Genomic DNA, 288,358 nt, shown 5'->3' with positions numbered 1-288,358 from the left:
CATGATGTTTTGTACTGCTAAGTCATTAATAGGGTTATAAATCTTATAGACTCCAATACTTTGAGCATCATTAAATGTTTCACAGATCTTGAGCTGCTTTTTGTGATGTAAAATAAAATTTCGAATGGTTCCTTCCGGCAAAGCTAGAGCATTTGTATTAAATTTTAAATGCTCCCAATGACCATTCATAATTTGAGTTTCAATATTCGTTGTTCCATTAACACTACCAACTATTTTCCCATTCATATCTTCAAAGGAAAAACAGCTATTCACCCACGATGGTCCAAAATTCTTCACATCATTCGGTAAATGAAGTAGTTGATGAATGTTAATACTTGTGAATCTTACTCCATAAAAAATTTCAAAATGATCGACGAACTTGTCAAGTAATCCAGCAGCTATTTCAATTTCCTCAAGTAAAACAATATCCTTATTCAACAAAGATATTGCGGTGACAAATAGTAGATAATGATTATAATATTCTACCCGCATAAATGCAGACAGAATGACCGGTGAGTATTGATAACACCAAGCCTTCAGTTCGGATGCTTTCCATGATTTATATTTGGAGAGTTCTCGTGGTTGACGATGGACAAAGTTTGGTGCTCTTATTTCAAGAATTTTCTTATCAATAACATCTAAGACTGGTCGAAGGGGAAAAGGACAATCACTAAAAGAAGAATCCACCCACAAATAGATTAGCTTCTTTGTGACTCCTTCATACAGAACATGCATCGAATCAATGCCTGTACCAATTACGTAATTGGGCATCAATTTACTCAAAACACTGGGACCTTTGACTCCTTGAATAACGTGTAAGCGCTTAGGAATGCTTGGATTATTCTTATTTTCTGCTGCTTGTCTTGCAAAATTAAGAGTTTCATCCAGAGTGCGATAATTACAGATTGGAGTGTACCGATAAACCCGTACATGTTTTTGATTTGGAAGCTTCGTTTTTTCCGTCTTAATTTTACAGACTGAGCAGCCATAACTTCCATTAAATTGTTGGAAGTTTAGAAAAGTATACTTCGCTGGTAAATCGCATGTACCACATAACAATATGGCTCTTATAAAGATTTCTTGATCAATATGCTTCAAATAAAGGTTAATACCATTGAACAAAATTCGAAATTCCGTCTCATAAGCTTCAAGAAATAAATGAGGTGTAGGTTTATCGGTCCCAAACCATAACCCAGCGAGGATAGTATTTTCTCTACGAATCCTTTTGTCATATGGCAACTCATTTATCCGTAGATAGAACGGCCATACTGAGATTTGAGAGCTTTTAAATACCGGTATACCGTCAGTATTCCACGTGTAAGATAACGAACCTACTTCCGAAAAATAATCATCATGCTCACGGTATACGAGACCGTCAGAAATGTCTTTCAAAATATTATCGTGATTCTCATTGTCGTTAGGATTCTGGACAAGAAAATTATAGTTTTCTGCTCGATCCAAAATCAACCGAGTTTGTTCTACAATAGATAAAGTCACAAAGTATCGGGCTTTTACTTCTTTATCGCAAACAGGACAGTCGTCAATTTGTTTTTCTAGAGAAGAGTCACATATAGAACAAAAATACTTCTTTTGCGTCGAATTACCTCGGTTGAAATATTTCTTATAATAATATAAGTTTAATTTTTGCAAGTTTTGTGGGATACAATGCATGCTTATCGTATCGAAAATATCATCAACACAAGAATCAGAAAGATTATGTTTTAAAACTAAGCTCATCATAAGCATCATACTCTCTGCAACTGTCAATGGAGAACCTTCATAAACAGGAAGTTCATAGGATGCATCATCATAATGAAAATTATCCCTGTTATTGTTGTTGTTGTTGTTGTTGTTGTTGTTGTTATTATTATTATATACAATGTCATGTTCTAATATTTCTTCGTTTTCACATCCGTTTTCGTTTTCATTATCATGTATACTTTCGAATTCGTCACTTTCTTCGTCTTCTTCCTGTTCCACTATTTCGTGTAATTCATAGTCGTTTTCTTCTCTTGTTTCTTCATCTTCTTCACTAAAAAATTCATCAGTTTCTTCCTCATCTTCTTCTGTTGTTACTTCGTTCTCTATTTCTACACTTTCTTCGTCTTCGTCACCATGTATTATCATTTCTTCGATTTCCTGCCTCATTATTTCTTCATCATCTCGTCTTACTATTTCTTCGTCTGCCTGTCCCATTATTTCTTCTTCTTGGTTTTGGTCATCATCATTTGAAGAAAAAATTCCTTCAAAATCATTAATTTCTCTTGATGTTGACGGAATTGCTAGATTTAAAAATCTAAAAAAAAAATTTTTTTAATTTTTTGATAAAATAGCTGTGATTTACTCTAACAAATATAATTTAATTAGAGTGTAACCATCGAAAATATATTTTTATTTTAACAAGAATATTCTGATATAATTGTGACATAGTTCAAAGCTTGAAATATATGAAATATGATTTTATAGGACGGCACGGATATAAAATTATAAATATTTATTCAGTGAATTAAAAAAATTATAAAATATCCTAATTGTCAAAGCTCATAAAATGATTAATTTCATTGCAATGTTTAAAAAAAAAGTGTAGAATAATAGAACAAATGGTAGAACTATACGCACATTGAGTTATAATTGTAAAAAAATTTAATTTCAATTTATATCAGCGTAAATATCAACGATAATTAACTCGTTTAATATTAATTTGCTAAGAATTATTTTCCGAGTATAGTTAACTTACCTGTTTGTTTTATTTATATTTTCTCTTGATGATTTTTCGCTCACATTGTGTGTACATGATGAACTTTCTTCATCTGATAATTTTAAACGTTTAAGAAATTTATTTTTACCATTTGCAGTTAATTCATCAAATCGTTTTCGCATTTTAGTAATATCGGGCTTAATTAATCAATTAAATCTGTAAATGCTGAGGTTTTAGGTAATAATCATTCAATAATAATAATAATACATGTACATTTATTTTTGTGTCTCAGTGAATAAAAAACAAAAACATTGTAATAACATATATACATAACGATGTAAGTATATGTATAGAATATATATATATATATATATATATATATATATATATATATATATAAGCGCTCTATCTTTTGTTTTAAAAGTCAATGTTTAACTGCTAGTTGTCAAAAATATTTAAAATTAATATTATTTACAATTTAAATAATATTATTCAATTCAAGATGCTTAAGAAATTTTCTCTAGTTTACTGGATAAAAAGCAAAAGTATACAAACACTGGAGTCTAATAAAATTCCAGCTGCATCGAGATATGAAGGAGCCACAGCAAGATTAAAGTTCCAAGATAATAAAAACAAACCAAAATATCTTGATGCTAAAATTATCCGAATGAGTAGTGAGTGTTTTTATAAAATTTTTTTTCAATAATTATTTTGAGTGATTTTCATAGTAATTAATCCAAAATTTTTCTAACCTTGTTAAATTATAGATGATGATAAAGAATTAAATGAGCTAGAGGTTGATGAAGAATCGGGAGAAATTATCGACCGTTCACAAAAGGCATTTACGAAAAAAATTTTAGCTTCAAGAATTTTACTGCAGGAAGAAAAGAAAGATTGTGAAAAACGAAAAAGATCTGTTGAAAAAAAGCGTGAAGAAGATGCTCTTAATACTAAACCATTTTTAGCGGAAGAAAAAGGACCTAAATCAAAGAAAATCAAACTATCAAAAATTACAAAAGGCACGACTTCATTTCAAACTCTTCATGAAGAACAAAAAGAAGTTAATACGGTTACAATGACAGTTATTCCATCAACTTCATCCACCAGCGACCAAGTTAAGACACGAAGATCTCAAATACCGGAAAGTAATTTAACATCTGAAACTAAAGACAATGAGGGCGAAGAAAAGGAAGAAGAAATTATGGATTCAATATCACCAAAAAACGTTTGTTGGATACCTGGTGGTTTGTATAAATTATTTTCTTATTTATTATAATAATTTTAATTAAAGCGGCTGAGGCAGCCGTTCGGCACGCGCGTGGCTCGGGCAATCACCGAAGTTAAGTAGCATCGAGCATGATCACTACTTGGCTGGGTGACCGTTAAGCCACGCGTCGGGTTCGAACGAAGGTCTCTGATCGTTAGGCGCGGGATGAAGATCCAGTGATCAGTAAAATGGGAATTTTATCGATCACTGGAGCTTCACCCAAACCGAAACTGTACTGGCTAGGATTTTTCTGCGATTTTCCTAGCCACTGCACCTCTATTGCACAAGGGAGGTTGTAGGGCATCACCGTAATGATGCAGTACAGTATAAGCACAAGTCGGGCCACAGCCGCACAATGAAAAGCAGGAAAAAGCAGTTGCAATATTAAATCAAAAAGTGTAAAAGGCCGTAATTGCGGTTATACACTAGAAAACAATTAAAATTAAAAAAAAAAAATTATAATAATTTTAATTTATTTAATTTAAACAGATATTCATATTAATTTTTTTTTCTACGCATAATTTTTACGAAACTATTAAAATTATTTTATGACTTCAGAATATTATTAACAGTAATTTAAAATTAGTACAATGTAAATAAATAATGTTTAATATAGAATTAATAATGATAATCTTATACTTTACTCTTGTTTCGGCAGTAACAACCGAGATTTTAGCTTTTCACAAAAACCTTGTGGCATCAATGGAGTATTCATTAGATCCTGGACGTCAAGATGTTATTAGTAAAGTGACGAAAGTATGAATTGTATATTTCTTCAGACAATTATGAATACTTAATAACTTATTTAGTAAATTAATTCCATTAATTAATTAATTTCACAGCTGACTAAGGAAATTTTGACAAATTCTGAAGATAAGGTATGAAATCTATAACATATGGATTAAATATATGTCTTTTAACTGATGATTGAACCAAGCAAAATATGTGATTTCAATTCCCATTGACTTTAATTTTTTTTTTTTTTTTTGTAGGTAGAAATATTTCCTAACACTGGCTGCTATCTCCGTAAATCCGTAATGACAAGCATAGATCTTCTTAATTTTAAAGATAATGATTGGAAGAAATATCTCACTAATATTCTAGTGCAAATGTTCGGGGACAAATTAAAATTTATGTCAGTTAAAGGCTATCGAGGAAATGTAGCTCTGCATCCAAAAATTTGGCGAGCTCTTTTCAGTACATACATAAGAAATTATACTTTTATTTATTTTTATTCTAAAATTGATTTTTTATAGTTTTAGGTTATTTTTAATAATTAAATTATTTATTTAAATAATTTTCCCAGGTTTAATAAATGACAAGTCTGAAAGTCAAATTTCTTCGAAGGTGTTTAACCAAGTGCTCAATAAAGCGTGCACTAATAGAAAAGCTACTTCCACTAAAATCTCTGTTATCATTGATGAGAAAAAAGAAAACGAAGAAGATGACGAAGAAGATGACGATAATGGAAATTTAAACCAAGATTTATCGACTTTATCGAATCATCAGTTCTTACCACCACGATCTCCATCCTCATCACCGTGCTTCGATAATGATTCAAGAACATCATCACTAGTAATAGTTGACGACCAAGACAAATTCGAACAAGTTTTGGAGAACAACATTCAAAAATCGCCAAGTACTGAACAGCAATCAACCCTTAAGTCAACGATTAATCCTGCTCATTCAAAATCAAACTTCGAGAATCAATCAATGGTTCCATCAACAGCTCCATCCACTCAATCAAATCTATATCCAAGTGCACAGTCAACAGTTACATCGACAATTACTTCAACTCACTCTAATTCACACTATCGCAATCAATCAATGATTCCATCAACAGTTTCATCCAGTGTTTCAAATCCATATCCTCACGTACAGTCAACAGTTCCATCAATGATTACTCCAACTTACTATAATCCACACTTTTATAACCAATCAATGATCTCACCAACAGTTTCGTCCACTTACTCGAATCAATATCCTCAGGTAGGTCAAAAGTTACATCAACAAATGCTGTAACTCACTTTAACTTTCATTTATACTTCCAGAACCAAACCACTATGACATCTGTCAACTCACATGCGTACCCTCAGCATAAGTCAACAAGCAACTCTGCTCAATCAACTGCGCACATTCAGAACCAATCCACTATCACACCTACAAACTTAAATTCATACTCTCAGCATCAGACAATAGTTACTTCACCAAATAGCTTACCTCACTCCAATTCATACTTTCCAAACCAACCAATGAATCCATCAACAGCTTCACCCATTTACTCGAATTCATATTTATATAATCAACCCCAAAATGCTTTTACTGGATATCATGGTGAACCTCAATGGTATTCACATCAACAAAATTATTTTTCAAATAACCAAGGTCAACACTACCAGCATCAACAAAATTTTAATTAAAATTTTATGAATCAATATTTACTAAAAAAAAGTTATTTGTTCTTGTTCGAATTTATCATTTTCTCATTATCGTTAATAAGTTGTCCAAGATTTTATTTTCTAAAAAAAATATATCTCGTAAATTTTTTTTTGGACCGATAAGAAATCTGTATTTTTAAAATTAAAATTTTCATGATTAATGAAAATTTGAATCATTCATTATAAATCTCAATTTTAGAATTACTATGAAAATATTGATCATGTAAAAAAATCATAAGAGAAATTTTTTGTATAAAATTAAATTTCCTACAACTTGTGTTTTTGAATATTTTTTATGTCCAACATTTTCGCCGTAATATCCAACATTAAATTCCTCCATTTTGAAATTAAAGCAGAAATTTTGATCATAATTATCAATTCTTTATGTTTCATTCTTTTGCGTTTATGTTAATTTCTTCAGTATAATAAATAATAAACATTTATCTCAAAACAAGTTTTTTCTTTTCCTTCTTCTTCTTCTTCTTCTTCTTCTTCTTATTATTATTATTATTATTATTATATTTTTCTTCAGGTCTGTTTTTGAGCTAAAGGTGATCAAAAAACAGCCTAAAAAATGGAACAATAAGGTCTGTTTTTGACCTAAAAGCGATTAAAAATCGTTGAGCAATAAGGTCTGTTTTTGAGCTAAAGGTGATCAAAAAACAGCCTAAAAAAATGGAACAATAAGGTCTGTTTTTGACCCAAAAGCGATTAAAAACCGCCTAAAAATCTTTGAGCAATAAGGTCTGTTTTTGACCTAGATGTGATCAAAAACAGCCAAATGAACGTGGTAAAATAGTCTGATTTTGATCCGGAAACAATCAAAAAAATTGTAATATAATATTAAAAATGGTCTTGGATTGGTCTGAATCGGGAATAGTACGGGCAAAAACAGATCAAATCCTTATGTTAAAAAGATATACATATTAGAGTTAAATTTCATGAAAAATATTAAAAATTTTCATTTATTCTAAAACCGATCAAATTTTTCGACCCGGGTTATCGATTACTTTGACCCCAAAAATGTTCGACGTTTAGTTGTTATTTTTACACATTTACACATATTTGAAAATTCATTCTATGATTGTTTTATTTCGATAAATAGATGATAAAAAACTATGACTTGGACATTACATCAGCATTGCGTAAAATACTGACTTGTCATTGATGTAAAGATATGATTTAAGAGTGACATCTATATTACGTATAACCGTGACTTTGCTACTGACATAAATGTATGATTTTAAAATTACGTCATTATGATGTGCGGATAATGACTTTATTACTACATAACAATGTGATGTAGATTCTATGTCAAACGTACGTAATACATAAGTCATAACTGTGACGTCGTACAAGAGTCATGCTTACATCAATATGATGTCACAAGCTTTACATCTTATTAAAGTCATGTAGAACGTCAGATTGACATCAAATTTACATCAGATGTCGTGACATTGCTATGACCTACGTATGACGTCAAAATAAGGTCATGTGTTCACTGGGTAGCTACTATTAACAGTTTTCAAATTTTCTTTCGTTGCTTGAATCGTGAGAGGGGTACCATCAGTAAAGCCTACTAATGAAAGTGGCTAAAGAGCAATGTGGCTAAATGTAAACCAGCTAAAAGAGAAAGTGGCTAAGTATTATAGTGGATCTATACGAAATGTACAAATTATCAATCGTCCAACTAATCATTGTGGCTAAATATAAATCGTAACATATCACAAATATTCTAAATGGAAAAGCGGCAACATATGAAAGTGGTGACATGTATTATAGGTACACATACAATTGATTTCATAGTCATCGAGGCACTATACAATTTCGGTTTGAGTGAAGCTCCAGTGATCGATAAAATTCCCATTTTACCGATCACTGGATCTTCATCCCGCGCCTAACGGTCAGAGACCTCCGTTCGAACTCGACGCGTAGCTAAGCGGTCACCCATCCAAGTAGTAACCATGCTCGATGCTACTTAACTTTGGTGATCGCCCGAGCCACGCGCGTGCCGAACGGCTGCCTCAGCCGCTTCGGTCCTTGTTGCACTTATATTAGCAAATGGAAATTTAAAATGAGCCGTTTTCAGATGTAAACTAAAATTTTCGAACGAAAATCATTTCATTCGATAAATAATAACTCTACGCATTCAATGAAATATTTTATTTAATGATTTAGGTCTTTATCTATGAAAACGGTTCATTGTACAATCACCTCTTTCACTCTCTTAACGATACTGATGAGTAAATTTTTAACAGTTACGACAAAATCGAATTGGTAGCATCCTGTCTGTGCCATTTACGGCCACTGCTCCGTTTTTGGACATTTAATACTTCATTTTAATCAATAAAAAAGTATAAGAAAAGCTGTCATTGCAATGACTTGATGAAAGTATCATTGAATAGATTTAAAAAATTAATTACGTCATTGCGTCCTCAACAAATTGTTTTATTTCATTTTTTCAAGTGTCAGAAACTGGCCCTAAAATGGCCAAAAGCGATACCTCTGTCCTATATTGAACTGAAAAACAAAAGCCAATTCTATAAATGACAATTATATCTACTGATTTCATAAATTAAAAATTAAAAATTAAATCAATTGAAATGCATTCCTCTTATAAGAGGATGACCTGAAGCTAATGCTTAAGTATGACGTTCATCGTACACGACGTACGACTTGAAATTTATGTAATTGTATGATTTATTTCTTACGTCAATAATACATAAATTTATGACTTTAATAAGACGTCACAGTATAATAGGGATAGGACATAATATTTACGTAATATTCAAGTCACCATTATGATGTCATATAAAAGTAAAATTTTAGGTCAGTTGTGTGTCATAATTATGTCACACTATATGACATCATTTCAAAGTCATCAATAAAGTCATTTTTATGTCATATGTATGTAAAAATTTTATGATCTTTATATGACCTGTCTATGACGTCATATGAAGGTCATGTGTTCACTGGGCTACGGTGGCAGACAAAAAATTTACGGTAAGAATACGGTAGGCTTACCGTAAAAGAATTCTATACCCATTTCGGAATTTTTGCGGTAGATTACCGTAACTTACCGTAATTTTACGTGAAAATTCGGTGGAATAACGCAATTTTACCGCCAAATTCGGTAGCAGTACGGAATACTACGGTATTCTGGTTTTTACGGTAATTTACCGTAAATTCACCGAAATTTCGGTTTTTTACCGTATTTAAGGTCCGCCAGGGTTATATAATTATTTGGCCACTGGTCTGATCCCCTGGATCATTAATTGATTTTGTCACCTGGACTTATACAAAATTGAGTCCCCTAGACTTTTATATTTAAGGCCATTCTTTATGGGTGCCCCCACCTTTTTCCAAAAAAATGTGGCACCGCCTGGTGGCTGGCAGCCGCACTGAAAAAACTACTAGAGCTGGAAAACATTATAATTAAATTAAAATAATTTAAAATAAGCAGATACAAAAATATGAATGTTTTAATGAATCAAACAATTAAGATCATTTTTTGAAATCATTAATAAGTTTAAGAAAAATCTAAAACCGAAGATTGGAAAATAATATTTTCATTGACCTTGAACTGTCAATACCATTTTTATTTTATATGAGTAATTAAAAAATAATTTTAATATTTATCAAAAAAAGGCCAACGTACAAGTAATTTTAAAGACATGTAAAGTATTAAAAAAATTACTTACAGTAATTATAAATACCCAGTAGAGCGTAGTTTCTTTAATAAATGTCAGCATTACATTTGCCATTTAGTAACTTTTTATTTTGACAGATGGAAACATCAGGTCTGTATTATTTTTTTGGCGTGTGCAGGGCGCTTAAATATAGTAGCGAAAAAAATTAAATTTGTAAAAAATTCATTTGGTTCAGAAATAGTTGTAACAGGATAAAATCGATTCCAATGACTATTTAATAATATCTAAATTTGGATTTGTCCACGGTCGATAACGGGTCCTAATTATAACCCGGTTTAGTAAATTAAGTGATTCGACATGTCACCGGGTGTCGCTAATCAGTGAGACTCGAACATCCACCCCTCTCTTTGACTAATTAATTTAGTAGGGATGAGTTTTCCGGGGCTGAATGAAAGAGACCCGAATCGAAGAGTTATAAGTGAGTGGAGTGTCAAAAATCGAGAGAGAGTTCGTCGGACACCAAAAAGGATCAGACGTAGTAACAAAAAGGTAAATATAAAAATCTGCGTCCGTTTCACGTGGAACGAGGCGATTAATTTTGTTAATTATCAATTGTTACCTGGCACTTAGAGGCCATCCTATTAATTAACTATATAAAATACTTATACGTACTGATCATTGACAGATTTCAATCAATCGTAAGTTAATAATTATATCCATTGGCGTTAAGAGGCAATAAATTAAGGAGCGAGAAGTTATTGAGGCAACGGAAAAACCTGGTAAATTTGGAGATATCTACATCAGCTACTGAACCGCATCCAACGGCAGAACAATCGCTGAATCCATCAAGTGTTGCTGAAATTATATTTGGAGGTAAATTATAATTAATTAAGGTCCTCGATTAAATCATTAATCTGGCTAATTAATTATAATATATTACTTAATATCTTTCCGTTGATCTCGCGTAAAGAAACGGATAGTTCAGGCTCTCCAGCCGTTCAATCTCGTGTTCTCAAAAGTTCAATCGCGTCTCGCTTCGTCGCCGTTAAGTGTTCGAACTCTGTAGTATTTATTCAAGGCTCTACAGCCGGAATAAAATAAAGTTGTCGCGAAAATAATCCAGTAATTAAAATTATTAATTTATTCCAGGCTTTTCGGCCGTTATAAATTAATTTATTACTGTATCTTAGAATTAATTCAGGCTGGAATTTATTCCGTGAGCCGCATTAATTCCTAAGTAAGAAATTTAATCAATTTACTCGAATAACGTCAGTAAAATTCAGGATCCGCGTAACGCCAACTCACCGGCCGAAGTTCTAGTCAAACCGAAATAAAATTCTAGTCGTAATTTAATTATAAATTAATTTTAAGTTAATTAATTAAAATATCTAAATAAAATGAAGTCATAAAAAGGACGCTAGAATTGTAGTAAATTGTTATTGAGTAAAATGGAAAGAAACGGATTACTTTATTGTGAAGTAAATTAATGTATAAAAATAGTGGCAAATTAACTAGTGTGAAAATTATTAGTGAAAATCATAAGAAAAAATTAATGAATTAATACTTAATTTAAACAACAAATTAATTAATTAATATGAGTAAAATCAGTGAGTTCTTTGGATATTAAGGAAGTGATAAATTGTAATCGGAATGAGTCAATGTAGGAAATTTTATATTGGAAATTTAGTTGAATTAGAGTCATATAATATTGGGTGGAAAAGATTGTGATGATATTAAAAGTTCAAAATGAAAGTAGAGTCTTAAGTAGAGTCAAGTAATGTTAATTAAAAGAAATTGTGTCTGTGATGTAGGTCCGGTGGACAAAAATTTAAGTTAGGTTTAAGATATGTCCGGTGGACACTAGGAAATGAGAAAATGCGGGTTAACGTCCTGTGGACGGTTTTTTAAAAGTAGAATTTAAGGAAAATAAGGTTTAACGTCTGGTGGACGGTTTTTAATGAGAGTGTGTGTGAGTGTGTTGCGTCCGGAAGACACTTAAAAATACGTGTGTGTGTGGAAGTGTGGAAAACGTCCGGGAGACGAAATAGAATTTAGTTTGTCATAAGGAAAACGTCTAGGCGACGAAATTAGTTTGTCATAAGTATATAAGTTTGGCATAAGTATATTAATTGTTAATGAAAAGGGTAAATAAAAATAAGCAAGGTGCTTAATTAATAAGAAATTGGAATTAAAGTTTTAAATAAATTTATTTCAGCCTGTTCACTATTCCTCTCCTCTCTCACTCTGTCATATAGTAACCCTGGAAAAAATGAATTTGCCTAAATTATATATAATAATGTATGATTATATATAAAGTATATATATTTTTTTATAATATGTATGAATTTATGTATGGTTATTAGACTGTGCCAAATGAAATCGATATTTTTTTTTCGGTCCCATACGAAAATTAGATTGTTTCACTAAAAAAAAAAATCCTGAAAAAATTTCAGCTCGATATGTATATTTTTCAGTTAACACTCACGTAAATAAGAATTTTCTAATCCAATTTTTTTTTTTATCCCAACTTAATATTTTACAACTCATTAAATATAACTGATTAAAAAATGACCAAGGTGCCGTTTTGTAGGGGATTCAATTCTCTACAAAAGTAACTTTTGATCGAATGAAAAACATCAGTCAATTTTTTTCTGCAGCCATTTGAACCTAATTTTTTTTCAACATTTACATTTATATTTATTATTAAACGCTTAAAAAACAATGTTGCTATGTATGAAACTTATTGAATTCAATTTCTCTAGGAACCTTTATGATTTCAAGGAATAGTTTTCATACTTGAAGTAATAAAACTAACATCAAACTATTGAAATTGACGATATTTCTACCAATACTTTTTCTTCGTTTTGACATTTTTCGCATTTAATCTTTCTAGTAATTTTTTTCTGCACTAGAATATCGTTCGTAATTGTGATTTTGAGATTCTCATACTTCTGATCAAAAATTATTACTTTATTGATAAAAATATACATTGTTTATGATAATAGAATACATATAAAAATTCAAATAAAGGAAAAAGTGATGTTCTAATTGTGCAGAAAAGTTTTCATCGATTCTGTTAATAGTTTTTAAGAGCTTATGATTTGTCAGGAGAACCTATTGCAAACAATCTGAAAGTTGCCTACAATGGACAGCAACAATTTGTAGTAGAAATGATTTAATTTATCTATTTATTGATCAATTAACTAATTAATTAATTAGTTTGGAGCAAGTACAGTTTATATTCGCAATAGACATACATATATGTATATGTCGAGGTTACCCTAGTACTTCCGAGTTTCGCTCAGTCCCAAACGAGCATTAATGAATTGGTATGGCGTAATTACACGCAATTAAAAAAAATTAATAATGTCTTAAAAAAATTAAAGGTATATATATTCTGATTATTCAAAAACGAATACACTTATTATATCGATAATTTTCTATCAATTTAAGCCTATTTAAGTTAAAATTGAGAAAAAAATATTAGTGTTTTGTTTTGAATTATTTGAGTTTAGCATCACTTGGATAAAAAACGTGTTCTCGGGCAAAGCGGGTAGGGCAAAGTGGGTAGGGAAAAAACTGCTAAAGACTTATTAAAATAGTCTAAAATTATTTTTTACCGGTATCTGGTGCGTACCGTACAGTAATACACCAAAATCTGTGAAATACTGAATAATTAGTCGTATATTATTATTTATATAATTAACAAAAAAATTGAATTGCAAGTTACCGATTAAATAGTCATTTATATTGAAGTATTGCTATATTCAATAAGTTAGTCGTTTAAGTTGTTAAAGACTGATTAAATAAAACTAAAATTATTATTTAAATATCTAAAATAAGCATATTTCCCTTAATTGTAGTGCCAACCCGCTTTGCCCGAACGGATTACCCGCTTTACGCCCCCCCCCCCCCTAGGGCAAAGCGATTTTCGGGAGTGTTTTTTAATTTTAATAATAAATCATAAATTAATACAAATTTATACAATATTGCTTATTGATTTTAAAGTTCGATAAATCCTCTATCAAAAAAAAAAAAAATCATTATTGTTATCATACAAATATTAAATTTTCTCGGTTCTTAACGTTAACATACCCGCTTTAGGCCACCTTCCCCTATATGTAATGGCATTGCTGGTTTCATATCAGAATATGACTTTCCTTAATCCCTTTAAAGAAAACGCCAGACGTATGACGCTGCCGATGGCTGGCCAATGAACGGCTACTTATGACTGGCCGATTATCGGTTCGCAACGTTGGGCCACTGTTGGTGAATTAGTGGTCCATGATTGATTCTTGTTAAATGAAAAAATCTACTAATCAATTATTAATTATTCAAATAACTTGTTATTGTAGTTTCCTGTAATTAATAATTATTTATTTTTGAATTAAACTAAGTTTTAATTGATAAATATTTTAATTTTTCGATTACAGTTACTTACAACTGACAATTAATATATTTTTTAGTTCGTTATCATTCGCAATCATCAACCGGAATTTTATAACTTTACTTCTAAAAAGTAATTTAATTAAAAAATAAGTATAGTAAATTTTTAAAGTAAATGTCATTTTTAATAATAGTGGTAGAGCAAGATAATTCAACTGGGTTATCGATAAATAATCAATTAAATTTAATGAGTTTTATTTTTGAAAATTATGTAATTATAATCAAAACAGTACGAAATTATAATTTTTTTTTTTTCTGAATAATTGAAAATATTAATTCAATTGCTCTGTATATTTTATAAAACCGAGTAGTTGTAGTAGAATGAATAAGTAGATGATATAAAAGTATCAATACGACATTAGTAGGTTCGTCCAGTAGCCAGTGTTCAGACCCAGCAATCAGAAGGACGGCAGTTCGCGCCCAGATTCCAGCAGAATTTTCACCGAGTTTTTTTCACATCATTTACCTTACTTGAATAGTTTTAACGTGAATGATCATGATTTCTACTAGAATATTGAAAATAAAATTTTGTTTTAATTAAATTTATTTGCTTGCTTGGCTGATTGCTGGCTGCTATTAATCAACCGATAGTCGAGCACCATTAATGGGCCGAGCTTATCATTCCGGCTATAAGCCGTTTATCGGCCAATAAAAATTGCCATCGCTGACCCATTAATCGAAATTCTTGGCCTAGTAATGGCCTGATCTAGGGCCGATTTCGAAACTTTGTATGGGGATCATAAGTGAATTTTACCCCGTTACACACTTTATCGCAACTGAAGGCATTTCATCGTAAAATGCTACATTTTTACGGCATTTAATCATAAATTTTCACAGTATTACCATAAAATGCGCTATTTTACGGCGTTTTCCGTATTATAGTATTTCGCGGTAGATTACAGCAAAAATTTTGCCGTTTTACGGTAAAATACGGTATTTTACAGTAGATACGAATTTTTCGTCCTGTCTGATCAGACAAATTTTTGGTCGGTAGTATAAGAAAAAAGTCATATGAGCTTGAAAACAGTCTGTAACTTTTGGATTAACCCGCGGAATTAACTGATTGACAAATTTTTTTTTTGCTATAGAATCAGAAGCAACTTGCAATTGCTGTGATTGTTCAACAGCTATATTTTAATTGTTTAAAGAGTGATAAGATTGTGTTATTCAATTTATATAATTTTTTTCTGATTTATAGGAGTTAGAAAAGTTTCAGCTTAAAAAAAATGAAATTCTTTCTTCTCTTATAAATGAAAAAAATAGTAACTAACGTATTCTTCTATTTACTTTCTCTTTTGTCTAAAATATTAAGCTCGAAACTTAAAAACAACAACTTTTACCAGACGTTGTCCACAGTGGAAGCTAATGACTAAAAAAGTTTCCGGCATATTAGTTTATTGACCGAAAAAAAAAAAAAAAAAAAAAAATAGTTTTAATACTTTTATATAATATAAGGAAAGGACTTTTAATAGTTTTCAGAGCGCATTTCTGAAGGATCCAATTAGCACCGGGTGCTTCTTGAGTTTTCTCGGCTCTAGCTGCGTTATGAATAATCCGTGAATAGCGAAAAGGTCTTGCATGAAAATTATCGATTCAAATTATAAAAGATACAATATATCTTTCAAGATGAAAAAATTTCATCTTGGAAGTTCCAACAATTATTTCCTATAGAGATCTAATCCATCGCCAATTCTTTCATTTCGAAATTTGTTTATTTTGATAGAGCAATTAAAATTATAAACAAAATGTGAACAAAAAACATGTTATTATTATAACTTGATGTCATAAAAAAAGCTCAGGAGAATATTTTAAATTTAAAGTAAAATAGATATTTTAAAATGTATTGATTCATTAAAAGACATAGCTACATTACTTGGCAAAAAATTCCCCGCTTTAGCTTTATTTTTCTTTACTTTATTTGAAATATTTAATCCATGAAGTTGAAAGTTAATTTTCGGTTTTAAGTACTCATTTTTCCGACCGATATTGAATAAGTTATGAATATCAATAAAATAAACTTCCATGTGAACTACTTGGCCGCATCTCGTTAATGAACAAAGATTACTGATTAAATATAAAAGAAAAAATATGTAAACTATTTTTTTTATTTTCGAATAAATTTTGTTAGCTTCACGAAGAGAATTTTTCGATGAAAATTACTCTGTAATTTCGAGTAATCCAGTGCCATTTCGAAAAATTGGTATTTTTTATTTCAATTTCTAATATTTTTTGTTGAAATATTAACGTCGCTAGACTACATTTTACTCTATTAGTGAATAATTTTTTAACAGCCGATACAGTGATATAATTATATGATCTTATACTCTCTTGGGGTCGCATATTTAGTTGGTTACTGTAAATATTTCATCTTAATCATCTTAAGTAATAAGCGGCTGAGGCAGCCGTTCGGCACACGCGTGGCTCGGGCGATCACCGAAGTTAAGTAGCATTGAGCATGGCCACTACTTGGCTGGGTGACCGTTTAGCCACGCGTTGGGTTCGAACGAAGGTCTCTGTCCGTTAGGCGCGGGATGAAGATCCAGTGATCGGTAAAATGGGAATTTTATCGACCACTGGAGCTTCACCCAAACCGAACTGTACTGGCAATGGTTTTCTCTGTGGTTTTCCTTGCCCCTATACCCCCACAGCCAAGGTGGAGGATAGGGTATCACCGTAATGGTACAGTACAGTATAAGCACAAGTCGGGCCACAGCCGCACAATGAAAAGCAGATAAAGAAAGGAAGCAGTTGCGATGTAAAGGCAAAAAGTGTAAAAGGTCGTACATGCGGCTATACACTGGAACAATTATTCATTCATTCATCTTAAGTAATAAGGTAGTAGAAGTATACAAAGACAAGGCTTCCACAATTTTTTTTCATCTGCTGTGAACGACGATCACTCACCGATTTGTATATAGTTCCGATAGCAAATTACTTTTCGGCACAATAAAATCATACTACTCACTTGAACAACTGACTTTTTATACATCGTTCTATAGTTAGGTCAATTAGGAGGTTAGAAAGCAGTGCCGTAACATAAGCACGCACATTTTAGTGCTATCAGTATTTTATAAAAAGAATAACTAAATTCAGTGTTTTTAATTAATATTTAGTGAAGTTTATACGAAGATGTTACAAATACTCAATCTGGTCAATAAATAATATAACTTCTAGGCCGCTAAGTCAGTAATTTGCAGTAACAGTAAAAATTCAAGCGTTAGAGGTTAGAATGTTTGCCGGCGTGGACGTTAAACAACTGTTGGCAAATAATCCACCAAGAATTGTTATCACTCAATCGGAACAAGGTGTAGAAGCCCTGAACCAACAGCAAACAACATCCTCGGTCTCGATTAAGGCCGTCAAAAAAACCAAAGCACACCTTAATAACAGAGATCGAGCAGGATCTGAAAGTGACATCAGAGATTATCTGAAGCGTAAAAGGGATACAGAAAAGGACCTAGACACTTCCTGGTCAGACTCGGAGTTTAATTATCAGCCATACAAAAAGGTGGACAGCTCTAACAACACCATCGAAACAGATAAGATAAGTACTGCTCAAATTAGCCACATTGATCCCTCAACTGCCCTACATCCTACTGTTACAGATCAGAATAACGCAATAAATATGGATGATGATATGATAAAAATACTTCATTCCTTAACTGCACAAATCAGCTTGATGAGGACAGAAGCAACAACCAACGTCAATAAGCTCCAAACCCAAATCTTAGACTCTCAGAGGACCAATGCTGAAGCTATCTTGGAGGTTAAAAATGAGATTAAAAAAGTCGAATCCTCATGGAATATAAAGTGGTTAGAAACCCAAAAGAAACAATCAGAGCTCGAGACCGAAATTGCAACACTAAAAGAGCAGCTGAAAAATAAAACTACTGAAGCAGGAAATTTTGCGGATAAAAAGACAAATGAATTACTGATTCTTGCTGATAAAAAACTAAAGAAGATGGAACAATTAATATATGATCAAGAAAAACAAGTCAAAAAATTGAATATTATTATTAAGAACCATGACTGGGAACCCACCCAGGCCCAAGAGAAAACCAAAAAATTTCTCGAGGAGAAGTTTAATACTAGGGAAGAAATAGTCAATATACAACCTGTAGATAAGGCAGGAAAGATGATACGCGTCAAATTTAGCACCCAGAAAGTCAAAGAGAAAATAATGACTGACAAAGCTACGGTACTGAAAGGAAACAAGATTTCCATCGTCAGGGACCTCACATCGCGAGAATTGGAGCAAAGATCGAATCTCATTCAAATGGCGAAAGAAAAAACTGAACAAGGCCAGAAAGCGGAGATAAGAGGTAACAAAATAAAAGTTGGTGATACTTGGTATTATTGGGACCGTAATCTGAACACCTTAAAAACAGCTAAAACAGCTAATCCGCTGAAACGATGGGGCATACCCAATAATCAATCACCTAGTAAACGAAATTCAAAAAACTAAAAATCATAGCATGGAACTCAAGCGGCATCAGAAATTTCTTTAATCAAGAAATACTACCGGACACGGACATCTTCTGCATATGTGAAACGTTGGCAATATATCCAGTAAGTTTACCCTCAGACTATGATAATTATCAAGTGTTTAGTGCCAAAGCAATTAAAGAAAAAAGCACTGGCCGAGCTAGCGGGGGACTGGCTATTATTCTTAAAAAGAATTATCAGGCAATGCTTATCGAATCCTCTGACAGCTGGATTTTTTTGCATTGCAAATCACAGCACTTTGAAGCAGTCATAGCTTGCGTATATTTTCGGCCAGCACGAGATATCAATATACTCCTTGAGTTATTTCAATATTCTCTGGAGGAAATAGCTTGTTCACATGGGCATCTGCCATTTTTGCTGCTGGGCGATTTTAATGCTAGGTTAGGCGATCTAAACACACTATCAGAAGAAATAACAGACGGAACGAGCTTAAGCCCGGAAAGAAAATCAATCGACACAGTAACCAACTACAGAGGCTAGTAGAATTCATGGAGAACAATAGCATGGTATTAATCAACGGAAGAACAGCTAGTGATACACCGGCACACTTCACCTGCACACACATTGGACGAAGCATAGTGGACTTGGGTTGGATTAGCAGCAACAGGCTCTCAGACATCATAGACCTGGAAGTCATTCAAGAAAATAATCCCTCATATCACTTCCCGGTTATGGTCACCTTAGCTGCTAAGTATGAACACCTTCCTAACAAACCTACTATTGGATTGAAGAGAAACGTTCTCACCTGGAAGGCTGAAAATAAAGAAAATTATAAATCTCATCTCAGATACTCGCGTAAAATTGCTGCTAATTTTGCTGATGAAAGTCTGGATCATATTTACACAAATCTCACCGAAGCTATTATGGAGGCTGCTCAGTCCGCTTGTATGGTCATCACAAATAACCCTCAGAGCCGGAAGGTCAATAAACAGAACCAAGAATGGTTTGATACAGAATGCCACGCAGAATTAAAACTGGTTAAAAGGTTACTTAAAGAATGCAAAGCAGCTGCCTTCAACATACCAGAACTTGATAAATTTAGGAGGGCGAAGAAAGAATACAGAAGATTAATCAAACACAAAAAAAAGGAACTCCAAAAAAAGAAGCTGGACAGCCTTGCGAATACTAAAAACTCGACGGAGTTTCGGAAGGTAATAAGAGAGTCTAGATCCAGAAAATTCCAGCACAACCCAATTCCGATTGGCATCTGGGAGGACTTTTATCGTAAAATCACGCCGACAGCTGATCCAGATGACACAACTTTTTATGGAGTAGATCATCCAGAATTAGATAAAGAATTCACCATGGAGGAACTTGATAAGGCATTTGCTCACTGCAAAAATAACAAATCACCTGGTCCTGATAATATACAGAATGAATTTCTAAAGAATCTGCTATACAACTGGAAGCTCTATATTCTTTGCCTAATAAACACAATTATGAGAGAAGAAACACTGCCGAATCAATGGTTCACTGCACTGGTAACATTGATACACAAAAAAGGTGATAAATTAGACCCCCAAAATTATCGGGGTATTGCCCTAATAAACCACATCGCTAAACTTCTCACGAGCATGATTAACAGACGACTAACGAGATGGGCCGAAGAAAGTAAAATTATATCTGAAACATAAGCGGGATTCAGAGCCAGCAAAGGATGTTCTGACAATCTGTTAACACTATTATCTGCTCTCAACTGCCGCCTAAGGCAACGCAAAGCACTTCAATTTTTACTGTTCGTCGACTTTAGGAGGGCGTTCGATTCTGTCAACCATAAGCTGCTTTGGAAAAAACTCTTCGAAGCAGGCTGCAGTGCCAAACTGGTTAGACTTCTTAGAAACATTTATATCTCTGCTCAGCTGAAGCTGAAAATAAATGGCTCGCTGTCCTGTGACTTTGAAATAAACGAAGGAGTCCTCCAGGGAGAACTACTTAGCCCACTTCTTTTCATTATTTTCATCGCCGACCTTGAAGAATTTCTAAGGAATCAGGGCTGCGAAGGCACGAATATTGATGGCCTGCTGGACATTCTTCTGCTGCTGTATGCGGACGATCTTGTAATTTTGGCCTCTTCACCTATTGATCTCCAAAGGAAAATTGATCTACTCAAGCTGTACTGCGACAAGAATCTGCTGAACGTGAACATAGACAAAACCAAGGTCTTAATCTGTAGAAGGGGAGGTAAACACTCTGTCAATAGGCAGTTCTCATCAACAAAGCCAAAATGGCTTTCAGTTCAGTCCATCCTATTCTCATGAAAGCCAAGACGGACTCCTTCAACTGCATAAATAAATTATTTGACAGCATAATCGTATCCACACTTCTATATGCCGCTCCAATCTGGGCGGTCAAGTACCTAGAATTAATTGAGCACGTACAAACAGAATTCTTTAAAAGAATTTTCTGTCTGCCAAGAAACACAGAAGGAGCCCTGCTTAGAATCGAACTAGGCAGACTCCCACTTGCTTACCAGGTCCTCGCTGTTACATGGCAATGGATTATTAAAATCCTCTAAATGGACGACAATAGAGTGCCAAAAAAATGTTTGCGTCGTTTACTAGTCCTTAAAAACTATGACAATAACGATAAGCATAACTGGCTTGCCTATATTTTTAATCTGATTGGAAAGATCACACCTGAGCTACTGTCTACGCTAGAAAAGCTTGACCCTGATAGCTGGAAAGCATTTAAACCTTATTTCCTGAAAAAATATAAACTGCACCTACATCAAGAAGACCTGAGAAAAGCTAACAATGCCCATTACCTGCAATTGCAATTACCTAGACCTTTAGATGGCAACAGATCTATGTTCCTAAACAGACGAGTCGGTTTTCAAGCTCTAAAAGTATTCTTACAAGTGAGGCTTGCCAGCAAATACTACTCTCACCTTTCTTTCAACCAAACACGCTATAAATTCAACCCTGCTCTACCTTGCCCTATCTGCAACTCAGATCAACTGGACACAATTGACCATCTATTTAACAACTGCCCGATCTACAAACTCTACCGTGACTTCTATTTAAAATCCATGAATGTCCATAATCATCTCCAATGGGAAATCCTGAATCGCAACGACGTATCCTCGATTAAAGCAGTATACCACTTCTTACAGCAGTGCTGCCGCCTGAGAGCCTTCTGCTTAACTGAATAATAAATACTGATTATAATTATGTCATGCTCAGTTTTTTCTTTTCTTTTTTTATTTTTTATTTATTCTTTCTCTTTAATCTACCAAGATATAACATTCTTCTTTTTTCAACTTACAACTTTGTTACCTTTGCCAAATCTAACCTATTGTTATAGACTTTGTAACTGTCTGAGAAACAATAAACTTAATTAATTGATTAGTTAGGTCAATTATCGAGAGAAAGGCCTATTTTACTCATGCCACACGACGCTCAAACATTGAACTTTGTTGATTATTTATTCAGAGAATACAATAAATGAGTGTGAAACAGTTACAAAAAGCTTATTATAAAATAAAAAAACATTAGAGAACAATTATACGTCTTAACAGTTCAATGGCTCAAGAACTACTGACTCAGTACAATAATCCCTATTGATATCTTTATGAGTAACCAATTAACTAGAATTACACAGATAGATAGAAGTGTGCATGTTTGGTATAATTATTAAATTCGCAACTAACTTTAATGGCAGGAGTTATAAAAAAGTATTTTCGAGCTCAAAGAGAAAACATTTTATCCGTAAAAATCAGTTTGCATAATACGAGTATTTTCCAATATATTAAAATAATTTTCATTCGACAAAATTACTATGATCCATAATAATAACTACCGAAAGTTAAAGAAATATCAATAAAACATACTTTAATCATGATAAATATTTGGATGCAACTGTTATTGACGGGATTGATTCAAAATTGTTTAATGTGCAGGAAAAAATTATCGCTTCTATTATAATTATTCTGGATGATTATTCTATTTTGATTTTTTATTTAAAGCTTAGAAATTTTTTGGTATGAATCAAAATCTTTGTTTGAAAGATTTTAATAAAACACCCAACTGAAGTCGTCATGAAAATGTTATTTTATGGTAACTGTAATTCTATTTATTATAGTATATTGATAATTATTTCTTTAATAATATACTTACAACTTTCATTGCGATTAATATAGTTGTTAATACAGGGTCCATTGTATTAGTCTGTTTGTTATTCTGCTCAATTCGTTAACGCGGTATGTCCCTAGTGAGATGCCATGAGTGTTTATACGTTTATCGTTAGTACATCTATTTCAGTTAACTACTATATCAATGGCGACAAGCAATTAAATTAACACGGAGTACCAAGTGCGCGACGCTTTGCACAGAATAATCGAAGACTATTTTATAGTAAACCAATGCTGCGAGATATAATAGAGGACTAAGAGTTGATTCTAACTCCAAGAGCTTAAGGGTACAGACGTGTAGAGATGAATTTGAAGAGAAACTGGAGGTACGAATTCGTCGTCGACTGAATATTTCAAGTGTTTTCAGTTTATATGTACCTTGAGCATGTATACACACAGTATTGCTAGTTTAACCCTTCTCTTGTCACGTTACTAAGCTTTGGGTCGACCCAGCACTTGCGACCGATTACAAATCTCGCCAATTAGAAACACACTGTGTTCTCCCCACACTTTATACTCATTTTAAACTCCTTTTTCACATTGCAAGTCTTTTGAAATGGCAACTGTAAATTCAACGATTTCTTTTTTTTTTTATTTCTTTTTACTATTTATTTATTTTTCTTGAAAATTTTAACTTGAGTATTTATATTCTCTATAATACTATTATAAAATGTAAAAAATCAGAATAAATAAAAAATTTATTATTTTTTGAAACTTGTAATGATGACTTGTCATTCTAACGCCAAAATTTTCATTTCAATCGCTTACTAAGGAAATAATAGTTTGTCACAAAAAAAAAAAATCTGTAAATCGTCTGACTCTGCGAGCCAGTCCTGAACCTTCCCGCTGTTTTCGAGCTCATGAGCTCGAAAACATTATTGTCAATACACTTCTGGTGCCGTGCGAGTTCTAGAGCTGATTAGATTTCGCAGTCGATCGTTTGAAGCGTTTCTGAGAAATAAACAAAAATAGCTTGAAAAAAAATTATTTTTTAACTTCCTGCTAAGAAAATTGTAAATTTTCAAAAATTCGGGAAGTTATTGGTTTCGGTCCGATTTACGAAAATCGAATTTTCATCAGATATCGACGTTTTGAGGTCCTAGGAAGCTATTCTGACTAATTTTAAGATGATGTCCGAGTGTATGTATGTATGTATGTACGTGCGTACGTATGGACGTACGTATGGACGTATGTAAATACCTATATCTTTTGAACGGATGAACCAATTTCGAACTTTAAGGTGTCATTCGACGCGGCTTGTCAATATCTTGAAGCTGTGAGAAATTGAGCTTGATCGGTAGGGCTCGTTCAGAGATATTCCAAAAATAACATTTTTTTAAAAATGTTTTTTTTGGATAACTTTTGATGTGCTTAATCGATTGATCTCAAAATCGACTGGGCTCAAGAGCTTTAGAAGCCGCGTCGAATGCCACCTCAACCATCAACATCGGTTGATTCGTTCAAGAGAAACCGTTGTCGAAAGAATTAAAAAAAATTTTTTTTTTTAGTTTTTTTAAAATATCTCAAAATCGACTCGATAAATCGAATTCAAAATTTGATCAGCTTTTGAAGTTGATAAAATGCGTCGATTGCGACCTCAACCGTCTCAATCAGTTTATTCGTTTGAGAGATATCGTTGGAGAAAAAATGGTAAAAAACTATTTTTTTCGAAAAGAACGGCATACAAAAGTATTTTCGAGCTCGAAGAGCCCGAAAATGTATTCTCGACAAAGTTTTCGAGCTCAAGGACCTCGAAAACAGCGGAAAGTTTTAGGGTTGGCCCGCAGGGTCAACCGATAGACAGATTTTTTTTCGTATTTTCAAATATCATCGAGTCTACTTGATCAAATGATCTGAAATTCTCAGAAAAATTAACGGCCAACAAACTCTTCCGATTGCCGCAAGAACAATTTGAATCGGTTGATTAGTTCAAAAGTTATAAAAGCTTCATAACCCCCCCCCCTCCTACACACACACACACACACACACACACACACACACACACACACACACACACACACACACACACACACACACACACACACACACACACACACACACACACACACACACACACACACACACACACACACACACACACACACATATACATACATACATACATACATATAAACATTCAGAGATCATTTTGAAAATAGTCAGAATAGTTTCCTAGGACCTCGAAACGCCGACATCTGATGAAAACTCGATTTCCGAAAACTTGGGTGAAAACAATAACTTACCGAGTTTTTTGAAAATCTTCAATTTTCATAGCAGGAAGTTAAAAAATCTGGAAACTGGCTGACCCTGCAGACCAGTCCCGAAACTTTTCCGCTGTTTTCGATCTTCATGAACTTCGTTAGCTTGATAAATTTCAATTAGATTCAATCAGAACATTTAATCCGGGAACGTATCGATGTCCCTTTCTTTTGTAAATTTAATCGGATTTCATTGAGCAAATTAATACTTTTTCTTTGTACTGAGTGATATGCGCACACGACTCAGTCAGGTTCCGCACAGTAATCAGTGTGGTGCTGCACCACAATCGAGCTTTTTTTTCCAGCACCGTACTGAGTCGGGTGCAGAACAGTAACCAGTCGTGTTCCAACCTTTCCGTGTAGATACTGGTAAAATGTACATAAAATGATTGCAAATAAGTTCAGCTGACAATATTCTAATCTGCACTTGAATCTTTCCGGAGTATACAAATTTTAAAAAATCTTCAATAGTTGTGAAACAGGAAGAATGATACACAAGTAGAGTAAAAAACGTGGGGTAAAAAGTAATTGCAAATGACAAAACGTAAAGAGCTTGGATATAAACCTAAAAGATTGGGGGAATATATAACGGGGAAAAAATACATGCGCGCAAGTTTTACTTACATGGGTTGTTGCATAAAAAGAAATAAAAAGTTGTGATATGAACAAGAAAAGAAACTGATGTATACATCCAAACGTCAAGCCAACGAGCAATTCAGAATGAAACTCATTTCCATCTCCCATTGATATATTTTCACAAAACTTGTAGATTGATGCTATCGCAAGGAGATGGGATTGAATGTTGTTTTGATGCCACCAAGCTGCCCATAGTAGACTTGAGAATTTGTTAAACAAATCAATTGTCAACCAAAACTCATATCTAATTTTGTATAATAACTTATACATAATTTCATATAATTATAAATAAATTATTGTCTCCAGGTAGTTAAAAGTATGGTAATAGTACAAAATAAATTAACTAATTCGAAGAAATAATTTGTCACGAGTAATAAAATCCAACGGGTGTAGAGTGCACACAATCAGTTTAACAAATTTTCCTTCCAATCCCGACTGCGTGGCTTTAATCGCATTGTTTCTCCCTCTCGCAACGCTAATTAATATCGATTAAGTCTATGAGACTGGGACGCATACTCTTTCATGTTTTTTCCGTACCAAAAAAAGTTTTGTGCATGCATAAAAATGGAATGATATGACAATTTTATGTAGCTGAAACAACATTTCTTTTTTAATGTAGAAGAAACTATAATACCACTTTATAAGATTTTACTCAAAAAGATAGATTTACAGTATCGAAATCAACCTTGAAAAAAAAAAACAAAATCAGAGAGGAAAGTTGAATGCAAACTCGATGTTGACCCTAATCCGGTGTCGCTGTTTTTAGCAATCGTAAACGTTGAACATAGGTCATTAGCGTCCCCCGCTTTTTTAACTATGTTATTTTGTAAAGAAAAATCTAAACAAATTCGTATAGATCTTCTTTGGACTCCTAACTATGCAATAGAGTTGTTACCAACCCCGAAAATCCTTTTTTTGATAAACATTTTCATCAAAGACATGTAGGCTGCTTACAGTAGAATATTTGGACACAAACGACCAATGTTCAACCGATTAGGGTTAATTTCACATACAGTCTACTGAAATTACTCTTAAGCGTTGTGGAGAGAAATTCGTATCTAAATAATATACATATTAAAAGATATATATGTGGTGGTTCAGCTTCACTCTGCGAGATGGCATTGTACAACTCGCGCCTCTCGCAGTACCCCGTCCCTACACCTGTTTCAATATATAACATTTCCAACATGTAACTTCCAACACGGCGTCTTAGGTAGGGTATACGATAGACACACCTGAGGAGTATCAGCTATCGTATTCGTAGACGAAACGCCTCTCACCCCACAAATACTTTTTCTACGTTTCCTCTTCTCATCATCACTCACAACGTTGCACTCTTTGGTATGTAGCTACTTTGGCAGTGATTGTTTCAATCTACCCAGTGAACACGGCAAAATAACTGAGACGTTACATGTATAGAACCAAAAATATTAGGCTACGTAACACGTAAGTAACATGTAAGTCGTATGTGACGCACAATTTCACACTCATTTACGTAACATATAGAACGTAAATGTGATGTTAATGTGACGTACATGTTACATTGGTGTTATAGCGGTGATGTTATTTGAATATTATATTTGCATAACATAGAAGTCATGAAAAAATACAAATTTTACGTTGAGGTTATATAACAGTGACCTCTAAGTGACATCATTTTCTATTAAATTGTACAACGCACTTTTACGCACTAGAAATTATAATTGCTAGATTAAAAAAAAAATATAAAAAAAATATATGAGATCTTAATATGTGATTTATTGGCTGAAAAACATACTTTTTTTATCCGAAAGTGCATTTTTTTTTAAATACATATTTTAACATCTCCAAGTTCTTACTTTTGTTTATTTTTCTCGATACTAAAATATTATTTTTTTTTTTTAAAGTATCGTCCCACACGGGTCGATACAAGACAAAAACGTATCCGTTGGACTGATTACCTCGAATGTGCATTCGATTGGCGAATAAAAAGTGGATCATATGTATCCGTGGAGGAACAATTTGCGCGCCCATAAATTTCTTAGCGGTGGATTCCCGAACTAATATTTATTGTGCAGCAACTGCATGTTCGCACGTCAGACACTTTATTAATTTTTCCGCCTGCTTGTAAATAATTATTTTATAATTATTCTTATTGTTATATATTTGTATTTAATTTAATAAAAAAGAAAATAACAATAAAAATTAGAAAAATCAAATAAAATGTCTAATAATAAAATAAATATATTAATCATAATACAAATAATTATTTAAATTACTTATAAGCAAATGAAAACACAGATGTAAATTTATGTAAATAATAAAAAAAAGTTTACTTCACCGATTCGACATAAATCTCAGCGCGTTTCAATAACAAATATTATTTTTCACATAAATTAAATGTAAAAATATTAATTATAACAAATACATAATGGTTACGCATTACGCTTCCTATCCCGAGTAAAAACAGAATTCCACCGCACCACCGCCGCAACACCGCTGTACGGCTTTTTAAGCGCCGCACCACCGCTGCACTACAGCCGTGACAATTCCGATTATTTTATAAATGCCGCACCACCGCCGCACCACCGCCGTGACGACTAAAGATTTATCTCTTCGCTGCACCACCGCCGCACCACCGCCGTGACAACCCGAGTAAAAATGAAATTATTATTTTTACGAAAAAATTATAAATTTTTATCGACCGCCGCACCACCGCTGCACCACTACCGCACCATACCGCCGCACCACCGCCGCACTATAGCTGTGATATTTTGTTGTAAATTATTTTTTATTAGTGATTTAAGAGTGATATATTCTTTTCAATCTCATATAGCACAAGTAAATTTAGTAGTCACTGTCGGTAGCGTAGCCTAGTCGTTAAAGCGTCGGTCTTTCGTGCGTAAGGTCCCGGGTTCGAATCCTACTAAATCGTGTGCGTTTGGTTGATATTTATAGCGTTTTTTCCCTAAATTAAAAATTTCTACTCGGTTTGAAATTCAATTGATCACAAATCTGATTGATTTCCGCATCATCAAAGAAAGAAAAAAACTACAAAAATTGAGTAAGTCTTTTTTTTTTTTTTTTTTTTTTTGAAATTTCTATACATGGCTATTTATATATTGAAAATTTTAATATATGGCCATATATAATTCACTTTTACCGGACAATTAAATTTCTCTCACCATAAACCGGGTAAATTACTTAATTAATCATAAGATATTTTGGCATATAAATGCCATTTTTTTGTGAAATCGGGGTTATGCTTAAGCATTGGTGCGGCGGTCGTGCAGCGGTTGTGCAGCGGTCGTGCAGCGGCGGTGCGGCGGTGCTGGGAGAATATATTTTTAGCGTGCGGCGGAATAGTTCCCCAAACGGCGGTGGTGCAGCGGTGGTGCGACGGTATGGTGTGGTAGTGGTGCAGCGGTGGTGTGGTGGTCGATAAAAATTTATAATTTTTTTCGTAAAAATAATTGTTTCATTTTTACTCGGGATCGCAATGCCGTCAAAATACGCACATCATTTTAAAGTAAAATTTCTTACATAAATGTGATGAAATGTTTTGATGTAAAATAAATATAACTACTTCTTATGTAAGAGTGCTGTAACAGTTTGAACATATCCGGAACATTACATTGTGATGTAAATGTGACGATAAAATAGAATCACCAAGATTATGTCACTGATGAGTCAATTTTGTTACGTAATTTTTAGGTAATATCTAGAATGTAAAGCTCACGTTAGTATGTCCCGAGAAACAATGATCAGACCTGACCATGTCTGTTCATGTATGTTGCCTGTTCAAATATTTATCGTGTCGCGCGACGACTTCGTACGGACCCTCATACGGAGCTGAGAATGATGATCCAATTTGCCCGACCCGCACTAGTACGTGGGAACAAGTGGTGAGGTCCCTGAAACAGAAAACAGACCGCTTTCCATGATGCGAGGTTTCGGCCGGTGCCAATTTATTAAAATATGATTTTAAATCACGCAAAACACTTTCGGCATTTGCGTGCTTATTTGACGAAACTAGTAGTTCGCCAAGGAGACGAATCGGTTCACCGTATGCAAGCTCGGCTGGGGTAGCTTGTATATCCTCTTTCCATGCTTCTCGTAGACTGAGTAAGACAACGGGTAGCGCGTTATACCAAGTGTCGTCGTGACACAACAGTGTGGCCTTGAGTTGCCGGTGTAGGCGTTCCACCAGTTCATTGGATGTAGAATGATACGGCGTCGTTAATAAATGTGTTATGCCAAATAATTTATTCAGAGATTGGAACAACAATGATCTGAATTTTCCTCTTTGGTCGGACGTTATTCTAGTTGGTACACCGTATTTTGAGATCTATTCACTAATCAGCGTGGATGCGACAGTATCTGTATCTCCATTTTTAAGCGCCACGGCTTCTGGAAACTGGGTGAATCTGTCGACGATCATCAGACATTTGTTATAGCCGTGAGATACTGGTAAAGCGACTAAATTGATGTGGATATGCTCAAAACTTTGCGACGGTAATTCAAAACGAGCGAGAGGTGAAGATGCATCCATGGATGTTGTTTCGCTGGCAGTTTATGCAAGCTTTGGCCCATTCTCGACTATCTTTCTGGATTGATGGCCAAACATAGCATTTGCTCACCAGTTTCTGAGATGCTCTGGTACCAGGGTGTGCCAGAGAGTGCAACGCGTCGAAAGCTTTCTTTCGAAGTTGACCAGGAACGTATGGGCGTGGTTTACCTGATGAAACATCACAATAAACTGCGACCGGATGGTCGTTGAAGATAATTCATTGCCACTGTAGCGACGTCGTTGCGTTGTTAAGAAGATCTTGAAGTTCAGGATCGTTCTTTTGAGCATTTACCAGCTCCTGCGTGGTAATTGGTGTCGAAATGGCTTCAACGTGTGACAACGTGTCTGCAACGATGTTCTCATGTCCAGAAATATGTCTAAAATCACTAGTAAATTGGTCAATAAAGTCTAGGAGACGAAATTGCCACGATGATGCTCGTTCAGTACGTTGCTGAAAAGCAAAGAGCAATGGTTTACGGTCAGTGTAAATTGCAACTTGCTTACCTTAAAAAATATGACGGAAATGTCGGACAGCTTCGTAGATGGCGTGAAGTTCACGATCGTGCGTCGATAGTTTTTGAAGAGATGGCTGTAATTTTCTTCTGAAAAACGCGAGTGGTTGCCATTCTCCGTCAACCAGTTGTTGCAGCAATGGCTGTGTTTGATGCGTCAGAGAAAATAGCCCAAGTTGCGTCGTCGTTCGGATGCTCAAGCATTTCAGCGTTGGCTAATGCCTGCTTTGCGTTGTTATAAGCCTGTCGGAGCTCTGGTGCCTCAACAATCAGCGTTGATCCTTTGACTGTTGGCCCCTCGAGCAATTTATTCAGCGGTGGAAGGATTTCTGCAGCGTTTCTGATAAATTTCCTGTAGAAATTTATGGTACCTTGAAAGCCACGTAATACAGAAATCATACTAGAAAATTTTAGGTTAATAATTGCGTCTACCCTGTCAGACAACGGCTTGATACCTTTGTTGCTGATGTGATGACCTAAAAATTTTACCTCGTGCTGGCCCAACACCAATTTTGCTGCGTTGATGACACGTCCGTAGTCTTGTAAGCGTTGAAATCAAATTTTTAGGTGCTCGAGATGTTTCTCCTTGTTCTCTGAAGCTACTAGCACGTCGTCGATGTATGCGAAGATAAACAGTAGGTCTCGTGTGGCCTCATCGATGAAACTTTGGAAAGCTTGCGCGGCATTTCTAAGTCCAAACGTCATGTATGGGAATTCGAACAAGCCAAAAGGTGTGATGATAGTTGTCTTCTCGATGTCTTCTTCGGTGACGGGAATTTGGTTGAAAGCTCTAACCAAATCTAGCACTGAAAATATATTTTTACCGTGCAGGGTTGCGGTAAAATCGTCAACTCGTCGGACCGGGTAATTATTGTGTATCGTGCGTGCATTGAGTGGTCGATAGTCACCACATGGTCACCAATCTCCGGATTTCTTGGGTACAAGATGGAGTGGAAATGCCCAAGGACTGGTCGATGAGCGTGCGATACCCAGTTGAACCATCTTGCGAAATTCTTCTTGCGCGATTTTCAATTTATTTGGCGCAAGACGTCGCACTTTGCACTATACTGGAGGTCCCGATGTCGCCTTGATATGATGCACTGTGGAATGCTTCTTGGCTGAAGTTATTCCTTTAGGTCGAGTTATGGCTGGGTAGTTTGATAACAGTTTATGTTAAACTGTATCACCTTCGATTAATTTGATGCACTTTGCATCCAAGCGTATTGAATCCACGCGAGTTTGAAGAGCAGTGGAGCCGTCACGTAATTGTTTGTGTTTGAGGTCGATTAACAAGTTAAAATTACTTAAAAAATCGGCACCAATGATTGGTTTCGTGACGTCAGCGATGATGAATCTCCACGTAAATTCTCGACGTAAACCAAGGTTTAGTGACAGAGTGATGCACCCGTATGTTTCAATAAGTGAGCCGTTTGCTGCATGGAGTTGGTATCCTACTGATGTAGGCTTGCATTTCATCCGCCCGTATGTATAAACGGAAAGATCTGAACCAGACTCCACGACGTATTGTGTATTCGTGGTTAGATGGACGACGAATAGGCGGTTAGAAGATGCGAGATCATCGCTTTCTGCCACTAGTACCTCTCATTCACGTTTCTCGCAAACTTGCAGCCTGCCGTACATTTGTACGCGGTTTTACCAAATGTTGTGGGGTAATAGCAGATACCTGTTTTATCAAGCTTACGTGGCTTTGATTTGCTTCGGCAGCGTTGGTTTTGTCCCCATCCTGGTGATCTGCCGGGGTTCTGGTTGAACGCTGTCGTCAGTGCTGCTACCTGATGTGATACTTCGCTCACTTGTTTCTGCAGCGCCATCGTCTCCTGCGAGGATGATGATGAAGCTACGGCAGCGTCGTGAGTCACTGGGAACATCTTATGTAACTTGTCAGCTGTTTTGGCTAACTCGTCGATGGTAGCTGTGATTGGAGAGATGGCCAGAAGCTCTTGTGTCTTCTTGGGCAAGTTTGCCAGCCATCTTGCTTTCAGGACCGCATCATCAATGGTCGGCGCGAGCGATTTAAGATGGTGGAGGCACTGTGATGGTGATCGGTCACCGATCGCTTCGCCATCTAGAAGCTGACGTAGTTTGGCTTTTTCAGACTTTGAATAACACGCAATAAGCGTGGCTTTCAACTCGGCGTATGGCGTCGTCGTCGGTGGGTTGATGATGAGGGTCTCAACCTCATATGCATACTCAGCGTCGATGAGAAAAACCGCGTGGTTGAATTTCTCTCTCTCAGTCGTGATTAGCTATCAGCGGAGACGCGATGTTGTACACTCAAGAAGCTATAAGCTATTTGCCACGTGGAACCTGTGCACGAAATAGCGTCCTCTTGAATATCACATCGGGGTCACCACCAATGTAGTGACTGGGATGAGGTTGATAGGAACTTAATCACTACGTTAATTAATTTATCTGAATACAATTATTAGTGTAAACAAAAAAATAAATCATTACCTTCATTTAATGAATTATATAATACAAGGTAATGCTGGTCACATTAGATATCTGTCTAGCTAGTTGCCGTGTATCTCTCTAATGTACGAGTGGACTGTGTACTGTGTGTACTGTTGCTACCGAATATCGTATCCACGTGGGGGAAAATATTTGGCGATCGATGATTGATGGACTTATCCGAAATTATAAATATTAATAATATAAGTAGTGACGTAGTCGCTACATATATATACTAATGCAAAAAATTAAAGGAGCAGAAAAATTTTATAAATTTTTTAGAGATTTTTGGAAGGCTGTAACTTGGTGGAAAATAATCGTATCAAGATTTTAAAAAAAGCATTCTATAGCTTGAAATCTCTAGATTTGGCGCAATTTTTTCAAAATTTTTTAAAAGCTCCGGTTATTACGAAAACATAAGAAATACCGCGAAACAAAAAATTTCTAAATTTTTTTTTTCCGAAGAGTCCACGGACCGCGGAAAAATTCTTTCAACTAAACGAATGCATAGCTCGTTTAGCAAATTTATTCAGCTTCAATTTGGCTTTTTTTTAGTCTCGTAGGACGATTTATCGCAGAGATATCAGCCTTCAAACAAAAAATGATCCTTTTGGCTTTGATCTTCCATATTTCAGGTACCAATGATCGCACAGACAGTTGAAGGGCGGCGTTAAAAACTTGAATTAATTCCCTACAAGACCCCGTCATCATTTTTTGAAAAAAAAAAATTTTTTAGGTAGATTTCTTTAGAAATCGGCCTATTGCAATGGGTCTCATGATCGAATTATCGAAGAGTTTTGCCACCATATAACTTATTTTACCTAGTAGAGTCAAAAAATACCATCTTCTCAAAAGTTTATATATGTATATATGTATGTATGTATATATATATATATATGGTATATAGATGGTATTTTTTGACTCTACTAGGTAAAATAAGTTATATGGTGGCAAAACTCTTCGATAATTCGATCATGAGACCCATTGCAATAGGCCGATTTCTAAAGAAATCTACCTAAAAAATTTTTTTTTTCAAAAAATGATGACGGGGTCTTGTAGGGAATTAATTCAAGTTTTTAACGCCGCCCTTCAACTGTCTGTGCGATCATTGGTATATTTAAGTAATATATATATATATATATATATATATATATATATATATATATATATATATATATATTACTTAAATAGTTATTTAAACAATTAAAAATAATTACTAAATATAGATAATAGTACAGCCAATTCTTTGGAATGTCAACACTCAGTAATTTTTAGGTTATCTACAGATCTAGTGACTTTTCACAAAAAAAAACAGTGTTACCAATTTTGAATTACAGTGCCATCTTGTGGTTGTTAAATTCATTGAATATTGGGCGGGAACGATTAAGTTCTCTGAAACAACGTTGATTTACATAAACAATAGCAATGAATACTGATTTACTCACTACAGTTACTGATAGAGTTTATAATAATAGTAAAAGTTCATTGAATGAAATGATTTTAATAATGTAAGGATATTTTATTTCTTTTATGGTTTTCTCTACCTTAGTAAACGAGTAAGTTTTGTATTTTATCAGTTCAAGAGTAAAATTATTAGAAAAACCCGATTTTTGAGCAAAAAATGGTTTTTATTTTTTTTCAATATGTAGTACCATTTTTAAAAATTTCGAAAGGCCATAAATTCATAGGAAATTGGATGAGGAATTCAAAAAAAATATTTTCATAACTGTGTCGTAATGGTAAGATGCTTAAAAATTGAAATTAAAAATATAAACTCGTTTTTTTTTTAGGTTTTTGTGAGCCGAAATAGCTCTTATTTTTTTCCAGATAGCTACCATCAACCCCCAAAACATATCCAATTTTCAGATCAATCGAATAAGTACGCTCTGAGAAAATCAATTTTTTCTAATTTTCAGTATTTTTCGATTTACTCCGAAGTGGTTATAGATAAAGACCTGAAACTCGCAGCATCGAAGTATCTCATGGGTACAAACATTCCCTGAAAAAATGAGCCCGATCCCTATCTGGGGCCGATTCGGTATACTTATCGTCCCACGGCCTTTGTTTTTTTGTTTTTAAAACTTTTTTATTTTTATGTCGAAATTCATTTATGAACGATTCATACGAACCGTTCAGTATTTTGGTAAAATGTCAAAACTAACATTTTTCTAAATTATTGGCATAACATTCGTAATATTAATTCTGTGTTTAGGATCTAAAAATGTGACCATAAGCCAGTATGGCTCAGTATATGTGGGCAAAGCAAACGTCATCCGACAAAGGCTAGGATGGCTTAATTGGTAAAGCTCTCGCGTGGCGCCGAATCGATTAGGGTTCGATTCCTGGGTTAAGCGATAATTGTTTTTTCTCAATTTGTTTTAAATGTTTAACTTATTGCGAAACTGGCCTATCCCTTATAAATGCTTCTGATGCAGTATTTATTTGCTTTACAGCATTTTTTGTAATATTTAAACAAAAAAAAAATTGTTCAGTAAAAAAATGAAAAAAAAAAAGAAAGAAAAGTTTTTATCTCGATAAATTTATTTGCTTAATTAAAAAAATTAATTTCTTGGCTGAAAACTTTTTTTTTGTTTGCGACAAAAAAAAACATTTCTTGACCCAAGAATCTTTTTTCTTGGTTTAAGAAATTTTTTTTCTTAGTACAAAAACTTTATTTTTTTAGCTCAAGACAATGTTTCTCGACTCGATAAGGTAACAGTCTTGAGACGAGAAAAAAATTTCTCGAGTTAAGAACAAACTTTCTTGGCCCGAGGAAAATAATGCTTTAAACCAAGAACAAACTTTCTTGGCCCAAGAAAGTTTGTTCTTGGTTTAAAACATTATTTTTCATAGTTCAAAAACTTTTTCGTTTCAGCTCAAGACATTTTTTCTTGACTTAAAAACGTAACAATTTTCAGCCAAAAGAAAAATTTGTTGAATTAAAGAAAAAATCTTCTCGAACCAAAAAAAAAAATTTTTGGGATCAAGGAAGTTTTTTCTTGGTTCAAAGAAGAAAAGAAAACTAAGAAAGTTATGTCTTCCGCGAAGGAAATAATTTCTTGATCCAAATAATTTTTTTACTTCAATCAAGTAAGAAATTTCGCTTGGTTCAAGAAAAAAATTTCGAAGACATTTTATTTCTTGGTTCAAGATTTCCTTTTTAGGTAGATTTCTTTAGAAATCGGCCTATCGCAATAGGTCTCATGATTGAATTATCAAAGAATTTTGCCACCATATATCTTATTTTACCTAGTAGAGTCAAAAAATACCATCCACTCAAAAGTTTATATGTGTATGTATGTATATATATATATATACACTGTAAAAAATAAGGTACTGAAATCAAACTCCCTAAGAGGTTGACAAATTTCCTTTTCAGTGAAACCAAATTCGTTTGAACCAACGAAAACTAGTTTGTCTCAAGAAAATCGTTTTTATTTAATTAAAAATTTCTACTCGATTGTGAGAAATTGATTAAACGTTCATGTTAAAGTTTTTAAGTTTGACCGTAATTAAATTAACATTTGAACGAATAGTAAAATATATTTTAATTAAAGTTTCGATGTTCTTGATTTAAAAATAAAAACTTGTTGAAGCAAACTTTTCAATTTTAAGAAATTTAACTGAAGCTCTTGAAACATTTAGTTTGACAACTTCACATGTTTCAATAAAACAAAAGTAGTTTCCTATAATACCGAACGTGTCGTGTCAACCGACGAGTTTCTTGGGGAGAGAATCCGACGAGGTTGTAGGAATAATTTGACACACTCACATTAAAACTGAAAAATATTCGACAAGAATATAAATGTATTCGTTACAAAATATCGAACTATATTTGAATGAAAATCTTTATATTATCGGTTAAATAATAGTATATTGTACAACTAGTGCAGTAAGTTGTCGATTGCCCACGAGAGTGAAGTTGAGCGCACGAACGAAGTGAGTGCGCCCATTTGCTCGAGTGGATAATCGACAACACCGCACGAATTGAACACAGTTTTTTTTATCATTAATGCAATATAAGTACTATCTTAGTGCTCGCTGTTTTATTCTCCAAGTAGCTTTTTGCTGATTCAACTGTTGCCACGACATTTTTGTGGGTTAAACGATTATCTGCGTGCGACAAGTAAATTTGAGTGCGACAAGTTTACTTGTCGCACTCAAATTTACTTGTCGCACGCAGATAATCGTTTAACCCACAAAAATGTCGTGGCAACAGTTGAATCAGCAAAAAGCTACTTGGAGAATAAAACAGCGAGCACTAAGATAGTACTTATATTGCATTAATGATAAAAAAAACTTTATTTATTAAAAGAGTCACATATTTATCACGTTTAGATCAATGTATAAGCAATTGACTGTATATATCCATTCAATATGAGAACAAAGTACTAGAAGCACAACTAAACTCAAACTTTTCTACTGGTCCCGTACCGTAGCGGTAAAGCGCCTGACTCTCGCGCGTAAGGTGCTGGGTTCGATTCCTCCGGATACCAATTCTACGATTATTTAATTTTTCACTAAAAACTAAGTATGTCAGAATTATTTGTGAAGTGTAATGTATATAATATAATTATAAAAATACTATAATGAAATTGTCCCAATACTTAATAAAAAAAGGCCATTCGGCAGCCGATATGGAAGGTAGATTTTCCGATTAATCTATATAAAAAGTTTCATACATACATATCTTGTGATAAATGTTAGTGTATAGTCATGATATGAAATTAGGCTCGTTTTCTAAGAGTGAGAGTAAAAAAAGACAACGACTATTTTCGATAGAGAACTTCAGATAGTTGATTTGACAAAACATTATATAGGTATAATGTACTAAACTAACCTTTACGTAAACAAAGTATAGAAATTTTAATTAGTATGAGATCATAATTGTAATTACTATTACGATGGCAAGATCAGTTATAATTATAGGACGTACAGGTACGATTGAAACAGCATAAATAATAAAAAAAATACTTTTAAAATATAAAATAGCAGTGAAATTTACAGGTTATTTTGTTCACACTATAATACAACTGACAAAATTGTATTATAATGGGAAATGCATAAGTTATGTGAAATGAAAACCATATTTTCAACATTTTTTGATTCCATTAAAATTTTTAAGGCTATCAAATTATTGGAAGAAATGGTCAAAACATTAAGTTTAAGGTCTTTAATTAAAGCTTATCAGACAATCTTTCAAATACTGTTTACTGGAGTTGTCTATCAGTTTTAGTTTTAATGTTATATGAACTTCAAGAGAGAATAAAAACTGATTTTTTTGAAAACTCGTGGAAATTTCAAACAGCCATAACTTCACAACTATTCAAACGATTCAGCCCATCTTTGAACTTGATCAAGATTATCGCCTATAGAATAAGTGTGAAAAATTCATTAAGATCCGATAAGCACTGTAGGTGCAATCGTAATGACAAGACCAGTTATAATCATACGTCGTAGAGGTACATGTGATACATCATAAGTAATAAAAGAAATACTTTTAAAATATAAAATAGCTGTGAAATTTACAGGTTATTTTGTGCACAATAAAATACAACTGACGAAACTAGACTATAATCGTACATGCATAAGTTATGTGGAATGAAAACCATATTTTCATCATTGTTTGATTCTATTAAAATTTTCAAGGCCATCAAATTATTGGAAGAAATGGTCAAAACATTAAGTTCAAGGTCATAAATTAAAGCTTATTAGACAAGCTTTCAAATACTTTTTACGGAAATTGTCTATGAGTATTAGTTTTAAAATTATATGAACTTGAAAGTGGATAAAATGTTTTTTTTTTGAAAAATCGTGGGAATTTGAAACAGCCATATCTTCTAAACTAATCGAACGATTTAGCCCATCTCCGAACTTAACCGTGGTAATCGCTCATAGAATAAGTGTAAAAAATTTCATTAGCACCCGATAAGGATTCTAGGCGCAATCGTGTTCTCAAAACTTGGTTCTATTACATATATATATATATATATATATATATATATATATATATATATATATATATATATATGGGTCATTCCACCAAATAAAATTATTTTTACGGGGCGACCCTCGTCGATTTGGTTCAAACTTTGTGGAGTCGATCTATATATTAAAAAACAAATTCTCTGAAAATTTGAGCCTTTTATTTGCAGCTGTTTCAAAGTTATGATTTTTTGAATTTTTTAAAAATTTTTGTTTTCAACTTTTTCATTAATTTTTTTGAAGGAAAATTTTTTTTTTTCAAAATGAGCACATAACAGTTTTTCATAGAAAAAATTCTCAGCTTTCCAATAAGAATATCCATTTTTTATTTTATGTTACACAAGACCTTTTAAAATTCGATTAAAGACAAAAAAACGATTTTTATGACTGTGCGGCGCTTGATACATCTATCTTGATATTTTTTTCTGAAAGCTGAGACTTTTTCCCAAAAAATATGTGATTTTCACGATGTGCATATTTTTTGTTTGAACAAAATTAAATAAAATATAAACTCTATGATTAAAAAACGTTAATTCTTATTTGTTTTGAGGATGTTGATACATTTTTAACACATATATATCTTAAGTTATCAAGAAGAGGTGAGATAGTGCACTGCTTGTGTTTCTTTCACCGTTTTTGACTCCAAGTATCGTACGTCTAAAACATTTATTTTCTATAAAAAGTCATCATTCCCTGATTAAACAAAACGATTTGAAACGATTTGTAATGTTAAATGCCCATAAAAAGGGTGATTCAAAAGTATTCAAAAGCATTAAAAAGTATTTAAAATTTTTTTTCCAATCGTTTTGAGTCGTTTCTTTTAATAAGGGTTGATTATAACAGTAAAATCAACGCTGGTAGAATTTTGAATATCCGGATGTATAAATTTTGTGGTGTGAGGATATGTTTTCAGGTATGTATCTGCAGTAAAGCTCTAAAAACGAAATTATAAAACTATTTTTCATGATACCAGCATCAATGGTTCAAGTCTAGGAATCAGTAATTTGAACTTTGATTCTTGAGTTTTGTTCAATAGTGATTTCAAACTATTGATGTCATCTGCGTTAATGACAGTTCTGACTTTGTAATCAAGTTTTATAAAAATTTGTGTACATAATAAATAGTATTTATGGTTTCTGTTTAGTTATAAATTGCAAATCATAAGTTAGGCGTACACTAATGGTTGATCACACCATTGGTCTTAATATAACTTGATTCTAACTAGCTGCTGACACTGATAATAATTTTCAATGCAGGTAATCATGAAAAAAATAGTGTGTAACACTAAATGAAACACGACTTCAGATTGCAATTACTGTCAGCTTTTGCCTACGGCTCGGGCAGCCTACTTTACTTTCGTCTGACATCGTTTCATCTCTTGCCACACAATGAACTATTACAGTTTGATAAAACTATAAAATCAATGACTTGCATTTAAATAATTATTGATTTTGTTCAAACAAAAAATATGCACATCGTGAAAATTACATATTTTGTGGGAAAAAATCTCAGCTTTCAGAAAAAAATATCAAATTAGATGTATCAAGCGCCGCACAGTCATAAAAATCGTTTTTTCGTCTTTAATCGAATTTTAAAAGGTCTTCTGTAACATAAAATAAAAAATGGATATTCTTATTGGAAAGCTGAGAATTTTTCCTAAGAAAAACTGTTATGTGCTCATTTTAAAAAAAAAAATTTTTTTTCAAAAAAATTAATGAAAAAGTTGAAAACAAAAATTTTTAAAAAATCCAAAAAATCATAACTTTGAAACAGCTGCAAATAAAAGGCTCAAATTTTCAGAGAATTTTTTTTTTAATATATAGAACGACTCCACAAAGTTTGAACCAAATCGACGAGGGTCGCCCCGTAAAAATAATTTTATTTGGTGGAATGACCCATATATATATATATATATATATATATATATATATATATATATATATATATATATATATATATATATATATATATATATATTGTAACATGAGAAAAATTCGACATCGACCCGTGGTTTGAAAATTATTTGAAATAATAAATAATTATCCGGTGAGCAAATTTTAGTGACCTCTAGCATCGAAAATTCCGACTTTGACCGAGCAAACGATCCAACGCATTGATTGTCAATAACCGACAATAACCGACTCCGTGAACAAGTGAACAAGCCGAAGCCTCGGCCCGAAAACCTGAACAACGTGTTCTAGTGAATTTAGTAGTGAACAAGTGAACCGCGTTCGTGTAATAATTATTAATTAATAATTAATTACGCGTAAAAATTATATGATCGTGCAATTTAACGTGTTACCGAAATAAAATATTATTTTATATTTTATTTTATTTCAATCGAGCAATTCTGAGAATCACGGATTATCTGTGTCTCATTCGCAACAGCAGTCTTGTCACCTCGACGTGTAAGAATACTCTGACGTCATTCGTCTAGTATTTCGTTAATACTTTCGCTGTATGTGTGTCTCCAGACAATAAACGTATTTTATTTTATTTTGATAACCGAATGTGTTTTCCCGAGCAATGAACTAATTGTGTTTTCGACCAACTACGATTTTTTTTTGATAATTTTGTTTATATCGAGTCAAGCCGACAACGGCATTTATATTTTTTTGTAACCGATAACTTTCTTTGTGATACCGATCAATTTATTATTTTGTTTATTTAATATACGATTGATTATTTTGTTTAATTCCGATCAATTATTTATCGTAATCTTAAGTGCCTGACCTTTCCCCGATCCACCACCCTGAGTCGACATTTTTGATAATTGTTTATTTGGTGATTATAAAGTCACCTGGCGCCCAACTTAATTATTTTTGAACAAGGTAACCAAAAACAGTAAGTGTATTCGGACTTCACTCCGGTAAATCCCCGGTGGTGAAAAACCCGTTACAATATATATATATATACATATATAAATTTTTCAACGAATGGTATTTTCGAACTCTACTCAACTAATTATGATAGGTTGTGACAAAATTCCTTGAAAAATCGACCATGAGGACAAATACAATACCTAGATTTTTAAAAAAATCTTCCTAAAGAAAATAATAATAATACTAATAGTAATAATAATAATAACAAAAATAAAATCAAAATAAAAAAATACGTAAGAAAAAAAATTTTTTTTTAAAATTAATTATTGATGAAATAATTGAAGGCAATATTCTCTTGATGCAGATTACTGTTTTTTTGGATCAATGCAATACAGCAATTTGAAACAATTTGATTTTTTATTGAATCAATTGCAAGAACAGTTTCAACGGACCTACAAAAACATTACTTTCAACACTAAAATTCATTTGCTTTAATAAAATTTTGATTTAACTGAAAATTCATACTTTCAATCACCTTACAATTTACTTTGAGTGAAATTTTTAATTATTTTATATAAAACAAAAATCATTATTCTATCAAAAGTTTCAATGACTTGAACTAATTTCTATTTTTTTTTAAATGAAAAAAGTTATTGAGTTATATCAAATACTATAGAGTTAGCTCAAACGACTTGGTACCTTCCCTCAAGAAACTCTCAGTTGAAGCAAAATATACTGTCAAACGTAGAGGGCGGTAGGCTCAATCGCTTGACGCGCTTGGCTGTATCCAAACGCACGGAGAACTTGAGCCAAACGAATATGGTTTGACGTTAGGAATCTTTTTAGGTAGATTTTTTTAAAAATCTAGGTATTGTATTTGTCCTCATGGTCGATTTTTCAAGGAATTTTGTCACAACCTATCATAATTAGTTGAGTAGAGTTCGAAAATACCATTTGTTGAAAAATTTATATATGTATGTATATATATATATATATATATATATATATATATATATATATATATATGTAATAGAACCAAGTTTTGAGAACACGATTGCGCCTAGAATCCTTATCGGGTGCTAATGAAATTTTTTACACTTATTCTATGAGCGATTACCACGGTTAAGTTCGGAGATGGGCTAAATCGTTCGATTAGTTTAGAAGATATGGCTGTTTCAAATTCCCACGATTTTTAAAAAAAAAAACATTTTATCCACTTTCAAGTTCATATAACTTTAAAACTAAAACTCATAGATGATTTCCGTAAAAAGTATTTGAAAGCTTGTCTGATAAGCTTTAATTTATGACCTTAAACTTGATGTTTTGACCATTTCTTCAAATAATTTGAGAGACTTGAAAATTTTAATGGAATCAAAAAATGTTGAAAATATGGTGTTCATTCAACATCATTTATGCATTTCCCATTATAATCAAATTTCGTCAGTTGTATTTTATTGTGCACAAAATAACCTGTAAATTTCACAGCTATTTTATATTTTAAAAGTATTTCTTTTATTACTTATGATGTATCACATGTACCTCTACGACGTATGATTATAACTGGTCTTGTCATTACGATTGCACCTACAGTGCTTATCGGATCTTAATGAAGTTTTCACACTTATTCTATAGGCGATAATCTTGATCAAGTTCAAAGATGGGCTGAATCGTTTGAATAGTTGTGAAGTTATGGCTGTTTGAAATTTCCACGAGTTTTCAAAAAAATCAGTTTTTATTCACTCTTGAAGTTCATATAACATTAAAACTAAAACTGATAGACAACTCTAGTAAACAGTATTTGAAAGATTGTCTGATAAGCTTTAATTAAAGACCTTAAACTTAATGTTTTGACCATTTCTTCCAATAATTTGATAGCCTTAAAAATTTTAATGGAATCAAAAAATGTTGAAAATATGGTTTTCATTTCACATAACTTATGCATTTCCCATTATAATACAATTTTGTCAGTTGTATTATAGTGTGAACAAAATAACCTGTAAATTTCACTGCTATTTTATATTTTAAAAGTATTTTTTTTATTATTTATGCTGTTTCAATCGTACCTGTACGTTCTATAATTATAACTGATCTTGCCATCGTAATAGTAATTACAATTATGATCTCATACTAATTAAAATTTCTATACTTTGTTTACGTAAAGGTTAGTTTAGTACATTATACCTATATAATGTTTTGTCAAATCAACTATCTGAAGTTCTCTATCGAAAATAGTCGTTGTCTTTTTTTACTCTCACTCTTAGAAAACGAGCCTAATTTCATATCATGACTATACACTAACATTTATCACAAGATATGTATGTATGAAACTTTTTATATAGATTAATCGGAAAATCTTCCTTCCATTTCGGCTGCCGAATGGCCTTGTTTTTACAGTGTATATATATATACAATACAACGCGCCTTGTCATCACGATAGCGCCAGCAATTCTTAACGGATCTTAATGAAATTTTATACACTTATTTATTGGACGATTACCTTGATCAAGTTCGAAGATGAGCCCAATCGGTCGATTAGTTTGGAAGTTGTGGATGTTTGAAATTGTTTCTGATTTTCATAAAAATGAATTTTCTGGCTTTATCCTAAAATAACTTTTGAACTGAAAATGATAACTCAATTCTGTAAAAAGTATCTCGAAATTTGAACGATTAGCTTTAATTTTCACTGTAATACTTGATTATTCAAAACATCTTTTCTAACAATTTGATGATATCGAAAATTTCACAAAAAATCAAAAAAGCATATTTTTGCAGCTTACCCTTTTAATAACTTCGGAATGATATGACATTCCTCAATTCCTTGAAATATTCATGTTGTAGCTTTAAATATGTATCTTATTTGATATAATAATCATCGTTTTTTATTATTTATTAAATAATTTTAGGTTATGCCATATCATTTCGAAGTTATTAGAAATAACATATAAAATTGTTTACACTACCGTAACGTATTTTTAATTCAGTACTTTATTTTTTATGAAGTTCACCAAATTTTTTGTATCTAAATAAGAAATCTACCTTTTCATTCCGGGTAAGGCCGGATAGCTCTTTTATTTTTTGTGCATTTAAAATACACGTAAATTAAATTACTTTTTTTATAACTTTCTAATACTCAGTTGCGTTTCATGATATCAAGGCGGTTTTGGTCGCAAATTGTAGTGTATTTGGTGTTCTTCAAAAGTGCCCATAATTACTTAGCTGTAATGCCAGCTGTTTCACTTGTGTCTGTTGTGGAACTCATTTTTCCTATGAAATTGACGTTTATTAGCTTGCAGAACATAAACCAATGAAAGTACATGAAAAATGTTAATAGAAATTTTATAGGAAATTTTATTCCCTTCGAAGAAAGTCTTATGAGTCAAGTCGCTAAAGTCCATAGTTTCTGAGTTATAATCATTTTAATAATTTGAAAAATATAATATCAATTATAATTTTTTTTTTATATTATATTTTTCAAATTATTAAAATGATTATAACTCGGAAACTATGGACTTTAGCGACTTGACTCATAGGACTTTTTTCGAAGGGAATAAAATTTCCTATAAAATTTATATCAACATTTTTGATGTACTTTCATTGGTTTAAGTTCTGCAAGCCAATAAAGGTCAATTTCATAGGAAAAATGAGTTCCGCAACGGACACACGTGAAACAGCTGGAATTACAGCTAAGTAACTATGAGCACTTTTGAACACCAAATGCCCTACAATTTGCGACCAAAGCCGCCTTGATATCATGAAACGCAGCTGAGCATTAGAAAGTTAAAAAAAAAGTAATTTAATTTACGTGTATTTTAAGTGGGAAATCTTTGAAATCAAATGGCAAGTACTTAGCATTGGAATTAAGAGCTCATATTTGGTGAGAATTTTTTTTTTCGATGTAGATTGAGATTTTGCTTGAGGACTTAAAAAAAAAAAACTTTTGCGGAAATGAATCACCCTAATGTAAATATAGATATATATAAATAATATGTATGAATGTGTAAACGTATGTATGTACGTATGTATATGAAGAATTAAAACTATAATTGCCATAGTTTTGATTTGGTCCACTGATGTGCTCAGCGATTTTATTTTGACGCTGCCAATGCATTGAAAAATATCATAGTTTTACGTATGGAAGAACGAGCGAGTTCAATAACAAAAATAGACATGTGACAGCAAAAAAGAGAATAATAGCTACTAGGATAGCGAGTAACGAGATCGGAAAAAATAATGATAAAGAAATGGTAGAAGAAAAGGTAAAAAGAATGAATAAACTCGCCTGGCAAGGCAATACGGAGATGTAGCTACTGGGTCCAAGCACGTCGTTAAAACCCAACCCGGGGCTACGGAATCCCCTGGTCTCGTCTATTCCCCTCAACGTCGACGTCCTCTTGACGCTTCTACTTTATTCCCCTTACTCTGCTCTGTATAGTTACTTGCTTCGACTATTGTTTCGTCGAGTGCAACGTAAAAGACTTCAAGACCCCTCATTCCCCTCACTCTACCAGCTATTAAACTCGTCTTGTCGCTCGTCCGTGGGCTATCACGCCTCAAAAGTTAGAGTTTTAAGTGATATCTTAAAAAATATAGGTATCGTTTATTATTATATAATGTTAGTTATTAATACTATTTTCAATCGAAACAACTAGTTTGATAGATTAATTAACTTTCCATCTATAAAATTTGAAATTTTCAATGAATTCGAAATTTATGATTTTCATGCAAATTCAGAAAACTCAATTACAGAAATTTAAATGTTTGAGAGAGATTAAAGTTATTTTAGATTGTTTTCGCAATTAAATCTAAGTAATTTTGTATGTAACGACTGCTAAGTTCAGAATTTTTCTTCCTTATATATAAATGTAATTGTGGAAAATAGGAGCATATATTAAATTTCTAGTAAGCTTTTATACAAAAATAATCATCCGTATATCTGAGACTTGTGACCACCATTGGCTCCTTTATTTTGTGGACTTGGTATCCATTTGCTCTGTTAGTACGAGAAAGAGAGAGAGTAACGAGAATTCGTTTCTTATGGCGCAAAGAAGAAGGCACCTGAGAGTGAATCCAAAATAGAGCTTTCTTGGAGTAAGATTTTAGTAATCTTGGTTTTAGATTTTTCGTGTGATTGGTCAGAGAAAGTCCTAATACTCAAACCAAGAGTTAAAATTTTTTTAAATTAACTTCTTTTATTTCAAGTTCAAGTTCGTACTGATTATTATTTCAAAACATCATAGTAATTTAATGAAGTGTATAAATTTCTTGAACCAATTATTTTTATTTCTTGTTTCAAGTAAGCAAAATACTTAGGTTAAGAAAAAAAGCTTATTGTACCAAGAAATGCAAATTCTTAAAACAAGCAATTATATTATCGGACTAAGTATGAACTGTGTATTTGCTTAGTAATTGTTTTCTTAATTCAAGAAATAATTTCACTTCGTTCAAGAAATTTTGGATTTTTGTTCTGCCCGCTGAAAAATTTCTTGGTTAAAAAAAGTTATCTTCAATCAAGAATTGTTTTTTCTATCAATGATAGAACGCGTATCTTTTCCATTGCGTGCGCTGCAGTTGATTCGGTTGTCCCCACTCTATACTTTGCACCCTGCCAATAATATTCCAGTAAAAGTCGTATAAGATTCCTGTGAAAATCCTATAAGATTCTTTATAAAATTTGTTTTATTTTCATACACGGACTTATTACATGACCCTTTTATGAATTTTTCGTACACGAATTAGCGGGTGGGTAATTATTTTAAGCATTATTCAGATGAATTCTTCTATTCCTGTATCTCCTCTTATTTTTAACTATCTTAAATTATCTTGACAAATTATTTGATTAATTTATGAGTCATACATGATTGCTGTAGCTTTCTTCAATTACGCAATGAATGAATTGGATGCATTGGCTATAGAATTATATGTTAGAGCTCGAAGTTTAGAAATGTGATGCTAACCTACTGCGGCGTAATCAATTTGACGTGCTCCCTCACTTATTGTATGATTCGCAAAATTATTGTATCACAGTGGGTATCGCAACTTTTATGATGATGATATCTTACACACGCACTGATCCAAACTACATCGAACATTCACACAATGGCGATAGTTTTCCTGTTCGTTATAAACAAAAAGCTGAATTACAGTTGACCTGGTGGATACGCTTGAGAACTTTGAATGCATTGATGAGAATATGGTTTTTAGATCTCCAAGAACTAGAGTAAAATCAATGGCTTTTTTTCCTTTGAAAATTTTCAATATTTATGACAGTGATGAATTCTGCTTGCATTATTAAAAAAAGCATGCGATTTACGTATCTTTAATTTCTATCTTAATATTTTCAATTCACTATTACTGTGTAGGGGAGGGTAGGGCAAGAAGGCCCCCCTAAGCCGGTTATTACTTTTTGTGGCTTTCAATCATCACATCACTTTACTTCTGTCCTATTTTGCTGAAACTCTGAAAAATTTTTTTTTTCTCTGGGGCAAGAAGGCCCCCTCCAAAAAATAATAAATTTTTTTTTTTCAAATTGTTTTCAACGTTAAAAATGTATTTCTTTCTCTTCACAACTATTGTTACTTTTATATAATTTATATTAATCAAAAAATATTTCTTAAGGTATAATAAATCGTTCCCCTACAATTAGATTTATTACTAATTGTTATTTAATAAAAAGAAAAAAAAATTTTAAGACGATGCATCGGATTTAATCAATTCATGTGCTGTTTAGGTTCATAATTTAGTCTTCTTCAAAAGGCCTAGCGACACCCCGAGTAAAAACAGAATTCCACCGCACCACCACCGCAACACCGCTGCACGGCTTTTTAAGCGCCGCACCACCGCTGCACTACAGCCGTGACAATTCCGATTATTTTATAAATGCCGCACCACCGCCGTGACAACCCGAGTAAAAATGAAATTATTATTTTTACGAAAAAATCATAAATTTTTATCGACCGCCGCACCACTACCGCACCATACCGCCGCACCACCGCCGCACTATAGCTGTGATATTTTGTTGTAAATTATTTTTGATTAGTGATTTAAAAGTGGTATATTCTTTTCAATCTCATATAGCACAAGTAAACTTAGAAGTCACTGTCGGTAGCGTAGTCTAGTCGTTAAAGCGTCGGTCTTTCGTGCGTAAGGTCCCGGGTTCGAATCCTACTAAATCGTGTGCGTTTGGTTGATATTTATAGCGTTTTTTCCCTAAATTAAAAATTTCTACTCAGTTAGAAATTAATTTCATCACAAATCTGATTGATTTCCGCATCATCAAAAAAAAAAAAAACTACTAAAATTGAGTACGTCTTTTTTTTTAATTTAGTTGAAATTTATATACATGGCTATGTATATATTGAAAATTTTAATGTATGGCCATATATAATTCACTTTTACCGGACAATTAAATTTCTCTCACCATAAACCGGGTAAATTACTTAATTAATCATAAGATATTTTGGCATATAAAAGCCATTTTTTTGTGAAATCGGGGTTATGCTTAAGCATTGGTGCGGCGGTCGTGCAGCGGTTGTGCAGTGGCGGTGCGGCGGTGCTGGCAGAATACATTTTTAGCGTGCGGCGGAATAGTCCGCCAAACGGCTGTGGTGCAGCGGTGGTGCAGCGAAGAGATAAATCTTTAGTCGTCACGGCGGTGGTGCGGCAGTAGTGCAGCGAATAGATAAATTCTTTAGTTGTCACGGCGGTGGTGTGGCATTTATAAAATAATCGGAATTGTCACGGCTGTAGTGCAGCGGTGGTACGGCGCTTAAAAAGCCGTGCAGCGGTGTTGCGGCGGTATTCTGTTTTTACTCGGGGAAAGAGGAATGATTAAGTTATCTTTGAATACTTATGTGATCACGAAAAAGTATTTTCATACGAGTATAGGAGAAAAATTCTGAAGACCTATTTTTTTTTTGACGCAAAAAAAAAACAGAGCGTTCTGTCAATGAGCCTGAGCACCGGATGGCAATTGATAATCACGTAATGTGTTCTCCTCCCGTAACCCTTTCCTTTCACCATTTTAACTTTTCTTGTAAGTTGCTCAGTTTTCGAGATATTTGCGATTGCACAACTTGCCCCTATGATCAACTAGCCCCTCCCTTTCCTAATTAGACGAAAAAAAAAATAATTTGTTTTTTGATCAAATTTTCATGGGAGCCTTCTCACTTCGGTCTTCCCTACTTCCCGAAAGTTATCTAAAGTCAGCGTAACCTTTTATTTGTTATATTTTCATGGTCTTGATCATTTATCAAGACGACTATTAAATATCAATGTACCTAAAGTCCAAATGTTTCTTGAATCCTAAATATATCGATGGCGCATTAATAGACTTTGCATAACCATTATACTTGAAACTATTTAAGTGGGTGTTACAATTTTGAAATGTACATGTACTGGGGCGTGATAATCAAGAAAATAAATGAAAAACCGCTGACATACTATATATAAAATATAAAATAAATTAATAGAATGGTTGAGCAAAATTTTTATTTAAACAAACGAATTCATCCTTTCCTTTTTTTACCGTAAAAATTAATCGATTTCCGACCTGAGTTTTTTTCAGTCCCTAACTTTTAAAAAATTTTTTTTTTATCTTAGTCTCGTTGCCTAGTATCACCTGCCTACCTTTTAGCTTCTATATTCGATCTCCCACTCTTCCGGAGTGTAAGAGGAGCTACATACTCTTAGTGATAGGGGATGATGGTAGTGGTAGATTCAGCGGCTGCGCAAGTATGTCCAGGCTTTGTAAGTGCAAGCAGTCGTTGCTCGTGGGTGCCGGGAGGTAATAGACATTTACCAGGATACCCGCGAAAATTTTCTGCTCGATACGATTAAAATGAATATTTATGGAAGTTTTGGTGTTATTTTCACTCAATACAGTCAATAATTTATTATTTCAATACGTTTACTTCCGGGTGAGCTTTTTTTATTTTGATTTACATTTATGTTTACGGTTATACTGATACAGACCTAGTGAAGTAGAGGTTCACACGATACTGAAGAAACGACGGATTCAAGGATGCTTATGAGCTATCTCATCATTGCCGGTAAGTCGTCATTGTATTATTTTACATTATCTAAATGATTTCATGCTAATTATTTATTAAAAAGTTTTGTCTCATCGCTTTGAAAATAAATAGATCATGACACAATAAATAAAATATTGATTTTTTTTTCTTCATTTCTAAATTTCTACAGAACAAGTAAAATTTTGTAAGATTAATCATTATTATATAGTAGAAAAAAAAAATGGAAAAGACGTGGATGATAAATTCAGTTTTTTAATATCAGCTCTCTCAAGCAGAAAAAAGAGAATGAAAAAAGTTATTCAAAATGATGGGAATATTCGTCTGTCACATAGGTTCTGCTTTAAGCTCTTCACGTTTTCCGAGTTTTTTTTTTAGCTTGAATGCATAGATAACGAACGTTGCATAAAGGAAAATAATAGGAAGCGAATAAAAAAGGTGCTTAAAAATGACAATGCGTATTTAGAAAAATACCATAATGAGATCAAAAAGTTATTGTTTTTTTTTTTTAAAGAATATTGATTGGATGCAGGTTTTAGGATAATATAAAATCTAATGGTAAACCCAAAAAAAAAAGTTGATGTTTAAAGTAAATAATAGGTTCATTATGAGGCGATGTCTCACTATAGATGACAATATGTAACTATAAAGTGTGATTTATCAGACCTTAACGAAGTTTTCATTAGTCGAGTATTATTAGCTCACCGTAAAAACATTCATTGAAATTTATTAACAATACATAGACGACAAATAGGTAATTCTAAAAGTAATCATAATTTTTATTTAATTCAAAAGCCAGCTAATTCGATATATGTTAGAAAGTTCAGTTTTCTTATTTATTAGAGAATTGTAAAGAAATTAAATTATTTATTAATTAAGGTAAGAGACCTAATACTCGATCAGGGAACTAGTACCCGATCACTCCATGTATTTGTATATCTATAATTACTAAATTCTACTACATATAGATATACAAATACATGAGTCATCAGGTACTTGGTCTCTTACCTTATAGACAGGAATTATAAAGTTTACTATCATTTCAAAAACTTGGAATTCCAATAGATGTCAACGTTTTGAGATCTGAGGAACCGTTTCTGACGTTTTTCGGGTACACGGAAAAAAAATTCTAGTTAAATTTACAATGCTAACATCGTAATTTGTCCTATTAATTATTGTATTGGTAGACTAGACTATTCACATCGTAATTTTTACGATGTAGGGTTGGAAATTTCATTTAAGAAATAATACTTCAGACAAACAATACGAAGTCTTAAGCTCTTTAATATAAATTACGATGTAACATCGTAAAATTTGAAGAGAAATTTTAAATAAAAGATTAAAATAATAATCGTTCGGCAGTTGGATTCGAACCCGAATCCTTTCGAGTGCGAAGTGTCCGACGCCTTGGACCACTCGGCCACTGAGCGGCCTACACTATATGTTGTTTTTAAGATCCATATAAACGACTTGCGGAGGACCCAGTTACTATTTAAAAAGTACGATGTAACATCGTACTTTTTATAGCTTTCATCGTATTATAACAGAGGCAGCACTGTAATATTTATTTTGTTAAAAAGTAAATAGAAATATTAAATGTACGAATAAATATAGTTTTTAAAGTGTCATTTTTATTCATTTTTTTTTACGATGTTAAATTGTAATTTTTGCAGTAATTTTTAATCCTAAAAGTCTTTGTTAAAATTACGATGTTAAATAGTAAAAAATATAACCCACATAATAAATTTTGATATAAAACATTTAAAAATTGACATTAATAAAAGTCTAGTCCGAGATTACGATGTTAACATCGTAAATTTTGGTAGAATTTTTTTTCCGTGTAGGTATCAGTAAATGCACGCTTGCGCGGGTGTGTGTGTGTGAGTGTATGTACGTATCTGTACATGTTCAGCTTTAGCGTATTAAATTTCACGGAGAAATACCTGACGTAAACTTACGATAATCAAAGTGATTTGTAGGGACTTAAATCAACTCAATGGTTCAAATTAATAAGTTACGTCATTGTTAAGATATATACCCGACTAGAAAAAAAAATTGTAAGACCTATTGGGATCCAATTAGGTTCCCAATAGGGAACCCAATGTTGGGATGTAACGCATAGCCCAAGATGATCCCAATCGGGTCATCCCTATTGGGTCCCAATTGGGTATACCCAACTGTTTCCCAATTAGGCATACCCTATAGGGTTTCAATTGGGTACACCCTACAGAAACTTTAGGCCAACCCAATAAAATCCCACTAAAATCCTAACATAAAAAAAATTTGCTTGAATAAATTTTTTATTCAAATCCTCTCATTTTAGAACAATTTTTTTTTTTATTTATTCAATTTTCGTTATTATTGTTAATTTATATCAGTATTAAGTAACAAAAAAATATTAATTATTTCACAAATTCTCACTTTGCACGAGACATAATTTTTATAACCTATATTCACTATACTCTATAGCACTTTATTATTATTTTTATCAATTATATTGCACGGTATTGTAACTGTAAAGACGTCACTGCCCAGGTAGGAATCGCCAAGGCTGACGATAGGCCGAGCCTTGGCCCTGTTGTCACTTGCCAAGCTTCGGCAGCTGACCATTGGCCCAAGCCTCGGCCAGGGCTTGGCCCAATGGTTTGATTACGTTAAGCCAAGTCTTGGCAGCTAACCATTGGCCCAAGTCTAGGCCGAGGCTTGGTCCAATGGTTTCATTAAATTAAGCCAAGCCTTGGGTAGTGACCATTGGCCCGAGCCTCGGCCAGGGCCAGGCCCAATAGTTAAATTTTTGTTAAATCGAGTCTTGGCAGCTGACCATTGGCCAATGCCTCAGCCTGGGTTAAATTTTTATTTAATATTAAAATTATCAACTTTGCATGTATCTATATATATGTATACAGAGAAGACCAGGGCATAACGGTCTACCGAGTATACGATTAATATCAAGAGTTGAAATTTTTTAAAAAGTAAAATTATTCGATATACAATAATTTTCATTTAATTAGTTATTGCTATGCACAAAACTTTAGTTAACATGAAATTTTTATTTTTGGCGGGAAAAATGGGGTATACTTTAAAAAAGTTGAAAAAAAAAATTCTGAAAGTTGATCAAATTTCATTAAATTCAAATTTTTTATATGTAATATACATAAAGAAAAATTACATTTCACATCATTGGTGGATACAAAGGCACAAAAAAATTTTTTTTTGTGGGGCAGAGAGGCCCCTCTCCAAAAAATGATAATTTCTTTTTTTATTAAATTGTTTTCAACATTAAGAATATATTTCTTTCTCTTGACAATTATTTTTGGTTTTATAATACTCAAAAAAAATTTTTTTAGGTGTAATAAATCGTTTCCCCTCGATTAGCTTAATTACTAATTGTTATTTAATAAAAAATAACAATTCGATATTTTTTATTTGTCATTATTGTGAACCCAAAAAACGTGTTTTTTGATTTTTTAGATTACAGATTATTTTGCATTAAATTATTCATTTATATCAAATCATAAAATTACAAATTGATAAAAATATGTCATTACTCATCAGACAATTTTAAGTTCATTAAATAAAACTACATTTCACCTCATCATTACGATCTAATATTTCTGAATTAAATTGTATTTAAATAATTAACAAGCAAAAAAATCATGATTATCTGGACATCAGATTTAGCACAGTGGATAGCGTCCCGGCCTAGTAATCAGAAGGATCTCAGTTCGAACCCCGGTAGCCCCCAAATAATTTTATTCGTTATTTCCCATTAATTCAGTAATTAGTTAATTACAATTCAATGTAACGTCGATAAAAGTGTGATCAAACTTTTTTTCAATTATATTTATTAATTTAAATAATAACATTTTAGATCGAGCATTGGGTGAGCCTTATATTTTTTGCTTCCCGAGGTTTGGCCGAGGCTTGATTTTTTGTTTCCCAAGCCTTGGCCAAGGCTCAATTTTTCGTTTCCCAAGACTCGGCCGAGGCTTGATATTTTGTTTGCCAAGGCTGGGGACATGGTTATCATCCAAGGCTTGGACCAATCCTTGGCCTAATGCTCAGCCAAGGCACGTGCCAAGCCTTGCATAATCCTAGTGACGCTTGGTCAAGGCTTGGTCCAAACCTTGCCCAGTTGTTCTTTCCTACCTGGGTGGCGTTAACATACACAACTATTCGATTTTTATTTTGACATATAATAATATATAAGCATATGAAAGTAGTAGATATTTCATGTGGATTATTGTTCCCTTAAAGTTTTAGTTTTTTTTTAAGTTTATAATTAAATTTATAATCTGCGAGAGATCAAGAATATGTTTTGCTGTCATTTAGTTTTTCTTTGTTTATTTTTAAGGTTTAATCATTTTGTTGTTTTTTTTTTTTTTTTTTTTTACATAAAAATATATAATAAAACGCAAATATTTTGCATTTAAAAATTATTTTTAATTTTTAAAAGTAAAAATTTTTTTTTTTCTCATAAATTTCATGTTTAGTTATCCCAATATGTTCCCAATTATTCCCCAATTGGGTAAGACCAACAGCTAGTTATTAATTTTGACGTTGGGTCGCCCCAACAAGTTCCCAAAAATATCTCAATCGAGCAAACCCATTGTCGAGTCATTAATTTTAGCATTGGGTTTTCCCAACAGGTTCCAAATCCTATCCCAATTGGGTGAACGCAATCGCAATTTTTTATTTTCAAGTTGGGCTTACCCGATATGATCCCAATCATATTCCAATAGGGATAACCCTATCGGGCTTGCCCCATCAATACCCAATGGGGTTCCAATTAATGCTTGGGGATAATTTCTAGTCGGGATATTGATCAAAAAATTGCTTTTTCACTATTCATATTGTTTAAACATCCTGTAATCTACTGATTTACATAATTTTGAAATTCGATTAAATGTAGCGCGATTCAAGAGAGTTCATTAAAATTCTGTTTTTAATGAATTTGGATATTAATAAAACAAATCATTTACGAGACATTCTACGAATAATATTAATACAACAATTTTTTAAATCATTTTGTTTACATTATTGTGGCACAAGTTTATAACGATGTAGTGAATTGATGACACGATGAAAGTAAATCAAAGTGTCGACAAGCTTTCTAGATAGCAATATGACGTCTTGATGAATTTCTAATGAGTTCCTATTCATGATTTTGACGCCCGATTCAACATCTTAACGAAGTCTTTAAGAAGTTCTTGAGATGTCGAATACACCACCTAGTGAACTCAATGAAATATCTTTAAAAGAGTTACTTTTTCTCACTTCGCAAATGAAACTTCTGTAAGAATTCATTTTTTTGAGTTCATAAGGATTTCTTAGCCAAGAAGTCATGGATAGGACTTTTTTAGGACTTCGTATTTGTGATCCCTGTCCAAAAGCTCCCATAAAACCCACTCAAATGGGTCAAAAACCGCATAGAAACTATTACAAGTCTATTGGTTTTTATGCAGTTTTCGATTCATTTTAGTGGATTCTTTGGGAATTTTTGAATAGGGATGTGGAATAAAATTTTTTGGTAACTTGAAGAATTAATGAAATAAATTTTTAAATAGCATTTAGTATTTGATATATATTGTAACAAGAAAACAGTACAATCAAGATATAAATTGCATATTTAGGACATAAAACATATATTTCTAAAGAGTCACATTGTTTTTTTCATTAAAGATTATGCTTTCTTGTTTTCGATTATGTAAAAAATCGACATTCATGTAAAATTAAAAAATTTCATGAAATATCTATGACAATTGACCTTGAAAATCGAAAAAAATTTTTACAGTTTACTCAATAAATAGTTATAATGAATCTTTAGATAATTGATCAAAAACTTTCTTTTCAGACATTATTTTCTGTTATTGAATAATATTTTTAATTAGAGGAAAATAATTTAATCAAAAACTAGTTTACTTCATTAGCATTCTTATGATGACGATAACTGCAAATGCTGAGGAAGAAAGATACGTTAAAAATAAAAAATGTTATAATTTTTTTGTTATAACTATCAATTCATAGTAATTTAGTAAATTCTAGGTTAGAGTAAGCGAATAGTATTTGGGAAGAATGCGCTTGCGCATAATAATTCCACATTATAATAGGAAGGCAAATAAAGATGACTTGAAGAGTTCATACGTCTGACTTCTATATATTAAGTCAGACCAATTAATACTTTAAGATGTCACGGCGTCTTAATTTTAAGTTGAGCTCCATAAACAAATTTAAAAATTACAGTGAAAGCTGTAATATTTCTTGGTCTATACACACAGAAAAAAATCAAACAATTTTTGGTAAATTTGAAAAAAAATTTACAATCCAAGAAAGTTATCTCGAAACGTTAAAAAAAATAAAGTTTTTACAAAATTCAAAGTAAAAATTACAACATAGTATTTAGAATAATAACTTCCGTTGATTATAAAAATTACTGCACTCGAGATAAAATTTACTCGCGACGAAATAAAAATTATAGTATATTAATAATTTTTACTACTGTAAATATTAGTTAACGCGCTTTGTTAAAGATCTATTCTGGCGAGTAATTTTTACAATTCAGGTAGTAATTTTTCAATCTAGATAGTAATTTCGTCCCTATGGGGTGCACTTCTACAAAATAATAATCATCATGCACGTCGGGAGACACGTAGGGGAGGGTGGGGCCCCCCTGAAATTTCGATCAAAAAAAAAATTTTTTTTTTTCGTCTAATTACTATAAATCCGATATATTTGCGCATTTTTAGCTCTACGCATGACACCTGGGGCAAAATGGACCAACCAAAAATTTTGAAAAACTAATTCTTTCAAATTTTTGTCGTCAAATTACAAAAAATTTTATACATTAATCCATTTTTCGGCTGATTCTCTATAGCTCGGGCAAATTTGGCTACGAAAAATATTCGAAAATAATAATTTATTTTTTAAGTGATAAAATTTTTAAAAAATAATGCAAAATGATCTATATAATCTAAAAAATCAAAAAACATGTTTTTTGGGTTCAAAATAATGACATATAAGAAATATAGGATTGTTTATTTTTTTTTTATCAAGTAACAATTAGTAATTAAGCTAATCGAGGGAGAACGATTTATTACACCTTACAAAAATTTGTTTTGAGTAGTATAAAACCAAAAATAGTTGTCAAGAGAAAGAACATATTCTTAATGATGAAAACAATTTAAAAACAAAAAAAAAAGACCATTCGGCAGCCGAAATGGGAGGAAGATTTACCAATTAATCTATATAAAAAGTTTAATACATACATATCTTGTGATACATGTTAGTGTATAGTCATGAAATTAGGTTCGTTTTCTAAGAGTGAGGGTAAAAAAGGACAAGGACTATTTTTGATCGGCAACTTCAGATAGTTGATTTGACAAAACATTATAGAGGTAATGTACCAAACTAACCTTCACGTAAACAAAGTATAGAAAATTTAATTAGTTTGAGATCATAATTGTAATTGCTATTATGATGGCAAGATCAGATATAATTATAGGACTACAGGTACACGGAGAGAAAAATATCGCCAGAATGACTATCCAATGTATCCTCAAATGACGTATCGTCAGAATAACGATTCATATACCTAATTTAGGAATACTCTCATATTAATTTAATAATCTATAGTATCGATAGAATAAAGATACGTATTTGGGTTAGGTTAAGTATTCGTTTATTTAATTTACAATACGGCGAATAGCCTTTGTAACGATATGTAGTTTCGTTGATATAGGTATATGTATCGCCAGCGTGAGGATCCGTATAGCTAAATTGGCTATACGTATCATCGTTCTCGATTGCGGGACGACTAAATACAGAGTTTGCGCGATAGTCATGTCAGCGATTCATAAAATGCTTAAAATAAGGATACGGATCGTCATTTTGACTATCCGCTGTGAGGATACTCTGCATAGCTAAATTGGCTATACGGCGTATCGTTAAGTAAGATGAATATACAGCATACACGGAAAGAAAATTCTAACAAAATTTACAATGTTAATATCGTAATCGTGGACTAGACTTTTATTAGCGTCAATTTTAAAATATTTGATTTCAAAATTTACTATGTGGATTATATTTTTTACTATTTAACATCGTAATTTCAACAAAGACTTTTAGGATTAAAAATTACTTCAAAAATTACAATTTAACATCGTAAAAATAAAAGAAATAAAAATTACAATTCAAAAACAATATTTATTCCTATATTTATCTTTCTATGTACTTTTTAGTAAACTAAATATTACAGTGCTGCCTCTGTTATAATACGATGTAAGCTATAAAAATTACGATGTTGTATCGTAATTTTTAAATATTAACTGCGTCCTCCGCAAGAGGCGCTCTCATGACTTATGAATGTTTATTCAAATCGTTTATATGAACCTTAATAACCACATAAAGTGTAGGCTCTTCGGTGGCCGAGTGGTCCAAGGCGTCGGACACTTCGCACTCAGAAGGACTTGGGTTCGAATCCAACGTCCGAACGATTATTATTTTATTCTTTTATTTAAAATTTCTCTCCAAATTTTACGATATTCACATCGTAATTTATATTGAAGAGCTTAAGACTTCGTATTGTTTCTCTGAAGTATTATTTCTTAAATGAAATTTCCAACGCTACATCGTAAAAATTACGATTGTAAAAGTCTAGTCCACCACTACAATAATCAATAGAACAAATTACGATATTATTATCGTAAATTTAATTAGAATTTTTTGTTCGTGAATAGCCAGAATAGCGATACGTATACTTAATCTGGCGATATTTTTCTCTCCGTGTACGATTGAAACATCATACATAATAAAAGAAATACTTTTAAAATATAAAATAGCTGTGAAATTTACAGGTTATTTTGTTCACAATAAAATACAACTGACAAAATTGTATTATATAGGACATACATAAGCGCTGTGGAATGAAAACCATATTTTCAACATTTTTTGATTCCATTGAAACTTTCAAAGCTATCAAATTATTAGAAAAAATGGTCAAAATATAAAGTTTAAGGTCATAAATTAAAGCGTATTAGTCAAGCTTCAAAATACTCTTTACAGAAATTTTCTATGACTCTTAGTTTTAAAGTTATAATGAACTTTAAAAGTGAATAAAAACTATTTTTTTTTAAAAATCGTGAAAATTTCAACCAGCCATAACTTCAAAACTATTCGAACGATTCAGCCCATCTTTGAACTTGATCGAGATAATCGCCTATAGAATAAGTGTAAAAAATTTCATTAAGATCTGATAATAACTGTAGGTGCTATCGTAATGACAAGACCAGTGATAATCATAGGGAGTAGAGGTACATTTGATACATCATAAGTAAAAAAAAAAAATACTTTTGAAATATAAAATAGCTGTAAAATTTACAGGTTATTTTGTGCACAATAAAATACAACTGACGAAACTAGACTATAATCGTACATGCATAAGTTATGTGGAATGAAAACCATATTTTCATCATTTTTTGATTCTATTAAAATTTTCAAGGCCATCAAATTATTGGAAGAAATGGTCAAAACATTAAGTTCAAGGTCATAAATTAAAGCTTATTAGACAAGCTTTCAAATACTTTTTACGGAAATTGTCTATGAGTATTAGTTTTAAAATTATATGAACTTGAATGTGGAAAAAAATTGATTTTTTCAAAAAATCATAGAAATTTCAAAAAGCCATAACTTCTAAACTAATCAACCGATTTTTCCCATCTTCGAACTTAACCGTGATAATCACCCATAGAATAAGTGCGAAAAATTTCATTAAGATCTGATAAGAATTGTAGGCGTAATCGTGTCCTCAAAACTGCGTTATATCCCATATATATATATATATATATATATATATATATATATATATATATATTTAGTGGTTGAGGTGATAATATAAATTATTAAAACCAACTAATTAATTTAAAAAAATGTTTTATTTAAATAAACGAAAGTAACACAGTGATTGTAAGTATACAGTAAAAAGAACGAAGCCTGGATGCGTGTATACAATCCCACGGTCTATTACTAATTGTCCCCACCAATGTGGTAGAGATGGATAAATGAATAAATCGATGTTCGACGAAAACTGTCGAATTTTATCGATCGCGTCACCTAGTAGCCCCCATGGAAAAAATTTATATGTTGAATATATTAAAAATATATTTCTACATATAAATCATATATAAACGTAATATAACAAAAATATATGTCAAATATACTAAAAATATAAGCGAATATATGCTACATATAAAAAAAATATAAATAGAATATATATGGAATATATAACTTTTGGCCGATTTTCGTATATATAAAATATATGTTCAATATAATGAAGTTATATGTATAATATATTTTGTATGGATAATCACAAAGGCAGTAAAAGCTTAAGGGGTTAGGGGTAGTCAGAATTTTCAAAAAATCGATTTTTTTTTTTTTGCATTTTCTTAAAGTATAATATTTTAAAAATATTGTGTGAAAATTTGAAGTGAATCCGACAAATTCTTTTCGAGTTATTTAACAATGACCAAAGGACGCTCGGGTGCTACGTGGCATTCGAGAGCAGGTAGCTAGAAACAGCTGCAAGCAACCGACCTTTCGGGTTTCATTGTCATGAATATCTCCCCATTTTAATGTATTTATAATTATATATATATATATATATATATATATATATATATATATATATATATATATATATCCTTCTACATATATTCACAATTTGTAGGTAGTACAAGAACTGAAAAATAATTTTTGGTTGCCAGTATACCTGTAGTCGTTGCACTGATCAGTCGATAGTTTTGTGATAAATTATTTCTCAAGTGAATTAAATTATTAACCATGGGACGTGATTCTAGAAAGGTTTCAAGAGAACTTCGGAGTTCTGAAAAAATTAATAAGTCGCGTTCAGTCAAAAGAAAGAATGTTTTTAATCCGAAAACAGCCGAACGTGATGAAAGTATTCAGAGTACATCTTCTAAAAAATTAAAACAAAACACTGAAGATGATGTACCTGAAGACAGCAGTACTGAATTTCGAATAATAAATTTTATTCAGGTATTCACTGCAATTTCTGCTCTTATAAAATGTAAAAAATGTGATGGAAATGTAGTGTTTCAAACAGCAAGTACACGTGGGCTGGGATTCAAAATTGTAGTTGCATGTAATAACTGTGGAAATGAATATATTCCTTCCTGTTCTTTCGTTGGGCATTCTTATGAAATAAACAGACGTTTCATTTTTGTAATGAGAATACTAGGAATAGGATACGAAGGATTGTGCAAGTTTTGCGGCCTGATGGACATGCCGTCTTTTTTAGATAAATCTACGCATACAATTTTACTGAAACAGATTTTGAATTGTAGTAAAGCCGTCGCAGAAACCTTCATGACGAAAGCTGTGAATGAAGAAAAGCAAGCAATGCCAACAACTGAAAATGAAGATATAAATCATCTAACTGTATCGGGAGATGGAACCTGGCAAAAACGGGGATATACATCGTCATTTGGAGTTTCTTCTATAATTGGCTATTTTACTGGAAAGATTCTTGACATAAACATTAAAAGTGCATATTGTAAGCTATGTGAGTATTGGAAAAAAAAAACAAATACTGTTGAGTTCGAGGAATGGTATCAATCGCATGAAGATGTGTGTTCTGCTAATCATCAAGGGTCTTCTGGGAAAATGGAGGTGGATGCGATGGTCGAAATGTTTTCGTATTCTGAAACTAAATATGGAGTTAAGTATGCCAACTATATTGGTGATGGTGACTCCAAGACCTATTCAGGAATTATAAAATCAGATCCTTACGAAAATACAACTGTAAATAAAAAGGAATGTATAGGGCATGTCCAAAAGCGGATGGGGAGTCGATTACGTACGCTGAAGAGTAAACAAAAAGGTCTTGGTGGTCGAGGTAAGCTCACAGGAAAATTAATAGACAAACTAACTGTGTACTATGGTTTAGCAATACGCCGGCATTGTGATTCTATTGAAAATATGAAATCTGCTATAATGGCAACCTTTTATCACTACGGCTCGAGTGATGAAAAACCGAATCATGATATGTGTCCAAAAGGCGAAGAATCTTGGTGCTCTTACCAGCGCGCTGAAGCAAGAGGAGAGCTTGATACCTTTTCTCACGATTATTCTCCTTTACCTTCTGATGTTTTAAAAGCTATCAAGCCTATATACGAAGATCTTAGTAATGAAAATTTACTTTCAAGATGTGTAGGTGGATTCAATCAGAATAATAATGAAAGCTTTAACCAACTAGTATGGAAAATATGCCCAAAAACGGTAAATACTAGTTTTACTATCGTACAAATAGCTGCATACGTTGCTATGTGTATATTTAATGAGGGTATAAATTCATTATTAGTCTTGATGAATACACTTGGACTTAATTGTGGGCCTAATTCTCATCGGTATGCAGAAAGAATGGATGCTGCACGTATCAAAGTAGCAGATAAGCGCGCTAATGATAACACCCGAGAAGGTCGATTGCAACGTAGGCACCAGCAAATCGATATTTTGGAAGCTGCTATGTCGGCTGAAGAGCTATTATATGGTCCAGGAATAGATGACTCAGTGTAAGTTATTAAATAATTCTTATAATTCGACATAAATCCATAGCAAAACTTTAAATGCGTTTTTCTCAAAACTATGTTTTCTGAACTGGTGATCACTGTAACTTAAAAACTGCTCGGTAGATTTCAATAAAATTTATTGTACTTTTGAAATACATTAAAAACTCGTGCCTGATCGAAGGATTTTTTTTTTTTTCAAAAATTTCGATTTTTTTTTAACAATAAACTGTCAGTTTTTTTCTCGAAAATTTGAAAAAAATTTCCTGAGGCCGCCATTTTGTTAATTTCGAAAAAAAAAAAAAAAGCTTCGATCAGGCACAAGATTATCTATTAATAAAACTAATTTTTCTTGTCCGATTGATTTTAGATGAATCTCCAAGGACTTATGATGATCACCGCAAAGGACTTCGGGAGGAACGGGCTCTACAAAAACAGCGATAACTTTTTGAATTATTAATTTTTTTTTTTGAAATTTTCGTGAAGTCAAATCGAAACGTGTTCTAATAAAGCTATGTTTTTATTTTTGTCAAATAAAGTAATTAACTACAAAAAAAAAATTATTGAAAATCATCATTTTTTCATACCCCTGAGTACCCCTAACCCCTTAAAGAAATATATACAAAATATATTAGCTTTATATTTAAAATATGATTGATAGAATATATTGTAAATATATGTTAAATATATTTAGATTATAAGGAAAATATAATAATTAAATATAACCAAAATATATGTGACATATATTTGAATTATATTAAAAATATAAGTAGGTACCCTGTTTAGAAAATCTCATAGGATTCAATAGGTTCTCATAAATTCCCATAGAGATTTTATAAGAATGAATGAGTTCTATGAGAAGTGCTATAGTTAAGTATAGGGTCTTATACATACAGCTATAAGAATCTATCGGATTTTATAAGCAGGTAGGGTACTTCTAAAAAAAATTATATGCAAATTATAGTAGGTGTATCTATAAAATATAAAGAATGATATATAAACTAAATATATTGAAAATATATACAAAATATAAGCCGAACATATGATTGAAATGTATAAAGAATGTATTTCGAGAAAAATGATTCCAAAATGACTAGGGGGACCTTCGATGGAGTTTTCTTTGGAAAATTTGGGCCTGAAAAGTTAGGGGAGGTAAGCTACAGGGGTACCTAGAAAAACCGATCCAAATTTGTCACGGGTTTTTGTAGGAGTCTTTCTATAAGAAATTTGTGCCTGAAAAAAATAGGGATGGTAACCAACAAAAGTGCCTGGACAAAAAAGTCGAAAATTTTCATAGAAGCCAGGTAATCAGTCATATTTTTTCCAGGCCTAAATTTTGTCTAGAAAGATTCCCACAAAGGCCCCTATGACACTTTTGGAACTTTTTTTGAAGGCACCCTCGCAAGTTACTACTCCTATATTTCTCAGGCTCAAATTTTTGTTACGAAGACTTTAATGACGGTCTTCACGGTCATTTTGGAGTTTTCTTCTCAGAAACCTCCGCTGCTGATCTCAATTATTTCTTTCAGGTTAAATTTCTCCTAAAAAAAAACTTCTACAAAAACCAGTGTGACAAATTAATTTGGACCGGTTTTTCTAGGAATATATTCTTTTTACATTTCAATCATATGTTCGGCTTATATTTTGTATATATTTTCAATATATTTAGTTTATATATCATTCTTCACATTTTATAAATGCACCTACTATAATCTGCATACATTTCTTTTAGAAGTACCTACTTATATTTTTAATATAATTCAAATCTACGTCACATATATTTTGGTTATATTTAATTATTATATTTTCCTTATAATCTAAATATATATTTAACATATATTCACAATATATTCTATCAATTATATTTTAAATATAAAGCTAATATATTTTGTATATATTTCTTTAAGCTTTTACTGCCTTTGTGATTATCCATACAAAATATATTATACATATAACTTCATTATATTGAACATATATTTTATATATACGAAAATCGGCCAAAAGTTATATATTCCATATATATTCTATTTATATTTTTTTTATATGTAGCATATATTCACTTATATTTTCAGTATATTTGACATATATTTTTGTTATATTACGTTTATATATGATTTATATGTAGAAATATATTTTTAATATATTCGACATATAAATTTTTTCCATGGGGGAGCATCGCTACAAAACTCCCTTTTTTTTTTTTTTTTTTTTTTTTTTAAATTTAATACACGATAATTAAAGTAATGGAATATTTACAAATGATATGAATAAATAAATAATTAAATGAATGAATATAATAAAGTGGTGAATTATTACTTTGTAGAAAAAACTTTGATGTAAAAAAAAATTTTAATCGTGTAAATTTTTAAATATTAAACCGGACTCGGCGTTTTTGGATCTCGGCTGCTGTGTTAATCGGCTGGGAGTTTGTTATCATCGTCGCCGTGTCGACTGAATTTGCCTCGTAGACCGGCTTTAATTTGTCCACAGAAATGGCGATTTATCGTCCACGAAAATCGACGATGAAGTATTTATCGTGTCGGGTTATTACACGATATGGGCCCTCGTACGGCGGCGAGAAAGATGGTCCAACCTGGTCATTCCGTACCAGTACGTGGCTGCAAGTACTAAGGTTCCTGAAACAGAAAACAGAACGCTTGCCGTGACGCGACATGTCGGCCAGTGCCAATGAATTGAAATGACGTTTCAATGTGTTAATGATGTCATGAGGTGAAGTTTTGTTACTGGGAGTGAGTAACTCACCGGGTAAACGAATTGGCTCACCGTACACTAATTCAGCCGGTGTCGTCTGTATGTCGTCTTTCCAGGCAGCGCGTAAGCCGAGCAAAACGGCTGGTAATGCGTCATACCATGACTCTTGGTGACACAAAAGCGCTGATTTCAGCTGACGATGTAAACGTTCGACGAGACCGTTGGCTTGCGGGTGATACGGCGTGGTATGTAGGGGTTTTATTCCGTACATTTTCATCAACGATTGGAATAACGACGATTCGAATTGCGGACCTTGGTCCGAAGTAATGCGTTTCGGTACTACGTGGCGTGAAATCCAGTGCAGCGATAGTGCATGTGCTATCGTTTCTGCGGTTCCATTGGATAACGGAACAGCCTCAGGAAACCTCGTGAATCGGTCGATGATCGTTAAACACTGGTTAAAGCCTCTTGATGTTTTTAAAGACACTAAGTCGATGTGTATGTGCTCGAATTGTCCAGTTGGAGGTTCAAAACTGGCGATCGGCGATGACACGTGTCTCTGAATTTTATTCTTCTGACAGTCGATGCAAGATTTCGCCCATTCACGGCAATCTTTATTAATTGACGGCCAGACATAACGTTTGGAGATCATTTTCAATGATCCTTTGATTCCAGGGTGAGCGAGCGTGTGTAGTGAATCGAACACTTTCTTTTTCAGCGGTCCTGGAACGTATGGTCACACTGTACCTGACGCAATGTCACAGTACAATGCTAAACCGTTGTCAAAATTGATTCGTCGAAGCTGCAACGCGGTTGTCTGTTGCAGTAGTTGTTGAAGCTCGAGATCTTGCATCTGTGCATCGGCAAGTTCTTCTGATGTAATGGCAGTAGACACCTAGTAGCAACGCTACATATATATATACATACATATATAAATTTTTTAACGGATGGTATTTTCGAACCCTACTCAACTAATTATGATAGGCCGTGACAAAAGTCCTTGAAAAATCGACCATGAGGACTAATACAATAGTTAGATTTTAGAAAAATCTACCTAAAAAAAAAAAAAAAATTTATCATTTTTTGGAGGGGGGCCTCTCTGTCCCACAAAAGAGTTTTTTTTTTCAGAATTTCTGCAAAATGTCCCTAAATTTGTTCGAAATGGGACAAAAGTAAAGTGATCTGATGGTTGAAAGCCACAATAAGTAATAATTGGCTTAGGGGGGCTGCTCTGCCCCACCCTCCCCTATTCATGTCCTACCTACTGATGAACAGAACACACACACACGCACACACATTTATAGGTTGAATGGGGAATCACTTTTACAAGTCGTACATATATATATATATATATATATATATATATATATATATATATATATGTATACACACATATTTTTAATCAAATACTGAAAATAAAATCATTTGCCTGACGTTGGAATCGAACCCGGTCCTCACTGTTCCTTCACACCATAGCCAAGTACGTTGACAGCTCAGCCACAATGAAGATTATAAATTCTAAATTCATAGCAAGTATGTAGGTAGGATGCAATGTCAATGGCATCGTATACCCTGAACTGAAAATTACAATCTCAAATAGTAATTTTATCTCCCGGAGTAGCAATTTGTTTTACCGATATTCTAAAATGTACACTACCTACACAGAGAAAAAAATTAACTTGATTCAAATAAACTATTTTCTTTAAAATATCATTCTTGTTTCAAAACATCTAAACTTCTCAATTCAAAAATAGTTCAATCTTGAATGAATAAATTATTACTCTTCAATGGAGAATAAGGATTTTTCTTTTAAAAATTTTACTGTTAAAAGAAGGATTTTCTGTTTTCAAACAAGATGTATACTTATTTCTCCTAAGAATTTTATTCTATTGATTTGAGGCTGATGATATTGACTCAGGATGATACTGACTTAGTTTGAGTATGACGCATTTTTTGAATCAGGATGTTATTTTACTTGATTTAAAAATATACGAAATTATTTTTTTAACTTATTAATCAGTTTATTATACTACAATAGTTACTTATACTAATTTTGATTTGAAAGTTTGATGCATATTTTTATTTAAAAATAAAAATTTATTTATCCTAAAAATGTGAGTAATATTTTTTGGGTAGATTTTTCTAAAATCTAACTATTGTATTTGTCCTCGTGGTCGATTTTTTAAGGAATTTTGTCACAACCTATCATAATTAGGAGTAGGGTTCGAAAATACCATCCGTTAAAAAATTTATATATGTATGTATATATGGGATATAACGCAGTTTTGAGGACACGATTACGCCTACAATTCTTATCAGATCTTAATGAAATTTTTCACACTTATTCTATGGGCGATTATCACGGTTAAGTTCGAAGATGGGCTCAATCGGTTGATTAGTTTAGAAATTATAACTGTTTGAAATTATCACGATTTTTCGAAAAAATCAGTTTTTATCCACTTTCAAGTTCATATAATTTTAAAAATAATACTCATAGACAATTTCCGTAAAAAGTATCTGAAAGCTTGTCTAATAAGCTTTAATTTATGACCTTGAACTTTATGTTTTGACCATTTCTTCCAATAATTTGATGGCCTTGAAAATTTTAATGAAATCAAAAAATGATAAAACATGGTTTTCATTTCACATAACTTATGCATATCCCATTATAAGCCAGTTTAGTCAGTTGTATTTTATTGTGTACAAAATAACCTGTAAATTTCACTGCTATTTTAAATTTTAAAAGTATTTCTTTTATTACTTGTGATGTATCAAATGTACCTCTACTCCCTATGATTATCACTGGTCTTGTCATTACGATAGCACTTACAGATCTTATCGGATCTTTATGAAATTTTTCACACTTATTCTATAGGCGATTATCTTGATCAAGTTCAAAGATGGGCTGAATCGTTCGAATAGATTTGAAGTTATGGCTGTTTGAAATTTTCATGATTTTTCGTAGAAATCGGTTTTTAATCACTGCTAAAACTTATATAACTTCAAAACTAATATTCATAGACAATTTCCGTAAAAAGTATCTGAAAGTTTGTGTAATAATCTTTAATTTATGACCTTAAGCTTTATGTTTTGACTATTTCTTCCAATAGTTCGATAGCCTTGAAATTTTTAACGAAATCAAAAAATGTTGAAAATATGGTTTTTATTGCACATAACTTAAGCATTTTTCATTGTAATCCAATTTCGTTAGTTTTATTTTATTGTGAACAAAATAATCTGCAAATTTCACAGTTATTTTATATCTTAAAAGTATTTCTTTTATTATTTATGATGTTTCAATCGTATCTGTAGTCCTATAATTATATCTGATCTTGCCATCGTAATAACAATTACAATTATGATCTTATACTAATTTTCTATACTTTGTTTACGTGAAGGTTAGTTTGGTACATTACCGATATAATGTTTTGTCAAATCAACTATCTGAAGTTCTCGATCGAAAATAGTCGTTGTCCTTTTTTACCCTCACTCTTAGAAAACGAACCTAATTTTATATCATGACTATAAACTAACATAAGTCACAAGATATGTATCTATTAAAATTTTTATATAGATTAATTCCCGGGAAAAAAAGTTCTTATATGATCATATATAAATCATATAAAAGTGACTCATATAAAATCATATAACGTTTTATAATGAAATTGGTCCGATAAAAACTTATATGACTTTATAAAATCATATATAATCATATAAAATCTTATACAATCATATAAAGTTAGATATACCCGGTAAAAAATGATTTTACCTAACCATATATACAATAAATTTTATATGATTAGATCTCAAAATTGGCAGGATTTGATGATATATAATTATATATAATCATGCATGAACAAAAAAAAAAAAAAAACATCTATCGGTTAACTGCTATTTTGCCAAGGGGTCACCCATCTAACTAATGTTCTACCTCAATGCTGCTCAACTTTGATGATCTCTTGATTGCCGTCTGGTTCTCTAGTCTGCTTTACCCTTGTAAGTCTTTTACAATCTATAGCATTACTTAAATCAAATGATCAAATTGATACATCCTACATCAATAATGCACCAAATATGATCAAATTTTATCACATTAGTGTTTTATATAAAATTATAAATTCCTTTAAAATAACCTGCTTATAAGACCATAGAAATTTATATATAAGAATCATAAAACTATATAAACTTTTATACAATCATATATGATTTTATATAACCGTATTAAACTCTTTTGTACTTGTACAAATTTATTTATAAATTCATATAAAATCACATCAATTTTCATTAATTATCTGAATTCGTAGAAGAATTTTATAAGGTCATATAAGATTTCATATGATCATACATGATTATGTATAATCATATAAAACGTGCTCTTGTAATTTCGCAATGTTATATATATATATAACTTTATATGAAGTTACATCGAATTTTATAAAAATTTTATAAGATTATACGAATTATTGTAAGAATTTTATAAGATCATATGAGTTTTTATATAATCATATATGACTGCATATAATGTATAACATTTTATTTGGTAACGTTATAAACTCATATATAACTTTATAAAAAATCATATCAACTAATATAAAATCCTTATAAAATTATATGAATTCTTATAAGAATTTTATAAGATCGTTATGAGCTTTTATATGATCATATATGATTATTCATATATGAAACTTTACCTGGTATTGTTATAAAGTTATATATAACTTTATATAAAATCACATCAATTGTTATAAAATTCTTATAAGATCATATGAATCCTTATAAGAATTTTATAAGATTATGTAAGCTTTCATATAATCATATATAAACACATATGTTTATATATGCACTGATAGAAGGATTTTTTTGTATTTAAAAAGATTTGTTAATATTTAATAAATAATTTATTAGAGGATAGGTCCTTAACAAATATTTATTAACAGTTAATAAATCATTTATTAGCAGCGATTTTTTTGTGCTAACCAAATATTTATTACTATTTAACAAATGATTTATTAATATTTAATAAATCATTTATTAGTATTTACACACTGGATTATTAATATTTAAAAAATTCCTCTTATTATTTTTAGAAAAGTTTTACATTAATCTTCTCGTGATGGGAAATCTGTAAATAAAATAAAATTATTTATCAATAATAAAATTATTTGAAATAATTTTTTGAGAATAATGAATTGAATTTAAAATAATAAATAGTTGTAAAATAAAAAAGAAACTTACATATTCATTATATTTTTTATTTAAACGAAGTCGTAAACAAACACTAGGGATTATTTCTTTTTGGGTCTCTTCTCGAGTTTTAGTAAGGAATTCACCAAGGATTTCAAAGTCAGTTATATGGTTTACTAGAGTGGGAATACAAAAGTAAATTCATAAATTAGTGTTAATTTTAGAAACGGAATATAAAAAATAAAATAGGATGACAAGACAATGAATAGGTTAAGTACTGATGCTACTGAATATACCTTATATATAACTGTCAACTTACCACAAAAAATCGAGTATAAATCCCACGATTGTAGCAAAGCTTCCATTTTATTAATTGTTTTCCACAAAGTATAAAATAATAAGCAACTTATCGTATGAAAATCATGTATATGCATATATATTTTTTTACAACTACGCGTTAAGTATAGCCATCTATCAACACCGACCACTAACAAAATATTTTTTAACTATTAACAAATCTTATTTGGTGGAAATAAATATTTTTTTCAATATATTAAAGCTTCTTAATAGTTACAAAAATTTTGTTCTCATAAAAAATAGATTTCGTTAATACTAACAAATATTGTTAATAGTAAAAAAATATTTTTCTCACCCAAAAAAATATCTGAAAAAGATTTTAATAAATTGATTTATTAAATACAAACAAATCCTTCTATCAGTGTGATTCTATAAGAACTTTTTCTCGGATTCATATAAAATTACATCAATTTTTATAAAATCCTTATCAAACTCTATATATTCTTATAAGATTTTCATAAGATCATATTAACTTTTATATGATCATATATAATTATATACAAGGATATAAAACTTTATCTAGTACTTTTATAAAGTTATATATAACTTTATATAAAGTCATATCAATTTTTATATAGTCCTCACGAGAGTATATTAATTCTTATAAGAACTTTATAAGATCATATAAGCTTTTATGTAATCATATATAATTTTTATATATTTCATATGATCAAATATAAATTGTATATGAACATATATGTTTATGATCATATAAAATCTTTTTTTCCCGGGTTGGAAAATCTACCTTCCATTTCGGCTGCCGAATGGCCTTTTTTTTAATGACCTTGTTTTCAATAATAGAAAATCTAATGTTATCCAGTACATAAACATTGACCAATGAATACATTTACTGCGAAAATCTTCAAAGAACACAGTAATTATTTGCTATTTTGGGTACACGGAAAAAAAGGAACTGTAATAAATAAAACTTGATGTCTAATAGTTACAATATTTTTAGCAATTGATATTCATTCCAGCAGTAAAATCGTGATTTCAATATTTAATAAATAATAATTAAAAATTGATTGCGAAGATATACAGTTCATTTAAAAAATAATATTATTTAAAACTACAGTATATATACTTAAATTGAGAAATCGTTAGATCATTGCCGAACTTTGCTTTAGCAATTCCTAATTCTCGATCAATTACCAATCGTGTTAATTGATTTCGATGAGTATTTAGTAAGCTTTGGCTTCCATTTTTAAGTGCTAATAAAATCACGCAGCTTTTTGTGCTTGATTTTAAATATTCTTCTAAATTCTATATAGACAAAAATAATTGAATAATCACTTTGCAAAGTTACATGGAAATAATTTTTTTATGTTAAAATATAAAATAAATATATACAAGTTGAGCAACATCATCTTCAGTAATTGTTTCTCCTTCATCTGAGTCTATCTCATTTAGATATGGATCAGAACTATCATTATTCAGTGGTTGAGGAAAAGATGCTGGTATTTCTGTGTTTTATAATCTACATTCATCAAAGTAGCAGAATTGCCAGCAAAAGGATAAATATTACCAATTGACGGAACTACTGAAATCGCGCCTAAAATAATGATGAAACAACAAATAATAATAAAAAAGTTTCAACTATAACAATAATGAAGTAATTTTGATAACAAAGCATACCGTATGCTGGCTAAGGTAACTCAGATGATGCTGTCAGAAAAACATCACTCTGTTCAGTATACTTTCTGTTAAATATATTTTCGTATAATAAAAATGATTAAAATTGCATTAAATTCTCTGATAATTTTCGATACGCACAATTTTTCCGGTTTGTGTTCGACCGGAATTTTCTAGCTTTTTCTTATCTTTTTAAGAATATAAGACATTGACAGAAATTGATAAAAATAGCTATTGACTCATCCTTAAAAAAAAAATAGCTACTCATTATGAAACTACACTGTAAAAAATCACCGGGGTAAGTCCAAGCGGTGTAGGTGTTAAAATTATCGGTGTTAAATTTACCGCCGAAAGCGGTGTGAAAATAACGCCGCCACCGGTGTAAATATTCTGTACCGGTGTTAAAATAACGCCGCCACCGGTGTAAATATTCTAGACTGGTGTTAAAATAACGCCGCCGCCGGTGTAGATATTTTTTACCGGTGTTAAAATATTTTACTTTGTGAATATTTTAACTGACTCGATCACTATACTTGTTAATAAATGATATTTTTTATTAATTTTCATAAAGAACTGACATTTTTTGTGTTTTATAATCATTAAAGTTAATACTCCAAGTGGACGCAATTTACCCCGTTTTTACACCGGTATTACTCCGCTTTTACACCGATTACCCCGCTTTTACACCGGTATTTTTAACACCGGTGTATTACTTCCCCTACACCGGTGTAATTTCATTTTAACACCGGGCGGAGTTAAAATGAGTCCATTTTTAACACCGCTCTTTTTACAGTGTATGAAACAATTAATAATGAAGACAAACCCTATTTTAAAACGAATCGATCAATTAGATGTTTCGTAGAGTCTACTCTGAATTTGTTCAAAGTAATTAATTTTTTATGAACACTTTTTCAAAAAAAAAATATAAGGCACAATTATTAAGAAGATTACTTTTCTCTTAATTTTAATTTTATTTTTCTTATCATTTTCATTACGGATGCTAGCTCGAGGTTTTTCTTTTTGCTGTTTTCTTAAGCTTGCCTACGAGTAGTCCTTATATTCTCATCACCACGGTAAAGTCGTTAACTCCCCAGCTGAGATTAAAGAGTTTTTAGAGTTTCAGTCTGTCGCTGAGGCCTTAGCAACGTCTGCAACTAGTGAATTCCTGGAGGATCTTCTTAAGAAAAAAATCTACAAGAGCTTTATTTTTAAGTATTTATCAGAAAATGGAATTAGTGGTATTCTGAACAGTTTTAACAAAACCAATGTCTAAAGATACGTCTGTTACATTTCAATTTTTCTGAATCACTATTCTAGTTCTATTTCGTTTTTTACTAAGCTCGTCAATTAAATAATCGTAGTTACTATCCAATCTCTTAACTTGAACGAAAAATTGATTTCCTTTAATCTTCTTTGAGTTATCACCTGTCCTATTAGACAATTATCAAAAAAAGCCATTCGACAGCCGAAATTAAAGTAGATTTCTCCAAGGATCATCCATACACGGAAAACACGAGATTGAACTGGCTCCCATCTCGGATGGGACTCACTGCCATCTATAAAAAAAAAAAACGTTTTGATGGGAATCACTACCATCCAGATGGTAGTGAGTACAATCCGCATGTAACTCAGTCCTATCCAGGATGGTAGCCAGTCCCATCTTACATTTATTTCGTTCAGATGGTGGCCAGTACCACGCGCATGTTTGTGGGTCCACTCTTACATGTGAGTGGCTCCCATGTCAGATGGTAGTGGAACCGATCTGCAGATAGTAGCTATTCCTACGTTACCATGGGATCTAGTACCATCGAAAATGGATGTCACTGCCATCTCAGATTGTACTCGCTACCATCTCGGATAGTACTGACTACCATCTACACATTTTTTTCTCTTAAACTTTTTAAACGCCATCACTATGGAGCCTATATACGTAGTTTTGGAGTTCGTTTGGAACATCTTCTACAGAAGCTGTGCACATGATTGACGCGCTATTGTATTCTTAAAAGTAAGCTCTATATTTGAGTAATCATCATTGGTAATTGATAAATGAAAATTGGACTCATAAAAGATTCTTCAAAAAAAATTTTTTTTAGCTTTGCAACTGTGTATAACTCCTTAATTATTGTGTATTACTCTAATATAAATAATTTGTAATTATGGTGTTGAGATTAATTTATATATAATTTTTCTATACATAAATTTTTCCCCGGTAAAATAAAGAGTCAGTTGAGATAAGGTTATAAATATAAAAATAACTTAGATTGTTCATATTTTTTATTTATATTTGAATAATAACAAGGGAAATAACAAATAATACATATTATGATGAACATTTTCAAGCTTACAAGATCGATGAAAATGCTTTTTTTAATCAAACTTGGAAGATTTTTAATCTCCAAGAATTAGAGCATTGTTGGATAACTCAATTTATTCAATATACATTACAATATTCATTCAATTATTATTACATTAAAAAAGAGGTATTATATATTTACTACTAAAATTAAACCCAACGTTTAACAATATATTTATGCCCATTTCCATTATACGTATAATGAGTTATCCAACAATGCCCACAAACATGCGCGTGGTACTGGCCACCATCTGAACGAAATAAATGTAAGATGGGACTGGCTACCATCCTGGATAGGACTGAGTTACATGCGGATTGTACTCACTACCATCTGGATGGTAGTGATTCCCATCAAAACGTTTTTTTTTTTTATAGATGGCAGTGAGTCCCATCCGAGATGGGAGCCAGTTCAATCTCGTGTTTTCCGTGTAGAATAAGTATACTAAGTTTCATTAAGATCGGTGTAGAATTGTGGACGCTATCTTGGAAAAATGGCACGTTATATCGTATATATATATATATATATATAGCCCGCTGTAACTGCATCTGCTTCAAATGTCACCTTAACAAACATACCCTTCGGGTAACTCTAATGCCGGCGGTAAAAAAATTTTAGGAATTTTTTTTGACAATGATAAATCATTGCAGATACAACAAAAAAAAAAATTTTGAAAAAAAAAAATTTTTGAAAAAAAAAATTTTGAAAAAAAAAAAAATTTTTTTCAAAAATTTTTTTTTTTTCAATTTTTTTCGATAATCGATCTTTTTGATCAAAAAAATAAAGATTATCGGTAAAAAAACCATTTTCAAATCGAAAAAATGAATAAAAACCGAGAAACTACCAATTATGGTGATTTTTGACAAAATCGATAAATTTAAAGCTTCGGGGCACTAAGAAAGAAAAATCGCAGCGATTTGAAATTTTCAGGGTTTTTTCAGGACACTTTGAGGTTGAAAAAAAGTCGAAGATATCCTTTGTTCATCCGTTATATCCAAAGTTATCGCAAGATTTCCGAATATCCTTAAATTTGTGAATTTTGACCTGTTTTTTACCATACAATATCGCTTTTAAAAAAATTTTTCTATCAAATGCCACTAATTTTGCCTTATAGAGAATGTTTTCCAGTTTTCAAAACCCTGCTTACATTCTCTGTACGACCAATACATCCGATGTTATTGATTATCAAAGCCAAAATGGACTTTTTTGCTTTGATCAATGATAACTTGGCGCCAAATTGTCGTAGAGACTTTTTCAGGCCGCCAAATTAAAGGGCATAAAATTTCCGAGAAAAGTTAGACATTCGGATTATTCAAAAAAATTTATTGTCGCCCATAGAGGTATTGAAAGACCAGCAAAAATTTTGAAAATTTTTTTTTCGTTGGTTTTCTTATGATCACTCCGGAACCGTACATGATAAAAAATTTTAAGGTCCAGATCTGAAAACTAGAAACTTGAGGCTACAATTTGCTTTTCTTAGTTTTTTTATACGACCATTTTTCACCGAGTTACAGCATGTTGAAAATCACCTAGAAATTTCGGATTTTTCTTCTATCCCTTAATTTCTATGACCAGTGTATTATAAAATAAAATTAAATTAAAATTAAAAACTAAATTAATATTATAAAATATATGATCCTGAAGTTAGCCAACAATTAGAAATTTTCAGATTTTTTTTTTCAACAAATAAATTACAAAAAAAAAAAAAACTAAAAATATATACATGTAGAAAATTTAAAAAACTATAAGTGCAATTTTTTCAAAGATATTTTTTTTTTTTATTATTTATCGTTTCAAATAAATTTCAAAAATTAGTAGACGTTGGCTACCTTCAGTATCATATAAATTATACTTTAATCATCTTTAATAATTATTTTTAAGTTGTTCAGCCACAAAATGTAATTGTAATCTATATTATTAAGAGAATAAGGAAAATTTTGTTCCCAACATATCTATATAATGGAATTGGTCAATATTATTAAATTTGGTATCGTTAGAAAGGTCTTGACTTGAATTTGTGCCTTTGGAGACAAACTCTCCGTTTCTTCTATCTCTCTTGTTAATGAGCGGTGATATGTTTATTTCATCTGCACACTTGATTAAAAATTTTTCACGATTGCAAGATTATCTAGTAATCAAGTTCTGGTCTTTATCGTACATCTCGGATTTTTTTTTTTTTTTTTTTTTTTTTTTAAAGAAAAAAAATTTCGACAAAATTACTAAGGACCTTTTTTTAATGAGTTTACTCTGTTATCTGCTGTACGCGTGTAGCGGCAAACTTACATCCTTTATGGTTTTTAACAAATGAGGACAAAATACATGAAGTCATTACGAACCAGTCTGATGCATCTCAATTCAAAAAATGCTTAAAAGATTATCGATCGCTTGTTTTACACCATAATGATAATAATAATCAGGTACATGAAAGTTGTTTGTTTATTAGGGCGTTTCAAAAAAAAAAAAAAAATTTTTTTCTTGGGACCAGGTTCAAAAGTTTCATATAGATGCCAAAATAGGCCTCTGAAAATATGAGCCTTTAATATTAATATTAAGGTTGTCCGCATCGCACTTTTCGATTTCCCATAAGAATAACACAGGAAAAAAAAATTTTTTTTTTCTGATTTTTGATAACTAATGAACCATAAATTGCTCTACAATTTCCATTTAATGTTTTTGTAAAAAATTAAACGCTCTACAAAAAAAGTCTCTTATCATTTTTTGATAAATCCATCTGTTCGAAAGTTATCGGAGCTGAAAGTCAAATGTATAGTAAGTTTCGAGAACTTTTTACTTTTCCAGGAAAACTATCGGACTTATCAAAAAATGTCATAAGACCTTTTTTGTAGACAAATTTATTTCCTACAAATTATTGTCAATGAAGATCATTCAAATTCCGCATTTTTTTCTAGTTATTTTCATATTAATGTTAAGTTCTCAAAAGCGGTTAGAAGACTATTATTTTTTATGAGCTTAGCATTAAAATGAAAATAACTAGAAAACAATGCGGAATTTGAATGATCTCCATGAAAAACAATTTGTAGGAAATAAATTTGTCTACAAAAAAGGTCTTATGACATTGTTTGATAAGTCCGATAGTTTTGCTGGAAAAGTAAAAAGATCTCGAAACTTACTATCGATTCGACTTTCAGCTCCAATAACTTTCGAACGGACGGATTTATCAAAAAATGATGAGAGACTTTTTTTGTAGAGCGTTTAATTTTCTACAAAAACATTCATTGAAAATTTTAGAGAAATTTATGGTTCATTAGTTACAAAAATCAGAAAAAAAAAAATTTGTTTTTTTTGAAACGCCCTATTGTTTATATAAATATTGTTTAAAATCAATCTTCAATTATTAAAAAATTCTTGTTCAATATGTACATCTTATTAATTCGAAATTTGTTTTTCAATAACTGCCATAGCATTATTCTAATTCTACACTGTAAAAAAAGATTCCTGACGTCAAACCAGATTCGTTTGGCTCAAGTACTCCGTGCGTTTGGATACAGCCAAGCGCGTCAAGCGATTGAGTCTACCGCCCTCTACATTTGACAGTATATTTTGCTTCAACTGAGAGTTTCTTGAGGGAAGGTATTAAGTCGTTTGAACTAACTCCATAGTATTTGATATAACTCAATAACTTTTTTCATTTAAAAAAAAATAGAAATTAGTTCAAGTCATTGAAACTGTTGATACAATAATGATTTTTGTTTTATATAAAATAATTAAAAATTTCACTGAAAGTAAATTGTAAGGTGATTGAAAGTATGAATTTTCAGTTAAGTCAAAATTTAATTAAAGCAAATGAATTTTAGTGTTGAAAGTAATATTTTTGTAGGTCCGTTAAAACTGTCCTTGCAATTGATTCAATCAAAAATCGAATTGTTTCAAATTGCTGTATTGCATTGATCCAAAAAAACAGTAATCTGCATCAAGTGAATATTGCATTTAATTACTTCATCAATAATGAATTTTTAAAAAAATTTTTTTTCTTACGTATTTTTTGATTTTTGATTTTATTATTATTATTATTATTATTTTTTTTATTAAGTATTGGGACAATTACATTATATTATTATTATTATTATATACATTACACTTTACAAATAATTCTGACATACTCAGATTTTAGTGAAAAATTAAATAATCGTAGAATTGGTATCCGGAAGAATCGAACCCAGCACCTTACGCGCGAGAGTCAGGCGCTTTACCGCTACGCTATGGGACCAGTAGGAAAGTTTGAGTTTAGTTGTGCTTCTAGTACTTTGTTCTCGTATTGAATGGATATATACAGTCAATTGCTTATACATTGATGTAAACGTGATAAATATGTGACTCTTTTTACAAATAAATTTTTTTATTTAACCGATAATATAAAGACTTTCATTCAAATATAGTTCGATATTTTGTAACGAATAAATTTATCTTCTTGTCAAATATTTTTCAGTTTTAATGTGAGTGCGTCAAATTATTCCTACAACCTCGTTTGATTCTCTCTCCAAGAAACTCGTCGGTTGACACAACAAGTTCGGTATTATAGGAAACTACTTTTGTTCATTGAAACATGTGAAGTTGTCAAACTCAACGTTTCAAGAGTTTCAGTTTAATTTCTAAAAATTGAAAAGTTTGCTTCAACAATTTTTTATTTTTTAATTAAGTTCATCCAAACTTTAATTAAAATATATTTTACTATTCGTTTAAATGTTAATTTAATTACGGTCAAACTTAAAAACTTTAATATAAACGCTTAATCAATTTCTAATAATCGAGTAGAAATTTTCATTCAATAAAAATGATTTTCTTGAGACAAACTAGTTTTCATTAGTTCAAACGAATTTGGTTTCACTGAAGAGTAAATTCGTCAAACTCTTAGGGAGTTTGATGTCAGTACTTTATTTTTTACAGTGAATTTTTGAAATTAAAAAAATCAGTTTAGATGCTGAAGCGGTTATTTCATCACTATTTTCAAGCTTACAAATTTTCATAACATTTCAAGCATTTTTCGATTTTTTGACTCGCTTATTTAATAAGTTTTATTGAAATTTTAATGATTTATATCTAACGTATAATTTCTTTATTTATTTAAAAATTAAGAAGTGCTCAATTATTTTAACCTGCAACCCTAATCTCTTTTTTTTCAAGGGAAATTTTCTAAAAACCATTTCAATTTGTTTTTGTCGAAATTGCTATCTTTACTAAGCTAATGTGTTGCAAAAAATATTTCAAGTTTATGACATTCACCTGAGCTCAATAGCAGAGAAAAATCAATAAAAAAAGGAAAAAATGAATTTATTATCGCTCTGAAGTGATCAGCCATTTTCTTATGCAGCTAAAAAAAACAAGACAGCAACATGAAATACATGGTGCTCGGAAAATTTGTTTCCGGCGACAGCAAGGAACGTTATAGTATAGTGTAATACTAGGCACATAGTATAGAAGAATACTTGAAGCTAAATGCTTGCAGCGAACGAGAATTTAACGGCTTGTAGAAATTGAGTTTACCATGAAATTTTTTTCACGATCAATAATTTCTGAGGCTGTTAATTTTCCTTCATTTTTCCTTTCATTCACTTCCAGTTTATTAAATTTTCTATTATGCAGAAAAATAACTGTTTCTATCGTATTTTTTAACTTTAATAAAATATGAAAAAATAAACGTATAGTAAAATATAGTTTGTGTAAAAATATAACAATAAATGTATCAATCTATTGATTAATTCAGCTCTACAAACGCAGTGCCGTGAAGCGTGAAAAAACTTTGTCTATACCTTTTACTGTCTTTCGCCTTAAGAGTGCGGGGCACTACTAATCGATTTTTCGAATTTTACTTTTCTGATTAAGTCTTAAATAATTATGTCTTTCGAATGATGAAAATTTTCCAAAAAAGTTTCACTCTTACATTCTTTCGGAAACTATTAAAATTAATGTAATAACAATTGATCCAAAAATTAAAAGAAAAATAAAATTTCAAAATTCGGTTAGTATGGCCTAGCCTCAAGTATTATACAAAAAGTTTATTAATTACTTTTTGAAAGTAAAAGTTTTAAATTCATATTAAAGATCTCGTTTTACATTTTGTTATTTATGCTTATAACATTGATGGTTATTTTTTAAACAAAAAAAACCTGTAAAGTTATTATTTATAGATTACACACTTTAACACAGTGACAACGTAAATCAAACAAAATTAAAACTTCCCAATCTTTGGATTATTATTACACTTTTTGTATCTAAAACTATGTATTTAAGAATAATTATTAAGTAAATAATTATCAAATTAAAGTAGTGACTAATTATGAGACCAAAAATATTGCTAGATGATTAACAATCCCGAATTATTTAATAATTTTTGTCACTATCACAATTGCATGTATACGAACATATAGGTTAGACCAACGCTCGGTACGCATTTAATGCATTGAGTGCGCCTTGCTCAACTAGCCTCAAATGCGGCAACAAAGTAGAAGTTAAGTTATAAAAAAATGGTAAGAGTTAAAAATAAATAACCGTATCTAATCGAAAGAGCAATGATTAAGTTATCTTTGAATACTTATGTGATCATGAAAAAGTATTTTCATACGAGTGTAGGAGAAAAATTTTGAAGACCTGTTTTTTTTTTTTTTTTTGACGCAAAAAAAAAAACAAAGCGTTCTGTCAATGACCCTGAGCACCGGATAGCAATTGATAATCATGCAATGTGTTCTCCTCCCGTAACCCTTTCTTTTTACTATTTGAACTTTTGTTGTAAATTGCTTAGTTTTCGAGATATTTCGATTGCACAACTTGCCCCTGTGAACAACTAGCCCCGCTCTGCCCTACTACACAAGTATTTAGTTGTCATTACCAAATGGAATATTAACTATATTTTTATTATTGATGTGTGACTCAATTTCATGACAGTGCAAAAATCTTTCTTCCAATTGTTCATTAAATTTTCGTAAGTTAACCTTTTGTATTTATGAGAATAATAATTCTTATGAAAGTTAATGATCGTAATTAATTCAAGAACGTGTCAATTTAATTAAAGAAATATTTCCTTGCATTAATAATTGATTTTATTGCTAAATTGAAGTAATTTTTTTCTAAAATAAGAAAAATCTATCTATTGAAATAAGAATATTAGATATTTGAATCTCATTTTTTTCCTCTCAGGACAGGTACTTTTCTACCTTGTATAGTACTAGATCCATCTTCGTTATAAAATCTCATATGTTACACTAAGAGAATGATATAATACACTTGGCATAAAATCGTATGCCAACTGAAGCTATAACGAGCAACTACTCTTCTGTTTAAAATTATTATTTAATTGTGAGCTCAAGAGTATTCAATTTTAGGGAATTCTTAAACGAAAGAATGTAAAAAATAAAACAAAAAGTATGAGCTTTTATTCTTTTCGTCTTTCATTTATTCTTTGCTCCTACTGTAACTTCCCGACTAGAAATTTTTAGGTGCGGCCACTTGGGCCCCCGTTGGGATTCCCAATTGGGGCCGTACATAGGGATGTCACACAAAGACCTATTGGGCCCCAATGGGGAAATCCCACTTGTGCCTCAATGGGGAAATCCCACTTGTGTCCCAATAGGGAAATCCCACTTGTACCCCAATGGGGAAATCCCCAAGAGATCCCACTAAGGCATCCCTGATAGAAAAAATATTAAAGTGGAAAAAAAGAAAGATAATTGTAAATAAATCCGAATTTTAATTTAATGTACTAGGAGCATTATTTAGAAGAAGTGTACATGGTTTAAATTAATGAAAAAATCCCAGCGACTGTTGGGCTCGAACCTGCATCCTTCCGATTTGAAGTCTTTGATGTTATCCACTGCGCTGACCAACGCATGTGATCGCGTGAGTGTAAATAGTATATTTATTATGATACCAAAGAATAACAGACGATAAAACCAAAAATTGGTATTCGGAGTGTATAGAAGAGTTTTCAGCTGCCGTTAAAAAAAATATTTTTATTTTAAACGGCTAAAATGGGATACCCCCTAAAACAGGTAAAAAATTTTTTTCTCACCTCCGGGCGGAAAGCGTCAACTTTCGTCCCGCTGTGCAAAACGAAGTTGCCGCTTCCCGCCTCCGCCGAGGTGAAAAATAGTATACACTCCTCGGGAAGTAAATAAGAAAGCCTCAGATCACATGTTTGTTGACCTCGGCTTCGCCTCGGCCAACAATTACATGTGATCTGAGACATTTCTTACTTTACTTCCCTAGGTGTGTAATATACTATAACTTCAAGCTAAAAAAATCGACGATTTTCGAAAAATTGGGAAGTTATTGTTTTCACCCCGATTTTCGAAAGTCGAGTTTTCATCAGATGTCGACGTTTTGAGGTCCTAGGAAGCTATTCTGACTATTTTCAGAATGATGTCCGAGTGTATGTATGTATGTATGTGTGCGTGTGTGTGTGTGTGTGTGTGTGTGTGTGTGTGTGTGTGTGTGTGTCTGTGTGTGTGTGTGTGTGTGTGTGTGTGTGTGTGTCTGTGTGTGTGTAAACTCTTTGTAACTTTTGAACTACTGAATCGATTTGGATGGTTGAGGTGGCAATCGAAAGAGCTTGTTGGCCCTCAACTTTCCTAAAAATTTCAGATCATTTGATCAAGCAGACTCGAAAATATTGGCGAATTACGAAAAAAAAAATATTTTTTTTTTTTAGTTTTTTAGTGATTTCTCAGAAACGACTCAAACGATCGACTTCAAAATCTAATCAGCTCTAGAACTTTATAAGACGCGTCGAATGCCACCTCAACCATCTCAATCGGTTAATTTGTTCGAGAAGAATCGTTGGCGAAAGAAATGATAAAAAACGGTTTTTTTCGATTATCTTTGAAGTGTCTCATCTGATCAATTTCAAAATCTAATCAGCTCTAGAACTTAACAAAACGCGCCGAATGCCACCTCGGAAGTCATAATCGGTTCATTAGTTCAAAAGATATCGGCGCTGAAAAGTTACAAAAATAACATAAAATGTTATTCTTTCCGGATAAATCAAAATATAATGTACTAAATGTTTTTGAAATTACACCAACTCTTTCTGTTTATAGTGACTTTCGATTATCATTGAATGTCATCTAACTTGTTCTTTAGTTTATCATATCATCAGCAAAAAATTGAGAAAATCCAGTTTTTAATGTTTTTCTCAGATATTTCATATATTATTGCTCTGATCTAAGTCAAAACTCACTCAAATCTTGATTTTGATCACTGACATTGACTTCTACATCGATACATTTATTTTATTGAACGTAATCGAGAATAAAAATTTAAAAACTGCTTCTTCATTAACAATTTTCGATTCTTTACTTGTCAAGCTTTAGCAAAAAACGCAACTTGCTCGAAAACAACGGGAAGTTTTGGGGCTGGCCCGCAGGGTCAACCGACGCCCAGATTTTTTTTTATTTTAACGTCGGGATTTCCCAATCAGGCCCCACACAGGGCCCAATGGGGAAAATTGACAATATTTTTTTTTATTTTACGTTGGAATTTTCCACGTGGGCCCCACACAGAACCCAATTGGGAAAAATGACAATATTTTTTTAAATTTTACGTTGGGATTTCCCACGTGGGTCCCACACAGAACCCAATTGGGAAAAATGACAATATTTTTTTAAATTTAATGTTGAGATATCCCACTTGGGCCCCACACAGAACCCAATAGGGAAAAATTGCATTAATTTTTTTTATTTACACGTTGGGATTTCCCACTTGGGTCCCACACAGAACCCAATTGGGAAAAATTACAATATTTTTTCAAAGTTTACGTTGGGATTTCCCACTTAGGCCCCACACAGAACCCAATTGGGAAAAATTACAATAATTTGTTTATTTTCACGTTGGGTTGTCCCACTTAGGTCCCGCTCAGGCCCCAATTGGGAAATATCGACCATAAATTATTTTATTTTTGTTTGGGATTTCCCGATTGCGTTCTGATTGGGCCCTCATGGGGAATTCCCCATTGGGACCCAATTGGGGCCAGATACATACAGTGGGCATTCCCACAGTAATTTCTAGTCGGGTTGTAGAATACGTTCTTTCGAAAGATTCTCTCTGTATAACTCTGTATAGTTAATATTTAAAATATCATTTTTGTTTTTATTTAATAAAGAAAAGTCTATTTGAATTTATTTTTCGGAATTTGAAAAAATATTTGTATATAAAAACTTGAAACGACAATTATAAAAATTTTGTTATGAAGATCTAAATAAATAGAAAATTTAGAAACAATTCAAATTCTCTCAAATCATTGTAAGTAGTGTATGGTTAAAAAAAAGAAACCAAGAAAACTAAAAAATGCATTTAATTTAAACTGTTTAATAATAAAAAACTAAAAGAAAATAAACAATTGACGACCAAGTACCAGTCGGAACATTTATATTTGTACTTTGCGAGATTGCTTTTAATCGATGGTAGATAATTTATAAAAAGCAGGACAAAAGAAAGACGAGGTATACAGCGATATAAGGATCAACAGCATAACAAGTAACGGAAGTAATCAAAAATCGAAAAGAGAAATACAAGGGATGATATGCAAAGAAGGACATGAATTGTGGTGCTATATTTTTCAGAGGGTGACGAGAAAAGAGTCAGAGGGTAAAAGTAGAGGCCAAATAACATGTAGAGCACGTGCCAACTGAGACGAGTGTTTTGCATTGTCTTGTGTAACTTTCTGGAGTGTAACGTGCCGTAGTTTAGTGCGAGTTTCTATTGCCTCGGCTGTAATAAAACATAATACTTAAACTGTTGTGTGCGTTTTTTCGGTAGCACGACTTTTAGTTCGCGGATAAAATATCCGAATACAAATTATCCGATGGACAAAATATCCCTAGACTAAATATTCAAGAGACAAAAATTCATGACAAAATATCCTGTTGATAAATCTTATGCAGAAAAATATATTTTAAGTGAAAAAATAATTAATGTTATTAACTGTACATTAGGGTGGGCCGAAAATCCGCTTTTTTTTAATTTTTATTATTAATACCAAAAATATTTTTCCTCGTACAAAAAAAAAATTTTTTCGGAAATCAAAAAAAATTTTAGGTCGATATCTTAGGCTCGCCAAATCCCGCTAATAGTTAGAAGTTGTTAAAAATTTTTTTTCCAACACATTTTGATCGGAAATTTAATTCTCTACAAAAAAGGTCCAATGATAAAATTACGTAAAGTTGATAGTTACTGAGATAATTGCAATTTCGCTCTAAAAAATTAAATTTTACAAGACATTATTACTTTTTCAGGGTAAAAAATAAATTTTATCATAAAAATTTCGTAGGATATTCGATTTTCTACAAAACAGACCTAATAAAAATTTATTCAAAGTTGATAGTTACAAAGATAATAGTAATTCGTGATGAAAACCACCAAATAACGAGAAATGTGACTATCTAAACATAAAACTGCCAGTTTCTGAATAACTATAAATTTCAAGTTTTTACCAGAAGACCAATTTTGTAAGAAATTTACATGATAAAATTCATTTTACCCTGAAAAAGTGATAATATCTTGAAAAATTATATTTTTCAGAACAAAATTGCAATTATCTCAGTAACTATCAACTTTATCTAATTTTATTATAGGACCTATTAGGTAGAGAATTAAATTTCCGATCAAAATAAGTTGGAAAAAAATTTTTAAACAACTTCTTACTTTAACGGAATTTGGCGAGCCTAAGATATCGACCTGAAATTTTTTTTGTTTTCCGAAAAATTTTTTTTTTGTACAAAGAAAAATATTTTTGGTATTAATAATGAAAATTCAAAAAAAGCGCATTTTCGGTCCACCCTACTGTACATATGTGTTGACCTGTTTTCGAAATAATACCCACCCAAAATCTGTGAAAAAAGGGCACAGTGCGATTTCAAGCATATACCCGACTAGAAATTTTGGTGAGACTAGCCGAAAAATCAGTTTGGCCCGAACTAGGCTTGCCTAATTAAGGCAAGCCTAATTCGTATCTTATCAGATTTTCATGAGGCAAAACGAACATGGGCAGGCCAAAAAAATTCCAGATTCGGTTGTGATCACGAAACTCTGTGGCATTGCCGAAGTACGGCATACTATTAGAATTCCTGACTGGTAGGTAGCAATGGTAACCTAAGGTTCGCCGAACTTTGGTGTGCCATAGTCAGACGAAACTAGAAAAGTGTGTGGCAAGGCCGTACTTAGGCCTAACATTGGAATTCCTGACTGGTAGGTAGCAATGGTAATTATACTATTTATATACCCGACTGGAATTCCAGTGCGGCACGGCGAAAAACCGATTTAGAACGAATGAGGTTTTCCGGAATACGGCAAGCCTAATGTGAACCTTGTCCGCTCCTTATGAGGAAAATTGAAACTCAATATACCAACACTTTTCCAAACTCGGTTGTTATTAAGAGTTTTCGGTTGGGCGTAAGTTCAGTGTATCTTTGGAATCCCTGACTGAAACGCAATGAGGATGACTAAAGGCTTGCCAAAGCTAGGTATGTCAAATTTGGCTGTTATTTGGAAAATCTGCGTCGGTCTTTCGTGCGTAGGGTCCCGGGTTTTTCCTTGAATTAAAAATTTCTAACTTGAGTGGACATTAAAATATCATTAGATTAGCACATCTGATGAAAACTACCCTGCAAAAATAATTTTAAATGATGAAAAAAAAAAAAAAAAAATTTTTTTTTTTTAAATACAGTTCAGCAAAATTAAATGCGGTTGCCTCATATGGCGCGAAATCGGTTTAAGCTGCCACCAGCAAGTATGGTTTCCAAACCGCTTCCTAAGAAGGAAGCCAAATTAGGCAGGGCCTCGCAACTGCGTTACTTTCGGGATCTCGACCTAGTTTGGTTGCCTCATTGTGCGCAAGTCTGGAATTTGGGATGCCTTATTCGAGCCTAATCACTGCCTAACTGAAATTTCTAGTCGAGATATGTGTTGATCTATTTTTAATATCACACACTCAAATATATTTATGTGCAAATATATTAAACATTTCTGATAAAAGGGTACCGTACTATTTATATAAAAAGTATTTATACCATAAGAATTTAGAATTTTTTTTTTTTTATACTAGTCATTAATAAATAAAAAAATAAGATATTTTATCCATCGAATATTTAGTCCAGGGATATTTTGTCTATCGGATAAAATGTATTCGGATATTTTATCGCGGATATTGAGTCTTCGAATAAGATGACGGTACCGTTTTTTCGCTACTAATTTAATTTTTTATAATATTGAAAAAGACATTACGCGGAGATAGTGCTCAATGCATTTACAAAAAATTTGTTTTATTTTCGTGGATAACGAACAAAGTTTCAATATTCACTTTTCGCTTAAATAATGAAATTTTAATTTTATTTGATTATTGTTATCGCAATCATTATCATTTTCTACTTAAGTGGGTAAAACCAAAAATAAAAGCAAAATAAGCAGACAGTGGGGTAAGAGAATAAAAGTTAATATCTTTTGAATCTTTAAAGTAGTTTGGCACCCACAATTCTTAAACTTGACCCCGACTTTTTTTATTTTTATTTGAAAAATGATATTTAAATGTACTTGAGAAAAACGAAAATCAGAATTTTTTACCGCGTCGCTTAAAAGATATAATTAATTAAAATCATGTAATTATAGACGGGCTCTTATGGTTGTCTTTATTCTATTTTACTGGGAATATTGCTTAGTCTTGAGTATATATAGTCTTGGCTGAACCATTAGGTGAGCATTGGTCCAAGCCTTGGATGATGTCCATGTCCCAAGGCTTGGAAAACAAAAAATCAAGCTTCGGCTAAACCTCGGGAAGCGAAAAATCTAAGGCTCACCCAATGCTCGATCTAAAATATTATTATTTAAATTAATAAATATAATAAAAAAAAAGTTTAATCACACTTTTATCGACATTACAGTGGAGTGTAATTAACTAATTACTGAATTAATAGGAAACAACGAATAAAATTATTTGGGGGCTACCGGGGTTCGAACTGAGTTCCTTCTGGTTACTAGGCCGGAACGCTATCCACTGTGCTAAATCTGATGTCCCGATAATCATAATTTTTTTTGCTTGATAATTATTTAAATACAATTCAATTCAAAAATATTAAATCGTAAAGATGAGGTGAAATGTAGTTTTATTTAACGAACAAAATTGTCTGATAAGTAATGACAAATTTTTATTAATTTGTAATTTTATGATTCGATATAAATGAATAAATTAAGAGTAAGATCAAGTAGCACTATTAGGGAAGGGGGGGGGGGGGGCATAATGGACCGTCCGAAAATTCTGAAAAAATGATTCTTTCATATTTTTATCGTCAAATTAAAAAAAATTTTATACATTAATCCATTTTTCGGCTGATTCTCTGTAGCTGGGGCAAATTCGGCCACTAAAAATATTCGAAAATAATATATTATTTTTTAATTGATAAAATTTTTTAAATAATCTGTAATCTAAAAAATTAAAAAACATATTTTTTGGGTTCAAAATAATGACAAATAAAAAATATAGAATCGTTTTTTTTTTATTAAATAACAATTAGTAATTAAGCTAATCGAGGGGAAACGATTTACTACACCTAAAAAAATTTTTTTTGAGTATTATAAAGCAAAAAATAATTGTCAAGAAAAAGAAATACATTCTTAATGATGAAAACAATTTAATAGAAAAAAAAATTATCATTTTTTGGAGGGGGGCCTCTCTGCCCCACAAAAAAAAATTTTTTTTTTGCCTTCGTATCTACCAATGATGTGAAATGTAATTTTTCTTTATGTATATTACATATAAAAAATTTGAATTTAATGAAATTTAATGAACTTTCAGAAATTTTTTTTTCAACTTTTTTAAAGGGCACCCCATTTTTCCCGCCAAAAATACAAATTTCATGTTAACTAAAGTTTTGCACATAGCAATAACAAATTAAATGAAAATTATTGTGTATCATATAATTTTACTTTTTAGAAAATTTCAACTCTTGATATTGTATACTCGGTAGACCGTTATGCCCTGGTCTTCTCTATATACATATATATAGATACATGAAAAATTGATAATTTTAATATTAAATAAAAATTTAACCCATGCTGAGGCATTGGCCAATGGTCATGACCAAGGCTCGGCTTGACAAAAATTAAACTATCGGACCCAGCCTCGGCCGATCCTTGGTGCCAATGGTCAGCGGCCAAGACTCGATTTAACAAAAATTTAACTACTGGGTCTGACCCTTGCCGAGGCTCGGGCCAATGGTTACTACCCAAGGCTCGATTTAACAAAAATCAAAACATAGGGCCTGGCCCTGGCCGAGGCTCGGGCCAATGGTCACTACCCAAGGCTCGGCTTAATTTAATGAAACCATTGGACCAAGCCTTGGCCTAGACTTGGGCCAATGGTTAGCTGACAAGACTTGGCTTAACGTAATCAAACAATTGGGCCAAGCCCTGGCTGAGGCTTGGGCCAATGGTCAGCTGCCGAAGCTTGGCAAGTTACAATAGGGCCAAGGCTCGGCCTATAGTCAGCCTTGGCGATTCCTACCTGGGGTGTGGTGGCCGAGTGGGCTAAAGCACAAGACTTGAACTGCTCTCAATCGGAGGGTCAGCTGTTCGAGTCCCATCATACGTCAAAAAAATTAAAATTCCATCTTTACTGAAGGTGAATGCATTAACATTTACTCCTCCAGAGCGTTAAGTAAAGTCGTGCAAAAGAGTTAAATAATTTTTTTAAACTAGAAAAATGATTTCTTAAAAAATGAAGAAAAAAAGTATTTGGGCCGAGGATCAAAACACTTTAAACCAAGTAAAAAATACTTGAGTCAATATTTAGATTATTTTAAACCAGGAATCTAAAATCTAAATACTTTAAACCAAGAAAAAAATACTTGAGATAAGTCTAAAATGTTTCCGAACAAATACAAAAGTTTCTCAAGCTAAGTCATTTTATTCTTGAATCGAGACAGTTATTTATTCAATAAAGGAATTAGCTTCTTAATCAAAATTTTGTTGTTGTTTCAATCAAAAACAAAATATTTTTTTTTCGTACCCGACAAGTTATACGTGTATGTGTTTAGCAGACATAATTCTATCATTCACACATATTACAAGTTTGTATGTAAGTAAAATGTATGAAAATTTGGGAAAGCTTCTTATCGATCCAAGTCTATGAGAGTACTCTTATAGGTCAAGTGGCAATTTGTTACCTCTCACGTCCCTACTATCACCTTTTACTAATTATCGAAGTAAATATCTTGCACGAGTAAAGTATAAATTAATGTAGTAATATTTAAATATTCTTTATTATTTTAATATTATTATTTTTAATAGAATTATTTTTTATAATAATCTTTTACAGATGTTTTTTTTTTTTTTTTTTTTTTGGGGATGTATTAACTTATATTGTTAGTATACCTTTGGTTTTCTTTTATAGAAATGATAAATGTAGAAAAGTTATTTAATACACGGAGAAAAAAATATAGTAAATTTTACTAAAAAATCTGAGAATAATTACTAAATCCCGAGTAAAAACAGAATTCCGCCGCACCACCACCGCAACACCGCTGCACGGCTTTTTAAGCGCCGCACCACCGCTGCACTACAGCCGTGACAATTCCGATTATTTTATAAATGCCGCACCACCGCCGTGACAACTAAAAAATTTATCTATTCGCTGCACTACCGCCGCACCACTGCCGTGACAAGTAAAGAATTTATCTTTTCGCTGCACTACCGCCGCACCACCGCCGTGACAACGCGAGTAAAAATGAAATTATTATTTTTACGAAAAAATTATAAATTTTTATCGACCGCCGCACCACCGCTGCACCACTACCGCACCATACCGCCGCACCACCGCTGCACCACTACCGCACCATACCGCCGCACCACCGCTGCACCACCACCGCACCATAGCTGTGATATTTTGTTGTAAATTATTTTTTATTAGTGATTTAAAAGTGATATATTCTTTTCAATCTCATATAGCACAAGTAAACTTAGTAGTCACTGTCAGTAGCGTAGCCTAGTCGTTAAAGCATCGGTCTTTCGTTCGTAAGGTCCCGGGTTCGAATCCTACTAAGTCGTGTGCGTTTGGTTGATATATATAGCGTTTTTTCCCTAAATTAAAAATTTCTACTCGATTAGAAATTAATTTCATCACAAATCTGATTAATTTCCGCATCATCAAAAAAAAAAAAAACTACTAAAATTGAGTAAGTCTTTTTTTTTAATTTAGCTGAAATTTCTATACATGGCTATGTATATATTGAAAATTTTAATATATGGCCATATATAATTCACTTTTACCGGACAATTAAATTTCTCTCACCATAAACCGGGTAAATTAATTAATTAATCATAAGATATTTTGGCATATAAATGCCATTTTTTTGTGAAATCGGAGTTATGCTTAGGCATTGGTGCAGCGGTGGTACGGCGGTCGTGCAGCTGTTGTGCAGCGGTTGTGCAGCGGCGGTGCGGCGGTGCTGGCAGAATACATTTTTAGCGTGCGGCGGATTATTCCGCCAAACGGCGGTGATGCAGCGGTGGTGCGGCGGTATGGTGCGGTAGTGGTGCAGCTGTGGTGCGGCGGTCAATAAAAATTTTTAATTTTTTCGTAAAGAAATATTTTCATTTTTACTCGGGATTTGGATAGTAATCTTGAAACGCTTATGATTTATATGACAAATTCATAAACAGATAAGCATATTTTACAAGTCGTTTAGTAATTTCGAGGATCTCGAAAACAGCGGGAAGTTTTAGGGCTGGGCCGCAGGGTCAACCGATGGACCGATTTTTATTATTGCTATCGTTTTGATTATTATTGTTATTTATGTCATCTGTGTTGGTGTTGGGGTCAATTATTGTTTTTTAAAAAATCACTTGTTTTAACCGAGAATCGAACCCTGATCTCCCGCGCGCGAGTCCTTTCCTATGTCTGACGGCCCGATGTCTCCTTTGAACAAAGATTTTAGAACTTGTAATACATATTTGTACATGCTATCCCCACCAACTTTTAATTTTATCTATACATAGTAGAATTTACTATACAGATAGTAAAAAAATATAATCGTGTTAGTAAGCGGCTGAGGCAGCCGTTCGGCACACGCGTGGCTCGGGCGATCACCGAAGTTAAGTAGCATTGAGCATGGCCACTACTTGGCTGGGTGACCGTTTAGCCACGCGTTGGGTTCGAACGAAGGTCTCTGACCGTTAGGCGCGGGATGAAGATCCAGTGATCGGTAAAATGGGAATTTTATCGATCACTGGAGCTTCACCCAAACCGAAACTGTACTGGCTAGGTTTTCTCTGTGGTTTCCCTACGCCACTACACCTCCATTGCACAAGGAAGGTTGTAGAGCATCACCGTAATGATGCAGTACAGTATAAGCACAAGTCGGGCCACAGCCGCACAATGAAGGCAGAAAGAGAAGTAAAAGCAGTTGCGATATAAAGGCAAAAAGTGTAAAAAGCCGTTACTACGGCTGTATACTAGAAAACAATTAAAAAAAAAATATAATCGTGTTAGCATAAAATACATTGCGTATAGTTATTTTTAATATCTTTGTATTAAGTACCAAATCTTATATTGTATTAGAAAATTTACTTTCTTAAATTTGTATTTGTTAATAATACTTACAGTAAAATTTACTATACAGATCGTAAAAAATATAATCATGTTAGCAAAAAATACATTATGCATAGTAATTTTTAATATCTTCTTATGTAATTATTGCCAATAAGTAAATTTGACTAAATGTTTTGTAATAATTAAAATACAGAATGTATTTTTTCATATCGATTAGTAAATTTTACTATAGTACTGTAATTTTTACTATACTTTTTTCTCTGTGCACATATATACAAAAATTTACATGTATACTCAAAAGTTGAGGTATACATTTCATTACATCGTTTCATGAACTTCTTAAAAGCTAATTTAATAGTCAACTACACTAATGGAAAAAATTAAAGGTTAAAAAAAAAATTCCAAATTTTTGGGCGATTTTCAACAGGCCCTAATTTTGAGAGAAATGGTCGTACAAGAAATAAAAAAAAAGGAAATCGTATACACTGAGAGAAAAATACATAGTAGCCTGAACTACAACGTCACAAGTATTAACTATTAGTTCTGTAAACTAGTTTTCGTAGTCACTGGTACTACACAGTAGTGCTCAAAACTAATACAAAATAGTAACACCAACTATTCTTTACGAACCATTTTTACCTGGTTATAACAATTATAAAAAAATAGTCTTCGCTACTTAAGATGTAATAGTAATAATAACTACGTTTTCTAGTCGCGTCAACAAATTAAAATAGTATTAGTAACTACTTCGGCTTAGTTAATGTTGAGTAGTTGATATAACTTAGAAAAAAAAGTTATTGCTACTGAAGCTTGAGTAGTACTGACAATAATATTTTTATTATTTGCTTCACTACATGTTAAAAGTATCGGTTACAATTTTGACATAGTAAAATACTTTTTGTTTTTAAATATCGAGAAAAATTATTTAAGGAATTATTAATGTCATTATGTAGTTAAGCATCTATTATATGACCACCAAAACAGCTACTTGTTACTCTGTCAAATAACAGAGAAATACCCATACCAGAATCGTCATCAAGTATCGAATATAAAAACTCTGAAATACCTATCTAATCAGGGACAGCACAATAAGTTGGCCAACCATCTAGTGGCGAGCACTAAACTACTTCCGCTGCTGCTTAGCACCGGTGACTTTCTCCTCTTCAATATACATCTTCTCCCAACAAATTTCCCTCTTAAGGCTTTTACATTAAAAATTGAGACAATGTGAATTGTCATCTTCTCCCTCAGCCTTGCGGTTCTCATTTTTCCTCGTCTCGTTGCCGTCTGAAACCACCTAAAGCTAGAGTCATAGTGCCATGGTCACATGACTAATTATCACCTCAACGCATGACCGTGAGGGGAAGTGGGGAGCGAGCCCAAAAACTCAGCCCTATAGTCCAGTCGAGTTAGGTCCAAAAAGTAACTCTTGCTGGTGATAATTCCTGGCCGACTAATTTTTCCACAGAATGATTCAGAATATGCTAAAACTACGACAACCGAAAAAATCCACCTAAAAAGTGCGTCGCAAATATGTTTTTTTAAAACAAAATGGTCAAAATTCCGGTTTAACGCAAATATCTAACAAACTATAGCACATGGATAAAAAAACCCTTTATAAAACTTGAAGAAAAAAAAATAATGAATAAAATGAGCCCTCATTTAACTTCCTACGAGCTATAATTTGTAAATTATTTAAATGTTAATTAATTTTCTCGTCAACTCGATGTTATTTTTTATCCATCAGCTGTCCTGACGCCGAAACTTCCCGAAGTGTGACGATGTATGACGAAGCTGCTCGCGCGCTCGTTCGGGACATTTAAAATTTGAAAAATTACTTTTTATTTTCAAGCTGAAAGTCATTAATATTTCATTTAACGAAAAAATTAAATATTAATTAAATTTTTATTCCTATTAAAAATAATTAAATGGTTCAATTCTTAGCTTAAATGTTTTCAAACAATATTAAAAATTAAAAATATGTTCTTTTCCGTAATTTATTTTATTTTTTGTTACAATCGATTACCTAATTTTTCAAATTTCTTAAAATGATAAATAGCAGCTTCGTCATACATCGTCACACTTCGGGAAGTTTCGGCGTCGGGACAGCTGATGGATAAAAAATAACATCGAGTTGACGAGAAAATTGATTAACATTTAAATAATTTACAAATTACAGCTCGTAGGAATTTAAATGAGGGCTCATTTTATTCATTATTTTTTTTTCTTCAAGTTTTATAAAGGGTTTTTTTATCCATGTGATATAGTTTGTTAGATATTTGCGTTAAACCGGAATTTTGACCATTTTGTTATAAAAAAACATATTTGTGACGCACTTTTTAGGTGGATTTTTTCGGTTGTCGTAGTTTTAGCATATTCTGAATCACTCTGTGGAAAAATAAGTCGGCCAGGAATTATCACCAGCACAAATCCTTAACTCGACTGGACTATTAAGACCCTACGGTGATTGAACTTCACTTCGATCCTGGATCAATTAGCGATAAGACGTATAATTTAGTTTTACTGTCATATACTAGCAATTTATTTGCGACTGTGTTAATACGGATAACTACTTTGTAAATCGGGAAATTACCTTGTGTTATAGTTGTATTACTGGAAATTCTCTTGCGATATACTTTACTGTCCAAGTTTACTGATTATTATAAACAAAGTTAGTTCAATTAGATATTACTGTACGTTACCGGCGATAAAATCACAATATAAAATTATACTGTGCCACGCATCTGTCTACATTACATCCAGCGCTTGCACTTTCTTGTAAGTAATTTTTATTATTATAATTGGCAATAAACAATCATTGCACTTGTTAATCATTCACTGTATCTATTATCTGTTCATCCTATTTATTTCCTATTTTACTGGTAAGCTTATCGAATAGTCTGATAAAATAAATATTAATTAAGTTACACATAGTAATTTGACCATCAACAAGAATATTCTATAATTTCATAAGCCGTGAGGTAAGTTGATAAGTTTTCTCATACGTTGCCGAGTTTGAATAAGTGCGGGTCTTTGCTTTGCAAGAACCCCAGCCCACTGCTCTGTCCAAGTAAAATAAAATTTGTTAGAGGCCAGCCTAAGCCAGGGTTCAACCCGCGAATTTTGGTGGCTGCTGTAAAAATCGCGAAGACGAAAAGCGATTTGTCTCAAAATCAAAGACAAAAAAAAAAAAATTGACAAAGTGTAGATATCACCAATCGTCAGCATTTTTTCGGAAACGAATTTCTATTGTATTCTCCAAAGACCATTATTTTTTTTTTTTTTTTTTTTTTTGTTAACTAAAGTAATAAACAAATGGATTTTTTCAAAGTCCGGATTGGATTGAAAAAATCGACAAAATGTTGATACCACCAATCGACAACATTGTTTCTGAAACGAATTTTTATCGTATTGATTTGTTTATAACATTAGTTAACAAAAAAAAAAAGTCTCTGGACGATACGATTGAAATTCGATTGATTGAACTAGTTCAATATGTCCACAAAAACCCTACAAAGGGCCAGATCAATCCAACCAGCCGTTTATTTGTTTCACTCGATCAAATTTTTGAAAAAATTATACGATCACGTTTTTGGCTCTGAAAAGCTCATAATCTGTTTATTCTGCATTATGTTTTACCATAATGTAGATATTTAAATTACATTAATTTTGTTATTGGTGAATGTTTGATAAATGTTTTGATACTGGATAATAATTGATTTGTGATGATTGGACGATTAAATAAGAAAGGTGATATTTTATAATATGGATGAAAACTATGAATTTGATTTTCTGGGTTTTCTTTATTACTCCGCACTAAGTTACAAAATATTTTAAGTGATAAGTTTGGTAACCGACTCGATAGATAGATAGTTGTCTTAGTAATAATTCTGTCGTTGGTCATCGTACCGATGTACCACTTTTGCAGGACAGAGGGCAGGATAATTTTCGGGTTTGGGGGATGTAGTGTTAAGTTGATTGGTGAAAATTTATGCTAATTAGGTAGTAGGTGTGTTTAAGAAGGAAAGGAAGGGATGAGAAGGACAGTGGAAGTGGTAGATCCAGATGACGAGTTTCGTCCATGTTGTGACAAGATGTGAAGGGCAATAAAATAGGAAAGGTACTTAAAAGATAAAAAAAAAAATATAAACTTAAAAGATTTCGAGGATAAGGGAAAAAACTTGAGTAAACTACAAAATTTAAAATAGTAAAACAATTTGTCGCCAGATGTTTACATGAATAGATAAATTAAGTAAAAACGTATAGTAAAATAAAATAAAATTTATAGTCGGTCCCAAATAAAAATTTAAAATCATTTTAGTTTAAAAATATATTGAAATAAATGTTTAAATATTTCTTGCTCTGCAACATAATCTTTAACAAGATGAAAACAAACATTTTTTCTGAGCTTTGTCCACAATTTTATTGCAGACTGTGCTTAAATTTCAAAAAAAGAAAAAAGTTTTTTTTCGAAACAAAATTTTCAAAAAAAAAAAAATTTTTTTTTTAAATTTTTTTTTGGAATAACTTCAGGAAATTTACAAAACCAACCCCAATCATTTTTAACACGTTTACGTTGCTGCATTCCATGATTTTACTGATCTCTCAGTCATTAAATTCAAAAAAAAATTTGTTGAATTGAAAAAAAAATCTTCTCGAACCAAAAAAAAAATTTTTGGGACCAAGAAATTTTTTTCTTGGTTTAAAGAATTTATGTTTTAGACTAAGAAAATTATGTCTTCCGCGAAGGAAATAATTTCTTCATCCAAATAATTTTTTTACTTCAATAAAGTAAGAAATTTTGCTTGGTTTAAGAAAAAAATTTCGAAGACATTTTATTTCTTGTTTCAAGATTTCCTTTTTTTCTGTGTACTTATTTTGTCAACACTTGTCTTAGGTTATGTTACATTACCAACGAGAACGAGTGCATCCATCTTTCTGGTTAAAAATGCGTCATAACCCAAGACTTGTGTCACCAATAAAAGCATACCGCAAATTCTTGTTTTAATCCTATGCATCAAAAATAGCTATGTTCCAAAATATCTGTGTTAGCGACACCTAGTCAATAGAGGAAAAAAATTTTATTGATTCGTCCTCCTGGGATGGCGTCAGTAACACAGTGTAGGAAAAGAAAATATAATGGATAGACAGAATAAAGAACGATAAAAAAAAACCCGAGTATCTATCTAGAAAAAATACATACAGATCACTGAGATTTATAAAAATCTTTAAAATTTTCTTAAATTTTGTTCCTACATGCTAGTGTATCTACATGTATGTCTGAGAGTAGCAATTTCATCGAATATTTACAATAGAGTATGTCTACACATTGGATAAAAATAAATAATAATTTATCGAATAAAAATTTGGCTCTGATGGCGAATGAGAGCTTTTAAATTAATCAAAAAATAAATTCATAATATAAGTTTGATTCTTTATTTTTTAGAGTTTAAAACGTAGATGCGATTCAACTTGTGTGCATCAATAATAAATTTATAAGCATGCGCAGTACACTCTTGATACGGGAAGGTATGAGTTGCCTACCATTTTATTGCCGAATTAATAGTTGCTTACCTTATTAATACATACATTTTTAATGCCCACTGTATAATTGCTTACTGTAAAGTTGCCTACTGAGATAAATTGCCTACTGTTAAGTTGCCTACTTAAAATATTTGCAAACTGTTTTGTTGCCTACGAAAATAATTTAATAACGTTCTATTGTCAAAACAAGTATTTAAAAATTTTTAAATTATTCCATAAAAACAAATGCTTCCTATGTAAGCATCTATTGAAACATATATATATATATATATATATATATATATATAATTTAATGAAGTTACACTTAAAATAAGTTGATTGCGTTTCATTTTTTTTTAAAAAAAGAAGAAAGCTTGATTAACAAACATATTTTGTTAATCAATTTGTTTTGAATATTTTATTCGTCTCTTATTTAAAGTTATTTTAAAAATGGATAATCGTAGAGAAGATATTATTGAAATTTCCGGACGACATAATGATACTAAAAAGTATTATTATCAGGGTTATTGTTACAACATTGACCAAAGAAATCGCTACATCTACAGTGTATATTTATATATTTGTATACTTATTCTAATACATTTTTTTTAAGTGCAAATATCTATATCCTATTTAGATAACTAATAACATGTAGATTTTTATATTATTTATGAAAAACAAATTGTTACACGGAAAAAAAAAATAGGTGCTGCAACAGGACAAAATCCTGTTGTAGCGACAGCACAAAATCTTGTTGCAGCAACAGGATTTTTTCTGTGGAAGCAGGGTGTGTCCTGTTACTGTAACAGGAAAATCCTGTTGCTGCAACAGGATTTTGTCTTGTTGCTACCACAGGATGTGTCCTGTTGCTGCAACAGGACGGCATCCTGTTGCAGCGCCTATTTTTTTTTCCGTGTATGGCAGATAAAATGTCAGCAACTGTACATAATAATAATATATTTTTTATATTATAATGATAATTAATTAGAGTGATAAGAAGTCAAAAACTTATTTTATATTAGTATTTAGTACAGAAAAAATTTTCATTCAAATGACCGCAACAATCAGATCGTATTAAAGCAATAGTCACCAATCTAGTGTTCTAAAAAAATTTTAATAATAAAATTATATGAATCTACACTTATATTACACAGATCACTGTAGAAAGTCCGATTGGTGCTAACTGCTTTACACTTTAAAAAATTTGGACTGAATTCGGAGTGATGACGGATTTTATTTCAATTCGAATTCACTCCGTCACTTACAGTTCCAGAGTTTAAAAAAAACTCCTCTGCATACGGAGTAAACATGAAGTTTGCTTTTTCAGCTCAGTGATTCCGAAGGGATCTGAATTTGAATTCAATTCACATTTACTCCAATCCGGATTTTTCATATTAAAAAAAACTCATCCGCTCGTTAATCACTCCGAATTTACTTCACGTTCACTCCGATAATTTTTTACTATGTAAGATTACCAGACCAGTATTGTAATTGGTAAGTCAAATTCTCTTTGTATACGCTGTAAGTAGCCATTAACTTCTTTTAGATCTATTTTTCTGTATATAATATACTCATTTCAATAGATGATTACATAGAAAGCATTTGTTTTTATGGAATAATTTAAAAATTTTTAAATATTTGTTTTGACAATAGAACGTTATTAAATTATTTTCGTAGGCAATAAAACAGTCTGCAAATATTTTTAGTAGGCAACTTAACAGTATGCAATTAATTTCAGAAGGCAACTTAACAGTAGGCAATTTATCTCAGTAGGCAACTTCACAGTAAGCAATTATACAGTGGGCATTAAAAATGTATGTATTAATAAGGTAAGCGACTATTAATTCGGCAATAAAATGGTAGGCAACTCATACCTTCCCCTTGATACTTAGCACTTAAAGTATAAAATATAAATAAAAACGCAAATTACAATAAGAATTGATAAAATTTTAGCTGTAATGAGCTTAAACTTGCGTGTCTGACAATCGATAATATAGAGGCTTAACCAGTCACTTTCTTCTTTTTTCCTTTCTGTTATTAAATTTATTCACCTCTACCATTATGCTAAATTCACACTTTAACTGTTGATTGGAGTTTTTTTTGGTCATGGGTGTGTAATGTTGATTGATTAATTATTATTTTATTTCTTTATTATAGAGTTGAAACTTTTATTGCAATCTTTCTTTTCGATATAACCGTGAGCAGTTATTTTAAGCGTTCGCGACTATTACTCAGATTGTTTGAATTGGTAAATTTTTGGAGACATATAAATATTTTACTTACAAAGATACAAGCCCAAGCTCATCTACTTTGTTTTTCTCAATTTCGTTCTTTTTTTTTTTTTTTTTCATTCCTACACTTTAGAAGTGATGCCATCGTCGGAGAATACAATGGAAAATATAGCATGCAAAAGATAAAAGACGAAATACGACCCACCAATCGGATGTACAAGAAACGCACATGGCATTCGTAAGATGACTAAAATCCCTCTGTATATCGTTTTCCATATGACAACTCAGCTTACACTATTGTACCAGCAACTTCACAGCCTTCCGCTCTGAGAGTGACAGTATCAGGTGCATTTGAAACATTCCTGAGCATATATACATTACACTTTAATCGCCTGATACAATAGGCCGATCTCTGGGGGAAGCTATAAAATCTGGTTCATTTCGCTCGTAACGTAAATCCAAATAGAAATATATTTCGTACTACAAGCTTTATGCTTACTATATTATTTTAACATTATAGGGAAAGGGAAGGGGGAAAAATGGGCCGCCTAAAATTTTGGATGCCTTGAAATATTTGGGGGCAAAATCGGCCCCCCAAAATTTTTGTTCAGTTTAAATGACTTAAATGAACAAGGAACCCTTGCAAAGTGTTTGAGATTGCGGTTTGCTTTTAACACGTCTAAATAAAAAAATTTTCTGAACTTAAATTTGAAAATTAATTTTTTTTCAAAAGTTAAAAATAATCTGGAAGTGGAACCGAGATCATGTCAACGCTGCGCCAAGTGGTCTTTTAGTGAGCTATTTGATCTTATGCCATATAGTCTGTTTAATGCATCAGTATACGAAACATTAAAATAATTAAGCGCGAAAAGTCAATATTTTAGACAAATTTATTAATTAGCGTTTTTACCATACCTACACCGAAAGTTTAAAGTCTTGTTTTGTTTAAAGGAAAGAAAGTCGTTCTTTTCTTTTACGAGAGTAAATAATAGCCCGCATGGAAAAGCTAAATATTGTTAAAAGTAAATAAAAAAGTATATAGTGAATATGTGATCGCCCCGAAAACAGATTCTCTGTAAATGGTTGCGACAAGTACACGTTCAACATTGATCTCAGGTTGCATAATAAATAATATTTTCGCAAAAAAGGCTGAAATCATAAAACACCAAGTAACTGAGATTTTTAATAATTAAAAAAAAAAAAAATTTTTTAAATAAAAATGAAAAAAAAAAAAAATACTTGAACGTACTTGGTGTGCGTAAATGCAAAAAATTAATTATTCAGTCATGTGACCCAGTAAACACATTGACGTAAATTTGACGTCAGAATGACGTTACGCTATGTCATCATTTACGTAAGATATAAGTCACGAATGAGTCAGGTGTGACTCATTATTTCCCACTTTTTTACGTAAGATTATGATGTAAAACTAATGACGTATGCATGATGTAAATGTGATGTCTGTGTGACCTTCTATGACGTCAATATGACATACGGGTGATGTCAAAATTATCAATTCGAAAAAAATATTTTGAAAAATAATAAAATAAAATGAAATACCGAATTTTTTATTTGATTATTACCGCGCGAACGCATTGTGAATTCTGAAACAAGATTAGATAACGCTAAATGATGAAAAAATCCTGGGCGTCTGCTGGGTTCGAACACGGCTCCTCTTAGCTGGTAGTCCTGAAAGTTGCTCACTGGTCCACATCACGAGAGTTCAAATCTCGTGCTTAATTGATGTATTTGGAGTGAAATGCCGGAAGAGACAGAGTTAATAAGTTTTCGTGATGGATTTTTACAAAATTTAAAAAAACTCCATGAACTTATATGAAATTTTATAGAAACAATATTTGTGGGCCTCGATAATAATTGTATAAAATTTCATTAAGTTTCATCAAATTTTTTAATTTTTTGTTGTGATGTGAAATTTAAAAAATCTTATATAAAATTTTGCGAAATATTAAATAATTTCACAAAATCGTATGAAATTTAATCGATAGAAAAATTGTGATACTAAACTTTAAAATCATAATAGCAAAAGAGTTCAAACTGTCGTTACATATTCTTTGTCATCCTAAATGATATTTTCGATATATCATTTAAAAAAATAAAGTAAATTTTTTTATGCTCGCTAATGTTTTAATCTAAAACGTCTGAATGATCTATTATCGAGTTTATCGATTACTTTGACCCCAAAAATGTTCGACGTTTAGTTGTTATTTTTACACATTTACACATATTTGAAAATTCATTCTATGATTGTTTTATTTCGATAAATAGATGATAAAAAACTATGACTTGGACATTACATCAGCATTGCGTAAAATACTGACTTGTCATTGATGTAAAGATATGATTTAAGAGTGACATCTATATTACGTATAACCGTGACTTTGCTACTGACATAAATGTATGATTTTAAAATTACGTCATTATGATGTGCGGATAATGACTTTATTACTACATAACAATGTGATGTAGATTCTATGTCAAACGTACGTAATACATGTCATAACTGTGACGTCGTACAAGAGTCATGCTTACATCAATATGATGTCACAAGCTTTACATCATATTAAAGTCATGTAGAACGTCAGATTGACATCAAATTTACATCAGATGTCGTGACATTGCTATGACCTACGTATGACGTCAAAATTAGGTCATGTGTTCACTGGGGATATGTTTTGAATATCTTACTCTTATATCTTACTCTTAAATAATTTTTAAAATTGAGTTTAACAGCACACACCAAGTACGTTCAAGTATTTTTTTTTTTTTTTTTCATTTTTTTTTTAATTATTAAAAATCTCAGTTACTTGGTGTTTTATGATTTCAGCCTTTTTTGTGAAAATATTATTTATTATGCAACCTGAGATCAATGTTGAACGTGTACTTGGCGCAACCATTTACAGAGAATCTGTTTTTGGGGCGATTTCAAATTTTTTTGTAACAGATAATTTTTATTGATTTTACTACTCTTTCGATAAAAAAATTTTCTCCGGTATGGAATAATATTAATGAAATTAAGGAATTCCTTCAAGCTCCAAATTATTTTTTGAAGAGTTCCAATCCGTTAATTGTACATTGTAAAAAAAGATTCCTGACGTCAAACCAGATTCGTTTGGCTCAAGTACTCCGTGCGTTTGGATACAGCCAAGCGCGTCAAGCGATTGAGTCTACCGCCCTCTACGTTTGACAGTATATTTTGCTTCAACTGAGAGTTTCTTGAGGGAAGGTACCAAGTCGTTTGAACTAACTCTATAGTATTTGATATAACTCAATAACTTTTTTCATTTAAAAAAAAATAGAAATTAGTTCAAGTCATTGAAATTGTTGATACAATAATGATTTTTGTTTTATATAAAATAATTAAAAATTTCACTCAAAGTAAATTTTAAGGTGATTGAAAGTATGAATTTTCAGTTAAGTCAAAATTTAATTAAAGCAAATGAATTTTAGTGTTGAAAGTAATATTTTTGTAGGTCCGTTGAAACTGTCCTTGCAATTGATTCAATAAAAAATCGAATTGTTTCAAATTGCTGTATTGCATTGATCCAAAAAAACAGTAATCTGCATCAAGTGAATATTGCATTTAATTACTTCATCAATAATTAACTTAAAAAAAATTTTTTTTCTTACGTTTTTTTTTATTTTTGATTTTATTTTTATCATTATTATTATTATTATTATTATTATTATTATTATTATTATTATTATTATTATTATTATTATTACTATTATTATTATTATTTTTTTTTTTTATTAAGTATTGGGACAATTACATTATATTATTATTATTATTATATACATTACACTCAACAAATAATTCTGACATACTCAGTTTTTAGTGAAAAATTAAATAATCGTAGAATTGGTATCCGGAAGAATCGAACCCAGCACCTTACGCGCGAGAGTCAGGCGCTTTACCGCTACGCTATGGGACCAGTAGGAAAGTTTGAGTTTAGTTGTGCTTCTAGTACTTTGTTCTCGTATTGAATGGATATATACAGTCAATTGATTATACATTGATGTAAACGTGATAAATATGTGACTCTTTTTACAAATAAATTTTTTTATTTAACCGATAATATAAAGACTTTCATTCAAATATAGTTCGATATTTTGTAACGAATAAATTTATCTTCTTGTCAAATATTTTTCAGTTTTAATGTGAGTGCGTCAAATTATTCCTACAACCTCGTTGGATTCTCTCTCCAAGAAACTCGTCGGTTGACACGACACGTTCGGTATTATAGGAAACTACTTTTGTTTCATTGAAACATGTGAAGTTGTCAAACTCAACGTTTCAAGAGTTTCAGTTAAATTTCTAAAAATTGAAAAGTTTGCTTCAACAATTTTTTATTTTTTAATTAAGTACATCCAAACTTTAATTAAAATATATTTTCCTATTCGTTCACTGAGAGAAAAATCCAGTAAATCTAACTATAAAATAACAGTTAAATAGCGCTTTAACTATTTTTTCGGAGTTACTACAACACCAATAGATAGTTATTATAAATATCTCTAAGTAGTTATGTTAAATATTTTTTAGTTCAATTAACTATATAAATAGTTAATGTAACTGAATTTTAAACTTGTATTCAATTAAGAATTTTTAATTTTTTGAACTGAACTTAGGTAGTTAATTCATCTATAACTTTTTCATTAAAGCAAACAAAAATATTAAGTATCATTACAATGTTTTTTAGTTAATTCAATGAATATTTTTTAGTTAAATCCATTAAATAAATAATTTTTTTTCGTACAAATATACCATTCACATGGTTTCAATTATTAAGTAGATACTCTATAGAGTTTTGATTAGAATTAATTTTTATTTGAAAGTTCAAGTTAAATTTTAAAGATAAATTATTTATTGAACCATTAATAATAAATATTAATGTCTTGATGTATTATAGGATAAACTATAATACAATCCAAAAATGTAATTGTCACTTTGTGAAATGACAGAGTTGTACTGATACCGAAGTTGTTATTAACTTTGGAATTTAACAGTTCTGAGATATATATCTTGCCAGGGACACTACACAGCGGCTGGGCGCGATCTCGTGGCGAGCATCGAACTACTCCCGCTACTGCTGTCTGGTACCGGTGACTTTCCTCTCCTCCATACATATGTTTTCTTTCAAGAAATTTTTCTCTTGGTTTAAGCAATTTTATTTAGATATTAACTCGTGTTTTGAACATTTTAATTTTTTTATGATTATTTGCCTTAAACGCAAAATTTAAAGATAAATTACACATATACACGCTTGACGGAGGAAAAATTTCTAATTCACACCGCTTAAATTTAATACAATACTTAGTGTAATTTCCACACCACAATTTTTACACAGACATTTACACTACACCGAGTCCAATAATATTTTACAGTGTAAAGAAACTAAAATTTGAAAGACGCATTTAGGTTCTGATAACGTACAAATGAAGAACCTCATTAGCTAAAGGAAAAACTTTTGTCAACTATTAATATTGATCCTAAATGTTTTTTAAAATTATCCGATATTTTTGCGAATTATAACTATATCGAAAAAAGTTAACTCGAATCGAGTAAAAATGTTCTTGATTCAAGAACACTTTTTTTTTTAACGATTAGGAACATCAAAATTTTTTTGCACGAAGTAAATAATTATCTTACAATTTTTATCTTGAATCAAAATTTTTTTTCTCAAGTCAACATATTTTTATGCTTAAATCGAAAATTTTTGTACGACAGTTCAGTTTAAGTATTCCAATTTATCTTAAATAATTGATATAAATATGTATTTCTATTTTCAAAATATTTTTAACAACTGAAGTTTTCTAAAAAAATTAAGATAACAAATTTTTTGGAAACAAAAATTCTTTGAAAAATAATTTTTTTAGAAAAAAATAATTTTGCAAAAAAAAATATGTTTGAGAAAAAGTTTTTAGTAAAAACTTTTTGGCGATTTAAAAACATTTATTTACTCAATCATTAAGTTTTGAAAAAAAATTAAAAATCCATTTCCTGCCTACATTTAACTCAATTACAGTAACTTGAAAATTTTAGTTCCATTAACTAGATTTATATTTATAACAACTATTTTATTTTAACTTTAAATCAGCAGTTATAATAAAAACAATTTTTATTTACATACACTAAAAAAATTAAGTTATAGTTAATTTTAAAATTCATATACTGTCAACTAAATTTTTTTAGTTAAAACAACAATTTTCGGAGACTCAAAAATTTTAGTTGCTTTAATTAATTTTTTTTTAGTTTGAGCAACCACTGAATAGTTAGCCATACTAACGCATTAGTAACAATAACTAATTTTTAATAGTTGAAGTCTTTTTAGTTAAAATGACTATCGACTTTTCTCTCAGTGTTCAAATGTTAATTTAATTACGGCCAAACTTAAAAACTTTAATGTAAACGCTTAATCAATTTCTAATAGTCGAATAGAGACTTTCATTCAATAAAAATGATTTTCTTGAGACAAACTAGTTTTCGTTAGTTCAAACGAATTTGGTTTCACTGAAGAGGAAATTTGTCAAACTCTTAGGGAGTTTGATGTCAGTACCTTATTTTTTACAGTGTATGAGTAACAGTGCGGCCAATGAATTAAAATATATACCCTGGTAGAAAAACTTTCTGATTTGCCTGAAAATTGACGAAACATTTTTTCTAGTCAACTTTTGAAGTGAATTTGCATTCTGTCGGAAAGTAAATTTCCGTCAAATTGAATAGCAAGTTGCATACAAATGGGGTTCTGCTTTGCGAAACTCCTCCGCTTGAGAGCAGCAATACCGCGAATTCGGTAGAGCGCACATTTTTAAATGCCAAATTTAAAAAGACAAAGAATTTGTTCTAGAGTGATTTAGAAAAAAAACTCAAGTAATTTTCAAATTTACAATCAATTATATGATGTTTTCGATAAATAATATAAATGTCAGACCATAATAAATATACAGTATATTTGTCAATTACATATGTGTTTTGGAGTAGCTACAAGAGTCGCATGATTATCATACATATTCGATATCAGAAAAATTAAAAAATTATACAGAATATGGGGAAGTGTTGTGTTCTTTTTTGTAAAGGAAAAGCAAATTTCAATTTTCCCAAAGATGAAAAACCTCGGGCTCTTTGGGAAAAGGCTATAAATGTAAATTTTCGGTCTTCAAAATCGTCGAGGTTATGTCCTAACCATTTCGCGAAGGATGTTATTGTTGAAAAAAATGAAAGTTATTACACAGGTAAATAGATAGTTGAGTTATCTTCTTTTAACTGTGCAACATCACATGTGAAATATTTATTATTATTTGTATCTATATTGTTAGACAAGTTAAGAAATTATTTTTAACGTTAAATTTTGGCGCGCCACCGAATTAGCGGTAATGCTGCCCCCTGGGCCGAGTTTGACAAAAATGGAACCCCATTGTCGTCAAAAACAGAAAAGTCCGAAGTTAAAGAAAATTTGACAAAAATTCAAGGAAACTTTTGTAAGTAAACTTTTGCTAAAGCAAACTGTGCTATTAGGGTAGTAAACTTAATTGCTTAAAATATAACCACGACATAAGTGTAAATTGACAGAATAATAACCGCAAATTATACTCTAACCCTAATAGCACAGTTTGCTTGAGCAAAAGTTTACTGTACAAAAGTTTCGTTGAATTTTTCTTCAAATTTCCGTCAACTTCGGACTTTTCCATTTTTTACGACAAGTTGTATGCAATTTACTATTGAATTTGAGGTAAATTTACTGCCAGAATTAGAATGCAAATTCACATCAAAAGTTGACTAGTAAAAAGTTGTCCTTAATTTTCAGACAAATTTTATGTCAATTTATCGTTAATTTGATTTGAAAAATTGTCAAGTATATTTTTACGCTCAAATTGTAGACAATTTTACGTATAAATTTGCTTACCTTCTGAAATGGTAGGAATTAACATTACTGACCGTTTTTTTTTTTCGTACAAGTTTACCTTAAAATTAAAGAAAAATTAACCGCAAATTTTCATTTTCAACTTTTGCTGTGAAATTGTCTGCAAATTCGGGCAGCAGATTTCAGGTGATTTCAACATCAAATTACCGTCAATTTCAATGCAAAGTGGCTATTAGGGAACTTTTGCTGGCATTTTGCCGTCCAATACCAGCCGAAAATTTCGAGTGAGCTGAATTTCTAATTTAACATCAATTTGCAGATAAAGAGGTTATTAAAATAGTTCAAGTTGTACTCAGATTGTTGTCAAACTTAAATATATTTCATCAGATTTCTGTACAATTTGATAGCAAGTATATGTCAACTTGTTGTTCGGTTGTTTTTCTATTTACGATATGACAGAAACTTACGGTCAGAATTCGACGTAAAGTTGACTGCCAAGAGCTGATGCTTTTCTCATAGTTGACACCCGAGTAGAATTAAAACTCATAGGTGGCCAGCCCGTAGCTAACAGATTTTAGTTATACCTCATCACTGCCTAATAGAATTGGCCAGCCATAACCTCACTATGTAACGCCATCTTAGCCGATAGCTGACTGATCAAAACAAGCCAGTGGATAGATTCAAACATATATCCAATAGCTAGGTTAAAACAATGAGGTAGTAAGTGTGCAATTATAAATAGCTAATCGCTGGCTAAAAAAAATGAGCTAATGACAAGATATGAAAAGTAGCCAGTGGCTAGCTAAAAAATATGAGTTCACGATGAATCGAAAAATGAAAAAAAAAAAAAAAAAATTTTTTTTTTTTTTTTTTACACTGGCTTTACAATTGGTATTTAGATTAATTTTTTTATGAGTTTATCATCGAGTTAATCGTGATGTCCAGTTGGTCGGTGACAGGAGTTGAACCCGGATCCTTGGGATGATGAGTCTCGCGTGTTATCCACTGGGCTGCTACTGCTCGTTGGAATCGACTACAATTTGATGATCCATATATGTTTTATACAGTGCTATCTGTAACTAATAGTGACTAGACAACTATAAGATACTGGTGAGGTGAAATTTATTTTTTAAGCAGCTCCATCTATAGCTAATAATTACTGGACACCCATTAGATACTGGTGAGTTACATTTATATTTTTATGCAGCGCCACCTGTAACTATTAGCGACAAGATAACTATGAGATACTGATGAGGTAAATTTCAGTTTTTGTACAGCTTCATCTGTAACCAATTTTCGTTGGATAACCATGATATACTGGTGAGTTCCAGTTACATTTTTATGTAGCGTCGTCTATACTTATTTGAGGTTAGGTTGATTTATTGTTATTTACTAAGTTGATACTTATTAAGCTGAGTATAAATTGGTTACAATATTATTTAACCTTCTAAATAATGGATCATAAAATTTCGTGACATTAAAAAAAATTTTTTGTTCCAAAAAGGTTTTTCTCGCTCCCAGAAAATTTTCATTTTCATTTCATGATGTAAAATTTTTCCTAGGACAAGTGAAAATTTTCTGCGTCAAGAAATCCTTCTTTTCTGTCTAGAACAATAAGTATTATCTAGATAAAAACCAATAACAAATCAGTAAATTCTTTTTTTTATAGCACCATCCGTAAATAATAAGTAGTGACCAGCCAGGAGTTTACAGTTAGAAATCTTTTGAATTGAAAATTTTGCTATCTATAAATAATCATTTTGAACCAGCTGTGAGGTAATGATTAGTCAGTGTTACATTTCTATAGAGCGCCATTTGTAAATCATAGAAAATGGCCAGCTATCAGTTAGTAGTGAGTCGTCTTTTGACTTGAAAACGACGTCATCTATAAATAATTATTTTGAGCTAGCTGTGAGGTAATGATTAGTCAGCGTTACATTTCTATAGAGCGCCATCTATAAATCATAGATAATGGCCAGCTATCGGCTTGTGGTGAGTCGTTTTTTGACTTGAAAACGACGTCATCTATAAATAATTATTTTGAGCTAGCTGTGAGGTAATGATTAGTCAGCGTTACATTTCTATAGAGCGCCATCTGTAAATCATAGATAATGGCCACCTATCGGCTTGTGGTGAGTCGTCTTTTGACTTGAAAATGACGCCATCTATAAATAATTATTTTGAGCTAGCTGTGAGGCACTAGTGAGTCAAGATTTCATTCTTGTACAGCGCCATCTGTAAATAATAAATATTGTTCACTCACGAGATATCGGTGAGCTAAAAATATTCTTGAAACAAAAATTAGCCAACGGTGAGCTCGTTATTAGCTAAATCTGCTAGCTAGTAATGCTGAGCTAGTGACTGGCTCTAAACTCATCTTCATTAGCCAGAATTCTACTCGGGCACCAACTTTCCTGCAACTTTCCCCAATCAAATAGCCAGGATTTCTGAGCAAGAGATTACTTATATTTTGCCGCCTAATCATAGAAGTAGATTTCCGTCGTTAAATTTTACGTTAATAATAATATGCGGGGAAAATGGTTACTAAAGCAGATAACCAAACTTTTTGAGTAAACTTTTGCTCACTGAAAGTTTCCTTTCATTTGACGACAAATTGTTGCCAATTATAAGTAAGATAAATTTAAATAATTATCAACTGCCACTTTTGGAAAGTAAGTTTATGGGAGGAAAGGGGTTTAGAGGAACAATTCTCTACAGTCGATTCTACGTCAATTTCTGGCAGTTGTATCCCTGATAGCAAAGTTGGCCGCAACTTGTCAACAACCTACTGCCGCAACCTGTTGCCAAGTTGGCCGCAAAAGTTGGCATTTCCATAAGTTGACGGCAACTTTCCGAGAAACTTGTCGACAACTTTCAGCTTGTGTAACTGTTGCCGACAACTTGTAGTCAACAGTTACACAAGCTGAAAGTTGTCGACAACTTGTCGTCAAGTTGGTCGCAACTCAGGTACACCAACTTTTTGATCAGAAACTCTGGCTATCAGGGATTCCACTCAATCAAAATAACTGTATTTCTTCAGATTCTTTTCCACAACTTTCCATCAACACTTCCTATCAATTTCATATTGTAGTCAAAAGTTGAAATATCTTATATAATTGGCAAAAGCTTGTCGTCAAGTTAATGATAATTTTTGCTGAACAAACATTGACTCGGCAAACCTGACTACCCAAATAGCCATTTTAGCTTGAAATTGACGGCAATTTGGTGTTGAAATTACCTGAATTTTAATGCCCAAATTTGCTGACAATTTGACAGCAAAACTTGAAAATAAAAATTTACGGTTAATTTTGCTTCAATTTAAAGGAAACTTTTTACAAAAAAAAAGTCGGTAATGTTCATTCTAACTATTTTAGAAGGTAAGGGAATTTATACATAAAATTGTCTACAATTTGACGGTAAAAAAATACTTATATATATTTATAAGGTTTCCAATAAGATACACATACTATAGAAATTTAATTTTGTTAAGTTGCTAACCTAAAGTGATTTCTATTAAAAAAAATTTGAGTTACCCTGATTAAACAAAAGTATTTGAAAGGATTAAAAAAATTTATATCCTTATGAATGCTATCGAATCCTGAAAATATGATTCAGAAGGATTTAACATGATTCAAATTTTTTAATTCTGTTAAATACTATTTAATCCTGAAAACATGATTTAACAGGATTTGAAATGATTTAAACTGTCAAATACTTTTAAATACTTTTTAATCCTAAAAAGATAACGAAATAAAAACATTATTTCAGGATTAAAAAGTATTCGGTAGCATTAGAAATTTCAAATGCTAGTTGAATCCTTTTATATCCTAAAAAGATAACGAAATAAAAATATGATTTCAGGATTAAAAAGTATTCAATAGTATTAGAAATTTTAAATGCTAGTTGAATCCTATTATATCCTAAAAAGATAACGAAATATAAAAATTATTTCAGGATTAAAAAGTATTCGGTAGCATAAGAAATTTTAAATACTGGTGAAATCCTTCTATATCCTAAAAAGGTTATGAAATAAAAAAATTATTTCAGGATTAAAAAGTATTCAATAGCATTAAAAATTTCAAATACTGATTAAATTCGTTTATATCCTAAAAAGATAACGGAATGAAAACATTATTTCAGGATTAAAAAGTAATCGGTAGCATTAGAAATTTTAAATTCTAGTTGAATCCTTCCATATCCTAAAAAGATAACGAAATAAAAACATTATTTCAGGATTAAAAAGTATTCGATAGCATTAGAAATTTCAAATACTGGTTAAATTCGTTTATATCCTAAAAAGATAACGGAATGAAAACATTATTTCAGGATTTAAAAGTAATCGGTAGCATTAGAAGTTTTAAATTCTAGTTGAATCCTTCCATATCCTAAAAAGATAACGAAATAAAAACATTATTTCAGGATTAAAAAGTATTCGATAGCATTAGAAATTTCAAATACTGGTTAAATTCATTTAAATCCTAAAAAGATAACGAAATATAAAAATTATTTCAGGATTAAAAAGTATTCGGTAGCATAAAAAATTTTAAATACTGGTGGAATTCTTCTATATCCTAAAAAGGTTATGAAATAAAAATATTATTTCAGGATTAAAAAGTATTCGGTAGCATTAGAAATTTCAAATGCTAGTTGAATCCTTTTATATCCTAAAAAGATATTAAAACAAAAACTTTATTTCAGGATTAAAATGTATTCGATAGCATTAAAAATTTTAAATGCTAGTTGAATCCTTTCATATCCTAAAAAGATAACGAAATAAAAACATTATTTCAGGATTAAAAAGTATTCGATAGCATTAGAAATTTCAAATACTGGTTAAATTCATTTAAATCCTAAAAAGATAACGAAATATAAAAATTATTTTAGGATTAAAAAGTATTCGGTAGCATTAGAAATTTCAAATGCTAGTTGAATCCTTTTATATCCTAAAAAGATATTAAAATAAAAACTTTATTTCAGGATTAAAAAGTATTCGATAGCATTAAAAATTTTAAATGCTAGTTGAATCCTTTCATATCCTAAAAAGATAACGAAATAAAAACATTATTTCAGGATTAAAAAGTATTCGGTAGCATTAGAAATTTTAAATGCTAGTTAAATCCTTTTATATCCTAAAAAGATAACGAAATAAAAATATTATTTCAGGATTAAAAAGTATTCGGTAGCATTAGAAATTTTAAATGCTAGTTAAATCCTTTCAAATCCTTCTACTCCTTTCGATTATTTTAGTATTAAAAAGTATTTAATATGATTAATCGTGAATTTTAAAAAAGGATTTACAGTATTTAGAAGGATTTGAAAGTATTAAAATTTTGATCCTTTTTAATCCTGTCAAATACATTTTTTTAATCAGGGTAGCTACTTTCATTGCATACTACGATATGAAGTCAGCTGAAAGGCGGAAATTAGACAAAAATCGGAATTTTTCTCTGTGGATCCTAAATCGGCGCAAGAGAAATTTAAAAAAAATTTTTTTTTTATTAGATCATAAAATTACGAAAATTATGAGTAAATTCGATAGAAATAAGATAATTATTAATAAATAAATAGATAAAATATAAAAATATGCTATATTTATTGATAATTATCAATTTATAATCATTGAAAATACGAGTGAGGATAAACAGGCCTCTCACTCGGGAATAGAGACACACACAGTTGCTTGGGCCGCCCATGTACACGTACACATATTATGTGTTTGAACGTGTACTTGGCGCGAGACACTGCCGTGTCTCCGGATAAATATATAGCGGCAAAAATATCTATATTGAAAAATATATGTTTTTTACATATATTGGATTATATATTTATCATAATATATTTACTTGTATATAACATTTTGTATTTTTTATATATATATTATCTCATATAATGCTCAATATATTCTTATCATATATGGATAGTATATATGGGGCATTCCATGCCAAATCACCGAGGTTTCGGCCCGACCCCCTTCGATTTCGCTGAAAATTTTTTATCATTTTCTAACCTACCAAAGACATTTTCCTGAATTTTTTCAAATTTTTTTACCCAACCCAAAAAAAGTTACGAATTTTTGAAAAAAAACGGTCTTTTTTTTTCGAATTGCTGTAACTTTGACACAAATTGACCTTTTGGCGCTTTTTTTTTTTGAAAATTTTTGTTTTTAATTGTAGTTTTCAGAAAAAAATACAAAAAATTTTTCGGAAGTCAAGATATATAAAATATTTCAGTTTTTTCAATAAAACCGTAATTTTTTCGAAGTCGGAAACCTTCGATTCTCAATTTTTTTGTCTCAAAAAAAACTTCAACCAAGACAGTATTTAACCCCGCCATTCCCATTTTGTGCCGACTTTCCTTTATATTTTTTTTTTTCGATTGAAATTAAAAAAATTTCTAAATTTGGCTTATTTTTATGACTTTGCGCTGAAGTTTCTTTGGATTGTTTTTAAAAGCTCAGAAGTTGAATAAAATTGGACCAAAACAACCGTAAAGTGTATTCGGGGCAAGGATTGATTTTTTCGGAAGGAAATTCCCAATTTTCAAATACAGTGAAACCTAAACCTACAATTAACCTTCTCAATAAGACAAATTATAGATAAACTGAGAAAAATATCGATAGCCTTATAGACAATTTTAGATCAAATTGAACGGAATATAGTATAGTACCGGATATCTCAACTGGTAGAGCACTCGGCGCGATACCGACATGGTCTAGGTTCGATTCTCAGTTCGGGCTATCGATATTTTTCTCAGTTTATCTATAAATTGTCTTATTGAGAAGGTTAATTGTAGGTTTAGGTTTCACTGTATTTAAAAATTGGGAATTTTCTTCCGAAAAAATCAATCCTTGCCCCGAATACACTTTACGGTTGTTTTGGTCCAATTTTATTCAACTTCTGAGCTTTTAAAAACAATCCAAAGAAACTTCAGCGCAAAGTCATAAAAATAAGCCAAATTTAGAAATTTTTTTAATTTCAATCGAAAAAAAAAAAATATAAAGGAAAGTCGGCACAAAATGGGAATGGCGGGGTTAAATACTGTCTTGGTTGAAGTTTTTTTTGAGACAAAAAAATTGAGAATCGAAGGTTTCCGACTTCGAAAAAATTACGGTTTTATTGAAAAAACTGAAATATTTTATATATCTTGACTTCCGAAAAATTTTTTGTATTTTTTTCTGAAAACTACAATTAAAAACAAAAATTTTCAAAAAAAAAAAGTGCCAAAAGGTCAATTTGTGTCAAAGTTACAGCAATTTGAAAAAAAAAGAGCGTTTTTTTTCAAAAATTCGTAACTTTTTTTGGGTTGGGTAAAAAAATCTGAAAAAATGCAGGAAAATGTCTTTGGTAGGGTAGGAAATGATAAAAAATTTTCAGCGAAATCGAAGGGGGTCGGGCCGAAACCTTGGTGATTTGGCATGGAATGCCCCATATATAATTTATAAGTATAATATAATAAGCTTGATATATACAGGGTGATCCAGAATTACTTTCACAGCGAGAAAATTTAGATAGAGGAGGTGATTCTAAGCATGAAGTTCCTTTGCCACTTCTGAAAATTGTGAGAAGTTTTTGAGTTATGCAACATTTCAATTGACCAATCATATGTGAAAACTGGAATTTAAAAAAAAATGAAAAAGAATAAATATTCAGTTTGACAACGACGCAATTATTAACTTCAAGTCATACATAAATTTTTTATTTCAAAAAGTTCGAATTCTTTAAAAGTTTGAAGAACGAAAACAAAATACGCAATCGCAATCTCAAATATACTCTTATCATATATTTTTTAAATTTACTTACTGAGAATTGTAAATAATAATCATGCTTTCATCATTAGAGTCAGGTCCACGGACAATTAAAGCACAATTATGTTTTTGGGGCATTCCATGCTAAATCCATTACTTTTGAAACAAACCCATTCTGATTTCACAGATAATTTTTTTTTATTTTCTATATCACTAAAGGCGTTTCTCATAATTAATTAAAATTATCTTACCTAATCAAAAAAAAAAAGTCACGAATTTTTGAAAAAATTTTTTCTTTCATTCTCAAAATTAAAGCCTTATAAGAAGTCAAAATCAAAGACAAAATTCGAGGTTAAGAATGAGACAAATTTCAAGACCAGACCCGAGTAAAAACAGAATTCCGCCGCACCACCGCCGCAACACCGCTGCACGGCTTTTTAAGCGCCGCACCACCCCTGCACTACAGCCGTGACAATTCCGATTATTTTATAAATAATCCCACCACCGCCGTGACGACTAGAGATTAATCTATTCGCTGCACCACCGCCGCACTACCGCCGTGACAATCCGACTAAAAATGAAATTATTATTTTTACGAAAAAATTATAAATTTTTATCGACCGCCGCACCACCGCTGCACCACCGCCGCACCATAGCTGTGATATTTTGTTGTAAATTATTTTTGATTAGTGATTTAAAAGTGGTATATTCTTTTCAATCTCATATAGCACAAGTAAAATTAGTAGTCACTGTCGGTAGCGTAGTCTAATCGTTAAAGCGTCGGTCGTTTGTGCGTAAGGTCCCGGGTTCGAATCCTACTAAATCGTGTGCGTTTGGTTGATATTTATAGCGTTTTTTCCCTAAATTAAAAATTTCTACTCGGTTAGAAATTAATTTCATCACAAATCTGATTGATTTCCGCATCATCAAAGAAAAAAAAAAACTACTAAAATTGAGTAAGTCTTTTTAGGTAGATTTTTTTAAAAATCTAGGTATTGTATTTGTCCTCATGGTCAATTTTTCAAGGAATTTTGTCACAACCTATCATAATTAGTTGAGTAGAGTTCGAAAATACCATTCGTTGAAAAATTTATATATGTATGTATATATATATATATATATATATATATATATATATATATATATATATATATATATATATATATATATATATATGGGGCATTCCATGCCAAATCACCGAGGTTTCAGCCCGACCCCCTTCGATTTCGCTGAAAATTTTTTATCATTTTCTACCCTACCAAAGACATTTTCCTGAATTTTTTCAGATTTTTTTACCCAACCCAAAAAAAGTTACGAATTTTTGAAAAAAAACGCTCTTTTTTTTCAAATTGCTGTAACTTTGACACGAATTGACATTTTGGCACTTTTTTTTTTTTGAAAAATTTTGTTTTTAATTGTAGTTTTCAGAAAAAAATACAAAAAATTTTTCGGAAGTCACGATATATAAAATATTTCAGTTTTTTCAATAAAACCGTAATTTTTTCGAAGTCGGAAACCTTCGATTCTCAATTTTTTTGTCTCAAAAAAAACTTCAACCAAGACAGTATTGGACCCCGCCATTCCCATTTTGTGCCGACTTTCCTTTACATTTTTTTTTTTCGATTGAAATTAAAAAAATTTCTAAATTTGGCTTCTTTTTTATGACTTTGCGCTGAAGTTTCTTTGGATTGTTTTTAAAAGCTCAGAAGTTGAATAAAATTGGACAATAACAACCGTAAAGTGTATTAGGGGCAAGAATTGATTTTTTCGGAAGAAAATTCCCAATTTTGAAATACAGTGAAACCTAAACCTACAATTAACCTTCTCACTAAGACAATTTATAGATAAACTCAGAAAAATATCGATAGCCCGAACTGAGAATCGAACCTAGACCATGTCGGTATCGCGCCGAGTGCTCTACCAGTTGAGATATCCGGTACTATACTATATTCCGTTCAATTTGATCTAAAATTGTCTATAAGGCTATCGATATTTTTCTGAGTTTATCTATAAATTGTCTTAGTGAGAAGGTTAATTGTAGGTTTAGGTTTCACTGTATTTCAAAATTGGGAATTTTCTTCCGAAAAAATCAATTCTTGCCCCTAATACACTTTACGGTTGTTATTGTCCAATTTTATTCAACTTCTGAGCTTTTAAAAACAATCCAAAGAAACTTCAGCGCAAAGTCATAAAAAAGAAGCCAAATTTAGAAATTTTTTTAATTTCAATCGAAAAAAAAAAATGTAAAGGAAAGTCGGCACAAAATGGGAATGGCGGGGTCCAATACTGTCTTGGTTGAAGTTTTTTTTGAGACAAAAAAATTGAGAATCGAAGGTTTCCGACTTCGAAAAAATTACGGTTTTATTGAAAAAACTGAAATATTTTATATATCGTGACTTCCGAAAAATTTTTTGTATTTTTTTCTGAAAACTACAATTAAAAACAAAATTTTTCAAAAAAAAAAAAGTGCCAAAATGTCAATTCGTGTCAAAGTTACAGCAATTTGAAAAAAAAAGAGCGTTTTTTTTCAAAAATTCGTAACTTTTTTTGGGTTGGGTAAAAAAATCTGAAAAAATTCAGGAAAATGTCTTTGGTAGGGTAGAAAATGATAAAAAATTTTCAGCGAAATCGAAGGGGGTCGGGCCGAAACCTCGGTGATTTGGCATGGAATGCCCCATATATATATTATCTTGATCAAGTTCGAAGATGGGCTGAAGTGGTAGATTAGTTTAGAAGTTGTGGCTGTTTAAAATTTCCTCGATTATTTTAAAAAATTAGTTTCTAATCACTATTAAGTTCATATAACTTTAAAACTAAAACTCATAGAAAATTTCTATGGAAATTATCTAAAAGCTTATCTAATAAGCTTTAATTTATGGCCTTAAACTTAATATTTTGACCATTTCTTCGAATAATTTGATATCCTTAAAAATTTCAATGGAATCAAAAAATGTGAAAATTATTGATTTCATTCAACATAACTTATGCATTTCCCATTATAATCCAGTTTCATCAGTTGTATTATATTGTGCACATAATAACCTGTAAATTTCATAGTTATTTTATATTTTAAAAGTCTTTATTTTATTACTTTTGATGTTTCAAACGTACCTGTATGCTTTATAAGCACAACTCGTATTGTCATTACACTAGCACCCACAGTTATAATCGGATCTTAATGAAATTTTTTACACTTATTCTATGGGAGCCCTCGCGGATTCGGGGTTACTGTGAAATCACAGTGAAATCACAGTGAAATCAATTTTACCGTAAGTTTACTGTGTATCGATGGTAATTTCATAGTGAATTCACAGTCGTTTTGTGCCATTTCGTCACTCTGGTTATATAGTAATTTTACAGTAATTTAGAATTAAATTACCATACTTTCATGATAATTTCACTGTCGATCAGCTATCGATTTATGGTAACTCAACAATGGTAACACTGAGGCTTTATCATGGGTTCACAGTCAGTTTATCGTGATTTCACTACGAATTCACTGTGATTCCATAGTAATCTGATAGTGTTAACTCTGTGACTTTACAATAGTTTCACAGTCAGTTCATAGTGGTTTAACCATGAATTTACCGTGATCCCATGACAACCTAGTAGTATTAGCACTGTGACTCTATGATATTTTCACAGCAAATTATTAGCGTTTTCTCCATGATTTCACTCTACTTTGATAGTGATCTGATACGGTACATCTATCATTAATCCAATTTCAAAATCAAAAATTTGAATTTTTAATGTCATTAATCGATAGAAATGGAATTAAAAAAAAAATAATATCAATTATTTCATAAATGCTCCTATAATTATTTGTAAGTTTAGCAAATATTTGGGCACAAATGTATTTTATTTATTATAAATTTAGCTATTTTAGGAATTTCCGAGCGAAACTTTATCTGTAATTGTCTAATTTAGTTAATTTTATAAAAGCTTAAGACGGTAAAATTCTTCAGAATTATGAAAAAAAATAAATAAATAAAAAAATTGAATAACTTTTTTTTAAAACTGTATAAATTGAATTTAAACTACTGCAAAAAATTAAGAGAATATCATTTAGATTAATATTTCAATAGTAAATATTTATTATTTATCATAATTTAAAATAAAATATTCTTAAATTAAGAAAACTTGATGATTTACAAATGAAGGCAAAAATTTTTTTTTGATAAATATCGAATTCTTTTAATTTTATAGTATTTAATAAAATAATTTTTCTTATAGCTTAGTCTTGAGTATATATAGTATTGAATAGCATGAAGTAACAGATTAAATATTTAGTTCCGAATGCGTGTGGTGGCCGAGCGGGCTAAAGTACATGACTTAAGCTACTCTCAATCGAAGGGTCGGCAGATCGAGTCCCCATCATGCGTTAAAAAAAAATAAAATTCCTTCTTTACCGAGGGTAAAAAAATAGCATTTAATCCTCCAGAGGAATAATTACATGAAGTCGTACAAAGGGATGGATACTAAATAATTTTTTTAAACAAGAAAAATTATTTATTGAAAAACCAAGATTAGGATTATTGTTGCTATTATAATATTATTATTAATTTTATTATTATTATCTTTGAATCAATAAATATAGGATCTCAATATTGCCCCTAAATCTCGATGAAAACTAAGCAGATCCAGGATCAAATGATTAAGAAATCACAGTAATATTACTGTCAATTCACAGCGATATTATTGTGATTTCACGAAGAATCTATAGTAAGACTGCTGTGAAATCACTGTATGATCACGGTATTATTACTGAGAAAGCATGACTGAAACACTGCAGATCCAGCATAAACTGATAGTGAAATCACTGTAAATACACAGTAATACTACTTTCAACTTACAGCTATACTACTGTAAATTGACTGTTATGCTATTGTGATTCTACTATGAATCGATGGTGAAATCATCATAAAATTACCATCGGATGATAATTACCACACAGTAAGCAAATGGTCATTTCACTATGATTTCACCGAAATTTCACCATGATTTCGGAGTAATCCCGAGTCCGCGAGGGAGATTATCCACGGTTAAGTTCGAATATGGGCTTAATCGTTCGATCAGTTTAGAAGTTATATCTGTTTGAAATTTCCTCGATTTTGTGAAAAAATCAGTTTTTATCCACTTTCAAGTTTATATAATTTTAAAACTAATACTCATATACAATTTCCATAAAAAATATCTGAAACCTTGTCTAATAATAACCTTTAATTTTTTATCTTAAATTTTATGTTTCGACTATTTCTTCTAATAATTTGACAGCCTTGACAATTTTAATGGAATTAAAAAATGTGAAAAATATAGTTTTCATTACACATTACTTATGTATGTCCCATTATAATCCAATTTCATCAATTGTATTTTACTATGAACAAAATAACCTCTAAATTTCACTGCTGTTTTATATTTTGAAAATATTTATTTTATTTCTCATGATGCTTTAAAGGTACCTGTACGCTCTATAACATATACTTAAGGCTGGGCCGCACCTAACGAAATCCTGAATTTAAGAATTCTAATTATTTATTAAATAATTATTATACCATTTTATATAGTGGAAACCTAAACATGCAAACCTCTCAATAAGACAATTTATAGATAAATTGAGAAAAATATAGATAGCCCGAACTGGGAATCGAACCCAGACCAATTCGGTAACGCGCCGAGTGCTCTACCAGTTGAACTATCCGGCCCTATACTATATTCCGTTCAATTTGATCTATAACTTATTGACCCACACCGTCCTTCTTTTTCAGTAATTTTCTTAGCTTCCGACTAAAAGCCGAAGACGAACTTCCTCGGAAGATTTTCATTATCCGAGTCCCATAAATATTCAAAAAGTAATTAGAATTCTTAAATTCAGGATTTCGTTAGGTGCGGCCCAGCCTTAAGTATAACTGGTCTAGTCATCACGATAGCGCCACCAATCCTTATTAAATCCTAATTAAATTTTCTACATTTATTCTACAGCCGATTTTCTTTATTTATTTTAATAATCGGCAAAATCTGTTAACTAGTTTTAAAATTATGGCTATTGAAGATTTTCGATTCAATTTAATTTGCTTTTTCTAATCATTTTAAATCGTTTTTTAAAATAATTTTTATTATTTTATCTTAATTCCCCGCTGAAATTTGGATAATTAACTATAACGGCGAGTTAACTTCAAACTGTGGCCGTATTCTGAATTGAACTTGATTCAATTTGATTTTAAGGCTGGGCCGAAGAATGCTAATTATTTATAATTAAATAATTAGTTAATAATTATTTATAATTATTAGCTAATTATTATTTAATAATAATTATTTATATTAAAATCTACCTTCCATTTCGGCTGCCAAATGGCATTTTTTTTTTTTAATTTAGTTGAAATTTCTATACATGGCTATGTATATATTGAAAATTTTAATATATGGCCATATATAATTTACTTTTACCAGACAATTAAATTTCTTTCACCATAAACCGGGTAAATTAATTTATTAATCATAAGATATTTTGGCATATAAATGCCATTTTTTTGTGAAATCGGGGTTATGCTTAAGCATTGGTGCGGCGGTCGTGCAGCGGTGGTGCGGCGGTGCTGGCAGAATATATTTTTAGCGTGCGGCGGAATATTCCGCCAAACGGCGGTGGTGCAGCAGTGGTGCGGCGGTATGATGCAGCGGTGGTGCGGCGGTCGATAAAAATTTATAATTTTTTCGTAAAAATAATAATTTCATTTTTACTCGGGGAAGTAAGATAAAAATCAGAACGTAAAAGTAAGACGAAATTCAAGACAAAAAGTAAGACGAGATTCAAGACAAAAAGTAAGACAAAAATTTAAGACAAAATTCACGACAAAAAGTAAGACGAAATTCAAGACAAAAAGTAAGACAACAGTCAAGACAAAAATCTGTCTATCGGTTGACCCTGCGGGCCAGCTCCAAAACTTCCCGCTGTTTTCGAGCTCCCCGAGTTCGAAAACATTGTTGTGGATACATTTTCGAGCTATTCGAGCTCGAAAATACTTTTGTGTGCCATTGTTTTCGAAAATAACCGATTTTAGCATTTCTTTCTCCCACGATATTTCAGGAACGAATTGACCGATTTTGATGGTTGAGGCGGCAATCGGCGTCTTCATTGACTTCTAGAGCTGATAAAATTTTAAAATTGTTTGGTTCAGTTGTTTCGAGGATATTCGCAAAAAACCGTTTTTTACCATTTCTTTTGCCCGCGATAACTCTCGAACGAATACTCCGATCGAGATGGCTAAGACGGCAATCGACGCGTTTTATCAAGTTCTAGAGCTGATTAGATTTTGAAGTTGATCGTATGAGTCGTTTCTAATAAATCAATACAAAACTAAAAAAAAAAAATTTTTTTTTTCGTAATTTGCCAATATTTTCGAGTCTACTTGATCAAATGATCTGAAAATTTTCAGAAAAGTTGATGGCCAACGAGCTCTTTCGATTGCTGCCTTAACCATCCGAATCGGTTCATTAGTTAAAAAGTTATAGACCGGTCACACACATACATACACACACACACACACACTTACATACATACAGACACTCGGACATCATTCTAAAAATAGTCAGAATAGCTTCCTAGGACCTCAAAACGTCGACATCTGATGAAATTTCGATTATCGCAAATCGGGGTGAAAACAATAACTTCCCAATTTTTCGAAAATCGTCGATTTTCTTAGCGGGAAGTTAAAAAGTAAGACAAAAATTCAAGACAAAAAGTAAGACAAGATTCAAGACTAAAAGTAAGACGGAACTCAAGCCAAAAAGTAAGACAACATCCAAGACAAAAAGTAAAACAAAAATTCAAGACAAAGAGTAAGGCAAAATTCAAGACAAAAAGTAAGACAAGATTCAAGACTTTAAGTAAGACGGAATTCAAGACAAAAAGTAAGACAACATTCAAGACAAAAAGTAAAACAAAAATTCAAGACAAAGATTAAGACAAAATTCACGACAAAAAGTAAGACGAAATTCAAGACAAAAAGTAAGACAACATTCAATACAAAAAGTAAAACAAAAATTCAAGACAAAAAGTAAGACAAGATTCAAGACTAAAAGTAAGACGGAATTCAAGACAAAAAGTAAGACAACAATCAAGACAAAAAGTAAAACAAAAATTCAAGACAAACAGTAAGACAAAATTCACGACAAAAAGTAAGACGAAATTCAAGACAAAAAGTAAGACAACATTCAATACAAGAACTAAGACAAAATTCAAGACAAATGTTAAGATACAATTTAAGACGAAACTTCAGACAAACCGGAAGTCAACTTTTAAGAAAAATAGTAAAACAATATTCAAGACAAGAAAGTAAAGAAAATTCACTACTAAAATTCAAGACAAAAAGTATTACAAAATTCAAGATATAAAGTAAAAAAAAATTACCACTGCAAATGACACGAAATTCAAGACTGACAGTAATTTAATTTCCAAGACTGAAAAGAAGACAATATTTAAGACAAAATGTAAAAAAAAACAACGTCCCGATACGTAATTTCGAATTTCGAAAATGAAAGAAAAATTTTTTTCAAAAATTCGTAACTTTTTTTTTTTGATTAGGTAAGATAATTTGAATTAATTATGAGAAACGCCTTTAGTGAGATAGAAAATAAAAAAAAATTATCTGTGAAATCAGAAAGGGTTTGTTTCAAAAATGATCGATTTAGCGTGGAATGCCCCAAAAACATAATTGTGCTTTAATTATTCGTGGTCCTGACTCTAATGATGAAAGCATGATTATTATTTACAATTCTCAGTAAGTAAATTTAAAAAATGTATGATAAGAGTATATTTGAGATTGCGATTGCGTGTTTTGATTTCGTTCTTCAAACTTTTAAAGAATTCGAACTTTTTGAAATAAAAAATTTATGTATGATTTGAAGTTAATAATTGCATCGTTGCCAAACTGAATATTTATTCTTTTTCATTTTTTTTTAAATTCCAGTTTTCACATATGATTGGTCAATTAAAATGTTGCATAACTCAAAAACTTCTCACAATTTTCAGAAGTGGCAAAGGAACTTCATGCTTAGAATCACCTCCTCTATCTAAATTTTCTCGCTGTGAAAGTAATTCTGGATCACCCTGTATATCCATATATTTTGACTCATATAATTAGTGGTATATGGTCTCTATATAATTGATTATATATGAAATAATATATATATGATTAAATATGTGGTTCGCGGTATATTGGAATTATATTTTTCGCAATATATTGAAAATTTAATTTTTTCAATATACTTTTTCAATTTCTACACAATTCCACAAAAAAAAGTCAAATTTATTATTTTTTCTCCTTCTTTTCATTGACCTTATATTTACTGGCAATAACCTAAGAAATGTAAAAAAAGTGCCATATATTTTACAATATATTGGAAACCATATATTTTGCAATATATTGGAAAACATATATGAAAAATATAAAAAATACAATATATTAATTAATATACTACTTTCAATATAATATGTCAATATAAAAAAGATACATTAAAATATATATGTAAAACATACATAAAAAGTCATATATTGATAAATATATTGATAATATATTCTAGCAATATATTTTTTTTCAATATATTATCATATATTAATACGGCAAAAATATAAATATTATTTTATATATTGTACAATATATTACATTATAATATTCATATATTCTATCATATATGTTTTCACATATAAAGTTTTTCCATGCGGGAGTCGATTTTTAGTACACAGAAAAAAAAAATCTTGACTCAAGAAAATTTTTCTTCAACCAAGAAATTTTTCAGCGAGTAGATTGAAAACCGGAAATTTCTTGAACGAAGTCAAATAATTTCTTGAATTTTAAATCTTCAATGAAGAAAAAAAATTCTTAAGCCAATACATATTTCATACTTGGTCCAATAATAAAATTACTTGTTTTAAAAACTTGCAGTTTTTAGTTTAATAATAATTTTTCTTAACCTGAGTATGTTACTTACTTAAACCAAGAATTAAAAATATTTAGTTCGAGAAAGTTATACACTCCCGATGAAAAAAGATTTTGTCTAATCATATATGATCATGCATAATTGTCTATATATGATCAGATCCAAAAATTGGCCAGGTCCGATCATACATAACTTGATCTGTTTAAACATGATCATATATGATTATATATAATCATGCATGAACGAATATAATCATTTTTAGAATCTCATTTAGAATATCTGTAAATCATTAATTAAGTAGTTTAATTAGGATTTATTGTCTTCATCAATATCAATGTCGGTTAAAATTAAATAAAAAAAAAAAAAAAAAAATTATTAACCATCGACAATTATTTTACTACGAGGTCACCCATCCAATTAATGTCCAACGCCGATGCTGCTTAACTTTGGTTATCGATGGTTTGTAGCCTGATCCTCTAGTCTGTTATACACTTACAATTAAGAAACATTTATGTCATTACTTAACTCAAATAATCAAATTGATACTTTATACTTTTAAATTGCTGCCGAAACCTTTGAACATTTTTTGAGTATTGGGGATTTAAGTTTGATTGACAGTTGACAGAATAAAAATTTAATAAGATTGATATTAAAAAATTGTCATATTATTTAATATACATATATATATATATATATATAAAGGGCGATTCAAAAGTATTCAAAGTATTCAAAAGCGTTAAAAAGTATTGAAATTTTTTTTTTTCTAATCGTTTCAATCGTTCCTTTTAAAAATGGTATATATATATATACCATATATATGTATATATATATATATATATATACCATTTTTAAAAGGAACGATTGAAACGATTAGAAAAAAAAAAATTTCAATACTTTTTAACGCTTTTGAATACTTTGAATACTTTTGAATCGCCCTTTTTATAAGCATTTAACATTGCAAATCGTTTTGAATCGTTTCTTTTAATCAGGTTATATATATATATATATATATATATATATATATATATATATATATATATATATATATATATATATATATATATATATATATATTTAAATATTTATAGGTTTCATATCAATGAAATCTGATCAGATTTGATCATACATAGACATATATAACTACATATAGGTTTATATCAGTCACGTCTGATCAGATCTAATTATATATAGGCCTATATCTAATTATATATGGGTTTGTATCAATCATGTCTGATCAGATCTAATCATGTATAGACTTATATATGATCATACATGGGGTTATAACAGCTAGGTATGATTATATCTAATTATATATAGACTTATAGATGATCAGATCTGATCAATATAAACTCATATATGGTTATATATGGAGTTATAACAGCCAGGTATGATTATATCTAATTATATATAGACTCATATATGATCAGACCTGATCATATATAGACTTGTACATGGTTATATATGGGGTCATAACAGCCAGGTATGATCAGATCTAACTATATATAGACATATATAAATAGATCTGATCATATATAGACTTATGTATGATTATATATGGGGTCATAACAGCCAGGTATGATCATATCTAATTATACATAGACTCATATATAATCAGATCTGATCAGATCTAATTATATATAGACTTATATATAATCAGATCTGATCATATATAGACTTATATATGGGCTTATAACAGCCAGGTATGATCAGATCTAATTATGTATGGGGTCATACATAATTATATATAATTATATATGACCCCATATATAATCATGCATGATTATATATAACTTCATATATAATTATATATAATCATATATGATCATATATATGAACATATATAATCATATATGATTATACAAAATCTTTTTTCATCGGGCTTAATTAAACAACTATGATGTTTTGAAACAATGAACGATACGAACTCGAACTAAAAATAAAGGGAGTTGATTTAAGAAATTCAAACTCTTGGTTTGAGTATAGTGTACTTCCTTTGACCAATCACACGAAAAATCTCAAATCAAGATTACTAGAGTCTCAAGCCAAGAAAATTTTCTCTTGGATTCTCACTCATAGGTGCTCCCTCCTTCGCACCCTAAGGAATAAATACTCCCCACTCTCTCTCCCTCTCACACTAGCGCAACAAATGGATTTTGAGTCCACCTTTTTATTTTAAATAAATTAAACATTAAATAACCAAATTCTATTATTATAATAAATTAATTAATTAACGTAATTAAATAATATTGAATAATTTCTCAATTTTTTTTTGTAATTAAATTGGTTTTTTTTTTTTAAACTTTTTTATTTTTATGTCTGAATTCATTTATGAACGATTCATACGATCCGTTCAGTATTTTGGTAAAATGTCAGAACTTAAATTTTTCTAAATTATTGGCGATAACATTTGTGATATTAATTCTGTGTTTAGGATTTAAAAATGTGGCTGACTATAAGCCAGTGTGACTCAGTATATGTGGGCAAAGTAAACATAGCCTAGCAAAGGCTGGGATGGCTTAGTTGGTAAAGCTCTCGCGTGAAGCCGAATCTATCTGGGTTCGATTCCTTTGTTAAGCGATAATTGTTTTTTCTCAATTTGTTTAAATATTTAACTTATTGCAAAACTTGTCCATCCCTCAAAAATGCTTCTGATACAGTATTTATTTGCTTTACAGCATTTTTTGTAATATTTAAACAACAAAAAAAATTGTTCATTAAAAAAATGAAACAAAAAAAAAATAAAATTTTTTAGCTCGATAGATTTATTTGCTTAATTGAAGAAATTAAATTCTTAGCTGAAAATTTTTTTTTTGTTTGCTACAAATTAAAAAATTCTTGGCTCAAGAAAGTTTCTTCTTCGTTTAAAAAATTTTTTTTCTTAGTACAAAAACTTTTTTTTTAGCTCAAGAAATTGTTTCTTGACTCGATAAGGCAACAGTCTTTAGACAAGAAACAAATTTCTCGAGTTAAGAACAGACTTTCTTAGGCCAAGAAAGTTTGTTCTTGGTTTAAAACATTATTTTTCGTGGTTCAAAAACTTTTTCGTTTCAGCTCAAGATATTTTTTCTTGACTTAAAAACGTAACAATTTTCAGCCAAAAAAAAAAATTTGTTGAATTGAAAAAAAAATCATCTCGAACCAAAAAAAAAATTTTTGGAACCAAGAAAGTTTTTCATTGGTTTAAAGAATTTATGTTTCAGACTAAGAAAATTATGTCTTCCGCAAAGGAAATAATTTCTTGATCCAAATAATTTTTTTACTTCAATAAAGTAAGAAATTTTGCTTGGTTCAAGAAAAAAATTTCGAAGACATTTTATTTCTTGTTTCAAGATTTCCTTTTTTTCTGTGTAAATTTTTAGGGTTCTAGGCCAGAATATCTAATGTAAAAGATCCAATGCAAAAATAACCATGAAAAATATCCGATAGAAAAACATCAAGTAGAAAAAATATCCATAAGTAATAACTACCACTTGAAATAAATCCGGGTTCAAAAATATCCATAACCGCTTTGCCGATCGGTATCCACTAATTATAAGATTTACTATCAGTAAAAATATCATATTATTAACATGTTCTATATCTTTTTCATGGGCCATTAATAAAAAAATACCCTATTTTCTAACAGTTACAGCACATTTGTTTTATCATTATTGCATATATAAATATTCATTAAAAAATCTATATTTTTACAATAATGGTATTAAAAATATCCATGAAATTGTTGTTTTCATATCAATAAACCACTTTTACAAAGAATTATTATTCGCAACTGAATGGCCTAAATATCAAATAATAAAAATTTTTGTATGATCAGGCCTGATCGTATTTAACGCTTCAGATGTGAACAGGCATGGACAAGTATGATCAGGCCTGATCATGTCTAATTTCAGGCTTGATCATACATGAACAGGTCTAATTTCAGACCTGATCATACATGAACAGGCATGGTCAGTTCTGATCATTTTTTCCCGGGTTAACCTTGATCCATAATCATTAACATTATGGCAAAAACAGTTCCAAGAATTGCTATTTTGGATATTTTTGAGAATTGATTATTTTCATTTGGATATGTTTATTTATGGATAATTTTTTCAATGGATATTATTGCATTGGAGATTTTTCATGGATATTTTTATGATGGATATTCTGACCGGTCACCATTTTTTTTAGAGGGCCCATTTTGCGCCAAATTTTAATTTTTTTTTTCGAACATAATGATTACGAATACATGGTAAAAGACTCGAAAATGTAAAAGCGGTAAAAAAAATCATATATTAAAACTGTTTTTTTGGGGGGCCCTTTTTTCTTAAATTTAATGATTTTAAATTTTCAACAGACGCGACATATTAAGACCAAAAACATGGTAAGGGGCTAGAAAGAAGTAAAACAAGTTAGAACCCCTGAAGATATGAGCCCTTTTTTCTTAAGGGGCCCATTTGCTCCTCCCCCCCGCCCCTATGTTGTTGTTTTACGATTGTCATTATACTTAAAGTGCCATAACTATTCAGTTAGCCGTAATGATGATTGACAAATAAATATTTTCGTTTACGAATTTTAGAAACAAAAAGATATGAAGAAGCAAAAAAAATTTGTAATGAATGTTACTTTCGTAGTAACTCTCACGTCAAGTACCTTAGCAAACATGGCCAAGCAATAAAAGAATCCGCAAGCTTTTGTCCTCGTTATTTCTCTTTCACTCATAAGAGGGATGGATGAAACAAATCTCATGAGGAAAGAGCATCAAAACTTTAGAAACAGGTCTCCAAAATTTTTGTCTTATTTTTAAAACCTTGAGACAAGCCGCACACAGATTTACATATACATATACCTATATCTTTCGTTAAACTACGAATCCAACCTGCATGACAGTATTCTAAGACTTCATCGACGAGGCTTACACTTAACCCTTAGTTAGTCCCTTCAGGAATATTCATAGACGTTTATTCTTTCAATTCATATACTATTCTTTCGACAACGCTGGTTATACATCTTAAATTATTATAAACGGTGGCTTTTCAACCTTTATAGCTTAATTTCTCACGACTGTTTTATCAAGAGATCAAAAGTAGCGACATTAAGTACACAAATGAAAAATACAACGCTTCTGCTAAGATTAATATTCCATTTCAATAGAAAAAAACGTAAACAGTACTTGATGAATTAGTTGCAATGAAGAATAATTTATAAATTTTCTAAAAATTATATTTATAAATATAAAAATATTTGATTATATATAACTTATACAAAATCTTAAAAGTTACTTGAAAAGGAGTAAGCAAAAATGACTATTCCATAAGTAAAATGTGCTATCATCAAACACGCGAATTTTTTACAGTGTAGAGGTCATAACTTTACGGGAAAGAAAAAAAAATTTTTTCATAATTTTTTGGGGAGGGGGCCTTCGTGCCCCAGAAAAGAAAAAATTTTTTTTTTCGATTTTTTGGAAAATTTCGACTGATTCTTCCGAAATAGACGGAAAATAAATGAATTTGATGGTTAAAAGCCACAACAAGAAAAAAAATCGGTCTATCGGTTAACCCTGCGGGCCAGCCCCAAAATTTCCCGCTGTTTTCGAGCTCGTGTAACCGTGCAGAAAGCGTAAGACGTGAGAGTGTGGCTCTCTCGCTTCATAATAAGCGCATAATTAGGTGGGGTCAACGCAGGTTGGTGGCCCAGAGAACTGACCCAAGACGATTGATCAAAAAGACGACACTTAAGTTCGAGAGCGGGAACTGATCGGTCTTATCCACTTTACTCTCTCTAAAATCGTCTACTATACATATTTCTTTTCCGAGCAATTATTGTATATAAGATATAGTGAGTTTAAGTTAACTTGAGTTCGGTCAGCGAAAACGCACCGACGCATAATTATTTCTGCTTAAGTAATTAATTATTAGAACTTGTCTTTGATATATTAAACTAAATTTATTCAATCTATTAGAAGTGATACGAAACCTTCCGCTTGAGTCTTTCATAATTTATTTGAATTAAAAGTTAATTTGTTAATTGAGATACGTGGTGTTGCTGTGATACACCAAATTGAATATTACACCTGAAGTTCGTTTATCTGGTCAAATAAATAAAACCAAAGTGTATAAAGTGAGTGGTATGGGTTTTCTTCGCGTGCGACAACCTGCCAACGCGGATCCCAGGAGCCAGAGGAAACCTATTGGACACCAACATCACCAGGACCAAGCAGAGAAGAATCGTCGACCATCATCATCAATAAATCGACCCGAATTTCGATAAGTTCTCAACGAATTACAAGTATATCAAAATATAGATTTTCATTCTTTCTCTCTCTCTTCAATGCGGTTAATATTTGTTAATTTATTCCCGCTCACCATAAATTAATTCACGCCTCGAGTCGATCAAATTACATTCGAACGCTTTGTAAATATATACAAAATTATCAAAATTTTAAGTCAAAGGGGAAACTGTATATAAATTGGGATCTTGGTTAAATAAAGTATAAGTTTGATTGTTATTTCTTGATTAAATTTAATTATCACCAGCGTCACATAGCATAAAGATTTTCTTTCAGCCGCGTGTCCGGTCAGGACGAGTACCTGCTTCCTGAGAGCATTTCCCGTCTTTTGGAACCAGAATTTTAGAATAAAATAAGTATAATTAATGATAGTAAATTTAAGTAAATCAGTAATTTCGGGAAATTTATTTAACTGTGGTTCTTGGCTATCTGGACACGCAGTAGCCAGGGCCCACCGTTATACTCGTTGAGCTCGAAAACATTATTGTGAGTACATTTTCGAGCTCATCGAGCTCGATAATACTTTTTTGTGCCATTGTTTTCAAAAAAACCATTTTTTAGCATTTCTTTCTCCCACGATATCTCGTGAACGAATTAACCGATTTTGATGGTTGAGGCGGCAATAGACGCGTTTTATTAAGTTCTAGAGCTGATTAGATTTTGAAATCGAATGATTCAATTTTTTTGTAGATATCCGAAAAAAAACGGTTTTCACTATTTTTTTAATCAACGATATCTCGTGAACGAATGGACCGATTAAGACGTTTAAGGCGGCAATCGACGTGTTTTATCAAGTTCTAAAGCTGATCAAATCTTGAAATTGATTTATCGAGTCGTTTTTGAGAAATTTCAAACAAACCAAACAAAATTTTTTTTTTGAATTCTTTCGTCAACGGTTTCTTTTGAACGGATGGACCGATTTTGATGGTTGGGGTGGCATTCGACGCGGCTTATAAAGTTTTAGAGCTGATTAGATTTTGGAACCAATCCATCGAGCAAATTAAAAGTTATTCAAATAAAACATTTTTGAAAAAATTTTATTTTTGAAATATCTCCGAACGCACCCCACCGATTAAGCTCAAATTTTTACAGCTTTTACATATTAACAAGTCGCGTCGAATGACACCTCAAAGATCAAAATCGGTTCATCCGTTCAAGAGCTATGAATATTTACATACATACGGATGTACGTATGTACGTACACACATAGGGGAGGGTGGGGCAGAGCAGCCCCCCTGAAATTTTGATAAAAATAAAAATTTTTTTTTTTTCGCCTAATTACTATAAATCCGATATGTTTGCGCATTTTTACCCTTACGCATGACATTTGGGGCAAAATGGACAAGCCAAAAATTTTGAAAAAGTGATTTTTTCATATTTTTATCGTCAAATTAAAAAAAAATTATTATAATTCCACATTTCTAGCCCCACGCATAACACCTGGGGCAAAATGGATCAGTCGAAACTTCCGAAAAAATTATTTTTTCATATTTTTCGGCCGTTTCTCTATGTAAGAGGCAAATTTGGTCACTCAAAATTTATAAAAATTAAATTTTTTTTTTTAGTTGATAAATTTTTGAAATAAAGTAAAACTATAGAATTGATTTTTTTTTTATTAAATAACAATTAGTAATTAAGGTAATCGAGAGTGAATGATTTATTACACTTTAAAAAATTTTTTTCGAGTAATATAAAACCAAAAATAGTTGTCAAGAGAAAGAAATACATTCTTAATGATGAAAACAATTTAAAAAAAAAAAACGAAAAAAAAAAATTTTTTATCACTTTTTGGAGGGGGGCCGCTCTGCCCCACAAAAAAAAATTTTTTTTTTCAGAATTTTGGCAAAATGTCCATAAATTTGTTCGAAATAGGACAAAAGTAAAGTGATCTTATGGTTGAAAGCCACAAAAAATAATAATTGGCTTAGGGAGGCCGCTCTGTCCCACCCTCCCCTACATACACTCGGACATCATCGTGAAATTAGTTAGGATAGCTTCCTAGAACCTCAAAACGTCAAAATCTGATAGAAATTTGGTTTTTGCAAATCGGACCGAAACCAATAACTTCCCGAATTTTTAAAAATTTTCAATTTTCTTAGTGGGAAGTTAAAAAAACCGGCTTAAGGGGGCCTTCGTGCCCCAGGCTCCCCTATATGTTTGGATACGCGTATCTCTACTTGGATATCAATCTTAATACAGCAGATATAATTATATATGCTTATATCTAGCAAGATCAAATATTTGGATGTATTTGGATATAAACAGATATAACGAGATCCAGACATATCTGGTTGGATCCAAACGTTTATTATCGGGTTTCGAAAAATTCGGGAAGTTATTGTTTCTATACCGATTTTTAAATAACGATTTTTCATCAGGTTTCGACGTTTTAAGCTTCATTGAAGGTATTCTGACTATTTTTAGAGTGGTCCCCGCGCACGCGTGTGTGTGTGTGTTGATTGAAATGATGAAAACATAGTGAGAATAAATTTTCATTTTTTGATTTCAACTAATACATTTAAGTTGTGATTATTTTCCCAACAGTGGAAATCTTTTGAAAAAACAATCATAAATTAAACAATCATGAAACAGTGTTGATAATATACAAGTCATCACGACTAAAAGAGATTAATTTAATCTAAATACTGTATTCAATAATAATTACATACTTTGGATGATATGAGAGGTAGTGAGGCATGTTAAATTATCCCGATTATCAAGACAACTCGGGTAATTATGCATAATGCTTGATTCAGTTGAGACATTATTAGTGGTATAGATGCGAACCTCGGCACAGAAAGACTAATGTGCACATATGTGGTGGTCTTAGTGCGCACTATCCACCTTCGTTAGACTCTAACAGCATCCTAGAACCGTCATTTCCGTCTGACACCGGTATTGTGTAAGCTACATTGTCCTTTCACGTGTATTCAATGAGATGGCCTATAGCATGAACTATACAGAGATACGAACAGGACACTAGAGCATCAGGCTACTAGCGAAGGTTCACTGCCTCCTCACACCTTTAGTGGCGATGAATTGTTGTGAAAGATGTCATTGTTTCAATACTCTTGTTGCGCTGAATAACAAGCTCCACGTTCTCCCATAATACGCACAATGCCTCAATGTTTTTCCTTCTTCCATTCACACAACATGATAAAAGTTTATATGGTTGTAGGGAAATTCAACTGTGAAATCTTCAAACCATAGTAAACTATTATTAACACTATTTTTGGCTTTAGGATTCCGGGGTTTCAAGTAAAAAATGACGTTAGTAATTATGAAGTTAATTTATCGTTGTAGATAAACAGTAAATAAAAGAGCAAACTTTTACATTCAACTAAATTAATTCCGACCACCCGAGTAAAAAAGATGATATATAATTATGTATAACTAGCCGTTACCCGCCCACTTCACCAGACATTTTGTAATGTTAAATGACTGTATATTTTGTTTTGATTATTGATATCAAAGTTCTAGCATTAACCGTTTCAATGTATTTGTAAATAATCTCATTCTCCCACCCCTTCGTCTGGAGAAACAGTTCAAAATCGTGATTTTTTTTTTTACGTCCCTGCGAACCTGTAAAAGTCATTTCTTTCTCTATAGAAAATATTTGTTCTCTGTAGCAATTATGTGTTTTAAATTTCGAGCTACAGGTCTTTTGGTTAAAAACGCAAAAATTTAATTGTAAACGCCCTCGTTAATTCCCCTGAAGTCAATTTTCGATTAAAAATTTTATTTATTAATTTTCTCGTATCGTATCCAATATTCATTGCTAAGTTGAATTTCATTGTAGTCTACTTGCCCTACTACGAAACTTTGTGGCGAAAAATTGCCGTACTCAAATAAAAAATTGAATAAAATAGAGAAAAATCTCGTGAATCTCCCGGTACAAAAACCCGGAAAAAAAAGGTGTAATTTTTTTTGTTATTAACAAAAACGTTTTGCAAGTAAAGCCCCAGTGTACTTTAACGGAATACTGGATAAAGATTTTTCTCATGCACCCGACTAGAAATTGTAGTGAGGCGGTAGTTTGCTCCAAATAAGGCATGCCGAATGTCAAACTTGGGGCAAGTGAGGCATCCAAACGAGGCCGATGTTTGGGATGTAACGCAGTTGCAAGACTCAGCGTTACTTGGCTTCCAAATTCGGCGGCAGTTTGGAAGCCACACTTGCTGCAAGGGTCCTAAACCTAAAGTATCCTAAGCTTAGCTTCCGAATTCGGTGGCAGTTCGGAAGCCACACTTGCTGCAAGAGTCCTAAGCCTAAAGTGTCCTAAGCTTAGCTTCCGAATTCGGTGGCAGTTTGGAAGCCAAAGCTTGGCAAAATTAAAAAAAAAGACTTCAATTTCTGTATTTTTTTTTTTTTTTTTTTTTAATGATGCGGGAATCAATCAGATTTGTGATCAATTTAATTTCTAACCGAGTAGAAATTTTTAATTTAGGGAAAAAACGCTATAAATATTAACCGACCGCACACGATTTAGTGGGATTCGAACCCGGGACCATACGCACGAAAGACCGACGCTTTAACGACTAGGCTACGCTACCGCAGCGACTACTAAGTTTACTTGTGCTATATGAGATCACTTTGAAAGAGCAAAATATAATTGAAAATCTATTATTAGTAATAACAAAAAAAATTTCTTTTTTTTTCGTGCACTATAAAATCCTGTATGTAAATAATTGTGATATGTGTAATTTTGGTTATATAGTTATGTATAAAATCGTTTAAAAAGTATATAGGCTCTATATATGGCCACGTATGGTCCTTAGAGTGTTTAAAAAGAAAAAAAAATTTTTTCTTTGTTATGGTATCCAAAAATTGAAAGTATGACTAAAAATAAAAATTATAGTACCACTTCAAGCTCCATTTTTCTATTTTCCATTTGAATAACACAGAAAAAAAAATTTGTTTTTTTAGAATTTTTCAACTCACAAACAAATCAACGGATTTTTATACACAGTAAATATTCTTGTAGTAAATTGAACGGCCAAATTAAGCTGTTTCGGCCTTTTTTCGGCCAAATATTTTCACCTGGGTCGCAGGAAGTAACGGTAACCGAAGGTTTACTGAAGTTCGGCTTGCCATAGATATCCCTAGTTCCCCTTAAGCTTGGCAAACAAACTTCTAGAAACCTTTGGAATGCCTAACTTGCAGGAAGTAACGGTAACCGAAGGTTTACCGAAGTTCGGCCTGCCATAGATGTCCCTAGTTCCTCTTAAGCTTGGCAAGCCAACTTCTAGAAACCTTCGGAACGTCTAACTTGCAGGAAGTAACGGTAACCGAAGATTTACTGAAGTTCGGCTTGCCATAGATATCCCTAGTTCCCCTTAAGCTTGGCAAACAAACTTCTAGAAACCTTTGGAATGCCTAACTTGCAGGAAGTAACGGTAACCGAAGGTTTACCGAAGTTCGGCCTGCCATATATGACCCTAGTTCCCCTTAAGCTTGGCAAGTTAAACTTTGAGAAACCTTTGGAACACCTAACTTGCAGGAAGTAACGGTAACCGAAGGTTTGCCGAAGTTCGGCTTGCCATAGATATCCCGAATTCCATTCATATTTGGCAAACCAATCTTCGCTTTGCCTAACACGGATGTAATAAGGCGCATATTAGGCTTGCCTAAGTTAGGCAAGCCAAACTTGCCCCTCACTAATTATTCGGCATTCCACACTATAATTTCTAGTCGGGCAGTTAATGAAATGTACAAAATAATGTAATGCAATCTTTTATGAATCGTTTGGCCACAAAGTTTATACGAAAATGTTAATTATTAATTATGGAAATAATTATTTAATCTAATCAACACAAAAAAATACTAGCCTAACAGTTGCTGTTTGTACCGATGTGGTCTGCGCATATCCATAGTGAGGAGAAGTTGCGCGCGTCGCCATGATTTATGTAAAATTCCAAGCGCGTGAATTATTTTATTTCAGGCAATTATTTATTTTAAAACTATAAATTCAATTAGTAAATGAGAAATTTTTATAACAATTGATAAAATTATTGAAATTATTAATATATACTGTGCTTGGAAATTTAAATAAGTCATGGCGACGCGCGCAACTTCTCCCCACTATGGATATACGCAGACCACGTCGGTACAAACAGCAGCTGTTAGGCTAGTATTTTTTTGTGTTGATTAAATTAAATAATTATTTTCATAATTCATAATTAACATTTTCGTATAAGCTTTGTGACCAAACGATTCATAAAAGATTGAATTATTTTATTTTGTTTATTTCATTAACTGTATGAGAAAAATCTTTATCCAGTATTCCGTTAAAGTACACGGAAAAATTGAAACCCAACTGGTTCATGTGCAGCACACGACTGAGTCGTGTGCAAGAAAAAATAAGGGCGAGCACACGACTGGTTCTGGTGCGCACCCGAACCAGTCGTATCTAGCACCGTACTCAGTCTGGTGTAGCACCCGAATTGCAGCACCGTAATCAGTCGTGTGCAGAACAATACTAATTCGTGTGTGCACATGAACCAGTCGTGTCTAGCACCGTACTCAGTCTGGTGCTGCCGTTGTTGCCATTCGGGTGGCGCACCAGACTGAGTACGGTGCTAGACACGACTGGTTCGGGTGCAACACCGTACTCAGTATGGTGCTGCTCACGACTCATTCTGGTGCAACACCGTAACCACTTGTGTGCTACACTCGAACAGTTACTGTTCGAAATTATAGTAATCTACACAGTTACATGATTGACAGTATGATTTTTGTAATTTTCACCAGGAAAATTTAACACTGCCTTTTAGTAGCGTTCACGATTATTATATAAAAGAGGTTTTTTATGATAGGAATTAAATGAAAAAAATTGACTTAAACTAACTAATTGTAATTTAGATTGTTTTTCATTGAAATTTATTCATAAAATACATAAATATATCGTTTTTATAAAACTAAAAACACAACATTTTTATAAAAACAAATGTTGTGTTAATGATACCGGATGATGTTGGTCCAGACTTATTATTAGTGTTCAAAATAATAGAACTTGGTAGTAATAAATTGTATGTTATTACAAAAAAAATAACTGACTATTGTTATTACGATGAACACTATAAAGCATTTAGACTCCATGAGAGTGCTGTTGATAGTGCGCCATTTGGGCGTTGTTTAACGATGGAAGATCTTGAATTTTGTTCGGTGACACGTATTATTCAAATCGGTAATGGTTATTATTTCATACCAAAACGTTGGGTATAAATTTTTATTTTTATAGAACAGAAATAATATAATAATTGTATAATCTTATGTATTTTATGAATAAACTTCAATGAAAAACAATCTAAATTACAATTAGTTAGTTTAAGTCAATTTTTTTCATTTAATTCCTATCATAAAAACCTCTTTTATATAATAATCGTGAACGCTACTAAAAGGCAGTGTTAAATTTTCCTGGTGAAAATTACAAAAATCATACTGTCAATCATGTAACTGTGTAGATTACTATAATTTCGAACAGTAACTGTTCGAGTGTAGCACACAAGTGGTTACGGTGTTGCACCAGAATGAGTCGTGAGCAGCACCAGACTGAGTACGGTGTTGCACCCGAACCAGTCGTGTCTAGCACCGTACTCAGTCTGGTGCTGCCGTTGTTGCCATTCGGGTGGCGCACCAGACTGAGTACAGTGCTAGACACGACTGGTTCATGTGTACACACGAATTAGTATTGTTCTGCACACGACTGATTACGGTGCTGCAATTCGGGTGCTGCACCAGACTGAGTACGCTCGGGTCAAAAATAAAACTTGATTCAGGCTCGCTTCGCCTTATTTTCTTTTGAAGTTATCGATTTGCCGACGAATTTTTGATAAGATCTCGACTGTTTCGACTTAAATTTAATTTCTTTCAACTTTTTGAACTTTTTTCATCTTAGTTTCAACTGATTCGTCTTTACTTTGAGCACGATTGTCATTCACATTACTTTTGACTTGTCAAACCAAGTCCAAAAAAAGTGATTTATTCGCCTTACTTTTCGCCTTAATATATAAACATTATTTCACCTTAGTTCTGACTTTTTCGACTTATAATTTAAGTCGAATAAGCCTACATCAAGTCAGTTTCGACTTGATTTAGACTTTTTCGCCTTACATTTTAAGTCGAATAAGTCTAAACCAAGTCAATTTCGACTTGATCTTGACTGTTTCGTCTTAAAATTTAAGTCAAATACGTCTAAACCAACCCTTGCGGTATTAAAAACATCCTGGATACACTCTGGAAATATTCTGGTAACACGATGCAACCATGCGGACTCCAGAGTATTTCCAGAATGGTTTTGTGCCCTTTTCTGAGAGTGAACCCAGAGTATTTCCAGAGTGGATACGGAGTAAATCCAAAGTGTTTCCAGAAAGTATCCAGAGTGGATACATACTGACACCGCTATGCATCCACATTGAATACAAACTGATACCAAAGTGTTTCCAGAATGTTTCCAGAGTGGGATCAGAGTGAATACATACTCAAACCAGAGGGTATTCGGAGTAAATGAATACTGAAAAAAAAAAAAAAAAATTTACCGAAATATATTATTTTAAGAATATTCAAGAACATTTATTGAATACAAAAATCAATTTTTTTTTCTTTACCTGAAACGTATTTTATGTTTCTGGATTGTAAAAACAATTTTTTTAAGAAAACAAAAGTATTTGACATTATTGTCACAATGTAATATAGCATCTACTATATGACCATCAAAACAGGCACTTGTCACTCTGTCAAATAACAGAGAAGTACCCGTGCCAGAATTATTTTTAAGTATAGAATATAAGAACTCTGAAACACCTATCTAACCAGGAACAGGACAATAATAAGTTTGGCGCAATCTAGTGGCGAGCACTGAACTACTTCCACTGCTGCTTAGCACCGGTGACTTTCTCCTCCTTCGCATATATCTTCTCCGAACAAATTTTTCTCTTAAGTCTTACACATTAAAACCCGGGTCAAAGCTGTCAAAACTTTCATTAACAGTCGACACTTTTAAACAAAAGACACTAAATAAATAGTAAACAAAACATAATCAATTCTGTAACTTTATATATTTTTTATAAATATTGCCCATAAATAAAAATATTACAAATCCATAATATAATCTAGTTTAGTCCTTGCAGATTTTCAGAACTAAAATTTTTTAAAATTCAAGAATTAATCTAGTTTTGTCTGCCCGTAACGCGATCGTTTTTTAAAACAACGGATCAAAAACAGCTTAAAATATTTATAAAACATCAAAAACAGATCAAATAATTAATTAATTAATAATTAATTCTTACTTGTTGAAAGTTCACATAAAAACCCTGATTATATCTAAACTGAAACCCCCGGATTTTTTTTTACTTCTTGGAGCTATTCTTGAAAGGGTTTAGAAAGGATCACCGTTAGAAAAATTAAAAAATTTCGATTTTTTACTTCTTTATTAACAATCTCAAGCATTAAAAAATAAAAAAACGTGAATAAATCAATCAAGAAAATTTATTTTTTTGTTTTTTTATTGCTAAAAGTTATACAACAATAATTTTTAAAAAATTTTTACTTGCATTACTTAAATAATTATTATAAACAAATTCTTTGTTAATAAGATTTAATAAAATTTCTTTTTGGGATAAAAATACTTAATGAAAATAACAATTTTGAAGAAAACAATCGTTTCTTAAAAAATGTTATTTATTGCTAAAAAGCGAATTTGCTAATTCCCGGGAAAAAATGTTCAGGCCTGATCAGACATGAGCAGGCATGAGTCTTCAGGCCTGATCAGACATGAAAAATGACCATGCCTGACCAGGCCTGATCAGGCATGTTCAGGTCTGATCAGGTATGTTCATGCCTGTTCATGCCCATTCTGGTAAAACAATTATACATAAAAAATGGTCCTATATAATTATATATAATTATGCATAACTATATACAATTATATATAATTATTTCTATAAAAATGAAAAAAAAATAAAAAATATGGGAGTGTCTAGGATTCGAACCGTGGACCTTGCGCTTGAAAGTTCGCCTCGTTACCTGTTGACCTAAGAGATTGAGTTGAAAAATAGGTCTTGTACGAACTTCAAGTACTGAAAGTCTTAAGACTCATGCCTGTTCATGTCTGATCAGGTCTGATCCTTCTTTCCCGGGTTATACGTGATAGATTCTTGGTCAAAAAAATTTTATATCTATGAACAGACATGAACAGACATAACCAGGCATGAACAGGCCTGAGCTTATTCAACGCTTCAGACATGAACAGACATGACCAGGCATGGGCAGGTATGATCAGTCCTGAGCGTAGTTAACGCTTCAGACATGAACAACCATGAACAGCCATGAACAGACATGATCAGGCATGATCAGACCTGACTGTATTTAACGCTTCCGACATGAACAGCCATGAACAGACATGATCAGGCCTGAACAGGCATGATCAGACCTGACTGTATTTAACGCTTCAGACATGAACAGACATGACCAGGCATGGACACGTATGATCAGGCCTGACTGTATTTAACACTTCAGACATGAACATGCATGAACAGACATGAACAGGCATGGACAGGTATGATCAGGCCTGAACGCATATAACGCTTCATACATGAACAGGCATAGTCAGGCCTGATCATTTTTTCCCGGGTTAACAATTTTTTTGTATTTATTAAAAAGTATTCATAAAAATTACTTTTATTCATAATTCATTAAACAATTGAGTTAGAGCTTCGGTTACAAGCTCAATTTGTTTAATGATTAATGGATCCCGGGAAAAAATGTTTTTATAAAATTTTATAAAATTTTACAAAATTTTAGTACTAACATTTTATAAAATTTTATAAAATTTTATACTGAAAATGGCCTGGTAAAATTTTATCAAATTTTATAAAGTTTTATAAAATTTTATGAAGTTTTATAAGAATTTATAAAATTTTATGAAACTTTGTAAAATTTTATAAAATTTTACCAGGCCATTTTCAGTATAAAATTTTATAAAATTTTGTAAAATTTTATAAAATGATTTTTTTTTTCCGGGGCGGGTCACCCATCCAACTTATGGCTACCCTCGATGCTGTTTAACTTTTGTTATTGAAGAATCGTTGTCTGCTACGCTCGTCTATTGGTCACTTGTAGCTTAGAAATATTCGTGGCTGTATTTATGATTACTCATGAATTCTTATCAGCCATATTTTATAGTATTAATTTATAATTATATATAAAAAAAAGATTTGAATAATTCAACTATCGATTGTTTAATGGACATAAAATTTTAAAATTAATTAAATTTATTGATTTTTAATGATTTATATTTTTGAATTAATGGCGAAACCTTTGAATTTTTCCTTGAGTAATGAAGAATTAATTTTAATTGATAGTTGACAAAATAAAAGTTTAAAAACATTAAATTCAAAATTATCACATTTTGTAATATATATATATATATATATATATATATATATATATATATATATATATATATATATATATATATATATATATATATATATATATATATATATATATATATATATATATATATATATATATATATATATATATATATATATATAAATATGTAAGAGAAAGGGGCGGCGGGGGTAGGCAAAACGAGGTACTTCTAAAATTTTATGAAAAAAAAATTTTTTTTTTTAAATCTATTATAACGATCCCAAAATTACTTTTGTAGATATAATTGAGCATTATTTTGAATTTTTTTTCGTTAAACTTTTTCAAGAACCGAGTGCCGGTCGAAAAACGTTAAAGAATTTTGTATTATGATAAAAACTATTAAAAACTTTTTTATCTTCCTTTGCATCCAATAATTGTGTAAAATATATTTTTTTTTAATGTAAATAACTTACAAAAAATTTTAATAAAATCAAACTTATTCGATATTCAGAATTTGTTTTTTTCTACATTTTTCTGGGGGTACCCTGCATATATTTAGGTAATCAATTATATTTTTGATAATGTAATTTTCATATTTGTTTATCACCATATTTTGCCCGCAAAAATGAAATTTTTTTTTTATGGCCATTGAAAATTTTGTCTATTTACCTTGAATTTCTAACAATTTTTATAATCAATTGTAATAAACTTTATAAAATTGTGTGAAATTTTATCAAATTTTACAAAATGCTACCCCACACTAGATGCAATAGTGACATCAAATTCTCTAAAGTTTTATGAAATATTATAAAATTTTATATTATTTTATAAAATTTCATACAATCATATAAAATTTTATAAGATTGCATATAATTTTATGAAATCGTCTACAACTTTATAAAATTTCATCTAAATATTACTTCTCTTCTAAGGACTTACTTCATAAAATTATATAAGATTGTATAAAATTTTATATAATTTTATGAAATTGTATAAAACATTATAAAATTTTATAAAATTTCATCTAAATATTACTTCCCTTCTAAGGATTTACTTTATAAAATTGTATAAAATTTTATATAATTTTATGAAATCGTATAAAACTTTATAAAATTTCATACAATTATATCAAATTTCATTTAATTATTACTTCCCTCACTAAGAAATTACTTTATAAAATTGTATAAGATTGTATAAAAATTTATATAATTTTATGAAATTATATAAAAGTTTATACAATTTTATAAAATCTTATAAAATTTCGTACAATTATATAAAATTTCATCTAATTATTACTTCCTTTTTAAGGTCTTACCATATAAAATTTTATAAATATTTATAAAATTCTATGAAATTTGATAAAATTATATAAAATCATATGAAATTCTATAAAATTTCGCTGTACAGTCTTATAAAATTGTATAAAATTTTATATAATTTTATACAATTGTGTAAAACTTTATAAAATTTTATATAATTTTATACAATTTTATAAAATGTCATACAATTTTATAAAATTACATTCATCTATTACGTCCCTTACTCAGAGCTTACTTTATAAAATTTTATTGAATTTTATAAGATTTTATAAAATTGTATAAAATATTATAAAATTTTATAAAATTGTATGAATTTTGATAAAGTTTTGCTGTAAAATCTTATAAAATCTTACAAAATTTTATAAAATTGTATAAAATTTTACATTATTTTATAAAATTTTATAAAAACATTTTTTCCCGGGATAATAAAAAAGACTTGAAGTGTTGTAGTTGTGGTTCCTTAAAAAAAATTGTGGTTCCTTAATATCAATATTGAGTAAAAAAAAAAATTGTTAATTAGCAAATGCGCTGTTTAGCAAAAAAAAAAATTTTTTAAGAAACGATTTTTTTCTTAAAAATCCTTATTTTTATTAAACGTTTTTTTCCCAAAACCAAATTTTATTAAATCTAATTAGCAATGTGTTTGTTTATAACAATTATTTAAACAATGCAAGTAAAAATTTTTTTCAAATTATTGTTATGTAGCTTTCAGCAATAAAAAAACAAAATAATCAAAAAAATAAATTTTCTTGATTGCTTTATTTACGTTTTTTATGTTTCAATGATTTAGATTGTTAATAAAATCGAAATTTTTTTAGTTTTTCACCGGCGATCTTTTCTAAACCCTTTCAAAAATAGCTTCAAGAAGTGAAAAAAATTCGGGGTTTTTAGTTTAGAAATAATCAGGGTTTTTATGTAAACTTTCAACAAGTAAAAATGAACTAATTAACAAAAGCATAGTTCATTAAAAAATTGGGGTAAAAATTGTTTTTCTGTAAATTATTATTGATTTATGTGTTTAGAAAGTACCAAATTTTTTTTATTCCTTAGTATTTAAATTTCATCGACTCTGGGCCCATTTTGAAAACACTCTGATTTCATTCTGCACTCATTTTGAGCCCATTTTGAAAACACTTTGATTCCATTCTGGACTCACTTTGGGTCCATTCTGAAAACACTTTGATTTCATTCTAGATTCACTTTGGGTCCATTCTGAAGACACTTTGATCTACTCTGGATCAATTCTGAAACCACTTTGGTTTCACTCTGGAAAAAGGGCACAAAACCACTCTGGAAACATACTGGATTTAGAATGTTTACATTCTGACTATGATTCCAGAGTGTTTCCAGAGTGGGTTGAAAGTCGCAAGGGAAGTCAATTTCGACTTGATTTCAACTTTTTCGTCTTAAATCGTGACTAAGTAAGCCAGTTAAGTCTAAACCAAGGCGAAAACTTAATATATTTCATACCTCCGTAAAAAAAAGTCGAGTTTGTCTTGTGAAAAACGGCTCCAAATTTCGACTTGGTAAACCAAGTCTAAATCAAGTTTTATTTTTGACCCGGGCGCTGCTAGATACGACTGGTTCGGGTGCGCACCAGAACTAGTCGTGTGCTCGCCCTTATTTTTTCTTGCACACGAACCAGTCGGGTTTCAATTTTTCCGTGTAGACTGAGGCTTACCCGCATGAAAAAACTTTATAAGTGAAAACATATATGATAGAATATATGAATATTATAATGTGATATATTGTACAATATATAAAATAATATTTCTATTTTTGCCGTATTAATATATGATAATATATTGAAAAAAAATATATTGCTAGAATATATTATCAATATATTTATCAATATATGACTTTTTATGTATGTTTTACAATGTAAAATTTACATATATATTTTAATATATCTTTTTTATATTGACATATTATATTAAAAGTAGTATATTAATTAATATATAGTATTTTTTATATTTTTTATATATGTTTTCCAATATATTGTAAAATATATGGCATTTTTTTTACTTTTCTTAGGTTATTGCCAGTAAATATAAGGTCAATGAAAAGAAGGAGAAAAAATAATAAATTTGACTTTTTTTGTGTGGAATTGTGTAGAAATTGAAAAAGTATATTGAAAAAATTAAATTTTCAATTTATTGCGAAAAATATAAGTTTTAATATACTGGAAAAATATAATTCCAATATACCGCGAACCACATATTTAGTCATATAACTCTTTCATATATGATCAATTATATAGAGACCATATACCACTAATTATATGAGTCAAAATATATGGATATATATGTATCAAGTTTACTATATTATACTTATAAATTATATATATTCTATCCATATATGATAAGAATTTATTAAGCATTATATGAGATAATATATATATAAAACATACAAAACATTATATACAAGTAAATATATTATGATAAATATATAATCCAATATATGTAAAAAACATATATTTTTCAAGATAGATATTTTTGCCGCTATACACAGAAAAAAAGGTTAACTTTGCCCAAGATAATTTTTGCCTTTATTTTTATATTCTTGGGCTGAGTAATTGGGTTTTTTTAATCTGAGAACATTTTCTTCGACTAATACACTAATGCAAAAAATTAAAGGAGCAGAAAAATTTTATAAATTTTTTAGTGATTTTTGGAAGGCTGTAACTTGGTGAAAAATAATCGTATCGAGATTTTTAAAAAAGCATTTTATAGCTTGAAATCTCTAGTTTGGGTGCATTTTTTTCAAAATTTTTTAAAAGCTCCGGTTATTGCGCAAACATGAGAAATAAGGCGAGACAAAAAATTTCTAAATTTTTTTTTTTTTTCCGAAGAGCCCACGGACCGCGTAAAAATTCTTTCAACTAAACGAACACAGTAAAAAATATTGTGTAAAATCAACACAGTTTGTGTGTTAAAAACGGTTGACACAAAATTTGTGTTGAAATTTCGACACAAACTTTGTGTAACCCCTTTTTAACACAAAGATTATGTTGAAATATCGCCACAAGAGGGCGCAAAAATTCCACAGTAACACACAAAATGTGTTAATAAAGAGTGTATAACACATTTTTTATGTTACAATGAGTGACACAAACTTTGTGTTAGTTTAACACAAACCGTTTTCGACACAAATACACAATATTTTTTACTGCGAATGCAAAGCTTGCTTAGCAAATTTATTCAGCTTCAATTTGATTTTTTTTTAACCTCGTAGGACGATTTGTCGCAGAGATATCAGCCTTCAAACAGAAAATGATCCTTTTGGCTTCGATCATCGATATTTCAGGTACCAATGATCGCACAGAAAGTTGAAGGGCGGTGTTGAAAATTTCAATAAATTCCCTACAAGGACCTATCATAATTTTTTGAGAAAAAAATTTTTTTTTATTTTTAACATCCATTAGAAGTAAGTACAAAAAAATGACTTTTTTTGGTTTTTTAGTAAATCAACTGCTACTCTGCAAATATCGATCAAAAAAATTATGTTGCCAGGGACTTTTTTAGCTTAATGTACCCTCAAGACCCCTATAAATTTTTAAATTGATCTATCGAACCGTTTTTTGGGAATCATCGATCAAAGTTTTGCTAAACAATTAAAGGAGCAAGTTTTGTTCCTTTAATTGTGTAATCATAATCAAAATGAAAAAATTATTTTTTTTTTTATTTTTCTCAAATTTTTGCGTTGGTGACTCAGCAAATGCAAAGAAATGACAAAAAAAATTAAAAATTTCCAAAAAATGTCAAAACAAATCGAAGAAAAAAAAAATTGAAACTTTTTTTTTTGTGTTCGAAATTTTTTTTTGTCATTTCTTTGCATTTGCTGAGTCTCCAACGCAAAAATTTGAGAAAAATCAAAAAAAAAATAATTTTTTCATTTTGATTATGATTACACAATCAAAGGAACAAAACTTGCTCCTTTAATTGTTTAGCAAAACTTTGATCGATGATTCCCAAAAAACGGTTCGATAGATCAATTTAAAAATTTATAGGGGTCTTGAGGGTACATTAAGCTAAAAAAGTCCCTGGCAACATAATTTTTTTGATCGATATTTGCAGAGTAGCAGTTGATTTACTAAAAAACCGAAAAAAGTCATTTTTTTGTACTTACTTCTAATGGATGTTAAAAATAAAAAAAATTTTTTTTCCCAAAAAATTATGATAGGTCCTTGTAGGGAATTTATTGAAGTTTTCAACACCGCCCTTCAACTTTCTGTGCGATCATTGGTACCTGAAATATCGATGATCGAAGCCAAAAGGATCATTTTCTGTTTGAAGGCTGATATCTCTGCGACAAATCGTCCTACGAGGTTAAAAAAAAATCAAATTGAAGCTGAATAAATTTGCTAAACTAGCTATGCATTCGTTTAGTTGAAAGAATTTTTACGCGGTCCGTGGGCTCTTCGGAAAAAAAAAAAAATTTAGAAATTTTTTGTCTCGCCTTATTTCTCATGTTTGCGCAATAACCGCAGCTTTTAAAAAATTTTGAAAAAATGCACCCAAACTAGAGATTTCAAGCTATAAAATGCTTTTTTAAAAATCTCGATACGATTATTTTTCGCCAAGTTACAGCCTTCCAAAAATCACTAAAAAATTTATAAAATTTTTCTGCTCCTTTAATTTTTTGCATTAGTGTATTATAAAAATATTGTGTCAAGAATAAATAAATTTTAATTCAAGTTAAATTATCTTGATTCAAGAATAATTATTTTAAATCAAATTTATTTTGATTCCAACCAAGTAAAAAAAACTATCAAAACAAGATACTTTTCTGTCTTGGTTGGTGAGTATAGTAAATTGTCACAATGTATATCAACATCTCGAACCAAGAACTTTTTTTGCGTGGCAGAAGAACATTTACTCTCAGTTTGAGAAAACTATATTATCGACTCAAGACAACGGTCTATTGTAATGAGAAAATTTTAGTTTTGATTTAAATAAATTATAATCTTAACTTAATAAACTAACTTTTCTTGAATCATGCAAAAATTTACTTCACGGAAGACATAAAATTCTCCCATTGATGATTTTTTTTCTTGACTTAAAAAAAATGTAGTCTCGATTCAAGAAAATAAATGACTCTACCCGAGTCGAAATTTAAGTCGTAGATTCAACGTTTTGAACGTTGAAATCGTAGATTCAACGTTTTGAACGTTCAAATCGTAAATTCAACGTATTGGACGTTGAAATCGTAATTTGAACGTATTGAACGTAAAAAATATAGATTCAACTGTTTAAAAAAAATATATGATCCATAGTAAAAATTAAAAGTTACGAAAAAATGACATATACCAATGCGTAAAAAATAACCTATGGGCTAAATTTAGCTAAAAGCTTTTCCTAAAGATTTGATTGAGTTAATTTTTAGATACTTGCTTATTCAATCAACTAATAAAATCACAGATGATTGGAATTAAGGAAGTTATTAAATTGAGATTGATTTTTGAGAGTCAAATTCTTATTCAATCTTGATATTTTGAGATCTTTGAAAACTAATATTTATTGTAACTTTCAATGTGCAACCTCTATAACATCTCCGTGGCTATCTTCCAAAAATGAATAATAATTGACATAAAGAAAGAAATATTTAAATCAGTTGACCTCGAAGGTCATCCCTGTAATTTCCTGTTTCTCTTAAGATTCTATCAAATTTTATAGCTGTAGGAACTGTATTTGAAAAATATGAATTTTTTGACAATTATCACTCCCGCACTCCTATGTTGGAGAAGAATTTCGTAAGATCCTATTCGAGATGATTTCTACATTATAAATAAAAGCTTCCATCAAAACTTCGAGTCCATAGAAACTATTATGTTGAAATGAGAGATTTTCATTGTTAACGACCCCGCAATCCCTTTTGGGTTAGAATTTGAGAAAATCCATTCTCAGCTGAACTTGACATTATCCACGAAGATTCCAACTAAATTTTGAGACTGTAAAAGTTACAGTTTGGAAATTAAAATTTTAGATTTTAACACACTTACCCCCGCAATGCCTATCGGAAGTAGAATTTTTTGAAATCTGTTTTGAGATGATCTCCTCGTGAATAATAAAAGATTCCTACCAAATTTACAGCTTTTAGAAGCTATATTTTAGAAATTATGATTTTTTATTGTTAACCCACCTTCGCGATCCTTATTAGGGGTGGTTCGTCGTAAAATCCGCTCTTAGATCATTTCTGTATCACATACAGAAAAGATAAAACTTTCACTACATTTGGCCACAATAGGAGCTATAGTTTGGAAATTAAAAATTTTAATAGTTAACACCCACCCCCGCAAACCCCGCTGTAAGGTGAGCTATCGTAAAATTCGTTTGTATATTATTTCTACATCTCTCACAGAAAATTCCTACCCAATTTGGACCCTATAGAGCTATAGTTTAAAATCAGGAATTTTCCATTGTTAAAGCCCTCGCAATCTTTTTCGGGGTGAGATATCGTAAAATTCGTTTATGAATTATTTCTACATCACATATAAAAGATAGCTACCAAAATGGGAGTATGTAGCACCTATAGCTTAGGAATTTAAAATTTTCATTGTTAACACCCACCCCCGCAGATCATATTGGAAGTAGGTTGTCATAAAATTCGCTCTTAGATCATTTCTACCTCACATATAACAGATTCTTACCAAATTTAGAGCATATAAGAGCTAAACCTTAGAAATTAAAAATTTTCATTGTTAACACCCACCCCCGCAACTCTTGTGGCGTGAGCTATCGTAAAATTTATTCATAAATTATTTTTACATCACTTAAAGAAGATTCCTACCGAATTTGAAATCGATAGGAGCTATAGCTTGAAAATTTAAAATTTTCATTGTTAATACCCATCCCCGCAACCCGCTGAGGGGTGGAATATCGTGAAATTCGTTCATAAATTATTTTTCCGTCACTTATAGAAAATCCCAACAGAAAATTCCACAAATAAAAAATTCGGACTAAGTATTTTCATTGAACAGATGGTAGAATTTCAACCAAAAAACTGAAATTCTCCTAACAGAATTGTAAAAATAATTTTTAACGTACTTCCATTTGAAAGCATGTGGTTATCTGAATAGTTTTGATATTACTTATTTACACTCCTTATCGGTTTGATTTACGCTCACAATACGTTGAATACGTTCAACTAACGTTTTTAACGTTCAATACGTTCAAACTACGATTTCAACGTTCAATACGTTCAAATTACGATTTCAACGTCCAATACGTTGAATTTACGATTTCAACGTTCAAAACGTTGAATCTACGACTTAAATTTCGACTCGGGTACTTGAAAAAATATATCGTCCTATATTTTTGAGTGAATTTAACCTAGTATAAATATTAAATGTTGTGAAGCAGGAAATTATATGTGTATATTCAGAATATCACGATACGGCAGTAGAGGGGATAAGAAATAAACATCCTCGATTAATGGTTTATGAACAACTTAAGAAAAAATAAATGGTTTGCCCATGGTAGGAATCGAACCCAGACCGATTCGGCATCACGCGAGAGCTTTACCAGTTATGCTATCCGATCATTCCCTGAACTATGGAGGGTAGAGGTAAGGAGCACTCTCTCATATAGGGCTTCACTCTCAAAAGTGTCCACGAAAAGCTGGAAATTTATAGTTCTGAAACCAACTACAAAGGCGCTGATGAGAAGAATGGTTACATGTGAACGTGGCGATTATTGATAAAGTGAAGTATGCCAAAGGGAAATAGTAGAGTACAGAAGTAGTTGTACTGAATCGAGTAGTTGATAAAAGTAATGTAAATAAATATTCAATTGATAACATAGTCAAGTGAAAATTTTAAATATTTTTAAGAACAATTTAAATTATTTTTTAAATTAATTTTTTTTGCGTTTGAGGTAGTGCATTACTCTCAACATGTCAATTTAAGTCTTAAATTATATATAAACAATAGACTGATTCAAAAAAATCAACTATTTTTTTTTATCAAGGACACAGATTCAGAAGTTTCAATAGGGTAATAGAAGTCACCAGTTAAAATTGGAGCCCTTAGCATTAATATTAAGTACTCGCTGATTGTGATTTTTTATTTCCCATTTGAATAACAAGGGAAAAAAATTTTTTATTTCTTAAGGGGGGGGGGGGGGGGGGGGGTAGGGGTTTTAAATTATTTAAAAAAAAAATTTTTTTTAATTTTTTTTCTGAATAAGCAATATGTCAAGAATATTGTGTACAAATTTTAAATCAATCCGAGTAAAACTAACGGAGTTACAGCGTTTCAAATGACCGGCCGGTATACCTGAATTTTATACCTGCCCGACCTGCCCCTACATACCCCTAGTAGAAATCAGCTGCAATTTTCTTTGTTCTTCCGAATCCCTTTCTCCGGCAGTGTGTCCTTCAAAGGATGTAAACTGATGACTCAATATAAGTATAAAAATTCATATTCTTTGATTGATAGTTTATTTCAAATTTTCACGAATAAAAAACTTTAAATGGATTTTCCCGAAAACGGTATTTTTAAAGTCCGTGAACATCATAACTCAAAATGTACTGAACCGATCCCTTTGAAAATTTGAACATTACTTCTTCACATAAATCAACAGGTAACTACGAAGAGTTTTTTTTTGTTTTTCATTTTTTTCTATTTTTTAATAACAAATTAACCGCGATTTTTTGAGCTAAAATCGCGTTTTTCACTTCCAAGTGCTCCAAAAAATTGAAAAAAAAAAAAAAAAAAACTCTTCGTGGTTACCTCGAGAAATACATCAACTTTAAAATGCATATCAATTTTTTTTTTTCCGATGATCCGGTAACGAGTTATGATGTTCACCGCAAAACGACTTTTTTTCGAGGCGCCTCCGGAGATTCAACGTCACCAGCTTATTAATCAATATTTTTCGTTACAAATTTTTTCTGATATTCTTCAAAAGTTGTACAATAATATGTGATTAAGTTTAATGAAATTATATTACTCATCTCGCCGGAAAAAAATCACAAAAATATGCTTCTTTTTCGCCTTTAAAACCCTACCCCCCCTTAAGTTCGGAATTGTATACCTCGATAATGGCTTATTGTACGAATAAGCCCAGAATATATATTAATAGAAAATTTAATGTTCTATGAAAAAGGACTTATGATTTTTTGATAAATCCATCTGTTTAAAAGTTATTTGAGATTGAAGTCAAATTTATAGTAAATATCAAGATCTTTTTACTTTTCCATCGAAACTATCAGACTTATCACAAAATATTAAAAAATCTTTTTTGTAGACAATTTTATTTCCTACAAATTATCACAGATAAAATTTTTTGAAATTTCGCATTGTTTTCTAGTTATTATCATTTTAATATCAAGATCTTCCAATTGATCCGAATACTATATTTTTTTTAAGATCTTGATATTAAAATGGTAATAACTATAAAACAATGCAGAATTTAAAAAAATTTTGTCAGAAATAATTCGTAGGAAATAAAATTGTCTACAAAAAAGATGCTCTAATATTTTGTGATAAGTCTGATAGTTTCGCTGCTCTGTTGAAATGAATCAGTGAAAAGTGCTGCAAATCAGTGCATATTCACTAGGGTGTTTCAAAAAAAAAAAAAATTTTTTTTTTTATTTTATGGTATCCAAAAATTGAAAGTATAACAAAAAATAAAAATTTTGGTACCATTCCGAGCTCTTAATAATGATATTAAGGTTTGCCTCAATCTATTTTTCTATTTTCCATTTAAATAACACGGGAAAAAATTTTTTTTTTTTTAGAATTTTTCAGCTCATAAACCAATTAACGGATTTTAATGCACAACAAATGTTTTTGTAGTAAATTGAACGCTCTACAAAAAAAGTCTTATCATTTTTTGATAAATCCCACTGTTCAAAAGTTATTTAAGCTTCAAGTCAAATTTATAGTAAATTTTGAGATTATTTCAGTTTCTGGCGAAACTATCAGTCTTATTACAAAATGTCATAGAAACTTTTTTGTAGATAATTTTATTCATTACAAATTATTAAGAATAAAGTTTTTGAAAATTCTGCGTTGTTTTCAAGTTATTTCCATTTCAATGTCAAGCTCTTAAAAAAATAGATTTCTGATTAATTTTAAGAGCTTGACATTAAAATGAAAATAACTTGAAAACAACGCAGAATTTCGAAAAACTTTATCCTTAATAATTTGTAATGAATAAAATTATCTACAAAAAAGTTTCTATGACATTTTGTAATAAGTCTGATAGTTTCGCCAGAAAGTGAAAAGATCTCGAAATTTACTATAAATTTAACTTGAAACTTAAATAACTGTTAAACAGTGGGATTTATCAAAAAATGATAAGAGAATTTTTTCGTAGAGCGTTTAATTTTCTACACAAAGTTTTATTGCGCATAAAAATCCGTTGAGTGGTCCGTAAGCTGGAAAATTGTTAAAGAAAAAAAAATTTTTTTTCCTACACGGAGAGAAAAATATCGCCAGATTAAGTATACGTATCGCTATTCTGGCTATACGCTGTATAGTCATCTTACTTAACGATACGCCGGATAGGCAATTCAGCTATACAGAGTATCCTCACAGTGGATCGTCAAAATGACGATCCGTATCCTTATTTTAGGCATTTTATGAATCGCTGACATGACTATTGCGCAAACTCTGTATTTAGGCATCCGGAAACTGAGAACGACGATACGTATAGCCAATTTAGCTATACGGATTCTCACGCTGGCGATACAGATATCTATATCAACGAAACTGCATATCGTTACAAAGGCTATTCGTCGTATTGTTAAATTAAATAAACAAATACTTAACTTAACCCAAATACGTATCTTTATTTTAAAGATACTATAGATTATTAAATTAATATGAGAGTATTCCTAAATTAGGTATAAAAATCGTTATTCTGACGATACGTCATTTGAGGATACATTGGATAGTCATTTTGGCGATATTTTTCTCTCCGTGTATCTTATTTAAAAGGAAAATAGAAAAAATGGATTGAGGCAAACCTCAATATTATTATTAAGAGCTCGGATTGGCACCAAAATTTTTATTTTCAGGTATACTTTCAATTTTTGAATACCAAACAAAAATTTGTTTTTTTCTGAAACACCCTAATATTCACTGCATAAACAGTCCCAAGTATACCACTTATTCAATTAGTGGTATACTTAGGACCGTTTATGCAGTGAATATTTACTGATTTACAGCACTTTTCACTGATTCATTCCAAGAGAGGGAAAGTAAAAAGATCTTGATATTTACTATAAATTTGACTTCAATCTCAAATAACTTTTAAACAGATGGATTTATCAAAAAATCATAAGTCTTTTTTTATAGAACATTAAATTTTCTAGTAAAATATATCCTGGGCTTATTTGTGCAATAAGCCATTATCGAGGTATACAATTCCGAACTTAAAAAATTTTTTTCCCATGTTATTCAAATGGGAAATAAAAAATCACAATCAGCAAGTACTAAATATTAATGTTAAGGGCTCAAATTTTAACTGGCGTCCTCTTTTACCCTACTGAAACTTCTGAGTCTGTGTCCTTGATAAAAAAAAATAGTCGATTTTTTGTAATCAATCTAATAAACAATGTGGTGAAAGTTTGTGCTGTGAAAACTTTTATCAAGTTCTCGAACTGAATAGATTTTGGAACCGATCGATTCGAAAATTTTTGAAATATCCACAAAAATAACTTGTTTTTTTATATTTCTTAAATAGCTCAGTTTTATGGTGGCATTCGAAGCGGTTGATTAATTCCAACAACTTTTGAGAAATTGAGCATAATCGGTTGGGTGCGTCAAGAGATATTCAGAAAATAAAATTTTGCACATAGGTATTTACAAAATACAAAAATAAATTTTTCCCTGCGTATTTTAAATGGGAAGGCGGACCCCCCCCCCATGCTCCTCAGCTCGATTTTTGAGATGAAGCTGAAATTTTAGGAGGATTTTCATTGTTTGTTAAAGTATCTTCTGAGGTATATTTAATCCAAGAAAACAAAAGAATTTTTTTTTTCTAACACAGCCTATAAGTTTATAATAATTTAATTTAATTTAAATAGATTTGTTTAGCATTTCATATATATTTATTAGGGTGTGTCGAAAAACAACATTAATTTATTTTTTTTAACTTCCCTAAGAAAAGACTTACACGATCTACTTCAAAATCTAATCAGCTCTAGAACTCATAAAATGCGTCGATTGCCGCCTTAGCCATCTCAATCGGATAATTCGTTCGAGAGCTATCGCGGGAGAAAGAAATGGTTAAAAACGGTTTTGTGCGAATATCTTTGAAACAACTGAACTAAACAATTCCAAAATCTGATCGGCTTCAGAATTTATTAAAAAAAGTTGATTGCCACCTCAACCATCAAAATCGCGAAATTCGTCTATGCGTCGTGGAAAAAATAAATGGTGAAAAACGGTTTTTTGCAAATATTTTTGAAACGACTGAATTAATCGATTTTGAATTTCAATCAGCTCTACAATTTAACAAAACGCGTCTACAAGAAATGCCTCTTATTATTTTTTGATAAATCCATTTGTTCAAAAGTTATTGGAGCTCGAAGTCGAATTATAGTGAATTTCGAGATCTTTTTTCTTTTTCGGCGAAACTATAAGACTTACCATAAAATGTCATGAAATCTTTTTTGTAGACAAATTTTATTTCCTACAAATTATTTCTGATAAAGTCTTTTCGAATTCCGCATGATTTTCTAGTTATTTCGAAATAACTAATGGATCGATCCATTTTAATATCAAGATCTTAAAAAAAATAGTGTTCGGATCGATTTTAAGATCTTGATATTAAAATAGAAATAACTAGAAAATCATACACTGTAAAAAATAAAGTACTGACATCAAACTCCCTAAGAGTTTGACGAATTTACTCTTCAGTGAAACCAAATTCGTTTGAACTAACGAAAACTAGTTTGTCTCAAGAAAATCATTTTTATTGAATGAAAATCTCTACTCGATTATTAGAAATTGATTAAGCGTTTATATTAAAGTTTTTAAGTTTGACCGTAATTAAATTAACATTTAAACGAATAGTAAAATATATTTTAATTAAAGTTTGGATGAACTTAATTAAAAAATAAAAAATTGTTGAAGCAAACTTTTCAATTTTTAGAAATTAAACTGAAACTCTTGAAACGTTGAGTTTGACAATTTCACATGTTTCAATGAAACAAAAGTAGTTTCCTATAATGCCGAACGTGTTGTGTCAACCGACGAGTTTCTTGGAGAGAGAATCCAACGAGGTTGTAGGAATAATTTGACGCACTCACATTAAAACTGAAAAATATTTGACAAGAAGATAAATGTATTCGTTACAAAATATCGAACTATATTTGAATGAAAGTCTTTATATTATCGGTTAAATAAAAAAATTTATTTGTAAAAAGAGTCACATATTTATCACGTTTACATCAATGTATAATCAATTGACTGTATATATCCATTCAATACGAGAACAAAGTACTAGAAGCACAACTAAACTCAAACTTTCCTACTGGTCCCATAGCGTAGCGGTAAAGCGCCCGACTCTCGCGCGTAAGGTGCTGGGTTCGATTCTTCCGGATACCAATTCTACGATTATTTAATTTTTCACTAAAAACTGAGTATGTCAGAATTATTTGTAAAGTGTAATGTATATAATAATAATAATAATATAATGTAATTGTCCCAATACTTAATAAACAAAATAATAATAATAATAAAAATAAAATCAAAAATAAAAAAATACGTAAGAAAAAATTTTTTTTAAAAAATTCATTATTGATGAAGTAATTAAATGCAATATTCACTTGATGCAGATTACTGTTTTTTTGGATCAATGCAATACAGCAATTTGAAACAATTCGATTTTTTATTGAATCAATTGCAAGGACAGTTTCAACGGACCTACAAAAATATTACTTTCAACACTAAAATTCATTTGCTTTAATTAAATTTTGACTTAACTGAAAATTCATACTTTCAATCACCTCACAATTTACTTTCAGTGAAATTTTTAATTATTTTATATAAAACAAAAATCATTATTGTATCAACAGTTTCAATGACTTGAACTAATTTCTATTTTTTTTTTAAATGAAAAAAGTTATTGAGTTATATCAAATACTATGGAGTTAGTTCAAACGACTTGATACCTTCCCTCAAGAAACTCTCAGTTGAAGCAAAATATACTGTCAAATGTAGAGGGCGGTAGACTCAATCGCTTGACGCGCTTGGCTGTATCCAAACGCACGGAGTACTTGAGCCAAACGAATCTGGTTTGACGTCAGGAATCTTTTTTTACATTGTACGGAATCCGAAAAAACGTTATCAGAGATAATTTGTAGGATATAAAATTTGTCTACAAAAAAGACTTTATGACATTTTATGGTAAGTCTTATAGTTTCGCCGAAAAAGAAAAAAGATCTCGAAGTTCACTATAATTTTACTTCGAGCTCCAATAACTTTTGAACAGATGGATTTATCAAAAAATGATAAGAGTCATTTTTTGTAGAACGTTTAATTCCCTACGAATACGTATTCCAGGCTTATCTGTACAATGAGCCATTGCCGAGGTGGAAAATTCCAAACTAAAAAATTTTTTTTCCTATGTTATGTAAATGGGAAATCAAAAATCGCGATAAGCTACCTCCAAAATTTTAATTTAAGAACTGATCTTATGGTCAAATTTTTATTTTGTCAAATACCATCGATTTTTGGTGGTGCCAAAAAAAAAAGAAATAAATGTTGTTTTTCGACATACCTTAATATTTATACTGATTTTTTATGCACTTCAAAGAACAGAATCATTTAATCAAAAAGTAAGCTGTCGTTACGATTCTGTTACTCCTATATTTTAGAAATGTACAAATATTCAGTTACGCAACATTTCTGTGCATTATAAGATAGTCATTATTTAATAGAGTGTTATTTTTTTATAGATACTTAGATTAACAAATAACTTTTAAGTTAATAGGTTAAAAGCTAGTCATTATTCTTTTAATTATTATTTTTTCTTTAAATTTATTTAAGCTATATTATTTGTTTCGTTTCATATGCTTCTTATACGTTATATCATTGTTCAAAATTTATAACAATGTTTCGAAATAAATTTATGTACTCGATTGTAATTTTAATTATTCCTAACAATCAAACTCTCCGCAAAAAAAAATTTTTTTCTGATTTATTAGTTCTTATACATTGTATTTCAGTTCTTATTACTGAAAAGAGTATTAAAATTTTAAATATCATTGTTATATATTGAATCAACGACAGAAATAACATTATTTTCTTGCTATTCTAAAATTTGATATTATAATTTTTTGAAAGTCGCGCGCTTACGAACCGGATTTACATCTTTCTTCGTTTAATTCTGTCCTACTCTAACAGTTTTAGGCGCTTTCTTTCAAATTAAGTCATTCTCTTAAAGCAGCGCCACCATAATTTTCTCTGATTTTATGGACACTTTTAATATACAGAGAGAGTGCTCCTTACCTCTACCCTCCATACCCTGAACGTTCGTTTACTTTACCTATATCCAGTAAGCACACTGTACAATGTAGAGTCTACACTACCGCCACTTTAGTTTAGTACAGTTAGCTTTCTCAAGAAAATTTTTGCGTTGGGCCGTGAACGCAGTTGCTGTTGGTTCAAACGTCTACGCTTACTCGCCGCAACACAACAAAATACTTGAACCAAGATATTTCTTACCATTGAGTCGAATACTTTTAATTCTTGACTCGAGTCACAAATTATCTGGACTCAAAATATATTATTCTGAAACAACGAATATTTTACTTTTCGGACAATTGATTAGATATTGGGGCAAAATATTTATTTTTCTCACTTTAAGAAAATATTTCTTACTTCAAGAAACATATATTATATCGGTTGAATAAAAAAAAATCTTATGCCAAGATGACTAAATTTAAGAAAATTTTGTTCTTGAACCAAGAAAATTTTCGTTTTTATTCAAACTTGTAAAAAATATTCTTGCGACAAGAAAAAATTTCTTGCGCTAAGATATCCTTTTTTTCTGTGTATATTTATCACATATTCACCATATATTTTTTTATATACTTTTAACAATATATACCTTTTCCATGTGGGTTTACTTGCAAAACGTTTTTGTTAATAACAAAAAAAATTACACCTTTTTTTGCCGGGTTTTTGTACTGGGAGATTCCCGAGATTATTCTCTATTTTATTCAATTTTTTATTTGACTACGGCAATTTTTCGCCACAAAGTTTCGTAGTAGGGCTAGTAAACTATAGGTCTTTTGATCAAAAAACATAAAAATTTTTATTTTTTGGGCTCTTCAAAACTCATGTAAAATTCCTTTCGTTAAAAAAAGTTTTGGCCGTTGATTTTCTCGTATTAAAACTAATATTTATTTGAAATTTCAAATCCGGATGTCTTTTGTCCATAAATCGTACAAATTTTGATCTTTTACACTCCCACCAATTTCCGTAAGAGTTGATTTTCTAAAAAACAAAATCAGGTCATTCATTCTTTCGTACCGTAGATAATGTTCACTTAACATTTTAAGTCTGTAGGTCTTTCGGTTGAAAAATGTAAAAATGTCTATTATTTACGTCCCCGCTAACCCCTACGAATAGCCCAAAGAGTGCTGAAGATAAACCGTTGCTATAGCAATCCTTCTTAAGGACCAACTGTTGCCATAGAAAGCGTTGCTAAGGACTAACTGATTCTATCGCTACAGACCAATCGTCGGGGGGGGGGGGGGGGGGGTAGTAAAAATCACACAATCCAAAATAACATACTGTACACTTGGAGGCCTCGAAATTACAAATGTTATAAAAAATAGTTTTAAGTTTATTCTTATATGCTTTCTTAAAATGAATCTGTAAATTCCCTGATTAAAAACTCCGATTGAATCCGATTAAAAACGTCCTATCAGATGTAATCGGAAATTTCTGATTGACATTCAATCAGTTTCAATCAGATTTAATCGGAAACTTCCGAATGATTCCGATTGAAAGTTAATCAGAAATTTCCGATTGACTTTTGATCAGTTTCAATCGGATTTAATCGGAAACTTCCGAGTGACTCCGATTGACTTTTAATCAGTTTCAATCGGATTTTATCGGAAACTTCCGAATGATTCCGATTGAAAGTTAATCAGAAATTTCCGATTGACTTTCAATCAGTTTCAATCGGATTTAATCGGAAACTTCCGGAAGGTTTCGATTGTAAATTAATCGAAAATTACCTATTTCCAGGAAAAAATTTTTTAAATAATATTATATATTATCCCTGGTCAACAAAAACAATTCAAATCAATTTGAAAATTGGAACTTGTGATAAGCGAATAAAAATCATTCGAAACGGTTCAAAATTGAAAAATAGAATATTTCAAAATCTCCATTAAATCTATTTTAACAATTAGATTGCATGTCATGAAGTAATATAAGATATACTATATTACCACCAAAAATGGCACTTGTCACTCTGTCGAAGAACAGAGGAGTGCTCGTGTCATGAATGCTTCCAATTTCGGAATATAATACGTCTGAACTACGTTTTTTACAAGGGACACTAAAAGTGGTAGGCGCTATCTATTGGCGAGCACTGAACTACTCCCAGTGCTATTGCCTAGCACCGGTGAATTTCCTCTCCTTTGCATATTATCTTTCCTCTTAAGAAATTTTTCTCTTAGTTCAACCAACTTTTTTTTCATTAGTTGGAACATATGGAAATCCTTGCATTAAACACCCCCAGGAAAAAAATTGATTTAAAAAATATAAGTTAAAATACAAAAAATGTATTTTAGAATTTATAAAAAATCAATCGGAAAACTATTTGTTTAATAGCTTGACATTGAAATGAAAATAACTAGAAAAAAATGCGGAATTTCGAAAAATTTTATTTTTAATAATTTTTAAGAAATAAAATTACCTACAGAGAAGTGTCTATGAGATTTTCTAATAAAACTGATAGTTTCGCCGGAAAAGTAAAAAGATCTCAAAATTTACTATAAATTTGACTTTAAGCTCAAATTACTTTTGAACAGTCAGATTTATCCAAAAATGATGAGACTTTTTTTGTAGAGCGTTCAATTTCCTACAAAAATATCTGTCGTGCATAAAAATCTGCTGATTAGCTTGTAAGCTAGAAAATTCTAAAAAATAAGTTTTTTCCCGGGTCAAAAAATTAGGTCTGTTTTAAAATAAATGATAAATTTAAATATTATTTCTTTAATTCAAGTTTATTAATCGTAATTTTGTAGAGGAATTTAATCTGTTTTTGTCCGTACTAGTCATTATCCAGGCCAATATCAGACGTATTTTCGGATGATATTTAGTCTGTTTTAAATCGGGTGAAGACTAAAAAGAGACCTTTTATTATAATTATTGGTCTGTGTTCAATTAGTTTCAAGGACAAAAACAGACGTTATTTACTATATTTTTTGATCTGCGTTCAATTGCTTTTATGGACAAAAACAGGACTTTTTATAAATAAAAATAATAATAATAATAATAATAATAATGATAATAATAATAATAATAATAATAATAATAATAATAATAATAATAATAAGTAGATGGGAGCGTCATTGACCATCTTGACGCCGGAGAGTCGTACAAATATCTAGGGATTGACGGGAGTCCTATGCAGGATGTCTCGCAAATCAAAACGACTCTCTGCAGCGAGTATGGGCGGAGACTCCGGAAAATCTGGTCATCAGAACTTTCCGGGAAAAACAAAGTCTCTGCAACTAACATGCTTGCTGTCCCAGTACTACTCTACTCTTTCGGTGTCCTTAAATGGACCCGAAAAGAGCTTAGAGATCTCGATATCAAGACACGCAAAGTCATGAATATCAATCGGAGCATGCACCCTAAATCCTCAGTCACCAGATTATACCTTTCCCGGCACATCGGAGGGAGAGGTCTACAGAGCTTGGAGTGTCTACACGATCGTTTAGTTTTGGGTCTAACATACGAAGTTGTCAATTTCACTGCAGATGAGGACGACTTCCTTATGCGGATTGTTCATAGTCATGAGAATCTGCAGAAGGGAGCGTTCTTATATAAGGCAGCAAAGTACGCGGCAAAATCCCTCGGTCTCGGAAGAGTAAACCCTCTTATTGAACTCCCTAAGGAGGAATTTAAGAGTGTCGTCAGGAATGCTGAGCAGCAAAAACTGCTCAGTACACACATGGACAAGTCCATGCACAGCGTGTTCTTCAAACACGTGCGTGACCATGGCTTGTCCACCCAGCTGACGTTTTCCTTCCTTAAGTCAGCTGGCCTGATGTCCGAGACCGAAGGATATATTTTTGCCTGCCAAGATGGTGTAATCAATACCCTCGAATACCGTGCGAAAGTACTCCAGATGCAGCTACCCGACACATCGTGTAGGGTGTGTAAGCAACATCCTGAGACGCTTATGCATCTCTTGTCAGCATGTCCTGTGCTGGCAAGAAGTGCATACATCCAGCGTCATAATGCTGCTCTGCGAGTACTCTACTACCACCTTAGACATACGCACGGTATCGACAAAACACCAGTGCTGCCTTATCTGCCAGGAGATATTCCGCAAGTTGTTGAGAATGACCGTTGCCGCATTTATTGGAACGTGCCATTCGCAACAACGCGGAAAATAGATCACAACAAACCTGATATTGTGCTCTTCGATAAAACCGCTCGTGACATTTATGTCATTGAGTTTTCAGCTCCTGCTGAGTATAACATCACGGTTAAAGAAGAGCACAAACACGAGATATATCAGGATCTCCTGTTCGAAATTGGCAAACTTTACCCAGGTTACCGTGTCAAACTTGTCGTCCTCATTGTTGGCGTCCTAGGAGGGATGAAACAGTCTTTTGTATCTGCATTGGCTAGAATACCAACTTGTTCAGCGCAAGTTGAGCTTCTGGCATCGAGGATGCAAAAGGCTGTAATTCTTGGATCCCTCCGTCTACTTAGGCAACGAAACTTGGCCTGCTGCGCATGCTGATCATCTTGTTGATGAAGCATCGCAGCAGTAACGATTTGGCGCTCAGGTGAGGCCCTCGGTAGAGTCGGACTACCGGGGATAACCCCCTGAGCATTTAACTAAAAAGAAATAATAATAATAATAATAATAATAATAATAATAATAATAATAATAATAATAATAATAATAATAATAATAACATGCCCACGGTGCATGTTGTGCGGCCAGCGGAGATTTTGATTACTCCGTGGCGCACCGTGGGCTAGATAGGTCAGCCCTCCATCTACTGACCTACTAAGCGCACAACAACCTTCGCATTGGGTTAACTCCCCAATGTGAAGTAAACTGAGTTCAAGACAATCCTGAACACAGAAGTGCTCCCCACAACCGGCCCTTCTCGGATGAGGGCTACCCACTAGCTGGGCGGAGCACCGAGATTCCGAATGATGACGACCCTGGCGAACAACGGACTGCATTTAGGTGGACGGAGGAATTACGAGTCGATCTCCTGATGTGCTATAATAACAGTGAACCGGAGCGGAGAGGTTACATGGCCAGGATGCATGCTCTCTGGAGCGATATGCACCCTAACCATAGCCATTTTTCACAACAACATCTGCGTGATTATGCCTCTCATCTCCGGCGGACACGACGATCACTGTTATCTAACAGACGAGTATCTCACCGTCTGTCTTTTCCATCACAGCTACATCAGGAGAGACGCCGTTCTTCCGAAGACGCCGACAATGATTTTGACACACGGCAAGTATGTATCTCTAAAAAGATACACTACCCAAAACATCTACTTGACACGGAAAACCACGAGCTATCAACTCGGATTCAGGAGGATTCTACTCTACTCACCATCAATCAAGCTGTCTATGATGCTGCTTCCTCACTCTTACCTCCGGCAAGAAATAATACTTCTTCTCCTGAGGCTAAGATGAGAGGTCGCATTGGGCAGCTTTCACTGAAGATTCATGATCTCCGGAAACATGTCTCCCGCATTCAGTGTGTTATTGAGTACGTAAATGCTCGTAAAGCGTTTACGCCTAAAGTCCGCCGTATTGCGGCGGGACTACGATATCAACATCACACACTGAATAAGGAGAATCTTCTTAACATCAAAGAAGGTTCCCTTAACAGGTTGCGGGCTCTGGTGACTGCTAAAAAGTCACTAGAGAAAAAGCTGAAGCGGCTTACCGATAACTCTTTGTTTCGGTTGAGTCCTTCACGCTTTCTGACACCTAAGACATCTGTTTCTGGCGATCCCCCATCTATCGAGCGAGTAGAAGCTTTCTGGTCCGAGTTGTATGGTGATCAACCAGACGTGAATCGTGACACTCCAGCTCTCAACGACTTCGAGGCATTTTGTCGCCGCCACCGAAACGACAATGCTGATGAAGAGAGCCCTGAAGTCAGCGTGGAAGAAGTTCGTTTGGCTCTGAATAATGGTAAGAACTGGGCTGCTCCGGGTCCGGATGGCATTAACTTGTTTTGGTGGAAGAAACTTACTTCTACCCACAGCCATCTGGCCCGGATATTTACAGCGTTTATCAGAGGCAACAAACCTATTCCGTGCTGGCTTGTAGAAGGGCGAACCGTGCTCATCCCTAAGAAAGGTGACTTGTCCGACCCAAAGAACTACAGGCCTATCACCTGTTTAAATGCGGTTTATAAGATTTTCACCAAAATCTTGAACAATCGCATTTTACAGGAGATAGATCCTGTATGGCAGCAGATATACGAACAGCGTGGCAGTAAAAGAGGCCTGTCGGGTTGCAAAGAGAATCTGTTAGTAGATCGATGTGTCATTCAAGACGCAGTCTACTATCAGCGCAACCTGTCCATGGCCTGGATTGACTACCGTAAGGCATTCGACTCAACATCTCATGAGCTCATTCTCTTTTTGCTCAAATGCCTTGCGGTCAATCGCGATACAGTGGGATGCATACAGCGTACGATGCAACTTTGGCGAACACGGTTCCACATTTCATGTGGCAACGACAAACGTGTGACCGAAGTTGTACAGTACAAGCGAGGTGTCTTCCAGGGAGATTCCCTGAGCCCGCTGCTGTTTTGCATCTCACTGCTGCCGATATCTGTTGCGCTACGCCGTACCCGTGGATACTCAGTGGGCCCACCAACTGATCGGAAATATTCGATCACCCACTTACTCTACATGGATGATCTGAAGGTGTATGCTCCTGATGAGGAACACCTTCAGACTGCCTTGAATATCGTAGGGGAGTATACACGGGATGTCGGAATGGCTTTTGGGTTGGACAAGTGCGCGGTCGTTAATCTGGTGAGGGGTAAGTGCTCTGATTTGCGCGAAGATATCGAGTTAGTAGATGGGAGCGTCATTGACCATCTTGACGCCGGAGAGTCGTACAAATATCTAGGGATTGACGGGAGTCCTATGCAGGACGTCTCGAAAATCAAAACGACTCTCTGCAGCGAGTATGGGCGGAGACTCCGGAAAATCTGGTCATCAGAACTTTCCGGGAAAAACAAAGTCTCTGCAACAAACATGCTTGCTGTCCCAGTACTACTTTACTCTTTCGGTGTCCTTAAATGGACCCGAAAAGAGCTTAGAGATCTCGATATCAAGACACGCAAAGTCATGAATATCAATCGGAGCATGCACCCTAAATCCTCAGTCACCAGATTATACCTTTCCCGGAACATCGGAGGGAGAGGTCTACAGAGCTTGGAGTGTCTACACGATCGTTTGGTTTTGGGTTTAACATACGAAGTTGTCAATTTCACTGCAGATGAGGACGACTTCCTTATGCAGATTGTTCATAGTCATGAGAATCTGCAGAAGGGAGCGTTCTTATATAAGGCAGCAAAGTACGCGGCAAAATCCCTCGGTCTCGGAAGAGTAAACCCTCTTATTGAACTCCCTAAGGAGGAATTTAAGAGTGTCGTCAGGAATGCTGAGCAGCAAAAACTGCTCAGTACACACATGGACAAGTCCATGCACAGCGTGTTCTTCAAACACGTGCGTGACCATGGCTTGTCCACTCAGCTGACGTTTTCCTTCCTTAAGTCAGCTGGCCTGATGTCCGAGACCGAAGGATATATTTTTGCCTGCCAAGATGGTGTAATCAATACCCTCGAATACCGTGCGAAAGTACTCCAGATGCAGCTACCCGACACATCGTGTAGGGTATGTAAGCAACATCCTGAGACGCTTATGCATCTCTTGTCAGCATGTCCTGTGCTGGCAAGAAGTGCATACATCCAGCGTCATAATGCTGCTCTGCGAGTACTCTACTACCACCTTAGACATACGCACGGTATCGACAAAACACCAGTGCTGCCTTATCTGCCAGGAGATATTCCGCAAGTTGTTGAGAATGACCGTTGCCGCATTTATTGGAACGTGCCATTCGCAACAACGCGGAAAATAGATCACAACAAACCTGATATTGTGCTCTTCGATAAAACCGCTCGTGACATTTATGTCATTGAGTTTTCAGCTCCTGCTGAGTATAACATCACGGTTAAAGAAGAGCACAAACACGAGATATATCAGGATCTCCTGTTCGAAATTGGCAAACTTTACCCAGGTTACCGTGTCAAACTTGTCGTCCTCATTGTTGGCGTCCTAGGAGGGATGAAACAGTCTTTTGTATCTGCATTGGCTAGAATACCAACTTGTTCAGCGCAAGTTGAGCTTCTGGCATCGAGGATGCAAAAGGCTGTAATTCTTGGATCCCTCCGTCTACTTAGGCAACGAAACTTGGCCTGCTGCGCATGCTGATCATCTTGTTGATGAAGCATCGCAGCAGTAACGATTTGGCGCTCAGGTGAGGCCCTCGGTAGAGTCGGACTACCGGGGATAACCCCCTGAGCATTTAACTTAAAAAAGAAATAATAATAATAATAATAATAATAATAATAATAATAATAATAATAATTGTGTCTGCACTGGCTAGAGTACCAACTTGTTCAGCGCAAGTTGAGTTTCTGCCATCGCGGATGCAAAAGGCTGTTATACTTGGGTCCCTCCGTCTCCTAAGGCAACGAAACTTGGCCTGCTGCGCATGCTGATCATCTTGTTGATGATGCATCGCAGCGGTAACGATTTGGCGCTCAGCTGAGGCCCTCGGTAGAGTCGGACTACCGGGGATAACCTCCTGAGCAATTAACTAAAAAAGAAATAATAATAATAATAATTTATAAATTTATTTTAATTTTCTGGGTATTCGAAAGATGCTAATGCGCTTTCGTAATAAGATGTCACACGGAGAAAAATGTTGGCTCGATTCCTATATCAATTTTTACGGTGCTGTCGACCAAACTTGAATTAGGAAGTGAAGCATCCAAAAAATTTTAGTGCTCTTATAAAAAATGATTATGCTGTATCACAATACTTATTACGCGAGAGAAACTTATCGATAAGCCTTAATATCAATAACTTCCATACATTCATACATTATAATAATTCAATCAATACAGTTTTCTAAAAAAAGCTGTTAAATTGTTTTATATAATCCTGAAAAAATGCTATTGTTTTAACTTTTTATAAAATTGGTGAAATTCAAAAGACCGATAAAATTCTATACTCGGATATTTTTAAAATTGCTGAATTCATGATCAATGAAATGCATATCTACCCGAATTTTAATAATTATTAATACTGTCCGAATTGTTGTTTTCCGATGGAATCCGATTAAAACTGATTGAGAATCTTCTATCGGATTCAATCGGAAAATAATCAACAAAAAATGATTATTTTACGATTGAATCTTATTGGAATTTATTTGTCGGAATAAATAGGATTCAATCGGAAAATAATTAAAAAATAAATTATTATTTTTTGATTGAATCCGATTAAAACTGATTGAAATATATTAATTGGATTCAATCAGATTCAATTGGGATATAATCGAGAAATACATTTTTTTCCCGATTGAATCTGATTAAATCCGATTGAATTTTTTTCCATCAGTTTAATCGGATTCAATCCGAAAATCATTTTTAAAAAATTATTATTTCCCGATTGAAACTGATTGAAATATTTCAACCGGATTCAATCAGATTCAATCGGTAAAAAATCGAGAAATAAATCATTATTTTCCGATTGAGTCTGATTAAAACTGATTGAAATATTTCAATCGGATTTAATCAGATTCAATCGGAAAATAATCGAGAAATACAGTATTATTTTCTGATTGAATCCGATTGAAAGTCAATCGGAGACCCCGAACGCTCCCAAACATTTCTGATTGAAAATTTTTTTCCGATTGAATCTGATTGAATCCGATTGAGTTTCAATCAGATTCAATCGGATTCAATCGGAGTTTTTAATCAGGGAAACGTACTGTCATATCAGTAAATATTAAGCATTAAATTTATTCCTTATATTTATGTATTTAATTCTTTTACTGTAGCACATTACTCGTTCTATTTCCTATGCAATAACTTACCCTGGTAGGAAGGGACCATTGGCCAAGGCTCGGACCAGGCACTGGCCAGTCGTCATGCCAGTATCCCGAGCCTTGGCGCAAGCCTTGGTCAAGCCTTGGCTGAACCATTGGGTGAGCATTGTGTTACGTCCTGATTGATGTTTTGGCGCTGGCGTAGTTGAGCGGTCGATTTAAATTGGACGTGGTGAAAACTTACATATAATTATAAATAATAATTAATTATGGGTTGAACAGCCACCATTTGGTGGTTGAAATAAACTGGTTATGTTTATATGTTATTAAATATATTATCTGGATCTGTTTTATTCAATGAATAAAGTGATAGTTGGAGAATTTGTGAAATGTACAATTCTGGTATTATAATATTGTTAAGTTATTCTTAACAATAGATTTGAGAATGTGAGAACGAAGTTGAGGTTTTAATATTGAGCCTGACTGCTCTCTATGATTCTATGATTCAGACTGACTTCTCTTGATTGAGAAAAACTAGAGTAACTCTTATCAATACGTTTGGGCACCAGACCCGCGCATCGAGTCATATGGAGGGGTCATTCGAGATAACGCATGTTCTCGAATGATCCATTCTAATATTTATTGAAAATACTTAGTTCTCACGATCTCTCCACTTTTGTTACTGATAAATGAGTCACTTATCTATTAACAAAAGCTATCTTGAACAAAATAGATATTTGTGCAGCTGCACGTCTCGAGGATTAACTCGAGGCGTCAGCGCTTATTTATATTTAATAAAATATAAAAAAATAAGTTTATCAACTATTACTCATATCCTTAACGTTCAAATGTCTTAAATAATATTATTCTATTATTATATTATATTATTTTATGTGATTAATTAAATATTATTGGAATTACTAGATTATCGATATTCGATATAATTAGTTAGATTTCAGGTCGGTAATTAAGGAAGTAAAAGCCTACGTCATCTGCCATACAGGCTGGGACGTAACAATTGGTCCAAGCCTTGGATGATGTCCATGTCCCAAGCCTTGGGGAACAAAATATCAAGCCTCGACCGAGTCTTGGGAAACGAAAAATTGAGCCTTGGCCAAGGCTTGGGAAACAAAAAATCAAGCCTCGGCTAATCCTCGGGAAGCAAAAAATCTAAGGCTCACCCAATGCTCGATCTAAAATATCATTATTTGAATTAATAAATATAATTAAAAAAAAGTTTAATCACACTTTTATCGAGATTACATTGAAGTGTAATTAACTAGTTACTGAATTAATGGAAAATAACGAATAAAATTATTTGGGGGCTACCGGGGTTCGAACTAAGATCCTTCTCATTACTAGGCCGGGACGCTATCCACTGTGCTAAATCTTATGTCCAGATAATCATGACTTTTGTGCTTGTTAATTATTTAAATACAATTTAATTCAAAAATATTAAATCGTAAAGACGAAGTTAAATGTAGTGTTATTTAATGAACAAAATTATCTGATGAGTGATGACATATTTTTATTAATTTGTAATTTTATGATTTGATATAAATGAATAAATTAAGAGTAAGATCAAGAAGCACTACTAGGGAAGGGGGTCAAAAGGGGGTAGGGTAGGCAAAACGGAGTACCCCCAAAATATTAAAAAAAAAAAATTATTTTTTTTTCGTCTACTTGCTATAAATCCGATATGTTTGCGCATTTTTAACACTACGCATAACACCGGGGGAAAATGGACCATCTGAAAATTCTGAATAAATGATTCTTTCATATTTTTATCATCAAATAAAAAAAAATTTAATATATTAATTCATTTTTCGGCTGATTCTCTATAGCTGGGGCTAATTCGGCCACTAAAAATATTCGAAAATAATATTTTATTTCTTAATTGATAAAATTTTTGAAATAATGCAAAATAATCTGTAATCTAAAAAATCAAAAAACACGTTTTTTGCGTTCACAATAATGACAAATTAAAAATATAGAATAGTTTTTTTTTTATTAAATAACAATTAGTAATTAAGCTAATCGAGGGGAAACGATTTATTACACCTAAAATAATTTTTTTTGAGTATTATAAAACCAAAAATAATTGTCAAGAGGAAGAAATACATTCTTAATGATGAAAACAATTTAATAAAAAAAAAATTATCATTTTTTCGAGGGGGGCCTCTCTGCCCCACAAAAAAATTTTTTTTTTTGCCTTCGTATCCACCAATGATGTGAAATGTAATTTTTCTTTAGGTATATTACATATAAAAAATTGGAATTTAATAAAATTTGATCAACTTTCAGAAATTTTTTTTTTCAACTTCTTTAAAGGATACGCCATTTTGCCCCCCAAAAATAAAAATTTCATGTTAACTAAAGTTTTGTACATAGCAATAACTAATTAAATGAAAATTATTGTATATCAAATAATTTTACTATTTAGGAAATTTCAACTCTTGATATTAATCGTATACGTGGTAGACCGTTATGCCCTGGTCTTCTCTATATACATATATATAGATACATGTAAAGTTGATAATTTTAATTTTAAATAAAAATTTAACCCAGGCTGAGGCATTGGCCAATGGTCAGCTGCCAAGGCTCGGCTTTTGACAAAAATTAAACTATCGGACCCAGTCTCGGCTGATTCTTGGGCCAATGATCAGCGGCCAAGGCTCGATTTAACAAAAATGAAACTATCGGGCCTGGCCCTGGCCGAGGCTCGAGCCAATGGTCACTACCCAAGGCTCGGCTTAATTTAATGAAACTATTGGACCAAGCCTCGGCCTAGACTTGGGCCAATGGTTAGCTGCCAAAACTTGGCTGAACGTAATCAAACCATTGGGCCAAGCCCTGGCCGAGGCTTGAGCCAATGGTCAGCTGCCGAATCTTGGCAAGTGACAACAGGGCCAAGGCTCGGCCAATAGTCAGCCTTGGCGATTCCTACCTGGGTCAATCTTAAGTACTTTGCTTGTGCAACAGTAACTGGTTAATTTCAAATTGATCATACGTGAGTCACACTATACGTCGTTCATGTAATTGTGCGAGCGTGGCTTCTCATCTCAAGTTCTTAGTTTAATTATTATCTGCATTGGCTAAACTGTGAGTAGCAGTCTAATATTAGATGGTTAAAACCCAGGTAGGAATCGCCAAGGCTGACTATAGGCCGAGCCTCGGCCAGGGCCAGGCCCGATAGTTTCATTATTGTTAAATCGAGCCTTGGCCGCTGACCATTGGCCCAAGGATCGGCCGAGACTGGGTCCGATAGTTTAATTTTTGTCAAAAGCCGAGCCTTGGCAGCTGACCATCTGCCAATGCCTCAGCCTGGGTTAAATTTTTATTTAATATTAAAATTATCAACTTTACATGTATCTATATAAATGTATATAGAGAAGACCGAGGCATTACGGTCTACCGCGTATACAATTAATATCAAGAGTTGAAATTTGCTAAAAAATAAAATTATTTGATGTACAATAATTTTCATTTAATTAGTTATTGCTATGTACAAAACTTTAGTTAACATGAAATTTTTATTTTTGGCGGGCAAATGGGGTATCCTTTAAAAAAGTTGAAAAAAAAAATTTTTGAAAGTTGATCAAATTTCATTAAATTCCAATTTTTTATATGTAATATACATAAAAAAAAATTACATTTCACATCATTGGTAGATACGAAGGCAAAAAAAAAATTTTTTTTGTGGGGCAGAGAGGCCCCCCTTCAAAAAATGATAATTTTTTTTTCTATTAAATTGTTTTCATCATTAAGAATGTATTTCTTTTTCTTGACAATTATTTTTTGCTTTATAATACTCAAAAAAAATTTTTTTAGGTGTAGTAAATCGTTTCCCCTCGATTAGCTTAATTACTAATTGTTATTTAATAAAAAAAAAACGATTCTATATTTTTTATTTGTCATTATTGTGAACCCAAAAAACGTGTTTTTTGATTTTTTAGATTACAGATTATTTTGCATTATATCAAAAATTTTATCAATTGAAACATAAAATATTATTTTCGAATATTTTTAGTGGCCGAATTTGCCCCAGCTACAGAGAATCAGCCAAAAAATGAATTAATATATTAAATTTTTTTTTATTTGACGATAAAAATATGAAAGAATCATTTATTCAGAATTTTCGGATGGTCCATTTTGCCCCAGGTGTCAAGCGTAGTGTTAAAAATGCGCAAACATATCGGATTTATAGCAAGTAGACGAAAAAAAAATAATTTTTTTTTTTTAATATTTTGGGGGTACTCCGTTTTGCCTACCCTACCCCCTTTTGACCCCCTTTCCTAGTAGTGCTTCTTGATCTTACTCTTAATTTATTCATTTATATCAAATCATAAAATTACAAATTAATAAAAATATGTCATCACTCATCAGATAATTTTGTTCATTAAATAAAACTACATTTAACCTCATCTTTACGATTTAATATTTTTGAATTAAATTGTATTTAAATAATTAACAAGCACAAAAGTCATGATTATCTGGACATCAGGTTTAGCACAGTGGATAGCGTCCCGGCCTTGTAATCAGAAGGATCTCAGTTCGAACCCCGGTGGCCCCCAAATAATTTTATTCGTTATTTCCCATTAATTCAGTAATTAGTTAATTACACTTCAATGTAATGTCGATAAGAGTGTGATCAAACTTTTTAGGTAGATTTTTTTGAAAATCTAGGTATTGTATTTGTCCTCATGGTCGATTTTTAAAGGAATTTTGTCACAACCTATCATAATTAGTTGAGTAGAGTTCGAAAATACCATTCGTTGAAAAATTTATATATATATATATATATATATATATATATATATATATATATATATATATATATATATATGTATATATATATATGTAATAGAACCAAGTTTTGAGAACACGATTGCGCCTAGAATCCTTATCGGATCCTAATAAAATTTTTTACACTTATTCTATGGGCGATTACCACGGTTAAGTTCGAAGATGGGCTAAATCGTTCGATTAGTTTAGAAGATATGGCTGTTTCAAATTCCCACGATTTTTCAAAAAAAAAAAATTTTATCCACTTTCAAGTTCATATAACTTTAAAACTAAAACTCATAGATAATTTTCGTAAAAAGTATTATAAAGCTTGTCTACCCTAACGGACCCAAATTACGGTAATCCATCGTAAAATACCGATTTACCGTAATTTACGGTGGATTTACCGTACTTTACGGTGGGTTTACCGTACTTTACGGTGGGTTTACCGTAATTTACGGTGGGTTTACCGTAATTTACGGTGGATTTACGGTAGAATACGGAAATACGGTAATCCACCGTGAATTACGGTAATTCGGTAATCTACCCGAATTTTTTTACGGTAGATTTATCGTATTTGACGGTAAATTTACGGTATACCGGCCGTAATTTACGGTAATCCACCGTAAAGTACCGATTTACCGTAAATTACGGTGGATTTACCGCAATTTACGGTGTATTTACCGTAATTTACGGTAAATCTACTTGAATTTTACGGTATTCTACCATAGATTTACGGTAAAAATACCGTGAATTTACGGTAACTCACGTCTGCTGGGGTAATAAGCTTTAATTTATGACCTTAAACTTGATGTTTTGACCATTTCTTCAAATAATTTGATAGCCTTGAAAATTTTAATGGAATCAAAAAATGTTGAAAATATGGTTTTCATTCAACATCATTTATGCATTTCCCATTATAATCAAATTTCGTCAGTTATATTTTATTGTGCACAAAATAACCTGTAAATTTCAAAGCTATTTTATATTTTAAAAGTATTTCTTTTATTACTTATGATGTATCAAATGTACCTCTACGACGTATGATTATAGCTGGTCTTGTCATTACGATAGCACCTACAGTTCTTATCGGATCTTAATGAAATTTTCCACACTTATTCTATAGGCGATTATCTTGATCAAGTTCAAAGATGGGCTGAATTGTTCAAATAGTTGTGAAGTTATGGCTGTTTGAAATTTCCACGAGTTTTCGAAAAAATCAGTTTTTATTCACTGTTGAAGTTCATATAACATTAAAACTAAAACTGATAGACAATTCCAGTAAAAAGTATTTAAAAGCTTTTCTAATAAGCTTTAATTAAAGAACTTAAACTTAATGTTTTGAGCATTTCTTCCAATAATTTGATAGCCTTAAAAATTTTAATGGAATCAAAAAATGTTGAAAATATGGTTTTCATTTCACATAAATTATGCATTTCCCATTATAATACAATTATGTCAGTTGTATTATAGTGTGAACAAAATAACCTGTAAATTTCACTGCTATTTTATATTTTAAAAGTATTTTTTTTATTATTTATGCTGTTTCAATCGTACCTGTACGTCCTATAATTATAACTGATCTTGCCGTCCCCGGAAAAAATGATTTTGCCTAATCGTATATGATTATATATGTTCATATATATGATCATATATGATTATATAGAATCATATATGAAGTTATACATAATCATGCATGATTATATATGGGGTCATGTATAATTATATATGACCCCATACATAATTAGATCTGATCATACCTGGCTGTTATAAGCCCATATATAAGTCTATATATAATCAGATCTGATTATATATAAGTCTATATATAATTAGATCTGATCAGATCTGATTATATATAAGTCTATGTATAATTAGATATGATCATACCTGGCTGTTATAACCCCATACATGATCATATATAAGTCTATACATGATTAGATCTGATCAGACATGATTGATACAAACCCATATATAATTAGATATAGGCCTATATATAATTAGATCTGATCAGACGTGACTGATATAAACCTATATGTAGTTATATATGTCTATGATTAAATCTGATCAGATTTCATTGATATGAAACCTATAAATATTTAAATATATATATATATATATATATTAGGGTGGCTCATTTGAAACGACTATTTTTTTTTTTTGCTCCATTGACGGAATATTGTTCTAGACATAAAAAAAAAATTTTCCACAAAATTTGAGCCCTTAATTTTAATTTTAAGAACTCGCTAATTGAATTTGAAATTTTCCCATTCATTTAGCATGTAAAGTGGAGGTTTTTTTTTTTAATTATCTATAGCTCTGCTGCATTTCACGTTTTTTTACTGTCCATAGGCAGAAGTTGTAGGGGAACCTTTATACTTCAAAAGTTCCTACAGTAAAATTTATGTGACAGGAACGGGGTCAGAGTTAAAAAATGTAAAAGTCGATTTTTATCGATTTTTGCGTATTTTTTGAGTTTTTCGTAGAAAATATTGTAGTTACCGAAAAAAGGCAAATGACAAATTTGTAGGAAATCAAATTTGCTACAAAAAAAGGTCCTGTAAGCCAAGGCTGTAAAATCTGTTGTTTCTGAAATAAATTGAATTATACATATGAAAATTCAAGATATCTTTGCAGTATATGGTTTGTTAAATTAATAACTTAATTTTCATTTATTAAATGTTTCTTTTGGACATCATATTATTTTTTCATGAAAATATAACTTAAAAAAAATTTATCTATATGGGGCATTCCACGCCAAATCGGACGGTTTCAAAAATTGATTTTTCCGATTTTCTTCAATTTTTGGTATTTTTTAGTACCCCTCAAAACAGGCTTCCCGGTAAGTTTTGAGATCTTTTTGATTAATGGTTCAAAAAATATCGAATTTTCAAAAAAAAACCGCTATTTTTATGGTTTTTTGATCATAACTTTCGTAATAATGGTCGAAATTCTATGTTTTTTTATTCAAAATTTTCGATTTTTCAAAATTAAAAAAATTTTTTTTTTTTGCTATAAATTATCATCAGTACCGATTTTTGACATTGTACACTTGTTTTTCTTGCATATTATAAATTCATTCCGATATTTTTTCGTTCTAAGTAGGAATTTAAAAGCAGTAAGTAAAAGTTAATGCTTTTTATAAGCTGTTATAATAAATACTTTTATTTTTTAAAAAGCAACTATTTCGAAGCAAAAGAAACATTAGATTTGCTATACAATACAGCTAAGATCATTACAGGAGCTCCAAAATTTTATATAATTATTCGAAAAAGCGACGAAACTGTATCACAAACGTTTTTAATTATTTCCGTGTTCTTTCGAAAATTTTACATTAACGATTGTTTTATGAACTAGAGGACTCCTTAGTGAATATAGCTTCGTCGCTTTTTCGAATAATTATATGAAATTTTGGAACACGGTTGAAAAATTAAAATTCAAAAATCTCGATCAAAAACATTTCGTATATTTGTTATGCATTTTTGTCTGTAAAGGCCAACTAAAAACGAAAATTTTGAATAAAAAAACATAGAATTTCGACCATTATTACGAAAGTTATGATCAAAAAACCATAAAAATAGCGGTTTTTTTTTGAAAATTCGATATTTTTTGAACCATTAATCAAAAAGATCTCAAAACTTACCGGGAAGCCTGTTTTGAGGGGTACTAAAAAATACCAAAAATTGAAGAAAATCGGAAAAATCAATTTTTGAAACCGTCCGATTTGGCGTGGAATGCCCCATATAGATAAATTTTTTTAAAGTTATATTTTCATGAAAAAATAATATGATGTCCAAAAAAAACATTTAATAAATGAAAATTAAGTTATTAATTTAACAAACCATATACTGCAAAGATATCTTGAATTTTCATATGTATAATTCAATTTATTTCAGAAACAACAGATTTTACAGCCTTGGCTTACAGGACCTTTTTTGTAGCAAATTTGATTTCCTACAAATTTGTCATTTGCCTTTTTTCGGTAACTACAATATTTTCTACGAAAAACTCAAAAAATACGCAAAAATCGATAAAAATCGACTTTTACATTTTTTAACTCTGACCCCGTTCCTGTCACATAAATTTTACTGTAGGAACTTTTGAAGTATAAAGGTTCCCCTACAACTTCTGCCTATGGACAGTAAAAAAACGTGAAATGCAGCAGAGCTATAGATAATTAAAAAAAAAAACCTCCACTTTACATGCTAAATGAATGGGAAAATTTCAAATTCAATTAGCGAGTTCTTAAAATTAAAATTAAGGGCTCAAATTTTGTGGAAAATTTTTTTTTTATGTCTAGAACAATATTCCGTCAATGGAGCAAAAAAAAAAAATAGTCGTTTCAAATGAGCCACCCTAATATATATATATATATATATATATATATATATATATATATATATATATATATATATATATATTAAATAATATGACAATTTTTTAATATCAATGTTATTAAATTTTTATTCTGTCAACTATCAATCAAACTTAAATCCCCAATACTTAAAAAATGTTCAAAGGTTTCGGCAGTAATTTAAAAGTATAAAGTATCAATTTGATTATTTGAGTTAAGTAATGCCATAAACGTTTCTTAATTGTAAGTGTATAACAGATTCGAGGATCAGACTACAAACCATCGATAACCAAAGTTAAGCAGCATCGGCGTTGGACATTAATTGGATGGGTGACCTCGTAGTAAAATAATTGTCGATGGTTAATAATTTTTTTTTTTTTTTTTATTTAATTTTAACCGACATTGATATTGATGAAGACAATAAATCCTCATTAAACTACTTAATTAATAATTTACAGATATTCTAAATGAGATTCTAAAAATGATTATATTCGTTCATGCATGATTGTATATAATCATATATGATCATGTATAAACAGATCAAGTTATGTATGATCAGACCTGGCCAATTTTAGGATCTGATCATATATAGACAATTATGCATGATCATATATGATTAGGCAAAATCATTTTTTCCCGGGGTCGTAATAGTAATAACAATTATGATCTCATACTAATTAAAATTTCTATACTTTGTTTACGTGAAGGTTAGTTTAGTACATTACCTATATAATGTTTTGTCAAATCAACTATCTGAAGTTCTCTATCGAAAATGGTCGTTGTCTTTTTTTACTCTCACTCTCAGAAAACGAGCCTAATTTCATATCATGACTATACACTGACATGTATCACAAGATATGTATGTATGAAACTTTTTATATAGATCAATTGGAAAATCTACTTTCCATTTCGGCTGCCGAATGGCCTTTTTTAAATTATATTTATCAATTTAAATAATAAAATTTTAGATCGAGTATTGGGTGAGCCTTAGATTTTTTACTTCCCGGGAAAAAATTGTGTAAAATTTTATAAGATTTTACAACAAAATTTTATAAAAATTCAAACAATTTTCTAAAATTTTATAATATTGAATACAATTTTATAAAATTGTATAAAATATACTAAAATTTTATAAAGTTTTACACAATTGTATAAAATTATATAAAATTTTATACAATTTTATAAGACTGTATAGCGAAATTTTATAGAATTTTTTATAATTTTATCAAATTTCATAGAATTTTATAAAATTTTATATGGTAAGATCTTAAAAGGGAAGTAATAATTAGATAAAATGTTATGTAATTGTACGAAATTTTATAAGATTTTATAACATTGTATAAAGTTTTATACAATTTCATAAAATTATATAAATTTTTATACAATCTTATACAATTTTATAAAGTAAGATCTTAGTGAGGGAAGTAATAATTGAATGAAATTTGATATAATTGTATGAAATTTTATAAAGTTTTATATGATTTCATAAAATTATATAAAATTTTATACAATTTTATCCAATTTTATGAAGTAATTCCTTAGAAGGGAAGTAATATTTAGATGAAATTTTATAAAATTTTATAATGTTTTATACGATTTTATAAATTTATATAAAATTTTATACAATCTTATAAAATCTTATACAAATTTATACAATTTTATAAAGTAAGATCTCTAAAGGGGAGTAATAATTAGATAAAATTTGATATAATTGTATGAAATTTTATAAAATTTTACAATATTTCATAAAACTTTAGAGAATTTAATGTCACTATTGCATCTAGTGTGGGGTAGCATTTTTTAAAATTTGATAAAATTTTACACAATTTTATAAAGTTTATTACAAATTATTATAAATATTGTTAGAAATTCAAAGTTAATAGCCAAAATTTTCAATGGCCATAAAAAAAAAAAATTTCATTTTTGCAGGCAAAATATGGTGATAAACAAATATGAAAATTTTATTATAAAAAATATAATTGATTACCTAAATATATACAGGGTACCCCCAGAAAAATCTAGAAAAAAAAAATTCTGAATATTGAATAAGTTTGATTTCATTAAAATTTTTTGTAAGTTATTAACATTAAGAAAAATTATAATTTACACAATTATTGTATGCAAAGGAAGTTATAAGAGTTTTTATCATGATCCAAAAGTCTTTAACATTTTTCGACCGGCACTTGATTCTTGAAAAAGTTCGACGAAAAAAATTCAAAATAATGCTCAATTATATATTTACAAAAGTAATTTTGGGAAGGTTATAATAGATTTAAAAAAAAAATTTTTTTTTATAACATTTATAAAATTTTAGAAGTACCTCGTTTTGCCTACCCCCGCCACCCCTTTCTCGTACATATTTATACATATATTACAAAATGTGATAATTTTGAATTTAATGTTTTTAAACTTTTGTTTTGTCAACTAGCAATTCAAATTAAATCGTCGTTACTCGAGGAAAAGTTCAAAGGTTTTACCATTAATTCAAAAATATAAATCATTAAAAATCGATAAATTTAATTAATTTTCAAATTTTATGTCCATTAAACGCCGAGGCTTGATTTTTTGTTTCCCAACCCCCATGGAAAAAATTTATATGTCGAATATATTAAAAATATATTTCTACATATAAATCATATATAAACGTAATATAACAAAAATATATGTCAAATATACTGAAAATATAAGTGAATATATGCTACATATAAAAAAAATATAAATAGAATATATATGGAATATATAACTTTTGGCCGATTTTCGTATATATAAAATATATGTTCAATATAATGAAGTTATATGTATAATATATTTTGTATGGATAATCACAAAGGCAGTAAAAGCTTAAAGAAATATATACAAAATATATTAGCTTTATATTTAAAATATAATTGATAGAATATATTGTGAATATATGTTAAATATATATTTAGATTATAAGGAAAATATAATAATTAAATATAACCAAAATATATGTGACGTAGATTTGAATTATATTAAAAATATAAGTAGGTACTTCTAAAAGAAATGTATGCAGATTATAGTAGGTGCATTTATAAAATGTGAAGAATGATATATAAACTAAATATATTGAAAATATATACAAAATATAAGCCGAACATATGATTGAAATGTAAAAAGAATATATTCCTAGAAAAACCGGTCCAAATTAATTTGTCACACTGGTTTTTGTAGAAGTTTTTTTTTAGGAGAAATTTAACCTGAAAGAAATAATTGAGATCAGCAGCGGAGGTTTCTGAGAAGAAAACTCCAAAATGACCGTGAAGACCGTCATTAAAGTCTTCGTAACAAAAATTTGAGCCTGAGAAATATAGGAGTAGTAACTTGCGAGGGTGCCTTCAAAAAAAGTTCCAAAAGTGTCATAGGGGCCTTTGTGGGAATCTTTCTAGACAAAATTTAGGCCTGGAAAAAATATGACTGATTACCTGGCTTCTATGAAAATTTTCGACTTTTTTGTCCAGGCACTTTTGTTGGTTACCATCCCTATTTTTTTCAGGCACAAATTTCTTATAGAAAGACTCCTACAAAAACCCGTGACAAATTTGGATCGGTTTTTCTAGGTACCCCTGTAGCTTACCTCCCCTAACTTTTCAGGCCCAAATTTTCCAAAGAAAACTCCATCGAAGGTCCCCCTAGTCATTTTGGAATCATTTTTCTCGAAATACATTCTTTATACATTTCAATCATATGTTCGGCTTATATTTTGTATATATTTTCAATATATTTAGTTTATATATCATTCTTTATATTTTATAGATACACCTACTATAATTTGCATATAATTTTTTTTAGAAGTACCCTACCTGCTTATAAAATCCGATAGATTCTTATAGCTGTATGTATAAGACCCTATACTTAACTATAGCACTTCTCATAGAACTCATTCATTCTTATAAAATCTCTATGGGAATTTATGAGAACCTATTGAATCCTATGAGATTTTCTAAACAGGGTACCTACTTATATTTTTAATATAATTCAAATATATGTCACATATATTTTGGTTATATTTAATTATTATATTTTCCTTATAATCTAAATATATTTAACATATATTTACAATATATTCTATCAATCATATTTTAAATATAAAGCTAATATATTTTGTATATATTTCTTTAAGCTTTTACTGCCTTTGTGATTATCCATACAAAATATATTATACATATAACTTCATTATATTGAACATATATTTTATATATACGAAAATCGGCCAAAAGTTATATATTCCATATATATTCTATTTATATTTTTTTTATATGTAGCATATATTCGCTTATATTTTTAGTATATTTGACATATATTTTTGTTATATTACGTTTATATATGATTTATATGTAGAAATATATTTTTAATATATTCAACATATAAATTTTTTCCATGGGGGAAGACTCGGCCGAGGCTTGATATTTTGTTCCCCAAGGCTCGGGACATGGACATCATCCAAGGCTTGGACCAATGCTCACCCAATGGTTCAGCCAAGGCTTGACCAAGGCTTGCGCCAAGGCTCGGGACTCTGGCATGACGACTGGCCAATGCCTGGTCCGAGCCTTGGCCAATGGTCCCTTCCTACCAGAGAATGTTTAAAAATACATTTTTTTAGATGAAATATTTAAGTAGATAAATACAACGAAAGTTTTGGTTTCATCGTTACCTCTTTACAACTGCTAGACTATTAAACTTCTCTACCGTGCAAAATTATTAGAAACTAAAAAATCGGAAATTCGTGAGATTTAATATGATTTGGGATTTCTACTATTCAAAAATTAAGTTTAATACCTACAGAAAGCAATGGAATTTCAATTTAATCGTATTTAAAATAAATACTCGAATTGGAATTAAAGTTTTTGTTTACTTAAGAAGATTTTACTGTAGAATCATATCTACTTGTTAGTTTAAGAATCATAACAAAAAGTTTATTGCGCATATTATCATGATAGTTGCCAAATCATCATGAAATAATGTTGAGAACCGTATAAAAAGTTTTTGATTGTGTAAAAATATACTTTATTTGAAAAAATTTCACGTATCATGATTTCCCGAGCAGTTCATTTCTGTTCAATCTTCCACGTCGACTCACCTCGTTCCACAGTATTGATTCAGCTGCTTAGTGATTCTTACAAGAATTTTTTAACCCTTTGAAGGAAATTTGATAAGTGAAGTGAATAGAAGCAATATTAACTGCACAAGTGCCAAGCAGGGCTTTAATTAGCAAAAAGTAAAGGATAAGTGTAAGTATGACCCTAAAAAAAAAAAAAAACGTAAGCTACGGTAGACTTTGCGAAGTAACCCTAAAACTTCTTGGTGATTCGAGCTCAAATACAACCTAGAACATATAATTACTTAATTCAAACTCGAGATCAGTTTATTTTTATTTCTCGCTAAGAAAATTGGAAATTAATATGAAAATAGTACTTTAAGTGACTACACGGTAAGAAATCCATGGCGTTCAACACCATGCTGGTATGGTCTCAAGACAGATACTAAAATAGTATGTGAAATATTCCAAGACAGTATTGTAACAAGTCCCAGAAGTATAGCGTTATTTACTATACTGCATAGTGCTGGAGCTAAGGTATTGATCACACGAATGCATAGCAGGCACGGCGAAACAGCATGACTGAGACCCATACTACAATGCCGAGGGCACAATGCTACTAGTTTTCCCCGCCATAATTTCTGGCGTGTCAATCAATGCATACTATCGTATTACCACCAAAACTATATAGATGTCGTGAGACTAGGTTTATCGGCCAGAAGCAATGTGGATACGGCAGTGCAGTATGGGCCTGACGGCCATACTGACATTGCGGCGTCCACGACAACTATTGTCAATGTTACTATTCCCGCAATGGTTGAATCATCTATGCATACAATTTTATAACCTATAAAAATCTTTGATACCATACAGTATGACGTTCACGCCCATACTGGCATAGTGAGATCCGCAAAATATTTCTTACCGTGTAGTGCCATCGAGTATTATACTTGATGTCATTAGTTGCGTACGATATTTTATATAAAAAATGCTCGAAATGAAAACATTGTCAAATGTCCAATGTCGGCGATGTAGCTTTAAGTAAAGGTGAGTTCACCCCGCTAACGTATCTTGAACATTTTAATAAATTGGATTACAGAGTAGGAATATATATCACGCCTATTTGCGTCGAATTTTGCGGTAGAGAGACTGCATAAATGCTTAAAGAAAGTTTAAACACTGCATTTGACCAATCAGAAATGATAAGCGTTTAATAAAAAAGATTATGAGCTCGACGTTAAGCATTTAACGGTGTTTATTTTGATCTTGTGTTGTATATAATATATTATTGGTTTTAGATCGATTTTCAAAATTCGAATTTGAATCAGATGGAATTCAAACTATAAGAAAAATATACTACAGTTCGACCGCTATTATTTATTCCGAATTCCTAAATAGAATCATATAAAATTTTTTTACGAATATGATCTATATGATTTTCTACGATCTACAATTATTATTTAAAATATCAACTGAATAGTAATTCTTACTAATCACTGATCAGTTATCAAATTATTTAGATTTTTATAAATAAAACATTTTTTCAAATTTACCATAAATTACTTAGAATTTATGATTATATTTGTAAATATGTTTCATTAAATATGAAAATTATAGAGTAATAGATGTTTATTTAAATACGTTTCAACTAGTCTAAAAACTACTTCATACTGAGAAAACATGTCAATTGTTTATCAAAGCTTAATATCATTATACTCTGATTCAGAAATCTAATTTGAAATGATTTAAACACGATCCGAAATAATTCAAAGTTGGCAAAATTGACTATATATAGATATACACTTTAGCATGGATTAAATCATTCCTAATTAGATTTCTGAATCAGGGCAAATAATTAATAGTAAAAATGAAGTTTAACGCACTAATAAGACTAAGCACTAGTAATTAATGACTCTAAAAAATTATTATACATAATAAAACCAAATTATTAGTGTTTCATTAATATTCCATTAGTGTTTCTCATTAGTACTCATTAGCATTTTGCCGTAAAATACATAATTGGATCTAAGCATCTTTTATTTTGTGGATTTAGTAGAAGCGTGAGTTATTTCTTATTTAGTGCAATCTAGTTATTATTAAAATTAAAAAAGTATGATTTTTATTGCTACAAAATTCGAATAAAGGAATTTCATACCCATCGCAAAATTCAATTAAAAGCACAATGATAAGAATAATAATAATTAGTTTAGATTAGAAATATGTACATATACCTATATTCCAATTGAGAGTATTCGGGAGGAAGTAGAAGGCATAAACGATATGATCAGTCGTGGAAGTTACGAGATTGATTTAACAGTTAATCGAGCGTGCTATAATGCGGGTCAGTAGAAGATGGCTGGACACGTTTTTCGCATGTAAACAATATGTAAATCATAGTGAGGCTTAGCGTATCAGAAGGGTAGAGACCTCCTTTTTCGTTTTGAAATCGTTCTCACTACAGACGTAATTTAATATACAAAAAACATAAGTCACTTAACGACATTAGAAGTTCGGTTTGTTACAGAACAAAATTAGATTTTTATTATTGTTTAATACTCAAGAAGTATTAATATTATTGTTATGAATTATATTAGCTTTAATTAGTTTGACGACTTTGATATAATAGAAAAAAAAACTCTTTTCAAAAATTGTTCCAACAACAGATGTTTTTTAAGCAAATAATCTGATTTCGATTGTTAACGCGACATTCGGCGTTTTTAATTGAATTTTGAAGCTAATTAAATTTCGGAATCAATCTTTACAGAAGATTAGAGGTTATTCAAAAAAATCATGTTCTACAAAATTTTATTTTTGAAATAATTAAATACTGCAAATCGAAAGTTTAATAAACCATTCTGAACAACCCATCAAAGATCCAAATCAGTTCATATGTTCAAAAGTTATAGAATATTCTACATATGCATGTGTAAACTCAGACATCGTTTTGAAATAAGTCAAAATAATTTCCTAGGACCTGAGAATATCGACATCTGTGAAGAACTTGATTTTTTAAAATCAGACTGAAACCGAACACTTTATTATTCTTTAGGTTTAAAAAAAAAATATTTTAATACCATTTGAAATAACTTTAAATAACTTTTGAATGAGTGATCAGAAAGTCCTAAGAGAACTTTCTTTTAAAGCGTTAAGTCCTTTAAAAAAATCAATAATGGGTAGTTCTGTAAATTGCTTCGTCAATGAGCCATGAAATTCAAAAGTAGCCCAAAAAAAATTGTTTCATGCTAATTAAACGGGAAATTGCAAGTAGGAAGTACTTGGTATTTATATTAAGCTCTATAATTTCGACGGGTACCTTTCTTTACTTACTGAAATGTTTGAACAAAAATACTGACAAGCCTCAAATCTTCTGGCTGCCTGAGTATTCAGAACTATTTTTTATGCCAAAATTGTAAAATTCAACAAATCAAAATTTTTAAGAAAAGTCATCAATTCAAAAAATTTTAGTATAAGTATCATTTTGATCAATAAATATTATTATGGCTAAGAATATATATAATTTGAAAAATATTTTAAAGGTGGTTTGATAAGGATTAAATGATAATGTTTTTGTTTCTAAAAATACGTTCATAATTCTGAGTAAAAAACATTAAGGACATTACTGGTTATTTTGTAAGATATGAAAGAAATGAAAAAATATTATCGATCCTGTCAAGAGACTAAAGTATCAAGAAGGAAAAAAAAAACAAACGGTAATCACCATGAGATAGGGCTATCTTGAAGATTTTCTGAAAGTTCGAGCGTTGAAAAATTACTTCTTAGATGTCAGGAGTGCCGTAGAGAGTAAGAAGAAAGACGAGCAAATAGATGACGAAAAATTTAGCAGTAATACTATCATCGGACATCGGATCAAGTAATTCTTTTGCGCGTCTTCATGATATACAGATGTAGTTCGTTTTATGTTCGCCTTTTTGACTCCCCCACACTCACACACTAGCATCATTCGTTTCTGTTATTTTTTTTTTTTTTTTTTTTACTTGTCTCTCGATTCTTCACTACAACAATGGTTTTTCTTTCTTTTTCGACCACCCTCCGAGTCTAGTTTGCAAGTCCTCATCCTTAGGCATCTCTTCGTCCTTTCATCTTCTGTCTCATCTTTTTCTCGTCGGGCTTTCTTCCGCTCTCTTGCACTTATACTCGCCCACGTCATATAATCACCAAGAAAAGTTTTCATCGTCAAGTTTCCACCAGGATGACGAGCGCACTAACCGTACATTACGTTTCTGCTTGGAAAGCTTTCAGTAATTTTTCTTTCAACACTAAAACTCATTATGCATCGTATTAATATAAATTTTATGTTTTATATTTTAAAATATGTCGAAAAGTTTTATAAATGCGAGCTATTGAATCATTGTGATATATAATTGTGATTCGTAAATTAAAATGTTAGATCGATAAATAATGATTCACTAAAGTATGTCTAATGGATTATATTATTATATATTATTTCATTTAATGTGAAGTAAAGAAGTAAAAAACCAAGACAAATCAAACAGAAAAGTCGCGGTGAAAAAAAATATAACAACATTCCGCTCATATAAATATAACATTTTATTCATTCATTTTGTCTTATCCCATCTAAAATCCGAAAGGTGAGATGCTTTACTAGTTCGCGTGTTAAAACATAAGATGTTATCTCTCGAGGGACATTCATACTTCATAGTTGTCTAGAGGGAAAATAACAGTTGGAGCAATAGAATGCCGATGAGACAAAAGCAAAAACATAAAATTGTATTCGAGGAAAAAAAAACGAGAAGAAAAGGAGTTACGGAAAAACGATAGGAAAAATAGTATATAGCTCTTGAAAATAGGAAAAAAAAGTTAAAATGAGAATGGAAAAAATGCTGGTGGATGCGTACGACTACGAATAAGCCTTGCGATTTTGTCAGAAAGAGAAACGTCGGTGAATGTTTACTCAAACGCAGATAAGAGCCACCTTCATAGTCTGAACTACGGGGGAAATGGTTTGCAGTATTGAGCGTATACCAACGCTTTTGCCTGGCAGCGTTCGCTAGTTCTCCTCTACATTCCCGGATTTTCCCGACAAGCCCACTTGCCCGCTCATTCCCTGCACCACAATGCTTTATTTTCTCATGGGTGTTCGTTGCAGATCTACCAGTGGTCACCCGGAAAAACCACCGGAACTCACAATGCATTTTTCATTGTATGTCTTCTGAAAAAAAATGTAGTACGTTTTTGTGCATGTAATTCTATGTGAATCTAAAAATATATATGATTGTAGATCCGAATCATGTGTATATACGAGTAACAGTAATAGTATGAAGTTTAAAACTTGTTCACTTTATAAACTTTAGATATCAGTAAAAAGTTTTGGCTATTATTAAAAGCCAACTTTTCTGAATCACCATCAATAAAGATACTTCTAAAACGTAAAGAAAAATACGTTTTTAATGATATGCTTGTTTGTCATTTAATCTGTTTGACAAACTCGTAAAACATAGGAATTCTGATAATGACTAGGTGAATAAATCCAATATTTTATGGATACATAAAATGTATATACATATATATTTTTTCAAAATCATAATGTCTTTTTCAATTACTACTGATACTCACTGAAAACAAAAGCAACATAAATTTTTCATGGAAATTTTGAGTTTATGAAGTATTTAGGACTTTACTTCAATTATGAAATGTCCTCCTAATTAAACATTCCATTACAAACCGCTGAATTCCGATTGAATCCGGTTAGTTCCGATTGAAAACTAATAGATTTTCAATCGAAATTCATTGGTTTTAATCAGGCCCCCGATTAACATAATTGGTCAATTTTTATGTAAATTTCGTGGTTAAAGAAGTCGAAAACTATACCGCTGCCCATCGAGCTTTCATATAAGCAATGAACAGTTATATTTTATCATAACGCGAAATGGCATTTCCGACTCTCCAATTGCAATCGTGTATACAAATCAAAGAGAGAGAAATGTAATCAAGTCACCGGTCGTGACATTTCTTTACGGATTCAGTAAATTCGAAACAATCAAATTGAAAAATAATTACCGAACTTACGCGGCAAAGTAAAAGAGTTAGTTATCGCTGGATATATCAAGCACTTATGGCACGACATCTAGTGCTCGGAAATTAAACTTTTAAAGCACGTGGTACAACAATTTAATTATGAATCACCATTACTTTTACCGTTCAATAAAATTATTAGTTTTCTATCACTAACTTTTAATAAAAGATTATTTTATCGGTAAAAAATCATTGGAAGTTACTGAAGCTCGATCCCGGGCACTTCTGGATGACAGTTAAATCTGTTAAAATACTCTGCCGGTGTACGAACAAAAAGGTCACACATACACGCGTGTCTGTGTGTGTGTGTGCATGTGTACGCGTGTGTGTGCGCTGACGTATTTGAGTGCGTGTGTGTAGGGATATTGTTTGCGTTTTATAAGCTTTCCAAAGTTAATACTCTGAGCAGGCGCAGTTTACCCCGCTCTTAGACCAGTTTAACACCATTATTTTAACACCGCCGAATTACGCCTTCTACACCGGTGTTATTCGATTTTAACATCGTGCGGAGTTAAAATGAGTCCATTTGTAACACCGCTCTATTTACAATGTATCATTAATGATAACAAATAATGAAATTCTCATTAAAAGATGATTATATTATTATATTAAGTAATAATGTTGGAATGAGCTATTGAAAATCATCAGTCATTGTAGATAACTTACAACTAAGTTATATAGTATATTCACTAACAAAATTGTCAATAACAATAATGGAAAATATACGGATAGGATAAAAATTAATTAGCTGTAGAGATTGTATGGTTTCATTAGACACTGCGTGTGGATCAAATGTTCGAACCTGGCGACACGATATAAAAATTACTCAAGCGAGTTACAATTATCATCATGTTTTATACGACGACTCTTTATTATTATCACCCTCTTTTTTTTCTTCGTATTCTATATTCTCATGAATATAGCTTTTTGTGCTTTTAGTTACGTTAAAGAATAACCAGATACTTTTAACAGGCAACGACCTCGAATTGCTTGGGTGCTAGACCGTTAATCTAGAATATCATAACCAGAGTTTCATATTTTTTTATTTTTTAACATTTTTTTTTTCTTTTAGTCCAACTATAGTCACAGTAGAGTTTTTCTTTCACATATTTCTAGAAATTTTATTGTTCAAGAATTTTATTCTCTTTTACTGTTCTTTCTATGTTAAATTATAAGAAAAAAATCTGGGCGACGGTTGGCCCTGTGGAGCAGCTCCAAAACTTCCCGCTGTTTGAGCTCAAAAACATTATTGTCAGTACAGTTTCGAGCTGTTCGAGCTCGAAAATGCTTTTAAATCCGGATTTTTTTTATGAACTTTGCAATGAACAAGCGTTTTATAAATTTTTATTCACAATTATATTCAAGAAAATAAATGTATTCAGGCAGAAATCAATGTACGTGATCAAAAAGAGGATTTTAATAAATTCTCAGCTCGGATAGAGACAAAAAAGACAAAGAGTAGGTATGATTTTGAACACATTTCAGTACATTATACAGTAGAACCTCTATAACTCGAACTCCAAGGGAGAGGCAAAAAAACTCGAGTTATAGAGTTTTCGAGTTACAGAGGATTTCGAGTTAGGCAACAGGAGCTGGCGAAATTGCTTTGTATTGCAGTGAATCCTAACTAAGTCTAAAGGTATGATAATTTTACAATCGCCAACAGAAAACCTGATGTCAGCTATAAATTCCATTACCATTTCGTAGAACTGGTAATCCTAATAAGATACTTACATACGGTAATAATTTTAAATTCGAGATAAAGAGGTCCAAGTGTATGTATTCGAGTTATGGGGGGTAAAAATGTACTCTCTAAGTATGAATTAGTGATTTTTCACTAATTTCAAGTGAATATTCACTAATTGTCAATGCTACAATCGTACCACGCAGGATTAGTGAATATTCACTAAATGAATATGTGAATATTGGAATTCACTGATTTGATAAGTGAATATGAGAATCCACTAAATTGAAAAGTGAATATGGGAATCCACTGATTTCATCGGTGAAAAAAAATATTATATTACGAAAAAAAATGTAAGACACTTGTAATTAGATCCGAAATGTGATTAATGTATTAGAATCATTATTTAGAGGAAGTATACATGATTTTGAATTTTTGATTGATGAAAAAATCCCGGTGACTGCTGGGCTCGAACCTGCATCTTTCCGATTCAAAGTCATTGATGCTATCCACTGCGCTGGCCTACGCATGTGATTGCGTGAGTGTAAATAGTATATTCGTTATGATACCAAACGATAACTGATAAAGAAAGAAAACATCCGTGATGTTATGATTGACGTACTCTTCATATAAATATATTATTGTTCTGTACTTCTATTTTCTTTTATTTTGAAAGGTTTTTATTAAAATTTTTAAAAACAGTACCAAAATTATCAATTATATTTATATCTAGTAAAATATTTCATTATTTGCCAGTTAAAGTTACTAGTGAAATTGTGAAATTCCTTAATTAAGAAGTGAATAACAGTTTCACTTGTAGAAATTATGAAAATATCGCTAGTTCAATAGTGAAAATCACTAATTTGCTAGTGACAATTATAGTACTAAATTTAATAGTGAGAATTCACTAATTTGTTATTTAAATTCACTGATTATGAAGTAAATACTGCTTCACTAACGTAATTAATGAAATTTCCACTAATTCATGTTTAGAGAGTAATCATATATGATTATATATGTTCATCTATATGATCATATATGATTATATATAATCGTACATGAAGTTATATATAATCATTAGGGTGTCCGTTATTTCCCAAATCGATTTTTGTTTACCGATCGCCCCCTGAATCTTTAGTTAATGACCTAAAAAAAAATATCCAACACAATGAGGCTCTTCATTTTTACATTAAACCGTGCCCAAATCATTTTATATTTCCCATTTAAATAACATGGGATTTTTAGACTTTTGACTCTTAATTTTTTTTCTCAGAAACAAATGAGAGTAAAAATTTAATCAAACCATATTCTGATAGGGAATTGAACGTTCAACAAAAAAGTTCTCTTATGAATTTTCGATAAAATAACTCCTTCAAAAGTTATTTAACGTTAAACTTGTGTTTGTTATCAATCCTATAATATTTTTAATTCTATTTTCATTTTTACCGTTTTTGGCTATAAAATCGTTAAAATAAAAGATAGTTGTTATTATCACTAGAGTACCGATGATCATTTATGTAGATTTCATGGCCTAAACAGAAAATCAAGGGAAAAAAAACATTGTTTTATGAGAAATAATAGAAATAACATACCTTTCCTCATACAGACGAACTTTAAAATGAATTAATGGAAAGTGATGAAATAAAAATGTAATAACTTCTTTGTCTATAATATTATAAGCAAATTTATTATCATTTTTGCTTTCTTTCGAAAGCCTTCTAAATAGTCGTTATTGCCCGCCCACGTTTCACATCTAATTTCAAAAAATTTCTATCAATGTTAAATCTTTTAAAAAATTGTAAGGATTCCAAATTTACTTGCGAATTGTTAACCATTTACAAGTCATTAATGATCTCACCGAAAGAGCAATTAAATCAACTTAAGAGTATATCAACATTTTAACAACACGAGAAGACCAAAAACAATATTTGATTTAAGTTGTAAATGAGTACAAAACAAAATATCCTAATGCGACCATAGCTTTCTTAACAGAAAATTATAGAGAAAGCAAAGTTGATAATAAGTCTGCTTATAATATTATAGACAAAGAAGTTATTACATTTTTATTTCATCACTTACCATTAATTCATTTTAAAGTTCGTCTGTATGAGGAAAGGTATGTTATTTCTATTATTTCTCATAAAACAATGTTTTTTTTCCCTTGATTTTCTGTTTAGGCCATGAAATCTACATAAATGATCATCGGTACTCTGGTGATAATAACAACTATCTTTTATTTTAACGATTTTATAGCCAAAAACGGTAAAAATGAAATTAGAATTAAAAATATTATAGGATTGATAACAAACACAAGTTTAACGTTAAATAACTTTTGAAGGAGTTATTTTATCGAAAATTCATAAGAGAACTTTTTTGTAGAACGTTCAATTTCCTATCAGAATATGCTTCGATTAAATTTTTACTCTCATTTGTTTCTGAGAAAAAAAATTAAGAGTAAAAAGTCTAAAAATCCCATGTTATTTAAATGGGAATTATAAAATGATTTGGGCACGGTTTAATGTGAAAATTAAGAGCCTCATTGTGTTGGATATTTTTTTTTAGGTCATAAACTAAAGATTCAGGGGGTGATCGGTAAATGAAAATCGATTTGGGAAATAACGGGTACCCTAATAATCATGCATGATTATATATGGGGTCATATATAATTATTAGGGTGTGCCAAAAAACATCGATCATTTTTTTTTTTGACTCTCCCACGAAAAATTTGTTTGTCAGGCCTAAAAAAAAAATCAGTTAAAATTTCAGCCCTTAATTTCAATTTTAAGAGGTCCATCATCGATCTCAAAGTTTTGACATTTTAATAACATGGGAAAACTATTTTTTTACATTATTTATGGCTGCAAGCTGTGAACATTTTTTTTTTTGACATTATTGATCAGTGAACCTTCTTAAGCAATCAATTGTCTACAAATAAGTCCAAAGAATCAAATCTGTGCACTCAATATTTCGTCTATTAATGACGTTAGAATATGCGAATTTTACGAAAATTTGTTATTTTTACATCTGGAAACTAAACTGTTGGTTTTAGAAAAAAAAGTTAAATAGTAACTTTGTAGTACATTTGATTTTCTACAAAATTGTCTTTAGGACTTCTTCTGTATGATGAACAGTTCAATAGTTACGAACTCTTGAAGTCTCATTATTTGAATTATTTACTTATAACAATTAAAGTATTGAGTATAGAGACAACAGTTATTTGAAAATTCGGTAAAAAATCCCATACACTACGAATATACGCGGAAATTTTATCTTTCACAGTTCAATAAATTTGAGCTCCAAAAGTCTCAATTATAGATTTATTTAAATTATCAGTTTAACCTATTATCTGTTGAGAATAATTTGAATCAAGATTCTTTAGCACTATTTTAAATATATGAAAAAACTCGTAAAAAGTCCGTCATATCATTAATAGTTGATTTACTTTTTCTATTCCTTGATTCCCTCGCAGATTTGAATCACGGTGGAAACACGGTGGGTTTGTTCCATTTTACCACTGTGATTACTCGGTGTATCCACCATGATTCCACGGTGGCTTTACCACCGTGTATACACGGAGTTGTCACTGTGATTACGCGGTGGATACAGCGTGAAACCACGGTGGTGAAATAGCACAAAGCCACCGTGGAATCACGGTGGATACACTGCGAAATCACAGCGGAAACACTGTGTATACCCGGTGGTGAAATGGAACAAACCCACCGTGTTACCACAGTGGATCCACGGTGTTTACACTTCCATGGTGTTTCGACCGTGATTCAAATCTGCGAGGGTTACAAGAATCTAAACAAATAAATTTTTTTTTGTTTTAATTAAAAAAAATCTATCTATCGGTTGACCCTGCGGGCCAGCCCTAAAACTTCCTGCCGTTTTCGAGCTCCTTAAGCTCGAAAACTATGTCGTGAACTCTTCGAGCTCGAAAATACTTTTGGATGCCGTACTTTCCGAAAAAAATAGTTTTTTACCATTTTTCCTTAAACGATATCTCTCGAACAAATTGACCGATTGAGATGGTTGAGGCGGGAATCGACGCTGTTTTTTGAATTCTAGTGCTGATTAGATTTTGGAATTGATCGATCGAGCCATTTCTGAAAAATTTGAAAAAAACTGAAAAAAAAGTCAAGGAGCTCCAAAACCGTAGGAAGATTTAGAGGTTTAGCGCGCAGGGTCAACCGATAGACAGATTTTTTTTAATTGAAACAAAAAAAAAATTGATTTGTTTAGATTTTTGTAATCAAGGAATAGAAAAAGTAAATGAACAATCAACTATTAATGATATGACGAACTTTTTATGAGTTTTTTCATATATTTAAAATAATGCTAAAGAATCTTGATTCAAATTATTCTCAACAGATAATAGGTTAAACTGATAATTTAAATAAATGTATAATTGAGACTTTTGGAGCTCAAATTTATTGAGCTGTGAAAGATAAAATTTCCGCGTATATTCGTAGTGTATGGGATTTTTTACCAAATTTTCAAATAACTTTCATCTCTATACTCAATACTTTAATTGTTATAAGTAAATAATTCCAATAATGAGACTTCAAGAGTTCGTAACTATTGAACTGTTCATCATACAGAAGAAGTCATGGAGACAATTTTGTAGAAAATCAAATGTACTATAAAATTACCATTCAGCTTTTTTTTTATAGTCAATATTTTAATTATTATAAGTAAATAATTTAAATAATAAGACTTCGAGAGCTCATAACTATTGATCTGTTCATCATACAAAAAAGGTCTCAATAGCAATTTTGTAGAGAATCAAATGTACTACAAAATTACTATTCAACTTTTTTTTCTACAACTAACAGTTTAGTTTCCAGATGTGAAAATAACAAATTTTCGTAAAATTCGCATATTCTGACGTCATTAATAGACGAAATATTGAGTGCACAGATTTGATTCTTCGGACTTATTTGTAGACAATTTATTGCTTACGAAGGTTAACTGATCAATAATGTAAAAAAAAAAAAAAATGTTCACAGTTTGCAGCCATAAATAATGTAAAAAAATAGTTTTCCCATGTTATTTAAATTCGAAAACTTTGAGATCGATGATGGACATCTTAAAATTGAAATTAAGGGCTGAAATTTTAGCTGAATTTTTTTTAGGGCTGACAAACAAATTTTTCGTGGGAGAGTCAAAAAAAAATTATCGATTATTTTTGGCACACCCTAATAATTATATATAATTATATATGATCCCATACATAATTAGATCTGATCAGACCTGGCTGTTATGAGCTCATACCCGGGAAAAAAAATTCTTATATGATCATATGTAAATCATATAAAAGTGACTCATATAAAATCATATAAAGTCTTATCATGAAATTGGTCCTATAAAAACTTATATGACTTTATAAAATTTTACATAATCTTATATAATCATATAAAAGTATATATCCCCGGGAAAAAATGATTTTACTTAATCATATATACAATAACTTATATATTACTAGATCTTAAAATTGGCAGGATCTGATGATATATAATGAATTATATATATCATATATATATAATTCATTATATATATATGAATATATATATTATATATGAAATATATATATTATATAATCATGCATGAATAAAAAAAAAAAAAAAATCTATCGGTTAACTGCTATTTTGCCAAGGGGTCACCCATACAACAACTGTCCTACCTCAATGCTGCTCAACTTTGATGATCGCATGATTGCCGTCTGCTTCTCTAGCCTGCTTTACCCTTATAAGTATTCAACAAGCTATAGCATTACTTAAATCAAATGATCAAATTGATTCATCCTACATAAATAATGCACCAAATATGATCAAATTTTATCACATTTGTGTTTTATATCAAATTACAATTTTTTTTAAGATAACCTGCTTATAAGACCATATAAATTTATATATAAGAATCATAAAACTATATAAACTTTTATATAATCATATATGATTTTATATAACCGTATAAAACTCTTTTGTAATCATACAAATTTATTTATAACTTCATATAAAATCACATAAATTTGTATTGATTATCTGAATTCTTAGAAGAATTTTATAAGGTCATATAAGATTTCATATGATCATATATGACCATACATGATTATGTATAACCATATAAAACGTGCTCTTGTAATTTCATAATGTTATATATAACCTTATATGAAGTTACATCAAATTTTATAAAAATTTTATAAGATTATACGAATTATTATAAGAATTTCTTAAGATCGCATGAGCTTTTATATGATCATTTATGATTATATATAAGCATATAAAACTTCACCTGGTATTGTTATAAAGTTATATATAACTTTAAATAAAATCACATCAAGTGTTATAAAATTCTTATAAGATCATATGAATCCTTATAAGAAATTTATAAGATTATGTGAGCTTTCATATAATAATATATATACATATATGTTTATATATAATTCTATAAGAACTTTTTGCCGGGTTTATATAAAATAACATCAATTTTTATAAAATCCGTATAAAACTATATAAATTCTTATATACTTTTTATAAGATCATATAAACTTTTATATTATCATATATAATTATATATAAGCATATAAAACTTTATCTAGTAATTTTGTAACGTTATATATAACTTTAGATAAAATCATATCAATTTTTATATAGTCCTCACAAGAGTATATTAATTCTTATAAGAACTTTATAAGATCATATAAGCTTTTATGTAATCATAGATAATTTTCATATATTTCTTATATGATCATATAAAATCTTTTTTTTCCGGGTATATAGGTCTATATATGATCAGATATATTTATATATAAGTCTATATATAGTTAGAACTGAGCATACCTGGCTGTTATGACCCCATATATAATCATATACAAGGCTATATATTATCAGATCTGATTGTATATGTCTATATATAATTAGATATGATCATACCTGGCTGTTTTAACTCCATATATAATCATACATAAGTCTATGTATGATCAGGTCTGATCATATATGAGTCTGTATATAATTATATATAATCATACCTGTCTGTTATAACTCCATATATAACCATATATGAGTCTATATATGATCAGATCTGATCGCCTATAAGTCTATATATAATTAGATATAATCATGCCTAGCTGTTATAACCCCATATATAATCATATATGAGTCTATGCATAATTAGATCTGATCAGACATGGCTAATATAAATTCGTGTATAGTCGTACATAATTTAATATATGATTGGATCTAATCAGACATAACTGATATAAACTTATTTGTAGTTATATATGTCTATGTATGATTAAATCTGATCAGACTTTATTGATCTGAAACCTATAAATATCGAATTATGTATATAGTTCCAATGAATATATGTATATGTATATATATATATATATATATATATATATATATATATATATATATTAGATAATATGACAATTTTTTAATATCAAAGTTATTAAATTTTTATTCTGACAACTATCAATCAAACTTAAATCCCCAATACTTAAAAAATGTTCAAAGGTTTCGGCAGCAATTTAAAAGTATAAAGTATCAATTTGATTATTTGAGTTAAGTAATGCCATAAACTTTTGCACACACGCACAAATTTGCACACACGCACACATTTGCACACACGCACAAATTTGCACACATGCACACATTTGCACACACGCACACAAACACCTGCACACACCCAAACACACACACACACACACACATTGTTTAGCAGTTTCATATAAATTAATATCAATTTATTTAAGTATTAAAACTACGGACCGGAGTGAATTGGGAGTGAAATCAACTTCGCCTAACTCCGAGATTTTTTTTCAAAACTCCGGAACTCCGAGTGGCGGAGTGAATCCGGAGTGAATTCGGATTTTATTTCACTCCCAATTCACTCCGGATTCACTCCGGAGTTTTTACAGTGTAGTTATTGATTGAGTAGTTAAAAATGTTCAAAATCATTTGGTGCTCATTAATCAAAATTATAACCAGTAACACGAAATGGTGTAAAAAACGTATATTGCACCATGTTAAAACTACACGGAAAAAAATTCCAATTAAATTTACGATAATAATATCGTAATTTGTCCTATTGATTATTGTAGTGGTAGACTAGACTTTCAAAATCATAATTTTTACGATGTAGCGTAGGAAATTTCATTTAAGAAATAATACTTCAGACAAATAATACGAAGTCTTAAGCTCTTTAATATAAATTACGATGTGAATGTCCCAAAATTTGAAGAGAAATTTTAAATAAAAGAATAAAATAATAATTGTTCGGACGTTGGATTCGAACACAAGTCCTTTCGTGTGCAAAGTGTCCAACGCCTTGGACCACCCGGCCACCGAAAAGCCCACACAGTAGATAGTTTTTAAGGTCCATATAAACAATTTGAATAAACATTCATAAGTCATGGAAGCGCCTCTTGCGGAGGACGCAGTTAATATTTAAAAATCACGATACAAAATCGTAATTTTTATAGCTTACATCGTATTATAACAGAGGCAGCACTGTAATATTTATTTTACTCAAAAGTACATAGAAAGATAAATAAAGAAATAAATATAGATTTTGAATTGTAATTTTTATTTCTTTTAACTTCCCGCTAAGAAATTCGATGATTTTCGAAAAATTCGGGAAATTATTGTTTTCACCCCGATTTTCAAAAATCGAGTTTTCAACAGATGTCGACGTTTTGAAGTCCTAGGAAGCTATTCTGACTATTTTCAGAATGATGTCCGAGTGTATGTATGTGTGTGTGTGTGCGTGCGTGTGTGTGTGTGTGTGTGTGTGTGTGTGTGTGTGTGTGTGTGTGTGTGTGTGTGTGTGTGTGTGTAAACTCTTTGTAACTATTTAACTAATGAACCGATTTAGATGGTTAAGGTGGCAATCGAAAGAGCTTGTTGGCCGTCAACTTTCCTGAACATTTCAGAACATTTAATCAAGTAGACTCGAAAATATTGGTGAATTACGAAAAAAAAAATTTTTTTTTTAGTTTTTTATTGATTTCTCAGAAACGAGTTGAACGATCAACTTCAAAATCTAATCAGCTCTAGAACTTAATAAAACGCGTTGATCGCCGCCTTAACCATCTCAATCGGTTAATTTGTTCGAGAGATATCGTTGGAGAAAGAAATGGTAAAAAACGGGTTTTTCCAAATATCTTCAAAATGGCAGGACGGATCGAGTCCAAACTTATATCAGCTCTAGAATTCGAGAAAACGCGCTGATTGCCACCTCAAACGTCAATATCGGTTCAATAGTTCAAAAGATATCGGCGCTGAAAAGTTAAAAAAATAACATAAAACGTTATTTTTTCCGGATAGACCAAAATATAATGTACTAAATGTGTCTGGAATCATACTAACTATTCCTCTTTATAGTTTCTTTCGATCATCATTTAATGACACTTAACTTTTTCTTTAGTTTAAATCATATTATAAGCAATAAATTAAGACAACTCAGTTTTTAATATGTTTCTCGGATATTTCATATACACTGGTCACAAAAATTAAGGGATAGAAAAAAAATCCAAAATTTTTAGGTGATTTTCAACATGCTGTAACTCGGTGAAAAATGGTCATATAAGAAAATTAAAAAATGGAAATTTTATCCTCAAGTTTCTAGTATTCAGATCTGGACCTCAAAATTTTTTATCATGTACGGTTCCGGAGTAATCATAAGAAAACCAACAGAAAAAAAATTTTTTAAATTTTTGCTGGTCTTTCAATACCTCCATGGGCTTCAATAAATTTTTTTGAATAATCCGAGCGTATGACTTTTCTAGGAAATTTTATGCCCTTTAATTTGGCGGCCTGAAAAAGTCTCTACGACGATTTGGCGCCGAGTTATAATTGATCAAAGCAAAAGAGTCCATTTTGGCTTTAATAATCAATAACTGCGGGTGTATTGGTCGTACAGAGAATGAAAGCAGGGTGTTGAAAACTGGAAAACATTATCTATAAGGCAAAATTAGTGGCATTTGATAAAAAAATTTTTTTGTCAATATTTGAGCTATTTAAATATAGTGGAAACCTAAACATGCAAACCTCTCAATAAGACAATTTATAGATAAATTGCGAAAAATATAGATAGCCCGAACTGGGAATCGAACCCAGACCAATTCGGTATCGCGCTGAGTGCTCTACCAGTTGAGCTATCCGGCTCTATACTATATTCCGTTCAATTTGATCTATAACTATTTGTCAAAAATTACCATAATTGGTAGTATCTTGGTTTTTGTTCATCAAAATTTTTTTTACCGCCGGCATTAGAGTTACCCAAAGCGTATGTTTGTTGAGTTGACATTTAAAGCAGATGCAGTTACAGCGCTAAAAAAAATTTTAGGAATTTTTTTTGACAATGATAAATCATTGCAGATACAACAAAAAAAAAAATTTTTGAAAAAAAAAATTTTTTTCAAAATTTTTTTTTTTTTCAATTTTTTTCGATAATCGATCTTTTTGATCAAAGAAATGAAGATTACCGGTAAAAAAAAAAACATTTTCAAATCGAAAAAATGAACAAAAACCGAGATACTACCAATTATGGTGAGTTTTGATAAAATCGATGAATTTAAAGCTTCGGGGCACTAAGAAAGAAAAATCGCAGCGATTTGAAATTTTTAGGGTTTTTTCAGGACACTTTGGGGTTAAGAAAAATACGAAAATATCCTTTGTTCATCCGTTATATCCAAAGTTATAGCAAGATTTCCGAATATCCTTAAATTTGTGACTTTTAACCTATTTTTTACTAAACAATATCGGTTTAAAAAAAATTTTTCTATCAAATGCCACTAATTTTGCCTTATAGAGAATGTTTTCCAGTTTTAAAAACCCTGCTTTCATTTTCTGAACGACCAATACATCCGGAGTTATTGATTATCAAAGCCAAAATGGACTTTTTTGCTTTGATCAATTATAACTCGGCGCCAAATCGTCGTAGAGACTTTTTCAGGCTGTCAAATTAAAGGGCATAAAATTTCCTAGAAAAGTCATACGCTCGGATTATTCAAAAAAATTTATTGAAGCCCATAGAAGTATTGAAAGACCAGCAAAAATTTTGAAAATTTTTTTTTTGTTGGTTTTCTTATGATTACTCCGGAACCGTACATGATACTTACTTCTGATGCTTGACTCCACCCCGACCTATGCCTCTGAACTTCTTTACAATAAAATTTAAAGAAATTCACTTCTCCCTGCCAGTTTCCCCGTTCTAGGATCTGATCTAGCTCCATTCCCTGTTCAAATCTGTGTGAGGCTACCGCCGACCTTATTGATCCAGGACCCACGTCGATTTTCAATTCTTTAAAGACCGTCTTTATTCACCCTGTTATAATAGCTCTTGATGCTTCCTTGACCTTCGCTCTAGTTGTAATAAATAATTGATTCAAGCCTGGTCTTGATTTGCGTCTTTCAGCGAAATTTTTATCAAGCGCTTCACCAGAATACTACGTCAAACACCTGCTGTTTCGCTCTCGACAAATTCCATCCCGATTGCCTGTGTCGAACGCTGTCCGTTTTTAAGCCGAATTTCGGACAGAATGTAATTGAGTTACGATTTGATTCATATCCTTTCGTATCAATGGACAAAAGAGTCAAATCGTGGATCCGTTTCCCCGACCTCTGAACCCATCTCATTCACGCCTTGAGCTGGTCTCCCCGTTGCTAGATCAGCTAGCGATTCCTCCAGGTCTCGCAACTCGAATGGCGCTGTCATGGTCCGACTCTTCAGTTCGCTCCTCCAGAAGGTTTTCTGCCAACGAGGTGCTACGACGAGAAATATTCCGTGTGCTCGGCTCAGGTGGCTCAAAACTTCCGGTATTAACGGAAGTGGAGGAAAAACCCACGCCAAATCCACCTTCCAGTCCCTGCTAAAAGCGTTGATAAACTCCGCTCCCTAATCGTTCGCCTCTAGCGTCACATATTTTAAGACAACTTTCGACCAGTTTGTGGCAAACAGATCTATCTGCTGGGTTCCCCACTTTCTGAACTCTAGCTGTGTCAGGTTCTTCTTCAGATGCCAATCGGAGGGTTGGCATCTGAAGAAGAATGGTGAACAATTGTAAATTCTCGGAAGGTAGAATGGGATTAACTGGATCTGTGACTGGTAACATAGAGTCAGTAGTTCTCTCACTATCTGTTGCAATACTTTGGGCCGAGTTTCAACTTGCTTCTTGATGTACTCTACTATGGTCTTGTTGTCCGATTGCAGCATGACTGCCCTGCCTCAAAGGGTCATCTCGAATTCCCTGATGGCAACCAGGACTGTGTAGAGTTCCTTCCGATTCACGTGCCAATGGATTTGTTCCCGCGTTCACTGACCCGCTCTCACCTGATTGTCCAGATGAAATCCCCATCCTTCTTGCGACGCATCCGTTGTCAGAAAGATTGAAGACTGTTCTCTGAATATTGGGCACGTCTAATGTATGTTGTTTCTCCACCATGCACAGTCTTTCAGCGCTGATTGCGGAACTCCGATTTTATTTTTTGGTCTGATTTTCGGGAGTTTCAAGCTCGCTTTCTGCAACTCCCTCGAGAATAATCGACCTAGGGGAACTGCCAATGCTGCGAAATTGAGCTGGCCTAGCAACGAAGTTCTGCACTTCCAGTCCCATCCTCGTTTCCTTTCTATCTGGTTGACAGTCATAATCTCTTAGAACGATCGTTCTTGCCAGAACTAAATATTTTCGTGGATTTTTTTGCGTCTTTGGAATTAGGCTTCCGAAAGGACGACGATGGTGCTGATGATGGCTTGAACGATGATTTACTCTTCTGGTCACGAGAGTATCCCGGACTCACTGATGAGCGACTAGGTTTAGGCCTCATTGGCTGATACTGCCCCTCCTTGGGATTCTTTTGAGCGAAGAAAGCAACCTTCTGAACACCAACCCGGTGATCAAGGAAGTTCGAAAGAGCTTCCTCATCAAATAAATGAGACTCAGAGGGTGGAATCTCCGCTAACCCAGCAGCCAGGTGTTGGTATTTTGGTTTAAACACCTTTCTTCTGAACTCGATTAATTCTGCACGCCTGGCGCAAGTGAAATGGAGCAAATCGTCCGATATCACCTTAAACGTCGATTCTCCCAAGAAGTTATCCCTGATTTCGTTGTAGACGTCTGGGTATTTTTGCGCTATTTTTTGCATACCCTCTGTTAACTTCTGTCTTTGTTTCAGCAAGCCGTGAGTGATGGTTCCAGCCATCTCCTCTGCTTTTTCCAGCATTGAACTAGCAAACGAATTTGGAGCTAAGCCTTCTAACTGGCTATTTACCTACAGAGCATCAAACACTGGCGAAGCTTGGAGTTTCTTCTGAACCTTCTTGTAGCGGATCTTGTTCCAATTTTCCGTACCTAATTTCTGACACGCTATTCCTTGCGCTTTGATGTCCGGTGTCGGCGGTGGTATTGACGGAACACTCTCCTTGACCACTGGGACCAATGCCAACACATCTAAATTCAGCTGTTGTTTCTCAACAACGGGTAATAGAACCGGTGCTTCACATGGTGAAGATTCATTAACCATGCTCTCATCTAGCTCCTTCTGGCTAACCAATTTCTCTGATTCTGACTCACTGGAATCCTCTTGTATATTTGTGTTTTCAATCTTATTCAATAGAACCTGGAACATATTCTCCATTCTCTCCTCCAAAATTGAAACCTTTGACCGCTTTGGCGCGCGTTCCTTTGGTGTTGGCGCTTTTCTCTTGCCTCCCGAAACTTCGTTTTCATCTTTCTCTGAGACTTCTTCATCCCCTCTTAGCAGTTCCACTGCCTGCTCACGAGAGAAGAAGTGTTCTTTCAAAGGTTTCAGAGCATGGAGAAATAATTCAGTCTGGGCTGCTGAACCCCTAATTTTGTTAACTACTTCTGGTGGGCTCATGATCAAGGCCCGACAGAAAGCCCCCCCCCCCCCTGCCCCTATGGAAAAATTTTATATGTTGAATATATTAAAAATATATTTCTACATATAAATCATATATAAACGTAATATAACAAAAATATACTGGAAATATAAACGAATATATGCTACACATAAAAAAAATATAAATAGAATATATTTGGAATATCTAACTTTTGGCCGATTTTCGTATATATAAAATATATGTTCAATATAATGAAGTTATATGTATAATATATTTTGTATGGAAAATCATATGGGAAGTAAAAGTTCAAAGAAATATATACAAAATATATTGGCCTTATATTTAAAATATAATTGATAGAATATATTGTGAATATATGTTAAATATATTTAGTTTATAAGGAAAATATAATAATTAAATATAACCAAAATATATGTGACGTATATTTGAATTATATTAAAAATATAAGTAGGTACTTCTAAAAAAAATATATGCAGATTATAGTAGGTGTATATATAAAATGTAAAGAATGATATATAAACTAAATATACGGAAAATATATACAAAATATAAGCCGAACATATGATTGAAATGTATAAAGAATGGTGCCTAGAAAAACCGGTCAAAATTTGTCACACCAGTTTTTGTAGGAGTTTTTTTTTAGGAGAAATTTAACCTGAAAGAAATGAGCGAGGTCAGCAGCGGAGGTTTCTGAGAAGAAAACTCCAAAATGACCGGGAAGACCGTCATTAAAGTGTTCGTAACAGAAATTTGGGCCTGAAAAATATAAGAGTTGTAACTTGCGAGAGTGCCTACAAAAAAAGCTCCAAAAGAGTCATAGGGGCCTTTGTAGGAGTCTTTCTAGGAGAAATTTGTGCCTGAAAAAATAGGGATGGGTAACCAACAAAAGTACCTGGACAAAAAGGTCGAAAATTTTCATAGGCGCCAGGTAATCAGTCATATTTTTTTCAGGCCTTAATGTTTCCTAGAAAGACGCCTACAAAGGCCCCTGTGATAATTTTGGAACTTTTTTTGTAGGCACCCTCGCAAGTTACTATCCCTATATATTTCAGGCCCAAGTTTCTTCTAAAAAGACCCCCACAAAGGCCCCAATGACACTTTTGGAACTTTTTTTGAAGGCAGCCTCGCAAATTACTACTCCTATATTTTTCAGGCCCAAATTTTTGTTACGAAGACTTTAATGACGGTCTTCCCGGTCATTTTGGAGTTTTCCTCTCAGAAACCTGCGCTGCTGACCTCGCTTATTTCTTTCAGGTTAAATTTCTCCTAAAAAAAAATTCCTACAAAAACTGGTGTGACAAATTTTGACCGGTTTTTCTAGGCACCCCTGCAGGTTACCCCCCCCCCCCCTAACTTTTCAGGCCCAAATTTTCCAAAGAAAACTCCATCATAGGTCCCCCTAGTCATTTTGGAATCATTTTTCTCGAAATATATTCTTCATACATTTCAATCATATGTTCGGCTTATATTTTGTATATATTTTCCGTATATTTAGTTTATATATCATTCTTTACATTTTATATATACACCTACTATAATCTGCATATATTTTTATTAGAAGTACCTACTTATATTTTTAATATAATTTAAATATACGTCACATATATTTTGGTTATATTAAATTATTATATTTTTCTTATAAACTAAATATATTTAACATATATTCACACACTGAGAGAAAAATGCATAGTAGCCTGAACTACGACGTCACAAGTATTAACTATTAGTTCTGTAAACTAGTTTTCGTAGTCACTGGTACTACACAGTAGTGCTCAAAACTAATACAAAATAGTAACACCAACTATTCTTTACGAACCATTTTTGCCTGGTTAGAACAATTATGAAAAAATAGTCTTCGCTACTTAAGATGTAATAGTAATAATAACTACGTTTCATAGTCGCGTCAACAAATTAAAATAGTATTAGTAACTACTTCGGCTTAGTAAATGTTGAGTAGTTAATATAACTTAGAAAAAAAAGTTATTACTACTGAGGCTTGAGTAGTACTGACAATAATATTTTAATTATTTGCTTCACTACATGTTAATAGTATCAGTTACAATTTTGACTTAATAAAATACTTTTTGTTTTTAAATATCGAGAAAAATTATTTAAGGAATTATTAATGTCATTATGTAGTTAAGCATCTACTATATGACCACCAAAACAGGTACTTGTCACTCTGTCAAATAACAGAGGAATATCCATGCCAGAATTGTCATCAAGTATTGAATATAAAAACTCTGAAATACCTATCTAACCAGGGACAGCACAATAAGTTGGCCAACCATCTAGTGGCGGGCACTGAACTACTTCCACTGCTGCTTAGCACCGGTGACTTTCTCCTCTTCAATATACATCTTCTCCCAACAAATTTTTCACTTAAGGCTTTTACATTAAAAATCAAAGACAAAAAAAAAATTGACAAAATGTAGATATCACCAATCGTCAGCATTTTTATCGTATCGAGTTGTTTATAACATTAGTTAACAAAAAAAAAAGTCTCTGGACGATACGATTGAAATTCGATTGAGAAAAAATGTTGTCGATTGGTGGTATCAACATTTTGTCGATTTTTAGGTAGATTTTTTTAAAAATCTAGGTATTGTATTTGTCCTCATGGTCGATTTTTCAAGGAATTTTGTCACAACCTATCATAATTAGTTGAGTAGAGTTCGAAAATACCATTCGTTGAAAAATTTATATATGTATATATATACACTTATTCTATGGGTGATTACCACGGTTAAGTTCGAAGATGGGCTAAATCGTTCGATTAGTTTAGAAGATATGGCTGTTTCAAATTCCCACGATTTTTCAAAAAAAAAAAAATTTTATCCACTTTCAAGTTCATGTAACTTTAAAACTAAAACTCATAGATAATTTCCGTAAAAAGTATTTGAAAGCTTGTCTAATAAGCTTTAATTTATGACCTTAAACTTGATGTTTTGACCATTTCTTCAAATAATTTGAGAGCCTTGAAAATTTAATGGAATCAAAAAATGTTGAAAATATGGTTTTCATTCAACATCATTTATGCATTTCCCATTATAATCAAATTTCGTCAGTTGTATTTTATTGTGCACAAAATAACCTGTAAATTTCACAGCTATTTTATATTTTAAAAGTATTTCTTTTATTACTTATGATGTATCAAATGTACCTCTACGACGTATGATTATAACTGGTCTTGTCATTACGATAGCACCTACAGTTCTTATCGGATCTTAATGAAATTTTTCACACTTATTCTATAGGCGATTATCTTGATCAAGTTCAAAGATGGGCTGAATCGTTCGAATAGTTGTGAAGTTATGGCTGTTTGAAATTTCCACGAGTTTTCGAAAAAATCAGTTTTTATTCACTGTTGAAGTTCATATAGCATTAAAACTAAAACTGATAGACAATTCCAGTAAAAAATATTTGAAAGCTTGTCTAATAAGCTTTAATTAAAGACCTTAAGCTTAATGTTTTGACCATTATAATACAATTTTGTCAGTTGTATTATGGTGTGAACAAAATAACCTGTAAATTTCACTGCTATTTTATATTTTAAAAGTATTTTTTTTATTATTTATGCTGTTTCAATCGTACCTGTACGTCCTATAATTATAACTGATCTTGCCATCGTAATAGTAATTACAATTATGATCTCATACTAATTAAAATTTCTATACTTTGTTTACGTGAAGGTTAGTTTAGTACATTACCTATATAATGTTTTGTCAAATCAACTATCTGAAGTTCTCTATCGAAAATAGTCGTTGTCTTATTTTACTCTCACTCTTAGAAAACGAGCCTAATTTCATATCGTGACTATACACTAACATGTATCACAAGATATGTATGTATGAAACTTTTTATATAGATTAATTGGAAAATCTACCTTCCATTTCGACTGCCGAATGGCCTTTTTTCAATCCAATCTGAACTTTGAAAAAATCCATTTGTTTATAACTTCAGTTAACAAAAAAAAAAAAAGAAAAATAATAATGGTCTTTGGAGGATACAATAGAAATTCGTTTCCGAAAAAATGCTGACGATTGGTGATATCTACATTTTGTCAATTTTTTTTTCTTTGATTTTTAATGTAAAAGTCTTAAGAGAAAAATTTGTTGGGAGAAGATGTGGTTCCGTAATAAATTGCCCCGGGACAAAATAACCTCGACAAAATAACCTCGTACAAAATAACCTGATAAAAATAACTTTTTTATAAAATAAACTGAACAGAACCGTCACTTATTATCCGAAGGCAAAATATCCACGACAAAATATCCGCGATAAAATATTCGAATACATTTTATCCGATACACAAAATATCCCCGGACTAAATACTCGATAGATAAAATATCCCTGACAAAATATCTTATAATATAAATACTTTTCATATGAATAGTACGGTGCCATTTTATCAGAAATGCTTAATATATTTGCACATAAAATTTTAGTGTGTGATATTAAAAATAGATCTACAGATATGCTTGAAATCGTACTGTGCCGTTTTTCACAGATTTTAGGTGGGTATTATTTTGTAAATAAGTCCACATATGCTTGGAATGGTACGGTACCCGCATATCGAAAATTATTAATTATATTTTCATTTAAAATATATTTTTCTGAATAATATTTATTAACAGGATATTTTGTCACGAATTTTTGTCTCTTGAATATTTAGTCCGGGGATATTTTGTCTATCGGATAATTTGTATTTAGATATTTTATCACGGATATTTTGTCGCGGATATTTTATCCGTGAACTACAAATTGTGCTACCAACCTGAACAACAATAACCTTCGAATACGAATTTTATCGTTAAAGATTTATGTGAATTTTTTCCGGTTATTGTTGTTCAGGTTATTTTATAACAAAGTTTTTTTTTCAGGTTATTTTGTTACGAGGTTATTTTGTCGGGGTTATTTTGTCGAGGTTATTTTGTCCGAGGGTAACCGGTCACGGCACCGAAGATGTATCTTGAAGAGGAGAAAGTCACCGGTGCTAAGCAGCAGTGGAAGTAGTTCAGTGCTCGCCACTAGATGGTTGGCCAATTTATTGTGTTGTCCCTGGTTAGATAGGTATTTCAGAGTTTTTATATTCGATACTTGAAGACAATTCTGGCATGGATATTCCTCGGTTATTTGACAGACTGACAAGTACCTGTTTTAATGGTCATATAGTAGATGCTTAACTACATAATGACATTAATAATTCCTTGAATAATTTTTCTCAAAAAAAAAAAAAAGATAAAAAATGCTCTCCAGTTAACGAAAAAAAATGGTTTTCGAATCAAAACAAAATTTCGAAAGACAATATATACACAAAATCTGAATGACTATGTTCAATGGGTTGATATTACTTGATACAAATATTAAATTATTACCATATCGCATTTTCTTAAATAATAAAAATTTTGTTGCTTAAAATTAATTATATTTAATTTTCAGTTAATTGCGAATAACTTACGACCTATGAGAAACATCGGAAATTTTCTCCGAGATAAGTTGTAGGAAATAAAATGCTCTACAAAAAATGTCCTCTAAAATTTTTGGATAAGTTGATGGTTGTATCAAAAAATTTAAATAATGTAAAGATTTCTCGTCAATCTAATTTTAACTTCGAATTACTTTTGAAGAAATAAAAATATCGAACAATTATTAGAGACCTTTTTTGTAGAGCGTAAAATTTCCCATAAGAATATGTCTTGAATATTTAAAAGTATTGGTCCCACCGTGAGCTACAAAATTCCGAAGCTTAAAAAATAAATGTTCCCATGTTATTTAAACGGGAAATAGAAAATTGCGATGCGGCAGTTGTTCATATTAATATTAAGAGCTCAAACTTTCACAGTATTTTTTTTTCGTCATTTCCAACAATATTTTCGATATAATGAAGAAAAAAAAGATTAGTCGATTTTTTTGAATCAGTCTAATGTATACAATATACCTATATATATATATAATATATATAGGTATATTAGACTGGGCCAATTAGACTACGTCGATTTACTAAGAGAGATTTTTTGTAGGGAATTCTATTTCCTTTAAGAATATACATTGCTCAAATTTTTCAGATGGATGATTCACAAGTTTTGGGTAAAAAATGAAATTTCTGTCGAAAAACTAAAAGTCGTAATGATACACCTCTTAATATCAATATTAAGAGCTCGAACTTGCACAATAATTTTTTTTTGTCATCTGGAATAATATTTTCACAGTATCGAAAAAAAAAAAAAAATAGTCGATTTTTTGGCCCAGTCTAAGGTATATAATATGTACTCTACAGCTCCTTTAAATTATACATATATATATAGTATATCAGTCGTACTCTAATGATACGTGCAGTGAGCATTATTATTTCGTATTCTCAAGTGTTTTTTCTAATTTTAAGCTATTACTGATTTTATATTCTTGTCAGGCATTACTTTTCAAATTTTTCATGCCATTTTATAAACTTTATAATCTTTTTATAAACAAATGGATTAATTAAATATTTTTGGAAAATTTTTGTTTACCATATTGTTAGCGTAGGGAAATAATAATGAAAAAAAAAAAAAATTTTTCTTAAAAATGCATTAATAATTTTTATAAATAAATGCATGTTGTAAGAGAACTATAACAGATAAACGTTAGGTTTAAAATTTATAAGAAAGCTTAACTCATACTGTATAAAAACGACTCGAAGGTCGAAAACTGTATCTGCAATAGTTGCAATGTTACAGCAATTTGTTTGTTGACAAATTGAGTCAGTTCTTGGACTTTGTCATACTTCAAAATCCAGATGTTTTTTAAAAAATTGAAAAAATTTTTATTTGCCATATTTTTGCAGGTTGCTGTTTTTGTAATTTTTTTTATGTTCTAAAAAAAAATTAAAATAAAAAAAAATATTGTTTAACAAACAAATGAATAAATTGTTGACAAAAAAATTTTTTTTTTTGTCACTATATTTAGAAATGCAAATTATGATTAAAAAAAAAACCGATTCCTTGATGAAAAAAACGATTATAAACAATAAGATATCGTTTTTGAGAAAATATTTTTTTTTTTGAAATCATTATTTCCTTACGCTAACAATATGGTGAAAAAAAATTTTTCAAAAACATTTAATTAATCCATTTGTTTATAAAAAAGTTATAAACAAATGGCAAGAAAAAATTTGAAAAGTAATCACATAATGCCTAATAAGAATATGAAATCAGTAATAGCTTAAAATTAAAAAAAAAATTATTTAACATACATTATTTTAATTTTTAATTTTTTTGGTGGTTCAAAAATTAATAATTAATAAAATCAAAATATTGTATAAACTTTCATACTGCCATCTTGTTGAGTATGTTTATAAAAAGGGCTCCAAGAAACAAAAAATTTATGGATTAATTATTTTAACTTTTATGCCGCCTTTTATGACAACACAAACCCGTAAAAAAAATTTTGATTAACAATTGAATAACTTTTTGAAAAATGGTGATGAAACTTTTATTACCGCGAAATCATATTCTTTGGTGTCTAGATGACTCCAGAATGTGTTCAAATTTTTTAATTGATATTTAATCGCAAAAACAAATTATTTAAAAACTGCGCTCACTAGAGTGGTGGCGCGCGCATGCCGAAACTGCTACGCAAAAGGTAATTTTCAACGTTAAATTAAAATTATAAATATTGGAACTACAAGTCGGGGAGTCGAAAACTTTTTTACTAAAATTTTCTGCTCTTTCAGAAACTTTTCTAATATTTGAGCTAACGCTTATACTTTTTGAGATTTTGCCGAAAATCTGGACGGCTAGTTTTTTTAACGGTTTTTTGTTCATAACAATTGTAATTTTATTTTTCCTAAAAAAATCCAAAAAACGTCTTCTTCTAGATGCCATTCCAGATCGTTTAAGCCATCAACTATATTTTTAGGAGACCTGTAACTATTTTTCGCAGGAACTCAACTTCTCGACTAGACTAAAATAGAATAAAAATACATTATTTAGGTATTTTCATTGATTCGTTTATTTACCATTTGATATGGTATTAATCTTTTTCTTAGATTAGTAAGCCTTTAATTCTGTGCCTATTTAGACAGTCGATCTGAAGGAGTAAACTCCAATCGTGCGTCGGAGCTGACACACACACTTTTTTTTTCCATGAGGGCCAGTTTAACGTTTCGATCTTACAATCTCGATAGAGTTTCTACGGTAAATCCCGAATAACTGGATGAAATGCTCTCGCAATTTCCGTCGTGAAGAGAGCAAATCGGACTTTATTGAGAACCTGTGGGTCTATCTCGTTCCCAAAGACTTCCTCTTTTGATAGACTCACGACTTTCCAGTTTCTCCATCCTTCTGGTGGCCATTCCTCCGCCGTAAGCTGCAGTCTGTCCAATATTTTTCCAAGCTCCTCCGTCACTGCTGACTTTTCTCACAGCTCCTCCATCGTAACAACAGCCTCTGGGGGAATATTCATCTGAAAAATCCAAATGCATATATATTAGAAGGTGCATTTTTGCTTCTATTAGCTTGAGATGGTGTATCTGCAAGTAAGCGATCTATTTTAGATCTGATGACTTTGCAACTAGAGGCAAGATCACCCTTTATTATTTTACCCGGTAACAGTCCGGAAACAGCTTGTCTTAGAGCCCAGAGGCTGCAGGGACACTCTTCGTGCCGTTGCGGCTACTATATCAGAGTATTGTCTCCTTTGGCCGGCTGCCCCGAGCCGCTACGGCTCTTTAAGCGCTTTAACTCGAGCCTTTACGCCTGCGGCTGCGTCTCTCCAGCCTTGACGCACGCGGCTGCTCCATGCAGGCCTCCGCGTCCGCGGCTGGTATCATGAGTTGATCTGTAACAAATAATATTTTTAACGATACTTACCTCTTATTATTGTTTACAAGTATGGTTCGAAAAACACTCTTCACTCGAACGTTACAACAACATTTGGATTCATATGCACTTCTCAAAAAGTAATAGCGTACTGAGGATTCACGAGTCTTAACGACGCGTGCTACCCGGCACCAGCAGATTGAGGGTGAAAAAGGTAATGACCTTCACCTATCAGGCCTAGAGAGAGGTCAAAAAGGAGCAAATTTGGATGAGTATGTGCGAAAGATAGGGTAGGTTATCTCCGACTGGTCAAGCCGAAGGCACAGAACTGAAATACAGATACATAGTTTCTAGAAACACTAGTAACGAAAACCAAAAAGTTTTTCGGTCGCTGGAACTCTTTATAATGCTCTATACAACACGAAATTATAATGAATTAATCAATAATAAACGTGCTTACTTTAAAATAAAATACATGTAGGGATAAGCGTTAATATATCAATTAATTAAAAAAAAAAAGGTTTGGGGCATGTAAAGAATAAATTATCCGGCTCTCGATTGTAAAAAAAAGTTTAAGATATTTCAAAATCTGATCAGACATGCATGAAAAGATGTGACCAGTATTTAAATTGATTCTATCTGATAAAGTTAGGCTAGATCGGACCAAATTAAATCAGTTATGGCTAGATGTGGTTCAATGAACAAAATGATTACATTTGATCAGATATGGTCAGATCTAGTCAGATCTTTGAATTATTTCTATCTGATCAGATCTGAAAAGAAATTATGTCGAATCAAAAGATGTGTATCAAATCAGACTTTGCATAACGTGATACGTATTCATTTCATCAAATGTGTTCAATAAAATTAATTACTCATATTTATAAATGCACATAGATCTCAGTCCACCTGCTGCTTCTTGTAAAAAAAAAAACCCCTATGCGGATCATGTAAGAAACTCTGTACAAAACGGAACAGATTTTATACGGAACCTTTTAGGATCTTCATAGAAATTTTACTCAATCCTATTTAATCTTCACAAGAATCTTATAAGATCTTTGCAGGAATCCTATAAGATTCTTATGGGAATACTATACGACTAACGCAGAAATCTTATGATCTGCGCAGGTATTCTATGAAATCATCACATAAACTCTATAAGATACAGTTTTCACAGGAATTTTTTTTCAAATATGACTTTGTCTATGCACACATAGATAGAGTTAAATATTGATATGAACAGATCTTTACGCTTTTAAGATAGAATAATTTTTGGATATGACTATATTTACGCAGATGCCACGAAATCTATTAAACAGATCTAGTTATTTAGTATGTATGCTAGATTCAAGCAGAAATAAAGAAATAAAGAGATTTGCACTATTTTGAATAAAAAATTTTTTCAGCTAATGTAACACTTATTATATTTTGTATGTATGACTTCATTATCTCAGATGACCAAAAGAATAATGTTAATCTAGTATCCAATACCTGGTAAAAAGTTATTCTCATCAGCAATTAGATACGAAACCTTTTTGAATTTCATTTAATTGAAATGTAGTTTTCCTTATCATTAAACACAAATACTGCAAAATCTACGGAAGACCTGAAGTTCAATGATTTATTAATTATTATTCGGACATCACATCGAAATTATTCGGGAAACAGTACGAACGGCAGTATAAATTTCTCAATACTTGAGTGAACTATATTTAAAAAAAAAATATTTGCATTTTCTAATCTTTTAAAAACAATTTATAGACAATACTTCAATATTAAAATTTTTTCCAAGCAAAAAAAAAACACATATATACATGATGTAGATAACTATTTAAATGAACAATTGTGTAAGGGGAGTAAGACTATTATAATTTATAACAAAAAGTTGATAGGTGAATGTACTATTCGGAAAATGAAATTGAAGAGGAAGACTTCAACCTCTTGGGAAATTATCGGTGTCTTCTTTAATGCCTCTTTTTTCCTAGCCCTTCTTGTTGAGACGATGAAACTGTACACCCAACCTCTTGGTAGTTACGTCTCTCGTACTTCCACAAAGATATGTTACGTAATACTAAGATACAAGTAAATATTAAGCCATTATATAAGCTAACGGCTGAAAGTGTAAACTGTGCCGAAGTAGACATTTCAGGCCTTTAATATACTATGGGCTAAATAACAAGCTATAAGAGGCATCGAACTTATTAATATCAACCTTCTATTTCTATTCTAATTAATATAGCAAACACTCATAGCCAGCTATTACCATGTGAAAAGAGCACTCTCTATTCTTATCATATTATTAATCTGCTTAATATTAGTATATGTTTCAATACAAATGATTTATGATTCAATTAGCAATAAGAAAAATACTTACTATAACTCGAAAAAGTTAAAAATAATACCATATCTATGATTTTGTAGGTTAAATGTATTCTAGTTATCAATGTGTTACTAACATCTGTTTATTGCATACTTCCTTTTAACCGTTAAAATTGACCATACATCGCCCTACAACTCAGTGCTTAAAATATCTTCAGAGTTGACTTACCTATTTTATTTTTTTTTTGTGTTTGTTTGATTTTGTTTTTTTTTTTTTATCACTCAAACTACTGTTCAAACTCACTGTCTCTTTTTACAAGTTAAATTGTGGACAGTTGCAACAGTTCTTACTGTCCGCAAAAGTTTTATCTTGACAATAGAGTTACTAGTTGCAAAACATTTACTTAAAAGTTTTGAAAATACTTTCTAGTTGATTTTTTCAGATTCTAATATTCTAGAATCATTACTACGTGATTCTAAATTCTTCATATTTAAAAATACATTTTGTTTAAAATAAACTATGATATGTTATATAAAAACAAAGTTATCACTGACGTTGTAATATTCTCTTTTCATTTAGAACATTAAGATCTTTCTTTATCGTAAGATTCTTTAGTAAATATTTTATGTATTAAGTACTCCGACGGAAGGTTTAAGTATTATAAGAAACATGTCTGAAGAGGTTCAAGTTTATCGATAGTAGAAATTAGAAAGTATGCAGAAATCTGTACTTGAATGATGCTTGAAATGTCTGGATATGCTCTTATAATTTTAACGACGTGATACATTCACAAAATTATCTAGCAAACCATTATACAAGTAACTTAGATTATTTAAATCTGTTTTCAAATTAACAGTGTCATTTAGATAAATGTACACCATCTCACTGATATTTCTCTTAAAGTAAACCATCTGAGAACAAGTATTTTTGCGAATTTCCGTACATCAGAGGGTTATCACAGCAGATTTCGAGGGCTTTTGTCGGTACAGAATGGAAACCGGCCAGTTATAATATCAAAACGATTGGCAATATATGTACTAAGCTGAAAGACAAAGTTGACGAAGATTTTATGTCTGAACTGGTTTATGCTATACCATGTGAATGTGGGAAGAAATACGTGGGTCAGACTAAACTACACCTAAAAAATAGGACTAATCAACATCGTCTGGATTGTCGACCAGTGAACATCTTGAAGAGTGAGCAGACGGCGTTAGCACGGCATCACTTCGATACTGGCCATAATTTCGACTTCAGCAGTGTTTCCATTTTAGATAGGGAAGACAATTACTTTAAAAGAAATATCAATGCGATGGTGTACATTTATCTAAATGACACTGTTAATTTGAAAACAGATTTAAATAATCTAAGTTACTTGTATAATGGTTTGCTAGATAGTTTTGTGACTGTATAACGTCGTTAAAATTATGAGATTGACTTATTGAATTTCAGAGGTAAATTGAATTTTATCAGTTATTATTAATGAATTAACAGATTATTTATTTATTTGTTTATTGTGTGCTAGTATTGTGACGAGTATTTATAATGTATGTTGAATTTTAGATACTGTGTGAACGGTTTGAATATTAATATAGAGGGAGCTATTTCGCGGTTAACTGTCCACAGCTGTGCACACACACAACTGTGGATGTTTAGTGACTAAGATGGTGAGATTGATATTAGACCACTTCAACTCAACTGTACAATTTTGTTATTAGTTTTCAATAGCTCACTTGATAGAATTGATTAATTATTAAATTAATTATTATATTAATTTTTGACTAATTTGTTTACCGTAACCTGTACTCATGAGATATGACAAGAAATATAATATTAAGTAGACGATGCCAGGATACGTGTACTATGGTATGAATGTTTATTTACATATAATAATGTTTGAAATTGTCTATAAACTGTACTATATTTCTGTTTTGTATCTTAGATTGCCTGATGAAATGCAAATAAAGTGCACGAAACGTCGCAAGAAATAATTAGATTTCCTGGTGTTTTATTAAATCATCCTATAACCTCCAATTTGTAATTCACCATCTATGTAATCACAAAGATCCAAATAATTTATTATAAGAATTCATGTAGGAAACCATGAGTATCCAGATTCCCATATGGCAAACCCACATAGGAAACCGTGGTTACTTAGATTCCCATTTTGACATGGTGCACATTCCCATGAGAAATTGAGGCAAAAATCCACATAAGTTTCCATACAATTCCCATATGGCTTTGGAATAATTTGAATTCCCATAGGAACCCATGTGAGAGTCTATTTCGGGATCTATGCTGGATTACTACATAGGAAGCCACATAGGAATCCACCTAAAAGCACCATGTGGGATCTTACATAGAAATCTAGGCAAGATTAATCACGTTATTTTTTGGTACTAATAAGAAGAGAATTGAAAAAAAAAAAAAATACTTTTCTAATCCTCAACAAAAACTGGAAAGGTCAGAAACTGGAGTATGGTCAATAACTAGGTACTTTACCATACGTAGATTTTCTTGCCTTTTTATCCAAGTTAACATTGAAATGGATCGATTTATAATTACATGTATTTCGAACAACAAATCTGGTGCTTCGAAATAATTATTTCTAAACCATTTGATTTTGATATTCATTAAACTGGGCCAAAAAAAATCGACTGTTTTTTTTTTTTCGATACTGTGAAAATATTATTTCTGATGACCAAAAAAATTATTGTGCAAGTTTGAGCCCTTAATATTGATATAGCTTATACTTATATTTAAAATAATAACTTAACAGGGGTAGCTGCGGTAGTTTCCTCGGCCGGTGGTCATGGTTTTGATGCTCATCTTCGTGGACCAAGTTTTCTTATTGAACCACCATCCAGAATTGAATTCTCAAATTCAAGTGGCGCTTGGCTAGACTGCGCTGCATCCGGCAGCCCAACTCCAAACATCGACTGGTCTACCGCCGATGGACTTCCGGCCGGTGACGTACTCGGTGTTCGAAGAGTGCTCAGGAACGGAACCCTTGTACTTCTTCCGTTTCAAGCAGCGGCATTCAGACAGGACGTTCACAGTGCAGCTTACAGATGTGTGGCTAGTAATTCAGTTGGTCGGATACTCAGTCGTGATGTCCAAGTTAGAGCAAGTATGTCAATTTCTTTGTTTTAAAATATTTTATGAAAATGAAATTTACCTAAATTTTTCAATTAAATAATCGGAAATATCTTCAAACAAAATATCATAGATGACAAAATTTAATTTTAAAAAATAAATACTCATGATTCGAATTTTTTTATACAAAAAAAAAAAATCGGTCTATCGGTTGACCCTGCGGGCCAGCCCCACAACTTCCCGCTGTTTTCGAGCTTCTAGAGCTCGAAAAGATTCTCGTGAATACATTTTTGAGCTTTTCGAAAATACTTTTGTATGATGTTGTTTTCGAAAAAAAAAAAACGTTTTTTACCATTTTTTCTTCAACGATATCTCTCAAACAAATTGATCGATTTAGACGGTTAAGTTTGCAATCGACGCGTTTTATTGAGTTCTAAGTCTGATCAGATTTTGGTATTGATTTATGTAGTCGTTTTTGAAATATTTCAAAAAAACTAATAAAATTTTTTTTTTTATTCTTTCGGCAACGGTTTCTCTCGAAAGAATAAACCGATTTTGATGGTTGAGGTGGCATTTGAAGCGGCTTATCAAGTTTTAGAGGTGAATAGATTTTGAAAATCCATCGAGCACATTACAAGTTATCCAAAATAAACATTTTTGAATAAATTCTATTTTTGGAATAACTCCGAATGCACCCTACCGATCAATTTCAATTTTTTACAGCTTTTAGATGTTAACAAGCCGTGTCAAATGCCACCTTGGTAATCAAAATCAGTCTACCCGTTCGAAAAGTACCGATATTTACATACGTACGTACATACACACATACACTCGGACATCATCTTGAAATCAGTCAGAATATTTTCCTAGAACCTCAAAACGTCAAGATCTCTTAGAAATTTGATTTTCGAAAATCGAACCGAAACCAATAACTTCCCGAATTTTTGAAAATTTCCAATTTCCTTAGCGGGAAGTTAAAAATACATGAAAATGTGGAAAACAGTTGACCCTGCGGGCCAGCCCCAAAACTTAACGCTTTTTTCGAGCACAGCGAGCTCAACATTATTCTAAATACCTTTTTAAGCGCTTCAAGCTCAAATATATTCTTTAATGCAACAATATTTTTAAGTTCTTCAAGCTGAAAAAAAGTTATGTCGTGCTTTACACTACGACACTCCGAAAAATCAATAATAATTCGAAAAACAAGTAACTCTTATATTTTTTGCTTACGATTATTATCAACAAAATGCATAGATTCAGGCAGAAGTAAAAGTCCCATCAACAACAGAGTCTTTGTAAAAAGTCGCGCCAGGTGGACGTTTAAAATTTATCACATATTGCATGGTCCATAATTTTGTTTAACAAAAATAATGGTAATCACACGAAACACCAAGTAACTTGGATGTTGAAGAGTAGGAGAAAATGAACAGGGTTGAATAATTGATATGCCAGGAGGTTATAAGTTTAAGAATTCACCTTCGAGTATTAGCTTATTAAATCACGATAATTCAGTTTCTTATTTGTTAACATGAATAAAATGTGATATCATCGTTATTTAAATGATTATATGTAATATCTTGACGTAATGTAAAGTCAAAATGATCGAAAGATATATCAAAAATATAACATCAATCATATTATTTTTATAATGTGTAATTTCATAAGCAATTCACAAAGTAAACTATAATTGTAACGGCGTTTAATTTCGTTGTAGTTGTGACTCAAGCGTATACAGTTGATGTCGAAGTAGTTGAAGGAGTATCACGAGGCTGCACGGCAATTATGAGATGTGTTGTTCCAAGTCACGTAAAGGATCTTGTGCGAGTAGTATCTTGGTTACAAGAGCCAGCGTTCCATATATATCCATCTCTTCAAGGAGGTAATTTTCTATTTTTTATCGAACTTTATATTATTTCTCATTACAACAGTTCTCACATTGTAAAAGTAACCATAAAATTCACAAAAAATGAATATATGAATGAAGACATTTTTACTATCTCAGCATGGAAATAATTCCTATATTTACATACGCATGATTTCTATGCTATGATAGAAATTTTGAACTTCCTGATAAAAACTTCCCGCCAAAGCCAGTTAATTACTGAACGATAGCGTAACAAAGAAACAATGATGTATTTTAAATATGCAAATTCAATTAATAAAACCATAAGAACAATGGCTTTTTAGTATACTAGAGAAAAGACAAAAAAAAAAAAATTCCAAAAAGTCTCAAAAAAAAAAAAAAACCGAAGAATAAAAATTGAAACTTGTTTTTTTGTGTTTGAAATTTTTTTTTTAGATTTATTAGAATTTTTTTTGTCTTTTATTTATTTTTATTTATTTACTTGGCTATGAAGTTTATACTTCTTGCAGCCATCCAAATACATAATACATTACAATACAGTATAGTATAAATATAGTATAAATTATTAAATTATCATCTAATATCATTCATTATAATACTATTCATTTTAGTATCATTTAATATCATTAATTACAATATCATTCAATACAAATTAGCTGGTTGTACTTAAAAAATGTTCAAAACACGATACACGAAACTCTTGAAATGTTGATTTATTTGTGCAATTTACTGGTAGGATATTCCATGCCCTTATTGCACATACGATTAACGATTTATCATATTGAGCACCTCTTTTCCTTGCATTTGCTGAGTAACCAACGCAAAAATTGAAGAAAAGTTGAAAAAAAATGATTTTTGAATTTTGATTATGATTACACAATTAAAGGAACAAAACTTGTTCTTTTAATTGTTTAGCAAAACTTTGATTGATCACCCCCAAAGAATAGTTCAATAGATCAATTTGAAAATTTACAGGGTTATTGGGGGTACATTAGGCTAAATATTACCTGGCAATATTAGTTTTTTCATCGATATTTACAAAGTAGAGGTTGATTTACTAAAAAACCAAAAAAAGTCATTTTCTTGTACTTACTTCTAAGGAATGTTAAAAATAAAGAAAATTTTTTTTTCAAAAAATGATGAAAAGGTCTTGTAGGGAATTTATTCAAGTTTTTAACGCTGCCCTCAAATTCACTGTGTGATCATTGGTACCTAAAATATCGATGATCAAAGCCAAAAAGATCATTTTTTGATTGCAAGCTGATATCTCTGCAACAAATCGTCCAACGAGGTAAAAAAAAGCTAAATTGAAGCTGAATAAATTTGCTAAACGACCTATGCATTGGTTTAGTTGAAAGAATTTTTCCACGGTCCGTGGGCTCTTCGGTAAAAAAAAAAAATTTTTCAATTTTTTGTCGAACGGTATTTCTCGAGTTGGCGCAATAGCCGGAGCTCTTTAAAAATTTTGATAAAAACGCACCAAAACTAGAGATTTCAACTTGAAATTTTATAGCTTAAAATTTTCAAGCTATAAAATGCTGTGATTCAAATCTCGATACGATTATTTTTCATAAAGTTACAGTCTTCCAAAAATCACTAAAAAATTTATAAAATTTTTCTGTTCTTTTAATTTTTTGCGTTAGTGTATAATAAGGCAGTAGAAATTATATATGATTTTATATAGTTTCATACAATTATATAAGCTTTTATATTTTCATATCATATGATGTACAATTTTACATAATAATTCATATAAAACTATATAAAATTATCTAAAATTATTGGAAAAATGGTGGTTGGAAGGTATAGAGAATATAATATTTGGGATCGAGAATAGGATAATATTTGTAACACTCTATTTAACTTTATTTAACAATGAATAACTATTGAAACAATACAAAATACAATAATAATAACTGAATGAACTTGAATAAATGAATGTATATATTTAAGTAATGTGATCGTCACGAGAACTGGATTGACACTAAAGTTGACTATTGTTACTAGTAGACCCAAAAGTACAGAGAGTACCTGAGGTCATAAACTGGACCCTTTCCAGCTACTCTTCTACGCCTACACTTATGTTAGTGGATATATATATAGATGTATATATATGTAGATGTATTGGTGTCGTTGCTTTATACCAACACACCTCTTCAACGATACCTGCTCAGAAATGTTAGTTTAATAAACCGCATTTCTCGGCAATCGTTCTAAGCTTGATATCTCTGACTGGCTTTGTCATTATATCCGCTAATATATTTTCGGTAGGGCAGTATTCGAAAGTAATGATCCCTTTTTGATACATCGCATTGGCATAATGATATTTAGTGTCGATGTGCTTTGGTCCTGTTACTATATTTTTTATTCTGGACCATTTTCAAACAACTTTGATTGCTTTCCTATATTTTTATCGGCAGTTTACTTTTGTGTTGTAAATCTTCCAATAAACGAATCAACGAAACTCCTTTTTGGCATGCCTCTGCTAGCTCTACGTACTCTGCTTCGGTGGATGAGAGTGAAACGCAGGCTTGCTTTCTGCATCCCTAGCTGATTGACCCTCCGAGTATTTGTAATATGTACCCGCTGTTGGATTTTCTGTCGGAGCGATTTTCGGCCCAATTCGCATCTGCGTAGCCAATCAACTGACTCATATTCGAGTCCGCATTTAATTTCAATTTCTTATTTTTTGTTCCCTGTAAATATCGTAGAACTCTCTTCACCTCTGTCCAGTCTGTTGTTGACGGTTTTACGTCATGTTGACTTAAAATGTTTACACTTGCCGCAATGTTTGGACGAGTATTTACTGCAATGTATAGGAGAGCCCCTATAAGCTGCTGATACCTGCCGCTGTCCTGCATTGTATCGTCCGTCCTTGTCTTAAGGTATCCCGGATCCAAGGGAATCTTCGATGGTTTTGCATCTTGTAAACCGAAATCGACTAAGACTCTTTCAATATACTGTTCTTGAAAGATAGAGAAAACATTTTCTTCTCTTTCTATTTGTATACCTAGGTAATGTTTTAAATTACCTAAGTCTGATAATTGAAAGTGTCGATTTAGATTTCAGCTACCGATTTAATTTCTTTTGATGTCTTTCCCGCAATGAGAAAGTCATCAACATAGACTACAATAAATATTGTAGCATCTCTTTCAACTTTTATATATAGACATGGATCCGCATCACTTCTAACGAAGCTAAGTTCAATAAGAACTTCATGAAGCCGTTCGTTTCAAACTCTGGCCGCTTGCTTCAATCCATAAATGCTTTTTATCAGTCGACAGACCATATTCTCCTTGCCTCGTATTTCATATCCTTTTGGCTGCTTCATAAAAACTGTTTCCTTTAGTTTACCGTTTAGGAAAGTAGTTTTAGCATCGTAATGCTTTATCACCATATTCTCTTTACCTGTGATTGTCAGCAATACACGAAATGTCGGTTGTCGTACTACTGGTGCAAATACCTGGTCATAATCTGTCCCGTACCTTTGTGAGAATCCTCTTGCCATGAGTCTAGCTTTAAATCTGTCCACGACCTTGAGCATTTCTTTTTACTTTATAAACCCATTTGTTGCTTACTACATGTCTATCCTTTGGTGCTGGCACTATTTCCCACGTTTTATTATTTAAGAGAGACTTCATTTCTTCATTCATAGCCTCTGCCCATTTATTTTTGTCCGGCCCCGACAATGCTTGCTCATGAGTTTTTGGTTCTTCAACCGATAATTTAGCGCTGGCTACGAATAAATTAGGTGGAACCCCTTTATTTGGCCGTTGAGAACGCCTCGGCTGATTATCCGGTATGCGCTCCTCGTTCTGCAAAGCCTCTACCGCAACATTGTCTTCTGGATTTTCTTGTTGACCTTGGTGACCTCGATCTTCATGATTTCTATCATTCCTTTTTGAAAGTCTGAAGAGAACTTCACTCGTTTTATCTTCTGTGATTTCTGATTCAACTAGTTCGCTGTTATTTTCGACTGGTAAAGGAATTGATCCTTTGCCAGTTGAATCGTTCGTTTTTTCGTTCAAGAAAATAACATCACGACTAATTATTAATTTGTTAGTACTTTTATCTTACAGACGATAAGCCTTTGACTCCTCATAATACCCAACAAAAATTAATTTTGTAGCTTTCTGATCTAATTTTCTTCTTTTCTCTTTTGGTATGTGCGCGTACGCTTCACACCCAATTAATCTTATAATAGTAAGATCCGGAATTTGCGAAAACCATAACTCGTATGGTGTCTTCATTGTTGCCTATGTTGGTAATCTGTTCTGAATAAAATTAGCCGTAGCGACCGCTTCACCCCAATACTTATTATCGAGGCCTGCATCAATTAGCATGCATCTTGACATCTCTAGTAAAGACCGATTTTTCCTCTCTGCAACTCCGTTTTGCTCAGGCGAATAAGATGCAGTGAGTTGTGTTTTGATACCTTCTTTTCTTAGATAATCTTGTAAGTAGTTATTTACATATTCCTTACCTCGGTCCGAACTAATAATTTTCAGTTTTCTTGATAATTGTGTCTTGGTAAGTTCAATATAATTCTTGATGCATTCTGTCACTTGATCTTTTGTCTTCATTAAATAAATTTTAGTGTATCAACTAAAATCATTAATGATGGTTAAAAGATACCTTTTTTTGCCTGGGGTTATTGTCTGCATTAGGTCACAAACATCTGTATGTACAAGATCGAGAGGCTCCTCGGTCTTGCTCTTAGATTCCTTTGGAAAACTTTTCCTTGCCATTTTTCCCTTTATACAACACTCACAAATATTTGTGTTTTTCTTTGCAGTCCGTAATTACTATTCCTTAAGCTAGACCTTTTTCGGTTAAGCTCTTTATTGCATCCAAATTTCGATGCCCTAAACGTCTGTGCCACACGTGTACTCAGTCTTTACTGCACTTAGGATTTATTTATTATCAACGCCATTTCGACCGTATTTAGCTCGTACAGATCACCATAAGGTTTTACAACAGCTTTCAACTCCATGTCCTTGAAGATGTTGCATTGTTCGCCTTCGAGAATAATTTTATAAACATCTCTAGCTAGTTTCATTATTGACATTAGATTCGAGCTTAGCCTGGGAACGTATAGAACGTTGTCAACCATAATTTTCTTTATTTCAGCGTTGTTAAGTTGACAGTTTATGGCGCACTTCTCAATTCCTTCGACCTGGACGTTTACCTCTTCATCTGCAAGACTAACAAAGCCCCTTTTTTCAAGCTTCAACGAGACGAAAAAATCCTTTACGCACGCCATATGGCTAGTCGCCCCCGAGTCCAAAAACCATGTGCTACGTTTTTAATGTCCTTTACTTTAAAACATGCATTTTTTGTCTTTTGTGACAGCCCCGTATGTGCTTTTGCCATATAACACTGATTATTTTCGGTTATCTGATTCGCGCTTGAATTACTTTGTTTCTTTTTCCATGCCTTATATTTATAGCAATCTTTCTTTAAATGACCAGCATTTTTACAGAAGAAACAAACCTTATTATGCTTTTTGGCTTTATTATCTTAAATCTTCATTGCCGTTTCACTGGTTTCGGTGTTGTGGACAGCATTACTTTGACGCCTCCTGAATTCGTAAATTATTTTGCCCTTGACAAACTTTGATGTGAACTCGTCTGATCTGCTCTCAATACTCATAATGAGTGGATCATGAGTCCGGTCGACTGCCAAGTAAAATTGATGCAACCGTTCTGTCCTTAAAGCCTTCACCGCATCCACTTAACTTATTTGCTATTTCTAGTAAACTAGTTACATGCTTTTCCGCATCACCTCCTTCCGGCGAACTTGATCGGAATAATTTTCTAAATAATGTTATTGTAGCTGGTACAGATGACTTACGGTGATGAGTTTCAAGCGTATCCCACGCTTCCCTAGCTGATCTGGATCCCACAATGTGTTCCAATTGATTGTCTTCTACGAGAAGTCCAATTGTTGCACGAGCGTCGTTATTGTGTTCTTTCCATTTGTCAGTAATCGGCTCTGGTTGCGGATCCTCAATGACGTACCAAACTTTTTCTTTAATGAGAAGTAATTCTTACTTACTCCTCCACGTTTCATAATTATCATCATTCAGTTTCTTCATGCTCCACAAGTCAGGCATTTTTAAACTTTAATGTATTTACAGTTTTATAGTCACTCTTTAACACTTAAGTCTACGAAATATTAAACACTCCCCAATTAAACTTTAGATTCACGATATTATATTCTTTATGAGCCTAGGCCCATAACCTATTGGAAGAATGGTGGTTGGAAGGTATAGAGAATATAATATTTGGGATCGAGAATAAGATAATACTTGTAACAGTTTATTTAACTTTATTTAACAATGAATAACTATTTAAACAATACAAAATACAATAATAATAACTAAATGAACTTGAATAAATGAATGTATATATTTAAGTAATGTGATCGTCGAGAGAACTGGATTAATACTGAAGTTGACTATTGTTACTAGTAGACCCAAAAGTACAGAGAGTACCTAAGGTCATAAACTGGACCCTTTCCAGCTACTCATCTACGCCTACACTTATATTAGTGGATATAAATAGAGATGTATATATATGTAGATGTATTGGTGTCGTTGCTTTATACCAACAAAAATTATACATGATTCACTACAATTATATAAAAAAAGTTTTTCCCGGGATGAATTTTAGTATTATCAAACTCTTGTCGTAGAAAATTTAGCACATAATTAATGTAAAATTGTATGCTTAAATTTACAGATGGTAAATTCCATTTGCTACCAACAGGTGAACTTTTGATCCATGGTCTCGAGTTCAGTGATCAATTCTTGAGTTATAGATGTAGGACGATGCATCGGCTAACAAGACAAGTGGTCGTAAGTTCTTCAGCAAATGTCAGAATAGCAGGTAATGTCACTCCATAAGGTTACTTTATTAGGAACTAAAAAACTCCAAGTACACTCAAATATACAGACATTAATAAGTAAATACATATATGTATTCATTAAACATATATACATAATTCAAATTAAAGTAATCTGTTTTGTCGCACGACTGTTTTGCCGTGATTATATCGTCAAAAATTGTGATAATATTAATGACAAAAACGGTAAAAAGTTTGCAGTAAAACTCAAGTTGAATTTTATTTAATGCATGAAGACCGAGCTGTCCCGTACAAAAATCGATGTATATCTGTCTTAAAATTACTAACTTAAAAATCTAGGTACTAATTTCATAAGAGCAAAGAGTGGGAAAAAGGGTGTACATTTTAGCGGTAGTAACGAAAAGTTCGGAAGTGATTGGTAATGCGGAAGGAAGAGAAGAAATAAGGGGCATTACGGAAAATGGGCATGAGCGTGGGTGTAGCGTAAGCAGGACGGAAGAGAAAAGGAATGACGACACTAGACGTAGGAAAGTTGGGAATGGACAATGCAAAACTCAAGGGTCGCCAAGTATGGTAGGTTTTTGGAGAACAATAGGCAATAAAATTAAGAGGGCGAACTTAAAAATACGAGTAAAATATTTTCAAATAACTAAAATACTATTGATAAAAAAAGAATCTACGAGAGGCTTATGATAAAATACTTTGTAACTCACAAACAAATATGTAAGAAAAATGAATATATAAAGTAAACCTAGTGCTTGTGAAAGATTTTACTGCCTTGAACATCTGCTAGCAACGTGTTAGAAAACAAAAAATTCTTAAGAATAAAATTAAACATTTAGAAAATATAACTAAAATATTCAAGAGTGAAATTTCCAAGGGATTATTTAACGATGGGCAATAAATTTAAGAATTTAAATCTAGCACTAAAAATTGTATATTTAAATTAAAGTAAATTTGAAAATAAATTAAAAATAAATTAAAAAATAAAAGTTTATTAATTAGCGCTTGAATATGCCGCCCCCTTGAACCATCAAAGTTCACAAGAGGAAAGAAGTTGCACGATCGCTCACTCCAAAGGTAGTGGACACAACTTCTTGGTGCACCGCTTATACTCGCCTCTGCTGGTCTTCACAGTAGCCACCCGCACGATGCCATCTGGTCCGGGGTGCATTGCGATGATGCGGCCTACAGCCCAGGCAAGTGGTGAAAGATTGTCCTCGTAGAGCAGAACAAGATTGCCTACTTGTCGATTGGGATCCAGGAATCGATGATGGAGGCTGATGATGCGGTTCAGGTACTCACGATGCCAGCGGTCCCAAAAATGCTGCTTCAGCTTCTGAGCATGCTGCCAAGCCGAAAAGCAGTTGGCAGGAATATCTATGAAGTGTTCTTCGGAAAAGCTTGTCAGTGGACCATCAGTTAGGAAATGACCGGCGGTTAGAGGAAGCAAGTCGTTGAGGTCAGAGGACATAGGAGAAAGTGGACGGGAGTTTAATATCGCTTCTATTTCAATGACATAAGTTTCCAATTGATCATATGTTAATAACGTATCCCCAACGGATCGAATCAAATGAGTTTTAAACGATTTCACGGCCTCTTCCCAAAGCCCGCCGAAATGCGGTGCCCTGGGAGGTATGAAGTGCCAAACGATCTTGTTTTCATCAAGAAACTCTTTTATTGAGTTTTTATAGTCTGTTGAGTCAAAGAGGCTTTGAAGCTCGCGATTAGCTCCCTCAAAATTGGTTGCGTTGTCTGAATATATCTCGACTGATTTTCCCCTTCTGGAAAATAGGTGACGGAGACTTGCCAAAAAAGCTTCAGTAGTGAGATCGCATACTAGCTCCAAATGCACGGCCTTAGTGACTATGCATACATAGATTGCTACATAAACCTTTATCTTTTTTTGATTGCGAAACCGCTTCTCTTTTATGAAGAGAGAACCACAGTAGTCAACTTCAGTTTTAAGAAACGCGCGCGAGGCCGTCACGCGAGCTCCAGGTAGTAGGCCGGAGCCGTACCTAATAATCAGCCAACCTGGGCTTGGCGCGAAAACACGGCAAGCAGCGGTGTAGAACCTTGCGTACGGTGCTTCGCCCATCGGCAACCCAATAGGTTTGTCGCAGAGAATATAGTGTGGCCTGAATACCAGCGTGCATGAGACGCTAATGCTCACCACGTATAATTATGCCCGTAATGTGATGAGAACTAGGTAATAGGATAGAATGGTGAATGCCTTTAGCCAATTCTGAGTGCTGAAGTCGTCCACCAACCCATAACAGACCAGCTTCATCAAGATAAGGTGTTAACGGAATCAACCTGCTAGATTCAGGAAGATTTTCCTTCTTCTGAAGGCATTTAATTTCCTTTAAAAAGGCCCAATATTGAGTGAGCCTCATTATGAAAGAATGAGACTCTGAACTTTCTCGAGGAGTTAAAGTGCCAGCACGTCGCTGGGCTGTATTTTTAATGTTATACAGGAAACGCAACACGTAAGCGATTACTCGCTGAAGTTTGCCGAAAGAACTGTACCTTTTAAGGACATTTATACCTCTAGAGTTCAGTGCAAGGCAAGTAATCAGTTCTTCAGCATTTGGTTTGATTTCAGGGATATTGATCGTTTGTAGGACTCCTTGGGACCAAAAATCTGACTTGAGAGTCAACCAAGCTGGACCTCGAGGCGAGAGGGTATTTTCAATAATCTCGGAAAGAAGCTGGCCTCGTGAATTGAAATCAGCAGGGTTATCTTGGGATGACAAGTGACGCCGATGACAATGGGGAGTCATCCTCTGTACGTCAGCGACTCGATTCGCTACAAAGGTTTTGAGACGATGAGGAGAAGTTTGCAGTCAATGTAAAGTGATTGTCGAATCTGACCATAGATATACGTCATCCAATGGAAAGTAAAAGTGACTCACGCACGGCCGTATATAAATTTGCCAAGAGCACTGCACCGCAAAGCTCTAAACGAGGCAGGCTGATTGTACTGACGGGTGCAACGCGGGATTTTAAGCAAATCAACTGTACTTGCACGGCGCCCTCACGAGTGGTGGAGCGTAAGTACAGACATGCGCCGTAGGCCTTCTCGCTTGCATCGCAAAAGCTATGAATTTGGATATTTACGATGCCAGGACATATAAGACATCGAGGAAAGCGTAGTTTTTCAAGCAGAGATAATTGCTCTTGATAGGTGATCCACATCTCATGGATGTTCTGGGGGATGGATTCATCTTAGCTGACCCCAGATTTCCAGCAAAGCTGGATGATGATTTTAGCATAGACGATGACTGGACCCAGGAACCCCAGTGGGTCAAACAATTTGGCTATTTGAGATAAAATGATTCTTTTCGTGAATAATTTAAGTTTAGATAGGTTTACGCTATAGAATAATGTATCTTCCCGAGAGTTCCAGTGAATACCTAGAGTCTTCACAGTGGCCTCTAGGTCGAGAGACATGTGAGTGGACGTAGGATGCTCGGGGTAATTAGAAATCAGAGTGGGAGAGCTTAAAGCCCATTTTCGTAGATTGAACCCACCTTTCTTTAGTAGTTCATTAAGTTGATCCCGAATTAGGGCAGCCTCGGTAAGGCTATTAGCCCCTGTGAGGACGTCATCAACATAAAAGTCTCTCACTAAAGCAGTGGCTGCTAGAGGATATGAGTGACCCTCGTCTTGAGCTAGCTGATGTAGCGATCAGACAGCCAAGTGAGAGGCAGAGGCCGTTCCATAAGTAACAGTGTCAAGAGTGTAGGTATTTATCGATGCCTGAGAGCCATTTCGATAAATAATTTTTTGGTATTTAGTGTCGACCGGGTGGACACGAATTTACCGATACATTTTTTCAATGTCTGCGGTAAGAGCATGAATATGGGACCGGAAACGAGTAAGAATGACAAACAGGTCGTCCTGAAGCTTGGGACCGACCATTAAGGTGTCATTTAACGAGAACCCCGTTGAAGTTTTCGCCGAACCATCGAAAACCACTCTAATTTTTATGGTCAGACTATCCTGCTTGATAACGGCATGATGAGGAAGGTAAAAGCCCACAGAGGTATTCTCCTCTCCTGGGACTAGAGACATATGATGGAGCTCTTCGTATTCGGTTAGAAACGCCGAATAATCGCGATGAAGCTCCGGATTTCGGGCGAACTTATTTTCCAAAGAGTGGAAACGCCTGAGGGCAGTTGAGTAAGATGATCCCAAATTTTTAATTCTGTCATTAAAGGGCAATCTTACTATGTACCTGCCTGAACTGTCCCGCGTGGTGTGAAGCATATAGTGCTCCTCTCAAGCCCTTTCCTCGGCGAAAAGGCTTTTAGAAGATGAAACTTCTTCAATTTCCCAGAATCGGATGAGGTCCTGCTCAGAAGCAGAGGCGCGAAGACCCAGGTGGCAGACAATGCTTCGAGAAGGAGGCTGATGGCTCAGCTCACCTGCTACAATCCATCCCAACTGGGTTTTTTGAAGTACAGCATTGGGATGATCTTTTAAAACTATCTGACCTACACTTAAGAGTTTATAAAATAGTTTGACTCCAATTAGTGCATCGATTGCAAAAGGTTTGTAAAACTCTAGATCGGCTAAGTGGATATTTTTCGGAAGTTCAAGCGAAGAATGATTGATGGTAATAGACGGAATAGATGTACTGATTTAAGGTACAACTAGAAATTCGACTGTCTTCTGAAATTTATTGTGACGAGATTTAATGGTAGCTGTAGTAGCATGCTTAATGATAGTCGATGTACTATCAAGACCAGAGACTGCAATGTTTACTGGTTTGCGCTCCAAGTTTAAGAATTTTGCAGTGCTCTCGGTGATAAAGTGAACTTGAGAGCCTGCGTCAAGAAAGACTCTGCAAGTTTTAATTTTTCCCTGATTATTCACTACGTCTACAAGAGCTGTGGCTAGTACAGCTTCAGAAGATAAGCGAGCATCCAAAGCTACCGTAGATGACACCGGAGAAGACGAAGCTGGAACCTCTGGTGCCTTTGACCCTATGTTATTTTGCTTATCAAAATGCAAAAGGGTGTGATGCTTTTGTTGGCAATTGCGGCAATTTCCAGAGGAGCACTGAAAAGTGCGATGACCTTTACGAAGGCAGTTGTTGCACCAACTGCTCTTCCTGGCAGCTTCGTAACGCTGATATGGGGTTAAAGCGAGGAATTTAGAGCAATTGCTAGTATAATGATCACCCTCGCAGAAAAGACACCGGTTTTGCGACGTTGTTGCCATATACGCCTTTTGAGGGCGCGAGTTACCTTGCTGGTTAGAATATTTAGGCCTTTCCTGAGCGCCAGAAGACTTAGAAGATAAAGTCTGATTACTGGTTTTTTCTAAATGAGTCCGTCGGTTGAGGAAAGCAAGCATTTGCTGAAGAGTTGGGTTAGGAATGTCGTTGCTATAATCTTCCCACCGTTCTCGAAGGTTGCCGCTGAACTTTCTGCGGAGTGTTGCGATTAGGATGGAGTTCCAGGAATTAACTGGTTCTCCCAATGACTGAAGGACGCGAACATCCTTTTGGACGCAATCCACAAAGTCTTGCGCTGAAAATTCTTTGGATATGTCAGGTAAGTCTAACAACATATCTACGTAGCTGTCGCGAATGAATTTTCGATCGTCGTACCGCTCTTTAAGTAGATTCCACGCTATTTGATAATTTGAATCAGATAAGTCTATCGAGGCCACGACACGCGTGGCATCGCCGTACAGACAATCTTTTAAATAGAATAATTTGCGGACGGGTGGTATGCTTGGGTCATGGTGGACCAAAGATGTAAATAGATTACGGAAATCTAGCCAGGTATCGACTGACCCGTCGAATTTAGGTAACCCAATGCTTGAGAGACTTGAGCTGAATTGCGGAGACACTGCATATGCGTCATATTCTGATGCGGGAAACTCGGTGGTTGAGAATAGGATGGTTGAAACGCTGTTTGAAGAGGATTCAATTGTTGGGGACCCATTGAAGATGCATTTGACTGTTGAATGCCAGCTTGCTGAGTTTTCAAAGGTTGTGCAATAGGTTGAGGAGGTGGATCCGAAATTGGTTGGGGAGGCGTTGGCACAGCATTAGATAGTGCTGCTGTATTAAGTTGCTCGATTGTCTGGTTTTCTATTACCACACTATTCGAATCAAAAGTAGGAGAGTTCTCGCGATCAGTGGCTCCAGTAGTTTCGGACTACTTGGAGTTTAATAAAGGGTCAGATACACGCACTCGGCTCGATAAGAGATTTGTAGCAATCGAATATGACTCGAAATATAATTCTTTAAATTCAGCCTGATAATTATCAAGCTCATCACTCTCGTCAAGAATTTTTCTAGCTCCATTTGAGCGAGCTCGAACTTTAATCTATTTACCTCCGCCTCTTTGTATCTTTTTTCCAGAGTAGGAAAATCAGTCACGGGATTAAATGATTTAAGAAAATTTGAATAAGAGGTTAAAGATCTTTTAGCACCCGCGGGTTTATTCGTAAAAACTCTTATTTGATCTTCAGACATTTTGCAGAAATAACTCGGTAATTAATATGCCGAAATTTTGGAAAAAATCAACAAGAGAAAATGCGACACAAAATAGAAGCGATATAAAAATTGCAAATGATATATAATAGAAAGGATAATTTTGGTGGCTCCAACTGACTTACTTGTCTGTTAAAAAGAATCGATGTAGTTGATGGTATACTGCTGCTATCAGACCGCTAATGAAGTTGACTCGCTGTCGCTGACTGCAGGCAATAAGTTGAAGCGTAGTTGGATGACGAATCGTCGTCGTATGTCCGGAACTGGAAGCCAATCGATAAAGATCGTACTTGATTCACTTTTAGGAAAGTAGTAACTATACACACACTCGCGAGTTTAATTGAATATATTACTTGTTCAAAATGACTGCGTATAAATAAATGCGCGTACTTGCGCCTGTCGTACACTCACGATAATAATTTGAAGAAACTATGCAATTACAGTGAAACTTGTAAAAAATAAAATTTAAATAATTTCCGAATAATAATAAAAAGAAATTATTAATTTTTTAATAATATCCGGTTTGAAGGACCAAAGTTTTGTCGCACGACTGTTTTGCCGTGAGAATATCGTCAAAAATTATAATAATATTAATGACAAAAACGGTAAAAAGTTTGCAGTAAAACTCAAGTTAAATTTTGTTTAATGCATGAATACCGAGCTGTCCCGTACAAAAATCGATGTATATCTGTCTTAAAATTACTAACTTAAAAATCTAGGTACAAATTTCATAAGAGCAAAGAGTGGGAAAAAGGGTGTACATTTTAGCGGTAGTAACGAAAAGTTCGGAAGTGATTGGTAATGCGGAAGGAAGAGAAGAAATAAGGGGCATTACGGAAAATGGGCATGAGCGTGGGTGTAGCGTAAGCAGGACGGAAGAGAAAGGGAATGACGACACTAGACGTAGGAAAGTTGGGAATGGACAATGCAAGACTCAAGGGTCGCCAAGTATGGTAGGTTTTTGGAGAACAATAGGCAATAAAATTAAGAGGGCGAGCTTAAAAATACGAGTAAAATATTTTCAAATAACTAAAATACTATTGATAAAAAAAGAATCTACGAGAGGCTTATGATAAAATACTTTGTAACTCACAAACAAATATGTAAGAAAAATGAATATAGAAAGTAAACCTAGTGCTTGTGAAAGATTTTAGTACCTTGAACATCTGCTAGCAACGTGCTAGAAAACAAAAAAATCTTAAGAATAAAATTAAACATTTAGAAAATATAACTAATATATTCAAGAGTAAAATTGCCAAGGGATTATTGAACGATGGGCAATAAATTTCAGAATTTAAATCTAGCACTAAAAATCGTATGTTTAAATTAAAGTAAATTTGAAAATAAATTAAAAAGTAAAAGTTTATTAATTAGCGCTTGAACATAATCTGTAAGTCATTCTTTGTTCAGATCACAGAGGGGTCATACCACCAACAATCCTGGAGCATTCTGGAGTTATGTACGTTGGTCAAGACGAGTCAACATCCTTGGTCTGTGTAGCCAAAGCTTGTCCCACACCTGAATATAGGTATTTATTTCTTACGAAATTTCTCGTCCCAATAAATAGTCGAGTTCAATCAAGCCCTCCAGAAAAACGGAAAGTAGACATTAAATTTACCCTAGATAGTAATTCTTATATTTATTTCGACGTGAATTTTACTATTCCGTTCGCCACACACATCTCTTACTCAGTAACATGTTGCCAAAAGAATATTTGAGCTCACTAAAATGCCGAAAGTAACAGTTTCATCTAATCATTTAATGAATAATCCAAGACTGAAAAACACATACGTCCAGTCCGCTGGGAATATGACTCTCAGACATTTTTCTTAACGTACCATGACTATACTTACAGCTTTTCTTATTGCTTAATGATTTTAAATAATAACGACCATTATCAAGTAGTTCTGCTATTACAAATGGACCTCTAAACTTTGGATCAATTTTCGTCTGATTACGCTTCTTAATTTTAATTTAAACATAATTTACAAATTTTCTATTTTATTATCCAGTTCAGAAATCCAAAGCAGTGACAAAAGCTCTCAGTAATATTTCTTCAACATTATTTTAAATTTTAGTATACGATCTCTTAAGTATGCCTTTCATAATTCTCTTCAGCAGTCGTTTCACCATGTTCGTATTTTCGTCCACCATAGATCCTCACACCGTCAATGACACCCCTGCATGCCACATGCAGTCCAATAATACCATAGTTGCCTCCAAACGAAAAATGATCCCTTTTGTTTTGATACTCGATATTTCAGGTACTAATGTCTAATCAGGTACAAGACTCTTTCATCATTTTTTGGATAAAATTTTGTTTTTATTTTAAACATCCATTAGAAGTAAATACAAAGAAATGACTTTTTTGAGTTTTCAGTAAATCAAACGCTGCATTGTAAATACCGACGAGAAGACTAATATTGCCAGGTTTTTTTTAAGCTTAATGTACCCTCAATAACCCTGTAAATTTTTAAGCTGATCTGCCGAACCGTTCTCTGCAGTGATCGATAAAAGTTTTGCAAAAGAATTAAAGCAACAAGGCTTGTTCCTTTAATAGTGTAATCATAATAAAAATGAAAAAATCATTTTTCTTTTACTTTTCTTTCATTTTTGTGTTGGTTACTCAGTAAATGTAAAGACAAGAGAAAAAAAAATCCAGAAAATGTTAGAATAAAAAAAAATTTCCGGACCAAAACCAAGTTTCAATTTTATTTTCTTTGACTTTTCCCGACATTTTATGGAATTTTTTTTTTTCCTCACATTTACTGAGTAAACAACACAAAAATGGAAGAAAAGTAAAAAAAAATTTCTTTTCATTTGGAATATGATTACACAATTAAAGGAACATAACTTAAGCTGAAAAAATTTTTCCACGGCCCGTGGACTTCTTGGAATCAACAAAAAATTTTGAAACTTTTGTCTCGTGATATTTCTTATGTTTAGGCAATAATCGTAGCTCTAAAACAGTTTCTAGAAATTTCAAGCTGTCAAATGCTTTTTTTAAAATCTCGATACGATTATTTTTCACAAAGTTACAGCCTTGCAAAAAACACTAAAAAATTTCTAAGATTATTTTGTTCCTTTAATTTTTAGCATGAGTGTATATGAATACATAATTATATATCATGAATTTTTAGGTGGTACGCCCAAACAGGAGGAGAGCAAATGCCGGTATTGTCCGGTCCGAGGACGAGATTGCTGGGACCCGTATTAGCCATCGAAGCTGTTACTTTATCAGATAGTGGCGTATATCAATGTGTCGCATCTAATCTTGGTGGCGAGACCAGTGTTGAACTCAGGTATAAATAGCACGTAGATAGAATTGAAATTTACAGACTATAATTTTAATACTGAATTTAAACTTTATACATATCCCTGGCGAATCCGACTTACGGTAAATTACGATAATTTACGGCACTCCGAAGATTTATCGTAAATAGGGTATTTTACGTTAAAATACGGTATTTTTCGATTAATTATGGCGTTTTACGGTAAGAGCGGAATTTTTAAAAAAATTTGCAGTATTTCACCGTAATGTGCGGATTTATTCCAAAATTACGGCATTCTAACGAAAATTCCCGTAGTTTGACTGCAAATTACGGTAAACCGCGTCAAATGTACAGTAAAGTACGGTATTTTTCGGTAAAATACGATAATTTACCGTAATTTGGATCTGTTACGGATTCTAATCAAACTTTGTTTCATTGCAAACCGCACGAATCAACAGAACCTACTTAATATTTATCTGATACGTTCAAATCCCTTATCATTGCCTAATTACGTTTATCATTGCAGACTGATGGTAATGGTTCCCTTGAACGTCGAGGTCTCACCATCACTGTTAAGTGTCCACTTAGGTGGCAACGCAGAATTCACTTGCATCGTTAGCACACATTCGCAAGCTGGTCAACACTTTATCACATGGTTTAAAGATGGAAGACAACTCCCGGGTGCTGGTAGACAATCTGAAACATTAACTCTTAATGGAATTAATCGTGAAGACCGTGGCATGTATCAATGTATAGTGAGACGAGGTGATGATACTTCTCAAGCGTCGGCAGAGCTTCAATTAGGAGGTTTGAATTATTCCAAAACTACACTTTGCAACTCAATCGATCTTAAATTCAATTCAGCATAGATTACAATTTTGAAAGCTTACTCTGTTTTTCAAACGCAATATGTATAGTACATAAGTATTAGATAGCCTCGAAATTAATGACTATCTAACATCATATGAATGTTATCATATTTTTTACACATGTGGCATATATGTCAATATAGAAGTATTTATACTCATATGTGTTTACATTAGGGTGATCCAAAAAATAACAAATTTTTTTGTTTCTCGGAAACAGGTTCAAAAGTTTCATTTAGATAAAAAAAGACGCCTGTAAAAATTAGAGCTCTTAATATTAACATTAAGAGGTTCCTCATCGCACTATTCTATTTTCCATAAGAATAACATGGAAAAAAATTTTTTTACATCTTCTGATTTTTATAAGTAGCTAGCGATGCGTCATAGGAATAGTTGGCAGTCATATTTTTGTAGGGAATTGAATGCTCTACAAAAAAAGATTCTCATCACTTTTTTAAGGAATCTATTTGTTCAAAAGTTACTTGAGGTTGAAGTCGAATTCATATTAAATTTTAAGATTTTCTTACTTTTCCGGCGAAACTATCAGACCTATTACAAAATATCATTGGACCTTTTTTGTAGACAATTTTATTCCCTAGAAGTAATTTTTAATAAAGCTTTTTTCAAATACCGCATTGTTTTCTAGTTATTATTATTTTAATGTCATGCTCATAAAAAAAATAGTCTTTTGATTGATTTTAAAAGCTTGACATCCAAATAAAAATAACTAGAAAACAATGCAGAATGCGAAAAAACTTTGCGAGAAATAACTGCTAAGGAATAAAATTGTCTACAAAAAAGGTCCAATGATATTTTGTAATAGGTCTGATAGTTTCGCTGAAAAAGTTAGAAAATCTCAAAATTTAATATGAGTTCGACTTCAACCTCAAATAACTTTTGAATAAATAGATTCCTCAAAAAATGATAAGAATCTTTTTTTGTAGAGCATTCAATTCCCTACAAAAATATGCCTGCCAATTATTCCTATGACGCATCGTTAGCTACTTACAAAAATCAGAAGACGTAAAAAAATTTTTTTACATGTAATTCTTCCACTGTAAAAAATCACCGGGGTAAGTCCAAGCGGTGTAGGTGTTAAAATCAGCGGTGTTAAATTTCAACACCGAAAGTGGTGTAAAAATAACGCCGCCGCCGTCGTAAATATTCTGTACCGGTGTTAAAATAACACCGCTGCCGGTGTAAATATTCTATACCGGTGTTAAAATAACGCCGCCGCAGGTGTAGATATTCTTTACCGGTGTTAATATATTTTACTTTATGAATATTTTTACTTACTCGATCACTATACTTGTTGATAAAGGATATTTTTTATTAATTTTCATAAAGAACTGACATTTTTTGTGTTTTATAATCTTTGAAGTTAATGCTCCAAGCGGACGCAGTTTACTCTGCTTTTACACTAGTTACCCCGCTTTTACACCGATATTACTCCGTTTTTACACCGGTTACCCCGCGTTCACACCGATTTTACTCCGCTTTGACACCGGTTACCCCGATTTAACTCCGGTATTTTCAACACCCGTGAATTACTCCTCCTACACCGGTGTAATTTTATTTCAACACCGGGCAGAGTTAAAATGAGTCCATTTTTAACACCGCTCTTTTTACAGTGTATGGAAAATAGAAAAGTGCGATGAGGAACCTCTTAATGTTAATATTAAGAGCTTTAATTTTCACAGGCGTCTTATTGTATCTAAATAAAACTTTTGAACCTGTTTCCGAGACAAAAAAAAATTTTTTATTTTTTGGATCACCTTAGTTTACATGTGATGATCAAAAAAATTCGTCTTGGGCATGTTACTAGTATACAAGTACACATATGAATTATATATAATTATATACATATTTCGTTTTTCTCGAGTTCTTAAATATGTTTTTTAAAGAACAAATCACTTTAGTTACGATAAAGTACTTTGAGCAAATTAATGATCAATAAAATATTTTAAGTAATTATTTAGATTTCGGGACTAAACTTTACATTTATTATTGTATTCAAATAAATAATTGACATTTGAATGATTAAAAGTTAATTTTATCTACTTTGAATTGTAAGTTTCGTGATATTCGAAAAATTAGTATTTAAATGTTTCGTGCGAAGACAATGAATTCAGAATTACAGACAATTCTATGCCAATTTTTATGAAAGTTTATCCTTGGAAGTTTGTAATTTGATAATTATAGTTTGTCCAAACTTGGCTTATACACGGAAAATAAAAAATAGTAGTGGCAACTCTCTGAGATAGTATACGGAAAATGAAAAAAAGTAGTGGCAACTCTCTGAGATAGTACTGAGTACTTTCTGTAAAAAAAAGAATTTCAGAAAGCACTGTATACTATTTAGACTGTATCCACTACTCTCTGGATAGTACTGAGTACTTTCCCAGACAGAAACCACCAATATCTCATATAGTACACTCTTAGACAGTAGTCAGTGGCATCTGTAAAATAACGAGTACTTTGCCAGAAAGTATAGGCCCGTTCCTAAGATATTACAAGATACTATCTGCAGATAGCACGTGTGTCGATCTGTAGATGGCAGTGGTTACTGCGCAAGATAGGACTGTATACCGTCTGAGATAGTAACCAATACTTTCTCAAATAGTTTTCAGGAATATCCAAGACAATAAAAGTGAATTACGATTTTGAATTTTACTATTTCATTAAATTAAGCTGAATCAAAATCAATTAACTTTAATTCAGGCAATGAAGTAGTAATAGCTAATAATACCAATAAACAATTAAAAACTTATTGTGTCGAACAAGTGTCTTTCACCTTCAATTTTATGAAAAGGTATGAATAATAAATTAACTAAATGAATGCAGTTTTTTTTTGTAACGCAAATTATTTTATATTGTATTAGTTTTCAAAGGTTTATTCTGCTATTTTTTTTTATTTTCTACAGGAGAATTTTATTTTCAAAAAAGAAAAATTTTAAACTTGACAATTTTTCAATCTAAATTACAAAACTTGTAATGAATAAGATGTAATGGGTGTGCTTATTATATTGGTTTAGATGGTGGTCCCAATATAATAAGTGTCCCACACATATGCAAAACTTGTGGCGTTCTGCGAGCCTGTCTGACTGTCTCAGTATCTCCAGGTGAGGGTAAACCCCGACTGGACCACACAGTAAAAAATAAAAGTTTAAGTGAGAGAAAATTTGCTGAAGCTTATACTTGTAAAGGGAAATGTTCAGAAATAATTAATATGTAATTCATAGAAAATACATGAGTCTGGCATTTATTCAAGACAGGTCGTCTTACAAAATTTTATAATGACATGTGAACAATAAATTAGAATGAATGATGAATTTGACTCGACAATTGACTTTGAAAAGATTTTATACTGACTCTACTATTATAAGATTATAAGTGACTCTATTTTAACAATATTTCTCAATGACTCTATTTTAACTATATTTTAATGACTCTACTTTAACAATTTTATAATGACTCTATTAACAATATTATAATGACTCTATTAACAATATTATACTCGAGAAAACTCCACTCACTTCAACACTTTTACTCCAACAACTGTCCCATGACCTCCGCCGATCTCTCCAACAAGACACCAATAGATTCCTCTGGTCCTCTAACCTCCTCGAACCCAATCCTCAGTCACCAGGTCCCAAGTCCACTTCCAAAACCCAATCCTCCAATAGTCCACAGTAATTTTTAATAACCAAAATAAGCTTCCACTCACCAGTGGGCTTATAAGCTCTTGGCAAATGGCGTGTGTATGAATAATTTATAACTAGATGTTGAATGTATAATTTTATAGTATTATATGTATATCAGTGCGCAAAGTGCCTCCGTCTCTGATGAACGCCAAAATCCAAGAGACCGTCTCTCGAGAATTGCTGAGCCTCGTACCCTTCACTCGCAGGTTGGCCAACGTCTACAAAACAAAACTGCTCCAAAACTCGACAGCAGTGACCCCAGCGATGAGTAGATTGTTTGTTTATCGGCCGTTGTTGTAGGAGGAGGTCGCTCTCGTTTTGGGGGGGGGGGTCGAATTTGAATTTAGATTTAAAAGATATAAATTTCACCCCGTTACAAAGGAAAATATAAAAAAGTATACTCTTTTGAAAAGAAAATTCACCTGTAGAAAAAAAAAAAAAAATAGCAGAATAAATCTTTGAAAATTAAAACAATATAAAATAATTTGCGTTACAAAAAAAAACTGCATTCATTTCGTTAATTTTTATTAATACCTTTCCATAAAATTGAAGGTGAAAAAAACTTTGTTCGACGCAATTAGTTTTTAATTGTTTTTTGGTACTATTAGCTATTACGACTTCATTCCCTGAATTAAAGTAAATTGATTTTGATTCGGCTTAATTAAATGAAATAATAAAATTCAAAATCGTAATTCACTTTTACTGTCTTTCCTGATTAAAAACTCCGATTGAATCTGATGGAAAACGTCCTATCAGATTTAATCGGAAATTTCTGATTGACATTCAATCAGTTTCAATCGGATTTATCGGAAGCTTCCGAATGATTCCGATTGAAAGTTAATCAGAAATTTCCGATTTACTTTTAATCAGTTTCAACCGGATTTAATCGGAAACTTCCGAATGATTCTGATTGAAAGTTAATCAGAAATTTCCGATTGACTTTCAATCAGTTATAATCGGATTTAATCGGAAACTTCCGGAAGGTTTCGATTGTAAATTAATCGAAAATTACCTATTCCCGGGAAAAAATTTATTCATATAATATTATATATTATCCTTGATCAAATAAAACAATTCAAATCAATTCGAAAATTTGAACTTGTGATAAGCGAATAAAAATCATTCGAAACGGTTCCAAATTGAAAAATAGAATATTTCAAAATTTCCATTAAATCTATTTTAACAATTAGATTGCATGTCATGAAGTAATATAAGATATACTATATCACCACCAAAAATAGCTTGACACTCTGTCGAAGAACAGAGGAGTGCTCGTGTCATAAATGATTCTAATTTCGGAATATAATAAGTCTGAACTACGTTTCTTACCAGGGACACTAAAAGTGGTAGGCGCTATCTAGTGGCGAGCACCGAACTACTCCCACTGCTATTGCCTAGCATCGGTGAATTTCCTCTCCTTTGTAAATTATCTTTTCTCCGAAGAAATTTTTCTCGTGGTTCAAGCAATTTTTTTTTATTAGTTGGACCATATGGAAATCCTTGCGTTAAACACCCCCAGGAAAAAAATTGATTGAAAAAATATAAGTTAAAATACAAAAAATTTATTTTAGAATTTATAAAAAATCAATCAGAAAACTATTTGTTTAATAGCTTGACATTGAAATGAAAATAACTATAAAAAAATGCGGAATTTCGAAAAATTTTATTCTTAATAATTTTTAAAAAATGAAATTACCTAAACAAAAGTTTCTATGAGATTTTCTGATAAGACTGATAGTTTCACCGGAAAAGTAAAAAGATCTCAAAATTTCCTATAAATTTGACTTTAAGCTCAAATTACTTTTGAACAGTCAGATTTATCAAAAAAAGATTAGACTTTATTATTAGAGCGTTGAAATTCCTACAAAAATATCTGTCGTGCAAAAAAATCCGTTGATTGGCTTGTAAGCTAGAAAATTCTAAAAAATAAGTTTTTTCCCGAGCCAAAAAATTAGGTCTGTCCTAAAATAAATGATAAATTCAAATATTATTTCTTTAATTCAAGTTTATGAATCGTAATTATTTTATATAGGAATTTAATCTGTTTTCGTCCGTACTAGTCATTATCCAGGCCAATATCAGACGTATTTTCGGATGATATTTAATCTGTTTTAAATCGGATGTAGACCAAAAACAGACCTTTTTATTATAATTATAATTATACCAATAATTATTGGTCTGTGTTCAATTAGTTTTAAGGACAAAAACAGACGTTATTTACTATAATTTTTTATCTGTGTTCAATTGTTTTCATGGACAAAACAGGACTTTTTATGAATATAAATAATAATAATAATAATTTATAAATTTATTTTAATTTTTTGGGTATTCAAAACATGCTAATGCGCTTCTGTAATAAGCTGTCACACGGAGAAAAATGTTGGCTCAATACCTATATCAATTTTTACGATGCTGTCGACCAAACTAGCAATAGGAAGTAAAGCAACCAAAAAATTTTTGTGCTCTTATAAAAAATGATTATGCTGTATTACAATACTTATTACGCGAGAGAAACTTATCGATAAGCTTCAATATCAATAACTTTCATACATTCATACATTATAATAATCCAATCAATACAGTTTTCTACAAAAAGCTGTTAAATTGTTTGTCCATATTAACAAAGTCACAAATAAATTGCTAGTATATGACAGTAGAACTAAATTATACGTCTTATTGCTAATTGATCCAGGATCGAAGTGATTGATCGATAATTTTGGGCGTAGGGCTAGCCTCCTGACTCTGTCCCCACTGCACCCTTACGGACATGCGTCGACGTGACAATCAGTCATGTGACCATGTCACTATGACTTGTGTAGTTTCAGATGGCAACGAGACGGGGAAAATTGGGAACCGCAAGGTTGAGGACGAAGATGACAATTCACATTGTCTCAAGGCATAACCGGTAACAGTGCGCACAAAAAAACTCTTTCGTCCCGCTGTGATTTTTCTTCCACCCGCTGTTAGAGATGGCGCGCGATCAATCCCAGCACGTCAGAAATGTTAGACTTTCTGCCGTAAACTCGAGGCCGAAAGTACGTACTTTCGTCCGGGCATGAAGAAAAATAATGTAGATAGTAATTTTTTTAAATATTTTTTATAACTCCTGCGTTTAAAGCTCAATACTCAAGCGTCTTGTGGCGTGAATAAAATAAGCATTTCTCTTGATAATTGACAAAGCTATAGAACGATAATGAAAAATCAGCTGTTTCACTTTTCAGCATGATTTTACTGTGCTGAAATAGTATATTACACACGTAGGGAAGTAAATGTCTCAGATCACGTGTAATTGTTGGCCGAAGAAGTTGGCCGAGACGAAGCCGAGGTCAACAATTACATAAGATCTGAGACATTTCTTACTTTACTGTTCTAGGTGTGTAATATACTATTGCTATAAAAATAATACACAAATCAGGGAGCGACCATGATTCACTCGAGACAAAAAGTGATACACGGAGAAAAATGTCGGCTCGAAACCTACCAATTCTTATTATGTATTTTTATTACGACTAAACTTGAAACAGGAAGTTAAGCATTCAAAAAATTATTATGCTCATAAGAAAAATCATTATGCTGTATTACACTATTTACTACGCCCGAGAAACTTATCAATAAGCTTTAATAACAATCACTTTCATACATTATAATAATTGTGATACGGCATAATAATTTTTTATAAGATCACAATAAATTTTTGGATGCTTCACTTTCTGTTTCAAGTTTGGTCGACAGCATAATAAAAATTGGTAGGTTTCGAGACAACATTTTTTCCGTGTAGAGAGAATAATCATTCTGTAAGCTCGTATCACCCTGTTTTTTATCCGCACACATGTGATTCAAAAATAAACTAAAATATAGTATATTACATACCTAGGCCAGTAAAATAAGAAAATTCTCAGAGCACATGTAAGCACATATTGTTGGCCAAGGCAAAGCCGAGGCTGACAAACATGTGGTCTGAGGCTTTTTTTTTTACTGGCCAAGATGCGTATACTATTTTTCTGCTCGACGAAGCCGGAAAGTTGCAACTTCGTTCAGGGCAGCGGTCCAAAAGTTGCCACTTTCCGGCCGTAGGGCAGAACAAAATATTGCTTTGTATTGATTAAAATCTTGAAAAACTGATGCTACACTAATTATTGATTTAAATGTAATCCATAAATAAATCGATAAAGGTGAAACTGAATTAAAAAACAAAACATATAAATCAAGTTCTACTTGAAATCGACATTCAATTGAAAAATTGATTTTCCAGGTCTATTTTTACCGATTGCCAGTCCATATCAATACACTTAACAATTGGAGCACTCAATTTTCTCTCAACGCAAATACTTAACCATTAAAAAACAATTAAATTTCTTCTATTAAATTTGTTGCAGATGCACCACCAGTTCTTCTGTATTCCTTTATCGAGCAAACACTTCAACCGGGGCCAGCAGTTTCACTAAAATGTTCAGCAGCTGGGAATCCGACGCCCCAAGTGAGTTGGGCATTAGACGGATTCCATTTACCAACAATTACGAGGTAAATGATACCTATTGTATTCCTCTGTTATATGTTGTATAAAGATAGAATATTCCTCTCAAATCAAACTTCCTTAGCAAGTCTTAAAAAAAATACAGCGTACGTCGTATGTGCAATGCGAGGGACATCTGACGAGCGTAGTTGCTGCATTCGCACCTGCTTATGCAGCAACTTGACATATTTAACAAAGGAACATATTTTTTTCATGCTTAATTGTACATAAATGTCTATTATGTCTTGTCCAGTTTTCAAATTGAACAAAATATAGAGTTGATTGACAAATTTGCAAATGTATCTTATATGCAAATAAAAATTGATCTTTGTAACATGTTTAACGATTTATAAAAATTGAAAGTATTGAAACCGAAATTCAATAAATTATTCACAGGTTTGTTATTGGACAATACGTAACCGTCCATGGCGATGTGATTTCACATGTGAATATAAGTCAAGTTATGGTAGAGGACGGTGGAGAATATTCCTGCACAGCTGAAAACCGAGCTGGAAAAGTCACTCATGCAGCACGTCTTAATGTTTATGGTATGTCAATTGAAAAAACAACAATTGAAATTATCTCGTTTAAATAACGTTAAATAAGGTATACTTTATTTACATCAGGTTTGCCTTACATCAGAACTATCCCAAAAGTCACAGCAGTTGCTGGTGAAACGCTACGTTTAAAGTGCCCAGTTGCTGGTTATCCAATTGAAGAAATAAAATGGGAGCGAAGTGGGCGTGAACTGCCTGATAATCTACGACAGAAAGTTTTGCCTGATGGTACTTTAGTCGTATCCAGCGTACAAAAAGAGTCGGATACCGGAACTTATACTTGCTGGGCAAGAAATAAGCAAGGACATAGTGCTAGAAGATCTGGAGATGTCACAGTAATTGGTAAGGCGTCTTTATTATCTAGAAATCCATTAATTGAGATTCTACAGGTCATTAATTTAAATTCATCAATGGACATCACAATCAATACGTAGGGATAGCTTGATAATAATCTTTTTATCTTAATGAACAGAAAATAAATTATTTTTAGGAATCCGAAATCCCAGAGGCTGGTGTACCTGTTGATCAGGTATAATAATGTCGTAACTGCTCACTCGTTAATGTTGTTGCTTTTCAGTTCCCCCAAAAATTAGCCCATTCACGGCGGATCGTGATCTTCATCTTGGAGAACGTACCAGTTTTACTTGTTCAGTTACAAGAGGTGATCAGCCAGTCAGAATCAGCTGGCTAAAAGATGGCCGCTCTTTAGGACCCTCTGAGCGGGTCTCCATCACCAATGTCGATCAGTTTAATAGCATACTGATGATTGAAAGTTTATCTCCAGATCACAATGGGAATTATTCTTGTGTTGCCTCTAATCCGGCTGCCGAGGTATCACACATGCAGCAACTTGTGGTTCATGGTAATCCTCCCTCTAGGCCCCAAAATAAGCCTAAGGGTGCCCTGACCGCCCATTTGTGAGAGTGCAGGCTTGTTGCGTCTCATTTTTTACATTCATTTAATGAAATTTATCTGCGAACACTGACCGAAAATAATTTATTATTTGAAAATATTAGTATAGCAAATTCAGAATTATTATTATAAAGGAAGAAAATAGAGATATTTTTGTATAATTTTGGTCAGTGGTACAGAGCACAGGGTGTAAAATAAAATTTGTAAAAATTGTTAGTCGTCTAAGCTCTGGCATTCATATTTTTCCCATTGCATGAAACCTATCGTGAAAGCTTCCGTAATCCTTTTTAAAAAAATTTTATTATATATGAAATTATTCGATTGGAAACGATGTCTTTATTTTTTACTTTTTTAGGAAAGGATCTAGATTCGCACGCACTAAATCTTTTTCATCATTAATATTTGATCAAATACGTTCATCAAATAAAGACAACAAATTTCAAGTCATTGTCGACAATCGAAAAGTTTAATGAATGCCACGGTAATATGCACGCTGTTGCGTCAAGTGTATGATGTTAAAATTTGAATGAATGTGATGATAAAATAAATAATTTATTGTCTGAACTGAAATGAAGGGCGGCAGGTGCATATCTATGGCGGGGCCAGCCTTTCACGTTATCTCTGTCTCTTCTCTCAATTACTACGTTATTGTCTTTATATTGTATATATATTCATAAATATTGTAATTATAAATATTTTTTTCTATTGTAAGTACATGTACGTACTACTACTATCCCATAATGCATATACCTGAATATAATATTATATATATATATATACATATATATATATATATATATATATATATATATATATATATATGTATGTATATATATATACATCTAATTTGTTTACATGCATAAGTGTAGAGGTATATATATATATATATATATATATATATATATATATATATATATATATATATGTACACACATATATATATATATATATATATGTACACATATATATATATATATATACATTTATATATGTATGTATGTGTATACTTATTTATTTATATTTATATCTATATATTGTTCGTTGCGTTTTTTTTAAATCATCTTTTTCTCACTCTCACGTATGGTTCTTTCTTCTCTCTTGACCTTTTCCAGTACCCCCTATAATTGAGCCATTTAACTTCCAAGAGGGACTCTCGGAGGGGATGCGGACCCGGACGGTGTGCGGGGTCGCGGCAGGTGATCAACCCCTCACTATATCCTGGCTCAAAGATGGTCATAGTCCTTTTCAGTTATCACCAAAAGCTTTGTCCGATACTAGTATCTCCCAGCTAGACTCCTATTCCAGTCTTCTCAGTTTGTCGAACTTGGCAGCTGAGCATTCAGGCGACTATACCTGTGTTGCCGCGAACCCCGCCGCTGAAGTCAGGTACACGGCCAAGCTTCAGGTAAAAGGTAACTAGCTGATCGGCGACCCTAGTCCTAGTAACAAATTTCCAACACTTTACATTATATTTAACTCGAGTAACTTCAATAGTTTCTAGTCAATTTTATCGAATATAAATTAAATCTAATCGAAATAACAATTATATTTGTTACGGAAATCAAATTCATAAAATAAAAAAAAAGTAGAAAATTGAATACATTAAATATGAGAACGAGTCCTCTTCTATACTGATGTAAAAATAATTAATCTTTTAAATCAAATAATAATGAACTCAATCGAATCTTCGATTATACTCCGATTGTAAACAATACACTATCATTTGTAGACACTTACTTACTGAAGTTTTCGCCAGTGCTATAATTTTACAGAATTAAATAAAAATTTGGATCCAAATGTATAGATCAGGAAATCTTGAAGCCTGGCGAGAATTCCTAGTCATCATTAGTTTATAAATAATTCCACAAATCATTTGAAATTGCTAACTATAGTCTTGTATTTTCCTTTGAAATTCCTTGACCTAAGACACAGTGTGTATTACATTTACGTTGCTTTGGCTCTCTGGGAATGCGTCGATATCTCGTCGATCCCTCGAGGTTTGCTTGACTTGACCAAATAATAAAGGTAACAGTTGCACTATCCTTAATTTTTGTGGTATATTCTCTTATTTATGAAAAGAAAAAAGAAGGAAAAAACGAATGAATACTTTTGTCATGTGCATATATTAAATACAAATGAAATATATTTTTTGCATGAATCTATTAATATTAGATATTCCAACTCTTCATCATTTTGTAATACAAACTGCATGACTATTATTAAAAGTGAATGCTCAAAGATATTTATATCTTCAACCCTTGCGATATGGCTATCTCCTGGACACTGGACGATGGAGCTGATATTTATTTATTGCACGAATGCAACCATTTCATAGCTCATGTATACTTCTTAAAACTTTTTTTGTAAAACTTTGTACTCTTTTTTATCTAACTTTTTCATTATTATCAACTGTTTTAACGTTATTTTTCCTTGTTATACTTTTCTGTAAAAAGTGTGGACAAACGTGCGCGTTTAGAAAATTACTTGTTACATTAATTAAGTTTGTAAATACTTGGCAATGTAAATCATTATAATCAAACTTTTCTGTGCGATCTATTGTGAATGATTCAATAATGTTGATAGTAATAATAATAATACTAATAGTAATAATAACACTAGCTTTGTCCGCACTTTGCAGTATCATCTACTGTAGGCTAGTAGTACGTATACTTATATTAATTTTTCTTATTCGTGTATATCGGACTAGACGTTAGAAGCGAGTACATTAATTTTTTCGGCTTCTTTACGGAATCTCTTACCGGCTTTATTTATATTATGTGGCCAGCGGTATAACCCGCCAAAACCTTATTCCTTTTTTGTTACTATTCAAAATTCCTAGTATTCAATGCCTCACGCGATTGTACGGCTCGTTCACGCCAAGTAATATACAAGCGAGTAATTTAAATACACCACTTGCGTCTTGAACGTGACGCATAGCCATTTCGTAATACGTTGATATCCTATTCACAGTATTTTCGCTTATGCAGCGTTTTTATCACAACTGTAAAAGTAGAACCCAAACCACCTTTACATAACCTTTATTCAATGAAATATTATTAAATCTACGTAGGACGTATAACAAAAAAAAATAATAACTAAATAAAATTAATTGCCTTATAAAATTGAGAAATATATGATAACTTATATAATAATTCAATACGAGATTGTTTCTAAGTATGATATTTAATAAGAATTTTTTTTAAAAGGAAAAACAATTACCGTCATGTCATTCACAATTTTTTTAACCAACAAAGAAAAAATACATTAATGAAAATGATATCTATATTGATGATGTCTTCTGATCCTGTTAATTAATATGACTCTTATAATTATCAGAGGTCAACAATCCAATAAATTCGAGTATATTAGCAACACATTTGAAAAGGATTATAAATGTGTCATCAGGGAAATATCTCAACAAAGTATTGAAAAGAATGTAATACGCGCAATACAACGCTTGCTTGTATTACCCGATAATCCACGTGCGGAAAGCGATTGCCACACGCAAATCACCGTATTAAATATGCAAAATTCGAAGTTACAGTTGGAAATGCAAACAGCTTGTTGAACAAAAAGACGTTCACCAAAATAGTACTCATACCGTATGAGTAATAAAAAAAAGCTTTTTTGAAAAACATTAATCACATCTTCAGAAAATAAAAGATTTTCTCGATAATTTTCAATAAAATAACCTTTTAAATCAAGATGTATTTCTCAATTGAAGTATAACAACATCCTTAAAAATAGTTATTTAATCAACAAAATCAGATAAATAATTTTTTCTGATGACATAACAACTTTACGACTTAAATTCTAATTAATATATAGTGACAAACCGTTATAAATAGAATGATATGAAATGTATTGTGTTTTGATTATATCTTAGGTATATTTTTAAACATTTATCAGAAATTCAGTGATATTTCAGTTATTCTATAAAGATTCAACTATGGTTGATGGTGATTATTTTATTAGCTTATTTAGAAAAACGAAGTTTTTTTATGGTCAAATTAATTTTTTTTGCGATACGTCCCACGTGTGATTCAATTTAATCTAATTGAACATTTTTCATCTAATTTTAACTCATTTTGCTAATTTTTGTTTTGAAATAAAAAACAATTTATTTAATTCCATATACACTTACGTTCGGGTTTTCAATTTAAACTTTGGCATTAATAATTAAATAAAAATAGACAAATAGTATTGCTAATTGACATAATTTTTATAAATTAAAATCTTAAAATGTATAAAGACATCGTTCATCAAATGATTTACTATTTTTCGAGTCAATTTGTAAAATTATTTCGTATCGCTTCTAGATAACGTCAGGCATTCGTCCGGTCGAAAAAAAGATGACTTTCTTATGACAATTACAATCCTCTGTTAATAATTCAATATCGATTACATTTAAATGTACATAATTCTTAATTTATAGTACCACCACATTGGGTTGTTGAACCAATGGATACTAGTGTCGAAAGGAATCGACATGTTGCATTACATTGTCAAGCTCAAGGTGTGCCAACACCTATTATTATTTGGAAAAAAGGCACAGGTGATTTATTTTTATACTTAAAATATATTCGTTTTCGTTTTTATCTGGCAATATAAGCCTTTTTTACATAAAATTTAGGAGGCAAATCGGGAGAGTATGAAGAATTACGGGAAAGTTCGTATATAAAACTTTTAAGTAACGGTACATTAGTACTTCAACACGTAAAAGAAGACAGAGAAGGATATTACCTTTGTCAAGCAAGTAATGGAATTGGTACGGGTATTGGCAAAGTAGTACAGCTACGAGTTAACTGTAAGCAAAATTAATTATGATAAAACTATAGTTATAATTGATTAGATCTTACAAAAACTTATCAAATCAAATTTTCAGCTTCACCCTATTTCGCTGCACCGTCAAGACTTGTAACGGTTAAAAAAGGTGACACCGCGACACTTCACTGTGAAGTTCATGGCGATAAGCCTGTAACAGTAACTTGGCTAAAAGGCGGGAAGATTGAATTGAACCCTTCTACAAATTATAGGTAACCATAATATAATTGTCAATTCCTTACAAATACAATCAACTATTTTTTATTTTTTAAAAGGGTAACAACAAAAACAGAAATCACTCCTGACGGCGTAGAAGGTCAATTACAAATTTCGTCAACAGAAGCATCTGACAGTGGTGCTTATTTCTGTCAAGCAAGTAATTTATATGGAAGAGATCAACAATTAGTACAACTCCTTGTACAAGGTTTATTTAACTTAATGAAGCTAATAATTTTCAATGCCATAAAACTTATTACTGGTATATTTATATATATAAGATTGCCTTATTTTTCTTGTAGAACCTCCACGCCCACCTCATGGTTTAGAAACTGCGATGATCGCACCACGGAGTATTAATGTCAAGTGGCAACACAAAGCTCAAGACACTAGTGATGTTTCGAAATATATTCTTCAGTATAAAGAAGGTGAAGGGGGTATGTGGCAACAGCAAGAACTTTCTGGACCTCCTCTACCATATGCCGCATTAATAGATGATCTGAAACCAGCTACAAGATACACAATACGAGTTATTGCTGAAGGCCCTGCTGGTCGATCTGCTCCATCAACAGAGCTTGTTGTTAAAACAGAACCTCAAAGACCTGCAGGACCTCCCATTAACATTGCTGCAAGACCTATATCCCCAACAGAAATTATTGTATCATGGTCACCACCGTTACCAGAGTTACGACATGGTGAAATTCAAGGTTTCAATGTTGGATTTAGAGAATCCAGGTAATAAAAAAGTCATCAAATATTGTAAAAAATAATAAGTCAACCCGTTGAAAAAAAATTCATATATAACTATATAAGATTTAATATAAATTGTTGTCTACAATTAGATATCAGTTGATTTAATATCATTTCTATAATTATTCATCATTTTGTATAATTATAGAAATGATATTATAAAATAGTTTATACAATAGCTATCTTGAAGAAAATAAAAAAAATAAAAATCTGGAAACCGGTTGACCCTACGGGCCATCCCCGAAACTTTTCGCTGTTTTCAAGCTCAAAGAGCTCGTCGAGCTCGAAAAAAATCAGGTTTCGTATTAATGTTCAAGAATTCGAGAAACTGAAAATTATCAATGAGGATCGTTTTTTAAAGTTTTGCTCATGATTATGTTTGTTTAATTCAATGTTTTTAAAAAAAAAAGTAATAGACACTATCAAGATAAAGTGTAATTTTTCGAAAATTTTGTTGATAATATTATTTAAACTAACGAGCAGATAGCAATAAATTAGTAATCATCAAAGACTCTAAAAACGGAGGGCCAATATGACTTTTAGGACATATAATTAATTGCATACGTTATCCGGGAAAAATGAAGTAAACTGTTACTTTTCAAATTTTTAATTGCCACACAGAAAACAATAAACTATATAAATTCCGAGATGATTAGTAATATAATGATAAAGTGATCAGTAAAGACTATCATTCCAAATAGCAATTCTTTAATTTCTAATTTAAACGTCAATTTATAGATCAAATTTTTAAATTTATTGTATATGCAGAAAAAATTAATATTTGATCATTAAAAGTCTAAACTTAAGCATTAAAAATTTATGACACGTATTATAAAATTTATTGTTCGGAATGTTAAAATTCCCTATATTGACATCTAGGTTTTGGGTTATAATTTCAAATACTGATTTTTGAAGTTTTTTTTTCCGTGCGATATCTATTAAATTAATCAACGGTTTTTCAGGTTTGAGGTGACATCGGAAACGGTTGTTCAGCCTTTAACGCTAAAAAGTACTTCGAGTCAATCAGTTTTGCAATTTTTGAGTTTATTAGAAAAAAAAAAACTTTTTTGAAATTATTTTGACAGCAAAATCTCGTGAAAGATTAATTCGGGTTCAATGGTTGATCCATTTGGCTCGTGTATGTGACCCTACGACTCGTGCTGAAAACATTACCCTCGCCACATAAAGACTATCTTAGTATCCTAACTATGCAATATACTATTTTATCATTTCTTTCACCAACGATACCTCTTAAATGAATCAACCGGTTAAGACAGCTCTTGCAACAATTGATGCGTTTCACCGAATCTTAGAGCTAAATAGATTTTTGATTCAATTGGTTCATACATAATCATATCTGTTTTCTTTCCTGGTTTAATAAAAGTTTATATTATATAACAGTGGTGGAAATCCATCATATAATTTTACATCAGTCCTCGGTGATGGTGAAGATGGAGCCGGTGAATTACGTTTAACTGCATTACGACCTTATACAAGATATACTATCGTTATTCAAGCTTATAATCAAGTCGGATCAGGACCTTTATCTGAACCATTACCCACACAAACTTTAGAAGACGGTATGTTTATCGTGATTAATTTATTTTAAGCAAAACACAATTGATTACGAAAATCTAATATTTTTAGTACCTAGTAAACCACCTGAGGACATTCGCTGTGCTTCCCTCACATCACAATCTTTACAAATATCTTGGAAATCACCTCCAGCTGCTTTTACAAATGGAAATATCCAAGGATATAAAGTTAATTATGAACCAGTATTATCAGACTCATGGCTTGGTATCGATGAAATGGAAATTCGAAAGACGGGAAGTATGACTATGACGTTAGCGGGACTCAGAAAGTATACAAACTACAGTATACAAGTATTAGCATACACTAGAGTTGGGGAAGGTGTTCCATCAAGAATTATGTACTGTCGTACAAAGGAAGATGGTAAATAAAAAAAAAAAAAAACTACATTCTAATTGATCGACATAATTTTAATTGAAATAAAAATTATTATTATAGTACCAGGAAGTCCAGCAGATATAAAAGTTGTTGTGAGTTCACCACAAGCACTATTTATATCGTGGCTTCCACCTCTGGAGCCGAATGGTGATATTACTAAATATAATCTTTACTCAAGGTAATCAATTAATAATTAAAGAAAGAAAGCAAATTAATGATATAGAAATATTATTAGTGAAATTACACTATTTTGACTTGTAAAGCGAATTAAGTATTTGTAAAATGAGCAAATTAATCTAGAGGATCTGGTGTAGGTGATGGTAATTTTAACAACTAAAAATTATACACGTTTTATAGAAAATAAATTAACTATTTATTTACACTTTTTACATATAATTATAATTATTGATAGCGAATTCAACAATAAAATATACGCGAGAGCAAATGCGGCAATACTGAAAAAGAATCACGTCCCGAGTAGAATTAAAACTCATAGGTGGCAAGCCCGTAGCTAACAGATTTTAGTTATACCTCATCACTGCCTAATAGAATTGGCCAGCCATAACCTTACTATGTAACGCCATCTTAGCCGATGGCTGACTGATCAAAACAAGCCAGTGGATAAATTCAAACATATATCCAATAGCTAGGTTAAAACAATGAGGTAGTAAGTGTGCAATGATAAATAGCTAATCGCTAGCTAAAAAAAATGAGCTAATGACAAGATATGGAAAGTAGCCAGTGGTTAGCTAAAAAGTATGAGTTCATGATGACTCGAAAATTGAAAAAAAATTTTTTTTTTTTTTTTTTCTTATTACACTGGCTTTACAATTTGTATTTAGATTAATTTTTTTATGAGTTTATATTTATTATCATCGAATTAATCGTGATGTCCAGTTGGGCGGTGACGGGAGTTGAACCCGGATCTTTGGGATGATGAATCTCGCGTGTTATCCACTGGGCTGCTACTGCTCGTTGGAATCGACTACAATTTGATGATCCATATATGTTTTATACAGTGCTACCTGTAACTAATAGTCACTAAACAACTATAAGATACTGATGAGGTAAATTTCAGTTTTTGTACAGCTCCATCTGTAACCAATTTTCGTTGGATAACCATGAGATACTGATGAGTTCCAATTACATTTTTATGTGGCGTCGTCTATACTTATTTAAGATTAGGTTGATTTATTGTTATTTACTAAGTTGATGCTTATTAAGCTGAGTATAAATTGGTTACAATATTATTTTACCTTCTAAATAATGGATCGTAAAATTTCGTGAGATTAAAAAAAATTTTTTGTCCCAAAAAGGTTTTTCTCACTCCCAGAAAATTTTCATTTTCATTTCATGATGTAAAATTTTTCCTAGGACAAGTGAAAATTTTCTGCGTCAAGAAATCCTTTTTTTCTGTCTAGAACAATAAGTATTATCTAGATAAAAACCAATAACAAATCAGTAAATTCTGTTTTTTATAGCACCATCCGTAAATAATAAGTAGTGACCAGCCATGAGTTTACAGTTAGCCATCTTTTGAATTGAAAACTTTTCTATCTATAAATAATCATTTTGAACCAGCTTTGAGGTAATGATTAGTCAGTGTTACATTTATACATAGCGCCATTTGTAAATCATAGACAATGGTCAGTAGGGTGTCCATTATTTACCAAATTAGATTTTTTTACTTGGGTATGATATAAATCATATATTTGTGATCTAAAAATAATAAAAAAAAATAAAAAAGTTTATTCTAATGCCGTTTAACCCTGCCTAAGTAATGATATATTCTCATTTCAGTACAATGAGAAAAATGTAATTACTTGCTTAAAAATGAGTGCACAGTAATGACTAGTACACATTTTTGTAGGAAATTTCCCGTTCTTTAAAAAAGGTCTCTTATGTTTTTTTTCGTGAATCCAACTGTTTAAGAGATATTGAAGGTCAAAATTAGATTTGTTTAAAAAAATTTGCGTTTTTGTTTGAAATTTTATAACTCTCTAACACCTAGACATAAAATTAAGCGCTGTAAACTTTCTTGTAGGAAATTTATTGCTTTTCAAAAAAGGTATCCAACACTTTTTCCCTAAATCCAACCATTTAAGTGATATCGAAGCTCAAAGTTGATAGATTCAAAAATAAATGTTTTTCGATTAAAATTCTATAATTCTCCAGCAACCGAATATTTACGTAGGCTTTTAACAGCTTTTCGTCGGAAATTTACCGCTCTACAAAAAAGGATTCTTCAATTTTTTTGATAAACTCAACCGTTTGAGAAATATTTAAGCTTTAAGTTGAAAGAAAAGTTTCACAAACCAACACAAAATTTTGCTCTGATGATATTAAAAATTTCTTTTCTTTCGAGCTTAAATATTGGATACCTTTTTTGAAGAGCAATAAATTTCCTACAAGAAAAATTACAGCGCTTAATTTTATGTCTAGGTGTTAGAGAGTTATAAAATTTCAAACAAAAACGCAAATTTTTTTAAACAAATCTAACTTTGACCTTCAATACTTCTTAAACAGTTGGATTCACGAAAAAAACATAAGAGACCTTTTTTGAAGAGCGGGAAATTTCCGACGAAAATATGTGTTAGTCATTACTGTGCACTCATTTTTAAGCAAGTAATTACATTTTTCTCATTGTACTGAAATGAGAATGTATCATTACTTAGGCATGGTTAAACGGCATTAGAATAAACTTTTTTATTTTTTTTTATTATTTTTAGATCACAAATATATGATTTATATCATACCCAAGTAAAAAAATCTAATTTGGTAAATAACGGACACCCTAATGGTCAGCTATCAGTTTGTAGTGAGTCGTCTTTTGACTTGAAAACGACGCCATCTATAAATAATTATTCTGAGCTAGCTGTGAGGCAATGGTGAGTCAAGATTTCATTCTTGTACAGCGCCATCTGTAAATAATAAATATTGTTCACTCACGAGATATCGGTGAGCTAAAAATATTCTTGAAACAAAAATTAGCCAACGGTGAGCTCGTTATTAGCTAAATCTGCTAGTAATGCTGAGCTAGTGACTGGCTCTAAACTCATCTTCATTAGCCAGAATTCTACTCGGGATATGAAATGTCGACACGTGGTCGGTAGTGGTTACGTTCACGAAAATTAATTTACTTATTAATTACACGCGAATGACCATTTTTTTATACTCAATAAATAGCAGCCTTAATTTACTGACTAAATATTGAGGATAAATTAGCACAAGCTTTTGTATTAGTTCACTAGAGAATTTAATATATAGCAAAGCGGTTTTAATACACGAGGCATTCAGTACAAGAGCACGTTGTAGAATCGGATGATGAAACGATGGCGTCTTCCTTTGTTTCCGCTTGGAGGTGACGTCGACAGCATGGCTGTCCCAGCGAATTTTCCCATTGGCTTAAAAGCGCGCCAACAGAAAGCAGTTAGTCGCCAATTTTTCAGATTGGTCGGTTTGGTAGCGGGTTCTCATGCCGTCTTGACACGGTCATGAGCAAGAAATAACAAGTGTCGGGCCCATATAGCGAGTGACCCGGCACTATTGTGACCTTGAAGTCAGTAGCGAGTTCGGCAGCTCCCGGACTAGTGGAAATGCACGAAGCTCTTAAACTTAATCAAGCTCGTGACTTAACAGTGTTAATTAGACTCTTGTAAACTTGTGATTTCGATTACGATAAATGCTCACAACTTTTTAACAAACGAACGTATATTTTCAACTAAGATTCGCTTGTATAGATGAAAAATAACAGCCGCAAAGTTAACAATTAATGTATAAAACAAGTCGTGCACTACCCTGATTAAATAAGTTCATTGAAAAGTATTGAAAAAGATGAGAATTGAATCCTTTTGAATACTTTCTATACCCCAAGGTATTAATTTGGACATAACCCGTGTAAAAAAAAGTTTTGTTCCTAATGAATTTAGGTCTGAATTTCATAACGAAACTCAGATCGTGACACAAATATGACTTTCATCATGAATTCGCTCCCACAATTTTTCGTCTAGTAAATTCGTATCACTTCTAAAAATTTATTATCATGTCTTTGAATTGGACTTGGGATGACTTCGATAGAAACTTGACTGAATTAAACCTTTTGTCAAATTTATCGACTCAGAAATTACCAATAAATTTCTTCTATCAAGTACTCGATTATCGTAAATTAGTTTCGATTGTAAAATTAATTTAGTGAATAAACTTCGGATCACTTGGGTAAAAATTTGACTAAGTCATAATTTTGTCGTGATTGAAATTGTTGATACAAATTCATGATGAAAGTCATATTTGTGTCACGATCTGAATTTCGTGATGAAATTTAGATCTAAATTCATTATGATTAAAAAATTTTTTACACGGGAAAATTAATACTTTTCAATCCCAAAATAATATAAGAATTTCTAAACTTTCGAGGAATCAGAAAAGATTCAAATGAATTGATATTTTTTTAATCTTTCTGAATACTTTTCGACACCAAAAAAGTCTCGAATTTTAGAGTCACGTATGGGATTGAAAAGACTTCAAATGAATTGAAGTTTCTGAATCTTTCTAAATCCTCCTCAATATCTACATAGTCCGATATTTCGGATCGAGTGTAGGATTGAAAAGAATTCAAATGAATTGAAATTTTTGAATCTTTCTGAATACTTCTCAATACCCTGGCAGTTTTGAATCACCCTGGAAACAGCCTAGAAACACCCTGGGAGTGGAAACACGGTGGAATCACGGTAGATCCAGGACGGTTACACGGTGGGTTTGTGCCATTTTATCACCCCGATTCCACGGCGGTTACACGGTGTTTCCACGATGGTTACCCGGTAGTTACACGGTATACCCACGCTGATTACGTGGTGTACGTGGAATCACGGTAGGTACACCGTGTAACCACTGTGGAATCAGGGTGGGTACACCGTGCATCCACCCTGATTCCACGTCGATAAAATGAAAAAAAATCTGTCTATCGGTTGACCCTGCGGGCCAGCCCCAAAACTTCCCGCTATTTTCTAGCTTCTTGAGCTCGAAAACATTGTTGTGAATACATTTTCGAGCTCCTCAAGCTCGAAAATACTTTTGTATCCCATTGTTTTCGAAAAAAACCGATTTTAGGATTTCTTTCTCCCACGATATCTCACGAACGAATTGACTGATTTTGATGGTTGAGGCGGCAATCGACGTGTTTTATTGAGTTCTAGAGCTGATCAAATTTTGAAACTGTTTGGTTCAGTCGTTTCGAAGATATTCGCAAAAAACCGTTTTTTACCATTTCTTTTGCCCGCGATAACTCTCGAACGAATTATCCAATTGAGATGGCTAAGGCGGCAATCGACGCGTTTTAGTGAGTTCTAGAGCTGATTAGATTTTGAAGTCAATCGTTTAAGTCGTTTCTAAGAAATCAATAAAAAACTAAAAAAAAATAATTTTTTTTTCCGTAATTCGCTAATATTTTCGAGTCTACTTGATCAAATGATCTGAAATTTTCAGAAAAATTGATGGCTAACATGCTCTTTCGATTGCCGCCTTAACCACCCAAATCGGTTCATTAGTTAAAAAGTTATAGACCGGTCACACACATACATACACACATGCACACACACACACACACACACACACACACACACACCCACTCGGGCATCATTCTCAAAATAGTCAGAATAGCTTCCTAGGACCTCAGAACGTCGACATTTGATGAAATTTCGATTTTCGCAAATCGGGGTGAAAACAATAACTTCCCAATTTTTCGAAAATCGTCGATTTTCTTAGTGGGAAGTTAAAAAAACCCACCGTGGATCCACCGTGATTCCAGGATGTTTCCAGGGTGGTTCAAAACTGCCAGGTATACCTAAATAATTTCACATTTTGAGTCACGTGTGGGATTAAAAAAGCTTCAAATCGATTGACATTTTTAAATCTTTCTGAATCTTTTTCTAAAATGATGAAAGATTGAATTCTTTTCAATACTTCTGAATTCCATTTTAAGAATTAAAAAGTATTCAAATGATAAAAATTTCAATTCCATTCTATACTTTCCAAACCTCCGTGGGATTGAAAAGAATTGAAATAATTTTCTATCCTTTTCAATAAACTTTTTTAATCAGGGTAGGTTTCAATGTTGTGGATTTTCTTAAAGTAATATTATTATTCCTCACAGCCACAACACTTTTTCTGCTATATCTATAGTATTTGGTAGAGCCAAGAACGTGATTTTTTATTGTCTTTTGTAGTCTTGAATCAGCCACATTGCTCTTAATATTCCTATCCTATAAGCTTTCCACCGGGTTTTAGTTAGATTTAACAGCAATCTAGAATTTTACAATGAGTTTCGTGGCGCAATTTTTCGAAAATTTGACCACATACTTTTAATATTAAGGTGGTGTCGTTAGAAAATATCATCCGTTCAAAACTTTATATATTTACGGAAATAAACATACAAAAAAAATACCCGTTTTATTGAGTAAATAGTGCTCACAAATGCTAATGAACCGTATTGAAATTTAAAGTAGTTATTCTTGTGATAAATACGTTAACCAAGTTTGAAAATAACCTTACGTAAAAATCTTAATGTATTTTCTTTAAAACTTACAAATAGTTATTTACACCCGTTTCATTCAAATATATTCGTTAATTTGTTTTATCCGTTTTCTTATGAAAGAATAGTACGACTTTCTTTCTAAAAATAGGAAAGGAATTTTATTTTTCAGTGCACGTAAAGTGAAACAATAATTATATAGAATTAAATACTTAAACTGGATTCGAATCGATATCTGATATAACGTTAGACAAACGACATTCTTCGCCGTTAGCCCCGATGATATAAGATGGTATGAATTGTAGCATCTGCTACATTTAAGTGCACATTGGACTCTGGGTATCGACTGTCTTATCGAGTTCTAGAGCTAATATGATTTTCGTGTTGATTGGTTTAATCGTTTCGAAGATTGTTGAAAAAAAAAATGTTTTATACCCCGTCTTTCTCTAATGACATCTGCCAAATAAACCCATTAAGATGGTTTTTATGGCCATCGACGCGTTACATTGCGTACCAAAGCTGATTAAATTTTGGAATCTTTTGATATGTGAGAGTCGTTTTCGAGAAGCTTAAACAAAATAATTTTTTTTGCTGCATTTCTTAATTACCGTAGGCGTATTTCTTATTATCTCAGAGTCTATTCAAAATCATTTAAATCAGTTGACTCGTAAAAAGTTATCGCAGGCTTACATGCACGAATAAATACACACACACACACATACACAACTAAATTGAGCTGTGGAGAGTTGTCATTGCACTATCGTGTCTAACGCTAATTATCTATTTAATTCTATATCTAACCCAAAAATAGTTAATATTATGACTTCTGGTTATTATACATGATAGAAATAAATAATAAACGCGATCATTAATGCGGTTTTCATAGCAAAAATTTTTCAACTTAAGTTGAAGCAATAGATCTGTTATCAGACTACATTGTGTTTTTTTCATTATCATTTTAGTATGAGAACCAGATTCTTGTTGGAGAATCGTGAAATCAAGGCACTTCTCCTTTTCAACACTTCTTATGCGTATATAGATGCACAATTCAAGTGCATAGTTAGATATCTGAGAAGGATACATTTCTATATATATTAAGATGCTTCGTTTGAGATGACTATTTTTTAACTTCCCGCTGAGAAAATTGACGATTTTCAAAAAATTCGGGAAGTTATTGGTTTCACCCCGATTTTCAAAAATCGGGTTTTTATCATATGTCGACATTTGAAGTTGCTAAGATGCTATTCTGAAATTTTTAGAGCGATGTCTGTGTGTGTGTGTGTGTGTGTGTGTGTGTGTGTGTGTGTGTGTGTGTGTGTGTGTGTCTGTGTGTGTGTGTGTGTGTGTGTGTGTGTGTGTGTGTGTGTGTGTGTGTGTGTGTGTGTGTGTGTGTGTGTGTGTGTGTGTGTCATATCTTTTTGATGAAGAACCGAATTAGATGGTTCTTGCGGCATTCGAAAGATATCTTCTGAACTTAGATTTTCAAAAAAATTTTAGACCATTTAGTCAAATAAACTCTGAGATATTTACGAAATACGAAAAAAAAAAAACTTTTTTTTTCGTTTTTTTCGAATATTGTGAAAACTGTTGGATCTATCAATTCCAAAATCTAACCAGCTCTATAACTCCATAAAAGCTTTCGATTGCCACCAAGAACGTCTCAATCAGATAATCCGTTCGAAAGATATCGTCGACGAAAGAAACAGTAGAAAACGTTTTTTTGCAAATATCTTTGAAACGACTAAACCAATCATTCCCAAAATCAAATCAGCTCTAGAACTTGATAAAACACGTCGGATGCTGCCTCAACCATCAAAATCGGTTAATTCGTTCGCGAGATAACGTGGAAGAAAGAAATGCTAAAAAATGGTTTTTTATAAAACAATAGCATACAAAAGTATTTTCGAGCTCGAAGAGCTCGAAAATGTATTCACAATAATGTTTTCGAGCTCAAGGAGCGGGAAGTTTTAGGGCTGGCCCGCAGGGTTAACCGATAAACTGATTTTTTTTTTCCAAGTCCCATGTCAAAATATCATTGTACACATTGAAAAATCTTCGAGCTCGAAAATACGTTTGTATGCTGTTGTTTTCGAAAAAAAACGTTTTTCACCATTTTTTCTCCAACGATATCTCTCAAACAAATCAACCGATTGAGACGATTGAGTTAACAATCAACGCGATTTATCAAGTCCTTAAGTTGATCGAATTTTTAATTCGATTTTTCGAGTCGTTTTTGAGATATTTAAAAAAAAATTTTTTTTTTAATTCTTTCGACAACGGTTTCTCTTGAACGAATGAACCGATTTTGATGGTTGAAGTAGCATTCGACTCAGCTTATAAAGCTCTAGAGCCCAGTCCATTTTGGAATCAATCCATCGAGCACATTAAAAGTTATTAAAAAAAAAAACAGTTTTGAAAAAATTTTATTTTTGGAATATCTCTGAACGAGCCCTACCAATGAAGCTCAATTTTCTTACGGCTTCAAGATATTGACAAGTCGCGTCGAAATGACACCTTAAAATTCAAAATCGGTTCATCCGTTCAAAAGATACAGGTATTTACATACGTACGTACGTACAAACATAGGTGGAAATCACAGAGAAATCGGAATTTTTTCTCGAATTCCATGGTTTCTTTTTATTGTACTCACAAACCATTAATTTTACGACAAAATTGTACAGTACTTTTTTTGTAGAGAATTTGATTTCCTACAAAAAAAGTCAAGTAAGCCATTACCGCAGAGCTAGTAGTTTTCGAGATAAATCCAATCGAACATCTCAAAATTTGAAAAATTGCTGTTTTATCCAAGATTCTATTACTTTTTGATAAAATTGTGTCCGAAGAAATATATATAACATATCCTGGTTAATATATCATCAAAAATATGTCACGTAAAACAAAACTGTCTCTTACTTCATTTCCTCCGTCTTTTCTTTACTTAATCCAATCGCCTCTGTTCGACCATCGGAAGCTTTTTTAATTACTTTCTCTCTCAGTACAAAGATAATTGTTTCATACTTTTTATACTTACATATGAATGTGTAATATGTATTTTTCTATTTTGTTCTTCTACATTATTTGTGTTTTCAGCAATGAGTTTACCAAAAAGTACTAAAATCTTGGATAAAACAGCGATTTTTCAAATTTTGAGATATTTAATTGGATTTATCTCGAAAACTACTAGCTCTAGGGTAATGGCTTACATAACTTCTTTTGTAGGGTATCAAACTCTCTGGAAAAAAAAGTGCTGTACAATCTTGTCGTGAAGTTAATGGCTTGTAAGTAAAATAAAAGAAACCATGAAATTTGAGAAAAAATTGGCTTTAAGAAGGAAAATTTCAAATTCATTTAGCGAGTACTTGAAATTAAAATTAAGAGCTCATCTTCGGTGAGAATTTTTTTTTCAATGTGTACAATGATATTTTGACATGGGACTTGAAAAAAAAAATAGTCATCTCAAACGAAGCACCTAAATATATAAATATATATATATATATATATATTAGGCGCAAAAAAACCGACTATTTTTATTTTCCATCTCGCATGAAGATTTGTTGGTTTACGATGTTTTAAGAAGCCTCTCCACAAATCAGCTCGATAAAAAATTTTTAAGAGGTCGCTCACGAATTTTGAAAATATCAAAAATTATCGAAATTCGGATTTTTATTTAAAAATTTTTTTTTTTCTCGTGGCAGCAATAGTTTATATTTGTAAAATAATGACTATGCTGAACATTTCAGCCCAAAATTTAAATATTTAAACGGCACTCAAGAATTTTCTATGTTTCCGAGCGCAGTCTCTTGGACGTTTTTGAGCGACCCTTAAATATTAATAATAAAGCTTCTCGATTTTTTCACCATCAATTTGCATGACAATGAATGAAAGTATAACCCGAGAAACAGAAATAATAAGTTATTTAAATACTTTTTAATTTTTAATCCAATTTGTAGGTTTTTTCGCTTATTCAAAACTTACCAAATTTTATTGTTTAAGACTGTCCTGTATATTTTTGGTTATGCAAAAGTTATATTTAAGTGAAATGACAATAATTGAGTTATAAAAACTAATTCAAACTATTAGTTACATATTATCAGTTAATATTCGAAATTCTTGAGCGCCATTTAAATATTTAAATTTTGGGCTGAAATTTTCAGCATAGTCATGATTTCACAAATATAAACTATTGCTGCCACGAGAAAAAAAAAAAATTTTTAATAAAAATCCGAATTTCGATCATTATTGATATTTTCAAAATTCGTGAGCGTCCTCTTAAAAATTTTTTATCGAGCTGATTTGTGGAGAGGCTTCTTAAAACATCGTAAACCCACAAATTTTCATGCGAGATGGAAAAAAAAAGGCCATTCGGCAGCCGAAATGGAAGGTCTATTTTCCAATTAATCTATATAAAAAGTTTCATACATACATATCTTGTGATTCATGTTAGTGTATAGTCATGATATGAAATTAGGCTTGATTTCTAAGAGAGAGGGTAAAAAAAAGACAACGACTATTTCCGAGAGAGAACTTCAGATAGTTGATTTGACAAAATATTATATAGTCAATGTACCAAACTAACCTTCACGTAAACAAAGTATATAGAAAACTTACTTAATATGATCATAATTGTAATCGCTATTACGATGGCAAGACCAGTTATAATTATAGGACGTACAGGTACGTTTGAAACAACATAAGTGATAAAGGAAATCCTTTTAAAATATAAAATAGCTGTGAAATTTACAGGTTATTTTCTTCACATTAAAATACAACTGACGAAATTGAATTATAATGGGAAATGCTTAAGTTATGTGGAATAGGAAACCATATTCCCAACATTTTTAGATCTCATTAAAAATTTCAAGGCTATAAATTATTGGAAGAAATAGTCAAAACATAAAGCTTAAGGTCATAAATTAAAGATTATTAGACAAGCTTTCAGATACTTTTTACGGAAATTGACTATGAATGTTAGTTTTGAAGTTACATAAACTTTAGCAGTGATTAAAAACTGATTTTTACGAAAAATCATGAAAATTTCAAACAGCCATAATTTCAAAACTATTCGAACGATTCAGGGCATCTTTGAACTTGATCAAGGTAATCGCCTATAGAATAAGTGTAAAAAATTTCATTAAGATCCGATAAGAACTGTGGGTGCTATCGTAATGACAAGACCAGTGATAATCATAGGGATTAGAGGTACATTCGATACATCATAAATAATAAAAGAAATACTTTTAAAATAAAAAATAGCATAAGTTATGTGGATTGAAAACCATATTTTCAACATTTTTTGATTCCATTAAAATTTTCAAGGCTATCATATTATTGGAAGAAATGGTCAAAATGTAAAGTTTAAGGTCATAAATTAAAGCTCATTAGTCAAGCTTTAAATTACTTTTTACAGAAATGATCTATGAGTTTTAGTTTTAAAGTTATATGGACTTTAAAAGTGATTAAAAACTGATTTTTTCGAAAAATCGTTAAAATTTCAAACAGCCATAACTTTTAAACTAATTGACCGATTCAGCCCATCTTCGAACTTAACCGTGGTAATTACACATAAAATAAGTGTAGAAAATTTTATTAAGATCGGATAAGAATTGTAGACGCAATCGTGTCCTCAAAAGTCCGTTATATTACATAAATATATATATATATATATATATATATATATTTATATATATATATATATATATATATATTAGGGTGGCGCAAAAAAACCGACTATTTTTTTTTTTTCAATCTCGCATGAAAATTTGTTGGTTTACGATGTTTTAAGAAGCCTCTCCACAAATCAGCTCGATAAAAAATTTTTAAGAGGTCGCTCACGAATTTTGAAAATATCGAAAATGATCGAAATAAGGATTTTTATTTAAAAAATTTTTTTTTTCTCGTGGCAGCAATAGTTTATATTTGTAAAATCATGACTATGCTGAAAATTTCAGCCCAAAATATAAATATTTAAACGGCGCTCAAGAATTTCGAATATTTACTGATAATATGTAATTAATAGTTTGAATTAGTTTTTATAACTCAATTGTTGTCATTTCACTTAAATATAACTTTTGCATACCCAAAAATATACAGAACAGTCTTAAACAATGAAATTCGGTCAGTTTTGAATAAGCGAAAAAACCTACAAATTGGATTAAAAAATAAAAAAGTATGTAAATAACTTATTATTTCTATTTCTCGGGTTATATTTTCATTCATTGTCATGCAAATTGATGGTGAAAAAATCGAGAAGCTTTATTATTAATATTTAAGGGTCGCTCAAAAATGTCCAAGAGACTGCGCTCGGAAACATTCAAAATTCTTGAGCGCCGTTTAAATATTTAAATTTTGGGTTGAAATTTTCAGCATAGTCATGATTTTACAAATATAAACTATTGCTGCCACGAGAAAAAAAAAATTTTTTAAATAAAAATCCTAATTTCGATCATTTTCGATATTTTCAAAATTCGTGAGCGACCTCTTAAAAATTTTTTATCGAGCTGATTTGTGGAGAGGCTTCTTAAAACATCGTAAACCAACAAATTTTCATGCGAGATTGAAATAAAAAAAATAGTCGGTTTTTTTGCGCCACCCTAATATATATACATAAATATATAAATTTTTTAACGGATGGTATTTTTGAACTCTACTCAACTAATTATGATAGTTTATGACGAAATTCCTTGAAAAATCGACCATGAGGACAAATACAATAGCTAGATTTTAAAAAAAATTTACCTAAAAATAGTCGGTTTTTGGCGCCACCCTAATATATTGTAGTGGTTGGTATCTTAAATTAATATCACTTATACACTACAATGATAACACACTTATATTAGAAACAATAACACCACAATTAACAGCAGTAAAAGAAAGCAAGAGCAATATATAGTTTATTGAAATACAATGTTTGCTGATTAACTGTCAATATAAGACTGACTGACTTTAATCGCGCATCTATAAAACAAGAGAAGAAGGCATTTGTTTTCTAGCTATTCAAATATTTAAAAGATAAGTTTCACATTTGTTACACTACCCCCTTCTCAATAAAATTATCGTCCCGATAAAATTTGTGTTGGAAGAATCGAACTTAATTGAAATTAAAACCATTTACAATCTTTGTTCGATTCCGCTATGGTCCCAACACACCCTATCTATCACCCTACAGGGAAAAAAACACCATTGCCAAAAAACAACCCTGTAGGCTAACGCAAAGATAATAAAAAAATAAAAAAAATAGTCTATAGTTTAATTGAGCTAAGAATTGATAATAAAAAAATAAAATATTCTGCTAAGAAGTGAATTGGTATGCGTGACTCTATTTTTCTATTCACGAATCAAAAATAAATAAAATTTAAAATGTAACCCTCCTCTTGATTGAATGGACCTTCAATGGGAATGGGATCAGGTACGGGATGGGAACAGGAACTCCTTCCTCTCCTCCTTGAAGGACTAGGAATGGACTCCTTCTCTCCTTCCCCAATGAAATTGGAAATATTATCTGCACATAGTAAACAAACAAAACGAGTATCTCCAACATTTATTAAATTTTATTGCTAAACATATTTTATCGTTACATCCTATTATTTATTAATTGTTAATTATAAACTTTCATAATCGTGATTAATTTAATGATTTCGATCTTATATGCTCAATGTTCTACCGTTTGATCCATTCAGTTCATATACCGATATGTTATCTATAGCTAACATATCAATGACACTGAATAACACACGTTGCAACGAATTTCATTTTTCTTCCTAAAAGCTCCTCGGAAACTCTCCAGGGCATCCACCTATCTCCCAGAAGTCGTGCACTACTTAAGGAAGATGTCGACTATGTCAACTCCGGATGGATCCCAAAGCTCCAGTCAGGTTGCTCTTAGCCATTGATAAGTCCTCAGAATCAAACTTTTAATCCTTGTTGAGCTCACTCAGATCAAAAGAAATATCCAGTCTCCGATCAATGACTGAGGAATCTCAGGAACCCCACAACGATCAATCGTTCAGGGCCCACGGCCAGACTTCCCTTCAGCTAATATAATCAAACCCAGAACATTTCAGTCCTTATAGAATCCCGGGAATCCCTCGAACAACGTTACCACTGAGATCGTTCAGAGCTCTCAGCCAGACTTCTTTCAGTATCTCGGGAACTCTTCAACAACGTCTACAGTGTGGCTATTCAGGGTCCACTGCCAGATTTCTCCTAAGGACTATACCAGTCTTTAGCAGTCGTTCAGACATCTTCAATTCTATCAGTTTGCAAGATATCCTAGACTTACTAATTGACTACGGAATCCCGGGAACCCTTTACAACGTCTACACTGAAATCGTTCAGGGTCCCAGCCGAACTTCTCTTTTATTTCTTCTTATTGATCACAATACGGCGCAAGACGATTTACATGTACGATTTTATATTTCCCGTTGGGAATTTTTCTGATTCTATAAAGTACATTATTTAGCCTATTTCCAATTTCATAAGGACCCTCCCAATCGCATTGAAGTTTCGGAGATTTTCCTTTGACTCTATGGGGGAAATAGAGCCAAACTAATTCTTTTTCCTTGAAAGTTAACATATTCATTTTTAAATCAAAATTTGATTTCGCTTTGTTTGATTTAATTTCAAATTTATTTCTTGTAATGTTGTGAATAGAATTCATTTTCTCTTTCAATTGACTCACGAAATCAGACAGTGACTCAGATTCCCTCGAATTCTCCAGGTTTATCGGAGAACCTCGAAGAAGATCTAAAGGAATTCTGAGTTCACGTCCCATCATGAGCATTGCCGGAGAAAATTCTGTAGTTTCATGTTTAGAAGAGCGATAAGCTAAGAGGAAAAGTGGTAACCATTTATCCCAATCTTTTTGATTTTTCGAGATAAATTTTGAGAGGTATTGAAGAATTGTCCTATTCAATCTTTCAACCAAACCGTTTGATTGAGGGTGCAAAGGAGTTGTTCGAGTTTTCATTATTCCCAAGTATTCTATCAATTCTTTAAAAATTAAAGATTCAAATTCTCTACCTTGATCTGAATGAATTTCTAAAGGAAGACCATGACGACAAATAATATGACAAACTAATGCTTCAACAATTATGGATGTTTGGTGATTTGGAAGAGGAATCGCTTCTGGCCATCTAGTGAAATAATCTGTGACGACTAAAATAAAACGATTTCCCGAAGAAGATTTGGTAATTGGACCGAGAATGTCAATTGCAATTCTTTCAAATGGTGAGCCTACGTTATAAATCTGATATTCTGCTTTAGTTTTACGATGAGGACCTTATTTCGAGAAACAGACTTTACAATTTTTATACCATAACTCAACGTCCTGTTTACAAGTTGCCCAATAGAATCTTTGACGAATTTTGTCAAGGGTCTTATTGATTCCAAAATGTCCACCAGATGAAGAGTTATGTGCTTCATGAAGAATATCGTTAATTTTACTTTTTGGAACAATAATTTGCCAAACAATTTTTGAGAGGTTTGGAGATTCCCACTTTTTATAAAGTATATCTTTTTTTAACTCTAAAGAATCCCAATAGAGTAGATAAACTTTAAAGGTGGAGTTAAGATGAGAAATAGACTGCCAATCTGGTACAAGATTTTTTTTCTTAAAATCAATGACAACTTTCAATAATTCGTCTTCGTTCTGGAGTTTGTTCCAATTGATAGGATCTGCAATATCTAAATTTATTTGTTGGATATAGAGACAATCTTCTGAAATGTTCGAATTTAATTTTTGACATTTTTTACAATCACAAGGACGACGAGACAATGCATCAGCGTTTTGATGATTTTTACCAGGGCGATGAATAATCTCAAAATCATATTGAAATAGAATCTCTAACCAACGAGCCATTTGACCTTCAGGGTTTTTAAAAGATAATAACCATTTTAGTGCGGCATGATCTGTTCTAATAATGAATTTTCCCCCTATCAAATAATGACGAAAATGTTCAATTGATTTTACAACAGCTAATAATTCTTTCCTAGTTACACAATAGTTTCTTTCCGCTTTGTTTAATAATTTGTTATAATAAGCTACTACTTTTTTAACTTCTTGTTCTTTACCATCAGGAGTTTTAATTTGATGAACTTGAGACAAAACTGCACCTAATTGGAAATAGGAAGCGTCAGTATCTAGAATGAAAGGAAGATTCGGATCTAGAGGTGTTAGAACAGGGGCAGTACTTAAAGCTTTCTTTAAGTTTTCAAAGGCTTGATGAGCTTTATCATCCCAAATAAATTGTATTTTCTCCTCGGTTAATTTATGAAGATCCTTAGCGATTAGGGAAAAATTTTTTATAAATCTCCTATATTACGAGCAGAGTCCTAAGAAACCTCGAAGATCGGTTTTATTTTTTGGAATAGGCCAATTGGTGATTGATTCAACTTTCTTTGGGTCGCATTCGATTTTATTTCCGGAAATTACATGACCTAAAAATGGAACTTCGTGCTGGAAGAATACACATTTCTTAGTATTGATCTTTAGGCCTGCTTGAAGGAGTCTATCAAATATGATTTCTAAATGTTCGAGGTGTTCTGAAAATGTTTTACTACGAATGAGGATGTCATCAATATAAACTTCACAAATTTTTCCTATTAATCCTTCTAAAACAATATTCATTAATTCGATGAAAGTAGCTGGGGCATTACATAACCTGAACGGAAGAACTAAAAATTCCCAAAGTTGACCACCTATGCAAAATGCTGTCTTTTCTCTATCTTTCTCATTCATACGCATCTGCCAGTATCCGCTTTTAAAATCGACGACTGAAATCCAAACCGTACCTACTATAGAGTCGATAATTTCTAATTGATTAGTAATTGGAGTAGCCTTTTTCTTTGTCACGGAATTTAATTGTCGATAATCTACGCAAAATCTAAGAGTTTCATCCATTTTCTTTTTAAATACGACTGGGGATGCCCATGGACTAGAACTAGGTTGAATAACACCCTGACTTTTCATGTCTTTTAATAATTCGAAAGCTTCTTTCCTGTAATGTCATGGAATACGCCTAGGTGATTGTTTAATGGGTTGAGCATTTCCTGTGTAAATATCATGTTCAATATAATTACAGACGCCAATGTCATTTTTATTTTTTGCAAAGATACTTTGATATTTTATTAAAAATTTATTAAATTTTTCTTTTTATGAATCGTTTAAATTTTTAATTGATGAATCGTAAACTTCTTTTAAAAATTCTGGTAATAATAAATTTGTTTTAGTTTTTAATTGATTTACATAAATCTTTTTGCTATTGTTAAATTTTTCATTTAAAAGTTTATTGAAATCTTTCATCAATTTTGATTTTTTTAGAAAGTCTTTACCCAGTCAACAATCCTCTCTAATTTCCGCAAAAACAATATCTAAATCGATGGAGAAATTCGAAATTTTAATCTGACTTTTATGAATAAATTTATATGGAAACTCTTCATTAGATGCTGTATAAATTTTATAAGGTTTATAATTATTATTTTTTAGATTATTGAATAAATTAACATTAGCAATAGTAATGTCAGCCGCAGTATCAATATTCATTTCACAAGGAATATTATTAATAGTTTCGTGTAATTTTAAATTTACATCCGAATCTAAATTATCTAATTTAATTTTTCTAATAGAATAGGTTGATTCGTCCCCGGTCAAATCAACCCCATTTAGTTTCCCTGGCGCTGGTTACTTGTATTATTTTGATTAAATCTAAGCTTCTTAATTTGTTGAAAATTTTGTTGATTGTTAGTTTGTGGTTTTCTACAATCCTTCATAACACGACCTTGTTGATTACAATTCCAGCATTTACGAATATTATTATCAAATTCTAGTTTTCTTTGTAAATTAGTTTTATAATTATCTAATTGTTTAAAATTATTATTTGGATGAATTTTATTTCTTTCCTCACTGTCAATTAATTTTGAAATTGATTCTAATTCTAAAGCTCTTTCTAAAGCTTTATTTAACGTAAAAATTTTTTCGGATCTTAAAGTATATGGTAATTTTTTGTCTGGTAACCCACTAATAAATTGTTGAGAAGATTGACGTTCAATCATATCATCCGTTAGATCGGGATACGCGAGGCGAGAGAGTTTGTCTATTGTTTCAGCGAAGCTGTCAAGAGACTCATTAAATTTTTGTTTTTTATTTTGTAATTCATTTAAGTAAATATAAGAAAATTTTCTTTCTTCGAATCGCGATATTAAAATTTCTTTAATTTTGTCGTAATTTTTTAATTCATCCGACGATAATTTTTCTAAAATTGTTTGAGCTTTTCCTCTCAATGAAGCTCCTAAGTATGACGCTTTAATTTGTTCTGTCCATCCATTGTGATTTGAAACGATTTCGAAATGTTTTAGATATCTATCAGCAGACACAGAAGCATCAAATGTGTCTGGTTTAATTGAATCAATCGGTCTAAAAACAAATGATGGGTTTGATGTCGCGATTATTTTTGGTTTGTTTTTATCAAATTTTTCGCCCGATTTATTTTCTAAATTTTTATTTATTTCCGCGTCAACATTAATGTTCCGACGAGGAACCGCATCAAATGTTGTGTCGCGACTACTATTATTATTATTGTTATTATTAGTAGTAAGGGGTACATCACCGGATTTGTTTCCTTTTGATATATCTTCTAATTTATCCGTGATCCTGTTGAGGAAACCTTCCATCCTGGAGAATTTGGATTCCAGGCTGTCGAACCTCTTCTCATCCTCCTCTCTCTTCTTTTTATCTTCATTCTTCTTCTCTAAATAACATGTAATTTGCTCGCGGAAATCTTCCAGTTTGTTGTCAAGCTCGCTCCGCAATTTATTGTCCCGAGCGTCTTCGATGATATCCGAGACATCATCGGAAATTGTTCGTCTTGTTTGCCGCGGCATAATTATTAATATTTTTTTTTTTTTTAAATATGTCACTTCACTCACTCAGGCATTTCTGACACCAAATTGTAGTGGTTGGTATCTTAAATTAATATCACTTATACACTACAATGATAACACACTTATATTAGAAATAATAACACCACAATTAACAGCAGTAAAAGAAAGCAAGAGCAATATATAGTTCATTGAGATACAATGTTTGCTGTTTAACTGTCAATATAAGCCTGACTGACGTTAATCGCGCATCTATAAAACAAGAGAAGAAGGCATTTGTTTTCTAGCTATTCAAATATTTAAAAGATCAGTTTCACATTCGTTACAATATATATATATATATATATATATATATATATATATATATATATACGCTTGTCTATATTAGGGTGTGTCAAAATAAAATGATGTTTTTTTTTTTAAGGTCTCATAGTCTCAAAAGTTTCTTTGGGACAAAAAAAAAGTTCTAAAAAATCAGCTCGATATCTCGAAAATTGAGCTGGCGGTTTACAAGTTCATTTTCCCATTTAAAATACATGTAAAAAATTTTTTTTTTAGTTTTTCGAGGAAAAATCAAAGAAAAAAATTTTTATTCCAATTTTGAATTTCACACTCTTATAGAAAATTAAATTCCCTACACAAATGTCATGAATTGTCATGCTCGTAACTACAATATCAAAAAAGTTACAAGCTCCCAAAGTTCAAAAAAAAGTTTTTTTTTTTAGGTATAATTATTGTTCTTACTTTTTTGTTATTGATTGGTGGTATTTTTTTCTTCTAATTTTAATTTTCAATCTTCTATATATAGCTATTTTTATGCAAGAAATATTTAAAAAATAATTTAAAACTGTGACGATTAACTTTTTTTGTGTATTGGTGTCAATCACTCGATAAAATAGATTTTTTTATCATAATAATGTTCTGTAGCGGTTAAATGAGTAACTAAAACGTTTTAAATTTGAAAATTTTATTGAAGATGTTATATAGAAGATTGAAAATTAAAATTAGAAGAAAAAAATATCACCAATTAATAACAAGAAAGTAAAAATAATAATTATACATAAAAGAAATAGTATATTACACAGCTAGGGAAGTAAAGTAAGAAATGTCTCAGATCACATGTAATTGTTGGCCGAGGCGAAGCCGAGGTCAACAAACATGTGATCTGAGGCTTTCTTATTTACTTCCCGAGGAGTGTATACTATTTTTCTCCTCGACGGAGGCGGAAAGCGGCAACTTCGTTTTGCACAGCGGGACGAAAGTTGACGCTTTCCGCCCGGAGGTGAGAAAAATTATTTTTTTTTTTAACTTTGGGGGTTGTAACTTTTTTTATATTGTAGTTACGAACATGACTATTCAAGACATTTTTGTAAGGAATTCAATTTCCTATAAAAAAGGTGAGAAATTCAAAATTGAAAAAAAATTTTTTTCTTTGATTTTTCCTCGAAAAACTAAAAAAAAAAATTTTTACATGTATTTTAAATGGGAAAATGAACTTGTAAACCGCCAGCCCAATTTTCGAGATATCGAGCTGATTTTTTAGGAGAATTTTTTTTAGGTCCCAAAGAAGCTTTTGAGACTATGAGACCTTAAAAAAAAAAAAAACATTTTTTTTGACACACCCTAGTCTATATATATATATATATTGTAACGGGTTTTTCACCACCGGGGATCTACCGGAGTGAAATTCGAATACACTTACGATTTTTGGCAACCTTGTTCAATATTATTAAAGTTGGGCGCCAGGTGATTTTATAATCACCAAATAAACAATTATCAAAAATGTCAAGTCAGGGTGGCGGATCGGGGAAAGGTCAGGCACTTAAGATTACGATAAATAATTGATCAGAATTAAACAAAATAATTAGTCGTATATTAAACACAAAATAATAAATTGATCGGTATCACAATTAAAATTATCGGTTACAAAAAAAATTATAAATGCCGTTGTCGGCTTGACTCGATATAAACAAAACAAATTGATCGTAGTTGATCGGAAAACAAATCAGTTCATTGCTCAAAAAATACACAGTCGGTTGACGAAAGTAAAATAAAACTTATTTTATTTTTCACACAAAATACTTGACGAATGACGTCAGAGTATTGTAAACGTAAGACTCGACTGCAGTACGACTGAGACACGGATAATCCGTAATTCTCAGAATTGCTCGATAGAAATAAAATAAAATATAAAATAATATTTTATTTCGGTGACACGTTTAATTGCACGATCATATAATTTTTACGCGTAATTAATTATTTAATTAATTATTATTACGTACGCACGGCACTTATTTATTAATTATTGCACTCGTACACTTTGTTCAGATTCGGGCCGAGCTTCGGCTTGTTCACTTGTTCAAGAACTCGGTTATTAAGGGTCGAAATTAATTGTCGCGATTTATTGTTTCTTGATCAAACTCGGATTGATCTTCAGTCGTAATTCAAATTGTTCGTACGCCGAAATCGGAAATTGTTCAGAGTCGAATTGTTCAAAAATAAAACAAACGTGGCCGTTCAGTACGACGTCTATCCCGGATCTCTCGTTTCAATCCATGCGTCGAGTCGATGGCTTGGTCAAAGTCGGAATCTTTGCTCATAGGTGTCACCAAAAGTTGCTCACCGGATAACTATTTATTTTATTCAAATAATTTCAAACCTCGGGTCGATGTCGAATTTTTTCTCATGTTACAATATATATATATATATATATAGACAAGCGTATAGAGTGAAGCCCGCAGTGAAAGTATCTAACAACAGTTAGAGCATAAAACGTAATCAACTGTTAAAAAAAACTGAAAACTCCCTATTCGTTAACCAATTTAAATTTTTCAGTCGAAAGTTAAGAATAAATAAAATTTTATTGAAATATTGTACAGGCAAAAATAAAGTTAACTCCACTTATACATTTTTAATAATTTCGGTTTTTGTATTGATTTCTGTTTTTAATATATTTATTAGAATTATGGATGGTCGCGAAGAATTAAATCATGGAAAAAGAGTGTTGCCTGCAACAAATACATTCTTCGAAGTAACAGGTCTACAACAAAGAGTTGAATATCAATTTTGGGTCACAGCTAGTACTCGTATAGGAGAAGGACAAAGCTCCACAGTTGCAGCGGCTATGCCAAAAAACCATGTCGTTGCAAAAATAACTTCATTTGGGAGTCATATTATAAGACCATGGCATGGTTCAGTAACAATGGCTTGTCATGCAGTCGGTGATCCTTCTCGACAATGGTTTAAAAGTCTTGTAGAAGAAATACATACTGATTCTACAAAAAGTATACAAATTTTACCGTCTGGAGAGCTTATCTTGTCTAATATCCAAGTTCAAGATGCTGGAAATTATACTTGTCAAGTCGAAAATGCACTAGGAAGTGATCGACTTCATTACGGTCTGACTGTGCAAGGTGTGATTTTTCTTTTTTTTATTTTATTATTTATAAATAGTAAAACTTATATTGATGTTTATAATTTGTATATTTTTGTAATTTTTAATCTTGATTAGTTCCACCAAGTGCTCCTGTTTTATATGTAACAAGTTCAACTTCAAGCAGTGTTCTCCTTCACTGGAAGCCTGGATATAATGGTGGTTCACCATTAACTGGATATACTCTTCACTATCGCACAACTCATGGAAATCTTGATGAGTTACAATTATCTCGACGAGCAACTAATCATGAACTAAAAGGACTTCTTTGTGGCAATATGTACCATCTTTATCTTACGTCTCATAATAAAATTGGCAGCAGTCAACCATCTCCAGTTCTTTCAGTTCGAACACAAGGTCAAGCACCTGGTATTCCACCAGCCGCGGCATTTTTGGCACCAAATTCAACTTCTCTATCGCTCCGTCTTCATACCTGGCCTGATAATGGCTGTCCAATCACTCATTTTGTTATTCAGTATCGTCCAGTAAATGAATTTCATTGGACATTAGTTTCTAATAATATCCAAACGCAGCGAAGATTTATTGTTACTAATTTATCGCCAAGTACTGTTTATCAATTAAAAGTTGAAGCTTATAATGTTGCTGGAAGTAACCAAGCCGAATTTAATTTTGTAACATTTACTAAAGACGGTGGTAAGACATTTATTATATAAATTTATATGATTGGGTAATACACAAAAACTGATAAACGTAAAATTTACAGAAGCGCCGCCACCAGAACTATCTGAACGAGGTATCACGTCTTCTCTGCCATTTTATATTGATATTAGGGTAATGTTGCCAATAATTGTAGCGGCTTTTGCATTACTGGCAGTTTGTGTAGTAGTTGGTGTGAAGTGGAAAACAAAACAGTTGAGAGATCGGCAGCAGCGGCCGATGAAAGAGAGTCAAGAGAATCAGCAAAACGCAGAAACTCAGAGAGAACGGTATTATGCAACAATCCACAAGGTTGCACTTCAACAGGCTACTAATACCGGGGCAACAGATAAGATTCCAGGTGAACCTTTAGTGAATTGTATCTCAAAAAAGTTATTTATCCATTTATAAAGAAAATAATATTATTACTGGTTCCACTAGAATATGTGGAATTTATAATGACAAATTAATGATGACGTGATTTGAAAGGTAGGCAATGCCTCTGATGGGTTACAGAGACAGCGGAGGACATCTCGCCGTACGCTACGTTCCAGCTTTCGGAAGGGGGCGGGGGAAGCCTGGCAGGACTAGGTGGTTTGGGAGGTCTGGGCGCCGCGACGGAAGTATCAGGAGCCAGTCTTCATCCCAACAATACACTTCTTCACAGCTTTATGTATCACGAGCATGCGATGACGGAGGGTTGCGCGAGTCCGCCACCACCAGCAACGGTGAAAATTTTTTTATTTAACCAAAAGCCTTCCAACTAAAATTGATCCTTATTGTCAGATTTAAATCAATTACCTGTAACAACATTTAGCGGAAATTATATAAAAATCTATCTGTAACGATTTTGTAATGTCATATTTTTATATACTCGATCAGACGCAACAAAATTATACATAATCTTTACTCAATAAAATACTCAATACGCAAGTCAAACAAAATCGGACTACGTTACACTTCGCCCACTGATCACCTCTCTCATCTCCTTCAGATCCTGACGGGCGCCAGCCGACTTTTATTTTCCCGGTATCGGCAACCAGTTTAATCGTACACGTAGATTAAAACCTAGAAACCTAAATCATTTGGAGATGAGAGACATGAACAGTGGTAGCGGCATGTCCTGGTGCGCTCAGTATGCTAGGTTGTGAAGAGAGGGTCGAGGTTCTTATTTTGTGAACATTATTCTCGAAATTCATTCTTTGTAGAGTCATTTATAATTATAACCAATCAAAGACGTGCTTTCAAACTATGAAATGCAAAAAAAGAAATTACATTTGACAGAGAAAGTTTGATCTAGTCACCGTTTTGCACGATGTACTATTATCATTTTTTTTTTTTAATATAAAAGCTTTCTTTCATTATATTATGTTCATGTACTTTACTAGAGTATGAAGAGTGTGTCATCGCGACGGCGTCAACAGCGGAAGCAACATACGCCAGGAGACGACAGTGACGAGAGCGAATCCGACCCGGATCAGTTGTCACGTTCCAGAACGGAATCGTCCAATCAACTGGATGCCGGCAAACTCAAGCACAGTATGTTATTATTATTATTATTATTATTATTATTATTATTATTATTATTATTATTATTATTATTATTATTATTATACTATATATTTTACTTATTGTAATGTATTAGTCCGAGCAGTTTCGGATTTCATTTACCACGGTACATCGAGCACGTCGTCGGATATTTCACCAATGTGCGAACAGAAATCATTGCCTAGACGAGGACGGTCCAGGTAAGATTAACTTTATTCATGAAAAAATTAAAACAAAATCATTATATAAAATGCTTCTCATTAAAATTGCTTCGTGGAGTGCAGTGAGCACAAGAAATATCAGTTTCCATATTAAACTCGAAAAAACACAATTGTAAATTCTAAATACTCGTAATTGGCTGTCTCTCAAGATGGCACGTTCCCAGCAGGAGTTCTCTACGAATGCTGTTGCCGCCAATGTCTGTAGCCGAGACAGCGTTCGTGAGTAGTCAAGGGTCTGCTGTTCAGAGAAACGGAAACGGAGAGAGAAGTGATCGACCAGAACTTAGTGAGGCTGAATGCGATATTGATTCACTAAAGAAGCCTAAGCTTGGATTAAGAAGCTCTCTCTGGTCAAGACCAAGCACTCAAAATAATCCATCCTCTGACTATTCAATCGCCGTCTGAATTTCTTTGTATTTTATTAAATATCTATCAGCCAACCATTTATGACATTTACAAATAATTTTATAATATTCGTCATGGCTGTTTATTATTTAAAAACATACTTTCATCGAAAGTATTTTTGAGACTAGTGATAGACTGAAGATGTTGACCATTCACTAGTAAACTACAAACTGCCACAATTTATGATCCATGTCTTCCTTTGTATATTTTGGATTCATAAGGCCAACTATCCTACATTCTCACTGCCAGTCCATCGAATATACGGCTTTTTTTATAATGTATAAAGCTATTTCTACTAATTGCTAAAAATTATATTATTTCATTTTATAGACATTTATTGAAAAATAAACAGCCACGATGAAAAGTATGAATGGATAAATGTTTGACTGTTTCTAAATTAATGATAAGTGAATTAGTTTAAAAATATTATATGTGGGAAAACTGATTTGTGCCAAATGACAATTTGCTCAGCCCGTTTACGATTATTTTCATAAATGGGCGACCCATTCGAGACCAAAGACTTATTCCAAATATTCGTACGAATGGTGCAGCATTTAATAATTAAAAAATTTCTAAAAAAGCCTATCAAGTAGTAATTCAAAGAATTGAGTTTTTATAAAAAAAAAAAAAATATTTATCTATAATAAGGTTCAAACAATAAATGTAAAAAAAAGCATATTAATATGTAGGTATACAATAAAACCAACGTGATTCGATAGGCATTGATTGTTATTATTTATAATAATGAACTGACAATGTTACTTTATTATATTGTAAGATTTAAATTGTGTTTTAGAATATATTTTCTTTAGTTAAAGTCCGTTACCTATACAAGACTTAAAATGAAAAATAATAATAAGCGCAAGAAACAATGTCGATCGCGACTGGATAATTAATTGTGAAATTATTAAAAACTAATTCATGTTCGTCGAATTTAGTAAATAATAAAAGAATGATGACATAGCCTGATATCTGAGGAGGAAAATATAATAAAGAGGAAAATATAATAAAGAACTTTTTACTGTAAAGTAAATTTAAGTTAAAGAAATGTGTATATAAAAAAATGTACGTCAATCAAACGAAATTCAATTTAAATTTATTATAAATCGTTCTATTGGGGTGTTCAGATCATAGAAATAAATCTTTTGTACAGGTTTTCTTAATGCGCACTGTTAAACAATCTTTTTTCTATGTCTCATAAGAAGCATATCTTTTATTTATTAAGGCGGTTTTGGTATCAATTCATTATAAATAAATTAAAATCATCAATGATTAATATACAAAGGGCTACTAATCAAATGAAGACAGAATTAAAATGTACAATCGAAATGTAAAAGAAATTTATTCACGAGAAACAATTATACTTGCCCTTTAACAGTGGAAAAAACTTGTTTTGATTCACTCTTTTCGTCTAAGAGTGAGTAGTCATTACTTTTATTCAGAGTAGTGTGTCTGAAGATAAGGAGAACTTTGTTGTTTTCAAGACCGTCCTTGAGTACTATGTTACAATAGCTCATATATAATTGAAAATTTAATTATATAGAAACGAGAAAGTCGATCATTAAATTATGAGGATTTTTTGAAACTTTAAATACATTGATTCAATACTTACACTAGTAATTAAAATTTTTTATTTCTTTCATGAAAATTTTCATATGTAATAACTATGGACTAAGTTGTAACCAAAAATATTACACTTTTTACAATTATGTTTACTATAAGTCAAACAAGTAGTGAAAAAAGACTTTTTTCATGATCACAGATAACATTAAAAATTGATCGTGAGTATTTAATAGTATGATTATAATTATTGGATAACACATACACAAAATCCTACTCATTTTAGTTAATCCCACTTCCACACGGTTTCACCGATTTCCACTGTTAATGGGTTAATAGTACAGTAAATATGGTCGACTTAAAATGATTATAAAGTATATACTAAAAAAATTGTTTTAAATCATTGTGTCGATCGTAGAATCGATTAAATAAAATGATACGGTATTAAACAATCCATCTAAAATTTTTTATCGATCCTTACAGTATATACTTCCTAAATAACATCTCAGCTTTGTCTAAAATGTATAAATTATAGTGGCATTTTCAAACACATATTTTTTTCAGGAGTTTATGACAAAAAATAAATTTTTTATTTGTGATCCGAGGAGGACTTCCTTGGCAACAATCTCTAGTTAGTGAACTGAGCAACCAGGATCCTCGTGGATTGTTCGGATAATTCGGCGTAATTGGGAATTTTTTTCCCCCTCGTTTCTTTTTTGGCATAAACTCAGGATGATGCATAGGGATTACCTGTTCAGCCATTAACAGCCCTCAGGTAGAGTACTAGGTCGCTGGTGTCAGCATTCCCAGTAGCAAGGCAAGAGGTGAGGACCGCCAGTATCAGCGTTCCCCAATATAAAGGTGGTTTTAATGATAATTACTACGTATGTGGTAATGACAGCTTTCATTGCTCAAAAACACGAACGAAGAGGCAGGACCAAGTCAACGAAGGTTTGATCAGAGTCCTCGACTCTCTTAGATCTCACGATTGAACGACTTAATGCTGTTCATCGTTGGTATTATACATCAATCAAAATGTTAATGTTGCATCTCAGGTTGCCTATGAGAGAATCGTCGTGGCCCGCGTCTCATGCATCGTCATCTGTTAAGATTATCAGTGAGCTACGGCGAATCTCTTGTCACCAGAGATTTCCGTTACATTGTTGGCGGTAAAAGAAAAAACGCGTCGATTGCCACCTCAACCGTCTCAATCGGCCGATTCGATTGCGAGATCGTTGGAGAAAAAATAGTAAAAAACGTTTTTTTTTCGAAAACAACGGCATACAAAAGAATTTTAGAGCTCGAAGAGCTTGAAAATGTATTCACAACAATGTTTTCGAGCTCAAGGAGCTCGAAAATAGCGGGGAGTTTTAGGGCTGACCCGCAGGGTCAACCGATAGACCGATTATTTTTTTTCGAGAACATTCGTTTGAACATTGAACAAAGGAAAAAAAAAAATTTTCAAAAAAACGAGACCAAACAAGAATTTTTTTACAATTTCTTTCTTTACGTTTTATTCGGGGGGTCATTTTTTTTTCGTTTTTCGGAAAAAATTTTTTTTTCCTCTTTATCTTACACGTACTGAATAACTAACGCAAAAAAGAAAAAAAATCCAAAAAAAATTAATTTTTTCATTTTGGTAATAATTAGACACATTCAGGAACAAAACATGTTCCTTTAATTGTTTTGTAAAACTTTGAGCAATCGGTCTGGACGAACGGTTCAATGCATCAATCTGAAAATTTCCAGGGTTTTCAGGGGTACATTAAGCTGTAAAATTACCTGGTAACATTATTTTTTTAATCAATATTTGCAGAGTAGCGATGAGTTGACTAAAAAACCAGAAAGTGGCCATTACGTGGGTTTTTCAAATGGATATCAAGGATGAAAAAAAATTTTTTTTTGAAAAAATCGA

At 31.8% G+C, this 288,358-nt stretch overlaps 4 protein-coding genes and 1 long non-coding RNA gene across 11 annotated transcripts; 4 read left to right on the top strand and 1 right to left on the bottom strand.

Moving 5' to 3' along the window:
- Nucleotides 1-3,194: 3,194 nt before the first annotated feature.
- Nucleotides 3,195-6,496, top strand: LOC130667859 (uncharacterized). Its single transcript, XM_057469735.1, has 7 exons — nt 3,195-3,372; nt 3,466-3,942; nt 4,624-4,721; nt 4,808-4,843; nt 4,958-5,162; nt 5,272-5,954; nt 6,017-6,496. Exons 1-7 carry the CDS (start codon nt 3,201-3,203, stop codon nt 6,383-6,385), a joined length of 2,040 nt encoding a protein of 679 aa, XP_057325718.1. The 5' UTR covers nt 3,195-3,200; the 3' UTR covers nt 6,386-6,496.
- Nucleotides 6,497-17,728: 11,232 nt separating this feature from the next.
- On the top strand, nt 17,729-18,964 carry LOC130672765 (uncharacterized). The gene has a single exon (XM_057477486.1). The coding sequence runs from the start codon at nt 17,729-17,731 to the stop codon at nt 18,962-18,964; it is 1,236 nt and encodes a 411-aa protein (XP_057333469.1).
- Nucleotides 18,965-51,118: 32,154 nt separating this feature from the next.
- LOC130678311 (cell adhesion molecule Dscam2) lies at nt 51,119-286,883 on the top strand. Of its 6 annotated transcripts, XM_057485477.1 has the most exons (27): nt 51,122-51,415; nt 222,071-222,421; nt 224,102-224,266; nt 230,995-231,141; nt 239,046-239,163; nt 240,776-240,937; nt 241,434-241,714; nt 249,854-249,998; nt 250,387-250,538; nt 250,617-250,889; nt 251,125-251,409; nt 252,572-252,871; nt 255,895-256,014; nt 256,093-256,266; nt 256,345-256,495; nt 256,559-256,707; nt 256,802-257,234; nt 258,651-258,829; nt 258,897-259,205; nt 259,281-259,398; nt 281,581-282,032; nt 282,131-282,706; nt 282,777-283,070; nt 283,226-283,437; nt 284,098-284,248; nt 284,355-284,457; nt 284,628-286,883. In XM_057485477.1, exons 1-27 carry the CDS (start codon nt 51,388-51,390, stop codon nt 284,881-284,883), a joined length of 6,084 nt encoding a protein of 2,027 aa, XP_057341460.1. In that variant the 5' UTR covers nt 51,122-51,387; the 3' UTR covers nt 284,884-286,883. The 6 variants fall into 6 exon arrangements, with proteins under 6 accessions (XP_057341459.1, XP_057341460.1, XP_057341457.1 ...); XM_057485474.1 differs by lacking the exon at nt 251,125-251,409 and having other exon boundaries at nt 51,123-51,415; nt 284,646-286,883; XM_057485472.1 differs by lacking the exon at nt 251,125-251,409 and having other exon boundaries at nt 51,123-51,415.
- LOC130678313 (uncharacterized) lies at nt 62,102-64,516 on the top strand. 2 transcript variants are annotated; one of them, XR_008991784.1, is made up of 3 exons: nt 62,102-63,685; nt 63,768-63,978; nt 64,343-64,516. XR_008991784.1 is itself a non-coding variant. In XM_057485478.1 (2 exons), the coding sequence occupies exons 1-2, from the start codon at nt 62,228-62,230 to the stop codon at nt 64,344-64,346; spliced, it is 1,755 nt and encodes a 584-aa protein (XP_057341461.1). In that variant the 5' UTR covers nt 62,102-62,227; the 3' UTR covers nt 64,347-64,516. The 2 variants fall into 2 exon arrangements, 1 of the variants encoding a protein (XP_057341461.1); XM_057485478.1 differs by having other exon boundaries at nt 62,102-63,978.
- Nucleotides 71,699-72,261, bottom strand: LOC130678314 (uncharacterized). Its single transcript, XR_008991785.1, has 3 exons — nt 72,188-72,261; nt 71,920-72,044; nt 71,699-71,806 (listed from the first exon to the last, which is right to left on the bottom strand). It is a non-coding gene; the product is annotated as an uncharacterized LOC130678314 (long non-coding RNA).
- Nucleotides 286,884-288,358: the final 1,475 nt, after the last annotated feature.

The sequence above is a fragment of the Microplitis mediator genome, chromosome 1 (genome assembly GCF_029852145.1).
Source record: "Microplitis mediator isolate UGA2020A chromosome 1, iyMicMedi2.1, whole genome shotgun sequence".
NCBI lineage: Eukaryota > Metazoa > Arthropoda > Insecta > Hymenoptera > Braconidae > Microplitis > Microplitis mediator.
Note: the sequence above shows the minus strand (reverse complement) of the source record. Positions and strands in the feature narration are given on the sequence as shown.

What these genes read in the sequence shown, in the direction of transcription:
- LOC130678311 (XM_057485477.1), top strand. Translation starts at nt 51,388, where the DNA reads ATGCTTATGAGCTATCTCATCATTGCCG. An exon ending in GAGACCAGTGTTGAACTCAG is followed by an intron (nt 240,938 to 241,433) that starts GTATAAATAGCA and finishes TTATCATTGCAG; the next exon opens with ACTGATGGTAATGGTTCCCT. An exon ending in CATTTACCAACAATTACGAG is followed by an intron (nt 249,999 to 250,386) that starts GTAAATGATACC and finishes AATTATTCACAG; the next exon opens with GTTTGTTATTGGACAATACG.
- LOC130672765 (XM_057477486.1), top strand. Translation starts at nt 17,729, where the DNA reads ATGTTTGCCGGCGTGGACGTTAAACAACTGTTGGCAAATAATCCACCA.
- LOC130667859 (XM_057469735.1), top strand. Translation starts at nt 3,201, where the DNA reads ATGCTTAAGAAATTTTCTCTAGTTTACTGGATAAAAAGCAAAAGTATA. An exon ending in TGACAAATTCTGAAGATAAG is followed by an intron (nt 4,844 to 4,957) that starts GTATGAAATCTA and finishes TTTTTTTTGTAG; the next exon opens with GTAGAAATATTTCCTAACAC. An exon ending in ACTCGAATCAATATCCTCAG is followed by an intron (nt 5,955 to 6,016) that starts GTAGGTCAAAAG and finishes TTATACTTCCAG; the next exon opens with AACCAAACCACTATGACATC.
- LOC130678313 (XM_057485478.1), top strand. Translation starts at nt 62,228, where the DNA reads ATGGGACGTGATTCTAGAAAGGTTTCAAGAGAACTTCGGAGTTCTGAA.